Source organism: Cygnus olor, chromosome 5 (genome assembly GCF_009769625.2).
Source record: "Cygnus olor isolate bCygOlo1 chromosome 5, bCygOlo1.pri.v2, whole genome shotgun sequence".
Lineage (NCBI taxonomy): Eukaryota > Metazoa > Chordata > Aves > Anseriformes > Anatidae > Cygnus > Cygnus olor.
In genome coordinates this window covers 49595981-49884338 of record NC_049173.1, presented here as the reverse complement: position 1 = coordinate 49884338, position 288358 = coordinate 49595981, and the positions used below count along the sequence as shown (strand labels likewise).

At 42.7% G+C, this 288358-nt stretch overlaps 4 protein-coding genes and 3 long non-coding RNA genes across 60 annotated transcripts; 4 read left to right on the top strand and 3 right to left on the bottom strand.

The window, feature by feature from the left end:
• Positions 1-889: 889 nt before the first annotated feature.
• On the bottom strand, positions 890-6839 carry LOC121070747. The gene is made up of 3 exons (XR_005820183.1): positions 6485-6839; positions 1516-1655; positions 890-1261 (listed from the first exon to the last, which is right to left on the bottom strand). It is a non-coding gene; the product is annotated as an uncharacterized LOC121070747 (long non-coding RNA).
• A 23287-nt stretch (positions 6840-30126) lies between these two features.
• FJX1 (four-jointed box kinase 1) lies at positions 30127-32607 on the bottom strand (the record flags this gene model as incomplete). Its single annotated transcript, XM_040559292.1, is given in 3 exon segments — positions 30127-32467; positions 32469-32550; positions 32553-32607. Coding segments are annotated over 3 exon segments (1122 nt in total), but the record flags the coding sequence as incomplete, so codon positions are not given.
• A 2532-nt stretch (positions 32608-35139) lies between these two features.
• LOC121071496 lies at positions 35140-39245 on the top strand. The gene is made up of 3 exons (XR_005820632.1): positions 35140-35510; positions 35635-35714; positions 38119-39245. It is a non-coding gene; the product is annotated as an uncharacterized LOC121071496 (long non-coding RNA).
• Positions 39246-63720: 24475 nt separating this feature from the next.
• On the top strand, positions 63721-119713 carry PAMR1 (peptidase domain containing associated with muscle regeneration 1). Of its 3 annotated transcripts, none has more exons than XM_040557694.1 (12): positions 63721-65062; positions 76192-76368; positions 77103-77231; positions 82104-82218; positions 86879-87096; positions 91486-91593; positions 108998-109168; positions 111835-112047; positions 113658-113724; positions 115859-116091; positions 117123-117418; positions 118665-119713. In XM_040557694.1, the coding sequence occupies exons 1-12, from the start codon at positions 64990-64992 to the stop codon at positions 119199-119201; spliced, it is 2337 nt and encodes a 778-aa protein (XP_040413628.1). In that variant the 5' UTR covers positions 63721-64989; the 3' UTR covers positions 119202-119713. The 3 variants fall into 3 exon arrangements, with proteins under 3 accessions (XP_040413628.1, XP_040413630.1, XP_040413629.1); XM_040557695.1 differs by lacking the exon at positions 63721-65062 and adding an exon at positions 65724-65904; XM_040557696.1 differs by lacking the exon at positions 108998-109168 and having other exon boundaries at positions 63726-65062.
• A 2460-nt stretch (positions 119714-122173) lies between these two features.
• On the top strand, positions 122174-207824 carry SLC1A2 (solute carrier family 1 member 2). 3 transcript variants are annotated; one of them, XM_040557698.1, is made up of 12 exons: positions 123015-123200; positions 178717-178856; positions 180771-180923; positions 181526-181776; positions 185282-185447; positions 188457-188583; positions 190682-190915; positions 194752-194946; positions 196526-196660; positions 202169-202400; positions 204966-205036; positions 205968-207824. In XM_040557698.1, the coding sequence occupies exons 1-11, from the start codon at positions 123184-123186 to the stop codon at positions 204999-205001; spliced, it is 1686 nt and encodes a 561-aa protein (XP_040413632.1). In that variant the 5' UTR covers positions 123015-123183; the 3' UTR covers positions 205002-205036; positions 205968-207824. The 3 variants fall into 3 exon arrangements, with proteins under 3 accessions (XP_040413633.1, XP_040413632.1, XP_040413631.1); XM_040557699.1 differs by lacking the exons at positions 123015-123200; positions 204966-205036 and adding an exon at positions 122174-122325; XM_040557697.1 differs by lacking the exon at positions 204966-205036.
• LOC121070472 lies at positions 135190-137460 on the top strand. Its single transcript, XR_005820097.1, has 3 exons — positions 135190-136147; positions 136259-136376; positions 136507-137460. It is a non-coding gene; the product is annotated as an uncharacterized LOC121070472 (long non-coding RNA).
• A 14119-nt stretch (positions 207825-221943) lies between the features above and the next one.
• On the bottom strand, positions 221944-287823 carry CD44 (CD44 molecule (Indian blood group)). Of its 50 annotated transcripts, none has more exons than XM_040557642.1 (24): positions 287473-287812; positions 264193-264358; positions 261034-261170; positions 259362-259433; positions 258858-259097; positions 257562-257657; positions 251737-251862; positions 250952-251074; positions 249631-249756; positions 248555-248677; positions 247234-247359; positions 246158-246280; positions 244466-244588; positions 242477-242581; positions 239808-239987; positions 237845-238006; positions 236450-236638; positions 235371-235556; positions 234699-234887; positions 232706-232972; positions 231628-231813; positions 227778-227900; positions 226457-226535; positions 221944-224375 (listed from the first exon to the last, which is right to left on the bottom strand). In XM_040557642.1, the coding sequence occupies exons 1-24, from the start codon at positions 287537-287539 to the stop codon at positions 224159-224161; spliced, it is 3531 nt and encodes a 1176-aa protein (XP_040413576.1). In that variant the 5' UTR covers positions 287540-287812; the 3' UTR covers positions 221944-224158. The 50 variants fall into 50 exon arrangements, with proteins under 50 accessions (XP_040413576.1, XP_040413584.1, XP_040413581.1 ...); XM_040557650.1 differs by having other exon boundaries at positions 232712-232972; XM_040557647.1 differs by having other exon boundaries at positions 232706-232969.
• Positions 287824-288358: the final 535 nt, after the last annotated feature.

The window sequence follows — 288358 nt, the reverse complement described above, 5'->3', positions numbered from 1 at the left end:
TTACCTTATAGGTTAACTGAAGCCTTGTGGACAGCAGTTTGAAAGCCATTAAGACACATTTGCTTAGAGATAATTTTCTTCTTATTATTTTTGCATTTACGTGAACTAGGATAAGGTAGATTGCTCTCTCTTCTCATTGCTAGCTTTTCGCCATCCATCAGGGCCAGGAGAGAAATCTGGCTGGATATGTTCACACATCCCACGAGTTTTTTTACCTTTGTCTATATGATGTCAGCAACCAGTGGTAGGCTGACATTGCAAAGGACCTGAGATACAGAGTAAAACACAAAGGCTGTGGTCAAGCTAGGAACTAGTTAGGCCCTTAAAAAGCAAATCCCTTCTCTGAGACTATTCACCAGACTGCTGGCTATAAGAAAGAGAATTGTAAAATCTGGCTTTCTTTTCATTATTATGCAGTCTCTTACTTAATTTCCTTTCTCCAAGGAGAAATGGGTAAGGGAAACACTGTAACTTTTGTTTACAATTCATTCTAATTCTGACCTCAGAGGGGAGCACAAGTGAGATCTAGGCATGCAATCCATTTCTTTGTCTCGCCTGTACTAAAAGACTCTCAAGTCTGGGTTGCAGGCATCATTGCAAGAGTCACACACAGAGACTTATCTGAATGAAGAGGAGAAAATACAAGAGATTTGCTGCTTCTACCCCCACCCCCACAGATTCTCTCTTTTTTTTTCTTTCCTCTAAAACAATAAATAATAATAATAATAAAAAAAAGTCTGCATCCTCAATTGCACAGTCAGGAAAGGAGACCCCAGACACAAATACATTTAGTACCTTACCAAAGGCTACATGTAGCATAAGAGAATCCAAACATTAATTGCTAACACATCAGGGGGCAGCTAGTGAGACGCTGGTATAGCTACTCCGAGGTGCCGAGGCATGTAATGATTTGCTCCTTTGGTTTTGGAAAGAGCAGGCAGGCTCCTGCATAAGCCTACCAGTTAGCTTTGTCAGAAAACTGCACTAGGTCCACCTGACTTGATGCAAGATGCTTTAAACTCTCACAGCTGCACAATCTGATTATGAAATGTGACGATGAAATACACTAATTATCAAATTCCTATATCAGAATGGTGGCTTTTTTATCCACTTTTATGCAAGTGATCAGCAACAAATTGCTTAAACTGTCTTTTGAACTTACTGTATAACACAGCTGTTACGGTTCTCTGTAGCCATGAGGGTAATTGGGAGACCTTGGGTAGCGCGCAGTTGCTCTAATTTGCTCCTCTCTTTATAGCCACTGGAAAGAAGAGCAGAAAGAAGGATCAGCTTTTCTTTATTGTTTCAGTCAGACAGAAAACTCCCCTCTGAATTTTCTTTCAGTTGTTTCTTTGTGGCATGGAAAATTACAAGGGCCTTAGTGCACAGTACCTGCTAACACATGGCCCACGCCTACATACTGGAGAGCTTGTGGCCTGCATGGTAAAACCATTCATGACCCAAACACCTTTAGAGTTTCTAGCCAGATGTAGTACGGTAAAGGTAGTTAAGTACCCGTTCTGGTACGCTGGGCTGTGTACCACTCTGGAGTGCAGAAGGCACTGCAGGATGTGTGACGTCTTCTGCCAGCACCACCTCTGAGAAACGAGCAGGACAAGGCAGCTTCGTTCGCGGTGCTACTCACGAATCGCAGCCTGCGCATAAGAGGCAATCCAGATCAATTCACATGGCCAAAATATGGAGATAAAACCACCCACTTACTAAGTTATTAATTACTTATATTATGGAAGTACCTAAGGTCTCAAGTTCCAGATGCAGCACATTTCATGCAAGTCCTCTAAAGGCCAGTTCAAAAGTATCCAGAGCTTCATACACAAAACCAGGACACCTTGCTTACCACTTGGAGACAGTCACTTGCTGTTACAGATTCTACCGTACAACCTTCTCTTTAAATGCAAAGCCCCCTGGTGCTAGCCGTAATGATTTGGATTAGCACTGTGATTCTCCTACTGCCAGGGAAATAAAAATCTCATAGTACCACTATCAGAGATTTCTGTGCAACTCAGTGAATAACAGTAAAAGCAGCTGCAAAATAGCAAGTGAACAAAGACTACAGAGATATAATGGTGACTCAACAGTCTTTCAATTCAGCTATTAAAGTGTCTGCAATTCCCTTTATGTTTCAGGTGAATCAAAAGTGATTGAGCAGAATTAATTTCTCCCTGGAGCATTAAAAAATGTTTCAGTCAGACTTGGCTGGGCTCTTTCAAATCTGAGTTTCTGAGTTCATCCCTGCTGTAACACCGATGAACTGAATGTCCAATGAACTCAATTTCAGCAGAGCTGAGTTTTGGAGGACGGAGTTAAAAGAATTATGTGAATTAACAGTGTGTATACTGAGATGACAGGCGTCTAGTTGAAAAATATAAACCTTCAGGAAATACCAGTACTGAACGGTAAATTCTCTTGGATTCTTACCAAGCATCTGTGCAATGCCAAGCACATGAGGTACTCATTTTGGTTATGGAGCTCTGACTGACTGCATGAAAAAAAATTGAAATTCCGTACTGAGACCACAGATATTCATGCATGCGAACAGCCACTTTATGGGTTTAGCACTAATTTAAACATCTATTTAGGAGCCCCATGTGAAGAACAGACTTGAAAGCTCTGGCGTGGAACGCCGAAGCCCTGCCTGATATGTGCGTATCCAGCAATTGTACTGTTTTATGATCCTAAGCAGGGCAATTTTCCTCACCTTTCAACACATACCAAAACTAAAACCAGCACGGGTTTCATGAAGCTTTCACTGAGTGAAGGAAAAGGGAAAACAAATTGAGGAGTAAAATGATTAATGTGGAAAAGTCAAAGCTGTCAGGGGAAAAAACACAGAAGCCACATCACAGGGTTTTCAGAAGTTAACAAGAAAAATACAATCTGTACATTTTCCAAAAGTTTGGATAAGTTTCTCTTCTCCTTGTCACAATCATAGTTTCTCCTAAACATCTTTGTGTTTTGGATTCAGACCAGGACTATAGAACCAGAGGTGTCATATGAGACTTATTCCAGGGGCCTGAAGTCTAGCTGTAAGTGAATTTCGGATGGCAGTTTATCCGACCCAAACCTTGGATACACAATGCTTAGCACTGAAATGGGCAGGCACTAAAAAAGACAATAAAAGAATAACATTTCCCTTCTGGGAAACATTAAAAAAAAAACACACAAACACAAATACATTCTAGGATACAAGTGCAAACCTTAACATAACTAAGGATAACATTGGGACATGAAAGGTTTCTGTTTGTATAGAGTGCTAGCTCTAAGGGCAAATTTATTAATGGAAGCTGATTAATAGATAGGCCTATTTGCAGAATAACAAGAAACCCAGTTGGTTCAGCTCCCTGAAAAATTATTTTGAGTGAAAATTTAATATATCTCTGCCAGCATTCCTGTGTGGAACAGATTTGAAGAGAAAATTCAACTATTCTTCACCCATCACTCTCTAGCACATCCCAGCATCATTTACTGCAGTGAGTCCAAAAAGGTAGTACTTTAAAATACAGCCTCAGAGCTCTCAGAAATCAGGAGCAGCTCCTATCTCCATACAATCAGGATGATCAGCCTTACTATCTCCCTCTCGTTTGTTTAGCTCTGTTTTCTAAGGGTCTCATTTTCTTTTTGTTAGGTTTTTTTTTAATTTCTCCATATGTGTATCTGTGCCAGAAATCGAGTTTCTAGACATGCAATTACTCAAAATGACTTATAGCCTCCATGTGAAGAGCTGTAATATTAAGGGAATTAAATATCAAGGCTGCCTTGTGCAAATAAGAGTATGGACTGCTCAGACCTATACTTTATTGTTCTTATCTGCAATGGGCCTAAGCAGAATTCTGCATATGAAGTCTTCAAACTATAATTGATCAAATCTATATGCAAATTGTGGCTTGTAGTAGGATACTCTATCAGGCAAGAAGGAAAATCCCTCATTGATCTACCTACCAACTATCCAGGATCCAGGCAATGAGGAGAAAGCTTACAGATACGCAGGCCTTGGGGGATCTAGATGATTTAAGAATGGTGGCTGTAATAATAACAACTAGATTGTTTCTTTTTCAAGGGACACACATGCAATATTGCATCTACAATAGCTCTTGCTTTCAGAAAGCATTATTACAGAGAAGTGATTGGACTATCGGGAGAACTCTGAGTAGCTGGGAGTCCCTATTTGTCAACTGAGTTATAAAAAATGATAAAGCACTCTTTCAGTTTTTATGAAGCAACAGCATCCCTCAAGAATTTTATGTATGATACACCAGAAACCCTGTATTAAGTGTCTGAAGACATTTGGCTTTTTGCCCCTCATAACCACTAGAAATATGTGGCCATCTAAAGGTAACCACATAACTTATCCTGCCTTATTACTCACATCATGGCTTACCACCCTGGATACTTAGTGGTATTTATGAACACATTCAATGATACAAGCAATAGAAGACTCCACATCTTTGACATCCAAATAAATGCTTTGCTGACTCCTTCTGTAATCCACTTTACGTGTTCTTGTTTTTTACCTCAGTTTTGAGCACATCAGATCATTGAAGGTGGGCGTTTGATTGCCTTTAGATGTCTGCCATCTCAGTGATCAAAGTTGCCAGGTGGACATTGAGGACCTGCAGGAAGCAGTGGCTGCTGCTTGTATCACTGAAGTGCTAGCTGAAATCAAGGTGGAGAACTCTCTGTTCCTCCTGACAGACCAGCTGCCACGCTCTAATTTCTGCAGAATACAGCTCCTTGCCTCTCCACATTACCCATGGATTTTGGGAGAGAGCAATCCATTTCTTAGTTTTATTTTTTATTTTTTTTTAATGAAGTCTACACTGTTCCTCCTCAAAGGACAGCCGGGATGCAGACAAAGCACACCTGAAACTGATAACTGATCTTCTGCTATACTCCTGGACATAGCCTCTAAGCAGAGTGCATACCAGACTGTGTCTTGAAGGAGTCCGTTTCACCCTGAAACTCATTCTCCCCTTTCCTTGAGTGAATGCTGATTATCCTCAGAAACACAGCCCATATGGCTCATGGGATACAGTACGGATTTGCTACCAGACCCAGAGGAACACCAACACGTGTTATCTGGACAGAACCTGTAAAAATTTTAAACTCTATTTTATTTCTGATTCTCTGTTCCCTGTCAAACACCACCACAAATGGAATTGAATGAACACTGTTGTCCTGGTTTCAGTTAGGACAGAGTTAATTTTCCTCCTAGTAGCTGGCAGGGTGCTATGTTTTGGATTAGGATGAGAAGAGCGCTGATAACATGCTGATGTTTTAATTGTTGTAGAGCAGTGCTTACACCAAGCCAAGGACTTTTCAGCCTCTCTCTGTCCTGCTAGCGAGCAGGCTAGGGATGCAGCAGGAGCTGGGAGGGGACAGACCCAGGACAGCTGACCCAAACTGGCCAAAGGGGTATTCCATACCATCTGACGTCATGCTGAACAATATATAGGGGTGGCTAGCCGGGGTGGATGTGTGGCCGGCTGCTCGGGGATAGGCTGGGCATCGGTCAACGGGTGGTGAGCAATTGCATTGTGCATCACTTATTTCGTACACGTTATTACTATTAATACTATTATTATTATTATTGTTGTTGTTATTCTTTTCCCTGTCTTAATAAACTGTCTTTATCTCAACTCACAGGCTTCACTTTCCCGTTTCTCTCCCCCATCCCGGAGAGGGAGGGAGGAGGGTGAGCGAACGGCTGTGTGGTGTTTGGCTGCCAGCCGGGCTAAACCACAACAACTGTATCAGTGAAGAAGAGATTCCAGAAAACAAAATCCTCTCTAAGAATTAATGTACAACTTGATAATGGAGGTGGGATAAGCTAAACCTACACAGGCTTAACAAAACTGACAAGTTCAATTACCAAGTAGTGTCCACTTCCAAATTTATCTCAATTGCAAACAACTAGGCTAAATGCAATAAAAAGAAATTTCATTAATGTAATTTGATTTTAACCAGGAAGGTTTCAAACAGTAATATAAAAGTTAGATTCTTAGTAAAAGAAGTTATGAACAGCTACAGTAGCTGTACTTTCCCAAAACTGTATTGTTCTTTCATTGGTTCAAGGCTTCCTACCTTGCCCACAAAAAATATGTATTTGTTGAAAAATCCATTTTATTCATCTTGTCCTAGAAAAAGTCACGCAAATGAGCAGAGGCAGGTTGTGCATCTTAATCAGCACACCCCAGCAAAGTTTCTATGGTCTGTAGGCATCGGAGAAGGCTCATCAGCACGAGGTTTGTGGTCAGACAGAGCATCTCAGATTAGACAAGCAGTAGAGCTGGGAGATGCAGAGAGGCTCTCAGGCACACAAACCCAAATCAGGCGTTGCCTATGTGTTTGAAAGCATCTCTAATTGTTCCAGCTCTATTTACTCAAAGGACACCTCTTCTGCCCTAGACTGACAGAGGGACGTGGCCCTGGCAGTCGCCCACGAGGCCTAAAGCCTCTCCCACACCTGCACCAGCCCCGGAAAGGACCGTCCATCTTGTCAGCCCCCACCTGCCTATATAGGCCGCAGCGGGTAATAACTGGCTTCAAGTAAATAAACCAACACTTCTTAAAAGGCGAGTGGAGATGGCAGAACGAGCCTCAGCACAGGGAACAACACAACACATTCATTACGCTGACAGCCCACTTTAACACCTCATACAGAAGAATCTGCTAATCCTGATGAATATTCACTTTCTGAGCAGGAGCCTGAAATGCAGTGCATAAATTCACACCTCCCAAATAGGACATCTTTCAGAATCCATCAAAATACAACAGTCTCTAACTACTTTTCCACTTTGGCATGTCCTTTGTGTTACAATTAATTAGAAGTTACCTGTATATAATTATACGTACATAGCAAAGAAATCCACACTGTTCTCAATTTGAGGTCTCAGTACTACGGCCATATACATATCACTGGCACATCAGTAAAAGGTATTTTGTATTCTCACCTTAACATATATTATTTATGCAACAAAACACTTCCTTGAGATAACAGAACTAATAGCATTTGATGGCAAAACGCAAGTTCTAAGGGAGATAAAAACAAATAACTACCAGTTGGTAATGGGCAGCCAGAACAAGCCCCTAAAGGTCAGGGACAACTGAGCCCCAGAAATAAAGAGGAATCCTGTGGGCCTTCACTGTTACCACCTGGGCCAAGGGAAGTCAGAAAAGAGACATCCTCATGATCCAGAATATCTTCCTGTTGACAAGTTACAGGTGTCTTAAGAGAGCCAAAGCAAGCATTTTTGTTTTGTGCATGGCTGAGGTTTTGATGTAAATCACTTGCCTTGCAAAACCCCCAGGATGGCTTAGAGTAAGTCCCTTATTTGTAAAACTGTTTCTAACCAAGAAGTTCATGTAATGACTCCTACAAACAGATTATCCAATTGCTCAACACAAAACATGAAGAGCACTCTGAAACCTTTTTTTCATTTAACACAGTGCCTGAAGAGAAGTTTCTGTTCAGAGCCCATATACCATGACCACCTTTCCTCTCATAGGCATTGCAACATGTCCTAGAAACGCGCCGCCTCAGATGCTGCTTTGTGAGAAAAGCAACAGCTTCCAGAGACACCAGGACTTACCCTGGAAAAGGTGAACACAGACTTCTCCCTCAAAAGATCAGATGTCACATCAGATGTCCTTTACAAGCTGAAATTCAGAGATGCTGTATCCAGACATAAGTGGTGGGACTAGGTTTGCCAGTACCAATTCTTTTTCACTGGTCAAAAGTAGGCAATTTTCAGGGAAAAATAGCATGACCACTCTAATTCTACATGCATGCAGGAGTACCAAAACAGATGTATATATTCCACACAAAAACAACACTAGGAAAGCACGCACCACCATTCTCTCTGGATGGAGTTTGAGTTATCTTCATGGGTCACCCCAAAAAAAGCATAGCGTAGCAATCTTATAGTGCTACATGCATTTTGCAAACTTATTTGAACTCAGGAAAAAAATCACAAACAAAAGGATTGTGACCTTGCATCAGAGGGGTCTTCAGTACTCCTCAGGGCAGAGACCATCTTTATTTGTCTTGTACATACAAAGAACAGAATCAGACTTGGCAAAGTAGAACCTTTGATCTAAATTTCCTCCTTTACCTACATGTACTTGAGCCAAGCAGGATATATAAGGTAAAATCTCTTCTGTTCAGGGTCTTCTTAGAAGGACAAAGGAGTAATAGTATCAGGACTCAGTGTTCTGGACAAAAGGACATCACCTCCCAGCAGGGTCCCCTTCTCACTTAAAGAACTGAGGCACACATAAAAGGAGTGTCTTCGTGTGAGCTTCTATGAAACTACCAAAGCTGAACTTTTTGAAAATGTAAAAAGAGGACTATGATGTTTAAATAATAGAATTGCTTCAATTAAGACTAATCAGAAGGAGACATCCAGTAGATTTGGGGGAAAGGGAAATCACTGTAATGATCAACATAACTGCTCTAACCATACCTTTAGATTTTTTTTCCCTGCACCCTCTACTCACTCTTTATGGAAAAGCCTCTGCAACAAACAAGAAAGGACACAGCACCTCTCATCCCTCCATAACCCCTTTCATCCTCAGAGCAAGTCCATCATAGTCAAAACTATTTTTCTTTCAAGTGTTTGAGCATGAAGCCTCAATAGTGATCTTTTTAATACATGTTTCATATGTAAGTTCAAATCAAAATGAACTACAAAAAGAACTAGGGGAAAAAAAAAGTACCATAATGTGACCTTGCATTGTTATCCATGTTGACTAGCAGCAATGCTTAGCCTGCCAACCTGCTCTTAGACCTCCTTTCCTGGGCAAATATAAAAACTTGCACAAACAACAGTTATTGGGCTATGTGTTGACCAACTGGAGAAGGATCGAGGCAGCCTGTTAGACATACTCTCTGGCAATAGGTTCTGCAGGACATCTGCTTGCAGAGAAGTGCTGCCCTGTTCCCCCAGTTCTCCTGAATCCTTCGAAATGCCATGAATACTTGTCACCTCATGGGGAGCCAGGTTAGGGAGCTGATCCAGTAGAAAACCCGGGTTATTTTTCCTGGATTTCTAGTTAGAAATATGCCACTGGAGCAAGGGAGAGTCAGGCTGCCACCTCTGGGAGCGGAGTGTGATCCTGGCTGATAGAAATGACGGTTTCTTCTCTAGAGGGAAGGACAGAGCACGATTTCTTGAGCACAGGCCCTCCTTTCCTCCTAAGTGCTTGAATCCTCCTAACCTGCCTCTTTCTCCTGTCTCTAAATAGTACATGCAGTACATTTGCAGCTGCTTGCTCTGCTCACCAGCAGGCTGGTCAGGACTAAGCGAAAGCACAGGTTTAGCCTTTCAGCAAACAGGAGGCCTTGGAGTTCAGTAACAAAACTTTCAAATCATTTCTGCATACACATGATATGGCAAATACAAATAACACTTGGTGACTCTTACAGCTGGGGCAATGCTTACACATGAGCCCAAAGGCCACCCCACCAACAAATCCCCAAAACATATTCCAAGCAGCTGGGGCACGGCAGCTTGCAGAGAAGGTGGCTGCCAGGTCACATTCACTTGTTTGTTTTAATGTAAATGTAAACCTAAAAATAATATCATGGTGAGATAGATATCCCAGGCAGAAAATTCCAGCTAAAATATTTACAATTTGGTAACACTATCATCAGTTGAGAACTGCTTAGGACAGAGAGCTGAGGTGGTCTTAATAGATGTACTACCAAAATGTCTTACTGCAATTAGAACAGAGACCGAAGAAATACACCCTTTACAGCTTGTGCTAGATACCATCCACAGGCAGCAGTCTTTGAACTAGTGCAGGTTAACCCCGATTGACGTGCAAGGCTGGTACCAGCAGGTAGCTTTCTACACTATAGTTTTCCTTTTAATTAACAGGGTTAGATAACAGTAAAAGCCTGCAGGGAAAGTTCCCTCGAAAACTGCTCACAGGGCGTTCTCCAGCAAAAACTTGCAAGGGTCAAGGGCAGGAAGCAGCACACGCAGACAGCCGAACTGGCACATTCGCCACAGAAGCGCTCATCCTATTAACCAGCCTTCCTGCCGGGTACAAAGGAAGCCACTCAGCACCTCATCTTAAGGAGTAAGGATTGAAGTGAAGGTGCAATTCGAGGCAGAGATCTAATAATAAGAATCAAGTTGGGAGCATCATCTCAGATGCTCATCTGAGCGGTCACGGTTTTGAAAAGAAGGGGGACGGCGGTAAGCAAAAGAGAAGAGCAAGAGATCATCCTCTCCCAGCCAGGGTCTGCCCTGTCCCAGCCCACGCAGCAGCAGCAGTCACTGGAGCGTTAGTACAGCCAGGTTTTGAAGCCTGTAACCCTGGAACAGGAATTTTTGCATTTGTTCTTAGTAGATTTATCCGGCTGCTTTCCAAAGCTGTGGTGATGCATTTTGTTGTTGTTGTTTTGAGAAGTTTAATTAGGTGACTGGAACCGAATGCCAAAAATACCCTTCCCAAAATAAAACCTGATTACTGTAAGTAAGGGCCATGCCTTGAGATAATTTGCAATCCTCACATTATTTTCAGTCTAGCTTCTCTCTTCATTCATTTAGGAGGGATGAAAAAAATGTGAAGACCAGTCAGATGGTGGTATTTCTCAGTAGTACTTACTGGTATCTGCTCATCAGCTAATTGTTTTTGAAGCTTCAGATGCTCACATAGCACGTACATAGAAATTTGCTTCACACAGGAAGGTTGGCAGAATAACTATGTATTTCTGATCTGGGCTTGAATATAATTTCTGTTTTGCAGGAAATACTGTAAGCAGTAAGACTGCTGTAAAGCAGTTTCCTGAGAAGTCAGGAAAATGGCAGCAACATGCCAGCACCATGCCTTACACGTTAGCGCTACCTACATCCAGTGCTACAGCTGGACTACTGCGACTTTCTACAACTTTGACTGCCACATTACTCACCAACTGTTGCATAGTTAAATTCAGCAGTGTTTGGGGAAACTAGAGGATACTCATACCTACAACACTCATGGAGAAAAAGCAGACAGTCTTCCCCATTATGCTGGCTACATGGGACTTTCCAGACTGAGAGATTAACCCATTCTTTGTTAGAAAAAGTCTGGCACTGATACCTCCCTGGAAAGGATCCATCTTTGCAATGTCATCCAGAAAAGCCTTCAAGCTAGTGAAGCACCTTTTTGCTACTCATTGAAGCTCTATCCAAGCTTTATTGCTTTATAAACAGCAGAAAAATAATGCAACTTCCTTTCCTTGTTTGTGTTCCTCAGAAAAAAATAGCAGCCTGTCAAGTAATAACTGACTGTAAAAAAAAAAATATTGGAAAGAGCCAGATCTATCCTGCCAGAACTCTGCTGGAGTTCTCTGCTCCACCACTGGGAAGGCAGAGAGATGCCAGCAGCAGGTGAGGAAATGCTGCTGAGCCCTACTCCACCAGATCCGTGCCTGGCCTCACTCACTGAGGGAATCCCCAGACAGGAAAGTGATCCCACAGACAGGGTGCTACGTGTGCTCCCTGTGTAGCAAGGGTCCCCTTCCTGCCTTCCGGCTGCTGGCAGGAGATGCCTTCATGCAGTACTTAGGTGGCAGCAGTCTGTGTGACAGCAGAGGAGAGTCAAGGCACAATTCCTCTGCTGATACTTGATACAGGGCTACCACTGCAATTAAGAGTAATACATTTATCTTGATTAACACGGGGAAAAACAGCGTGACTCTGACTGAATGCAATGCTGCTCAGTGCCACACAGCCCCACTGTCTTTCTGGCTCCTTGCACAGTTTCTTCTCTCCAGCAAAGAGAGGCAAGAGGCTGTGCTTTCCCTGCCTCTCATCACCTAGAGGTACTTCTTCCTTTCCCCACCAAATGGCATGGCCACCTCCACGTACCTGGTAAAATTCTCCAAAAGGTCTAATCCCCTGAGTCAATGAGGGAATTAATGCAGGGAGAGGGGTCTTGGCCCTACTGAAAATATACCAGCAAGTGATCATGACACCAAATTCTGTTTTGCTCTCAAATTGTCCCTGTCTTTTGCAGTACAACTTGTTGGATGCTCAAAAGGGAATGGAGAGGGATACCTGACTTAGCAATCAAGCTTCTTTTTTTTTTTTCAGTTTTGCCTTTTTTAAATGGTGCTTTAACATTTTTTTTATTGGATTCTAAAAATATATTAAAATCTGGCTGTGCAAAGGGAGGTTTAGACCCAACGTGAAGCTGCATCCCCACAAGACTGCAATCACTCCACTTCCTAGAAAGGAAAATTCTCACTTAAAAGCAGCAGATCATGTAATACAGGGAGAGAGGGACACAGCAGCTGCGTAAGCAACTGCAAGGCCGGAGAGGACAAACACAGAGGCCTTCGCCCCAACTGTGGTGCTGTAAAATGACAAACGCTGAGCAGCCTAGGGGAATGGAGGCACAGTCTGAGTGACTTCCCCAGGTCAGATCAAGTTTACGGATGACAAGACGCTGAGTTCAGATCTCCAGGCTCGAGTACTTTGTTCTGTTGCTTTGCACCTCGTGCAGTCATTGACAGAGGGCAGAATAATCCCCCGAGCTCCTTTAGGCGCTGACATTGTAGGACAAACAAACTTCTCAGTTGCTGTTCCAGGCACTCATGAGAGTAAAAAGCAGCCAAATAATAACACATTCTCCACTCTCAGCAATTTCAGGAACAGTCCTTCACAAATATCCAAGATCATCTGTTTAAAATGCAGTTTAGTACCCTCACAAACAAGGTTTCTAACACCAAGGTAGCATCTCATTAGCACAATGTGTACTTTACCTTTTGATGGCCACTTGCTTGGAGTACCAGGTAGGTTGGCTGCTATAAATGAGGGTTAATGTATAACAGTCCTTTCTGTCCTTTCTCAACACAGCTAAAGAATACTTCATTTTCTATAGATACTCAGCCAACATTTTGTATCTTGCTAGAGCATACCCATTTATTTAATACGCTGGAGCTGGTCCTAGTTTCTGTTCTGTGAAGTAATAAACCCCTATAAGGAAATGCTACAGAAACACATGCTCTAAGAGCAACTCTGCAAGCAGGCTTGCAGTGTGATGCTGCCCAGCCACCTTATAATTAGCACTTGAAACATTTAAATGCACACATCAGACCCATGCAGTTTAACAGTGTGGAGGTCTGTGTGGGATTAGCCACTCCTTCCTGCTCTGCTCTACAGATGCCACCAAAGTACAGGTCCTTGGGCCAGTGGTGAGAAACTCTCCAGCATCATTCCCACAGCCCCTGTTATACTTGTGTGCTCTTGTCCCTTCCCCACAAGTACCTCCTCATCCCCTGCTCACTTGGACCTGCTTTCAGTGCATACATCTTTCTGTGACACTTAACCTTTGTTCCCCAAGTTCCTGTGCAGTTCATCCTTACTTCTGCTGAAAAACAAGTTGCTCTCTGCCAGCCTGCTCCCTGAGAGCTACAACCCCACATGAATTTCTACTTATCTTTAGGGCTAACAGAAGGGATTGGTTAGAAAAACAAAACAGTCCGTCCCCACCTCACAGCTCTCAAAGAGGCAGTGCTCTGGTGACTTCCCTTTCCTTTGATGATTGAGATAAGGTACTTTTACAAGCATGAGAAGGGATTTATTTTCTGAATGAGCAGATTATGAGCACAGATTACTGTTTCAGATCAGAGAAAGGGTGAAAAGTCTAGAGACAGTAGCAGATGAGATTAAAGCATAACAAGGCAGAGTCAGAGTTCAGGAAGCTGAAAACTCAGCTTCCACCAGTGCAGAAGAACAGGCTAGTGAGTGTTTTGGGTATCATATTGACCATCCTACCTAGGAATAGGCCCAGAATACTGGGTCCTCCACCATTCTGCCTGCTAGTGCAGGTGCATGGTAATAAAGAGAGAGTTGTATATTATAATCCATTCAGTGTTTGCTAGAGTACATTATATCCTGCTAATGAGGTCTAGCTACAAGTGAAGACAAAAACTACACCACATATCCCCATCATTTATTCACTTCTTGCTTACTCTCCCCACTAAATGGAATTCACGATAATTCCAGAAAGGAAAATAGAGATAAATAAAATTTAATAACTATGTATTGGATTTCCTCATTGCAAATATTAGTCACTAAAAAGGGAATAGGGTGCCAAATGCATCCCTCTGCAGATGCTGCTGTTAGTAGTTCAGTCACAGCAGAGTCACATAGCTCTAAAACAAATGTTTAAGCACTATCTCTGACTGTGTGAGTCATAGCTCCCCATGGCTGTATCAAGTGGTAAAAAAAAACCTTCCAGACCTCTTTGCTAGGTCTCTAGCTTCACTCATTTTTTGGACCACTATCCTCTATGTCTCATTCAGGCAGTGAAGAAAATCTTACAGCGGTCTGTGTGATTACACTGAAAACTGGCAAACATCTTCTTTCTGCTTTGGTGTTTCATGAATTACACTATCATCCAGTCTTTCTACAACCTAAAATATTTTCTAACTAATGCTGCTAACACAGCTGATTATTCTAGATCACTGTGGCCAGTTCCTCCAATCGTTCCTCCATTTTACTTAATTAACCTGACATTCATGTCACAGCATCTCATCTGAAGAGCCTCTGCAAGTGTGGACACTGAGCAAACCACTTGTTAATAAGGAGTAAGTACTTGCAGTAGTTATTCAACAAAAATGTAAGTTGCAGTGGTAACAGTATTCAAGAGCTAGCAGTAGCAGGTTTAAGTTACAGCCAGGAATATTTAAGACAGACATCAGGAAAAGCTTTCTGCTGCTCAGGATAGCAACAGACTTGCATGGGCTTCACAACGAAGTTGCGGAATTTCCATCACTGATGGTTTTCTGTAACAGGTCGGAAAAACATCTGCTGGGAATGGCAGATGCAAATGAACCTGCCCTGAGAGAAGGGCAGACTTCCATGCTCCCCTTTCCACCTGCATTTTTGGTAGGTCTCTGCCTCCTGCTCCAGAAGCAGCACCAGGGTGGCTGCAACCCCTTCGGAGCCCCGCCAAGGAGGCACAGGGGCACGCTGGAGCAGAGGCTGCCGGGGAGCTGCCTCTGGTCAGCGGGCCTTTACCTCCCATGTGGGCCGTCCCTTCCCCAGGCTCTAACCACGTCCTAAACAAGTACACATCCTCTCCAACACGTACACCCCAAGGCAGCCCCAGCACTCCCCGAGAGCAACAGCTATTTTCTTCCCTCAGATTCCTTATCAGCTGCTAAAAGCTGGAGAGGAACAACTGCACTCCAGACAATTGTGGAGGAAGCGGGTGGCTGGAAGTGACACAAGGAGCTGGGGGCTTTCGTGCAGGCAGGCACTATTTTTAAACACTGATGTGGAATATGTTTGTTCTGCTCGGAGGAAATCCATCCCCCCATGCTGTGCCATGCCCACTCACTTTAAACTGAAAGACTTCAAACATCATCCATATCCTCTTTCTAGTTGCTGCTGTAGGACTGAATTTGTAACTTCTTCATGGGAAGCACGTTAGATCCCAGAGACTGTAAAACATTTTTTCTTCCCTTAAGAATTTCCCTCCCAGTTGCTTTCTACTAGCAGTAGCGCAAGAAGTATCTTCAGCACAGACTCACTGCTAATATTTTAATCGCCACATGAAAAGCACAGCTCACCATGGCGTTTACTCCCCGCTCAGCTAACACAAGTGACAGAGCACTCGTGTTGATCTCAGTAGCAGGGCTTTTTCAAACAGGGGAAGGCAACAGGAGAGGAAAAAAAAGTAGTTCACTGTGGTCCTATACCTGCTGTTACAGGAACCATCTCTTTATCTGAGGACAAAACCACCGACCTGATGCACCAGGCCCATCACCTCAGCTCCTACCCAGTCCTGACAGACACACGGCCAGTGTCACCGGTGAGGGAAGGTGCTTTGAAAAGCTGCCACAGCGTCCTGACCTCTCCTCACGGGAGCCATCCGGCCACAGGCAGAGCCGGCCTGACCTACTTCAGCCTGTGCAGCCACAGCATGCCACTGGCATGGAAGCAGACCAAGATGATTTAAAAAAATAAATAAATTTAAATCCAGTTCTCTCTCCTCATACAAACACAGCCTTGTCGATACTATTAGTGCCATTTTTCCTGTGGGAAATGCATTACTGATCAATAGAGGATGTGCTACTTTGTGAGAAGATGAGTAATTGAATGAATTATGAACAGAAGGTCCTTCTCTTCAGCTGACATTATCCCTAACCTGTTCCTTTCTCTCTGCATAAATTCTGCTTGGCATCTTAGGAGTAAGACAGGGAAAGATCTCAGAGCCAGAGTAAGATTCATGATTAGATCATTATCTGCAAGTCAGGTCTCTGCAATTCATAAAAATTCAGGGTTAAGTCTCCTCTCCTAATTCAAGTCCGATCCTTCGGCCCAAACCAAGCACAGGGATGAACTAGGAGAGCAGAAAAAAAGACTGTCAAATATAACAATATGACACTCAGCTGCTTTATCACTATTATCACAGTAAACTTTTATATGCAGGCACCGAGGGTCTTAAATTAAATGTCAAATATCATCTGGCACCAGGAGCACGAGGTACAGTCGCCTGCAGGGAAACGGAGCCTGACAGCTTTGCTCTGCTTGTCAAAACAGCATTTGCTTCATTCAGATCTTTGGGCAAATGAATCACCATTTGCCAAACAAAAAGTTACTAGAATCTGTTAACTAAAGCCTACAAAAAAGAGGTGGTGGTGATGGCAGGGAGCAAAGGCTTTTTTTTTTTTTTTATTCTATTCAGATGTTTAGAAGATTGTTTTCTCCACTCATAACAGAGGCACAGAAGAAGATATAGAGAAGGTCCTTTTTTTTTTTTTTCTTTTTCTCTTTTTTCCTTAAATTGAGGTTGATACAAGGTCATTAAGTGTTCTCCCCTTTCAGCTGGCCTATGTCCTCCTCACCAGTTAAAGAAAAGAAATAACCCAAGCTTATTTCCCTCTCGGGCAAGCCAGGAACTGTTGCTGCCTTTTTGAATCGACTCCAGAAAGCTTGCCAGCTGAAGTTTATGAAGTCTAGTTAATTGCTGCAGCATATTGATTTCATGTTTGTATGGGGAAATGTATAGCTACAGACACCCTGGCTGGTTACCCTCCCGGTGGCTGGCAAAGCCACCCTGCTCCTGCAAAGGAAAAGGTGGGATGCTCTCCTACTGCTACTGCTGCTGCGTCCAGAGCCACAAAACAGCTTTGCAAAGCCTGCAGCTCCTCTGCAAAGGCAGATTGCAAGGAACTGCTGATAATCATGCAGATTTCAGAAAACGCACGGAAGAGAGAAATCTAGTTTCCAGAAAAGCAGAATAATTTAGACAGTAACAAGTTTTCTTAAGCACCTGATTTTGTCAGCGGGGAGCATTCTGTGCCCCTGCAGACCCAGGGTACAGCCCTCATGGTGTATGGGAAGCTACGCTGCAAGCTTGTGTAGCAGCGGCTGCAAGCAGGAGGAAGACATAAGGTTAAAGCAGCAGATCCCAGCTGGCACAGCTGGGCACATTTGCATGCCTAGGCACATGCTGGAAAATATATGGTAATTACAGCTGCCTTTACTGATACTTTAAATTCATTTTAAGTGGGGTTTTGGGGTGTAAACTGGAAACCAGACTTAGGTACGCCAGGAAACAAGTATGGAGTAAGGCATGCCCGACTTGGAAAAAGCAGTGGGAACAACTGCCACGGGCAGACGGTAACCGCCCTGTTGTGCTTTGATGTGCACAGCCCAGGAAGAACAGCATGCAAAATGCCAGCAGAGAGAGTCTCTGGAACTGCTGGCAGAAGCAGCAGGCTCCAGAGCAGACAGCACGGTGACTTACTCTTCCAGCACAGGTCACCCGCTGCTGCTTGTGCCTTGGTCCGCCTGCCAGAGAACTGCATGGGGCATCCAGTGCATCACGTGTGCAGCTACAAGGATTTGGTCAAACGATCACACAGCTACCACCACGCAGCAGTTTGCTGTTTCTCTGCCACCAGCACTGAGCCTCTTTCTTCCACTGCTCACTCTCTTTACAGATGAGGGAAGAACGTGGTCTGGCCAAATTAATTCTTGAAATTTCTTACTGAAAAGCCTTTCCCCGTGCCCTTGGAACAGCAAGCCCAGTACCAGCTAAAGTCAAGCATAAAAATATTGGCTACAGGAGGAAATGGAAGAGAAGATTGAAAAAATTCTTGTGAAGTAGAAAGTAAAGCAAGTTTCCACCAGGAAGGTTCTGTTTAAGCCACCTTTCTTCTCTCTCTCGCCTCCAACCTCCATTCCCTTCTCGAAACGGAAAGCTCTCAAAAGGTTCTTTCCAGAATGAAGATTTATAAAGTTTTAACAGCCAAAAGTGAGAGTGGAAATTCTAAATGTGCACAACTGCAAAGCGTGGTACCTACTCTGACCCACGGTCACCAGGCTGAATTGCTGGCCCCCGTAACTTTTTCATTAGAGAAATAAAAGGCAACTTTGGGCATTGGGGGGTGGGAGGGTGGGTGTTTGTTGGAATCCATCCAAGTTTTAGCAACGAAAGGAAAGGCTGTGAGATTTATATTAGACAAAATCATAAATCTTCATCCACCCTTCGCAGAGTGCTAATGTTAATGCTAAAAATAACTACAGTGCCTGCGGGATTTCAGCGTTTGGATTAATCAAGTCTTGTGGTGCTAGAGGGGGAAAAAGCACTACAGGAACAAAGCGCTGAAGGATTTCAGGACCCGAGCGTACAGGCAAGGACGCCGCATCCCAAGAACAAGCTGCCATTTGTTTCTGGCTCAGGCAGATGTTCCATAAGGATTACAGCAGGGGAAGGAAGAAAAAAAAAAGCAGGCAGGCACAAAAGCACATTGAGACACGGGTCAGGCTAGAGCAGAGCTGTCAGCCTTCCCTACCCACAGCATTAAAGCTTAATTAGCCCAAGATCTCTTGTTAAAGTCCACAAAGCAGGACAGCATATCATCACAGTCACAACTTTGTTCCCCATCCTTTCAGGTGTCTAGCATCGGCTTACCCCTGCTACATGATTTCTACACAATGCAAATTTTACAAGCACTAAAGTACAGCACTCAGCAGCTGAGAAGTGCGGAAACCATCATCGTGGTTAATAAACAATCAGGGAAAGATCTATTGGGTTATCTTAGCTGGAAGCTCTGGTCCTGGTTTATACTATTATTCTATCCTGGTTTTTGCATCAAAATAAGGCACCTAACGTCTGGTGTCCTCCTAAAATGAAGAGTATTACTGACTGATATTTGGGAATTTTCTGTAATGTTTGATCCCATCACCTTACAATCATGAAAAGCTTCTCGTACAAAACACTGTAATCTCAATTCTATCAATATGCTTCATTTCACAAATCTGCTGTGGAGTACAAGCCACCTCCCTTTATTACGGTTGCTTATAAATAGTAATAGCACTCAATCCCAAGACCTCAGTGGAAGCTCAACAGCCACATCATTTGATATTGCCATTATTGGTTTCTGGTTAACAAATTAGAATTTACTCTAGCTGTAACCATGCGTAGCTTTTGCTCCAATATCAGAAACAGGATGTGGTACTCTGGATGTTGCACCTTCTCTCCTATTTGCAAAAAGACCTTCCAGGCATCTTTGTCATATTGACTCCTCCTGATCACGTTACTCCTCCGAGACATTTCTAAGACAGTTTCTGACATTACATGAAAAGCTGAAAACAACTTCTTTGACTTCTCTATGTTGCTCCAGTATAACCTTAGCTACAGCCTGGCAAAGTCTGGGCCTTCCACGTGATGTTTGTTCAAAACAATTTTATAATTGAAGCTGACCCTTGAGGTAAACACTATGGTAAAAGTTCATTACGCGCTTGTCTGTTGTTCAGAGAAAAAAAACAAACCCACAATTACCAGTAGCATGTTCATAGTCAGAAAATTGAGGGGGAAAATGTGACTTACCACCAGGCATATTAGAAGCCTGCTTTCTCTTTATTTCTGATTGGCAGGCTTAATTAGAGCTTAATGCAATGTTCGAATAGGCATTAACAATATACTATGGTTAGATCAAGGAGAATGAAAGGCAAGAGCAAGCAAGCAAATGTTCAAACAAACAATCACTTCAGTAACTTACTTTGGGGTCTGTGAACTTGAACTTTAGCCTTTCCACCATCTCCAGTGTGACCAGGTTCAGTGTAACATGCTCTGTTCTGTACGGAAGGAGAGCAGAGGTCACTAGACAGAACTTATTTCAACTGTACAAAGCACAACAAAGATTCTCAGTAAACAATGGGAGGCAGCAATTTTTCAGCTTATTCTATCAGCCAAGTTGCAGCAAAACTATGAATACATTAGCCTGCCCTTGTGGGACTGCTTTTGTTCAGTCAAAACAACCAAGAAAGAATGAAAAAAGCAAGCAAGCATGAATTAAGAAAGAAAGAAAGAAAGGAAGAAAAGAAGAAAGAAAGGAAGAAAGGCTGCCAAGTGAACTGGGAGACCTGCTAGAATGAAAATTAAATGCAACTGCACAAGCAATTCATTTTTCTCAAGGCTTCCTTGCATAATTGTTACTGAAGCAGGGCTCTGAGAGATGCTCATGGATGCTCCACTGACACCACCACAGTCGGTGGCTCAGAAGCTTGTAGGAGGCACTTGGTCCTTTCATGTACAGGTGTTAAATTTGCTCTCTGGAACACAGATTGAGTGCCTGATAAATTAATACTCTGCATTTATATTTTGATTTATTTATAAATGTGAGCAGAGAGAGGTTTAAGAAGTACTAATTAAGGAAGCAATCAAAGATGCATGCTTCAGGAGAGAAAAAGTGAAGTGTGAGGTACTTAAGGAATACCTGAAATATTTGCTTCCTTTGCTTCATCTACTCCCTGAAAAAAAAAAAAAAAAGAAAAAAAAAAGTTACTCTTATTTGAGAGGCAGCAGCTTGCTGACAAATAAAAGAGTTGGGGCCGAGTCTAAGGGAGGCTTTTTCCAGGAGCATTTTCTGATTTTATCTACAGCATTTAACAGAAGAGAATCTGAAAAATGTGCTGAGACCTTGCTAGAGGGAGGCTTAGATAACTAACCTCCTATTCAAATGCCTGCATCCAAAAAGTAAATCCTCAACCCCTCACCTAATCCTAAAAGCATTTAAGCACCTGCCAACAAAATACCTTAGACATCCTTTTCTCCCCCGCCTTGGCACGGAGTGTACAGAGACCACCTAGTCTCAGTGACCATGTAGTCCGGCAGTGGCTTTGCAGGCTGTTTCCCATCCAATCCACCCCGTTCCTCACCCTTGGCCACAGGCAGGCCATGTTTAAGCCAGAACGAAGCAGTGCTCCCCTCATCTTGCACAGGCAGCACCTCCTGCAACACCAGGCCCAGCGAGGCTGTCCGCTTGGTGCACCCGAAGCCAGATCCCTTCAAGAGAAGGGAGAGCTCCAACTCTTGGTGTGCTGGGCCTCCTGGGGCCTCTCTCCTACTGAAGCACCTCCACTCTGCATAAATAGTTACCAATCACAACAGGGGAAACCCAGGCCCCTCATCAGAGGAATATTTGGCTTTAGAGTTGCCCGATGGCTCAGAGGCTGGGAGAAGCAATGCTTACACTAGGCAACTTTCTCAAACCTTGCCCCTCACAGACACCACTCACGACAAACCCCTTCCTACTCACATGCTGAGGAGCAGGAACAACACGGGAGGTCCTCTGCGCACATCCCAGCCGCCAGCCTACCTCCCAGCGAGATGACTGGGTTTGATCATCGAGCTGTGGTCATTTTTGCTTTGTTCTGACACCACGTTCTTTGCTTGTTGGCAAGTGAAGGCTAGCTGTGGGCCATGGGGGTGCTCAGGACTAGTATAGAAGCCTTTTAAAGTGAGCATTTGGCAAAGACCAGGCTACACTCGGTGCATCACTGGAGACAAGGGGAGGTGGGGAAGGAGATCAGCTCCCAACGGCACTGAGGGCTTCCAGCAACAGCACCAACGCGTGGTTTTTTGGATGCATCTCGATCAACCCTAACAGCACATCTTGTGATGCAGGTGATCGCTCCTTCACCATACCAAATACTTCACATACACCAAATACTGCGACCTACAGACTGTCTCACTTCACAGCACTCGTCCCTCTGTAGAAAACCCCTCTAGCTCTATTCACCAGCCAGTCTCAAAACAATGCCAAATCCCATTTCATATATATTTGGTTTCTGGTCCATGGTCCCAACATTATCTTTCCTCCTGCCTCAGAGAGCTACATAAGCACAGGAACACCGATGAACTTCCTCCGCTTCTTCCCTCCTTTCTTGCTCTAACTTTGGTAGTGCTTGTGGAGTGCCAATCACCAGACTTCCCAGGTACTGCATCCTGCACTCTGGACAGCACAATTATCTCTCGAGCAATCAGCTTGTGACATAACAAGCATAAACAGCAGCAAGAGAGAAAATTAAAAAGCAACAATGTTTTCACAGAGGTGCCCCAAGTCACCAAACAAGGAAACCCTAAACTCTAACATATGGTATGCTGGCAGGATTGTTTCCAAATACATTTTTTTTTCCTAAGCAGCATCAGTGGCAAGTGTCCTGAGGGACTAGTTATACTCAAGACAGACGGCAGGATGACTCGAACGAGCCAAGAAGCATCCCAGCAGTCCATTAACACACCCCTGAAGTGAATGATGGAGGCAGAAAACAAGACCATTTCTTCCTCCCAGGAGAGGCTGCAGACACTGAAGGCAAAATCAGAGAGATTTATGCGCGGGCTCCACTTGACTTCGTTCTCGGCCCTGCCCCGGCTCCTCCGTGACCGCTCCTGCGGCATGGCCGGGCCGAGGCGGGCCCGGGAGGCTGCTGGCGGGGCAGAGCCATGGCAGGACCCCGCCTCCGCCGGGAGCCTCCCGCCGCTTAAAGCGGCGATATCGCGGCCGGCAGAGCCGGCAGGGAGGGCCGTGCCCTCCCCACGCGTGACATTTCCCCTTCGCGACAGCGGGGGCCGCCCATGGCTGCGGCCCGGAGCTCCGCTGCCGGCGGGGGCGAGCTCCGGCCGCAGCCCCGCTGCCCTTCGCTGCCCACGGCCTGCCCGTGGTGCCCGTGCCCGGCCGGCCTTGGTGGGCACAGCGGCGGTCACCGTGCCACCCGGACACCAGTGCTAGCCCCTGCCCCTATCCCCTTGTGCCCCTGGGGAGTGGGCATCGCCCTGCTCTCAGCGGCGTGAGGGACCATCGGGACCATTGCATCTCCTCGGCTCCGTCCGCGGGGGCCTCCAAATTGAGGCTTGTCACAGAAGAAGCCGACGGCCCAGGAGAGGCATCTGATGAAGAGCGAGCGCGTTTTTATGTGCTCTAAACCCTCCCACCCAATTTTTCCCCTGCCGCCAGGCAGTCTACCCCTTTCTACACGCATTAGTGAGCATCACAAGCCTATTGGAAAAAGTGCTGGGAATGAAAAATGAAATGTACTCTATTTAGTCTTCAATTAAGGAAAAAGAGTTTACTCCATCTCTCTAGGGCAGCGGAGCAGAGTGTTAGGTTCATTGAACATTAATGATCTTTCCCTATTATGCTAAATTATTGTTTCCTAAGCCGCTGATCAAATACAATAGCTTTATTAAAGCCCATTCCAGTGAGAAAAAAAAGAAAAAAAAAAGGCGTCTTCCTGCTGCGGTGGCTCTCAGGAGTGACAAAGGACAGAGGGCCCAGAAGAGCACCGCTGCACGAAGCAGGGGGAGCGGCGGCCACGGCTTCTGCAGCCACCACCACGCTGCCCCCTCGGCAAGGGACATGTGGAGGCGCTCGGATGAGGAGCGGAGTGCGGGAGGTCCCCCCACCAAAAGAAAAACTTAATCAAAAAGGTGTTTAGCTCATGGTCCGGGCGGGACTGAAGTTTGTGCTCTGGGCTGCAAGGAGCAAGGGCAGGCTGTAGCCATGTGCTCCTGGGGGAAAAGAGAACGTGTAGTAAAAGGAGAAGATTTGGGTGTGAGCTTAGGGAGACAAGGCTATGCTCTTTAGATAAAATTAAATGAAATGATTTTAGAGCAGGCCTGTAGAGGCCACAGCCCAGTGTAATTACAACGACAAATTGACACTGTTATACAAGTATGCTGCTGAGGCAAGGAAGGGATATGGAGCTGTGCCGAGTACAATGGGTACAAAAAATAGGGTTGAAACTAAGTTAGGGAAGGCTGTAAACCCCCTTATTGTCCATCCCTTTTGTGTCCCTCCCCACCCCCCCCAAGTTTAATTACCAGGCTGTGCCCCTGGCTCCTGTGGGCCGAGGGCCGAGTGGGGCAGGTTGCAGGCTGGGACGCTTGCTTCGGGCAAGCTGAGGAGGGAAGGGAGAGAAACAGGTGCTGCTGAGTGCACCCAGCCCAAGGCCTGCAGCACCTGGGGGGAGCGGGGGGTACGAGGCTCACTTTGTTTCAACAAGAGGCTTTCTTGCTACGGGAACTTCAGTTTGCAAGTTGTTTCTCCCCACCCCAGCCCATCCACGCTGCGGTGCTGGCTGGTGTTGAATACCCTGGTTGAAATCTACCTGGGTAAGGGGAGGATCGCTCGGCACGCAGCCTTGCATCCATGGCAACATGCACTATACATATCATTTTATCCTGAACAAAGGGAAATTAAATACTCGATGTGAGAAGACTTCAGGTTTCAAGTAAGGAGGGGGAGGCGGGAGCAGGCTTTGCCTCCAGGTGGAAGCCTTCCGTATGGCATCCTTAATGCAAACTGGGTGTACAGCATCCTTAATGCAGTGCACTTAAGGAAAGTGTTGATAGAGCAAAACTGGAGGCTCTGTGAGGAGCATAGGAATGCCAGGCTTGTTTCAGCTGCCACAATTAGCAGCTTAGTACAAACTAACAGAGCCACCAACAACCCTCAGCAAATATGCAAACAAGTCATTCTCAAAAAGTAATAATAGAAAAAAAAATCATCCTTCCTCCTCAAAAAAAAAAAAAAGTCAAAAGACAAAAAAACACTGAGAAAGGTCACAACTTTGTGCTTTGCACTAATAACGTTTGAAATCCAATTCTGATCTGACTTCTATGGGCAGAAATCTAGAAAATCAGTTTTCAAGATGCAGTGGTTCAAATCAGCAGAAAATCCTTGCTGTGCCCCTGGATACTGGAAGGGTTACTAACACCGGGTGATATCTGTGACAGCTTTGGGTTTCATATCTGGTGATCTACAGAAGCCTCACCTGTTTCTAAGGCTTATAGTTTGTTACTTTGATGTCTTAATAAAGGTGTATTTACTTTCTTTTTTTTCCAAACCCAATTATTCTGAAGTTGGGTTGAACATTAATTAAATTAGGTAGTTAACAGCATAAAGTGGCCTGATTTTCTTCTGCTGTATCCCATGGGTTTTATCTGCCCAAGCACAGAACAAGTAAAATGCATAAAACCCTACATTTCTTGTCTGGTGTAATCTTACATGAGAATGACAAAGTGTCACACGAAGTGCAGACTGTCACTGTGCACGGCTCTGCTGCACCTGCGGGTACATCTGAGGCTCACAGCTGTAACCCTAGGACTGTGCGAGCTTCTCTTCACTCTGATGCCCTCCTGCTGTCCTTGGGGCATGAGGGGAAGCACGGATAGCTCAGGGATGGAGCTGTGCAGCCCCTGAGAAGGCAGTGTTGGAGACCCTGCCCTGTGCACAGAGGAATCAAGTGCTGGGGGACCGCTTGTCTGCTAATTTAGGTGCAGTGGCCCTGCTAATGGCATGCAACGTGCCCTTGGCTTCTCCATTCCTGCTTTCTTGTCTGTAATACGAGGGCAATAACAGACTTGCTGAAAGAGCACTGTGATGCCTGACTTGTCCTTGTGAAGTGGTCTGAACCCACAGGAGAGGCTCTGCACAAGTCCAGGGCTTTGGCAGCACATCCTCAGCACTACCCCAGCACTGCTTGTGCTGCTGCCTCTAGATGGCACGTGTCGTTGCCATTAAGCATTATTTGTTATCTACCCATGCTATATCCCAGCTCCAGGTACGGAGATGCTGAAGCTGCTTTCCTTACATCTGCCCTTTCCCAACAATTTCAGGAAGATAAACGTGCATCTGAAGCGTTAGAAGTCAGAATTCTGTCATTTCTAATGCACAAAAGACTCCATCTGGCACACCTATATTTTTCAGCCTTTACGCAAACTGAGAACTGAAATGTTAACAAGCTTTGTGAGTAATTCCTATCAGGCAGGGCAATTTTTAAAGCTGTTCGGTGAGTACACTTTGCTTTCTGGAAAGTAATTCTCTTGATGATCATGAGGATGAGCACACTGATCACGGCCACGATGGAAAGAATCGGACAGAGATCATCACACTGATGGCAGATTGAAAAATGACAAGAAAGCAAGTGTTTGTTTGCATTTATCACATCACATTGCATGTCCCTTATCAGCCTGGCTGAGGTTCCTGGGGGTCTGCCTTGTGTTGGGACCGTGGCACCTCCAAGGTGCCAGCATGGGAGCTGGTGCTCTGCTTTCCCTGCGGCATAAAGGAAAGAGAAAGAGCAGGTAGCTGGGGCTGTTAGGACGCACGGGGAAAAATATCCTAAATACCCTTTTGTAAAATACAGAGAGAGAGCATGTTAATGATTTGTGTTTTCACAGGAATGGCTTCCTTTCAAGAAGCACTGACTGGAGGGCCGACCGCACAGCTCTCGCCGTGTCCCGCTCACATGGGAGAGGTCTGGGAAATGAAACTGCTCTGAGCTGCAGCATCGACAGAACGTGCCTTGACTCAGATGAATAAAACACAAGCAAAATAACCATCTAGACAGCTCACTGACAACTAAATTACATTTCTAATTTAGTTTTAATCATCAGAAGCATATTAGAAACATAAAGAAGGATTATTTTTTTTTTCGTATGGAAAAACGTGAGGCAACCCAGGAGCACCCGCTTAACCTAACTGTACTGGCTCCAGCCGCCCACCTTCGGCAAGTTGGAGGGCTCAGGGGCTCTGCAGCCGATCTCTTCACAAAGCGCAAGCAGAGGGCCTGGTTTTGATCTCTGGTGGCTATAAAATGGGGGATATCTCTGCTGAGCAGTCACCTCGCTGCGTAGCTGGTGTGAAAGGAAGTAATACCATTAATATCCTCCAGATCTTTGCATCCAGGTTCATCCATAATGTATGGCACCTGGGTTTGGCGCTGCACTGTTAAAAACTGAAAAAAAATAACTCTTTGCCAGATGAGAAATCCTGTGTATTTTTAACAAAACAAAGGAAATGGTTACGTTTCCTTAGCTTGAACATATGAAGGGGCACAGAAGACTTTGGGGATTAGGAAGGTGACCCAGCTAAACTAAGCAAATTGTCTGGCTGCTGTCACTTAAACAAATAAATAGGTGAGCAGGTCCCTAGCTCATCTCCAAGAAATCAGGAACAAGAAAAAAGAATTCACACCGGCAGCTTTAACCCATAGTTTAATTAATGCACTTTCCCCCCCCAGCAGGACACAAAAAGGAAACTAGCAGACAGGCGCATTAAAAAATGATGATTCCTCCATCTGAAATTTACAGATATGCAGAAATAAGACCCCTTTGTCCTGGGCTGCAATGGGGCCCTGGCACAAGCCCTGCTGCTGGTTAGTGCATCCTGTGCTGCAGGGGGGCTTCCACCTGCTTCAGGTGGGTGCCCGGGGATGCAGCCATGCAGTGCGGGGCTTTTGACAGCAGGGGGGCTCAGGGAGGGGTGGCAGGGCATGTGTGGGGGGCACTTTAGCAGCTGTTTTGCTTTCTGTGAGATATCTTTGGGAACAAGCTTTTTAGCTGGATTGCGGCTACAAGAGGAATCACCACAGTCCCACAGACGATAATGCTTCGGGGCACAGCAGGAACAACAAGTGAACTCCCGCAGAGTCACTGTGCCCTGGTGCCCAGCCTGCTCCTCAGCCCCTTGCCCAACCCAACCCAGTACAGCACGGCCGCGAAATCCCAGCATCACACAGCCACAGGTGCGCATCATGAGTGCCCTGAGGTTGATGGCATCCGCTCCTCCACACAGCTTGGGAAACCCTGGGCTGGTACGTGCTCAGATGTGAAATTTTATATTAGCGTTTTTTATGACACTGAAAGTGAGCTTTTTAATGAACTGCTCACAGCTCCAGACTAGGGAAGAAAGAGCATTTCCAATGGTCCAACATTATTTACCCAAAATTATGAAATGCTTTGTGTCAAACGCTGAGGGCAGTAAAGCCTATTGAGCACACATACACACGGGGTGAAATCCATTAGCGAGGCACACGAGTTACATTAAACCATTGCCCAAGGGTGTGTGTGATATTTGTTAAATGCCAATTGAATCAGGGCAAAACGACTTTGCAGCCAGGAGTCCCACCACGTTGGGGAAGTAACTGCTGGCTCAGGTCAGCAGCGCCTGTTCTCTTCGGTGGTGAGAGCCACGCCAGCGCCCGAGGGAGAAGGTTTCTGGGTTGTGGCCAAGCCTGAGCAGAGTGGCTCTGAGGAGCATCTCGTGGTTTATGTTGTGGTAGCAAAGTAGGAATAACGTGCAATATGGGGTTAAGCCCTGACATATCTCATACCCAAGCTAGTCCTGGACCACCTAGTATGCCGGTGAGAAAATTCTCAGAATTATTACCATTAAAAAAAAATGCACTGAACTTCAAAGGGCAATCAAGCCACAACCACAGTGCTAGCGATGGTAAGAGCACGCTGTATGCCCAGTAAGTCAAAGCGTAACCAGCTCCCTTTTCACTTCTTCCAGTTATTCCCAGAAACCCGTGAGGGGCTGGCATGGCCCCATCTGGGCAGCAAAGCGTGGCAGCAACAAGCGAATGTCTGTGTGAGCGGGGGGAGCCTCACCTGGAGAAAAGCACCCCTGAAGCACATCAAGCTTCAGAACTCCTTCAGACTCCCGCAAACAAAAGCGTGAGGAACGTGCCCTGTGAGTGCCAGCCTTGTGGGCAAGCTCACGAGCAACAGCCACCCCCAGCCCGCACCCCTCCCTGGTGTCCAGCAGCAAACCTCTGGATGCGGCAGGAACCCAGCAGCACGGTTCCTCCAGCGAGCTGCAGCGGGGCTGCCAGCAGTGCGTGGCCAGCTCCTGCCCACGGCACCACTTGGATGCTTACAACTTCCAGGGGCTGCAGGTCTTCCACTCTCTAAGAGGTCCTCCGCGCCTGCCCCGCTGCTGGTTGCAAAGGGAGCCACAGAAGGAGCGTGGCGTTAGAGCAGCACCAGGTGATTTCAGCGCGGGAGAAGCCCGACAGTGACCCCAGCCCTTTGTTTCTGCTCAAAGACAGCCCGGGCTCAGGCAGCGCATCGAGCTGGAGGCACGCGAAGAATGCGCCAGGCAAGAACTGACAAAAGCTTCTGCTTGCCTCGAAGAAGTCACACGGCAGAAAGGTAAGTTTTCCTTAACGTGACAGTGATTGAAAGCTTCTCCAGCACAGCAGCAGACAATCTGCAGCAAACAAAATGCAGGAGCTGCTGTGGTGGTGCAGCATCACGATTCCCCAGTCCTCTCTTCCCCTGGGCATGGCTCTCCAGCACGGTAACCCTCCACCCTCACTGACCCGTAACTACACACCGCTTTTCAGCACATACCCCACGTACAGCTCAAGGTGGTTACCCGGTCGACAAATAGAGCCTCGCGTTTCCTTCTGAAGGGTGTAATTATCTAGGGTCTGGCTCTAAAGGCGCTGCAAAGGAGATTATTTCCCATTAGCCATCAAAAGCGGAGTCGTGCCGATACTTGTAGAAATACTCAAACAGAAACAGAACCAGGGAAGTTTGCAGCACAGCAGTTTTGCATCTTCACCGTGACTTACGATTTACCGCCAACAGTCTATTACTTAGACATATTTTCATTAGGTGAATGTAACGAGCTGCTGCTTTTGAGTTACAAAGTAGGCTGACAAACAGCACTAAAGAGGAATTAAGAAATTACACAGCTAAATTGTGTATTATCATGTAAATGGCAAGGGAATGTCACATGGGGTTCTGTGCATTGTTCAGAAAGATAAATGCACTGAACTATAAATACGAATTCAATAGAGAGCCCTGTCAGTTAAGCACTTGAATGAAGCGAGTCTTGGAGGCTGCTGTAGCATTTTAAGATAAATACACATATGCGCAGGTTGCAACATCTAATACAGCTAACTAGCGGGTAAGTTAAAGCTGTTTATAAAACCCTTGTCCTGTTTGAACAAACCAACCAACCAACCCACACCACACACACACACACAAGGAAAACACGGTAACAGCCAAAGAAACTCATCTCGGTGTGAAGTTTAATCTAAATAATGATATTAACAGCCCGAGGACCCCCACCACACGGATGAAGGCGCTGCTCTCACTGAGGTCCAGGGAGGCTGGTGCTCACCACGGGAAGGCAGCAGCCACCGCCTTGCATTCCCCCTGCGCGCTGCTGCCTCGGCACCAGAGGTTACGCTGCCGCTCCGTTACAGCAGGAGGCGTACTGGCATCTGGGGCGCAAAGAGGATTAGCTTGTCCTTTGTCCCTATTCCGGCTGTGGTTTGAGCCGCACAATTGCCTCTTCTGTGGATACCGGCACATGATAAAAAAAAGCAAGAAGAGATGCAGATGCTTTGTTTTGTCCACCCGCTGGTGCTGCTTTGCTGTACCTCGAAAAAAACTTTTGTAGAAAAAAAAAACACACACACCTCTTTTAGCAAGACTGAACAGCTCTCCTATTCTTCAGTTTGGCCTCAGCCCCAGTTGCAAAGATAGACAAAATGGAAACAGAGGGCAGAGAATCAGTGCAAACACCTCCCAAAAGCATCTAGCACCTCTGGGGAAGCTTTGGGTACCTGCTATTGGTCCGGTGACACTTGAAGCAAGCCACATTACGACACTGGGACACAGCCTGGGCGCCCAAAGGGGCTGCCAGCCCCTAAGCCCACACCACCTAAATCAGTTTACTGAAACCGACTGGTGTTAGGAAAAGCAGATCGTTTCAGGCTTGGGAAGAACAACCAGCAACCAGACCCCACAAACAAAAACCACCAGGCAAGTCTGTTTAGCTGAAGCTCGGTGCAGGAAACAGCTGGGAGGCAGCGGGGCCGTGTCACTCACCGGGGCCGGTGGAGGTGTGCGCTTCTTTTTCCAGGCTAGGGCACACAGTCGGGACAAAAGAGGCAAAACATCTGGCACGCTTTACTGAAACATCAGTTTCTTTAGTATGTTACAGAAAAGCTTATGAACATTTATAATGTACATAAAAGGCAGACTTTGTAAAATAAAAAGGTCCTTTTTATAAAAAATTAAAAAGTCAAAGTAAAGTGCATGGGACAGTTTCGTTCTCCGCTTTAACTATCACATCAAAGTCTTGGCACACAGCGATGCGTCTGGAGCCTGGGAGATCCTCTTCCGTCCCCCACGCGCCGGTTACGTTACGGGTCAAATCAAAGGATGGCGACGATCACGAACACACACCGGGGATCCCAGCAGTCGAACCAGGAGCGCCCACGACACAGACTAACAGCTACCGGGACGGGGGCTTTCTACACGCTTCCTTCTCAGCGGCGACATCCAGCAACCGCCCGAGGCGGGTCCCTGGGTGCGTGGGACCACCACCAGCACCCGGCTTCGGGCACCCCGGGGCGGGGGTCAGAGCGCGGCGGCCTGCGCGCGGCAGTGGGCGATGTGGCGGTGCACGAAGTCGACGCGGGCCTGCAGCAGCTCGGCCTGGCGCTCCGAGAGGAAGCCGAGGTGGGCCCAGAGGGGCTCCCGGGCCCGGTAGCGGCGGCGCAGCTCGGCGGCGGCGCTGCGGCGGCGGTGCAGCTCGGCCACCCGCCTGGCCGTGCCCTCGCGGAAGACGCAGACGGAGCGCAGCAGCGGCTCGTGGTAGGGGTCCCAGACGGCGAGCAGGCGGTAGCCGTGCACCAGCCCGGCCTCGTTGTCCATGAAGACCAGCCCGCCGTCGGGGCCGCGCAGCAGGTTGCTGGTGGCGCGCCGCATGACGCGCGGGTCCCACTGCAGGCTGAAGAGGTTGCTGGCCAGCCGGTCGAAGTTGGCCGTCAGGTAGTCGAAGAGGATCAGGTCGCTCCACTGCACCAGCTCCACCAGCTGCGCCGCGGGCAGCCCGCCCAGCTCCGCCGCCGACAGCGCCCGCGGCCGCCGCCCGCCGCCCGCCTCGGCGCCCCAGGGCGCGGGGGCCACCACGGCCGTCAGGTTGTCCACCCAGCGCGTCAGGCTCACCACGGCGCCCTCGGCCCACAGCGAGCCGCGCAGCTCCTCCCGCACCGGCTCCCACTGCCGCCCGCGGGGCTCCACCAGCGCCAGCGCCATGGGCGGCAGGCGCTGCTGCATGCCCAGCACGCCGGCCAGGTGGTAGGACAGCGCCTCGCCCTGGATCTGCTCCGGGCTCACCCCGTAGCGCACGCAGGCCCGGCTCCCGTCCGACAGCCGCGCCAGCCGGTTCGAGCTGCGCCCGCAGCCGCCGCGCTCCAGCGACGACACCCGGGCGGCGCGGGCGGCCGCCGGCCACGACGCCCGCCTCCTCGGCCGCGAAGCCGGCGGCACCCGCGCCTCCAGCTCCCGGCTCCAGAAGATGCCCCGCCGCACCGGCGCCGCCCGCCGGCCGCCTCCTCCTCTGCTGCTGCTGCTCCCGGCCCACGGCCAGCAGCGCCCGGAAAGTTTTCTGCCCGCCGCGCCGGGGCTCGCCCCGCTCCGGCCCGGCGCCGGCGGGGGCAGCGCGCAGAGCCCCAGCAGCGCGCCCAGCGCCAGCAGCCCCAGCGCGGCGCGGCGCCGCCCCGCTCCATGCCGCCCGCCGCCGCCTCACGCTGCGGGACGCGGCGCGGACCCAGCCCCGGCCCCGGCGCGGCGCTGCCCCATGGCGGCGGGGAGCGGAGCCGCTGCGAGCCCGGCCCGGCCCGGCGGCAGCCCCGCGCCCTGTGCGCCCAGCCCCGGCAGCGGGGGGCCCCGCGCCGCCCCGGCACCGCCCCTAAAAGCGGCGACGCGGCGGTGGGGCCGGGCCGAGCCCCCCGCCCGCCCCCGTGAGGCGCCAGCGCCCCCCGCAGGGCCCGGGGCCGAGCTGCAGCCGCCGCCGGCCGGGGAAGCCGCGGGGCCCTGCGCCCCGCCGCCCGCCCGTGTCAGCCGCGGGCCCGGCGGGCGATCAACAGGCTGAGCCCCGCCCGGCTCCGGCCGCACCGCCTCCCCAAACCCCCGGGGCAGGGCCGGGCCCCGAGCCGCCCCGCTGCCAGGTGTGTGGGCACCGCAAGCTCCTCAGGCCTGCGCCAAGGAAGGGGGAGGTGGCCGCTGCCCAGACCCGGCGTCCTAGCATGTGGAAAGACAACAGTTTCTGGCTTCCCTCTGTTGCTTCTTAAATTAACATCATTTTAGCTGCTTTGTGAAGTCAGGCTCTGAGTAACTAGCGCCTCTGGTTTGGGGGATACCTGATCCTGCATTTAACTCACCTCAATGCCAAGTCCGTGAGTGCAGGGAGTGCTGTACCAGGCTCTGAAGGGCCATGAGCTCCTCCCCTGGAGATGGCAGCATGGTGAGCATCTCCCAGCAGCACAACGCACCAAGTCCTTTCTCTGCCTCCAATTCTGGCGCCAGATCCTGGCTGAGGTGGTATTAGGGCATCTTGCTCTAGTGCAGCACCAGGACCCTAGATTGCAGCCTCCTACAGCCCTTTGCGCAGCTCCTTCCCACTGGGAGAGCTTCTCCAGATCAGCCTGCCCTCTTTTTCTTCCCTACCCATCACCTTCCCCAACACCCCTCCCTGCTATCCCTGGGCAGCTCCTTCTCACTCCTATTTAGTAGCTCTGGCTCCTGGCAGTCGGCTGGTGCCAATGAGCTCCCGAAGCAGTACCTCCATTTGTATTTATCTTTAAAGGCACCAGCCCAGGCTGCCCTCAGGAGAGGTGCAGGTGACTATGCTGCGCATTGTGTCTGCACCTGTGGGGCTGGGCTCAGTCCTGGTGATGTGAAAGGGGCTGCAGCTGGGGAAGTGATGCTCCTGCTTCCTCAGTGCTGCACGTTTCCATCCCCCTGTGCTTCCACCCTTTGTGTTTTGTGTCACTGGATCGCTGCCCACCTGGAACAGCCCTCGGTCATGCCGCTGGCATGTCTCGCTACTGCCCTTGGCAAGGGAGCTGCCCCGGGCAGGGGGAAGAGCTGTGCCTGCAAAAGCTTCGAGTATGGATGCAGGGCTACCAGCAAAGCAGCGCTGCTGGCAGTGCAGCTTGGTTCTCCTGGGGAAGGGTGGGACTCTTGGAATAAACTCTGCTGGCAAACGCTTGGTATGCAGAGATGTTATGTGCTTAGTGTCACTATACGTTACGTCCTTCCTAGGAGCACTCTGCACAAACACAACAGCGGTGCAGTCCGCGTGTGTGCCTGGCCGTGGCTCAGTCAAGGTGGATTTGTGCGTCTCAGCCTAAAAGCATCCCTCGTGGTGAGGCATCCCAGCACCTGAAGGGCAGGGTTCACTTTTTACTTTGGGAGGCAGGGCTGGAGAAGGCATTTCATAGCAGGGAGATGAGCATTAGAGACCTTGCCCTTCAGGTGTGGGGGCAGTTTCTGGAAGTATTTTACAAACATGTCTCAGCCCGGAGCAGGGAGACTTGGGAAGCTTCTCTATTGCTTGGGCTCCGCTTCTGGTTTCTCAGAAAAGCTCCCTGACAGATGGGGCTCCTGAGGTCTTTTTTTGCAATCTGAAGCACCATGTAGAACATGAAGCCGAGCAATTTCCGTATACAGCACAGATCCTATCTCCCCGGGACCCTGAGTCTCCCTGTTCTTAATATCTGTGACTCTGCCTTTAACATCAAGGCAATAAATGAGTAAGTGCTCGAGTTCTTGAGCCTGGCTCTTGTAAGTGTTCATAAAACTTGTCGGGTGCCTGCCGATGCTCAGCCAGGCACGGGATTTGTTCTCAGCTCTGCTAAAGGTGAGCTGCCAAGGTGGGAAGTGATGGGTGCTGCGCTCGGCCCCATGTTCTCAGGGTGCCCAGTGTGCCCAGGAGCAGGCTCTCCTGACAGAATTGGACCAAAACACTCTACCAGCAGCACCCCTTGCACCAGCCCAACCCCGACAGAGGCAGGTGGCTCAGCTGGGAGGATTTTCCACATGAGCATCCAACACCAGGCTATGACCTCACCGCTGGTGGTGTGGGGAATGCCCTCGGCTGGTTCGAGCTGGCCGAGCTGTGCCGCAGGGAGCGGCTGACCCCAGCCTGCAGCCCCTTCTGGGGATGGGCGCCTGTATCCGTTGCACAAAGCGCATTTTTTCCAGGCCGGGAAGTAAAGAGGCTCAAGGAATGCTTTCAAGTGAAATTGCTGAGGCAATTCAGGGAGATGAAAGGTAATCGCCACCTGAGAGGATAAATAATGCATCGGGTGCATGCCCCTGCTTTCTGATGGGGCATCCTGAAGGGTCAGATCCCGTTGCCTGCAATTTTCATGCCATACGCACTGATAGCAAATCTCCTCTCCTTCTGGCTGCCAAAACACGTGAGTGGAGAACACTGCTCAATGCTGTTGGCACAGCTAGTTCAGGCACCTGCCCTGACGTAGCGTAACAGAAGAGAGAGGGGAAACCCCAAACCAGTGTCTTTCTGGAAGAGAAGAGCCAGCCACCCTGACCACAGTCCCCAGACCTCCTGAGCCATCCTGCAGACCCGTGAAGAAGTATGCATCGTCAGATGGATATTGCCTTTAAGGAGAGACTTTCTGTCATCTTCTGGCAAGCTGGCTGAGGGATTAAGTACCCTCACTGTTAACAGTGTCCTCCTCCCCTTAATGCCCCCTGCAGGCACTGGATAGCCCTGGGACGGGCCCAGCTGAAGACTGGGGTGGAGCAGACTTGCCTGGAGAAATGAGGCCAGCCTAAAGGTAGAGTTGCTATTGCTAGAGGAAGTTAAAAAATGCTCATAAAATGTAGCGTCTGAAGCAAAACTACACCCAAGACACATCTTAAAGTTTTCAGCAAGTCCTAAAAAGGCACAGCTTTCGCAGGGCCGGTGAAAGCGCTCTAATTAGCCATAGGGTAACAACCCCAGCTGCGCCAGCGTAAAGCCAGCGGTGTGGCTCCCTCCAAGCGGTGCAGGGAACAGGGCCGGCTTAAATAGCGAGCCATTTTCCAGGCCCCTAATAACCTCTCTCACTGCGCTGCCTGCAGGGGCAGCAGGAGCCCCTCCAAGGACAGAGGAGCCCCCCTGGCTGCCAGGAGCACAGGGGAAGGCACAGAAGAAAGTGATGTATGGATTCCCTGGACCTTTGCTTTAATTCCCCTGGCCTTTCCCCTCTGTGCAGGAACCCTCTGCCCCCATGCGAGGCTGGGAGGTGGGCAGCAGGGAGCAGCATCCCGGTCCCTGTCCTGTCTCCCAAGTTATGGGCCCACCTCCAGTGCCGGTGCGCTCCTCCACATCAGGCCACGCTGGGGCTTTCTCCTCCCTGTGGGGGCCCTTCCTGCTCCGCATTCTCCAGCGTTTTTGGTCCAGTTTCGAGTGACTCAGGTGATGGGATTTCCACCTTGCAGACGTCTCCGCTGGCAGCCTTGCCTGCGGCTGCGATTCCTATTGTAATAGTTTTTCTACGCATTCCAGCTGTTAAGTTATTGACCGACGCTCTCAGTCTTCGCTGCAGAAAATAAACAGAGTCTGCCGTGATGTACGGAGGGACAGCCAACCTGGAGGTGGGCCAGCGGAGCCTGGATGCGGTCTGGCTGCAACACCAGGCTGCCTGGGCTCAGAAGCCCAGGTTTGGGTTGTTAGCACTGGGATACTGCCATGCTGCACGGCCACCCTAAATTGAGACTCACTGCGCTTATCAGCTTGGGTCTCACAGCCACAGAGATCCCTGCATGGTCGGTCCTACAGTGGAGACATCTCTGTATGGAGCCCTCCTGCTGGGGGCGAGAGGCAGGAAAAAGAAGCCCCCTGCACCTGAGTCACAAAGCTGTCCCCGTTTTGAAGGCCCCAGCTCATGATTCTTCTGTGACCGGGGCTGGTGACATTGAGAAGTTTCCCCGCTGTGCACTCTACATCTTAATGTGACCCATTTAAATTTCTAAGCCTTATTAAACACGGCATTAACATTCAATAAATGTCTCATTGATTACGTATTTACTTATCTGGTATTTAACTAGCATTCTCCTAAGGACTGAATAAAGAGTCAGAAGGAAGAGAGAGCTACTGCATGGGATTTAAATGGCAGTGGGCAAGTACCCTTCAGAGGTTAAGGACTGCAGGCAGGAGCCGGCTCTACCCAAAATCTAAGCGCCATTTTTTATTCAATAGGCTTTATTAAAAATACCATAACACTTTTTTACATCAAAATGCATTTCAGCTCCTCCAGAAGCCTCAGGCCGGCGCAGGCTGAGGCGCGAGCAGTGGACGAAGCACCTACCATGTGCGGCACAACGCGTGGCTTTTGTCAGGAGCAATGAAACAGAAAAGCACAGGAGTGAGTCTCTTACTCAGCCTTTCTTGCACGCCACAGTTTGCCAGACAGGTAGTGTCGGGGCTGGTTTCTGTAGCTGGCCCTGCTGCGTCTCCCTGCCACACCAGGTGAGCCATGCAGCGTGCCCGTGCTGCGGTTTCTGCCCTTGCAGGATGGGGTGCTGTAACCATAAGTTATCTGGCGACATCTAAAGCAGCCTCCAGGTTCTTCTGGACAGCTGGGAGCAGCTGGGGGGCACTTGAGGAAATCAGCACAGCAGAACTGTGTTATTTCTGTTGTCGCTATTCACTGACATCGCAATTAACTCCTGATTCGTGTAGCCTTCTCGTTGACATCAAACTAAAGAGAGGAAAAAAGCAGACGGGTTTGGGGAATACATGAGTTTCCCCAGTTCCTCCATCCTCCACCCAGCCTTGGTTCATTCAGCCCTCATCCCTGCTCTGCTCCCTCCTGTTGCATTTGAGCTCCCCCAACCTGTGGGTGGAGAGGAAGGGCAGCACAGACATTACAAAGAGCTCTTCTTCCTCTGGGAAACCGACCAACGCTTTTGTTTTGATTTATCGCAGTTTCCTTGCAAATGACTTTCTGCCTAGCTGTCAAACTTTCTGTAAACACTTTAGAGAGAGTCATGAAACAAATCCCCCAAAGAAGAGAAAAACAAACATGGTCATGAGTTACTGAAGTCAGCTCTCTCTTCCTCCTGCTCTTTGTCATCACAGGAGCTGACTTTCCACTGAGTCACAAAAACCAAAAAAACAGAGCAAGGAGATAACAGGAGAGAGCACCAACGAGCAAAGGCATCATGGAGAAAATAACACCTGTTTACTTTCTTAAGCTTTGCAGTGGATGTGAGCAGACCCTTCCCCCGGACTCAGGCTGTTCCAGGGCTGAGCAGAGAGCATCCAGCAGATCAAGCCCCCGGTAGCACCGTTCTCTCTCCAGGGGCTGCAGCACTCCAGGTCCTCATGAGCTCCCACGAGGTCTTTGGGAGCTTCCCGTCTCCCGCTGCCAAAGCCAAGAAAGACGCGATAGGTGGGAGGGTGATGTTCAGGCTGTGCGGAGACAGGCTCAGGTGGGCTCATCTTGTGAATTCTAATCAGGAAGCAAAATAATATTTAATGTGCAACACCCATCCTAATTGCTTTATTATGTTCAAATGTCAAGGTTGAATCTAGGAGTTTCTACTCCTGGTCAAGTGCTCTGGAGTGGATGGAAGTGGTTAAAATGTCATCAATGTACAGCTAGGAATCACTAGTAAAATCCAAGCTATTCCAAGATTTATTGTTTTTAGTAGAGCTCGGTGGTCACAATGCCAGCATAGAAGCAAAGAGCTCAGCTCTCTCACGACTGGCCCATATCAGCCTTCTTCCCCCCTCTGGATGAAATCAGGTCAAGGGTGCAAAGACAGATGAAGCGTTTCATGCACGTGGCATTGAGCTAAAAGGAGCCCCAGAAACAAGGGAGGTGAGGTTCCTTCGCATCCAGGCAGAACAGGGGCTGGGGGGGTCATGCAAGCGGGCCCCTGCGGCATGTGGGGAAGTCCAAACCTCGCAATCAAAGCCAGACCTCGTGGTGGGAGCTCTGCAGGTCAGGATGTCAGCTCTGACACGGGACAGCGACTGCCTCCCGTGCACGCGCGCGCCGCGTCCAGAACCCACAGGGAGCCAGGAGCCAGCTGGGACGTTTCCTGGAGCTCAGAGCCCTTGACACCCCCTCTTCTTGGACGGGGCCGACCGTGCTGACAGGGGTGTAATTGGCAAAAGCATGACATCACCCGGGGTCTGCAACTTTAAAATAAAACAACAGCAGATGAAATCAATCTTTGCTCCAGGAGAGCTGGCTGCTTGCAGCACTTCCCTTCAGGCAGCCGTGGCAGGAGGAGAGTTTTGCTATTAAATGTCCAAGAAGTTTCTATCGGTGAAAACCGGAACACTGAATTTGGCTTGGCCATTAGCATGGCAGGTGAGGGGGCAATTAGCTGGGCAGTTAGGTGGGCAGGTGAGGGGGCAGGAACAGAAACCCTCTGCACCCTGGGGTTGACAGAAGGGAGCTCAGGGAAGAGAAGGGGCACCCCGCGTTGCCCCCACCCCACATCACCTGAGGGGTAAGAGCAGAGCCCTGCACCAACAGGAAATGTGAGCCAGGGATCTCCCACGTGCATCTTCCACACACGGTTGTATGTCTCTAATCTTTGTGAAACTCTAGGCATCACGCATCCTTATTTAGGACACTCTTTAGGATGCTTTAAAATCCACCCTAGGATTTTACATGCAGCTTAAGTTTTTCCCAAGTTGTGATTTGATTTTCACAACTACAATTCTGCTGCGCGGAGTCAGACGGCACTGCTTGAACATGCATCTTGATTTTCCAAATGCTTTTATATTCCCATGGTATTTACTACGGGCTCTAATTTGACTTGCCTGGAAATGGGCAGGTTCACTAGCTGCCGGGGAGCCCGGAGCAGGATGAGATCCAGATCGCCTTGCTTAGCACTCACTCTTTTCTAGTTACTTGACGCGCTCCTTGTTGGCCAGCTGAGCAGACTTCATTACAGACCCTGGCAAAGCTGGAGAGATGCAATGCTGTGGGCCATTCAGGTAATAAAAATCCCAGCTGGGAATCTGTCAGGAAGGTCAGGGACTGTGTTGTCCTTTTGTATGGCTGCCCTACACATGCACCTGTAACCTTTCCTCTGCTGCAGACCTGCTTTGGGCTGTGTCAGGACTTATCAGCCTCTGTTGAAGAGTTTCCATGGGGAAGCCAGGGCACTTGGCTGGGCTTTTTCAGAGCTGTGGCTCTTTGCTGCTGCTGCAGCGCGTTTCTGCACGGTCACACAGTGCCCTGGCAGCGGGGCCCGGGGATGCCGGCTCGCTGGGACCGGTACGGCTCATCAACCTTTTCTGCCTCCCTGGCCGTGATTTGTTCAGCTCCCTCAATCTTGCTGCCATCAGCCCTCTTTTCTCCTGGGCTTTCAAGAAAGTTCAGATATGAGACCTTCACCCTGAGGATTTTATCAGTTTCCCCTTTGCCAGAAACATTTTTTCCTTTCATGTGCAAAGTGAAAAGAAAAAGAAAAAAAAAAAATTCTAGTGCTAGTAGTAATAAAAATAAATCACGGTCGTAGGGCCGACAAGCTCTTTATTGAAATTCCTTTCTTTCAAGGGTTTTGCCTGTACAGCAGCATAGCCCACGAGTATAAGACAGGAAGTATTCATCCAAAACCACAAGAAAACAGAGTGGGTAGGAACCAGGAAAACCGTTCGAATTTGGCACCACGCTTCCCATTTGAGTCTCATGAAAAGACCTTGGATTTGTTTCTCCTTGAGGTCCATGAGGCTCAAAAACAGAATTGGAATGAAAAAAAGTGTTCAGAATTTCACATGAAATAGGATGTTATAAAAAAGCACTGTAGAAAGTGTTCTGTTTTACGTCACAGTATTGCTTCGAACTTGATTTTCCCCACTTTTTAAATTATTTGCATTTCTTATGTAATTTCCTGATCCATTACTAGTATGCACTGCTGCATCTGATGTACTACAATGACATAATACAGTAGCTGAAATGCTTTATTATTTTAATGTAATTTAATAGAACGCATAATGTTAATAATTAGCAGTAGCTGTTACTCAGAGCCAGTTAAAGCTTCATGCTGTATTCCCCAGAGCATTTTATCTTATTCTCCCAATCTGTGCTGCAATGTGACAGATTGACACTTTGCGCAGCATAAATAATATGTGTGCCAGGGTGAGTCAATAGCAATGATTTGCACGAAGCAGTGTTAACAATGCTGTAAGAAATAGCTTAATATTAGTGGTACTTTGTGCTTAGCTCATATTTTTCCATCCCTGTATCAGCAGACACTTTACTATGGCAATTAAATATCCATTCATTACTTCTGTGTTCCGGATAGGCAAGCAGAAGCTCCGGCCAGCGTGGTGATTTCAGGGCCGTGTTAATGTCTGAGTGCAAAGAGCAGACTTGACTCAGTTTTATGCGGCTGCAAAGGTGGGATGTCGCAAGGGAGGGGGCTCTGGTGCCATGCTTTGTCCCGTGCCCACCACATGCCCCAAGTCCGTATGGACAGGCTGCATCTAACCAGGGAGCGGCACCTCTGAAAGGGCTGGATGAGCTCCTGCTACCTTGGACTTTGGATCTGGCCCAAACAATTTCTTTTGTCTTGGAGTCATTGCATTCTCAAGCGGGGGACATCTTCTGTCAGCTGCGGCTCAGCCCAGGACCTCACAGTGGGTCAGCACTGCCGGTGGGGCTGGTGGCCTCGGCCCTCTCAGGCAGGTGAAACCCGGAGGTGAGCGTCCTTCACGCTGAAAAAAAACAGGGTTTGCTACTGTGCTGGAAGATTGTGAAGGCCCATTCCTCTTCCTGGCTTGGGGAGGACAGGTTGACTTGGAGGAATGAGATGAGATGTGCAGAGGTCTGTTTGCTCCCTCCTCTCCTCTCCCACTCCCTCAGAGCTGTGCTGCTATTCCTAGACACAGGGACCTAGATCTGAGCCACAGGCATTTACATGGCTTGATACTTTTATAGCAACAAGAATTAGTTTCCTCTTAGCCAAGAAGTGGCTGGAATCCCAGGTCTGGAGCTGTGCTGATGGGGTAATGTCTGGAAAAAAAAAAAAAAAAAAAAAGGAAATCTCCAACATGGAAACACTAAATGCTATGGCAACGAGAGGAGCAACAAACAGGACTTAAAGACACAGGCTCAGCATTAACTTAAGCGTTGGGAATTAGAGGGAAATATCAGTAGCTTATAACTCTCTGTCTTATCTGGGATGAGGAGACGGGATCATATGCCCTTAAACACCAGGGTATAGGCACTTGAGATAGACAGACAGGCAGCATCCTGCTCCAGGCTGCTGGCTTTCATCAGACTCCCTTCTGGCCATCCAGCTGACACTACATGTGGAAACTGAGCTCTTCTCGCATTATCCCTTCCGACTGCGCCTTCTTCTTTCCAGTCATGTGCTGTAAATACAAAGCGGAGAGCATATCTGCGTAATTTGTTAATCCACTGACAGGAGTTGGCCGAGCTGCTGCTGCCAAGCTGTCCGCTCTTGAGTAACGGAGAAATTCCTCCCGTCCCTGAAGAGCAGAGATTTTTCTCCGGTGACATCTGACTGGCTCTGTGCTATTTGACAGCTCCCTGTTGAAAATGATGTATGTGTTCAGGATACGCTGGGTTTTGTCCCAGTTTACGCTGGCCCTGGCGCCAACGCTTCACAGGTCTCCCTTCAACCCCTGAGTCCCTGGCAAACAGATAATTTCCATATGTAAACCTTCTGACTTCCATCCAGAGCAGCCCAAAGGAGGCTTTTCTTGTGGCTTTTAATTCCTCTGTGGATCTCAACCTCTAGCCACCATGGCACAGTAGTTTCCAGCAAACATCTGGAGAGGAGAGATAGGTAACGTGGTCTGAAAGCACTCAGCTGAAGACAGGGGCTGCTGAAGGCAGGAATCTGGCTTCAGCTCAGCAGGTCTGAATTTAATGTGTGTGTACCTCTGTCATAAACTTCCTTTGAGATCTTTCACGAGTCATCCCCCTTCCCCATGCCTCTGAGCTCTGAAGTGTCCGCGCTAGAGAGACCGTAACCCATTTGGGCACGGCCTCTCTCTTACATTATCTGTCGTGACGAGGCTTCAACCTGAGCTGAGACCTGGCAAAGGTACTTCCACGAAGCCCCGGGGTCAGCCTGTTGAGTAATGTACTGACAGGATGTTCCCTCGCGAAGCTCGGCGCCTGGGCTTCCGGGCCCTGGAACTGCTGCTTCCTAATGATCTATGGATAACAGTTTGGAAGTCATCGTGAAACAGACAGATTTCCTTGTAAAAATAGAGCAATTCTCAACTTGTGTAGAACTGGTTTTTTAATTTAAGAAAATGACGTCGTAAGACCCTGCTCCTCAGCACCCGATGGGAATGACATCTGAATCTCGGGCAAGTGACTCCATTTCTTTTTCTCATTCAGCTGCTCTGAGCATCCCTCCCCCTGACTGGCCAATTTTCCCCTCCTGAAAATTTGCCTTTCCCCTCTGTCCTTGCCCTTACTCTGAGGCCCTTGCTGTGAGCCTGTCCCAGGCAGAGAAGTCATAAGGAGGAGGTGTACTGCCCGCGAGCTGTCTCTGCCTGCGTATGGCACACGATGCCTGTGGCACACCTCAAAGCACTGACCACGGCCCACGAAAGCAAAGGAAGTCGTGTCAAACCTGTCCCTCTTGCTGATATCGCTTCTGTGTCCAGGCCTCTCAGGGTCTGGAGAAAGCACGTGCCAGGATGGCAAGAAGGGACAAGGATAAGTGGCAGCAGGGAGGGAGAAGATGAAATTTCATGGCTGTGAATTCCTCCCTCCGAAGACCAGGCTGAGGATGCAACTCTTACCTTCAGCATCGTCGTGGGTGGGCTGATCGTGGGGGACAGGACCAGAACAGTGGTTATTTCTCTCCCTTTGATTTACCTTGACTTATCTTGGACTAGTTTCTTCATTCTTTGTTGCATTAGTTCCCTTTTCTATAATGACAGGATAAGAATGCCATCCTTTGTAAAGTCCTTTGGCAGGCGAGGAGGAAAAACATCAGATAGAAGCTACAGATTATTAGCTTTATCAGCATCGCAGCCATTGTCCTCTTGGACAAAGTCTCTCATTTGTACAAAGAACATCCTTGATGAATAACTGTCTGGTGTCACACAGAAATATACCGGCTTTCACTGTGCAGAAAGAAAGAGAGTTGTGTTCCTTCATTCAAGGACTTGCTAAGCTTCTTGATGTGTGTCCTGGCAAGGCGTCGGGAAGAAGTGGGCACAATGGTCAATGAGAAGAATGACAACCTTTTTCTTTTGCTTCTGTCTCAGTGGATTTGTGTTCCCCGAGTTTCAGCAATTTCCAAGTAAATGAAAAAAAAAAACAAAAAACAAAAAAGCAGTTTATGGTTTTCACAACTTCATCCAAGTTTCCTCAGAACTGTGGCCAGGTACATTCCAGCCGAAGGGATCCTTTTTGACCAAGCTGCCTGGTTGCAAGCGTGTAACATTCATTCCGCGCGATTTTGTGTGTCAGCTGAGAGCATTTCTCACAGCCCTGCTCAGGACGAGGGCTCTCGGCTGATGCCAGCCCGTCAGGACAACACGGTGCCAGTGCTTCACTTGCCTGTCTGTGTCACACACACACACACACAGCTCAACAGCCTGCATCAGGCGGTGTCAGGGCGCTGCTCCAGGTGGAAATCTCTGACGCTATCTCCTGATACAACCCCAAGACAACATTTGGCACGGAGGAGGAACACAACATGTTGAAATAGCAGTCAGTGGGATCAGAGTCTTTATCCTTCAGAGGAACGTCTTTTGAAAACTGAAAGACTTTTGTTTTTCACTGTATGTCAGTTGTGTGCCTCCTAGATCTGGAAAGCAGCCTACAGGCCCGGAGCAGGGAAATCCGCAAGCTCTTGCGCTGCAGTGAAGGGGCTGCCATCGGTGCGGGGGCTCAAAGCCAGAGGCCATCAGCTCTCAGGACAGCCTGGGCCATGGCACCGTGAAGAGCTGAGTTGAGCTTACTCGAGGAAAAAACAGCTCTTTTCCTGGCTTCTGGAAATGATCTCAGGAGAGGAACAAATGGGTCCATGTCTTTTTATTTTTTCCTTTCCTAGCTACAAAGCAGTCCTGCATGAATTTTCATTTTACAGATATTCTGAGCGAATTTTTCAGCGGATATTTTGGACACAAAATTTCAGATCTTGTCTCTACTGTTTTTCCTGATAGACTGCATGCACAGCTTGAGATCTATAAGGATTATGATATCTATGATAAAGGTACAGCACGATTAACTGAGAGAAGAAGTAAATTTTATCTAGGCTGTTTAAAATGCCGGGTTTTGTTAGTACATTTTTAATGCAACCTCCCTATAAACAGCTGTAGACAAAAATACCAGTTTTCTAAAGATTCAGCTCAGCCTGCTCTGTGCAGCCAATATCAGAGATATCCATACAGTTTCACATGAAAAAGCAGCGAAGATGAGTCTTGACTTTTCTGATGCTTCAAAGGCTAAAACATAAGGAGAGAATGGAGCCTTTTTGAACAGAAGACTAAGTAACACTTTTCGGGCCTTTTATATCCATCTCAGAAAAGAACAAGAGTAGCACAGACTCCTCTTGCACTTCCTTTTGCCATTTCACCTTTCTGCCTCTCCTTGCAGCTCAGGAAATGTCACAGAAGAGCCGCGGCCAAAGCAGGAGTTTCTGGCTGGAGAGTCACCAAGTGGCAAGCGGCCCAGCTGCGTCTCCCCCTCAGCCCTGAGAAGCCGGCCGTGTGACCGACCGTGGGCTTGAAGCATCCCAGAATGTTTAAAGGAACAAAATAAAACCAAAACAGAGCGATTGCTCGGGCAGCGGGGCCTTCTGGGAGCACTGACAGTCCCGAGGAAAGGTGCATCGTCACAACAACCATTTCTGCGGTCTGCTTTGCCTATCTCGTACACAATGACACAAAGGGAAAGCTTTTGCCAGATGCTGCCTTACAGTGTTTTACCTAGGTGGGAAGTAGTCAGACCTCTGCTGTATATCCTGCAGACATTAGTAGTAATGTTGAGAATCAAACTGGGGAATTCAAGAAAAGGTGGGTGTCTCCTCCTTAAGGAAGCAGAATCCTGCAGATTTTATCCACAACTCTGTTAACAGAGAGGCACTGAACACCCAAAAACCTCGCCTGGGCTCCTTCAGCCAAGCCTTCAGCTATTTGCATTTGACTTATCTAGGTTCCCCACTTGCCACCCCAAGATTTGACCGTAGGAAGGTGGGCACTGACAGCGGTAATGGAAGCCAATGGGAGTTTGCTCTGATAGTATTATAAAAAAGAATGGGATTTAAAACAGAAACAAAAGCCCCCACAGCCTGGGCATCTCATTTTGGGCCACGAATACAAACACACTCCTTAGCTTAATCCCTCTGTCAGCCCATCTGTTTCAGCCCCTCAAGTAAAAAATGATGCAGGCTGATCAAGTCCTTGCTCAGAGCTATGAGAAAGCATTCATTAATTCTTAAATGGCACGAGGGCAAGAAACTTCTCCTAGTATGTTTAGAAGAAAGATCCTAGCAGCCAACAACCCTAAATTAGCTACTGTCATAAAGATTTTAATTACCCTCATGTCTGCTTTCAGGCAAAAATCCGGTGAGGAGCTGTACACATCCCACAGAGATGCTGGTATCAAGCATGCTTCTTAAGGTATAGATTGCTGTGAAGGATGGGGTTCAGTGTAAGGTCACGAGCACCGAGTTAGGCATGTATGGCAGGGGAGGACACAGAAGGAAGCTTAATGAGACCGTCCCTGCTCGGTGAGCATGGGGAAAGGCTGCCCTGAACTGCCAGGAGAAGGGCAGAGAGGAGGGGCAGCAAAAGAGGGAGAGCTTCCCTTCTGAATCTCAAGCATATTTTTTTCTTCCATTGCTTTAACTTTGCCTTTTATAAATGTTTTTGTGGCATTGTCTGTTTTGGAACTGATGAATAAATATTTTATTTCTAGCTGATCCTATACTGGCTTGAATTAAGAGCGATTTCAAGGTAACTGGATAATAACAAGGCACTTTTCCTCCAAGTCTGTGCCAATTTATTAAGTGGGGTGCTAGGGACATTCGGTGGGCTCCCTTTCTCCCAGTGCATTCTCCAGACTGTGCCCCAAGAGGATCCATCCGGGCCAGGTCCCAGAGAGAGGAAATAGCTCTTGTTATACCAAATGGTATGGCTGGGAAAAACTGACAGCCTTCTGGGCTCGCTCATGCTTGTGTGCTTGAAAGCTTGACTGTTTTTTCCAGCTATATCACTTGGCCTAATCAATAATTTTCCTCCTCCTGTGAACTGTGCTGTATTATTAGCCATGTGATTTTAATCATGACTTTTCCCTATATTACACAAGAATAAATTGTTTAAAGAGGCTGAGTTAGTTGGGACAGAAAAAGCAAAGGTTAAGGCAAAACAGCTGCTAATCCCTTCTATCAGGAATATAAAGTAATTACACTTCTGGAGCTTTGGCAAGCCTCACGTTTGATAGATCAATTTAAACTTGGTCTTGGCATGACAATTCTCCCCCTGGGGGTACTGCAGCCATGACTGATGAACTTATTTCAGTCCATCCATGTTCAAGAAGGCATTTAAGGACCCACTCAGATGTAAACATCGCGCCACATGAAGGCAAGCACCCCTTGGAGAGCTCTTTTGACTGCGGAGCTCCCCGTAAGGTGCCCTCTCCTCCTGCATGTCAGAGGGCACAGTCACTGGGTCACCCTCTTTTGCAAGCCACCACCGTGCCCAAAGTGTCCTTGTGGCTGTGTCACCCCGGCATCCTGGCAGCTGCCCTCCTGTGGGGCACAGGGGTAGCAGCATCTCTTACTGGTATTGCTGCCCAGAGGGTGCTTGGGACTGCAACCCCCATGGCAGGGAAGGTAAACAGGGTGTAAAGTCTTGCAGAATACAGTGACTTAAATAAAAGCAAAAGTACAAGTAAGTAGTGGACAAAGTAGAGAACATGCTTGTAAGAACGTCTGTATCTTAGTTTTCTCTGAGAGGATATTTGACTTGAACAACTGGTGAAAAGGATTTTGTTCTTCAGGCACAGTGTTCCTTTCACTCACTTTTCTTCCCCGCTACAGAACAGTTTGTTTTCACTTTGGCTATTCCCCTACACTAAGAAAATCCCTTCTGCTGTGAAAACATGTTTCTTTGATCCTCTCACCTGCTAGGATTTCCTGTCCTTTGTGAATTCCTCAGTTTTATAGACCATAACCTTTTGCTTTGATGTTAGAGATCTTCCACTTCCCCTCTCCTGCCCGCGAAGGAGCTGGAGGAGCTGACGAACACTTGTAGCCAACCCGTCCTCCCAAAGTGTTTCCCTCAGCCAGGCTATAAGTCAGGTTTAATGACCAATGCCTCATGTTTCTGGCCGGCGCTTGCTGAACCACCACCAGGCCCACTTTCCATGGTGGAGCAGTTCTGGGAACCAGGGCTTCTGCCTGAGACAGAGACAGCTGCTCCAACCTGGGGTTTCTGCCTCAAGTAAAGGTCCTCGCAGAATGTGTTATGGAGCTCGCTGTTACACTGTCCCAGTACCTATTTAGTTCTCTTTTCATAAATCAAAAGTTATTTTACACAGCAGGTAAGATGGGTAAATCGATGGCAGTTTGCAAGGGTAAAAGAATCTCTCCAGCAGTGCATGCCCAAGGCTGCACCCCGCACCAAGCAATTAATGGCAATTAATGCTCAGAACTGCCCTGTGGTGGTTTCCAAAGAGTCCAAAGACACTACAGAAAAGGTAAATGCCTTTCATGGGAAACCCACTATCTAGAGATTAATCTTTCACAGATAGATTCCTTATCCCGAGGAACTACAAAAAATAATAGAAACAACGATGCATTTCTGTGGAGGCTGAAATTAAATGTTTATTGCCAGTGATCTCCAGGGAGTTTGTATTTATTTTGTTGAACGTTTTACTAACACTGGGAAAATATTCTCTTTTCCTGAACATTTGCCCTTTGTCACGTTGCCAAAACTTTACAGAATGATGAATCATTCTTTAGTGACTGTGGTGCTACTATTTTTCATTTTTAACATGACCAATTCTTTTTGGTGCAAAAATTTCAGACATCTTCTAGTGATTGTGCAATGGGACCTTGTCCCCGAGTATTTGAGCATATGGGAAAAAAGTGCACGAAGAGAGAAATCATGAGCTCTATGGTAAAATTTGGCAATGGCTTGTGGCACCATTGCACACGAAAACAGGGCTTCTTTACAGTGGGGTCCACCTTGGAAATAATGGGGAATTGCACAGGTGGAGACAGAAGTTCAGCAGGAACATCTGAGGCTGCAGCAGATGGGGCCAGTGGTAGCCATGCGTGAGCTGTGAGGAGCTCTGAGCTTGGAATAGCAATGACCACTGCAGGGCAGAAATCACGTGAATTTCCATGAGCGCAAAGCAGTGGGTAGAGAGGAGCTGGTGGCCTAGACTTCCCTGCAGCCCTTTCTGAGGTGCCTTATGGAAGGAGAGAAAGAAATTCAAGCTATTATGTCTGAGAAACAAAGTGTATAGGTCAAAACTGTCTGAGAGAAAGGAAGAAAGAGAAGGAACAAATGTTTTTTTTTTTCTGATGGACGTAATGGATCTTTTCCACAGCATACCCCTGGCAGCAAAATCTTAGCAAGCGTAAAAGGGTTACTAGACACACCGGTAGGTAGCCAGAGGTCAGGATTGCAATTGGTAAACCATAAACACTTTAGGACTTGAATTAGTCTTTATCAGTGGAGAACAGGATGAGACTGTGGGCTAGAGCAGATTATCCAAATGATTTTATTGTCTGTATCTGTTGAAATTTATGGTCCTGGTCATTTCTGGGGGCAGGACACTATGCAATCTCATGTGGCCTGACTGCATTTATGTGACAATATTCCAACAGATTTGTGAACCCTAGACCTGAGAGAAAAAGAGAGATTGAGGAGCGTGGCTTTTTGGCAGAGCAGTTTGGAGTCCAACGCTGAAATAGCAGGGGATACTTCAGGTCAGTCCTGAAGTGCACTGCAAGAGCCATCCAGTAATAGGAGGTATCCATTATCACTCATGCACAAATATTTTGAAAGGAAAAATTCTGGACAGGCTCTGAAAAGCTGGCTGGCTCATCATTCTGATGAGATTTCCATAGAGAAGTCACAGTATTTGCAAGGTTGCCAATTTTTAAGCAGTCCTCTCAGCCAATTTCTTTATTTCCCTCCCCACGCTACCAAACATGATTAGATCATATTATGAACATATTGCCTGCCAAATTTCATCTCCAGTAAATCATACCGAGCACTGTGACCTTACACAAGAATTTTAAACTGATTAACCTGTTTACTCTGTGCCTATGTACAGAGGAAAAAAAAATAAAGTCTCACTAACTTGTTTTGGAGTGCTATTGATTAAGCTTTTTTCTCTTCTTTTTGCAATTGACATGCCATACTTTAAAGGAAGGGGCTGTAAAAAAAAGCTCTGGTTCCACCTTAGTTTTGATCACATGGAGGAAAGGGATGATATAATGGTAAAGACACTCCATTCATATCCAGGAATATGCAGAACTCTCTTATCTGTATCTTGTTGTTCCCTTTTATTTGTTTTCACTGTAACCCCCGTGGCTTGTTTTGGTTGAGAAAATCATAAAACATTTAACATAGCTCATCTGTGCTGGCCAGAAAGGCTGTACCCTGATAAAATGGCAGAGAAGCACTGCAAAATCCAGTGCACTGAAGGCCAGACCCTCATGTGGTACTTACCTGCCAGCCTTCTGGCACCTGTACTCTGCAGAAGAGGCCAATATTTTGAATGGCAAACCAAACCAGTGGAATACATCCCATGAAATAGGAGTTTCTGGACTTTGCATCTTACTTTCTTGTATGGCATGCAGTCCTCACGTAAATTCACCAGATTAGGTTGAGGTAAAAGCTGCACATGAAAACTACCTATCCATTTCAAAGTGCTGGTATTGATAGGGCCTTGAGATGCTGCTGTTGCAAGATATTGTCTAAAAGCCAGTGCTTGCTAGGTGACTCAGGAAAAACGCATAGTTCACAAATTTTAACAAACCAAAACATTTTAAAAAGATGTTTGTGAAACAAAACTCCAGAACATCAGCAAGAGAAGAATTTCCATCAGAAATCAAGTAGCTGGATATACTCAGTTGTGCTCCTGTCTTTGACAGCGGTTACGGCTGAAAGCATAGAAAACCAGTTTGGGATTGTTACAACATAAACAGCCCACACGGGAGATTAATTCTTAATGCTTGCTTTGTCAGTGTTTGGGAAATTCCTGGTTCATTAACACGTGTAACACAGACAGAATTATTATATTTAATTTACAGTCTAGCCTGTAGTCACATGGATCTAGGTGACTGAGTTATTTGAAGTGGTGCGCTCATATTAACAATACCTATACTGCCTGCAAAGGATGGCCCCACGACTGCTCTAGGGGATGAATGATCTATCCGCTACAGGGTGAGCGACCAGACATGACTTGAGGTACAACCAGAGCACCATTGCCAGCATCTACAGGACCATGTATTCCCAGGCCGGCCAAGGGTTAAATCGACACAGGCAGGCAGGAAAGGAAACAAACCAGGCTCACAGGCATTCGAGAGGCTTCTCTTTCAACACAGCATAGATGTGGCCATCCATTTTAGCCAAATTTGTATCAGCTGATGATTAAGGATCCTTATGGGCCTGTTCTGAAGGCCACTGAACTGAGTGGTAGACTTTCCATTCACTTCAGTGGCTTTGGATCAAGCTGTTTTGGTTTAAAAATAAATGAAGAGAAATCTAAAACAAATGTCAATGGCCAAGACATTCTTCACAGAGAAGACACTGACTGAATGCAAACAATGGAATTATCATTAGACAATAACATATAGGGGAAAAAAACATGCAATTGTAAATACCGTTTTAGGACAAACTAAAATTCTCTACTGGATCCAAGACTGGCTTTTCTGTGGTCCTTCCTGAAGCGTTTTAGGCTACTTGAAACAGACTTTTCCACGTAGACTTTTCTCTCTTTGCATGATATTGTGTGTTGTAGTGCAACAGGAATTTGGAAAGATCTCAGGGACCCATGAATAGATATCAGAAGCTTAAAGCTATGCTGTCAGTAGGCACGTACTCTGATCGTGGTTTCAGGACAGAGAGGTAGTAACAAGGATGTAGAAAAGTGGATTCTCTAGCAGGACAGACTGGAATGGAATAGACTATTACAGCTTATACTTGTAAGATCGAAGTGTTGCTGAAGAAAACAAGAATCACTATTATTTCTTTTCTATTCCTTTTTGTTGCTTCTCTTCTATGAAGAAATGTTTGAAGTAAAAAAATCAATACCCTCTCTGTCAGCATGCATACCACTAAATGCTAACAGTCCAGGGGAGAGACAATGGTATAGTAAAATCTTTCACTTTGCTTCAATTGAGGTTTTCAATCTTTAAAGGGAAGCGTCAGTGTTGATTTCTAATCCTGGAGGCCGCTACATAAATATTTACTGAAAACCCTGATATGCCTATTAACAATGAATGCTGAAGGCTGTCCTATTTAGAAACTCCTGTCACTCTTTCAACGTCTACAAAGCAGTGAATAGTCCAGTGCCAGTCTGTTGTTAATTCATTGTGGGAAATCTGGTCTGATGGAATCTCTTTCTTTTTATCCTCTGTATTAAGCAGGCAACATGTTGCAAAAGGAGAGCCTGTTTGCTGCTTGGGGTAGCAACTACTGTGATGACAGCAGTGCTCCAAGACTCCAGAGGTGTGGGAAGTTCAGGGAGCCCAAGACTCAGGCAGAGAGATTTCATGTGACTTCTGGCATTGTCACTTCCCTGAATTTCAGTTATGGTTACCCGCTAAGGCCTTTAGGGTTCAAAGACTTAAAATTATGTCATTTAGCCGTACTGAATTCAGTAGAACTACTGATTTAAACAAAGTTAAGCACATGCTTAAGTCTTTTCTAAGTCAGAGCTTAAAATACCACTGCAATCAGTATTGTGTAAGTATCTTCATGGATATTTTAAACAGAGGCCTTATGAGCTATACAAAGTCTTCCATTAACTTGAACGAACTTTTTAGCTCATGGGTTTTGTGCATAGAGTCTTTTTCCTTGATTAGCAGCTTATAAATTATCTAAACCTCATTGGCTTTCATTTACATAGCTATAAATAACAGAATTATACTAAGATGCATTTTTCTGTTGCATTAGATATGCCAAGGGGGATTTCCTGATATAAACATATCCTACTACCCACTGGGTAGGCATTCCTGAAAAGTGTGACAGTTAGTGATTTGACAGATTGCAAGACAGCTTTTCCTATAAGAATTAATTTAAGGGTAGTGAGTGGGATGTGTGCTTAGGAATTACACAGTCTAAATTTACCCAAGGACAGTATGTTGCAACATATGATCTTGCTCATTCATATCCTGATATCAAGGCCTAAAATATAATAAAAAAAAAAATTAGCAGGAAACACTTTCTATGATGTTTTTTTTTCTGTGTTTTTAACTGAAAAATCAATAGTAGTCTGGCATGCCAGAGTTCAAAGATGACAAGGATGACAGGGAGAATACATATGAGGAAGCAGGATCATCAGGACTGTCAACTGCCACTTCAGTGTCTGATAGAGAGAGAAGAGGTGGACGAGATGCTACATCTCAGCCTTTCAGCACCTGGTTTTGCAGTAGTTGAAGATGCTGATTAATTTTAAAATAAAATTCAAGAGATGGCTGCATAATGGCCTGAGATTTTGATCAGTATATCATTTTATATCGTGAGATCAAATTTTGCAATACCCTGGTGACCTTGTCCAATTACTCTAAGAATGGATTACTGCTCTGAAAGATCTCAGCTGCTTCACCTTTCAGTTTTAGCAATCTTACTCTCTATTTCTGAATGGGTACATTTTTATTGTCTTTGTCATCTTCTTCAGGTCCACCCTTTTCATCAAGGTCAGTCAAGTCAATCAAGGGAGAAGAACAGAAAAACTGCATAGCGATTAGCAGAAGACGGTATTAAATGGTTGATGGCAGAACTCCCAAAAGATGCATCAGGAGGAAACAGATAATGATATGTTACTGCACATTTGTTGATTATTTACTTGTACCACATATAAGACAACTATATAAAGGGTGAATGATTTCATTACTCTTTGTAATTAGAATTTTACAGTTGTTCCTAGCTTGATTTCTTCATAGAACATTCATAAGGACATTTTGGCAAATTCAACCTACAGGGACAGAAATTGAGCCTTAATTTCAGCTGTAATGGGGATCAATCAAAGGAGAAAAGGAGATCACAAAAAACCTGCACTTTAGACTAAGCTCTTAATTTGTAAGGTAGCACTGCTCAAGTCTTACATCACTTACTATCTAACTGCAATGCAGTTACATCTCATTCTGAATCACATTTCAAGAAGTGCTGCAATTCTACATTTCCAGTTTGGAAATGCAGACAATCAGCACCTCTGAAAAGCTGACCTTCCACCAATTGCTTCCAACATACATTTTTCTGAGCTTTATTTCATGTACACATTCTTCTGGGTGGACTTCATGCTGCAGTGCTAGGCTGGCCTTCCAGGTTGCGCATCATTAGATTTCTGACTCAAACACATGTTCTCTTCTTGGCTTCCATATTGGCTCACGTGTTAGCATGATTATCAAATGTCCAACTTCGAACAAAAAACCAAAAGCAGTTGCTAATGTTCTGTGTCGTTGTTTTGGTGATCAGTTTGAGCCTACAGTACAGATTAAAAGTCTTATTTGTTAACCTACAAAACCTTATTGATTAACCTATGAAGCAAAATATGTATCATAACAACAATTGAATCTACAGATTGTTCACCTCCATATAGGGAAATACGTAACTGCAACCCTTTCCTGTTACCTCCTTAGAGTGTAACACCAGTATCTGACTGATTGATAAATAGGTTTGACTAATGGCTAGTTTTAGATTCAAACCAAATCTTCCACCTGTCTCTTTTTTTTTTTTTTACACATTGCTATGATGAAGATCATCATAGACTATATACAAAAGAGAAACACAGAAGGATCACTGAAAAAAATCCACATCCAGACAGATTAAGACATGCAGTACCAACTGAAAGAACAACACAAAACAAAACAAAAACCATACTGCTTGTTAGGTGCCATTAAGGAGTCATATTTTTCTGGCCATATTTTGTTGATCACCTGCCCAGAAACATAATTGGAATCCTAAGCTTTAAACTACCTCAGTTTTCCTGACAAAATCTTTTTAACAAATACAAGCTTTACTATTGCCATTACAAGTCCCATTAGGTCAGGAGCTGTAATGTGTGCTGGCACTACAGTTCCTTGCTCTTTTGGCTTCTCCCATTCTCATCCAATTTGCTTTCTTTGACTGTGATGCTTCAGTCACCGAGGATTAACATCCCGCGTAGAGCTGGGAATAGGTTGTGGAGCTTGGATCAGAAAAAGCCCCACAAAGTGCCCTTGCCTGCAGGTGCCTTTGTAGGATGGCTGCCACAATTCTACTGTGGTTTATAAGTGCTTGATATTGCATTGCACACATTTGGCAGAACTCGAAGCTAAAAGGGCAAAGTATACTCTAAATACTCCCAGAAACTTATAAAATGTTCCTCGGATGTTATAGTAAGGTCTGTGATTTCTATTAAAAGCAGTGTTTTAAAGGCAAACGTTTCGTAATTTCTCCTCTGAAAGGGCTCCCTCATTCAACAACAATGATTTGAGGGAAGGAATAAAACATCAGTGCTAATCTTTCATTAACTGCTGTTGCTGCTACTCTTAAAGCTCCAAGTCTGAGTTTCATTTGAACTTTATTTCTCCTGTGAGATACAAGCCCTTTCCAGTCTTTCAGAGGGTCCATTTTCTTTTACAATGTCTCACAAATGGTTTCTTCAGATTTTGTTCAAGTATGATGGGCATTACCGGGCAGTCACTAAAGTTCAAGACCTAACTCCACCAACTCTGCTGGGAGCACATTTCAGCTTGGATGATTCAAACTCTTTCTCTTGCAGAAGACTCTACTAGTTTCAGTGGGAATCTTGCCTGTGAGAAGAGAAAGAAATGGGCTCAAAATATTTGTGTAAGAAGGATGCCTTGTGAAGGGAAATAAAAAGTTCACTAAACATTCTGACTGAAAAAAAAAAAAAAAAAAAGCCCTTCTGGCTCTGAAACAGTGATTTTATTTCAAACCAAAATTGATTTTATTCAGAACTGTACATCCATCCCTAATTATTCTTCACTGAGTCCTCTCAAGCAGAACAGTCTAGAGCTTTAAGTACCAAACAGGGGTGAACTCATTCTGGCACTGCTACAAGATATGAACCTCAGCTCCTCAATTTTTCTCCCCTATAAGATGGTGGCTTTCTTGCTCTTCTTATAGACTGAACCACACAGTGTTTTCATGTCTCATGTTTTTCATGGTGGATTATTAGAAGCTAGTGGTATTAATTACACATTAACTATTAATCCAGTGGCTAACTATTAATTATCAAAGCACTTGTTTTACTCTAGGTTGAAGTGGGTTGCTAGGTAGTTTATAATGACTAGATAATGACTAGAAGATACATTAACTCTATCCATTTTTGCAGATCTGTTTTACAATTCAGTGTCAGTGGAATGTAATTTTCAAACCTGTACTTACGTATGTTCAGCAATAGGGCAGATACAAACACTGCAGCCAAATGCTAGAGTGAGATTCCTCAGCAGCACAGACGCATGGCTAAGAGCTTTTAGCTTTCTTTCATGCAGAATTACATAAAGCCTGAAATATTTGGCTGGTGTGATCTGCCTGGTTTGGTCTCTGCATCTTAATAGGAATGCAGTAAGTGCATTCAGGAGCACTGTGTAAATTGCCCAGAGCTAAAGCTACATCTCACCAAACAACCAGTCTAAATAGGATAAATCTACTTGATCATGTAAAATCTATGGGATCATGTTTGAATTCACTCTTTTGACTGACAAGCCATTCTCTACAGATGCAGTGGATCCACCAATGCAACTTGATTTTGCAAAGGGCTAAATGAAGCACTTTAGAGTGGCACTGAGTGCAATCATATTCCCTGGAGAATGTAATTTACTTCCCTCAGAGACAAGAAAAATAAGAGATATCAAAGACCAGTCAGCTTTCCCCTTCCTTAGCCCAGTCCTCCATAAAATAGAAAGACCTCTTTTGCAGCTTAAAACTGAAGGTGGCCCTGCAGAACTGCTCCTTACACAGGACAGAAGCACAACCTCAGCTAGTCCTTTTCCACCATATTGAATGACTTGCCACAGCAACTGGCTCAAATAAACAAATACTTGTGGCCCTTGTGGCTATTTTTCCCCCAATGGTTCTGGCCTTTATGAAAAACCTATGTATTAGGTCCTCTATGCTTGTCCTTAACTCTTTGGTTCCCTGTGTTCAGCCTTGTTCAACGCTCTGGGATTTCCCCTGACTTCACACATCAAGGACAGATTTGGGTCTGGGTCCTCCTGGGGCTCCCCCTCAGTTTCAGCTAAACCTCAGGTATGTATAAGCCAACTTTCAGTCTTAAAAGGACTTACTAGGTTAAATAATTTCATTGTTTATTAGAAATAACAGGGTATGAAATGAACTACTTATGATTCTATAAACATTAAAATGCATGTTTCTTTGTGAAGAGGTAAGGGCTCTCTATTTTCATCTGTTTTGGGGGAATTCATTTTTTTTTTCTTAAACACAGAGGAGAGTGATTAGCTCCAGTTGTCTGTGTGGGAAGTAATGAAGAAAAAAAAAAAACGGGGAAATACAGGGGAAAGCTTTAGTCAGCTTGTCATAACATCGTTTTCAGCTTGCTGTGGACTGTCACTGCAATGATCCCCACGGCCACAGAGGGTTCTCCACTTGTCACCCTCACCTTCTTCACCTTTTACAAGAGCTGACTATGGAGGTGAACAGGAGCTACCATGACATATAGTCCTGTGTGGAAACTAAATGACTGTCCTGGTTGTTCCCAGCGAGGTGCTGGTAGCAGGGGCTGCAGGGTGGTTTCTGTGAGGAGCAGTCAAGGCTGTCTTGTGCCAGGCAGGGCCAGTTCCACTCAGTTCCAGACAGTTCCAGTCAGTTCCAGCTGGTTCCCCTCAGTTCCAGCTGGTTTAAGCTAGTTCCAGTCAGTTCCAGGCGGTTCCAGCCGGTGCCAGTCAGTTCCAGCTGGTTCCAGCCGGATCCAGTCAGTTCCAGCTGGTTCCAGTTCCAGCCAGTTCCAGTCAGTTCCAGCCGGTTCCAGTTGGCTCCAGTCAGTTCCAGATGGTTCCAACCGGATCCAGTCAGTTCCAGACAGTTCCAGTCAGTTCCAGCTGGTTCCAGTCAGTTCCAGCCGGTTCCCCTCAGTTCCAGCTGGTTCCAGCCGGTTCCAGTCGGTTCCAGCCAGTTCCAGTCTGCTCCAGCCAGTTCCACCCGGTTCCAGTCAGTTCCAGCCAATTCCAGTCAGTTCCAGCTGGTTCCCCTCAGTTCCAGCCAGTTCCACCCGGTTCCAGTCAGTTCCAGCCAGTTCCAGTCAGTTCCAGCCGGTTTCAGTCAGTTCCAGATGGTTCCAGCCAGATCCAGCCGGTTACAGCCAGATCCAGTCAGTTCCAGCTGGTTCCAGCTGGTTCCCCTCAGTTCCAGCCAGTTCCAGATGGTTCCAGTCAGTTCCAGATGGTTCCAGCCAGTTCCCCTCAGTTCCAGTCAGTTCCAGTCAGTTCCAGCCGGTTCCAGTCAGTTCCAGCCAGTTACAGCCAGATCCAGTCAGTTCCAGCTGGTTCCAGTTGGCTCCAGTCAGTTCCAGCTGGTTCCAACCGGATCCAGTCAGTTCCAGCTGGTTCCCCTCAGTTCCAGCCAGTTCCACCCGGTTCCAGTCAGTTCCAGCCAGTTCCAGTCAGTTCCAGCTGGTTCCCCTCAGTTCCAGCCATTTCCAGCCAGTTCCAGCTGGTTCCCCTCAGTTCCAGCCAGTTCCAGCCAGTTCCAGTCAGTTCCAGATGGTTCCAGTCAGTTCCAGATGGTTCCAGCCAGTTCCCCTCAGTTCCAGTCAGTTCCAGTCAGTTCCAGCCAGTTCCAGCTGGTTCCCCTCAGTTCCAGCTGGTTCCAGCCAGTTCCAGTCAGTTCCAGCCAGTTCCAGCCAGTTCCAGTCAGTTCCAGCCGGTTTCAGTCAGTTTCAGCCGGTTCCAGCCAGTTCCAGCCGGTTACAGCCAGATCCAGTCAGTTCCAGCTGGTTCCAGCCAGTTCCCCTCAGCTCTAGTCAGTTCCAGCCAGTTCCAGTCAGTTCCAGCTGGTTCCCCTCAGTTCCAGCCAGTTCCACCCGGTTCCAGTCAGTTCCAGCCAGTTCCAGTCAGTTCCAGATGGTTCCAGCCAGTTCCCCTCAGTTCCAGCCAGTTCCAGTCAGTTCCAGATGATTCCAGTCAGTTCCAGATGGTTCCAGCCAGTTCCCCTCAGTTCCAGTCAGTTCCAGTCAGTTCCAGCCAGTTCCAGCTGGTTCCTCTCAGTTCCAGCTGGTTCCAGCCAGTTCCAGTCATTTCCAGCCAGTTCCAGTCAGTTCCAGTCAGTTCCAGCCGGTTCCCCTCAGTTCCAGCCAGTTCCACCCGGTTCCAGTCAGTTCCAGCCAGTTCCAGTCAGTTCCAGATGGTTCCAGCCAGTTCCCCTCAGTTCCAGCCAGTTCCAGTCATTTCCAGCCAGTTCCAGCCAGTTCCAGTCATTTCCAACCAGTTCCAGCCAGTTCCAGTCAGTTCCAGCCGGTTTCAGTCAGTTCCAGCTGGTTCCAGTCAGTTCCAGCCGGTTACAGCCAGATCCAGTCAGTTCCAGCTGGTTCCAGCCGGTTCCCCTCAGTTCCAGTCAGTTCCAGCCAGTTCCAGTCAGTTCCAGCTGGTTCCCCTCAGTTCCAGCCAGTTCCAGCCAGTTCCAGTCAGTTCCAGATGGTTCCAGTCAGTTCCAGATGGTTCCAGCCAGTTCTCCTCAGTTCCAGTCAGTTCCAGTCAGTTCCAGATGGTTCCAGCCAGTTCCCCTCAGTTCCAGTCAGTTCCAGCCAATTCCAGTGAGTTCCAGCTGGTTCCCCTCAATTCCAGCCAGTTCCAGCCGGTTCCCCTCAGTTCCAGTCAGTTCCAGCCAGTTCCAGTCAGTTCCAGTCATTTCCAGTCAGTTCCAGCTGGTTCCCCTCAGTTCCAGCCAGTTCCAGCCAGTTCCAGTCAGTTCCAGATGGTTCCAGTCAGTTCCAGATGGTTCCAGCCAGTTCCCCTCAGTTCCAGTCAGTTCCAGTCAGTTCCAGCCGGTTCCCCTCAGTTCCAGTCAGTTCCAGCCAGTTCCAGTCATTTCCAGCCAGTTCCAGCCAGTTCCAGTCATTTCCAACCAGTTCCAGCCAGTTCCAGTCAGTTCCAGCCGGTTTCAGTCAGTTCCAGCTGGTTCCAGTCAGTTCCAGCCGGTTACAGCCAGATCCAGTCAGTTCCAGCTGGTTCCAGCCGGTTCCCCTCAGTTCCAGTCAGTTCCAGCCAGTTCCAGTCAGTTCCAGCTGGTTCCCCTCAGTTCCAGCCAGTTCCAGCCAGTTCCAGTCAGTTCCAGATGGTTCCAGTCAGTTCCAGATGGTTCCAGCCAGTTCTCCTCAGTTCCAGTCAGTTCCAGTCAGTTCCAGCCAGTTCCAGCCGGTTCCCCTCTGTTCCAGCCAGTTCCCCTCAGTTCCAGTCAGTTCCAGTCAGTTCCAGCCAGTTCCAGTCAGTTCCAGCCGGTTTCAGTCAGTTCCAGCCGGTTCCAGTCAGTTTCAGCCGGTTACAGCCAGATCCAGTCAGTTCCAGCTGGTTCCCCTCAGTTCCAGCCATTTCCAGCCAGTTCCAGCTGGTTCCCCTCAGTTCCAGCCAGTTCCAGCCAGTTCCAGTCAGTTCCAGATGGTTCCAGTCAGTTCCAGATGGTTCCAGCCAGTTCCCCTCAGTTCCAGTCAGTTCCAGTCAGTTCCAGCCAGTTCCAGCTGGTTCCCCTCAGTTCCAGCTGGTTCCAGCCAGTTCCAGTCATTTCCAGCCAGTTCCAGCCAGTTCCAGTCAGTTCCAGCCGGTTTCAGTCAGTTTCAGCCGGTTCCAGCCAGTTCCAGCCGGTTACAGCCAGATCCAGTCAGTTCCAGCTGGTTCCAGCCAGTTCCCCTCAGCTCTAGTCAGTTCCAGCCAGTTCCAGTCAGTTCCAGCTGGTTCCCCTCAGTTCCAGCCAGTTCCACCCGGTTCCAGTCAGTTCCAGCCAGTTCCAGTCAGTTCCAGATGGTTCCAGCCAGTTCCCCTCAGTTCCAGCCAGTTCCAGTCAGTTCCAGATGATTCCAGTCAGTTCCAGATGGTTCCAGCCAGTTCCCCTCAGTTCCAGTCAGTTCCAGTCAGTTCCAGCCAGTTCCAGCTGGTTCCTCTCAGTTCCAGCTGGTTCCAGCCAGTTCCAGTCATTTCCAGCCAGTTCCAGTCAGTTCCAGTCAGTTCCAGCCGGTTCCCCTCAGTTCCAGCCAGTTCCACCCGGTTCCAGTCAGTTCCAGCCAGTTCCAGTCAGTTCCAGATGGTTCCAGCCAGTTCCCCTCAGTTCCAGCCAGTTCCAGTCATTTCCAGCCAGTTCCAGCCAGTTCCAGTCATTTCCAACCAGTTCCAGCCAGTTCCAGTCAGTTCCAGCCGGTTTCAGTCAGTTCCAGCTGGTTCCAGTCAGTTCCAGCCGGTTACAGCCAGATCCAGTCAGTTCCAGCTGGTTCCAGCCGGTTCCCCTCAGTTCCAGTCAGTTCCAGCCAGTTCCAGTCAGTTCCAGCTGGTTCCCCTCAGTTCCAGCCAGTTCCAGCCAGTTCCAGTCAGTTCCAGATGGTTCCAGTCAGTTCCAGATGGTTCCAGCCAGTTCTCCTCAGTTCCAGTCAGTTCCAGTCAGTTCCAGATGGTTCCAGCCAGTTCCCCTCAGTTCCAGTCAGTTCCAGCCAATTCCAGTGAGTTCCAGCTGGTTCCCCTCAATTCCAGCCAGTTCCAGCCGGTTCCCCTCAGTTCCAGTCAGTTCCAGCCAGTTCCAGTCAGTTCCAGTCATTTCCAGTCAGTTCCAGCTGGTTCCCCTCAGTTCCAGCCAGTTCCAGCCAGTTCCAGTCAGTTCCAGATGGTTCCAGTCAGTTCCAGATGGTTCCAGCCAGTTCCCCTCAGTTCCAGTCAGTTCCAGTCAGTTCCAGCCGGTTCCCCTCAGTTCCAGTCAGTTCCAGCCAGTTCCAGTCATTTCCAGCCAGTTCCAGCCAGTTCCAGTCATTTCCAACCAGTTCCAGCCAGTTCCAGTCAGTTCCAGCCGGTTTCAGTCAGTTCCAGCTGGTTCCAGTCAGTTCCAGCCGGTTACAGCCAGATCCAGTCAGTTCCAGCTGGTTCCAGCCGGTTCCCCTCAGTTCCAGTCAGTTCCAGCCAGTTCCAGTCAGTTCCAGCTGGTTCCCCTCAGTTCCAGCCAGTTCCAGCCAGTTCCAGTCAGTTCCAGATGGTTCCAGTCAGTTCCAGATGGTTCCAGCCAGTTCTCCTCAGTTCCAGTCAGTTCCAGTCAGTTCCAGCCAGTTCCAGCCGGTTCCCCTCTGTTCCAGCCAGTTCCCCTCAGTTCCAGTCAGTTCCAGTCAGTTCCAGCCAGTTCCAGTCAGTTCCAGCCGGTTTCAGTCAGTTCCAGCCGGTTCCAGTCAGTTTCAGCCGGTTACAGCCAGATCCAGTCAGTTCCAGCTGGTTCCAGCCGGTTCCCCTCAGCTCCAGTCAGTTCCAGCGAGTTCCAGTCAGTTCCAGATGGTTCCCCTCAGTTCCAGCCAGTTCCACCCGGTTCCAGTCAGTTCCAGCCAGTTCCAGTCAGTTCCAGGCAGTTCCAGTCAGTTCCAGCTGGTTCCCCCCAGTTCCAGCCAGTTCCAGCCGGTTACAGCCAGTTCCAGTCAGTTCCGGACGATTCCAGCTGGTTCTAGGCAGTTCTAGTCTGTTCCAGGCAGTTCAATTCTGTTCCAGCCGATTCCAGCTGGTTCTAGCCAGTTCCAGTCTGTTCCAGCCAATTTGAACACCCCCAGGGAAAGTGATACCACCACCTCCCTGGGCAACCTGTCCCAATGCCTGACTGCTCTTTCTGAGAAGAAATGTCTCCTCATTTCCAACCTAAACCTCCCCTGGCAGAATTTGAGGCTTTTCCCTCTAGTCCTATCACTGGTTATCTGCGAGAAGAGGCCGACGCCCAGCTCCCCACACCTTCCTTTCAGGCAGTTGCAGAGAGCAATAGTCTGCCCTGAGCCTCCTCTTCTCCAGACTAAACAACCCCAGTTCCCTCAGCTGCTCCTCACAGGACTTGTGTTCCAGGCCCTTCACCAGCTTCGTAGCCCTTCTCTGGAGACGCTCCAGGGCTTTGGTGTCCTTCGTGTACTGAGGGGACCAAAGCTGAACACAGTACTCGAGGCGCGGCCTCACCAGAGCAGAGTACAGGGGTACGATCACCTCCCTGGTCCTGCTGGCTACACTATTCCTGATACAAACCAGGATGCTGTTGGCCTTGTTGGCCACCTGGGCACACTCCATGGGAGAGGGGAGATTCCCCATCAGGCTGTGGAGCAGGTAGATATCCATACTGCAGCCTGTGGAGGTCCCCACGCCAAAGTAGGTGGCTGTGCCCTGAAGGAAATTTGAAGTTAGCATCAGTTCCACTGCCATGCAGTAAATCAAATGGCAGCTAAGTGCAAAATGAACTTTAAATACTATGTTCCGAGTAGTGCTGTGTGCCGTAATCGTCAAAATCTTGGCATCTGTCTCATGTCTTCTTACATCAGAAATCTCACTGGGTATGTTTGCATCCGTGTTAAGAGATTTAGAGAAAAAGATGGTCATGAACACATCGGTATTGTTTTATACGGAAGGTGCACAGATACTACAAAGACTGTTCACAGTTAAAAGTCTATAGGTTGTTAGACAAGGATAACCTAAGGAGATGTCTGGATAAAGGAATTCATCCCATGAAAGACCACCTGAAGGCGTAATGGATTTTCCACTGCAGTAAATTACTCAAGGTTTCCATTGGCTACTGCTTGCAAATTTTTGAGGTTGCTCAATATGCCTAAGAGCTTTACAAACAGCTGTAGGTATTTGTAAAAGCCTTTGAGATACTTGGGTTTCTACTCTGCAGAAAATGCCAATTTTTACCCTTCACATTTTGCAAATGATCTACATTTTGAAAGTTCACTACAGATATGAAATTGAGGAAATATGGTATAGAACCATGAAATATTTCCCTTGGATAGTATTGATACATTTTGCAAGAAGAATATTAGGAAAAATGAAGTATACGGCTATTAAATATGAGCTGAAGACAGGTAAAATCAGTAGCATGTACTAATAGAAAAGGCAAACCAAAACATGACGCAAAGATAAAATCAAAATGCAATGGTCTCCTTTGTTTGGATTGAACATTTCCTCAATATCAACATGTTCCGACAAAACATTTCAATTTTGCCAAAGTTGCATTTTCTGGCAGAAACGGAGTCCGTAAAAAGCTTCTGACTAGCTCAAGCGCGTGTATTCCAAGTGATTCCTTTTGTGTTTTGCGGTTTTCATCCACTGTGGAGGGAGCGAACACTTAGTGAGCCCCATTCATTCATCTGGCCTGCCATAAAAAAGCACGTCTATTTTAAGCGCGTTGTAAAATGGCACATGTCACTTAGCCAGGCTGTCCGGTCACAGGACGGTGGGCCAGGAATCCCTCTCCGCACCCACCCCGCACCCAGCCCGGCGGCAAGGGCAGCACCCTGGGGACACATCAGCCCTGCACACCCAGAGGGAGCACGTACCAAGTGCCTCCTTCTGGAGACTTCTGTAACTTCAACTCACCACAGCAACAGGGATGACTCATGAATAGAAATTTGTATTTCTGTTTCTCCCCCCTTTACTATATCTTTCTTTCCGAGATGAAAATCGCTATCTCAGAGCTGAGCAGTGCAAGACAACAAACCCATCACAAAAGGGATCGCCTGCCAGAGTCCAGAAAGGGTTAAGGCAGCAGTTGGAGAGGTTTGGGGTGACGTCGTGCTTCTGGACGCCTGAGAAGTCTCTTGAAGGTAGTTCCCCTCTGGTGAGGATGGGAGCGAGCCGAGGTCTGAAATCCGAGATCCCTCGCAGCCTGGAGCTGGTGAGGTCCCAGTAAAAGCTGTTTGCCTGCTTTCCCTTGCTGAGCAGTCACACCGCTGCACCGGCCTGGCCAGTATGGAGCGAGCCCTCTGGACACACGTAGGACTCACCCTCCTCCAGCTCCTGCTCATCTCCTGCTTGCCGAGAGGTACCGTAAGTCAGCGTCTGCGTTCCCGGCATGGCCAGATCAGTTCCATTCCTTCAGTGTGGTCAGAGGGGTTTGAACTCACGGGCTGTCATGGGCAGTGGAGAGATCTGCAGGGATGGTAATAATAGAAAGAAGGGGCTCTGCTTTATTTATTCCTTTCTCGCCGGCACAGAGCATGTGTGGGGGGAGGTCTGCCCAGGGATGATTTCCAGGCAAAGTTAATAGCCTTAAAGAGAAACAACTGGCTGGATTTGTTTGCCAATGGCCATCAAGAAAAGGGTATGCAATCACTTCACTTACTACTGCTTTATTTTCTCAACACTCAATGCTAAGGAAATGATGATAAAAAGAGGCATTTAAGTCTCCGAATTGTAAAGCGTAATTTGTTTAGTTTGGCAAGACAGAAACTTTCCTCTCCAGCCCCAACACCAAGAATGAAGGCAAGGGAGGAAAAAAGTGAAGGAAAAAAAGAAAACAAAAGCCACACATTGTTTCCGATCTGGGCTTTAGTTCTGCCAATATTATTCTTTCGAAGGGGAAGCCTCGTTAAAGCAGAATGATCTTTTTTATAGCCAAGCCTTGCTCCAGATTATGCTGAACCAGCATGTTCAGTTTCTTCTTGATAAGGTTAAGCGAAAGGCATTTACTGGTGAGTGCAGATTTGCTGTCGTTGTGGCCACGAACGTGGGCTGCTTACACCTGGAAGCAGCTGAAGCTGCAGATGGCTGTCAGCATCCCGCGGGCTGCCTCCTCAGGAGCCGCAGCCCTGAGCACTGGGAGGTGCAGTGCCCCCGAATCGCCCGACCTTCGAGCTGCTGGGTTGTGGCAACATTAACTGCCAGGTAAGCACCTCGGGGGGACGCATCAGACCAGGGGATGTGCCAGGTATGCAGGCAACCCGATCGTGATGGCTATAAATAATCAGTGTCAAAGACGGGGCTACAGAGCCCGCCTCTCTGGGGGCTGAGGCAGAGGGTCTGCCTCTGTGGTGTCCTTCCCCCCTGGTCCTGGGGGCCCAGGGTGCAGGCAACAGGGAGACTGACCTCCTGTCAAAGACTTCCCCGAGGGGCACCAGCACAAAGCATGGTCTCACTGTCCCACGTGCACCCACTTTTTGTCCCCGCGGCAGCCTGTCCCTCTGCTATGTGCCAGAGCATTCCCAGGCATGGGCAGTGGCTGGCCAGCGGCAGGGTGCTGTGGAGGGGCTTATTGCCCACCCGTTCTCCCCAGCACCAGCTCCTCATGCACCGGGGGCAGTGACTGAAGGGCCTGGGGGTCCCACATTGAGGACAGCCACCCCTCTGCCCTGTCCGTCCTCGCTGTGTGTCTGTGCCCTGTCTCCAGAGGAGTCACTGGCGTCGGTGCTCGCCCTGCACACAGCGGTGGGAGGGGTGCTTGGAGCCAGGGGAAGGATTCAAAAGTGCGGTGGCCTGAGCATGTCAGGGCAGGTTGGAAAATAGCATTTTGCCTCCTCCCCACAGATGTATCCAATTTTTATCCCTATTTATCACACCCAGTTGCACAGGGCCTGCCTCTGGAGTTGGGGGCAGGAGTCAGGGGAGGTCTGGGAGTTGATTTTTGGAATAAACTTGAAGTGCAAGTGACTCATATTTCCTTAAAAATATATGTGTGTTTATGTGTGCTCCTGCCTATCTCAACCCTCCCCAATCTCTCCTCCCCTCCCCCTTTGTCCTCTGTCTAGAGAAGTGGAGCCCAGATGCACTCAGATGCATCCAGATGCATTCAATCTTAGCAAATGGGTTACTTCAGTTCACACGTTTAGGTTCCTAGCATGGACAAAGGGGGAGAGATTCTCTTTTTGTTTTGGAGGAAAGCTGGGGTTACTCATGCTCAACCCCGAGGCTACCTCAAGGGGCTCCCAGGAGTCCCGTTAAGCCCTCGAGTGCCCCGTGGTTTGGCTTGTTGCCCTCCCCACCGCAGGGGCATAGGGCCGGCAGCTCAGAGGCACCCTGCGGTCCTTGGCTAGGGCTGAACTACAGCCCCAGGGCAGCTGCTTACAGCTTGAGGTGGAGGCTCAGGGATTTTGCTGCTGTCTGTGTAGGCTGTTTCTATCCAGGCAACGTTAACTGCCAACCTGGTCCAGATCTGACACCGCTACAGCAAGCAAACACTCAAGACAGGGCCGGCATCACTTCTCCATGTTTAACACAGGCATGTCCCTATGTTATGTGCTCATAGATTTAAATATTACAGCTGTTTCTTTTCTACAGATTCCCAAATATTCTCCCATATCACAGCAGTCTGGCTTTGTTCCCCAGCCTCGTTAATGAAGGCTGGGCTTTCCAACCTCATGCATGCTGCCACTATCTCAAAAGTGCCGCGTTCATACCCACTCCTGTTCCTTGTCTTGCAGCACAGGAAAAACAAAATCTCTTCCCAATCACACTAGTGTAATTTTCCTGGCCAGAATAAGCTTCTCTATCCCAGAAACAAATCAAGGCCTGCTGGGTAATGTAGCAAACTCAGTTTCAGCCTTATCCTGGCTGTTTTACAGCCCTGTCACAGCCCTTCTTGGATGAACATGCGATGCCACGGTGCCAATAATGAGATCAAAAATACCGTCTCATAATTACAGAGGAGAAAGTGAAGGACGGGGAGGTTTAGGGCAGACTTCTGCAGGTTGCTTTAGATGCTAAAAACATCCCAGCTCATGGCATAGATGATGGCCTGTAATTTAAATCCAGCCATGACAAAAAGATACAGAAAGAGGAAGCTGTGGTGTTTTGAGGGCAGGGGGAAGACGCGTGCTGAGGAGTGCGAGGTTTAAACTGGAACAGCATCTGAGATGCGGTGGAGGCGTGTACGCCTGCTGCAGCGCTCCGGGCCTGTGGGCCAACTGGCCTGTCCCCAGAGGGAAGGCAGGGATTATAAGGGCTTTGTACAAGAAAAAGGGGAAAGGAGCAGAGCTGCTACTTGGAGTGTATGGAGTAGAGCTCTATTTTGTGTGTTACAGCTCACTATCTGCAAGAAAGGGCTGCTGAAATGTAGGAAGAAGCGAAGCGGGACGTTTCTAATAAGAACGAGCACCCTGCCTGAGGCCTACCTGCCGGGCTTCTCCTCAGCAGGAGTAGGGCAGGCGAGGAGGGGCTGCAGGGCGGGCAGGTTTTCTGGAAGGAAAATGGGTAGAACATGAACAACTGGTGGGCATCGCAACTGAGGTGATGTTGGCTGAGGGGTACTGGGACCATCAGGGTTTTGTAGTGTAGATGACTGAATGGACACTCCTATTTTCACTTAATGCTCTTTATTCATTAACCCACTGCTATAGCTTTTAGATGGGCAACTCCTATATACCACAAAGAGGAAGCACAGTTTTTACTTGGATTTCCTTTCAGTTACACTGCACTGAGATACTTGATTTTTATTATAGACAAAGCAAAACAAGGCAGTGTGGAGTGAGGTACAAGCTTTGGAAGTCATATGGGAACTCCTGTTAAGGACCTGATGGAGACCTCAAAAATGACTTTTTATTGAAGTAACAATTCTTCTCTCGTTGGAGCAGAGGTGTTGTGAGTTTATGATTTGTTTATCACAGCCCAGTCAAGAGTGGAAGCTTGCAAGTGTAAAAAAGGCACTACTGTAGGAGCATGCTGAAGCAAACCTATGTCCTATTAGGATCAACAGAAATATTTATTTCTGAATTTTATAGCTACATGTTTAGTAAGTGGACCAAGTCAGCTTAGTATAGTAGACCTCACCATGTGTTCACATGCTAGCTTTTATTTATTTATTTATTTTTATTTTTATTTTTATTCATTTATTATTTTAGTGAGAAAATCTTTCATTTTTTCCCCTCACATTCATGGCTGTGTAAAAGCACACACTAATAGTTAGGAAAGGATGCAAACTGGCTCACTGGGAGAAGCAGTCCGATTTTTCAACAATGGTCTGCAATCCATAAATGAAGCACACTGAGTAAAACTAAAACAAGGAAGTATTTTAGCTCCTCTTTTAATTAGCCCAGCTGCTAAAAAGAATAATAGGCACATAATTTCCAAAGGGAAGCAAGCTTCTTTGGAGATAGCATTATTCCCTTTCGTCTTCTTAACCTATTAGGAAAACAGGCATCATTTGCACAACGGATTATCTGAGGGATAAAAAGGTTAGGAATAAAGACCTGCACTTTCCATCGTAATTAAGGGTTTGGGGTTAAACTGTTCTCCAAGTGCACCAGTTAAAACTTCTTAAGGGAACAACTCTCTTCCCTCCTGAGGTCTGTTCCTCTTGGCCTTACTAAGTGGATCCAACATGTTTCTCATTTCCAGTTGAGAAATTCTAGATCTTCTGTATGCTCAGAGCTCTTCGTGTTGTTAATATCCATACACATAACACCTATGGGATAGGGACCAGCTTGCACTGTGGTGCAATGTGAGTAGACTTGAATAAGGAGCAGGATAAAACAATCATGAAAATGAGACAGACATGAAGAGAAAGAAAATGTGTTAGCTTTTACTAGATTTCACCTCTGTCAGATTTATTCTTTCTTTAAATGAGAAACCTTCTTTTCAGAATTATTACATGGCTGAACATTTCCTAATAAGAGCCTTAAGAAATTGCTCCTTCAAACTCAGATGCTCGCTTCTTCTGCAGAGGCAGTAATTGTTATTGAGCATCATGCTGAAAAAAAAAAAAGGCAATCAAATAAAAGGGGACATACTCTCATTTGTGGAACATGAGCTGTTTGAATAAACACTTTGAAACAGACATCTTCTATGGACTCTAATTTTAGAGATGTATATGTTTGTATCTGCTCTTATTTACAATGCACTTTTAATTTGTATGGCACTTTTCAAAGCAATTTGAAATTTTTTTTTTGAGTGTAAGTATTGTTACACCAATGTGCTGATGGATGAACTGTGGCATGGGAGGAAAACTCATCTTTTCTATGTAACACAATCGATATGTAGGACAGGAAGTTCCATCAGTTCAGATCAAGGTATGGATGTCCTTTTAAAACACTTTCTTCCATGTTCTGATAAATACATATATACAACAAGGTCTTGAGGCTCTCTCTATCTTGTAGGACTGTGGTGAATATTTAGGCTTTTTTCCTTTTTATTTTTTTTTCAGGGAGAAATGGAGACTGCAAACTGGCTTTCTGTTGGATCAGTACTCTGATCCCTCTATGTAGCAGCTAATGCCAGCACAAAGATAGGGAGTGGGAATGGGAAGTCAGGGACATAACGGAGGAAGATGTCCCATTGCAGCAGCAGCATGGATTTATATCAGCTTAAAATGACTACAGCCTAAACAAGCCATTCTTCCAAAGAAGTAGAAGACATATAAGTTAATTGCTGTAATTAGGCTTGCTTTAATTCACCTTAGATCCTAGCCATATAATTTTCCTAGCTCCAAGCCCTTTGGAACAGAAATCCCCTTTCTATTTAGTAAGGTATCTATGACAGGAAAATTCACCATGACAAGAAAAGTGTGCTAAAATTGAAGTTTTAGAGCGATGAACTGTCTGACCCACCCTTGAGGCAGCAATGTGCCTGTGAATCTGCGAATCACCAAAGTTTTAAGCCTGACCTAGTAAGATAAACCAAATTTGAAGCTGGTTTACTTGACTATCCCAAGCTGCAAACTGCAGTTGGTTAGAAGTTCACTAATATGTGGATCACAACTTAATTGTTTCCACGCCCTCAAACCCATTAATGTAGACTCCCTAAAGATGAAAGCGAGTAACTCACCCCACTGTCCACCACCATCTTACATTTCATCTGCATCCCCATCCCACAAGAATCACTTTTCTTCTTTCCTTATTTTCTTATTATGACTGAAGAACCTTTTACTATTATTCTAATTTCCTTCGCAAGGTCAAATTCAGCTTGGCTTTTGGCAGTCCTCCCTTTATCCCTGAGCTCTAAGACATAGCTTTCTTTGATGATCAGACTTTTTCCATCCCTCATAGGTCTCCGCTTTTCCCTCAAATGAGAGATTTGGCTGGGCTCATTGCATATCCCATAGGACTCATCACTATCCTTTCCAGCAGGCCTTGAACTGAATAGAACTAGTGCTTTAAGATGGCCTTATCCTTACAGCTATTTTTTCTTACTTGGGTATCCTTTTTGAACTCACTGGCATAAGAATAAGTAACATATCTCCAGTCTTCAGGGTGAGTGCTAATGGAGCCTTCGCTTATCTTCCAAGGAGACTTCTGCCCTTTCCGAATGGCATGGTAAAAACTGCCCTTTTGGAAGGTTGCATTTCTATTCAATTTCAAACAATATTTCTGTCAAACCTCCATCACCATCTTTCCCAAGTACTAATAAAATATTTTATCGTGGGGGTTTCATCACCTCACTTTCTGAGGTCCTGCAGTTTGGAAAAGGATAGTATTTGAGGTTTGGCCAGGACAGAGATGGCTGAGTCACACGTGTGCCCTGACCATGAGGACAGGAATAACAGACCCATCTGTGTGAGGGAGATGACAACTTCACTGTCAACTGTTAAAGCTCCTCTTCTGCACACCAGGCTGCCTAGCCTAGGCACATCTTGGCTGAGGACATTAGCACCTCTTGAAAAGGTGAAGCAGAAATAAGAAGCAAATAAGAGAACTCTGGGCCAGAGCAAGTGAGGGAAGTGGATGCACCAGGCAAGTTAAATCACAGCTGAATTTTTTGCAACTTTGTGAATGGAGTGCGTGACAGTAGAAACTTGGTAGTCCAGCGGATTAAAACTGTATTTCCCCTTAAAGCTACTAGAGCACCAGGAGTAACCTTCTTCCACTCCTTCCCTGGCTCCTGTGGGTATACGGTACAGAGGCAGGCAGATAAGCACCACTTGTACAAAGGCAAACACAGAGCTGAATCAAAATCAAGAGCAAAGGCTGAACACTTTGCCTTTGCAGTCTTGAGAATCTGTGGAGAAAGCAAGGCCCTGTCTGCATAGGGATGTCAGTAAGCATTAGAGCATCCAGCAGATCAGCTGTGCACTTCATTCTGCGCTGGCTCCTCTGTGGCTGCTCTTCATCTACTTTCAGCAGCTCAGCTCCCAGTGCAGGCTCAGCCACGACAAGAGCAGGAGTCGGCTCCCTCGAGACACTCCTGCGGCACCTTCTCCTCACTGTGGCTCGTCATCTGCACGCAGGTTTTCATGGAGGAAGCTCAGGGCCTGCCTGTTAGTGGGGACGGCTCCCCAGGGAGAGGAGTCTTTGGCTCCTCCAAATACCCAGCTTAATATTTGAGAGCAGGGGAGGTGGCGGTGTGACTGTGATGAATTGCCTTTGCTGGAACAGCCCTCGGGCTGATGCTGACAACAGGAAGGCCATTTAGAGCCCACAGAAACGTGGGTGCTGCTGGGGAACATCCCCTCCCACTGCTGTCTTGCAGAATCAGTCACTGAAAGCTGCGGGATATGAAACGTGCCCCTGTGCTGCGGGGGCGAGGCAGTCTCACTAGGTGCAGATGTCAGCAAAAAGAATGAACGTGTACCCATCCAAACCTGGAAACATATGAGAACTACCAGCTAGGTTGCATGTTACTGCTGTGCTTGTCTTTGCACTTTTCCCCCAGGCTGGACTCGAAGAAACAGGAGAAACGTGGCACCGTGTCCTGCCAGGCTGCCGGGCCCAGCGGGCATTCCCCCAGCACCTTCCCCCAGCTGTTCGCCTGCCTTCCCCACACGACTACTTCTTGCTCAGTTTCCGTGGTCTTGAGCTGCTTCCACACGTGCTGTCTATTCCTGGATTTAATGGGCTTTTCTTCCATCATTAAAATCCCGTAAATTAATGCGCTGTTTATTTGCCTGTTCTGAGACTTGTTTGTTGATTTTAGCTAAATATTTTGCAGGGCTTGTCAAGCAGCTTCTTCCTGCTTCTTCCAAAATCAGGTCAAACCACTTTCTGGACTATGTTTGACACTGGGAGACACAGCCACTGCCTCCACACCAGCCTGCCTGCTCTGGAGGATTATCAGTTAGGCCCACAATGTACCCTGTGATTATCGCAGCCGCAGCTGGCCAAGGCCTGTTTTCCAGCATTTCACTCAGGAAATCTCCCCCTGATCCTCCCTGCCTCAGTCTCTTCTCTTTTGGGGTAATAATGGCCAAGTGTGGCTGCAGGGAGCTACCAGTGGGGACATGGTTACTGTTCCCCACGTGCAGAGGGGGATAGTTCTTCCTCCCTGGGGCCAGGCTGAGCTCAGCAACCCAAACAAATGTTTGTTGCATGCGGACTGCTCTGTGCATCTCCCTCTTGCATTTCTGAGGGAAAGTGTTCCTTTGCCTTCTGCTCAGCAGTCAGGAGATATATGTGCAACACAAAAGAGATGCTACCGTTGTTAAAAGGGTACATTGAGTCTTTGCACAAATTTCCTTAAAAAATAGCTTCTACAAAGCTTCAGAATAATAGACTTCATGATTTATTTGAAGAAAATCCTAGACATGATCACTTAAAATAAAAAAATAAAATTCTCAGACCCACAAATTTCCCTGTCAAGGAAAATATGCTGCCCAAACTGCAGGACCTGCGAACCTGGAAGGGAATTCAATGGACAGTAAATCAAAAGACAGTCTATTTCCATTGTCTCACTTGAAACAAGGGCAAGAAGTAAGCAAACAGCATTTCTAGGTGACAGTGAATTTATTTTTACAGTTCTTTAAGGGCCAAGATCTGCTTCTCCCATCTTAACACTAAGCATTACCTTAAGCTCAATTTATGCTACCAATAGGCCCACTGAATCCAACAAGAGTGACATAGGCTTTTTGGCCCTGTTGCATACACAAGCTCTACATAGAAAATTAAATATGTTTATGAACACACACACACACTCTACACATACAAATATGTGTGTAATATTGTTATAAAATCATAGAATAATTTAGGCTGAAAGGGGGCTCTGGCAGTCGTCTGGTCCAGCCCCTCTCTCAGGGAAGTGCTAACTCGGAAGCCACTTTGTGCTGCCTGCAGCCTTACCTAGCCAGGCTTGGCATTTCTGCACGGACGGAGACACGCCTTGGTCAGCCTTCACAGTTCTCTCTGCCTGTGAACATTTGGATCGTTTTACAGATAGCTACAACCCAAATGGATAGAGCCATTTCATTAATGAGCATTGGCAATCTTGAGAGAATTTAGATTTCTAGCTTGAGCTGGAAGACCGAAGAATTTGAAGGAGGCTTTGCAAAAGCTCCTGAGTGTTGGGTAGTTATTTATTGCTCAGACTTTGGGGATTCTTCCTTCAACAGGGAGCAAGACACACGCCCCTATACACCACAGAAACAGCTATTTCCAGTCATGTATGATGAGATGGATCAAGCTGAGTGTCAGTACTAATAAGATAATTAGACACGTGCAATCAATTTGCTCTGGAATCTGAATCAGATACAGATCATAGATAAATGGCTTCATTAGAAGAGAATAATAGCTATAGGTTAAGAAGTCCCAACTTGGTCAAGTTGATTGACTGCTGTTCTGGGAATTAGGAGGCACGGGTTTAATTCCTGGCTCTGCTATTGTTTTTCTCTGGGACCTTGAGCAAAGTCACTTCACCTCTCTTGTGCTTCAGTTTCCCATCTGGAAAAAGCACTTTGTAAAGCATGTCAAGATCTACAGGCACAAGGCTATATAACTGCTAAACACTAAGGTCATTTTGATGCAAGAATTTATTATTGGAATAAAAAATTACAGAATTTTATTGAAAGACAGATGTGGCTCTTTTCTTCTTTTTGGAATGGTTGTGGTTGGGAGGGAGTAGAAGGGTTTTAGCGCAAACAGCAGCCTGGTTTCCAAACTCCGAACTGCAGTAGACTGGGAAAGGTTCAGCTGCGAGGAGCACAAAGGGCTAAATTTCATTTCCCAGCCAAAGGGAAAAAAATGAAGAAACAGTTGGTGGTCCCTTTTTGATGGAGCAAATAAATATCATTAGGGAAAAAGATAAGCTTCCAGGAACCGGCCTTCACGAGCCCGTGGAGAATCAAGTGAGACGGAGCAGCAAGGTTCAGTGGCAGGGAGCTCTGTCTGGCAGATGCGGTAATTCGGTTATGAGGCACAACGACAGCAAAAGCAGCGGTGTGAGAAGGGAGCCAGGTACGGGCACAGGCGGGAGCGCTGCGCCTTAGAGATGTACAGCTGGTTGCGATGGCAATGCAGCTCTGTCACTCAGAGTTTAAAACGAAAGAAAAAAGGATGTTACCTAACCACAATAAGAAAAGAAAAAAGGGGAGGGGAGAGGGAAGTAGAAAGAGAGAGTCTCATTATGTTTCCTTCATGTCTCATCTTTCCAGGCTGCTCTCACACTTCTTACCATCAAGCTCCATGAAAGCAGCCGTCAGGTCTGTCAGCTGGCTGAGACATGCTGACAGCAGTGTGCACTCATTAGACTTCAATTTGTAGACTTTAGACAGCACGCTGGCGATGGAAGGTGGGGTCTGCATTTACTGCAGCAGTCTGGAGTCACAACCTGAGGTATCACAGTGCCCTTTCCTAAAAGGGCACTTCTAGCATAGCTTAAATACCAATGTATAAGGTTATGCTAGATAATAAAAAGACATTAATAATGTTATCATATTAGAAATGCCAGACAAAACAAACCTTTAAAAATAATGAAAAATCTTGTTTCCTTTGGCAACAAAACTGAGTATAACACTATGTATTTCTGAGTGAAAATAGGGAGTGAAATTGGCTAAAATCCAGCCGTGAAATTGGCCTTTCCTGTTGGACACCCTCATCTTTGACAGCAGCAAATTCACAAGCTGAACAAAACATGCTAGCGTAGTTTAAATAATGTACACTGTATACGAGGCTGTAAGTCAGACTGAGATCTGAAGAAGAGTTTATCACATGACCTCATCCCCTGTATTTTTTTTTAGAATTATTTTTCTCAGTGCTGACGTGGAAGGCCTTGCAGAGAAAAGAATTAAGTGAACATATTCTTACCTCTGCCGTGTCTGCCTCCTCTGGCTGTCCCTGCAAAACTGCCCGTGTGTCCCTTAGACACCCAAGCTGGTATTTGGGATGTGGGTTACCACGTAGTTTGCAATTTTCTACACTGAAGACCCAGGGCAACCTCATGCCATGCATGATCTGACAAATCGCTGAATAATAGATTCTGTCAATCCTTTGCAGAGAGTGGATTATTTCTGTTGTCCCCCCCTTCCCTCCCTGCTCGCAGAGTACACGGTGATCAATGAGAACTGCCCTGGGGCGGAGTGGAACATCATGTGCCGGGAGTGCTGTGAGTATGACCAAATTGAATGCGTCTGTCCAGGACGGAAAGAAAAAGTGGGCTACACCATTCCCTGCTGCAGGAATGAGGAGAACGAGTGTGACTCCTGCTTAATCCACCCAGGTACGCATACCGCCACGCTGCGCTCACACCAGACCTGTGGCCAGCATGTAAGGGCAACTGTTGAGCAGGAGAGCAGCGAGGGCATGCACATCCCTGAGAGCCTGGGATGGCACTGGGCCTCCTCAGGAACCCCCCTGTCGCTCTGGTGGCAGCAGCAGTGCACATGGCAATGTAGCATTGCCGCCCAAAAAAACCTCTTCTACCAGAAAAGCTGTCCTCAGGGCTTCTCAGGCAGGTTTGGCAGCTGCCAAAGGGTGATGATGCAGCTGGCTGCCCACCAGGAGTGTTTCATAGGTGCTCAGGGATGATTTGCATCTCCAAGGCGAGAAGGGAGAGATGATGGGGAAGTCTGACTAGCAAGGAGGAGAGGGGCAGGGTGACAGGTGAGAGCAGGAGGAGACAGGACCAGGTCAGAAAACGTCAGAATCACTTGGGCTGAGCCCAACCTGCACCAGCATAACATGCTTAGACTCCTGAGAGAGGCATTTACAGCTGAAGCAATGAGATTTAGAGGTTTGGCCAGTGAAACAGAGCGTCTGGCTCCAGATCTCAGAGTCTGAGCTGCCTAGGGCCTGGAGTTGGAGGCTGGGTATGGTTCACAGCTGGGAAGCTGTCAGCGCCACAGCAGTCAATAACGTTGTTGGCATTTATTGTGAAAAACAGAGAGTGGCTGCTCCTCTTTCCTCAGGACAATCCACCTTGGCTTTCTTCTAACACGGTGGCTCTCCTTTCAGGCTGCACCATTTTTGAGAACTGCAAGTCCTGCCGTAACGGCTCCTGGGGAGGGACACTCGACGACTTTTACATCAAGGGGATCTACTGCGCGGAGTGCAGAGCTGGCTGGTACGGAGGGGACTGCATGAGTAAGTGTCCTACATGGGCAGAGAGGCACGTCAGAGACAGGGAGTGATGGGATGGAGCCAGAGCCATGCTGTGCCTTTCCAGCTGTTCCTGTACCATGACCCTCGCAAAGGGCACAGGCAGGAGAGGACAAACACAACCAGGCACTGAGCAGATGTATAGTGGGGAAAAGTTCTCTCCCAAGGCTCATCTGCTAGAGATTGGCGCAGGCCCCAAGTCATGGGAGTTTACAACCCTACTAAACCCTTTTGTTTTGTTTTGTTTTGTTTTATTTTAAAACTTTAACTACTGTGACTATGGAAATCTTGTGTTCTCTGCATTTCTCGGACATATTTCAGCATAACTAATTCTCCAGAGGACTTCAGCAAAGCATAAACATTTACGAGGGCAGCAGCTATGTTACAGAACTTCTCCTCTGTCCTCTTTCAACCCCCAGGCTACAGAACCAGCCCCAAGGAAGTCCCAGTGCTCCCTCCCTCCTTCTCACAGCTCTAACACACTCAGAGGAAGCGCTGGATAACACACGCTCTTTCAGGCCCTGCTAGTGCTATCTGAAGGTTTTGATTCAAAAGCCCTGCCTTCTTGGATTTTGCTAAGTTGTTGGTCCCAGTGCTATCTTTTAATAATGAATTCCATAAGCTAATTGGAGACCATTTAAGGCATGTATTTCCTTTACCAATTTCCCACGGGTAAACTACAGCCTTTCACCAACCCTCCCTCAGCTTTTATTGACTGCCTCTTTGTTCGTGTTTCACTGAAAGGGATGAAAGCAGTGTCTGCTTTCCTACTCTGTTCTGTCCATTATTCTACACACCTTAGGCTTATCTCCTCTTAGTCACAGATGTTAGAGCAACAAGTTAATCTGTCTTCCTATCAAACACAGCCCATGACAATTAAGGAGGTGAAAGCAAACAAAATAAAGTAACTGCTTTAAAAGCAGAATGTAGGGAACCCATTGTTTCTGCAGCAGGGTTAACTCAGCCTTGGTTCTTCAGAAGTTGATAAATTGAGTCCCCTGCAATTTACAGTCTGATTTCTGATAGCACGTTTAAGGCCCTTTTGCTCTGGGTCGATTCTAAAGCTCCCTTGGCACTTAAAAGCAGAGCCAAGAAACGATCATTAGCTCATCTAATCCTTCCCCCTCTGCCTGAGTAGATCGGTTGCCTGCTCAGCCTGCTTGTGTTTTAAAGCAAACACAACCTCACGCTGCAGCCCGTTAGGAGGCTTTAGCAATACTGAAATTTCACAGAGCTTTGTCTGTTAGTGGTTTTCCTACTACTTGGTCTTTTGAGGGCTGTAGTGTGGTGCCGGGAAGGTGGTCTTGTCTGGATAGTTCTGGGTGCTTCAGAGAGGTGGGGTGGGGAGGTCTGGCTATTGCCCCCCGGCCGCCCGGCAGCGCGGTGCTCTGCCTCCCTCTCGCGGGCCGCGGGCGGCGCTGCCGCGCACAGCGGCGACCCCCGGGCTCCTTCTCCCGGCTCCGGCCGCTCCGGGCTCGGCCGAAGCGGGAGGGCTCCGCCTGGCGCCGGCTCTGCCCTCCCCGGGCCCGGCCCGGCCGGCGGGGCACGGTGAAACCCGATCCCCGCTCCGCTCGCCCGCCCGCCCGCGGCGCCATTTCCCCTCAGGCGGCCGCGCTGCGGTAGCGAGGTGCGGCCGCGGGGTGGCGCCCGGGAGCCCCGGAGGAGCCCGGCCCGGCCCCTCCTTGCCGGAGGATGGAGTTAGCTGGGGGGAGAGGGCATCGCCTAATGGGGTGGGTGGCTGGTCTGGTCTGTCGTCCCATACAAGGCACATCAGAATCTATAAACAACCCCTCCTGCTGGACCCTTTTCCCTGCACCCAGTCCTCAAGCCTTTCTCAAGCTCTGATGTTCACATCGCTTGAAAAGGTACTCCGTCAGAGCAGAGGAGAAAGTGCTGATACCCACCAGCTCCCTCCCTGTCCGAATGTGGTCCCGGTGATGGCAGTACCTGTACATTTGCAGACTGAAAATTACAGTGTCTCATGTAGTAACCAGTCTGCAACGATCAACAGGTACCAACAGGGTGAGACAAATGACAGCTGCCTTCTCTGTCTCTGAACACCGGTAGCATTTCTGCTGTCATTCTCCTCTGCTCATCTACTGGAGCTTTGAAGGAGCTCCGCATTGGTGCTGTAGCACTCGAACAGCAGGTAGCAAGTTCTCAGTGGAGGTCTCCTCAGGACCTCTACCTTCACAGAGCCGCGGGTCTCTGTGGGCAGGAACTCGGAGGTCTCTTGAATTGTTTTGTTTTCTGTCGGTAACAAGCCTTAGAGGAAATCTCACTGTGGCCCTGAAAGCTGCCTTTTTTCAGGAACAGGAACGGAACAAGGAAGTTGACAGCCTGCCAAAGTGGATTTTTTTTTTTTTTTTTTTTGTAAATGAGGCAGAATTTGCCAGCATTTGTGTTTAGGATGTAAATTATTCTTGAGAGCTTTCCAGGTCTCCTGCAGATTTCAGGAAGGAAAAGGATTCCTTTTGATCAACAGATAACTGAACTGTTGGTCTGGGGAGGCAGCCTAACCTCTGCTAGAAGTGCTGGAGATAGAGGAGCACAGATCTGATCGCAAAGGTGCTTTGTGCAGAGGAAGGTGGTAGCAAACCTGAGAATGTTCTTTTGGATGCAGTCACTGAATGGCTCCTCTTTAGCCTCTGGACCACCTGCTTCGCTGGCCAAACCAACTTCCTTGTCATCTGTGTTCAGAGGGTTCAGGCTGTACCACTGCAAACAGAAAAGTTCATTTAGTATGCCTTGCACACAAGTATCTCTTTGCACCAGTTCTTTGGCTTTCCTTTGTTAAAGGCACAGGAAACTCAAAAGCCCTTCGGGACGAAAGGGAAATTTTCTTTGAGGTGATCCAAGCCCCCTGTCAAACCATCTGAAGATTTCTAGCAGCTTTGTCTCAGGTTGTTTTTGAGGCAGGAGCCAGCGGCAGCACAAGGTCCCGTTCCATGCTGTGGGAAGGAGCATTATCATGTGCACCACAGCAGATCCTGCCGTACTTGCTGAATCGTAATGTGGCTGCTGGGCACAGTCATTAATCCTTGCTTTTTACACAAGGAACTAAGCAAGCCACAGAGAAGGATGAAACACTTGTGAGGAACTCCTCTGAGCAGGATTTCTCTTTCCTTGGGTCCTGCTTAATTAAGGGTAACTGAGGGTAAATGAACAAAGGGTATTTCATTCAAGCAACTCTTTCTTAAGAAGAAAGAGGAGTAATTGACCCTTGGTTTTCACGTCTCCCCATAGACAAGATGCAGCAGGACAGATTTCCAGACACTAAGATCAATGGGAACTGCGGTGCTTTCTACTTCACCAAATCAGGTCACTGTCTCCCTCTTTTCCCAAAGGAAAGAAGGGCCCTGGGGCAAGTGTTAAAACCCACCATTCCCATAGGGAACATTCATCCTGCATTACTTGTTAAAAATGTAGGATTCATCTTCAGAATTTATTGCAGGGAACAGGTCTTTATGTTGGACTAAGGAGATAAAAGGAAGTGAGAGACATGCCGTGGAGGCCTGCTGGGTCATTTTTGACCCTTTGGCTTCTCCTAGTTACCTGTGGTGTGGAGCCTATCAGGACCCCCTGGTTCAGATGTGCTATTAGACTTGATTGCAATTTCTGCCTTACAGTTACAGCCTTATCCCCCAGCAAAACAACAGAAGGCTTACTAGAGAATGTAGCCATGTGCAAGACTCCATTCGAAAAGATGTAGTCAGGAAAGTAGAAACTGAGAAATGAGCTCTGCTTGATGTGTAATGATTTAACTGTTCATTTTGCTAGCATTTTCATTTACAGATCACAGAAGGCTCTACAAAAAATGCTAAACAACTTTCCTTCTTCCACAGAGGAAGATACTTCTAGCCATATTTTATAGCTGGGGGAAAGGCAGAGGTTACAGAAGGTGAGAGAACTCTCTGGACTACAAATGTTCAGCATCCACAATGAGGAGTTAGGGCAACTATCTCTGGACAGCTGCCTAGGGACAGCTGCAGGATGGCCATGAAAAGATCCTGCTTCCTCTGAGTGTGACCTTGTCTGCCTATTCAGGTCCCTCTCCTCTGATGTTTTTTTCAGACTGGGCAGAAGTGACTGGAGTACTTCTTATTCTCTTGATGCTGGGCACTGAGGTAGATTTTATGGTGTGATGTAAAGCTGAGAGTGACACAGATAGAGTAGGACAGGAGGAGAGAAAGGTTAGGAATGAACCTGAGAAAAGGGTTGAGGGCTGTATATGATACGTATGCTACAGTGAGGTGGAGGGGTCATGGCGGTTTTATGTCTCCATTGGCACACATAAGGATGATGTGGTGAATCCTGAGGGCAAATGGACACCTCCTGTAGGAATACATCGGCTGTTTTTCCTCCAAGAGACTCCTTGGGAAGGACTTGAAACAGTGATTTTGGGTGCAACAACTCCTCCTCTCAATTTTTTACTCACTTGAACTAATTTAGGTGTTTATAGTACCTTTGACACTATCCCACAAGCTTCTTCAGCTTCAGTTTGAGATAAGAGCTATCAGAACTTCTGTGAGCTGGAGCTTTGGCCAGGTGGGTGGATGGGCTAATACTGAGTGGGACAAAAGCAGTAAGAAATAGTGTTATGGGGCTGCTTTGCAAAGCAGGGAAAAGCAAGAAAGTAAAACTTTTCTTGGGGTAGTCTTAACACAGACAAGACTTCTGATAGAATCATAACTTTTTGTAGCCTCTGCGTGGCCATTCCATTGTTTTCTGTGCTGCCTTTTATGTATCTTCCTAAGCCACACTGTATTCTCATTCCAATGTTGTTACTACTTGTATTTTCTTCAAATGCAGTTTGAAGGTTCCTCAGACAGATTTTTTTCTTCTTTTGCTCCCCAGGGTGCGGGCAGGTTCTTCGGGCTTCTAGAGGTCAGATTTTGCTGGAGAGTTACCCACTGAATGCACGATGTGAATGGACTATTCATGTTCAAGCTGGATTTAACATTGAATTAAGGTAGGCCATAATGACTTTCAGCCAGAACTGGTTTCAGGTAGACATTGGGGCACATGAATAACCAAAGAGTCAGCAGGTGTCAGCAGCTGAGAGCTCTGGGACAGTGAAGACACTACCTCCACTTTGCATCTGGCACCTTCAGCTTTCCCCTAGCTTAGCTTGTGATGGGCAGCCACTGTGCAAATCATTGATGCTCTGCCTTCAGTCCCCCTTTAGGACAGCTGGATGCTAAGGAGAGTTTCTCAGATATTGGGCACAATGCATCTCTCCAGATCTCTTCAACACCTTGATGCCACAGCACCCAATACTTTCTCAAGCATGTACCAGACTGACCTAAGACATTCTTTGAAGAAAAGCTATGGGAGCATTTTGATGTGATGTCTCACGCCAGGAGAGAGTTGCCTTTGGGACATGCTTTGCAGTTAGTCTACATTTTCCCTCTCCTAATTTTCTTTCACTCATTTTACCAGCCCAGTCCTCTACCAGCCTCAGTTATTCATCTTACCATTCATATGTCTGGAGATATGACTGACTCTCCTGCAAGTCATTGCTGCTCTGACCTGTGTATGCTTTGCCCTGTTACCTTCCCCTGGTGACTCAAACTCACAGTTCTTGATCAGGTATCTTGCCTAGAGTAGGAGAGCCCCTAGTTGGGGTAATTAATACTGTTTTTGTATGTGTGTGGCAGGGAACTCACACACACACAGCAGGAAGCTTGGCAGGGGATCGCATTCAAAACCCACGAGCTAATATAATAAAAACAGTAGCTGAAGCCTCCACATCAATATTTCACCAGCTTTCGAGCCCAGGCAAAGGAACTATGCTAGACACACACACATATTTCTTCCTATATATTTAACAAGACTTAAGATTTAATAAGAGGAACAGAAATGAACTGAATAGAAATGAAGAGCTCATGGCATTCCCACACTAACCCCCTTTTTTTTAGACTTGCAAATGCAAGCCTATTGTGTAGTTATGAGCAGCTGTAATTATTGCCTGGTTAGTGTTGGAGCCTCTTGACTGGAGAATTATGTGGCACATGGGAGACACAGGGAAGCAATGCTGTGAGGAAGAGTTTGGCATTCTTGTGACACAGCTTTGTTTCGGTCTCAGTGGGTATGAGCTGTACCTACCCTGTTTTTAAAAGACATTGTTGGCTAGGTGTATGGCTTGTACAGCACAGGCTTGGAGAGCTGATAATCCAGTATTTTTTACACTTATGAACAAGACTTTGTCAATTTTAAGGCTAAAAAAGGTCTTCAGCAGCTACAGGTGTCACCCTGTCTTCACTTTTATGGGAATAGCTGTGAGAGGGGAAATGGATCCCATGCATGCACATCACTAGTGAATGCACCCATCATTAGTGTAAAGAGATGATAGCCAATGACACAAGGTGCACGGTACTAGAAAGGAAGGAAAGGCTATTTTAACAAAGGACACTTACTCCTGCAACCCTGCACGGCATAGGAGGGAACCCCTAGGCCAAACAGAGCAGAAGGACCTATATCTGTCTCATATAATGAAGCCCTGGCGTGTGTTCTGAATAAGCTGAGGTTTTCAAGGTGGGCTACCTCAAAGTGGCCATTGGGGTACTTCAGCAGATAGTACTGTGGAAAATTGGTACATTTAGCAAGAAGCTTCTCCTTTAGGCCGTACCTACACAGAAGGGCAGGTACAATCAAACAGACCTGCAGAATTTTCCTCCTGGTCTGCCATCCCTGCCGAACCTTTGCCTTCACTGCATTTCTGTAAAAACACACTGATTCCCTCTGAGTGCTAACTCTGCTGAGAGCTGTAGCACACAGCCAGTGTTGTGCTGAATCAGCATCACTGCTAACAAAAGAACTCCTTTCTTCCTTCTCTCTGTGCATTCCCCACAAATTCTGTTTGCTGCCACTCTGATGGCTTGCGAGGGCGAGGGACAGGGACAGTGTGATACAAAGGGGGAACAAAGTGGTTTGACTCCACTTACACAGGGCAGGAAGAGCGAAACTCTCAGGAGCACCAATAAATCTTCTCTTGCCTCAAGCTGTGCCACACTGTCCTTTGGGGGCTGGCTAAGCAGAGCTGTTTTGATAAATGATGCCCAGATTGCAGTGGTAGTTTGTTTTCCTCCTTTTTTTTTTTTTTTTCCACCCTTGTTTTTCCTTAGGTTGTGATGTATAGGCTCCCTCAGCGCGAGCCACGTCCAGGATGTCACACCACAGTAGAAGTAGCTCACAACTTTCAATCATTTTCTTTAATGCCCCAGCAGAGATGTAGTTTTAAATTTTTTCCTTTGGCTGGAAGCTTTCCTCAAAGGGGTTGGTGAATGTATTCCCACCGCAGACAGTAATGAAATCAAGACAGTACTTTTCATTCCCTTTTGTCTCTGGTGATCAGTAGCACTAAATTTAAATACTTAGTTTCATAATACATAAGAGAATTAGGATATAGTCACTGTTTCACAGGTGAGGGAAGTGAGGTTCATTACATAGACTGTAACTGATTTAAACAGCAATAGATGTTGTGGTCTCTAAATTAGAGTCCTGTCAACTAGTCCATAGCCAAGAGGTTTTGAATGGCAGGTTTTTTGACCTGCTAATTATGAGTCTTAGTCATGGGATCCAATGTCATCAGTACAGTGTATCTGCTTCTGTGCTAAGTTAAATAAAATGCAAATCAGAACCCCCTATGCCTTTCATATATTCCACTCCGTTTTCATCATTTTTAAATCAGAAAAAATGATTAAAAACAGTCTTCTGTATATGAATCTTGCATTCTGTGCCTTCACTCTGTGTAATGTCTCCTGATACTTGTTGTTCAGGAATGCATTGCTAGACAGTTTGCCTCTGCATCTGTAAATAGTCCTACGCAGAGAGTTAATGGTATTATCCCAGTTCTTTCCCTCATTACATGGCGGGCATCCCAGAAACATTTCTGGTATTCTTACACACATACTTAATTTTAGTCAGAAATATATCAGTTCAGAGAACCAGTAAATATCTTTAGGAGTGAGTCAGGATAAACTGTAGCCTGATAAGTGTGACAAGGATGAATAGGTTAATTTGCATTGCTTTATAACTTCCATAAGGGTAGCTCCCTGGTATTTGACCTACAGGTGAAAGAATATTTTGAAGATGTAGTGTGTAACCTGATGCCTGCGAGGATGTCTTTGGCAAACCTGACAGAATTAGAATTCAGTCTTCCCACCTCATGTATTTTGTGCAAACCTAAGTGGAATTAATCTCTTATGTATATTAAAAGCAGATATCATTTTTTTTTCTCTTTTTCTAAATTCCACCAGATAATTTAAAAAATGAGGGGCTCTGCTCCATTGTTGTAGCTTCCTAAAACTGCTCATTTGCTTCTCTTTATGTAGAGCATTCCTGATGCTCTAAAACCAACCACATGACCTGAACAAAGGTGACTGAGTGAAGAGGCCTCTTAGGTCAGTTCATGAGTTGGCAAAGAAAGGTCATTTTACAGAACATGGGGGCTTCCTTATGGCCTGAGTCCCCAGAAGAGAAGAGCAGGAAATAGACTCTTGTACTCTTTCGCCTCTTCAGACTGTGAGATGTGGCAGTGCCTCCAAAATTTGGCTCATCTCCTTGGTGTGAAAATACAGTCTTTCCAAATCACTAGGCCCACATTGGAATACGCAACGTGGGAGACATAGCCTGATCCTAAATACACATAATCTACAGAGTTAGGAATTCTCAGGACAACTGAATGCTTTGGGAGTTTCTTTTATAAAATGTTCAGCTAAACAGTAGCATGGCCTTCTCCCAGCCCAGATCTTCTAGTTCTTATCCACTGTACCAGGGCTGGGCCGAGCACCCCTAGCCATTGCTTATTCTCCAGAGGCCCTTGGTGTTTCTCACTCTGCTTCTCATTCATATTCTGGTGGCATGCTTTGGCTCGGTGCCCCACTGAACTCAAATAGCAGCAGCATATCACATTGCTATTAATGAACAAGAGCCTTGCGCAGTGGCTGGATCAAAGCTAGGAAAGACAGACATTGTAGGAAAAAGCTTTAAATATTTCCCTTCTGCACTAACTGCTGTCCCTTATTTCTGCCCTTAAAAGAAGGGCAAGTGCCAGACATTGGGGATTTACTACCATTTTGCTTTCTAATGCACAACGTGCTGTACTGTTTCGGATTCCCTTTCTCTGTCTGTTTCTCCTTCTGTCACGTCTCTGAGCTTTCATTGTACCCCAAATTGCTGGCTTTTGAACATAACAATGTAAATAGCTTTTGATCCTTGGTCTTTGATACTGTTACTTTCAGTACTTAGGACTTTATTTAGGGCAAACAGAACAATCTTTAACAAAGAGCCATGAAAGAAATATACCCCCTACTGCATCTGACCATAGATGAAAGCTTTAACATTGTGATGTGGTTAGGGTCCTGATGCAAGTGATCAGACTGTATGACTTCAGTTTTGGCTTCACTGTCGTGCCACTTAATATTCTCATGGAGCAACTCTGTAGGGTTGAGCTGGCTTCCAAGGATCACATTGCAAAAACTGAGATGAAGCAAGGGGGTCTTCATGTGATTGGGAGTTGTTGATTCATGGAGGTGGGGGGTGCTAACATAACTAAGCTTCGAAATAAAACAGAATCAGGGTGCACAGGTCAGAGTATGAGGTCTGAATGCGTGTCCTTATTCCCCAAGGTTTTCCATGCTGAGCCTGGAGTTTGATTACATGTGCCAGTATGATTATGTGGAGGTCCGTGATGGGGACAATTTGGACAGCCGAATAATTAAGAAATTCTGTGGAAATGAGAGGCCACCTCCCATCCGAAGCACTGGGTCTTCTCTCCATGTCCTTTTCCAGTCTGATGGATCCAAGAACTTTGATGGATTTCATGCTGTCTTTGAAGAAATTACAGGTAAAATAGTCCCAAAAGTGGAACATTCCGCTCATTCTCATTAATTCAATTTCGCTAATCTCTCTCCCTGTTTTGCTTCATTAAAAACTTTCATGCTGTGTTGCCAACAGCAACTTAAACAAAGTCAGTGCAGGGAAGGTTCAAAAGCCATCAGATAACATGTGAACATGAGGTTCTTCTAACAAAGACTAAATTCCCTCTACCTGTGTGAAGGGCAAGCACATTGGCGAGCACAGAAAGGCTGCTGTGTTGTGAGACTTTTCTGTGTGAATATCAGAACTAAGAGCACAGAAGGAAATAGAGGAAGGGGCATGTATATCTTTGCAATTGTGGAATTGCTCAATGCTGTGTGCAGGAGCAGAGCCATTGACTCAGCAGAAACCTGATGCAAAGCCTCATAATTAGTTAAGTGACAATGCCCTGACATGTCTCTTGTATTGTCTCATGTGTCATACCATTAGAGTTTAAAAAAAAAAGTTAAAAAAAAAAGTGTGTACAAAGGACAGATTCTTTTCTGAAGAAGAAAATAGAGGCATTTCCCATTCTGTGATGAACTCAGTGTTATGAATGACAGAAGTAGGGCTCCAGAATTCCAGTGTTTTTGTTAGTACTCAGTGCTTCAGTCCCCCACATTGCTTTCTATTTTATTTTTTTTCTTTCTGGCTGCAAAATAACATAGAAAGTGTAGCTGGCTCCTGGTTTTGCAGTATGTATGCTCTTCCTGGACCTTCCTTGTTTAGCTATGTAGGGAATTTTGGCCAAATCTGTCTACAGTGCTCCTGGCACAGAAGGCTAATCAGAGCATGCTGCTTTGCCACAGATAATCCCTGCAGGGTCTGTGACTCAGTATAATTTACCTTCCACATACCCCAATGACCCACATTTCATGAGGTTGTCCAGGGTACATCTCGCTCAGGAAGTTTAGTTGGTTTGTATAACTCCTATATAAATATACAAACCTACTGTGGGGCAGCTGTTGCCAATGATCAGGGTTGTGACTAGCAATCTGAAATGTGCGTACCGCTGCATGCGGTGTCTGTGCCATTTCTTAGCCTGCCCTGTTCTTCAGCTTTTACCTTTGGTACCCGTTAGTAACGTAGCGGTAGCAGTTAGCTATTGGTAGCTTGCCTGGGCTTGCAGCAGGAGAGGTGATATCGAACAAATGAATGTGGTGTGGGCTATGTTGCATAAGGGCTGCCTACACTCAGGAAACTAACATTTTCCATATGGCGCAAGCTGAATTGATTCTGTTTTCTCTGCCCAGCAGGGAACACTTGGTATTCGAATACTGTTGAACACTTTATTTCCGCCCCATTTTTAGTGGTAATTATTCTGAGGCTGGGTGGTTGCAACTGTGGTAATCCACACAGAGCATGTTGCAAAGGGCTTCTTAGAGTTTGTGAGGAGGTCTCATTGTAGGCTTTATTATGAGGCTGTTCTGGCCTAATGTGTAGCTGCAGTGAAAGGCTTTTAAAACACTCCCAGTGCCTCTTTATGTGAAGCATTAACCTGGCCAGCAGGACGGTTTAGGGGAAGAATACGGCGTGCATGGGGCAGTGTAGAATTGAAAGCAAGGGCAGCACAAGATCGAAAGCTCTGGCAACACATTGCCAACTGAAGCATTGCCCCTGAAATTTCCCTCTGTGCACAGCCTTGTGAAAAGCCAAGGTCTCGGGAAAAGTCTGCTCGAGGCTTGCTAGAGCAATTCCCTGTGGCGCAGGTGAGAGCTGAAGCAGCACTTGTGCTTATAGGGTGTGGAGATGATCAGATGTTGCCAACACTGTAGTGGTGTAATGGGGAGGACTGGAAAAGTGGCTTGTGCCACTGTTTTCCCTTCCGCTGAGCTTTGTGCTGGCTTATCAGTCACAGCCTGCTGAAGCAGTGCCACTGACTGCATAGGGGTCACTGGTTCGACAGCCAGAAAGATTTAGATTAACATAAAATAAGCTGTGAAGCCTATATTCCCTTTTGGAAAAGTTGCTGCAGGTGTAGTTATTAAAGGAAGAAACCATACAACCTGCTGCTGTGCTGCCTGGTCTGGAAACAGGTGTTAGGTCCCTGAGCTCTGTCACCCATCCCATGCCAAGTGTCAAATGAAAACCAGTAATTGGCATGAGTGACATGAAACCACTCGGCAGACTTCAGATGAGAAGGATGGAGGGCCGGATGGGGAGGCATCAGGATCTCCTAGGGATTATACTTATGTTGGATCTGTTTAGATGAAAGCCTGTTGTTGAATTTCAGTACCACTTTACTTTCTGTACCCCCAAGCTAGTGATCTTTGAGAGAACATAGGGGCTTTAACATTTTGTAGCACTGTCCCATGTTGTTTCACTGAAGCCGGGCAATCAAGACTCCTTTAAAAAGAAAAATATCTAGTGCTCTTGAGAATCAGACATTTTCCAGGATAGTATCTGGCACTTATCCTCGTTTACTTGTTTCTACAGAGTCATGAGACAAAGCTGGGGTGAGGACAAAGCTAAAAGTTCACTGGCTTCAAACCAGTGACTGCGAAATATCAGCCTATACAAGCTCTTCTGCTTCTCTTTCCCTTTCTTGGTGATTCTTTAGGTTAGTTGGATACAGTACAATTGCAACATATATATTCCTTTTAAGAAACAAATTATTGTCCTTAGTTTGACCTTAGTCCTCAAAGACACCTGGGAGATATTCATTTCCCAGCTACATACAAATTACTGTTACATCACCACATGAAACCTCTGGAGAAATTTATATGTGGCACCTTTATATTTCTTGTCTGGATATAAGTAATTCCAAGTTCATGCTTCAAGTGAAGTCTTTGCAAGGAAAACTGCTTATTCTGGTATCTGTCATTCTGAACTGCAGCAAAGAGAATGCTTTAAATGTGATAGTATGGGACCTCGACATGGACTCAGCTTTTGGAATGGATGAAGATGTGAACTTTGCTGCAGTCTGGTTTTGTTAAGAGGGACTTGAAGCGGGGCATAAGATCCATAACTCTTCAGGTGTTGGACATACTCAAATCTGAAACAGAATCTAAATCTTGTAATTTGGGGTCTACTTTCTGTCTGCTAAAACCAACATTCAGTTTTGAAAATAATCTAGACTGAAATTATGTCTTTGTTTTTCTGAGAGTAAATTAATGTTCTACTCCATCGTCTTCCCTTAGAGGCCAAAAAATGTGTATGTGTTATTGCACAGTGGAATTTGATTATATTAACTGGCGCAATTATACTTTCTCCATTATGCTAATTGTTGTGGTTTAGCCCGGCTGGCAGTCAAACACCACACAGCCGTTCGCTCACCCTCCCCCCTCCCTCTCCGGGATGGGGGAGAGAAACGGGAAAGTGAAGTCTGTGAGTTGAGATAAAGACAGTTTATTAAGACAGGGAAAAGAATAACAACAACAATAATAATAATAATAGTATTAATAGTAATAATGTGTACGAAATAAGTGATGCACAATGCAATTGCTCACCACCCGTTGACCGATGCCCAGCCTATCCCCGAGCAGCCGGCCCCCCCCTCCACCCCGGCTAGCCACCCCTATATATTGTTCAGCATGACGTCAGATGGTATGGAAGACCCCTTTGGCCAGTTTGGGTCAGCTGTCCTGGGTCTGTCCCCTCCCAGCTCCTGCTGCATCCCTAGCCTGCTCGCTAGCAGGACAGAGAGAGGCTGAAAAGTCCTTGGCTTGGTGTAAGCACTGCTCTACAACAATTAAAACATCAGCATGTTATCAGCGCTCTTCTCATCCTAATCCAAAACATAGCACCCTGCCAGCTACTAGGAGGAAAATTAACTCTGTCCTAACTGAAACCAGGACACTAATATACACTGTTTGATGTGCATCACTGTTCGATTTGTGATATGCAAGAGCTTCCCTAGCAGGCTCAGGATCATCATGACCGCTCAGCTTCCTGAACCAAACACCAAATAAATGCTCCTCGGGGGCAAAACAACTTGCAAAGTCTCAGATGACATATGTCCAATACAAAACCAAACCAAAACAAAACTATAGATCCCATAACTCATCCTTCAACTCTGAGGTGAATGGCAGGAGAAATGTAGCTTGATATTAAACTTCTTTAAGGCTATAAAAGGCTAAGCTCTAAACACTGTTGGAGCTTGCTGTAAATTATTTTTCTTCCATAAACCTTTCTCACCACTGGACAGCAGTTAGAGGAAAATGGTAAGAATAAATGATGAATGCTTCGAAAAAACTTACCATCCCTAGAAGTAAGTATAAAAGAGCAGAAGGCTTTTTGACAAGTGTTAGGCCATTTACTGTCTTCCCACCTTTTTACCAGAATATATAATTTACCCCAAGACCAACCATCATGAGGAAAAATATGTAAGAACTCCAACCTATCAGAGACCGTGAATGTTCTTTTTTCTCTTTTATAGCTTGTTCTTCATCTCCATGTCTTCATGATGGAACTTGCATTCTAGACAAAAGCGGTACCTACAAATGCGCCTGTCTGGCTGGCTATACGGGGAGTCGCTGTGAAAACTGTGAGTACAGGCACTGTGTGTGTGACCAGCCTCCAGGGTTGTTACTGATGCAGGTGCTTGAATGTTAGGAGTGTCACTGATACGTAGGTTAGGTTAATCACAGTACCAGAGAACGTACTGAGCTACTTCTGGCATTTAAAGACACATTGTGTGCAGTTTATGATTTCCACTGAAAACCTCTGAAGCTTTATATCTATGTGGAAGAGGGTAGGACAGAATTGGAGCTGAGAAACAGGATACGAGAGAGTAATCTTGTAATGGACTGGCCTTTTCAGGAGAGAGGTATATTTGTCTGCTATTTCCCATTGTGTGTGTAGCTGTTCTCTTCTAACAGTGCATACCTCAGCTGAGCCCTGCATTTGATGCTTTAGCCAGAGCCAGTCCTAGGAAGTTTGTCTTCCCTCACAGTGGTCTGAAAGTTAGAGCACTGGCACCATGAATGACAGAGATCCTTGGGGTCAGAATGAACAGAAAATGGCTGATTCCATCCACGTCTGTCTTGGTAGTCCTCCCTGTACGTATAGATATACACCTGCTTTTGTTCTGTCAAGTGAATTGTAAATTAACTGGATTCAAATCTGATCAAATCAATTGTCTGTTCTAGCAATTTCATTTTTTCCATGCTTGAGCAAATGTCTTCATCTGACGGGGCTTGAAAGAGCGAGAAGGAGTAAAAATTGTGCAATATATGCTATGATGAAGGCTATATCATCTCTACTGACTGAAAGAAGCAGTGTGCAATATTTAAAGTCACTGAGCTAGAGCTCCAGCTGACCCTGGAGGATTTCAGTGATACTCGTGAAATCCAGAAGGGACAATATTTGGCCCAAGACAGAAAGCATGGCTTACTATGGCATTGCTGTGGCACTGATCTGGCCATAAGGCACACAATGCCTTGCCTGCTTTCAGAGTTTTCAATTCTATTTCGGAATAGCCAGTATACACTAAACCTCACCACTTCAAAATCTTTCCCCCACTTGTGCCATCCTCAGAAATGAATTTCTGTCCTGGAATTGCTTTTACTTCAGGGGAGTTAAATCATAGTGACATGGTATCTCCTTACATTATTAAATGGATCATTTTGAGACAAAAGACCTTTGGATTTCTATGGATCCAGAACTAGCTCATAAGACTTGACTTTTTCTCTCAGCAGACCAAAGGAGAGGTAGTTTTGCATATTCTGTAAACCCCAAAAGTTTTGGTTCAGAAAAGGGTGCCACATTCTGACAGATTGCACAGATTCCTCATGTTTTTGATATGGAAAGAGCTGCTGAAAATTGAGGGTTCAGGGCTAATGTATCTAGCTCTTTTGCTAAAATACCCTTTTCTGCCAGTAGCAGGTCATTTAGGGACTGCAAACTCGAAGCTTTTCTCAACTGCTCAGTGAGATTATGTTGCTGTCTGTAGGAGAGAAATTAAAAAAAAAAAAAAAAGGTTCCTGTCTGGTTCAGAACCAACCTAAATTTCAAATTAATTAAATTTCCAGAAAACCTCAACCCTACTTTTGGCAGGCTTTACAGTACAGTCAAGGCAAGAAATGAAGTTCGCATTCTTCTACTAGTTTTCTTTTGTAATTCCAGTGTAGAAACTTCATCCATGCAACACAAGCAGCAAACAACAGAGGAGGTAAAGGATAAACAATAGGACGAGACTTCTATTTTAGTGTAAACAATAAGCTGTATATAGTAACAAAGCGAAGGGAGGAGATACTTAAAAATATATACAGTAAGGTCTAACTTGACAGGAATCCTTTTGTTTGATTTGTGAAAGAACAGGGCAGGTGGATAAAATGCTGTTACTTTATGATGTTTGTGGTCGTATGCTGACCTTTTGCTTAGGCTAAGAAATATTTCTTTCAACATCTATTTTACTGTCTTCCATAACAGATAAAGGTTGACTTTTTTTTTCCTTATATGTAAACAGCAAACCTCACAGTGCAAGGAAATCATGGCAAATCTCTGTTCAGTCTGGCTTCAAAGAAGTGTTTTTAAAGATATTTCCTGCAGTTTTGCCAAAGCATATCCTAAGTATTTTCCAGTGTATAGGGGAAAAAGAGACAGAAAATAAAAGTTTGATTTGTTTTCTAAGAGCAAATGGAAGAACTGGAAAAAATATCTGTGGCTATAATTCTTTAAAAATTAGTCATGTAGTTTCCTGAATAACATTGCAGTTTAAATATTAAAGGGAGATCACATCATGCTCAGAATCATTGTCTGTGTTAGGTCTTGCAGCAGCAGGGCTGTCTTTCCTGTGACTTATGAGGTGGAGCCAAGGTTATAACTTTATTTCTGCAGAAAATGGTCGTAAAATGGTCACTATTGGAATATCGAATATGACTTTGGACACGGTGATCATGATTCTTTCAGTCTGGTTTTCTTGGAGCATGCCAGGTGCAATCCCGTTAAAGACAATGGATTTATGTTGATGAAAAATAAGTATAAGAGAGAAGAAAATTAGAGCCCCTTAATGTTAAATGGATGTAGAAGATTTGAGGTGGTGCAACAGAAGGTAGCTGGAGAGATATGAGAGATTTAGTCAGAGAAATCCAAGGGCTTGCTTTGGAGGAAAGGAGGCTGTGGGATTATCTCACTGAGGAATAAATAAAACAAATTCAGCAATAGACATTCCATGACAGAAAGCTTTTAGAAGTCCCTCATCATCCCAGCACAGCTATGTCTTTTTGTCTGTTGCCAAGTCTAGTTTTAAAGGTGTGGGATGCATTGTGGAAATTATGGAAATCACTTTAATGAGATAAACCTCAAGGAACCTATTTTTTCCTCTGTTAAAGTAAATTCTATCTCTTTAACAGGATGATCAACATTGGTCAAGCTACTTTCCTGGGGTAATATCCAGCCCTAATTGCTGTTAGTTGCAATTTGCAATATTAATAAAACGATTAAAGGCACAGATTGCAGATTACTAGTACTCTCTTCTCTCTTTCTCTATGGCAGCCAGGCAATTGCCTTTTTGTTTACAATCTGAGGGGCTAATACAATCATCTAAAGGCATGAAAGTTGAAATGCAGGCACATTCCTTTCTTACAGCTGTTAATATTTCAATCAGCCATACTTATGACTGATTCACTGGTCAAGAAATTCTTAATTTAAATATGTCTGATTTGACTCTGGAGATTATTATTATTTTTTTTTTTTCTATAAGAAATTGTAAAATAGATGCTAACCAATAGAGTGAGATCTTCTTTCTTCTCTCCTAAAACACAGTAAAGAAAAGGCCTAACGACCAGCAACAAATACCTTCTTACACATAAGCATGCTTTGTTATGATGATACAGTAAGTAGAGAATCTTAATTCCTATTTTAAATACTTGGACTTCTTCCTGATCTTAAGCTGATTTTGCAGTATACCAGCACACCCTTCCCAGTGACCTCTGAGCCATGCTGATATCATTGAGATCAAACTCAGGCTTTTCTGTATGACCTCTGTCTATTTTAATGCAAATAATCCCGCAATCAGAGGTGTAAGAAATGACAAAAAAGGATCATCTTGTTATCTTAGCCTGAAATATCCTGAAATGGAGCAGCAGCTTCCTCAAAAGATATGTTAGGGAAAAAATAACAGCTGATTAGTGTCCTGATCCTGGTGCTCTACATGCTAAAAAGCATCCACACAAATATCACACTGTCAATGACACTGTACTGTGTGATGACTACTTGTTCATCTCAAATTTAGCAAGGTCTTTTCTAAAGTCTCAGTGTTGAGTTTGCCTTCTGAAGATGCAGCTGTAGCAAGATGGTACGCTGGTACCCCATGGCAAATGCTCTCACCCTCTGATTGTTCTCCTCCTAGGACAGGGCGTTCTGACTCAAGAGTCCTCCCAGGGCCTGCTGGCCCCAAAGCAAGAGACCTTGACCTCATCCTGCCCTGAAATTTCCTGTCACCTTTATTTTAAACAAAGCCAGGCAAACTAGAGTTCCTACGCAAATAAGGGATCTCGTGCTGAATGGGGAATTCAGGGCTCAGATCCGATTTCCATTTTCATTCTGTTTCTCGCTCCTCGTTGCCAAGAAGAAAAGCTTTGTTCTGCATCCTAATGAAGGGTCTAATCCAACTGACTAAGCTGTATAAACTAACTCCACGCTGTAGCCTTTGATGTTGCTAGGGTTGGCCTTACCGTGTTCCAGTCAGCCTCTGAATATAGCTTTCAGACCCTTCCCCACTGCTGAAATAATCCCCTTCCACCCTTCTCTCCGCCGTGCAACTATGACTTGGGCTGGTTCTTAGGGATGGCCTCACCCTTCACTGATGGACTGATATTTAAAATAGGAAGAAAGCATTAACACTCCCCCATCCTCTGCCTTCTTCTGCTGTGGGGAAAAATGAGCCCAGCTGTCAGTGTTTGGCATAGACTAGACAGAGTTTTAAACTCAGCAGAGTCTAGGATGAGGCACAGGGGAAAGGTTCTGGATGTTAAACCTATTTTTCTCACCTAACTATGGACATGTAATGTAGAGACTTCAAAGAATATGCTATTTTTTTTCCCTTCTGTCGGAAAGATTCGCAATAACAGGTCAAGGAGCACCATAGTCAATGGTGCATACTCTGCCATTTGCAGCCTGCATGTGTTAAGCCATGCATATACTGCATAATTATAGCGGACAACCTCAGGTGTAAGAAAATGCCCCTGAGCCCTTTCTTGCCACTCTGGCCAGTCCTATAATGAGGAGTAAAGGCTAGTGGCCTTTTATTCACCATTACTGTACAAGGGCTCAATTGCCTCGAGACCTACACACCAGCAAAAACCTTTAACTGGAATGTGGAAATCCTCGGGTTTTGCAGGCCTAGTAGGGGTAACAGGCTAAAGCTTAAACCACCACCACCCTTTAGCCTGTCATGGCAAAGCTATGATGTGAACACAGTCAAGATGCTCTCATAGATAGCTTGTTCTCAGAACCTTTCTGGGACTCCCTCTGAGAGGCAACGTAGCATCACTACTTGTGCCTTGAGCACTGTTACTCACTGAAACTGCCCTTTATGAGCAAGACTGTTCAGCAAAACAGTTTGTTCAGACAGGGTGAGATACTTCTGCAGAGAAGACATGGCCAGTGCAGTCATACAGGAAGCTTTAGTAGCCCACGTTTCTTTGCATAGCTGGGTAAGACAACAGTACTGCAGTGCTCAGGTTTTAAAAGTCACCTTTTGGTGGGATATTTTTATTCTCCCTACCTGGTCAGAATATTGTGATACTGGCTAGACATTTGGTAGGATGTTATCGTTGCTCCCCTGTAATACAATATGGTGCTATCCAGGAGAATTGTAGAATCACAGAATTTTCCAAGTTGGAAGGGACCCACAAGGATCATCAATCCAACTCCTGGCTCCACACAGGACCACCCCAAAATCAAACTGTATGTCTGAGAGTGTTGTCCAAATGTTTCTTGAACTCCAGCAGGCTTGGTGCTATTAACAGCTTCCCTGGGGAGCCTGTCCCAGTTCCCGACCACCCTCTGGGTGCAGAACCTTTTCCTAACATCCAGCCTGACCCTCCCCTGTCCCAGCTCCACGCCATTCCCTCAGGTCCTGTCGCTGTCCCCAGAGAGCAGAGCTTAGCGCCTGCCCCTCCGCTCCCCTCGTGAGGGAGCTGCAGGCCGCCGTGAGGCCTCCCCTCAGCCTGCTCTGCTCTGGGCTGAACAAACCTCAAAGACCTCAGCTGCTCCTCACACATTTTGCCCTCCAGACCCTTCACGATCTTCGTAGCCCTCCTTTGGACACTCTCTAATAGTTTTATGTCCTCCTTATACTGTGGTGCCCAAAACTTCACACAGTGCTCAAGGTGAGGCCGCAGCAGCACAGAGCAGATCTGGATGATCTGTCCCATGACCAGCAAGCCACACTGTGCCTGATGCAGCCCAGGATTTGGTTAGCCCACCTGGCTGCTGGGGCACACTGTTGACTCATATTCAACTCGCCGTCGACCAAAACCCCCAGATCCATTTTTGCAGGGCTGATCTCCAGCCTCTCATCCCTGAGTCTGTACGTATAGCCAGGGTTGCCCTGTCCCAGGTGCAGAACCTGGTACTTGCTCTTGTTAAACTTCATGTGTTTGGTGATTGCCCAGCTCTCTAACTTCAAGATGTCTCTGCAATCACGTGTTTAAGATGTGTGATCTGCATTGTTTAGTGCTTAGTGCATGTATTCAAAGGCCTTAGCTTGAGGTGGAGATAGAGATTTCTGCTCCCTCTTTACAGTTCAGTATATTTCCTGGACGTTTCTCCCTTGGGTAGAAGGATGCCAGAACTGTTCACATAGCAACTGCCAAAGCACAAAACATGACACCTGATGTTTTAAGGCAACCTAACATCAGTTTTGGGTTATCTTAATTCACTGAGCTGTAAACTAAAGGTCTTCAGCTTCTGTTACGCAAACAGCCAAGATGCCCCCATAAGGAGAGCAGGAACACCTAGTAGGAAATTACTACAAATGTCTGAAGCAATCAACAACTGCTTCTTGTGAATCAGACTGCAGAACACTTGTCCTTAACACTGCTCTTTCCTTCAGCTCTGTCAATACAACTATTGGATTGGGCAAGTCACAGTTTGTGCAAGGAAGTTGCTAATACTGTTTAGCAGTGCTTGGTTTCATAATATTTTTATAGAGTTTTGAAACCCCAGTGAGTAAGGGTAGCTGATAACAAGGCTTAAAGAGACAGGATAACTCCTTTAGTGACGACTTGTCTTGGTCCCTTTATTATTTTCTCAATGTTTATTAAGTAACCATTTTTTTAAACTTTTCAAAAAAGGCAACATGTCTGGTAAAAAAACATTCTGCCCAGAGCATAGCTCCAGGCATTGCTATTATCTAAATCAAAAGTTGTTTTCTCTGTGATGAAATCTATACAAGGATAGCCTGCTGTAGGAAAAGAGGTGCATTTCTAAACCACGTTAAATCAATTCATAGGAAATCTCCACTCCCCACACCCCAAAACAATCTTGAGCATTTTCCTCAGTCTGCTAACATGCCTTAGAGTAAAACCATGCACGGGATTCTCCTTGGTATGACTTGCCATATGGAAAGACGAATCAGTATTACAGGGGGACAGTTCAGCCCAAGCTACGTTTCAGGTATTCTTGCCATTCTGGACAGCACAAAGCTAATTTTCCCTGTCATTTCATCACTGAATCACTTAGGAGACAAAGTCATCCTCTCAGGTCTGCTCCAGTCTATGGTGTAAATCAGCTTTCCAGCATGGCCGGCCAAATAAAACTTTGCATCACTGACACACTTTGGGGTCACCCCTACCCATTGCAGAGGTTGCTGACTATGAGTTGCTGGTATACAGCTGTAAGTTGCTGATGGAGATGTTTTCTGCCTCCTAGCTAAGAGGCAGGGGATTATCTTTTGATATCTTTGGAGTGAGAAGAAATGAGAGAAAGGCCCAGAGCAGTTATAGATTTGGGGTCTCTGCCTCGGACTGCTCCTTGTCCTCTCTGAAGACTACTAATACATAGCTCATAGCTTTTCGGGTGCAAATGTGTAGACTGCACGTTCTTTCAGTGCTTTCGGGTAACCTTAAAACTACTTTGAAAGCTTGTTGGAGTAACCAGCATGCTTAAGTGCTGACAGTTTCAGTCCCCCCTCTGACCCCCTCCCCAGTTCATTCAAAGGCTTTGTTCCTCCTTGAGGATTTTACACTCAAACATCTCTGAGGCTAGGTACCTTAGGCACTTCCCTTTGTTGTGCTCTTGGGCATGATTTCACTGCCTTGCACACTCTTTGCAGCTGATAAAAAATACTACCAAAGCAGGATGGCCCCAGGCGGTAGGCATGATGACACAAACGATCAGGCAGTATCCCACTTGCTCTTTCTTATGGCTCCCATACTCCTCTTTGTATTCTTCAAGAGCTCAGCAACTGCTTTTCACAGCCAACCAAATTGCCCTGCTACTTCCTTAGTACTCTCCTGCTTTTTAATTCCCTTAATTTTCTTTTTCCCTACACCCTCATCTCAACACTTGGTAATTTTGATCTCTTTCTCTTAAACAGGCAATGCCAGATCATCTTTTCTGCCTGAAATCCAGCTTAGATCCCTTCCAAAGACTGAATAAACTATTCTGTCAGCCACACCGGAGTGAATCTATATCATTAAATGGTGTTTTCCTGTTACAGTTAATGGACATTCACAAACATTGTTTCAAAGCAACCTGCATTTCTTTAGAATGTCTTTCCCATCCGGCATTGCTGGGCTTGTCCCTGCTCAGCTGGAAGGCTGACATCTCCAAAATGAAACACCTCAAGATGATTTACTCTCTTTTGTAATTTGGTATAATAACGAGCATATCAGCTTCTCTGTGGCTCTACAATCTTCCCTGTGAGCAGACGGTGCTCTCCTCTGCAGTGTGATATTGTGATGTTTTCCAAGGGACACATTGGGGAACTTACTCTAAATATTAGTTCTTGCTGCTGATAGAGAAAGTGAATATTGAGGATCATTCATTAGGATTTCACTCAGTCCAGTATCCCATGCACAAACAGATCCAGTTGTATAATTAAGTAGGCCATCCGAATACCGGAAAGGTTGTATCCAGAGACACAGCTTTCTAAGGGCTAGGAACAATGCTGATAAAGATCAAGTGGCTAATTGTAAGCAACAACCTCCAAATTGCCTCCGGATGAATAAATCACAGTGGGTGATCCAAGCATATTTTCACATGGATACTGTCTCATTCACAGAAGCAGGGAGCTGGAAAACATCAGGAGTGAGTTCCAATTGGCTGGAAGGGAATGAAAAGATTTAAATTTCAGTAGGGATTATGTCATAGTTTTGTGTAATTATTCCTAGCTGGTGGAACTGCTGTGAAAGTGAAGAGGCCCAGAAAGTAGGACTGGAAGTCTACAATCTCTAGTACTTGGGATTGGCTCATGAGCTGCTCTTGTTATGATTTCCTTTGACATTTCCAGGATTAATGTGAGGACTGGCAAAAATCAACAATGAGAGGAGCTTTTGAGCTTCCAGGACTCTTTCAGGGGGCACAAATTAAGATCAACTATCTTTGTGGTAAATTGTGTGTCCCAGCATTTCTGCAGGAGATGTGGCTTGAGCTGGTTTTGGAACTGAGAGAATGTGTCACCACAAGAGCCATGACGGAGGGCTGATAGTTTCCTCTTTTTTGAAACACAAGTGAGCAAGGGCAAGTTAATGCAAAATCCTTGCTGGCTAACAAAGTGAATGGAAGCTACTGCAACAAAAGGGGACATTTTTGGGGAAGAATCCTTGTTCCTCTTCTAGCGGTGTCACAGAGAGGAGGGCATTCCCACCTCCACTAACACAGCTTGCTCTATTAGGTGCTAGACAGAGCAGGTTTCTCATATGTCAGCCACTGAGTGAGACCTGCTTGGAGTCATCCGCCAGCAATGGCACCTTGGCACCTTTCTGCCGTGGGGCTGTGGCAGCTCTACCCGTTCTCCTGCTGCAGGACCTCAGGTATCCAATGTGGCAGTCAGCAGGCTCATGATATGCCCACGATCCCAGCATGCAGACAGCTTTGAAGGCCAGATCAGGAGACTGGAGGTCCTAAAGCATGAGTCTGGAGTCAGGGCACCTCCCCTGTAGTGTGACTTGAAGCATCAAGGTCTCCCAGGCTCCCAGAGGTGGTACTGCCCTGCTCAGAGGAGAGTGCAGAGCCACACTGCCCCAGGACGTGCCTCAGGATGCTGGCGGGCAATTTCATCAAACCCACTGCCAGTGTCATAAACTTGCTTGGAAGTCCTGCTCACTGTTTATGAGGAAAAAAAAAAAATTCTCCTGAGCATTCTGAGCCACAGCCTCCAGAAATCCCTCACCTCATTCCCTCCGTGAGGACACAGGCATTCCAAAAACATTTTGACAGCCAATGCCCTTATGCTTTTGGCTAAAGTTAGTATCTGTGGGCTTATGTGTTAGGCATTCTCGTCTCCGGGCTGCTCTGCCAAGCTGCAGGGGGATGACGTCTGAGGAGAGCCATCTGAGTCCTCCTCCACATCAGCTCTTCTCTGCCAGCAAACCCTGTGAGAACCTGGGGCATCCTCACCTTTTGGGTGCCCGCTGGGGAGGGAAGGGATAAGTGTAGGAATAAATAGTGCCAGAGATTTACATGGACTCACAAAGCTCAAGGGCCAAGAATAGAAAATAAGCTCTGTTATGAGTGAAGATGACAAATTCTGTAAGTCTGAATTCTGAAAAGCTTTTTATTCAAGGGGCTTTGCAAAGGGTGTCCTGCTACCCCACAGTGACTTCTGGGCTGCTCACAGGTGGTTCCCCCTTAACTCCTGTGCTGTGCCTTCAGGGGCACGCAGCTATCTGCTCCTGTACCGCTCCATCACCTCAACACTGCTGCTGAGAATAACGCGTTGGATTACGTAATGGCGCAGCTGTTGAATGCTGGTTTCTGCAGAAAGCTGGGCCAGTTTGCAAGTAAACTTAATAGGAATATACAGAGATAACAGCTCTTTTCCTAGCTCTGCCACTCACTCACTATTTGCCTTCTGGTAAATCACTTAATATGTCTGTGCTACAGCTTCCCCAGCGGTAAAATGCAGACAGAAGCTTATTTTGCAAAGACTTTGGAAATACAGATATCATAAATTTTAGGAATTGCCATATAACGACACTCAGGTAGTCATGTAATTAGACTTGCCCTCATAACAAAAGTTAAACCAAGAAAAAGATTTTGATCAAATCAGAGACTTACAGGCCAAAAGTCAAACCTGATGGGAGTTACCACTGTTCACTTCAGCAGGGTTGGCCATAGGCAGCAACTGCAGCTATTGGTGAGCTGCATGAAGTGCACATGGGTACCACTGGCTGGGAGTTCTCTGTTAGAACGGTTTTGTAGTGGTAAATTCACTTTTCAAATAAATTTCTATTTTCTGCTGAATTTTTCTTTTAATTACTTATTAAGCAGAGAAAAAATAAATCACTTCCAATCCCACTCCCCTGGGTGTTAGGCTCTTTCCAGCAAGAGCATCTTGGAGCTGTGATTTCCAGGGCTTCCAGGTTCACTGGCTCCAGAGTACCTTGCCAGCCAGGCTGCTGTGGAGCCAGGAATCTGCAAAGCTCAGGGTCCAAAATCTTGCTGCTGAGGGTCCCTGTACAGCTTTTGTCTGGCTCAGGGGCTGCTGTGGCTTTCAGCAAGGGGCTGAGTCATGGTGCTGTTCCCAGGAGAAAAGAATGGCGTTTAGGCTTTCTGCTGACAAAATGCCCAAATTCCATTTGGAGACTGTTTTGGGATTTTGTTTCTGAGGATAGTCATTTAAATTTCTTCAGTTTAAGTCTCTGTCAGGCTTTCTTTGACAGTCACTAGAGTGGTTTTGGCTATGGTGGTGGCACTCTAGGTCCCAGAGCAGGTCTGTAGCTCTCTTTCACTGCACAAAACGTATGCTAGGAGCCATACCAGCAGAAGCTGCTCTGCACCCCTGCTCATCATCAAGCACAGTTTCTGTGGCCATTTTCAGTGTTTGGCCTCCACTAAGCCTGCCAGCACATCTTATGTGAAAGCAATATTACAAACGAATAGAAAAATTTTCCCCAAAGCCACTAGATGTCAAAATGTGCTATATACATTAGCACAGGTCAGTCTGAAAGCCAAACTCTGACTTGGGAATATGCAACAAAATCAATTTCTTTAGCAGTAGCAGCATTAAAACATCCTGTGAGCAAATTAGAACAAAAAAAACCCCACACAATTATTAACTCTTTCACCCAATATACTGAGGGGAGCAAAAATGGAAATGTAAACCTTGAATTAATAACAGCAATGAGAAATGAGATTTATTTCAGGTAGGCAATATATTATTGAATAGGATGTGCCGAATTTAGAGATAATGTATGATTTCTGTGAGGGGATATATATTATTTAATGAGGAAGTGGGTGAGAGGAAGGCAGCAGAATAAAGTGGTGTTCATTTAATGAAGGGACTCTGGGACAAGAGCAAATGCTAATTCCATCAGGCAGGATTTGAAGGACACTGAAGAAAGAAAAGTGTAGCCTAAGAGATGATCTAATTTATCTCACTGGTTATAAAATGAACATGGAAACTATTTCTAAATGGCAGATAATTCAGATCTGAGGAATGTCTCCTACTTATAATTGAGAAGAGAGTAAAATTTGCGCTGTTTTTATTAATAATGGAACATTTACTTAAAAATTCAGGAACTTACTGTTCCTCTAGCCTAGATTTTCTCTGATTGCAGAAAGTTATCTGCGAAAGTGGAACCATTTTTGTGCTTCATATGGGACAAAAATATTTCTTTTGTTTTGTTTTCCAAGGCAACAAGTTGAGGGGCAAGAAGGATAATCAATTTTATTAGGATTCTGTGAGTTTGTTATATAAACACTTGAGGCAGTTCTGGTTTTTGTTCTCCCTCTAACAACGGTTGTCACAGTTCAGCATTTCTGATGGAATTGTCTGTAGCCACCTTGTCTTACACCTCTCTACTTTACTTTCTTATAAACTGAGCTCTCTCAGGCCACTAGTTGCCTCACACACTAAAGTGACAAGGATTATCTATACGCCTATATAGATTAATTGTGGGACTTCCAAGGAACAACATGGTGGGGCAAAATGTGGAAAAATTAAAACAAACAAAAAAATCTCTTAGGTCATAATGGGCTTGCTAGTGATGGTCAGTTTTCTCCAAAGCCTGCTCTGTTTTTTTTTTTTTTTTTTAGCTGGATTTTCAGTTTTTAAATGCTGAGACGTATTTCAATTTACATCCTACTATGTCTTTCAAACATTTGTCGAGGAGACTTTTGTAGAGTTTTTCTTGAGTAAAAAATCTGTTCTTAATTTTATTCTGCCTGAACATACCTCTTTATCTTCCTTTAAACATTTTGCTATATCCTTTCTGGTTTTAGCTTTTACATTATTGCAGTTTTTAGTTTTGCACGACCAGAGCCATCATTCTTAGCTCCTAGTCTCTTCTCAAGCTTATTTTTCCCTAATTTTCCCCAAGATTATTTTTCCCTAATTCCCTAGTTTTTCTGATAGCTTTTTAGATCCCCAGAGCCTTTATAGGTGTGATGACACCATGGCATGAGAAATGGGATCAGGCTCAGACGTGGGGTCTCTGGGTTGCTTAGACTTTTTTTGGCAGACTTTGCATGAAATCTCTTTCATATTTGGTTGTCCATTACCATCTCATAACATAATTTTTCACTCACCTATCCCATTTTCTGGATTCCTGGTGTCTTTGGTCTTCTGTTTGTGGAAAGAAAGATGCAGAGACTGAACACTGCAACCTGAAATCCCTGACAGTCTTAGTTCCATTTCTTCAGGATTGTCTCAAACATTACAGTTTAGGGTGAGCATGACTGACCTCATGGTACAGTTCATAGATGTTCTTCAGATAATTCTGTTTGAAGCTCTCTACCTTGCCATTTGCATCTTTGTCTGCATTGCAAAGGGCACTGAGAGGAAAGGTAAGGTATTAATCTTTTGAGAAGCTAGGCAGTGGCTGCTGTTCAGAGGACATTGCACCAATACAAGAGAAATGCTCCTAAGGCCTTTAAGAAGGATAAGACCTATAGATGCTAGTTCCTTCTTTAACCACTTCTGAATGAATGAGAAGGTCCTCCCATGGATTATCAGGACAGATTTTCCTACTATTTTGCTATGGACAACTAATGCCAAACACAACACAAACCACAAACATTTAAGACACTCTAAAAGTAGTAAGCCAGAATCACAGGGCAGTAGAAATCACATATTTCATGTAGAATAGAGTAATCCAACCAGTGACCTAGAAATGGTTCAGACCTGTGGAGTTCTGCTGGCCAGCCCACCCCCTGCTTCCTGAGGAGATGCTGTCCAGACAGCTCACAGCCTCGTCTCTGGCATAGCGGTCATGCTGGACCAGGTACAGGTATAATTGGGGGTGGGTACGAGGTGGGATGGAGATGGCTGTGGTTGGGCGAGAGCTGGGGGAGAGATGGCAGACGTGAGGAGATCCAGCCCTCGTGGCTGTTGAAGTTGGACCAAGCAGACAAGAAGGACTGATATTGAAAAATACTTGGTAGATGGCAGGATCAGGCCCAACTTGCCTGGGCAAGAGAATCTGACACTATAACAAATACCTTACAGAGCTTAGAAACTGAAGAGAATTGGGTCAGCTCAGATGGTTGGATCTTTCGGCTACTGTGTATAACCAGAGGGTAGAGCTAGGTATGAATGACATTTACTAAATGTTCCTTTTTTCTTTCTTTTTGACTTTTGAGAAATGTCTGTTTGAGAGTTGAATATAGTCTTACACCAGGAGAGAATGTAAAGACTTCAGTACAATATCTCAAACAAAGGAGGCTGTCCTAAGATTCAGCAGAATATACTGCACATTCTGAAAGATGTAAAAACCCATCAAATTCATACCCTTGATGGGAAGCCATCTACAAAAAGGAAAGAGTGAATTGGATGAAGCACACGAGAGGCTAGGATTCCCTTCACAATAACTGTTCAAAACTTAATTGCCTGAAGTATTCACAAGTAAAAGGACAGGGTGCAAAAGAGCTACCTGAAATTGATTAGGTGAAAGGGATAAAAGGCAAGTCAGACTGTACAGGGAGAAAAGCTATAGAGCTCAAAATCAAAGCAGCAGAGGCAAGTACTAGAGTAACTGTATGTGACTTTCAGACTAGATAATATAAGCTGAAAACAGAGCTCAGCTGTGGTACTGAGATTCAGGGAACATCTCAGGATTCAAAACCATGTTTAATTTGAAGAGAGTAAGAATGAACTTACAAAATGATCCAAAGAAAAGATAAAAGGAGTGGCTGTGCCTCCAGTGGCACAGTTAAAGACTAGGACAGACCATGAGGGAGGATGATGAGAACAAGAGAAGAGACAACCAGCAGACAGAGGCACGGGCAACAACAGGGACATGCCTTTTAATAATACTTAGCTGTTTTGCAATCAGAGAAATTCCACGACTCTGTGACACAAGTGGATATGAGCTAATGCTTATAACATCCCTGTGAGGAAAAGGGTGCTTTCATTTGATTGATACAGCAAATTAAGCAACTTACCCATGGCCACAGCTTCATAGCTATGATTAGATCTCATGACCTTCTGCCTCCATATCCTCTATTCTAGGCCGTAGTTTCATTACTAAATCAATCTGTGCACAAAATCCTGAATTTACCTCATAAGTAAAACCAGAGTTGTTCCAGCTGGGTCACACTGGCATAGAGAATCTAAAGAAAGACTGGCAACCAAAGCAAATCGCAAGAGCTAGAAACTGAATATCTTAGTCACTCAGGAGACTGAACAAGAACAAACACTCATAGTTTGTGCGTAAAAAGTAAGTGTAGCTTGGATAAGTTTTTTCCAGGAGGGACCTAGAACATAAAAGCACCAAACAATTTTTTCTGCAGAGCTGAACTGGACCACAAGAAAACAGAAAACCTGTATTTATGATAAAAAAGAGGACTCTAAGTAGTGTACAGATGTTTCTAATCAACTCTTTCCATTTGACAAGCTGAGTGTGACTTTATATCAAAAGAGAGAAATACAAATATGATGCAATAAATTTATATTTAGATATGAAGGGAGTTAGTGGGAATACAAAGATCATAACTGGGATGACAAGCATTCACTTAGAAAATCTATGCTTCCATTATTTTCCGTTCATTTCTGTATGTGCCTGTGTATACACGTATATACGCGTGGGTATATTTCACATGAAAAACCTTATGGGCAAGGAATGAATTTTGTTGAATTTTCATCATTATTCTTTTGCAAAAGATGACGCTGATGCAGAATGCTTGCAGCCAAGAGGAAATGTTGACCTTCCCTAAGTGGATGTGTTTTGACTTGGAGTAGTGAGTCTGGGCTCATCTCTAAAGCCGACGTATTAGACAGTTTTTCTTTCCAGGACTTGGGCTTACTAGTGCACAAATGATTCTGCCAAATCATTGTTTGACATTTGTAGTAATCCATAAAATGAGGGGAATTTCTATTGAGCCTTGTTCTTGTGAGTGCTACTGCTTTAGGACTGTTACTTACTCAAGAATCTCTTCCTTATGTGAATAATTGGATTGTCCATGCTCCATATAAATAGATGGAGTCATGCGTGTTCTGAGGAAGGATTACAGGCCTGAGGCCTTACAAAGGTCTTTCCTCTGCAAGTGTAAGGATCAAAATTTGGCTGTAAGCAACATTCTTTGTGTGTCCAGATCCAGTAGCTACAAGGCAAAACAGAAAGGGAAATCAAATTCTAAAAACATAAAGCAAGGGTGATCTCTATAACATTCATCTATCTATCTTCAATGGAGTACCGCAACTGCTGGGTTGTGCAGACACCAAAATCTGTATTTCCTACACTGTTTTAATTTCTGCATTGATACAGAAAGTTGGTCTTGAAAAGTGACTTGCAGAAGGTGAATAGGACGTGGGCATTCTTTGTCTCTGATAGCAAAGGAAGCATCAAATGAAGTTATCATGTGGCAGGCTAAAAACCAAACCTATGAATGCAGCGTATTTTTGACACAACGCTTACTCTGTAGAACTCATTGCCACAATATATTGTGGATATAAAGTATGTAGCTGAGTTTAGAAAATACTTAGACAAACTAATATAAAAGAATTCACCAGGGTATATTTTACCAAAGATACCATCGTAGCTTGGTTAGTTCTTGAGCCTCAGATTGCTGAATGCTACCAGATTATGCCAGGAAAGCATTCTATATGCTTGCTCTGTTTTTACATTCTTTTTATCAAATCTACCTTTTGCTACCATTGAAGACAGAATTCTGTGCTGGATGGACCTTCAGTCTGATTTAGTATGGCTGGTTTGATATTCTCAGAGAAATCTTGCTTAGGATGTTTAATCTAATATTTACTACTTGCAGTAGTTAAATACACCATTGTCTGTCAGTATTTTCCCAATAGAACAAACCCTGTGGAAAGAGTAAATATCACAGTTTGGTAAATATCAAGGTTCCTTTTTAATGTCATTATGATAATGTTTGATCTATACAAATAACAATGCTTTAATATTTCAGTGACGTTATCTGAAAAAGTATATAAATGTTGAAAGAAGAATTTGAAAGAGTTTAAAATTTAAGGCTCTTAAGGATCTAAATTTTCTGTTGACCAAAAATGGTTCAAAGCCTGTTTAGGTGGAAGGTGCTTCAAGTACCAGTATTTTGAGCAGATGAAAGTCATAATGGTACAAATACTTACGCATATGATCATTTTGAGTTATCCCATTGAACTGAATGGATCTAGGCATGTTTTGAAAAGTGACGTATATGTGTGTGGAAATGAGGTCTAAACTTTCTAAAATCAGCAGTTGTCTTGCAATTTTGACTTCTGTGCCCATTTTAATTGGTTTTTCAGTGTTCTAAATAAAGAATCATCTTAACACAGTCCTGTTTTTGTAATAAAGTGGATTTTTTTGAAATATCTGAACTGTCAGTGGTGATGTGTAGGACTCCAGGTGCTCCCGCTCATGGTATTGTGGAAGGAGATGACTTTAAATACGGGGCCCAGGTTTACTTCAAGTGCAACGCAGGTTACAGCTTAAAAGGCAGCCGTGTTGCCTACTGTCAGCTTGATGGGATTTGGTCAACACATCATCCCGAATGTGGTAAGGTCACTTTAAGTTTTGGTTCTTATCAAATGTTTCAAACATTGTATTCACATGAAACCAGAATATCCAAATCTCACTTGAAATTTGGTAGATCCATGGCTTAACATGATGTTCTTATGTCTTCCTGCCTTAAATAGCAGTAGGGATTCTTATTTTATTCAGCTGGAGCCCAAGCCTGCAAGACTTACTTATATAAAGGTCTGACTGAAACATCGGATGACTGAAAAATAATCTCAAAGACTGTAGGCATACATCCTTCTTACACATAGACTGGCAATTTCTAGGACTAACTCCAAATGAGGGTCTTTGTGCATCAGTGGATAGCTACTTCCATTGCTGTGTACCTCTGATACTTTCTCTGCAGGAGCCTGGTGCACTCCGTGGAGGTGATTGAGGCTTACCACATGAAGACTAGACTCTTACATCAACAGCATTCCCATCCTAGAGAAAAACTGTTAAAACAGAAACTTCTATTCATTCTTGCTGTGCAAGTTTGCATGCCTATGGTAGATCTACCATTCACTTTGATTCAGCTGTGAAATTTCAAGCCCCTTCTTCCCATCCAAAGAGACTTCTAATTTTTCTTTAGTTGTTCCATATTGCACAGTTTTATTTCCATATTCCAGAATAATTTGTATCAATTTGAAAAGTGCTTTCACAACTGTGTTGTGACAAGCAGTGCAAATTTCAGGGGAAGTGTCGTGAAAGAGCTGTATATAAGTTCATCTGAAAAAGCAAGCAAAGGCATTCTTCTGTCTAGAGAGAACACCTCCAATTGCAATAAATGGGATAGTTTCCTGCTGCATGATGTCCCTGGGTAAAGATCTGTTGAAACATCTGTCTCTAGACTTGATTGTTACTGTAGTGTCAGCGCTGAAATTTGGGTCTCTCCTTCCCAGATGTTTTCTCTTTGTTTTTAATCTGTCAGAAAAATCATAACCCAGAACTTACAGAAGAAAAGAATCATGATTCAAGTTACTGATAGGCACAGGATGAAATAAGAGAAGGTCTTTGTTGACTTATTTGGTCAAGCTTTGGTACATTTGGAAACAAATGCACTCTGCTCATCAGGTGATGCCTCTAGGCTAGATATCAGCACAGAAAGCAACTTGCAAATGAAGCATTATACTGTGGGGGATTCCCTGCAGTCTTTAGTTAGTATCAGGTTAAAAGTCATCTGTGGTTCACAAGTGAGAGAGTCTGTGAGATACAGGGGAGAAAGACAGAGCCAAAAGAAAAGGAGGCAGGGCTTGGCTTCTCCCTTTCTCCTGGTTGAGAGGAAGTTCAACTCTCGTTCTTGTTTATTCAATATGACTCATGTGGAAAAGTATTCAAGTACATGTAAAACATTCAGCATATACCAAAATCCAGTGTTGTTAAATAAAGCACAATTGTTAAATACACACTTCACTTGAATTATGCGCTCAGTGTTAAGAGCACATGCCCTTATTGAACCTTGTACTGCCATGGTTAGCTATGTGCTTACATCTTTGTTGGGCTGGGCTCCGTCTGGTGACATGAGGATGTGGGAACAGGTCAGGCCCATACCTATGCACTTTTACTGTGCTCCTTTCACAGGGATTTTAAGCATTTTGGTCTGTGTTGGTGCTTTTGTGAAGTGAGGCTCAGCAGAGTCTGAAGCAATGCCGTGAAGGGGTCATTTCTGGTCAATTGAAAGATCACGGTCTTCTCAGGACGCTCTGCACAGAGCAGCACCAACACTGTCTAAATGAGATCTTCACCGGATGTCATGCAATGAGACAACAGAGGAGTTAAATAGAATTGCATATTACCATCAGCCTGACAAGAAAACTGAGATGAAATCCTAAAAAAAGAAAAAAAAAAGAAAAAAAGAAAAACAAAAAACCAACCTTTTCCAGCTGCTAATTATAAAGAGCAGAGGGGTCAAGATTACAGGGAATAGCATTCATTAGCATCAGATAGGGAATATTGACAAATATTGTCAAATATAAGCCAAAAATTTAAGCTTATTGAAAGAAAAAAAGAACAACAGCAAATAAAAAGAAGAGGAAAATATTGGGAAGGAGAAAGTAAAAGAGGTTTTATAGGCAGTATGCTTATGAATTTCCACATTAAACTTTTAGTGTCATAATATATATATAAGTTTTAGTTAAATTACTGTATTTCCCTGGATTATTGAGATCTCTCTGTCAGTGCTAAAAGACCAAACTGCAACCAAACATAAAAGCAAAATTAAGTAGTCTAGTTTATTATTCAAGTCCAGTAAAGTATTGGAAATATATAAAGGGAAAAGGATGCCAAGGGCCTGTTTTCTGCAAATAGTTTAAGTGCATCCTTTTATGCTCCTGAAGTAGCCCCGTTAATGTTAATGGGACATTAACATCATGTAAAGTCAAGGTTCTTTTTCAGGGTTGTCAGCCAAGTTTTAAGGACTTTTTAATGACTTGAGAGTCTTACACTTTCAACAAAGACAAAACATGTATTATAAATAGACATCTGTATTATCATTGCTTCTTTAATATATGATCTCTTCTAAGACTGGGATCCCAAATGGGTCATGGGGCATCCTTATGAAGTGCAGAATACATTGTAAAATCTGAATGAAATGTCAAGCAGTCTGATGGGTGAAAATAATGCTGTGAACTTGATAAAATGGTTACTGTTTTTCCCCCTATCATTAGTTCTAGATGAAAAAAACTGCTCAGATCCCGGTGGCCCACTCAATGGCTACAGAAGAGTAATGGAAGACGCTGAGCTCTTGAATGGACGCTATGCAAAAATTGGCACAGTCATTGCTTTCTTTTGTAACAACTCATATGTTCTTAGTGGGAATGAAAAGAGGACCTGCCAAGACAATGGAGAATGGTCAGGGAAGCAGCCAATCTGCATAAAAGGTAGTTTACTTTTTTTTTTTTTTAATTTTTTTTACAACAACTCATACAAGCTGCTATGTTTTTACTGGAGTTTGCATTTTATATTTTGCATTGGCCAAAGAAACATTTTTCCTAAGAATAAACTCTGACTGACACCTGATACTCAGATTGGTAGTTTGCCAGCTCTTACTGGCTGCTAAACTCAGCCAGAGAAGCTGCCAGTGATTCCAGCAGAGGCTTTCATCTTTAAAGATGGTGAGTAATGCTCCCCATAACCCTTATTACCCTCTTTCTAGGATGAAATCTGTGTAAGATTAAAAACAAGGAAGATCAGCAGGGAACTGAAATAGAAGGAAATAACTGTGTCATCAGAGTTGTTGTGACAGGACCCAGCTCTCCTCTCACACCGCTGTTCAGTTGGTGGGACCAGTCCTGAATGTAAAGGTTTATAAGGTCAAGCCTGTAGTTTGCAGCCTTGGACATTTGGTTCAGAAAACCACTTGAGGACATGCTTAAACTATCTGTGTTCATCAAAACATTGAAACACATCTTTAAATACTTTGCTAGAAAGGGAGTTATGCTGTTGACCTGGGGCTACTGTAAGCATGACTAGAGCCCTGAATGGATGAAGGAATTTGGGCTGGGGAACTGCCAAATTCATTTTCCCAAAGCAATTTTTTGAAACATATTCTAATGGATTTTTTTTTGTTAACTGAAGTAATGATAATGTAAGGAAATATATCTGTCCCCTGAGGAATTTGCTTTATTCTGTTATTTTAGATGGAAATACTCTCTCCCTGAAGCATATAATCATCTCCATTTGTGGAAGGCTTCTTTATTGAAGTTAACTTTGACAATGACATAAAGGTTAACATATACAGTAATCACAAAGAGCTAGATATTGTTAAATCCCACTGAACATGAGTGCTCAGGCATACAGATGAAATACATCCTGCAAGATTCCTTTTCTTCCACTGTGCGCAGCAGGAAGGAGATCCTTGCAGTTATTTGAAGTGATAAAGCTGAATATTTTATCCTGCTCTTAAAGTAAATAAACAGAATATGCAAAATTAGAAATCCTCAATTGTCCTTCTGTTATTTTGTGCATATTCAGGTAACTCTGTGGTGTTCATTTCATTCAGAGCCCCCAGCTCCTCCCAAAGGGTGCCCAAGCAGACAGGCTCTCAGAAGTCTGTAATATCCTGCAGCCTTTCTCAGTGTGCTGACTCACTGGCGCTAGATATGTGTGGCTACATAGGTGGAAATTAAATGTTTTTTGTATAGTTCTATTATTGCTAAAGTTATTCATAACTGCCAGCTGTGGTCGTGTAAATCTGACATTCAGACACACTAACAGACAAATCTTCTTCCAGAGCTAAAAGTGTCCAGTGCAGATGATGCTAAGTTGCTTCCATGGTTGTAAATGGATAGATACGGAGATCTGTGGGGAAGTATTTTCCTAAAGCTTTACCTTTTAGGGCCTACCTTTATTACAATGCACATAATTTACTGCCTCTTTTCTTAATCCAGCCCCCTATTGCTAGTGAGAGGAAAGGGTGGAAATGGGTATGAATCATAACATTTTAGCTGTGAATGTGGAAAAGTACTGTGCAACGTTATATTTTTTCTAGCCTGCAGAGAGCCAAAGATCTCTGACCTGGTGAGACAGAAAGTGCTTCCAATGCAGGTTCAGTCAAGGTGAGAATGCAATACCTCAAGTACAGTTTTAAGAAAAATGTGGTTGCTTTTCCTCTCCTTTCCATCCCATGACCATGCCCTGAATGAGCAGCCTTTCCTAGGAAATGCTTCATGTGTACTCCACTGATAACCGAGCAATGAGAGCTGCTGGGAGGGGAGGTCTGGTTAAGCACAGGTTTGCAAGCTGCAGTAGGCTGCCAGGAAGAAATGCATGGTTAGAGGTGTGCAAACTACTGGACAGTGCCAGAATTTGGCTTGCAAGCTTGTAACAGAGTACAAGAACAGTCTGAGGAACAGTTCCCTGGAGCTGGGGATGTATCTTAAAATATGAAAATGTGTTAACTTCGTGAAGAAATGAGTGGGGAGAGCACAAGAAGTGAAAGGGCAATGTAGTCTGCTTCCATTAGGTTTCACTACCCATTAGGTTTCAAATTATAGCACAGCTGATATAAAGTTGGGTTTGGGATGGGCACAGGGACAAGGTGAAGGAGAATAGGAGGGGAAGAAGTGAATGAACAATTAGACCTTGTGTGAACTTGCCCTTTTGCTGATCTCTTGAAATGAACACAGTCTGAATCTGGTTACGCTGAAATGTTCAATTTAATTTTTGTCCAAGTAGTCATTTCTCATTTCAGTGTTTTCTTTCAGTAGAGAATTCATTTATTTTTAGATGCAGTGCAAGAATGTCCTCATCTTTGGTCTTAAGAACAGCCATTTGAGGTCAGAATAAAGGTCCAGCTCTAGCCGTGTCCTGTCTCTGGCAATGGCCAGTAGCTGATGCCGAGAGAAGCCTTTAGGAACAGGGCAAGATGTACTTCCCCCAAATATTCTCCCACTCTCCAGCTGTCTGCAGTGTATGTGTGTTGAGGTGGCCCTGAGAAGCCATCAGGAGGCTTTCATAGCCATCAAGATTTATTGCTCAGTTACGTTTCTTGCTTCACTTTTGAACGGAGGTCTTTTTATGCTAAACGTTTCAGATATTAACACCAGCTGTATGAGAGTGCATACATGCCCCCACCTGCATAGCATCATGATTGCATCTCATGTCTGTGCACTGTTTTTGTCCCTTGAAGCGTGATCCCATGAAGTAGCACAGATAAAGAAAGAGGACAAATGTGGATTTTGTAGTATTGCGAGGTCACACATGAATAGGGAATGGGACCCAGGCAGTCTGAGCATGACCAGAGCAATTCTCATCCTTCTTCCAAAAACCAAGAAACTTCCTATTACTCTTGTTCTTAGTAAGTTTATTTTCCATGAGTTCTGTCATGTATCTCCTCACAAATTCTATATGGTGAAGGTAGTCTCTGTCTCTCTCTGACCGAAAACGGAATTACCATGTGAAAAAGCATTCTTATGGTTTTTCTGGATACAGGCAGTTCCAAAAATAGCAATGGAAATTATTTTCCTGCTGATTTTTTCAGATGTAAATAGTTTTTTTGTGTAGATATGTGCTTTTAACCATTAGAACAAGGAATATATTCTAAGTGATGAAGATTTAAGTATGACTGTAGTCAAGCTTATGGTCCATATCCAGGCTGGTGCATACATTTATTTTTTTAATTATGTGCCATGTTTCAGCTAATCAGTACAATTTCCAAATGGAAGCTTAGTGATTATTGCAATTATGAAATCTCTGTGGTGAGGTAATTATCTGTTAATTGCTAAATCAAGCAACTTTATCAACATGATTTAATCTGAATCGATTCCTAATACTGCCTATTAAAATGTTCACTAGAGTAAAGAAGTGCCTAACTCCTCTCTAGTGAGAATTAATTATGGCAGTACCAACTTCTAGTGTAATTTCTCGATTTAAAAACACAGTATCTCAGTCCTTTGTGAGGACAATCCAGAAACTGTAAAATAAATAAATAAAAAAGAGATACAAATAGATAATTTAAAAATATGTGAATATATATATATATATATATGTATATACATAAATAAAATATCTGGGATGTAAATGGCAGTATTGCTAAACTATGTTGGAAGGATATTTGCCTTGCGTTTTCACAAGCAAACTACCTGCTTATATTTTTAAATGTTACTTAAGACAGCTGGTGATAAAGCTATGGAAATGATCTCTTTTATTGTGTTATTATCATGACCTTGTGTTCTTTGTGCATTGAACCAGGGAAACACCTTTGCATCAGCTTTACTCATCTGCATTCAGCAAGCAAAAGCTTGAAATCTACCCAACCAAGAAGCCAGCACTGCCATTCGGAGACCTGCCCCCAGGGTACCAGCATCTGCACACTCAGCTTCAGTACGAATGCATTTCTCCTTTCTACCGCCGCCTGGGTAGCAGCAGGAGGACTTGTCTGAAGACAGGAAAATGGAGTGGGAGGGCCCCCGTTTGTATTCCAAGTGAGTCTCAAAGGGAAAAAAAGCACACATCTCTTGGCGGATGGGGGAACAGGCTCTGTATTCGTCTTAGATAATTAGGGAGTCCCAACAGTGTAGGCTGCCTATGCTTCCAGCTGGGAGATAGGAGGAATAAAGGTCGGAGGATATATGGCTCTGTTTACCATCAGTAGGTGATGTAGGTGATGGTAAAGGGATCAAGCTTTCGGCATGGTAATTTGCCGTCAGTTTTTCTACTCTTTCACTGAGCAAAGGGAATGAGGTTCTGTCATGATTTGAAAATGTGTTCCTACTATCACCTCATGTTTTCCTGTATTTTTATTGCAAAAATGATTTTTCTTTCATCTCTGTGCTTTGGCATACAGCTTACAATAACATCAAGGTTTCGGCAATGGAATGGAGAGCCTGCATTTTAAAGAGGCTCTTCCGGTAACATACCCTGCTAAGGAAGGGTTTACATTGCAAAGTGTGAGTGAACTTTTCCTAATTCGAGACATTTTACCCCAGGGTAGTATATTCCTAGGAGAGGGCATGGCTTTTTCTTTTGCTTTGGGTGGATATTAATTTATGTGCGTTTGGTTCAAAGTTTCGTGGCAAGACAAGTCTGTTCACATAGGCATGAACTCAGCTATGCTAAGGCCAGTTCTAGGAGCGGACCCCACAATTGCTCTGTGACTGCCTAGAGTGGTTTTAGTACGCTGCTGGCTGTATGGTGTTTTATTGCAAGCAAGAATCAGATGTGTTCTCTCCATTTCTTTATGCACTTTTCTCATTATAGCGCAGCTTGATAAAGTTGTGATGAAAATTCACCTGCTCCAGTGCTAATTCCACATTCCTCCTTCAGCCAGGAATTCAGAGAATAACAAAAAAAGTTTTTTTTTTTTTTTTTAAGCTATGGAAAATAATCTTCTGTTTGCATTTTGCAGTCTGGAGATAGAGGCTTATTAGAAAGCTGTCCCTCATTCTAACCATTGTAGTTTGGTTTCTTTGATTGGGAAGAGGTGTCACCTCATTCTTTGTCCATGTTTCCCCAGTCTGCGGAAAGGCAGAAAACATCACTCTTCAGAAGACAGTGACCTCTACCAGGTGGCCCTGGCAAGCAGCAATCTATCGGACGGCCAATGGGGTGAAGGAGAACAGTCTCCGAAAAGGCGCCTGGATCCTCATCTGCAGCGGGGCCCTGGTGAATGAGCGCACTGTGGTGGTGGCAGCTCACTGTGTCACTGACCTGGGCAAGACCATCGTGCTCAAGTCAGCAGAGCTCAAGGTGGTTCTGGGGAAATTCTACAGAGATGATGACAGGGATGAAAAGACCATCCAGAACCTGCGGGTGAGTAAGTCTGCTGGGAGCTGAAAATGATGAGCACTGACAGATGCTGATCACATCCGTCTCGTATGGGGAGAAAAAGATTATCCTTTGGGCAATGTATTGTTTTACACACTGTTCCTTGAAATACATCTCTAGAGATTCAACTAACAGAACTGCCATGGCACAAGGAGGGCACATGCTGTAGTGTGTTAATTCCCTTGACACTGTCCAACCAGCGTGTTTCCCCCCTAACACCGATCATTGAGAAAATAGCTCAGGTTCCATGGGCCATGACGTCTTGAGTGATATTGCCAGAAAAAAAGGAGAAGAGATGCCAGCTACTGTCAAAAGTGATTAGCATAATTTATGAAGGAAACACTTGTGCTCTAGATCCTGGTTTGACACCGTGAACGGATTTCACATCTCAGCCCCAAGGCTGTCCAGCTCTAAACTCAAAAGAAGTTTGTATCTGACTCCAGCTCCAAAAACAGCAACTCAGGCTCAGAATAGTTTGTTTTTTTCAAGTAAAACTAGGAACGTAGAAATCAAAACGAGGAGAAATACAGCAATTTTGGCTGTGACTCTTTTTCTGGGGTGGGGGGATATGTGAATTAATTAATGGATTTTATCCAATAATTCATAGTTAATTTGATTCCTCTCTCCCCTTTATTTTTGGTTTCTTTCTCTAATTCCAACTTTCTCAGACCTTCCTAGATATATTATTTTTTGATGATATTTCCCTGTAGGAATCCTCTTTCTTTTTGTAGTGTTTCATCAAGCTAGCTGGCAGTAAATGCTTAGCCCCAGTATTATGTTCTGTATTTCTAACATTGTTTTTTTGGGGGAAGATGGTTGAATTTCAGTAAGAATATAATATTTAAATTCAAAAGCCCCTCAAATTCAAATCATACAGACTGAAGATGACACCGTAGGTGAATTCTTTTCAGTAAACAGTGGAAAAACTTGAACTGCACATTAACTCCATATTTTTTTGGAAATGTCCTTGACTGTATTTCATTAGAAGGAGTTTTGTACAATAAAAACTAGCCTGAAAACCACCCCCCCAAAAAAGAGTTCTTAACAGAAGACGCTTGATCTCTTTGCTTATTTCTCATCTGAGCGAGCTCTAAGGTGAAAGAACACTTTGGGAGCAGAGGGGAGAGGTAAGGAATGCTAAATAAACTAAAATATATTGGTATGGAAATAGTATTGCTCATTTTCCATTGCTGTTAACGCTACAATTGTTCCTGTTCTGTTTCCTCCCCAGATTTCTGCCATCATAGTGCATCCCAATTATGACCCCATATTACTTGACTCTGACATAGCTATCATAAAACTTTTGGACAAAGCCAGAATCAGCAGTCGTGTTCAGCCCATTTGCTTGGCATCTTCTCATGACTTGACTTCACCTACAGAGGATTTAAAAATAATGGTTACTGGCTGGAAGGTACTGGCTGACATTAAAGAACCTGGATACAAGAACGATACGATCCGCATGGGAGCTGTTCGGATGGTGGACTCACTGTTGTGTGAGCAACAGTATGAGGATAATGGGATACAGGTCAGCATCACTGACAGCATGTTCTGCGCCAAACAGGACCACACAGCCTTTTCGAATATCTGCCCTGCTGAAACTGGTGGGATTGCAGCCATAACTTTACCAGGAAAAGCAACTCCTGAGCTAAGGTGGCACCTGATGGGATTAGTGAGCTGGGGTTATGATAAAACTTGCAGCCTAGAACTCTACAGTGGCTACACCAAAGCTTTTCCCTTCAAAGACTGGATTGAGAAGAACCTGAAATAAAAAGCTGTGTCTGGAAATGGCATTTTATAATTATCATAATATCTCTCACAGTCTCTGCTGCTTTAGGCTTCTCAACCCAATGATGAGCCACGTCTGGGATAAGGTTAAGGCAGACACCCTGGTAATTTGTCCTAGGATCAGATGTTCCATCAGGCTACTCTTAATTCATGGCAGAATGTCCTTGTGCATGGGAAGTTTTGTCATATTTTGCCTGTCTCCCCTGGTGGGAGGACGATGCCCTGCTCCTGAGTCTGACATACAGAAACAGGACAGCAAATTCTGACTGAAATTAATCTGTAGTGTGGAGTCCCTTAGAGAAATCAACAGTGAGCCTCTTCCAAAGGTCAGCGTGACTGACAGGAATAAGAGGCTGGAAAGAGTAGCCTGAATTCATTACAATGGATGAGCTTGTTACGGTATGTGCTGTCTCTATTGCCATAGTACAATGTAATCTTTTTCCCTCCCAAGTACTTTACACATTTAAATAAACTATGGTTTGTTTTTTTAACCTACATACCCATGTCTGACATTATTTAGATTCCTTGTTGCTTTATCTGTGTCACACTCTAGGGAATCCCTACTGCCCTTGTCTGTTTGCGTGTGACTCTCACTTGGGACTCTTCAGGCACACCGAAAGGCAAAATTAGTACTAATTTCAATTACTGCATAAATAACAAGAATCTTTTTTTTTTTTTTTTTTTCTTAATACATCCAGTGCTGCTATTGTTGTACATGAGCCATTGCAATGAAATGTACCTGGAGGGTTATCTCACATCTTTTATTCTGAACAGGTGAAAACCTGAAACACAGTTTTCAAAGCATTTTTCCTTGTGGATTATTTCAAAGACCTCTGAAAACCTTGGGACAAGTTCTGCTTTCTGTCAGTTCACACACTTTTGGGGTAAAATAACTCCCCTGTAGCCCACCAGGGTAAAGAATAATGTCCAGCTCTCATGCTTATTATTGGCTTTTCTTAACTGGACTTTTTGACATCCAAGCGTAAGATTCTCCCGTTGGACATGTTGTCCAGTGGAGAGACCTTGGTCTCCTCATGGTCCTTAATTACTGCTCTCCCTAAATCATTTTCCTCTGTTCAGCTGTGGATGAAGACTGAAGATGACCCCTAGAAAAAGTTTGGGAGTGTGGACGGAGGAATGTCTCCTATCACAGATACATCATCTATGACACCCTGGAATTTGTAGGACTTCCAGATTATTACAGAGCCCAAACCAGGTCAGAGCAACAGTTGGATGTGAAGATGTGATGAAGGGATTTGTTACTCTCACCAGGAAGGACTTGCATCCTGAAGTCATGTTCTGCCTCGCCTATTGCATGGCTATGGCTGTTATAAGCTATCAAGTCTGTTTTCAACTCTCATTTCTCTGATGCCGTGAAATCTCATTTAGTGTTTCTTAGTGCTCAGAAGTTTTTCCACCTACTTTTGAATCTGAAAATTACTGCTAAAAGGGCAACTAGTATTGGGGACCATTCTGTGTAATTTCTTTTTGCTTTCCTGGTCAAAAGTACTTAATGCTTTTGAAATTCTCTTATTTTTGCTGGTGATAGGATCCATTTATTTGTTACTTGAATCAGAAAGTTTAAGGGCTACAACCAAAGTGAATTACTTTTCTTTATGTTGCTTGTCTATCTCCTTCTGCCAGGAGATTATGCTTGGCTGACAAACTGCATGACAACAAAAATTCTGAATTAAATGTGAAAAATGAGATGTGTTCCTCTGCTGGGAGGAGCATGTTTCAGTGAATGTATGGTACTCGTCCTCCTACAGAAAGGTTTAGAAGATATTAGGTGACAGTTTTGGAGGAGAGTAAACTTGCAGGTCGACACGTGTTTCTTCCTAACACCATCAACAATGAATGAAATGAAGGAATGACAAAGAAATATAATTATTTATTAGAGCATGGCTTGCCCAGTGCGAGCTCTTCTGTGATTAAGTTCAATGAAAGTCTCTACACCCTAACGGTAAGAGAAATTCTCTTCTAAAACAGAAATCATAAAGGGCCATGAGCTGGTTCTTTTCTCCACTGTGGTACTGTAGTTGCCCTGCTCTATATCGTGTTGTTCTCCACTGCTGCAACTGAGAAGGTAGGCCATAGGGGTTTTTCCCTGTAGGGTTTGTCCAAAAGAGAGCCAGGTGGTTCACACCGAACTGCAAAGTCTGAGTTAATTCCAACCTTACTCCTCACTCCTCTCCTTTTACCGCAGCTCACCCATACTGAGTATTTACTGATCCTCCAGCTCCTCCTCAGTGATGAATCCCATCCTCATGTAGTTTCAGTCCCTGCAGATCTGGCAATGTAAAGCTGAAATCTGCTGGGCTTGGGCAGCAACAATATAGCTGTTCCCTGGCTGTGTATCACACAAAAGTGTATTCTTGGAGAGAAACTTGAGTTGAAGGAACTGATGGGATGAAAATCACTGTGTGTTAAGGCTCATCGTGGGAGGAGGTTGCTACAGCTGTGCATGCACCGCAGAATTCAGCCCCCTTCCTTTCACAGGATTGAGATGCTATTTAGAGAGAAGCAAGGACACGGTCAGGCTTCACTGGACACCAGGATTAAGATTTTAGCTTGGTCCTTTATAGAAGGAGGAATTAGCTGCAGCATCGGGGTCTGCTTCTGGACTGCCATTGAGCTGAATCCTAGATCCAGTTCTGGCTAATTTCCAAATGCAGCCACCATGCTTTATTCCTGCTTTATGTGACATATACATTCACACATGGGGTGGGCGTTCACAGCAGTACACCCAGGCACCTGTACTGTACCCGGGGGTTATGAACATCCTCCTGGCTCAGCCTGCCCACCCAGGGCCTGCCCGCCCTCACAGCCCGAGCAGAGCAGGGGTTAACATCTAACTCTGACAGCGAGGGAAAACGAGGGGTGAACGATCGCAAAACCCAGCCCACCAGCTGGAATCGCTGCTCCTTGGGAGCGCCAGGACCTGTCTTCAAGACGCGGACCAACCCGGAGCATCTCCCCTCTCGGCCCAGGTGGAGGACCCTGACCGCCCCCTGGGGAAGGACGGGCACCCAGCAGCCCGGGGGGCCGCAGCCCGGCCGCCCTCCCCTCACCGGACCGGGGCTCCCCGCGGGGCCCCTCACCCTCAGGTACGGCGGGGGGCTGCGGGCCGGGGCCCGGCGGGGCCCGGCGGGGCCGGGGCCGTGCAGGTGGGGCCGCGCCGCCGCCGCCTGCCCGTCAGGGGGCAGCACCGCGCCGCCGCCGGGCCGAGGCCGGGCCCCGGGGCTCTGGGCGCTGGGCTCGGACGGGCGGCTGGGCCGCGGGGAGCGGGGAGCGGGCCGGGGCGTGCGGGGCGCGGGGCCGCGGGGCGGGGGGCGGCTCCTTCCCGTCCCCCCCGCGGTGCGGAGCGGAGCGGTGCGGGGCAGGTAGCGGGCGGCGGCAGCGGCCGGTCCTCCCCCTGCGGGGGGCTCGCTGCCCCCTCCCCCTTGCCTTCCTCTCCTGCTTTAAAGGAGAGGTTGGGGGGATTTGCGGGAGGCACGGCGGCGGTGATGTCAGCCCGAGCCTAAAATAGAGAGGGATAGACTGCAAATCCACGGCGCGGAGGCTAAAGCCTTCCAATCCAGCCTCAGCCAGCACCATGCCGCTCTGAAGTCACCCCGGCTCTCCCACACTCACACACACCCGCTCACACCCACCGCGGCCGGAGGACCCCGCCCGGCCCCCGCCAGGTGCCCGCAGCCCCTCGCCCCGCCGGCCTCTGCTGGGCGGCCCCGGGGCGCGGAGCCGGGGCGCGGAGCCCCCTCGGCGGGCGGCGGCGGGGCGGGGGATCCCCGCCTGGCGGATCCCCGCCTGGCAGCTCCCGCCCGGCGGATCCCCGAGGATTACAAGGAGCCGCTCGCCCCGTCCCGGACGCTGCCGAGGGCCGCCCGGAGGGAGCGCAGCGCCCCGCGCCCCGCTGCCCGGAGCCGTCCCGCGGGGGCCCTGAGGAGCCGGGGGCTGCCGGGACCATGGCGTCGGCGGACGGGTGAGGGGGACCCCGGGTCTGCTGGGGGGGGATAGGGGGGCGAGGGGGGTCCCGAGCCGTGCCCGGTACCGGCTTCGTGCGGTCTGCTTCGTGCCTCGGCCTGCCCCGCCCGGCCCCTCGGCGGGCAGCGGGGGAGCGAGGAGCGGGAGAACCGAGAGAGAGAGGGGAAAAGAGAAAAGGGTTTCGGATATGAGCCACCGGAAAGGTTTTGTTTTCCCTCCCGTCGGTTCTTTATTTAACCCCTGGAGGGCACGTCAGGCTCGAAGCACCTGCCGGGAAGCTGCCTGCGGGGAGAGTGATATGGTTAAATCAGAGAGGGGAGCCGCCTCCTAAAAATAATACTAACAATAACAATAACCTATACTTCAAAAAGAAATGGGGAGCTGCCCCCCCCCCCCCCGCCCGCCTCTTAAAAAGGCAACAAGCAAATCCAACTTCTCGAGGAGTTTTGCAATTTTGCAGGTTTGTGCCAAACGCAGCGCTAGCGAGGGAAGTGCCGGGAAGGGCGAAGGGTTACACAAGAGGCTTTGAGGCAAGCCAGCCCAGTCCGAGTCCCGCCACGGCCACGTCCCCCTGAAGGAGACCTGTCCCCTGCCCCGTCCCCCCTGACAGAGACCTGTCGCCTGCCCCTGGAGGGATGGTGAGGATCAGCTGCCTGCTGCTCCCGTGGGGCCGGGGGCTTGCTGCTTTGCAGACTGGCTGGCAGCGTGCAAGAAAAGAAAAGGTTTCTTTGATCTCTGCTTGCCCTCTTCTAATAGTAGCTGGCATTAGGCTGCGTGTGGTGTGAGCCTCCCCTTTATCCCTGGCTGTTGTCAGGTTGTATCAGCGTGATCTGCTCTGGATGGGACTCTCTGAGGACAGAGTGCAAAAGGAAGCTCTGTTGATACTGCTGCTGTGTCTCTCGGGCTGGGAGACTTGCTGAGCTGCTTTAAATAACCTAGCACATGGCCGGGGGGGTGTGCACACAGGTGTCCCATCACCGAGATGGCAAAAGGAACCCGCTCTCCACAGAGCGGCCCGAGGACAGTTGGCTTGGGCTGAGGGGAAGGCTAGGAAGTGTTAGCTTCGGTTGCTTTAGGAACGGGACAGTCCCCCAGGGCTGACAGAGGGCAGGTCCATGGGGCTCTTCTACCTCACAGAGTCACTAACTCGCCGTTTGTCTTGCCTTCGCTAGGAATTTCTACTCCAAATTTGTACATTCCTCTACTGGTAGCTGCTCAGCAGTTTAATCTGCCCTGTAGTGTTCCCTTTAACAATGAAATCACCCAGGTAGATACTGTCAACAAATGCTTGGAGCCACAGGGAAGAGGCTTGGAGATGGAGGAAACCACCTGTGTCCGTATGGTTGCAGCTCCATGTCCTCTGCCGCTTCTGTTTCCTCGGACTACCCTGACTTTTGCTCTTCTTGGAGTGCTCTGCTTACTTAGAGTCATTAAGGTTGGAAAAGACCTCCAAGATCATCTGGTCCAACCATAAAAAAATAAATAAATTAATAGAGCACTGCTCAGGCACAGAGGGCTTCCTTTCCTTCCATACTGAGGTGATCCAGGTACAGAAGGGCTGGATCAGGGACCACAACAGTTAGCCAGGATGATGTCCATTACTTGCTACTGTAACAGAGCATTTTGCTTTTCACCGTGAGGCTCATAACTCTCAGTTAGTGCTGACTTGAGACTACTGCTACAAGTGTTTAGAAATATTGCTTGCACATAAAGCATCCCCCTTCCTGAACAGGGAGGTGTAGAGGTGTCCGCTTGTTTCACACTGCTGGGGCAAGGGGGGATTTGCTGTGCAAGGCTTTAATAGGAAGAGATGTGATGAGAGGTGGCTGCAGCACAGGGATTTGTCAACTTCAGGAGGTTTAAATGTGTGCAGAAAGAGAGGCGCTTTTCAGAGAAGCTACCTGAATAGGTGGGCTAAAAAGGATGAATGCCACAAGTAGAAGGGCTTCGATAGAGGTTTGGTTTTGCTTTCCTTATTGGATGGAGCTAAATTGTCAAGGTGAGAAGAGAGGCAGAAAGTTTAGGCTTTGTTTTCAAACTTTTTAGGAAACTCACATAGATAAAGACAAGCTGAAACTGCTTATTTGGTGTGTTTCAACTGATGCTCAGTGATAGCTGAGGTAGGTGTGGAAAACAAGCTGAGTGGAAAGCGTTTCAGTTGTCAGTCCCTTTTCGCCACTGAGAACCTCTTCCAAAACTGAACTGCTGTCTTTCCCTCCCCTCAGGTAAGAAGCTGAGGAGAGAGATCAGCTTTACATGCTGGCGTAAAGGTCAGCAAACTCGAGCACTGTAAGGATCAACAGGGAAAACGAATTCTGGACCAGGCAGACTTTGTTCAAGAAAGGCTTTCCGTTGGCACCAGCACAGTGGAAGAAAGACAGGTAGCAGAAAGTGCCCGTTGCTGCCAGCAGAGCAGTGTCTTAGGCACATGCAGGTACATGGAGAAGCACCTGCTGGTGGTGGGGACGGACTGCCTGCACTCCAGTTTAATGTCTGGTGGCTCTTGTGATGTTCAAATAGACATGTTAGTTGAGGTTTGTAGTATACAAAGTCATTATTTTGTCCTGATATGTGAAAATGACCAGTCATGGTCATTTTCACAGTGTGCAATTTCTCCTCTAACAGGCAAGTTTACATAAAAACTCCAAACTGGGGATGTCAGGAGTATGATAAGGTATTTGGCAAAAAATAAGGTCCCCATGTATACACAGAGGAAGACAAATCTCTATTATGTTGTTAAAAAATAGTCTTAGAGCCAGGATTTGCTAGGAAAGCTTCCCTTGTCTGCATCTTTCCAGTCTTTTTTTTTTTTTTTCCTTTTTTTTTCTTCCAATGTTTAAGTTGGGTAAAGTTATCCATGTATGGAAATTTGCTGCCCAAAACTTTCTGTTCCAAGAAAGGAAAATGTGGAAAACAGAAAACTTCAATCAGTTTAAAATTAAAAAAAAGGAAATGTGCCCCAAAATGGCAGAATCAGACCCAGGTGGCCTCTGTGTCCGCCGTGCTACAGTTTCAGCTACTGGGGCTTCCGCAGGCCGAAGAATACACTGGCTGGTATCTTGACTGTTAAGTCTTCTTTTCACAAAATCCCCTGACACCGATTTCATTACCAAGGTGGATTTTTGGTGCATAGCTGGTGCTGGAAACTGAGAATAGTGAGTTTGGGGAGGAGGAGCTGGAAGCAGTTATTGATGTACTGCTCAGGGTTGCTTGTTTTCGTGCTCTCCATCTAAACCTCCTCTGCTGGCTGTGACTGCAGAGAGGATGCTCGCAGATGTGGCCTTTTGGTCTGTGCCAGGATTGCCTTTCGTGAGTCCTTAGCATGTTTCAGAGATCCAGCAACACCAGTTCACGCTCAACCTTTGCTATCTGGCATAGTGCTCAGTACGCACTAAGTTGAAGCTATGGAGACTGACTTTCTGCTTTAAGATGGTAGAGCATTTAAGCCTTTCCTTTGCTTTTACAGGGTCTGAGGGGACCTAAAGGTTAAATGAGATTGCCTCTGACCCAGTTGGTTCCCATGCTTGTCTCCAGACCTTTGAGCAAAGTCCTGAACGCCTTGCCTCAGCTGGGTTCGTTGTGGCTCTCATTGCTGTCTGCAGTGTTACTGTTTCAAAAGGGAAATAATGCAATGATTTGCTACAGTTTTTTAAATTACACTTGTGTATCTAGAGAGAGGTTTTAAATCTTAAATCAGCATGTGACTTTGTAACTCAGATATTAAACCTGGAGTGTTCAAATTACTTGTTTTTTACCTCCTGGAGTGATGCTCTTTTAATACTCTAAAAACCCAGCGACGTGTTTGTATTTTGTGTGCATTCAAAGCGTGGGAGTTCCAGGTGTGAAGTTTGGGTTTGGATCAGCTCCTTTAAGAATGCAGCCACTAGGAGACACTGTCACTGCGTCTAGAGCAGAAGTTAAGGAGAGGCAGAGCAGGTGTCTGAGCACTGGAGCTCAGCCCTCTGCGTGCAGGTAGCGCACCCCCAGCTCCCAGCCAGCCTGGGCCAGCTGGGATGCCACCGCTGCGTTTTGGAGAGGGTAATGATACAGATGTGTGCTCTTCCACTGCAGTTGGTCTAAGTGCCTGGAACAGTCCCGGGGCAGGTTGGCATAAATAGCAGAGATGTTACCTGTACGGGTATGCGGGGCACAGGTACCCGGCAAGCGTGCGTCTGCGTGTGTGTATGCTCCCTGCTACTAAACAAATCCAGTGAAGTGGAACAACATGCTGAAACATCAGGATGTTTGGAAATACAGAAGTCTCTGGGTAATTGCTTAGCATCGTGATTTGATTAGTGCAATAGTTGTAAGTGCTTCACAATTTTATGTACACTTAATACAAGTGGTGTTTACGTTATATGGATTGGCATGGGGGCAGAGCTCCCATTCTGTCTGGAGGTGCAAATGTGCTGCATGTCAGCTACAGAGATCCCTGTCTTTGTTTGCCTTTATCGTTACCTCAGTTAACAGACAAAACAGCAGCCCAGCTGTGGGCTTTTCTTCCTCTCCCAGCCCGACTACTCCTACATTCTTCTACAGATGCTCTTTCTTCATCCCAGGTTTCACTGCCTCTGAAGCTACAGTTCCGCAGGCAGAAATAGAGTCTGTCTGCGCTACCTGATCACAAAGCAACATGAATTTGGTCCACATCAGGGAGGGGCACGTGATCTGAGTTCTCTGAAATTAGCCATAGTATATTGCATGAAACTTACAAAGGTTTTTCACTAGCTGTGGAAAGATGATTGTTAGTCAATTCAAGGTAAAGTTAACATGGGAGGCATAAATAGTAAGTACCTTGCCCAGCATCAAGCCCTGTGGATGCCAGTTAACCTGTCAACATTTTTTGAACAAATTTGATCCTTAAGAATGAATTTATTACGCTGGATTAGTGTTTTAGTCATGCGGCTGTAGTGGGTTTGGATCTTGGAGTAGAAGCCCTAAAGCCATTCGCTGCATCGTCAAGACAAAGCTCAAAAGGGAGATTGCCAACATATATTATACACCTAGCCTGGAGACAATGAAACACACCTTAGTGAGTCAGAAAAACTAGCTTTGCATTTCATGATAGGCTTTAGGCACCTACATAGAGTGGGTTTTCAGGATCTGCCACAATGTGTACACAAGCACACCCACAGATTTCTTGTCATCTGAATTTTTACTCTGTAATTTACCCACAAAACTCCTCTAAATGGAAACTTGGTGAAATGTGCTGGCACAAATGTTTAGATACTTCAGAGGACGAAATCCTCCAAGTGCTCTCACTGTTATTTTTATGCAGATTTTGAACAGTATCAACTCAGGATGGAGATGTTTTACCCTATACTCGCTCGGACATTTTGTGGGACAGATGGAGTGGATGTAGCCTATTAATTAGACATATCAGCTGTGGCTCTGACCTCATTTCACTGTTGCCGATTGCAAATCTCTCATCGATTTCGATGAAATAGAATGAGGCTCTGTAGAAGATAATGCACGTTCCTTAAAATTAATCTGATGACATGATAGTTCTCATGACCCCAGCCTTCAGTTTGGCCTTGAGCTATACTTTCAAAAAGAAGTCATCATCTAGACATTAACTCAGTTTTTGTAGGAACCCAGACACTTATGTAAAGGCACAAATATTAAAATGCTTTTTAAGAAGTCTATAGTGCTTATTCATTCTAAACTTTTTGAAAAAAAAAAGCAGATTAGGGAATTGGATTAGATATACAAAGGCTGTATAGATATCTGTTCCTTAAAAAAATGGATAAAGTTTTCAACAGTCTTGGCTTACTGTAGTGTTCCAAGAAATGAATAAATACGTACACACCTCCTCCCAATGAACATACGCTAAGATGTTTATGTACAACACCCTAAGAATTCACCTGATGAAGCAGTTCTGTATTTCTATACTAACAAGTTACTGCGTTTAATTTTCTTATTGATCTTGGCATTTCCCCTTGATCTACAGTCTGTCCTAACCAAGAATACTGATAATTAAATTTGTGAACAATATTTAAAGGGTCAGATTTTTTCAGTTAAAAACTACTGTCATAAAATCTCTGTTCTTCTCCACTTGCATAGATATCCATTCCTTCCAGTACTGACCTTGACCAGCAGTCACTGAATGCCTACATTCAGTAGGTAGGGAAAGCTCACCTGGAAAGTCTGATATTTTGTGTAGTGCCATTACTGGAAATAGCCATCTCAGTATTCCTGACAATCGGAAATTTTAAGATCACATTGGAGACCTCAGATTTTTCAGTGCCTGCTTTCCCAATTTGACATTGATAGATCTAGTTTTGATCTATGAATCATCTATTCCTTGGCTTAAGTTGTGAAATACTGTATTTTATAGCTTATATCTCATGACATAGATAATAAAGGACATTTTTAGAAGACTTAAAATAGCTTGTACTGCTTTTGTTTCTTCTTCTGGCATGCACAGGCATTCAAGTTTCAACAACTTCCTTAGCTGTACCAAGCAGGAGGAAGTGAGAATATAAAGCCGATCAGCAAAACAAGTGCTTTTGTAAGAGGTGAGGGAGGCATGGACAAAGTAAGTGCATAGGCAGTAGGAGCAAACGCTGTTCCTTCAAAAGTGCAAATACAGCTTTTAAACCACCGTGCCCTATGCATTGATAATCTTTCCATGGGGCCTTAAATGTGTTCAGGTGTGAACCTGCCAGGATTTACCACATTGCTCAGGTCAGGTTACTGTGGTGTGTATGCATGAGGGCCAAGCCTGTGGGTCTCCAAACGACGGTTGTTTTTAGCCGATGCAACAATTTGAAGAAAGCTCTGGGTAAAGCCTTTTGGGTAGGGTAGGGTGGCGTCACTTAGGGTGCAGCCGGTCAAGTTGTGCAGGAGCCCTTCCCAGTCTGCAGGCTGCCCCCCTGTCAGAAGGTGGGCAGGAGCCCTGGGCTGTCAGTCGAGGGCATCTTGCAAAGAGCATCGACCTTCTGTGTGAGACCCCCACGCTTCGTGGAAGGTGCAGGTCCGGGCCCATGGGGCATGTGCTGGGTCCTTCCCGGCACACGCGGCGGTGCAAACGCTGAGGCTCTGTATGGGAGGAGCGCAGAGAGAAGGCGCAGTGCTAGCAAGTGCACCTTCATCTTTGTTGCCTTCTCATTTAATGCCTTCTCATTTTCCGTGAGATTTAATTCCCTTCCCCAGCCTGATGTGTTGCAATACCTGCTATTTAGAACAATTAAGTATATGAGTTCTTGAAAACACTAGATGGGTCTGTCAAATCCATCATCTCTGCTATTGTCCATCTGCTAATGAAAACTCCGCTTTTGCCAAGTCAGTACAATATCTGACACTTTTAGCCTCCAGCCCTTTAAGTTAAAATGCTGTTTCCACAGGCATGAGAGCAATAAAAATGAGTGTGCTTTTATATATTTAATCCTACTTCTATATTAATTTCAAAGCCTCTCAGTGTACTTAAAGCTTTAAGACAATTAGCTGCAGTATATGTCTCAGTGCTTGGGAAAGATAACAGACTAGGTTCAAAGATCATATTTTAAAATTTTTATATAGAACATATTTGATCTTGTATTAAGCAATTCCAAATTGGGGACCCTTAAAAGGAAGGTCAAAAAAAGAACCAAAGCATAAAAGCATTAAGAAACACTCCTGCTAATTACAGGCTAATTACAGGCGTCCTTAGGAGAACAGCGTGAAATTCGCAAAAATGCAGTAGTTCAGGTTCACTGAAATACCCGAGAAATCAAATTCATTGTAGTGTTTTAAAGAAGAGAAAGTGGAGAGGGAATTTAAAAATTAAAAGTGTTTAATTTTTACTTTTCAAATATAAATGCTCAGTTTCAGCTTTTGAAACGTTTGAGCTTTCAAAATTTCTATTTCACACCTATTTTTCAATTGGAAAAACATGGAATAAAAAAAGGAAGACTAAAATGAAGATGGGAGACTCCAGTACAAAGGAAAACACAACACTGTGTATTAAGGAAGCATTTGGGGTTGACCAAAACAATATTTGCCCTCTTTGTGTGTGTTTTTTTTTTTTTAAACTTTCACTGACAAACTCAAAACATATGCTGTTAAGTGTGACTGCAACTGATCTTTTCCTTGATATATATATTTTTTAAAACATAACCACTATGTCAAAAATCAGTAATTTTTCCAGGCTGCTTTCTGCTCTGTACCCTTTCTTACTATTTTTTCAACATGAGTAAAACAGTGGTTTATTACTTTAGGCATTTGAATTTATATATGTATAGAGTTGTGTGTTTATTTTATGCTTCATCACTCCATTTCAGACAGTCTCCTTTCTGCAACGTTTTTATTTAACAGACTTTGCTGCTGTTTCTGTCATATTGATGTGCTTTGATTCTACCTCTTGCACACATTTTCACAGCAACTTTTGACTTTCTCTTTTACCATTAGAATTTGGACTAATTCCTATACTTTCAACCATTTCTGTTGTCATTCTTGTATTTCTAGTCCTTCATGGCTTCTGTTTTGTCTTTTTAATAATATTTCTCTGTCCTGGTCAGTAGCCACTGAAGGTTCACCTAAGTTCTCTGTGAAGACAGCCAGTTGAGGAGAAGTTTTGGCAGGTCTCTGTACTTCAGTACTATTCTGTTTAGTTTGGAGTAAAAGGTTTCTTTTTCTCTGGCAGCATACAAAGGCATATCTGATTCTGGCTTCAGCTGGTTCACTGGTTTTGCTTCCAAAATTGCCAGGACGTTTTGAACGTTTAATGTGTCAGTCGCAAAAACTGTTAGTGTACTTTGCGGTGCTGATTTTCACAGCTGCGGGTTTGTGGTGTTGGTTGTTGATGCTGGTAGCCGTAATGCAGGTAACCAGCATAGGGGCTGCCTGCTGTGACCTGCTTGTCTCTGCTGGGTGGGCAGGATGCAACTTCTGTTACCGAAGTCAGGGTCCTGGAGCTCCATCCAGGAATCGATCTTTTTTTTCTTACATCTGTACATCTACCCCAGGGAAGACCAGTAAGCAGGTCTAAGGGGAGCGATAAGTACATCACCAGCTAGTTCACATTTCTGTGTGAATCAGGTTAGTCTCTCTTAGCCCTGCTGAAAAAGCTGTGCTTCAAACCTGTGAGTGACTGCACCTCTGATTTACCTGTGGCCTCCTCAAGACGTACCATGTGGCTTCCAGGCCCGTGGACTTTGTTTCCCCCGAGGCAGGAACCCCTGGTGTTTGCCTTTCCAACCGCTCATTGCACGTTTCTCCTGTAATTTACTTTGGATCTTGGAGATTTGCTCTCTCACGGGGACTGCAACAGAGATCACAGGTAAACAAGTCACGCGCACGGCTTAGCTTCTGACGCACTACCCACCGTTGGAAGGGGGTGTCTGGCTCATGCTACACGTGAACTTGTTCATTCCTACTCCCGTGGGAGGGTCTTTGGGCAAATGGGTCTCATCCAGCACCCTCCTAGAGATGTTGACTGTTGCCTTAGGTAAATCTTTCCAACCTGGAGGAGCAACACTATCAGGGAACGGTTTTGATACTGAAGGTGGTGTAACTGCATTAGCCCAGCACTGTATCCAGGCTAATGACTGCCTCTTAGCCAGGCTAATTAGCTTGAGTGCAGCAGAGAGTTAGTATGGATGTCCTGGGCTAGCACGGAGGAAGACATGGTTACCTTTCCTGCCCCAGGTCAGGTCCATACAGAGCCTGAAAGCCTGTTTCTCAACAGGCTTCTTAGTCCAAGGAAGAAAGGTTGACATTCTGTCCTCAAGAGTATGAAAATTACGGCCAGCTCTTGTGATTATTCACTACCAGCCATCTAGGACTGTGGCTTCCTTAATCGATAAAAATGCCAGCACATATGTAACATTTATCTGGGAATATAGGAGTGTATTGGAGGGTCTCCAGAGCTCCTTTCCAAACATACCTATTCTGCATTTCTGTATACTGCAAATAAACAGCATACAGCTGTCTCCATGCAGTGCCTTCATATCTCAGTTCTTGGATGTGGCCATGATGCCATATACTGCTGGCACACCATCCCATACTCTGTACACTACTTCCATGTCCCTGAGCTTTCATGAGATTGCCTACGTGAATAAATAGTTGAGCCCAACAGGAACAGTTGGAGTGGAGTGTGTGGAGTGCCGCTGGTGTGCTACTGGAGTGCATTTCCTGGTGTAACTGCACCCAAACCCAATTCAGTGCATCTGCCCCAGCACAGTTCTGCGATGCGAGCCACAGTGCAGTAGGTGGGCACCATCAGGAAATTCACTCCAGAAGCTCATCCTGGTTCAGACTAAACTGCTAGTGTAGGTTTGCCCTCAGCTGGTTACTGAGACTCCTCAGGTAAGTGCTCCGTGCTGGGCAAGTTCCTGGTGGCCTCCTGTGACCTGCTGGGTGCACACATAGAATCATAGAATATAATCACTGAATCATTAAGGTTGGAAAAGATCTTCAAGATCATCCAACCATCACCCTACTAGCAATCTTGTCCACTAAACCATGTCCCTAAGCACCAGGTCCAACCTTTCCTTGAACACCCCCAGGGACAGTGATGCCACCACTTCCCTGGGCAACCCGTTCCAATGCCTGACTGCTCTTTCTGAGAAGAAATATCTCCTAATTTCCAACCTGAACCTCCCCTGGCGCAACTTGAGGCCATTTCTTCTAGACCTATAGCTAGTTACCTGCGAGAAGAAGCCGACTCCCAGCTCCCCACCTCTTCCTTTCAGGTAGTTGTAGAGAGCAATAAGGTCTCTCCTGAGCCTCTTCTTCTCCAGACTAAACAACCCCAGTTCCCTCAGCTGCTCCTTACAGGACTTGTGTTCCAGGCTTCGTAGCCCTTCTCAGGGTGTGCTCCATGGCCTCGGTGTCCTTGTACTGAGAGGCCAACGTGTGCGCAGGCAGTGCTGCCACTGCTGCAGCCATGACACCAAGACACTGCTGTGGCCTGTGGAGATGCTGGGGTACGTGAGCTGCCCCTGAGCATCACGTGGAGCACAGGCTGGGGCCGAGCATGGCCCATGGTCTGCCACAGGTGTGGTGTCCTCTGCCAGGTCATGGCAAGAGTGCTGAGGGCTCCAGGTCCCTTCCAGTGGCAGAAGCACAGCCTTCTGAGTTTACTACAGTCGTAGTATACTCCCCTTGGGGCAGAAAGCGGTCTTTTTAATTAAGCATCTGGCCCCTTATCCGTGTAAGAACTGCTCTTCCTATAGCAACTGAGAAAAGGTTTGTCTCTACAAGTGCACGTGGATAAAACACATGGCACTCGCACCCAGGCGTGCATATGGGACCTAATTAACACCTGGCTGCTATTTATATCACAGCTATCTAGGACAGGAAGCGAAAAACAAGTCCGAATTCCCCGCCCGCCATTTTAGGGATGTAAGGCGGGCGGGTGGCACTGCCCCACGGCGGAAGGCGGCCGGAGGCATTCCCCCTCCGGGCTCCTGACCGACACCAGGACGCCTCCGCCGGCACCCTCCCGTGCCGCGGGGCTCGCCGCGGCCCTCGGGGGCTGAGCTTGCAGCCCGGGCTCTGAGGGGCCGGCCCCAGCGGCCGGGCCGGGTGTCCCGGAGGCCGCATCGCCGCGGCCCGACAGGGGGCGGCCGAGGGCAGCGCTGGCGGCCGGCGGGGCCGGGCGAGGCTCTGCGGCGGGCGCTGTGCCCCGGACTCGGTGCTGGAGCTCCCCGGGGACCCGCCCGCTGCCATCCCGTCAGGGGCCCGTGTCGCATCCCTTCGGGAGCTGCCGGCCTCCGACAGCTTGCTGGCTCCTGCCAGGGCCCCCTCGTGCTCTGCAACCGTTTTCTATATAAAAAGAGCCACCATCCTGTCTCTGATTTTTAACCACGTTTAACCAGTTAACCACGCTTTGACATCTCAGTGAGAGTAGGAGTAAGGTGGAGTCTGAAACCAACTCGGTTTGTAGGTGTTAGCCTATTCATCAGCCTACAGAGAAACGCTTCTAATTAGAACAACAGTGGGGTTAGTTAATCTGGATGTGCTGTCTAAATCAGGAGAAAAGAATGCATTTTCCTGTCATAAGGGAATGGTTAGGATGTAGTCATAGAAAGGCTTGAATGCCAAGATCTTTATTCCTATGCATTTTGAGCTTCAGGCTGCCCCCAAAACGTCTTGTGGAGCCAGCATATGTAGCCCATAACAATAAAAACATGAAGAACAATAATATTACATCAGTGAGATTTTCCCCTGTGTCTGGAGCACTTGATCCAGATTTCATATGCTTTGATGTGTACAACTGATTTTCCAAAGCACACAGCTCTATATCATGCTATTCATCCTGTGCATGAAACCGGTTCATTCATAGACTCCTAGACAAATTGGTGTAATGACAGTATGTGACCGAATATAGAAAGTCATCGTTTGAAAGCTGGTCAGGAGCCGATGACAGGGACCAGTCAGAATGGGACGTGGATTGGACAGGCACAGCAAACGGGAGGTACAAGAGCAACAAAGTCAGGAGGTCAGACTCAGCCTCGAGGCTGAGAACCGAAAAGGAGGGGGACAAATTAATTCCCATCTTGTACCTGCGTGTTCATGCTTTGCAATTACCCTGGGGTCAGCAGTGACGATGTATCATCCTCCAAGTGAAGTATTTCCATAATTTTAGACACCATAAGGAAATCACAGTAGCTGTCATATACTGTTTCTTCATTATTTCGAAGGGGCAGAGAAAGGAGAGGGAAGGAGGATTTTAACTTCCACCCAGTTTCCCTGCTATTTATACTCAAGAAAAACGATAGTTTTGGCAACCTCCCTTCTCACCCGTGGCATATCGAGAGTGGCCACAAGGAGGTGTTGTTTTTCCAAGCCGTGCATTAGTAATCCTGTGATACCAGAATGCCTAAGAGGCGCCTTTTGGGGCTAAAATATGTACTGAAAGATAAATGTCTCCTAATTTATCTTCTTGTCTAAACAGAGGAATCAGAGACAGCTTGGAAGTAATGTGTTCTGGTCTTTATAGATGGAGAACCGAGGTGTAAGGTATGCTTGCTTTCACACAGGATCTGTGACTGTAGACAGAACTGAGTTGTCCTGTCTCAGTAGCCAGTCAGGTAACATAAAACTCTCTGTTTTCTACACTTTTCATCCCAGGTGATGTTGCTTGTCCCTTTGCTGACTGACCAGAGCAGAGGGAGGCCAGATGAGGGGATGAATTTACTTTGTGTGGACCTGCAGTGGCTTCCTTGTTCTTGCAAAAAGAAAATATCAGGTTGTTTTCAGATTTATTGAATTGCTTGAGAAAGCTTAGGTTCCACTTTTGCTTTCTCTCGTTTTTATTTTTATTTTTTCCATGAAGCTTAAAATATCTGAAAACCTGACAACAACTTATTTATTTTTAGAGTCAGACCACGTTTCTCAGAACTTCTGTTTCTGGCACTGTTGTGGAACTGATGCATTTATTAACGGTTGCTGATTTGTAAAATTAGGCTTTTAGGCACCAGCAAATGCATACCTGAAGGAGATATAGGACATTGCCCAGTGACAGGAAATAGACTAGTGCCAGCTGTGCACCGAAGGCCGGAATGGAAAGATCCTTCTTGGCAGATGACCAGCATATCACCATTCACAAGCCTGCCACTCACTGTTTGTTTTATGGACTACTACAAAAGAATACTCAGGAAATGGAAAGTCACAACCTGTCTGAAGCCCGTGGTCTCTTTAACACTTTTGGGTGTAATGTGTCATGTTTCTCATGGTTCTTTCTCATGCGTTTTCTCTCTTGACATAACTTCAGATTCTGCCTAGCAAGACAGAATAGCAGGAGAAAGAAAAAAAATTAGTCTATCGGTTGAATAAGCAATTAGGTAAGCAAGATAACATCCTGGTAGTCCATTTTTTTTTCATGACAAAACACAAAAGAAGAATGGAATAGTGCGTTTTCTTGACATCATCCATAAACAATTGTTGAGCTGAGAGTGTTCCTAGTTTAAAGAATACGTTCACACATCTGATGAGTCAGGGAAGACATTTTTACGTATGGACACACACTATAAAAAATACATGCTAACGTGCAGTCACTCGTATGTCCAAGTGGTCAAGTTGCCATCTGTCTCTCGGACATAACTGACAAATGTGGCATAATTTTAAATTGCCCCATTTGATTTACTGCAAAAAAAAACTAAAGCAGAGATGGCACAGGTATCATTTGGTTAGTCTGTGGATAATTAGAAAAATTACCATAAATGCCCACTGTAAAAGCAATTACGGTAAGTTAAGTTGGCTGTTTTGTTGGGTAATACTGATTCTGATTTCACATAAAAAATCCACATCAAAAAAATCAACCCACAGCTCAGCCGAGGACCATGACCAATGACCTCCCCAGCAGGGAGAGAGGCCCCTTGGTCTCATTGTTCCACACTGGTCACAGCAGTTACTGCTTTGCATTTCTATCTAGATTCCATATCAGTGACACCACTGAAATATGTTCCAATGGCTTTCAGATCAATGCACGAGTCTATGTGCTATATGAAGATCTTAGAGCAATGTGTAAGTTTTGTTTAAAACGCATCCTTCCACGTCAATGGAATCATACATTAGGTGTTTTCATGTGGGAAAATGAAAAATTAGAAGTTAACGCTTCATGGTCTACTTAGTATTTGCCCCTAGTGACATTCACCTAAGTAACACTTCTGTTAAGTGCTTTTTTAATTTTTTATTTTTTTTATTCACTGATCCACATCCCAAGTGGAAATTTTCTCCACCTTCTTCAGTGCCAGTGTGGATGAAGCTCATGCTGGAGACCCTGTATGCTCTGCTCTTTGACAGTCCCTGGCAGGCTCAGGAAGCAGTCTCTCTTGTGAAGGTTCATCTTCTCAGCATCTGTGAGTGCAGAGAGCCACATTCTTGTGAGTGTCAGTGTTCATATGCAGTGTCCCACAGGTTTGTCTGTACAGAAATCTCACATGCATTAATCTCACATGCATTCTAGTGTACCTTAAAGCTGACAATTTTTCACTATCAGTTTTTTGAACAGACCAAAGTAGGATTTAACAATTCTGCCTACTCACTCTATTCTGTTTGGACTGTTGATAAACAGTGGAAATAATCTCAGATTTTCTCACCACATTTTTTCTTCAGTCCAGTGGCAATGGTTATTCAGGTGAACTAAAGTCAGACTTGATAGCTGTTGGGACTCATTCATGATCCGATTTTTTTTTGTTGTAAAGGAAGCAGGGGAAAGATGGGCACTGTAGAATTTTCACAGTGCTGTACAAATACTTGTTTTAATAGGTGAAAGGTAGGTATTTTGCCCATTTGTCACTTTTTTAATGCTTACTCATTGCAAGAATGAATACAAGTTAATTACAAAAGAATGTGAGGAAGGTGGTACAGCTTTAATTGCAGCTTTCCTGGCCAACTATGCATAGCTTGCTTGGGTTTGTCAGTACAAACTGTCCTGTCTATTTGCCCATATTCTGACAATTGTTTCTCCTCAGTTAAAATAAAGGAAATTTTTATCTCAGGCTTAGTCTTTTTTCAGTGCAATTGTTACCTCTGTGGCTGACAGTACTGTCAGTGGAGTGTGCTGGTCTTTGCCCGAGTGCGGACTTCCATAGAATACGTGATATGCCTCATGCATTCATTCTGGTGCTTCGCTGGATTTTCTGTTGATCTGAAAGTCTTTCTTTGGGAGTCCTTTGCAGCTACTCACAAACATGCTCACACTTGGTCTGGAAATGTATGGGCCTGCCTTCTGTGAAGCAAGCTATCTGGCTAATTGGCAGTGTGCTAGCTACTCTGCTCATTCCTCCTGCAGGTAGACTTGCCCCAAAGCAAACGTGGGGTACCTGCCTCTACTTTGAAAGCGTAGAATAGGCAGCATGGCGTATATTTGTACCTTTGCCTGTACCACAGTAGGTTCCCAGAGTTGGAAAGGTTTTGCTGTCCTAAAAGTCACATCCTCTTTCCATCCACCACATGTTTTGCAAGCTTCCTTTTCTGTGGCCACACTGTGAGCCCGACCACCCGGCCGAGTCAGGAGATGGGGTTGAAGAATTGACTTTGCCTCTGCTCCTTTCTGACTACCAGTCACTAGCACACCAGGCACTCTGCAAGTTTGAGCCTGGCAGCTAATAAAACCGCTGGATTTTATGCACAAAACAAATTTGACTCATGGTTACTTATCTTAGAAATGTAATTTGGCTGTGTCAGAGCAACAGGCTTTTGCTTGTTGCAGGCTTTGCCTCGTTCCCTCTGTGGTGTAACCTCGCGCTGTGGGTGTGAGTGGAGCAGGACGGGGGCCTGGAGCTGCTTCCCACCGGCTGTGGGACACTCGTGGACACAAGTGGCATGCGATGGCATGGACACAACAGCAGGCAGAGCTCACAAACACTGGTGTGAAGGGCAGACAAATACCCGGTTCTCCCATCTCAAGGCCTTTTGTTGGCAGTGAGTGCTGCCACGCCGTAATAAGTCGCTGCAAGGACGCAACAGGGCTGCATGGGAGGGTGTAATTAGCACTAAATAAAGATGGCTTGGGAAAACCTAAGCAAGCCAAGTAGACACTTCCCTAATGAGCCTGTCAGGGAAGTGCTCACAGATGGTAAGTTTTATGAAATGCCGTAAATAGGCTAATGAAACTCTGTTTAAGAATACACTGACAATGCCATTTCCAAGCAGCAGTCGTGGAGTCACATTTTTTCCTGCCATAGAAAAATACATATCTGGAATTCAATTCTGCCAGCAGATGGACAGCAAAGATGTGCTGTGTTAAAAAAATAGAATTCACAACACTCAGATCTGCTTTGTAATACACATCATGACATACTTTTAACATTACAGCTGTGATTTTCTTCTGGGGCTCCCCAAAGCGGAAGAGAAAGGGAGTGGCAGTTCATATCATCAAACCCAGCTAATAACATTTTTTAAAGAAGTAGAAAAAGATCCATCTCTGCTCCTCCCTGAGCATTTGCTTAATGCTGCTGTAGCTGGCTTTGGAGTAATGTACTGGAAAAACTCAGATGGGGGACATGCAGGTGGATGCTTGAGCTACAGAAAGAGCTGGGCTTGGTTGGAAATGGATTTAGGAGAACTGTAATGTCGTCACTGCCTTTTTATATGGCTTGGCTCAAGATGTAGATGTTGCTGGCGTGCTCTGGGCTGGAGGGATGCAAGGCAGCTCTGGTCGAGGGGAGCTGTGTGCCTGCAGTAGCAGTGAGCTAGCGCACCTTGTCTGTTGGCTGTGTTTGGGATCATGCTAACCCTGCTGGTCAGCCCGAGCAGAGGGAGTTTGTTTCTGCATGCTGTGTGCCATTTGGGCATGGGAAGTCAACGCTGTGGTGCATCAACCAGGCTGCAGGCTGACCCCAAAGTCACTTACCCTGGTTAAGCAGGAAGAGCACAGTTATTGTAGGGCTGGGATCTGAGCTCCACCAGGTCTCCAGGCAAGAACCTGAACTGAATGACCAGCCCTCCAACAGCACCCTTCCTCTAGGGAAATAAAATCCTTTGTAGAGAATTAGATACAGTTCTTAATACAATTCTTACAGTGCTGTTAATATGGACACTCCTATTCCAGCATGACATCAAAGAATATGAATGAACTTTGTCACCTGTTAGCCTCTTCTCACTGCCACCTTGCTCACAGCTTATCCCAAATATGTGCATACCGAGCATCTCTTTCCCTCTTTGTTTGCCTTTCGGAGCTTAGTCATACGCAGTTTCTCTGAAATTATTTTTCTTTTCCTTTGTTTTTAATCTAAACCATAATTACGTGATGGTTTTACTTCACATTAGCATGCTCTTTGCCTGCTCTAGGTCAGAGTGAACTCCGTGCTGATGAAGGGAGCTGAACGAGCAGCCAAGAAGAAAAGATTTCAGTTGGTATTTGTCCGTGGGTAGGAAGGCCTCAGCGCTGCCTCAGTACGGCCTTGCAGAGGCCTCCCAACACTCACCCACACATCTGTGTGTGTTTGAAAAATCTCATCCTGTCTCTTGCAGGGAGTGAATCCAGTCCCAGCAGGCAATTTATCCTCTGGCTTCTCCCCGCTGAGTCTACCACAAGTAATGTGTTCGTGGTTTGTGGGCCTGCTCCCTAGGAACCGAAATCACTTGCTCCACATCCATCACAGGGCTGCCGTTAGCGGTTGCGCCTCTGGTCACAGCCGAGACGGGCTGGACGGGGTCCAGAGGTGAGCCCAGCTCCCCTCCCCTGGGCATCCTGCAACACCAACACCCTCCACTTCGTAAAACTCGCTCTGCCTCTCCCAAAATAAAACTCCTTGTGGTATTACACAGTGCTGTTGCTACATCCATCATGCAGGAGTGGCCCTGCTAAGCAAGCAAGGCTGCATACATGTGTGCAGCTCACGCAGCGGTGAATTATGTGTTGCTAATAATAATCACAGCTTCATGCTGGTAAAAAACAGCCCAAGCTCCAAGACCCTCCTTCTGAAGTCATGGGCAGTAGCACAAAACAATCCATGTATCCGACACCACTCCTCCGGACTTACTTGGACCTGAAGGAACTGTGCAGAAATGTGATGTGGACTTTCGTGGCCAGAGGGCACAGACCAGGGCCGATGCAATGCCGTGGAGGGCAGCTGTGTGTGTGCATGGACACACACAACCGGTGGGCAAACAGATCCCGTTATAGTGTGGCCAACTATTCCCCAGTGCAGTGAGAAATAACATGGAAATGAAGAATATTTATTGTGACTTCTCCTCAGCCAGGAGACCTTGCAGACAGTGAGCTATATTTTCTGCTTGTGCTCGCTGGTCATCACTCTGCAGACTTCAGTGCGGGTCTGTCAATTTGCATCAGCAGAGGTTTGACCTTCCACTTGCCTGAAATTTATAGGGACAATACATCGTTCAGTCAGTCACAGACTGCGTTTTATGGGGCAGCCATCACCTTTCATGTAGACACATCTACCCTTTGTCAAGACACGCACCGTTCGTGTTCAAAGAAGCCCAAGTATGTTTTTATGAATAGAGATCTTAGTCATTGCTATGGCAACCTAATGCTGTCATTCAGGAGTAAATTATTAATGCTTTTCAGCAGCAGAAAATTGAAAATCCTATTCCTTATGGCTGTGCACCGTGGTATCGTGTTTTATTATGAAAATACTGCAGGACTTCTGTAGCACTGGGAGTTCACAGTGCAATATGTAAGCCAGAAGATTTTTTTTTCTTTTCTTTATATATTTTTCCTGGAGCTTTGTCATCTACTCTCAAGCTTTAAGCAGCTCTAGCAGTTCATTTAACCATTAGCTGACAGGCAGAATAGGTTGTGTTTAAAGGGGAATCTTTTCCTCTGAGCTTCAAAATTGGAATCCCAAACTCAGTTGTTATAAATTTTATATAGAAAAGGCCTCCTGACATTTAATATTTTACTATTTTAAATTAGAATCTGGGTGGTAGCTATAAAAATCAAAACTGAGGAAGAGAATGTGTATGTTGCTTGCTATTTTTTTCGTACTGCTTTTCTATACAGAAATAACATGGTTGTAAAAATATTGCAGAAGATTTTAAGGTTTTTTACACATTCAGTAATCAACAAACTTTTTTCCAACTAATGCATACTTAAGGAAAGAGTGGAGTGTTTAATTTTCTAAGAAAATTATAGCTAAATTGATGAGCTGTGAAGTTCTGGTTCTGCTCTTTTTATTAAGAATTTTAGTAAAGGATTTCCTTGCTCAGATCCTCCCCCAAAACATATTTCAAACATTTTCTTTTGCAAAATTTCCTGGAAGTTCTTCCTAGGGTGTAGTATGAAAAGCGTCATGAGGATAAGAGGGCAGTTCGCATGGAAATGAAACATGCTGGTGGCATGACTTGAGGGCAGACCCTTGTCCAACATTAATATCAAGAGCAATGTGTACTTCTGTGTGTTAATATTGCCGAAGATGGCAGATATTCTGGTAAGGGTGAGACAACTCCTTCAAGCTTACAAAACTGGTTAACAGCTTGTTTACTTTTTGAAAGGGTTCTGAGTAACTGCTCTTGTAGGATCTTACAATACTGCTTTAAAACTACCTAAAATATGATCCTCCTTATCACATTTCTCATGAATGTACAATTAGTTTTCTTAACAAATACGCTACAGAGGAAATCTGGTAGACGTAGTTATTCTCAAAAATACTGGAGAAATGTGATCCTACACTCGTTTGCTGAAATAACTAGATAACCGAGTGGGTATCAGTCACGTCATAAATTCTCCCACCTCGAAGTAATGTGTCTCCCAGCTGGGCTGTCCCAGCTAGGCAAGTGTTCGTGTTAGCTCTGGAAAGGGAGGTATGTGAGTCTTTCACTGGGCTGCTGTTTCTGGCCGGAGACAGTCTTTTCTTTCAAAAATCGGTAACTGGAGTACGGTGCTGTGTGTAGCTCCACCTTCATTCATTGGGAATAGGGACTTGGGAATTTGGAGCTTGCTGTGGTGCTGTGCTGCTCCATCAGAGTCAGTGGGGGGCTCCTCCTTTCAACCCCAACTCTCCCTACTGGCGTGGCTGGTGTACTCAGGTGTTACTGCATGCTGATAATTGTAGTTATCTTTATTAATGCTGATTTTTCCACTGCTCTTCTCCTCCTCTCTTCACACTCCAGCTAGGCTTTGATATGCAGTATTGAGGCCAAAGGCAGGTTTTGTGTGCAGGGTTTAAAATACAAAGCTGATGGTCTAGGGCAGATACTATAACCTCATTAGCCAAGCAGGCACGAGCTGCATCTGCCTGGCTGTCCATCACAGGCCCTTAATGAGTCCTTGGGAAAAAAACATAAAACCAGGAAATCAGAGCTGTAAGATGCCTTGCTTTGCTGAGACACCTGGCAGGTGCATTGATCGTTTCTGGGAAAAGCAATAAAATGAAGAGTAGGCAGCTTTTTTTTTTTATTTAAAATTAGTTTTTATTTTTTTTACCGGCTGTTCCAGCTCAGATCATGCTTCACTGCAGCTTTGTAGAAGTAAATGTGTGATCCCATTTCAGAAGGGATGGTGGACTTCAATCAGGCAGAGAAGCTGGGAGCAGGTCGGGCCAAACTGACCTCAAATGAGTGGCAGCACAGCAGGCTTCTTGGGGAAACTTGAAGTTCAAAGCACAGATTCTTGCTTTTTATCAGGTTTTTGTTAGAAGAAAGTTTTCTGTACTAGGCCACTGTAATCAGATGGAAAAGCAGGGCCAGCCTTTACTTTTATTGCCATGGGAAGGAGAAGCAGTGATTTTGGGTGAAATTGTACAGAAGTTGCATGTGTTTGTGTGAGGACATTCTTCTTCTGGGCTCTGAGCTGAGGTGCACTGCTGCTGGTTAACTGTTGGTATCATCAAGAAAAGAAGGAAATTAATTTGCTTGGTCCTCGTGAGATATAATTAGGAATATTCAGATGAAAATAAACAAGGGAAAAATGAGCTTGAATTTACTGAAAAAAAAATCCAAATGTATACATGTATTTATGCATTAATGGCAAGATTCATTAGGCTACTGCATAGATTCTCAGGGGAAGTAACGGAAGATAAATTCCTTAAAACTTTAATGAGCAGACTGGACAAATCACTCCAGTTTATCACCAGGCACACAGCCTGCTTTATCTGGGGAGTGACCAGATGACCTACTAGATACCTGGTTTAGAGCTTTCTTGGAGAGGAGAGACGTCCAAAGGCACTAATGGAAGTAAAAAACACTCAGTCCTCCTTTTTCTACAGGGGGATCCTGTTGTGCTCTGGTTTTGAGAACTTCCACCAGGTTCTTTCTAGACGTGCTTGTCTCCCGTCTTCATCACTGTGCGATCTGCACCACAGTCCAAAAGCCGCCTTTTAGCAGGAAAGGAAATATCCCTTCCCTGTGCAGAGTGCAGTCAGTGGTAGGGAATGGTCTATGTACTACAGCCAAGGAGTGATCCTGAAACGGAATCCACTGAAAACATCCAGACAGCAGGGATGAAGAGGCTGGGCCTGCGGGGAGTGCACGGGGCTATAATGTTAGCAGGGGGATTATGCTTGGCAGATAGTTTAGCTATTCAGTAACCTTGGGTAGAATCATGAATCAGGAATATTCAAGGCAACTCCCTCTTCCTTGTGACTGAAAACGGAAGCATTACAAATCAGATGGGAACAAAAAAAAAAAAAAGGAAAAATAAAAAATAAAAAGCAGTAAACCTTGAGGAAAATCCTCGTGGCTTGGGAATAATACGTATTTTTTTGCTTGCTCTGTTGATTACCATTCATCCCCCAAGGGTGGGATGTAATAGACCTCCTGGAGGCTGGCTAATGCAACTGTGTGCTGTTGAATGGGAAAGGCCCAGGTCTCTGATGTGCTCAGTGTACTGATTTGGACACAGTCATCACTTCTTGACTGAGATAAAAATAGAGAATTACCACAAACCCCAGGAGTTCTGATTGTAGCAGAAGCAATGCTGCTTTTTGCTGTTTTCCACCCTTGCCTGACATCTGCATCTTTTCCTCCGTCCTGCAGGCAGCCTGGTCATCTCTGTGGTCAGTGGTGCTGGGCCCTGCCCCCTCTCGGCTGATTTCTCCTGCAGAGGTCTCAGGGCTGTTGGCCAGGGGATATAAGGTCTCAGATTCATGCCCGAAAAAGGGCAAAATGTTACAGCTGGAGCCTCATTTATAAGATTTATTCAAATATTTCTAGAGACATTTGCTTGCATTTACAAGGCATTCCACTGCCCAGGAATTCAATAAACATCTCAAATGAATGGTACATCTAGGTGTCATTTCACCAAAAAACGGGTTTCTTGTGGTTTCTTGCGCTTGTACGCCTTCCTTCCCTCCCCAAAATGGAAAGGAAAGGAGCATTATCAAAGCTAGGGGCAGAAGAGTTCAAGGCTGATGTTGCAATGCTTGCTCATAAGCAGTCCCTGCAAGGTTACTTGGAAAAATAAGAGTTGTGTTCGTACTGTCTGCAGAGCAGAGCACGTCAGGGAGCCAAAGCCAAGATTTTCTTTCTTGCTGAAGAAAATCAGACTGGTCTGGGCCTGAGACTTGGTGACATTGGGAGGTGCCTGTCGGAGCTCCCACATTTTCCAAGTGTCTATTGCTCCAGCACAGATTAGGGAAATGTATTTGCTGCCCAGCCGGGGGTAACCCAATGTCTTGGCTGGCACTTCAGCACACAGCGAGTCTGCTATTTGTCCTCACAACTCTTCTGAGTGTGAAATGGCTTTCCCCATAGCCATGTAGCCACTGTGGTGGTGTTTGGAGGAGGGATTTCGGCCTTTGGGACCTCCCTAACACTGGAGAAATCCCACCTTTTCATTGCACGACGGCCAGGAGGCCCTTACCTTTATGCCAGCTCCTCCACAGCACCTGCAATAACCGTATTACCGCATACAAGGGATGGGACACTCATTTTTGGGAGCTGGAAAGCCAAAAACAGAGAAGAAGCCTCTAAAAATGCACCATTCCATAAACTGACATATATTTCTCTCTCAGCACTATTTTTTTTCCCCAACAGCCTAGTTGGAGAGAAAGAGATAAAAGTAAGAAAATCTGAGTAAGCAAACGTGATGTATGTTTTTCCTGTCTCTGAGATGCAGTGAATAATTGCAGGCAGAGCAGATAAATCCACGTGTTGCAGAGCCACTAAAAATACTGTGGGAAGAAACAAGGGACAACTAAATGCTTGTGGCTCCCCCAGATTTCCAGGCTGCACTAGAGTCCTCGGGAAGCATTGCATGCTGTCTGGCTTTTTATGTGCCTCCTTTACCCTCTCCTAAGGTAGGATGTAAAAGACGATTAATTGAAAATGCAGTCGGTGTCTTCTTGCAGCTCACCACCAATCTAAGCTAAGATTTATCAAGAGATCAGCCTAGTCCATGGTGCAGCAAAGGTTAGTCAGGCTTTAAAATAAAACTCTTTGGAAAAAAGTTCACTAAAAATAAACCACCATGCTTTTATCCGTGAATAAGTACAAGGACTACAAATAGACACCAGGGCTTAAGACAACATGGAGTCACGGTGCGAAAAAGCATAAATACCAGCCTTGTTCTGGGATGTGTAAAATACGAATTTCTATACCTCTGCCCTAAATGGGGTGTGATGGTGCTTGGGGTTGCTGCAGGAAACAGGAATTCTAGGTTATTTTTAATGATTAAAGAGCATCATGTTATTAATCAAATGTGCACTTAGACATGTCAGTGGGAACCTTCCCACTAATGAACACCACTGACATAAAGATTCCTTGATATCTGGAAAGTGATAGGGAGCTTTACATCCCAGTCAGCCCTGATATCACTGCTGGAGATGTAGCTTGTCAGATGTGGTTCAAGGAGAGCAGCGTGACGCCCCAGCCCCGCACAAACTGTAAAGCACATGCACTGTCTGAGACAGGCTGATAATTAGGAAGAGATTAAAGGCAATCAAGCAGCCAAAGCTCTTTGCTGTTTGTTTGTGTTAATGCTCATTCCATGTTAGTGAACACCAAAACACTGCTGTAAGACAGCCCTTAGAGTCTCAAAGGAAGTAATGCTGCAAGGAGCCTGGGAGGTTTTCCATCCTTCATCTGAGATGGGTCAGTGGTTTCGGTCTCACTTCTGACAGGTTTTTGGTTAAACAACAGGCTCAGTGAAGGGCATCCCCCAGCCTCTGCTGCATGCTCGAGTGTCACCGTCTGCATCATTAGAAAAGTTTTTTTAGAGCCTTAGCCTTAGCCTCCTTGCTAAACCTTAAGATTTTTTCCTTCTATCCATTTCAGCCACAGATAAAAAAACAAAACAAAACAAAAAAACCCCAAACAGTTCCTGTCTTACAGAGCAGCCTATTTCATAAGGGAAGACCTTTCTGATTACTGCTTTTTCTTATATCTTAATTTAAATAGCTAACGTTTTATGAGAAGGATTACATTTAGTATATTAAAGCTTACAACAGATCCAGTCCTGTGCCTGGTTCCCACTGTGCAACCACAGAATAAGGTTCTTCTTTTGTTCTGACCAAAATAAAGCTATCAGCCACTTGCTTTTATAATGTGGTATTTTAATGATGGTTTGTTGTATTCAGCAAAACCTGTTTCCATTTTGTGAGCACGGAAGATTCAGTGCGTCTCTTACATATATAGCTTGCAAAAAGAACCCTTGTTTTGTGAAAGCTCCACCTTTTTATACCTGTTCAGGGAGCCTATTTTAACTCCTAGATCATAAAATGGAAGTGTTTTTTTTTTTTTTTTTTTTAACTGAAAAATGTCAGGAAGACGTCTTTGGGGACTAACCTCATTTTTCTGTATTGAGGCGTTTATGTGTCCGGCACCTGGGGCCAAACATGGTGGTTGTCTGTCCTCAGCATATACTCTCAGAATGACAGGCTGGGCTTTCCCTTCGTATGTAGAAAAAGGAAAAGTAAAGAACTTTGCAAGGCGAAAGCAATCACAGTGGTCAGTGGGTCACGAAACATTCTGCGTGTGCACATACACGTGCGTATGTGAGGGACTGGTATCATTAGGCCAGTGATGTCTATCTTATTTTTCAGTATTTGTTTCCTTTCTAGAAAATTGTATTTTATTTGCTTTTCCATATATAATACTGGGTGCATTTTGGATAGTGTCTTGAAGTGAAACCTGGTGATCCTCATTGTGAATAAGAGTGACAGTGTGTAGTTTGATACGAGCTTGTTGCAAATTTAGGTGGCATTTTTAATAATATGTTTTTCTAATAATGTGTTTCATTTTCATTATTCTGCTTAGCCACAAGTGGGGTTTAACTTACTAGGCTACCTTAGCTTCCTCTTTGTTTTCTCTCTGTAAAGGCACCATTTGGGAAGTGTAATTATAAGAAAATAGGATTTTAGTACATTGGATTAATGCACCCTGCTTTTTGATGAAATTTGTCCAAGAACCTGACAATAAAAACACCATGGTTTATTAAGTCAGGGGTAAAGTGTGAGAGGAAAATGTTTAGAAGATTTTCCACTGGCAGCTAAGTCAACTAATTGAGCAGACAGCAAAATGCTGCATTGTTGGTCAGTTCAGTTTTATGCTGTTTTAGCTCTCTTAAGCTGAGTGGTATAACAAAATAAAAATCCAGGAATAAAGCTTGTGGTGACTCTGGACTAAGAGTGCTCCGGGACTTTGCCTTGATTTTCATTTGAGATGCCTTGCTACAATGCCCAGAGCAAGTCCAATAAACTGATGGTCTGTGTCCTCACTGCAGTTCCTGTTGACCCCATAAAGAACTGCACAATGTCAGCTTAAGAATCAGATGCAGCAAGGTCAGACTTCTCCAAGACTAGTGTGGTAAACCTGAGGGTCAGGTCATTTATGTACTTTTTATAAGGACCGTGTTTTAAAATGTCAGTGTATAGGTGATGGTTAGGTGCCTGTTCTGTGGAAAATGCCTTTGTATTATTACCACTGTAACAGTTCCTACGTTTTCTGGTTTTTATTGTGGTAACAACAGTTCCTATGTTTTCTGGGTTTTATTGTGGTAACTGGAATCTAGCATCTTGAAACAGCAAATGTAGGATGGCTCATTACTAAGTGCAGTTAAGAAGAAATACATTAAGGTTTGCACTAGCATTTCTTTATTACGTCTAAGACTTTGCTTTGGGAGAAAGCACTTAGAGTAAGTTATGTGTACAAAGGCAACTCTGCAAAGTAATGGCACCTGCACACGCACACAGTAGTTTACCCAGCTGACCTTCCCATGGTGATGATCTTTAGGATAAGCAACAAATGCGAGTCCTAGTATTTACTTTGTAAAATAAATGCTACGTAGAAGTCAAATCCGGGGGTGTAGGTTGAGGCAGAAGGCCATAAAACAGGGAAAAATTGTCCTTATGAAACATCAGAAATTCTCAACAGTATGTAATGATGCCGTAGTATTTTCCATACAAGTCTTTACAGTCTGTTCTCCCTCTCAAGGCAAAAGGTGGGGGGCATGAAAGGATTTAGATAGAAGTTTGCAGAGACCACGTCTGTGCTTGAAATGAGGAAGATGCACTACAGACTGATCTGCTCCATAGGAGACTGCTGGGAGGTAGGGGAGCTTGAAAAAACATGCTGGGGTTTATTATACAGCTAGAATCATGAAGGGTTGCTCTGCAATGACCTCAAATATGGCAGTGGACAGTGTTTGCTTTCACTGGAAAACAGTGTGCAGGTAGCTCTGGTCTGTGTGAGGGCTACCGAAACAGGTGCCTGGTCTACTGCCACCAGCCCAAGATCACGAGTAGGCCGCCGAGCCCTGAGGCTTCCTTCTAGGTTTCTGTTCTGAAGCAGCTGTGTATGATTTCCATGCTCAGGAGCCTGTCTGTGGGTACAAAGTGACAGAAGCCTTCGGGCTTAGCCATGAGTTTGTTTCAGTGCTGGATAGGCCCAATTGAGTTATTGCATCAGGGCCTCCCTCATTCTCCCTGGAGCACGCTCTGCCTGTCTCCTGTTCTCGTTTCCCCCGTGCCCTTCAGGTGAGAAAGCTTCATCAAAGCTGTAGTAAAAGGGCAATAAAAACTCCGTGTTTCCATAGTGGCCTGCAAACACACTTCTGCACCCTAACAGCACAGCTGTGGGCAGCGTTACATTTGCTTTACTGGAGGGTAAGCTGAGGTGCAGGGAGGTCCAGCAGGTCACCAACGTAACGGTGAAACAACAACAGAGTCAAGGACAAGCATAAAGGAGCTATAACTCTGAATATGCAGTGGGCTAATTCATCATTAACTAGCTTATCTCCACTTCAGTCAATAAAACTGAGGTGGCTTATTTCACAGTAAATATTCCCTTAGAAGTGCCGAGCTGTCCTAATAATTGTTATTCTAATTCATATCCTGATTCGAATTCGCAGCAGAAGAAAAACAGATTGAAAAAAGAACTGGAGTGTATATCTTTGTCTTTCAGCAGCTGTCTTGTCTCCTATGGATTCCTGCTATGAATTGCCCTCAGTTAGGCCTTTGAAAGGGTTGCCAAACTGTGATAAAGTTCCCACACATGTTTCTTGGTCTGTCTACCAAGTTTGCCACACAGCTTATTTCTGCTTGGTTGACACTTTTTCATCTGCTGTTGTAGTTTTCTCTCTTTTCTTTTTTTCTTGGCTAAATTAAAAAAAAGGTAGGTCTATAGGCAAAACTTCCAATAACCTTAAAGGAAAAAGGATCTGATCATGAATGCAATTCATCTGTGTTTTCCAATAACAATTTTAGTTCTGCCTTTAATATATGTCAGTGTAGGACATAAAACATAGCTTTTTCTTGGACTGATTATTTTTATGTCTCTTTCCGACTGACAAGTATATATGTTTTTAATAACATGATTTTTCAGATTCACATTAACTTTTATTTTTTTTTAATGAAAAAGAAATAAACAAATGCAGACATCATTTTTTATTTGTCAAACTTAGACTGGGAAATCTAGACAGAAAGAACATATGAGCAAAAAACTGTGATGAAAAACATTTCCAGAGGCAAATGTTGACCAACTATTTTGAATGTTGGTTGCTGCACACTGCCTGTGTGGATCCAAGATCCTTTCAGTGTGTGCAGCCTGGCAGGGAGTCATGTGGGCACCTCCTCTTGTTCCATTCGCGAGAGTGTTCCCTGAAACAAGAGGACTGATTGTCCTTGTGGGTTTACTTCAGTGCACACCAATATTGTGTGCATTAAAAATAAGTCTGCTCTTTCATTTGGAGCTAAGTGATACACTCCCAAAAAGTCAGAGGGTGTTTTGCTTAAAGAAGTAATTAGATATTTGTTTGACAGTATTGTAAGGAACCTTTTTTTTTTCTTTTTTTTTTTTTTTTTCCCAAGGTATTGCACATCTACGCTCAGTATCCCCAAAAGGCACTTTTGTAGCCAATTATTTCCGTGCTCCAGTAACACAAGTTTGGAGAAGGGAGTGCTCTTTGATGGCACTGCAGACCGTAATTGCAGAAGAAAAGGTTTGAAGCTCCAGTGTGCAGAATATCAATACAGAATGATTTTTTTAATTACTTGAAAGTTTCATAACTGAGCAAGAAAAAAACAAACTAGGGGGTATAGTGGGACTCTTTGGAGGAGGTGTCACATGGAGGGAAGGAATGGATTAGCAGCAGCTGGCTTTTAAATATCTTTGAGGTTGTGGGGAACAGCTTCATACTAGGCAAAAACATAATGAAGCCCATAACGTGCGGAGGAGATGAAGAAATTGGATTTTTTTCCCACTTATTCTTGGTTGTGTGTAAGGGAGTGCTAAGGCACAGATGTGCTTTGACTTCAATGGTTGCACAGTATTTAAGATGAGTCCGAGAAGTGAGGTGGAGGCTTCTCTGTATTGTGTGCCCTCAGCTTTGTGTTTTTAACTACATATGCCGGGATACTACAGTTGCCTTCCTCTGCATCTTACTGAGAGAGGATCCAACTGCCGAGTGTGACAAACAAGTGTGACAACACGACATGTTTGGTGGGGCACTGCCAAGCCTCTGAGCAGTTTTGCTACCATCTCTGTCATACTTCTATGTCCAGAGGGAGGGTGCATGCACTCCAGATGTGCTTGCACGTTATTTTTTTCCCCAGCAATATAAAAAATGAAATCTATTGCCAGCTGCATTGTTCTGCTTGAACAACCGAGGAGTGAATGTGCATAAAACCAGCAAGGCGTGAATGAGATTTATATCTACAGAATCAGGAATGGGAGTGCTCCGTCTTCCTACTCAGGTAAATCCCTTTCCTGGCAGGCAGCTCAAGATTTCACAGAGCAAGGAGCCCACATCTTCCTATCAGGTGGCTCTGAGGTCTGAGGACTTCCTCCGAAAATCACTAAAAGAAATAGGAATCCTCCATTAACTTTGGCATGGTTTAGCTCAAGTTCAAAAGCAGAGTCTTGGAAGAAGAGAGGAGATCAGGGCTCTGTCTCGACTTGTTTTACCTTCAGCAAATGACTCCTGCTGCAGCCCTGCGGCTCTAGGTGGCTTTGCTGCTCTGGTGAGCTGTGCTGATGGGGGGGAACAGCGCTGCTTTGCTCACACGTGTAGGGTGCATGGTGTGCTCCCTCCTGCACCTCGTCATCTCTGATAGTTGGCACGGAATAATAGCAACCGTTGTTCAAGTCCCTTTCTGCTTCCTCTGGAGAGGCAACTGCTTGCGAGGAGCTCACTCTGTGTAACTTGGATTTTATTTTATTTTTTAAAATATAATATCATATAACATAATTATTATGCAGCTGACTCAGAAGATGAACCAACCACTGACTGGGTCATGCAGCAGCACGATGTGCCTTATATGGCAGGACCATAATACTAGCCCAGGATGGCATAATTTGAATCTGTTGTAGTAGTATTTTAAATGATATCAACTGGGTCAGGCCGAGTAACCAGACAAGCTCTTTCTCTAAAGCCTTTGGCATTATCATCTCAGACAAGCCCCTGAGATCATGACCCCAACTCTTGCGTACTTGACCTTGCACTAAGAAGCTGCACGTATCACATGGCCCGAACGCTTCAGCCCTCGAGCCTTCCACTGCTGAGCTCCATCTGTGATGGTTCGGTGTCCTTTGATGGAAGGTCCGCCAAGGTATTGCCTTGCTCCTTTGATACCTGAGCTGAAACTGCATTACAAGAATGGGCAGGAGTGTATAAAGCAGATCGGGGAGCAAAAGCATCCTGGTACAAACTGTTCACCTCGTCCTCGCTTCGTCTTCTGAACATGCCCATGGAAGACTGCAGTATGACAATCTTAGAGCTCACCAGGTCTGGATTAGGGCAGGCTCAGACTTGCAATAGTTTGCATCGGCTCAGAGGTTTCAGAGACCCTAGCAAATTCTTTGGAAACAGCAGTTAATTTTTCCCCGTGTTTGTTTTTCCCTTTGCTTGTTTTGAAGTGTGAATCAAGGTTGTGCCTATTTCTCCATCAGTAACCAATCAAAAGGGAAATCTGCAAAAAACAGAGCAACAAAGCAGAGGGAATGACCACAGTGAGGGCATGTTATTTGCTGTCTGCCAGCCCTTATCCTGAGTGCCAGTCACAGACACACCTCCCGAGACTGTATTAGAACATGATCTAAACCAAAGCCATTCAATCATAAATGACATTTTGTTCACTCCAGCTCTTCTAATTGCACAATAGCACAAGCTTTGTGCCCCTCAAAGACCAGAAGCTTGAATGTTCCCGTGGTAAAGTTTACTCTGTGGGAGTTTATTTCCTTGTAAACTAAAGTCAAGTAGGAGAAAGTGTCCTTCTTCAGGAGGTCCAGACCTTTAAAAGTTAGTAGATTGCATTAACATTTCCATCTTTCTGTTTTCCTTGTGTACGACATTTACATCAGAATATTATGTTGTGAAACTGGAGTTAGGATTTCACGTTCATGTGCATTTAAAAGAGAACAAAGGTGGCATTCATTCAAGTTGTTCATGCTGTTTGCTTTCTTACTTTCTTACTTCTTCAGTAAACTTTCATTTTGAGTCTTTATCCCACATTTCATACTACTATCTGGTTGCAGGTTTCTTGGCATGTATACGGCAAGTGCAGCTGTTCAAAAAACCAACTTCCCTTCCCCCCATTTTTATGAGTGGTTGCAGTAGGATAAAATGGTTCATTCAGACTGTAGGGAGATTAAGGCTGAAAATCACCATCAGGAAGCAGGAAGAATGAAATACATGTGTGTGCACAGCGAGACTCACTGGACAGCCCTTCTTCTAAAGGTTCTTCCTTCAGACCTGTATTAATACTGCAGCCCTTGCTAGATGGACACACCACTTTTCCTGCTTTAAATACCACTCTGTACACTGAAAGTACTAACGTGAGTAGTCTGACAGGGTGTCAGTCATGGTTTCAGGATCAAGCCGTAGTAAGAATGTAAGAAAATTTTAAAAGCCCCATTATGCCTGCTCCTAGGTGAATGGAAACACAAGAGGAAAACAGACTTTGCACCTCTCTAGTGTAATGCAGGTGCAGTTCTTCTGAAAGGCCTTTCTCACCACTGCAGTGCCCTGAACATCTCTTCTTTTTGATGTATCAGGATGTCACCGTAAATTCTTTTCTAGCAAAGGGTCTTAGGAGTAAGCTGTCCTGCCCCAATGGCACCTCGTGCAGGGGCATCACGGTGATGTGAAAAGGCTGCTTATTCATTAGGTGAAATGGCAGCAGGCAAGAAACGTCAGGTTATGAATTCTCTTCCCATGGCATATCCATAAGACACTTTATCTCACTGGGCTGGAGTCATTGTATGACTGTGCAACATGTGCTAATGCCCCAGGCAATGGATAAGTGAGAGATGCAGGGGCAGATGATGTTCTGGCCAAATTCCCCTTTCAGCTCTGTGCTATGATCTGTTTTCACAAAACTATTCATACTACATAGAGAAAAAAACATTTGAAATGTGAGCGTTTTTATTGTAAAGGCTCCTCTTGGGAAGTTTTTACCTCTTGTACATTAAAGGGAAACAATAGAAGCATTTCATATTAAAAAAAAAAAAAAGAAAAAGGCACAACAAAACCACATCCTGTGGGTTGGGCTGCTGGATGGGTGGAGAGAGACAAATCAAATAGTGAATAGAAAGATTGATCTGTTTTCTACTTAGTCTAATTGTTTATATTATTTTTAATTGCTTATTTATTTCACTTTTGAGGCAAAAGTCTTACCTGGATTTCATTTTCCATCATATCTATGTATTTTAGTAAGAATGTCCAAAATCAATAGCTGCAAGTTTTTTCCTTTTTTTTTTTTTTCCTTTCTATGATAGGAAGATCCACATTTTGACCTTCATCGTAATTCACATGACCCCTAGTCAGGGATCCCAAGAGTAGAAATTATAAATCTACTGCTAATTAGACTTCTCACTGAGGCTATCTGCTGAGGAGTGGTGTTACAAAGGAGACGAGCATGCCTCTTGGCAAGTTGTGATAACATGTTTTTTTTGTTTTTGCATGTTTGCATTTGGTAGATTTCCTGGGATTTTTCTTGCTTACGTATTATATGCAGAGAACACATGAAAGGCACATGTATATTGCTCCATTTGTGTTGGACAACTGATGTGGTTATGACTCAAAAAGAAAAGCATAACGTTGCATCAGAAATGTTGTAAGTCACAACTGCACTAAAACATAGGTTTTCCAGAATTCTAGGATTAATTTATATTGTCACAGAGATATGGCCCAGGGATGAAGAATGTTTCAGAAAAGGGGGGTAATTTTGTGAATGTGGTTTTATAGCAGATGTTTGAACTGCCTGGAGAGTTTGTGTGAGGAAGGAATTTGCAGACAGAGATCCTGAGGCGTGCTTTCTTTTCCTCCTATGGAAATCGAATCACTGCAGAGTAACCTCAGATCAGAACTACCTTGGCTGAACTATCAAACTGTCACAACGTGGAATGCTGTTGTCTTGCCACAGGAGTTGTAATGTGGGTACCCAGATGGTTTCCCCTTCTAAACAGGCTGGGCTAAATGTCAGATTATGTCTCGTGATAGGAAGAGTGAATCATGTTAATGTCCCTTTCCCAGATAAAAATATATGGACCTGAGGTAGCTAGAGACCTTCATTTCAGCATATCTAAACTGGAATACTTTGCCTGGGGATTTGTTCTGAACTTTCTTTTCCTGGATTCTTCTCAAACCCTGAATTTTGACTACGCCCTGAATCAGAAATAAATAGGAGTAAATAGGCAAATTGGGAGACATGGTCAAGTCCCGTGTAATAAATTTTTTTCCCCTCTGGGAAAGACATTATTGCTAAGCTTTATACACTCTTAATTTTGGTCATTCATAGAGCCAGGTCTTACCTTCCCATACGTATCTATGCAATCAACAGAAAGAAATAATCTCTTCTGCTACAGAAGTGACAGCAAGGAGAAAAAAAAATATCAAGGTGATTCCACAGGGGACCGAAGCCTTAAGAATTCATATAAACTGTATGCCTCTGTCAGTGTGTGAGAGGTGGTGGCTCGGAAAAGAAACAAAACCTAAGGAGATTAAAAGGGCAGGCAAGTGAGAGACAAAAAGGAGATGTACTGACCTTGTGTAACTCAGGAAAGCTAATTAATAAAGAGGAAAAGCATCGGGATTCAGTCTGAATGTGAGCTTTCTTTTAGGTGATGCTCATTAGCAATCTGGGAGATTACTAGATGGAATATTAGTCTGAAGAGTTATTATTCCTGGTAGAAGTAAGTGGATCTAGACTGTGACATGTCAGTCCAGTGACTTTGTAGAAAGCCTGTAGAAAGCCTCTTCTTTTCTAAGCAAGAAACCTGCTGACTGGCAAGTGTGGAGGTTCACCTTTTATATTCCAAAGTAAGAGCAAAGGGAGTTGAAATGTGATCTTTGACAAGCACATGAATGAGGTAAGGGAGTTCCGCTATTAATTCAACAGTGTCCACCTCACATGGTTGTAATGACAATAGCTCTCCGTTCTGTTCAATACGGAACTGCAAACAAGGAGAGAGAAAATGACAGCAGATGTTATAAGGGATATTGTAATGGGCTGTAGAGAGTGAGGTTGTGCACAAGGCAGTTATTGTGATCACTTTGCTGTTGTAGAGTAATTTTCCATCTTCAGGGCAGTGATCCTAATATAGTACTGGCAGAGAGGGCTAACAGAAAGTGTTAGTGAGATAGTCAATATGTAGAAGAATGGATGATAATGGCCTAATTTCTATGGGTGATATATGTTCTAAAGGATAGGCTTTTAGTCTAAAAGATACTTGAAGCACTGTGTTAAGCACGATCTGCAGTGGCTCTTTGGTTACCTTGTGCTTAGATGAAGAACTTTGGTTTCCAATGCCTTTCCTCGTCAAATGATGTACACATCAGTGAAAACAGCTTGTAACAAGACTTGCTGCTTGTCTCTGGAAACTACCTAGAGAACATGTTCAGTCCACAGTGCACATAGGTGTGGAAGACATAGAAATGTGTTGGGTTAATGTTGAAGACAAGCATGTGCTGGACTTAAAATTTTCCTATGCAAATATCAGCCTCTCCTATCTCACAGTTAGTTTTTCTCATTTATACTGTTGATAAGCTCAGTTCACTGGTACAGTTGTTCACAATATTAGTGTACTATGGCCAATAATGCACTAACCAAAAGGGTCTCTCTGTAGTCATCTTTCTTCTTTTTTTTTTTTTTTTCTCCCCAGCTAGGATGGATGGTTCCTATTGCATACGGAATCCTCCATCTTTGTTACCATTCAAGAATCCTTTGGGTTTTCACTGAAGAGCATTCTGGCTCATCACAAGATTACATGTAGCCATATCACCCATAACAGGAAGGAAAGAAAGGATTTAGGAAGTGACCAAAGACAGTTTCAATGGTTCTTAATATTAAGGAGATTTTCTGAGGCTGGAGTACTTAAAATTACATTCGGAGCACAGTCTGATTCCACAAAATACTGGAATTTGGATAAACTCTTTTGGTTTGTAATGGACCCTGTATTGCATAAATGCACATCTGGGAAGAAGTCCAGGTAGCCTTCAGGATGTAAATTCTTTGTGGTCTGTCCAAGCCCACTTTGCTCAGAACAACAGCACCTGTTTCAAGCAGACCAGATCTTGCTGACTGCAGTGGCTGTTGGCAAAGCCATCCAATACTGAAATCTGGACTCCTGCATCATAACAAAAGTGATCTAGGACAGGGAAATAGAGAGAGAAAGAGAAACAACATTGCAAAATTTTGTTTGTCAGGAAGATAGGAGGTGCAAGACCTCAACAGTCAAGTGTAAGAATTACTGTTAAAACTTTTACACTTTGATAAGGTCTTTCTATAATAATGTTCTGGTTCTTCTGGCATTTAACAGGTCTTGATACAGCAGGTATCAGAAGCAGATTCTGGGCTCTACTTCTTGCCCAAACTTTTGCAAAGATTTTAATGGTAATCGTTGTAAAAGCAAACAAAAAATAAAACAAAACAAGAAACAACTTCCACCACAAAACAGAAAAAAACCTGCATGGCATACGAACTTTCCCATCTCTCTGTGCAAAAATCCCAGGCCTTTTCTTGGAAAAGAATACATGTGAACACTGAAACTCTGTCTAATCTTGTATCTTGTTTTGGAGACCTATATCCAGAAGTCTTTGGGGAATGTACCACGTTTGCCTGTCTGTGCGTGTGCTTTCTTGGGCCACAAAGAGTTGTGATGTGGATAGATAGAGATGGTACTGAGAGCTGTGACCTGCCTGTCTGTGGCTTTGCTTATCATTCCTCCTCAAGGCAGAACGTGTTGGCATCAAGGATAATCGCTGGCTGCTTCGGAGGAGGGTTTGTAGTCTTTGGGTAATGCTCTAATGCATCAGATCTAGTGCGATGGGATGTTCTTAGAGTACATAGGGGCTGCTTGACATACTCAGGGAATGCACGGTGGAAACAAAATGGCGTCATTAGGGTACAGTTGTGGAGAATTGTGAACCCAGGAATGGTTTGCACCCACCTCACTCTAATATAAATGGCAACAGAAATTGGCAAGGTTATGAATGATCCTACTGTGTCTGTCAGGATTTCTTTCCAGAATGTTGCTGGCTTATATATGGGGGACACTAGGATACAGCAAAATCTTGCCTGTATGTATCGTGTGCTAAATTAGGTGTGTTTTCACTTTTACTCCATCCTCTGCTGAAAGCAGAGAAAGTGGCACTATACTTGTATGCATGCACATCCTGCACTGAAGTTCCTTAAACTGCTTAAGTGCTTTTGTTGTGTGAAAGCCAGAACTGCCAACAGGATCTGAGAACAGAGAGGAGGGCAGGGGCAAAGAAGTCATAGAAAGATTATTTCCTCCAAGGCCCGAGAAAATCCCATGTAGGCCTCAGCTGTACTCATAGAGAAGAAGCCCAAGCATGGCTTCATGCAGACTTCAGTAATCCCAGCACAGTGAACTGTAAAATATTCCCTTTGCTCATAGTTCTGAGAAAAGAGTAGAAGGAAAATTTTGTAGCCTACAACCCCTCTAATTTTAGGAAGCCTATTTTTTGCTGTACCTGCATAAATCCCTGTTGGATGTCAGCCCACAGAAGGAGTGGTTCTGGGAAAGGTGTAAGAGACCCTCTGTGGGGTGGTTTTGGAGTACTCTGAGAACATTTTTCCATCCTTACTCCTGGTGAAGAGTAATTGGTCTATGTCTTTAAGTTGTAAACGTGTCCCTTATCAGTTTGTATCCTGTCAGGAATAACCAGAGGGAAGGATGAGGGAAGGATCCACTAATATAATGCATGGTTTCCAGTAATGATGGCACAGCGTTAGCTAGCAGAAGATGGGCTGAGCAGACTGCGTCCACTTTGAGAGCAATTTTAGCAACAGACAAGTCAGATACGTGTGTCTCAGCAGCCCTAAGGGCTATAAGGTCTTCAAAATATTTCACATGTGCCTAATGGGTGAGTGATGGATATCAACCATGTCGTTTCACCCTTTAAAACTGTGTAACATTCTGTTGAATTCTCCCAACCTTCCCCTTCTTCTAGGACAGATGCAGATAAACCCTGACTGAATGTAAAAACAAGCCTGGGCTTAGCATGTATCTGCACTAGAAAAATACCGTGTTAACAAAGCAGACCAACTTCCCTTTTAATGAGTTTAAAAGTAGATTGGCTGCTAGTGCAGGTGTGCATTTCATCATCCCAGACAATCTGTACCACACTTCCTGCAAGTGCGGTAACAAGCCAGATTGTTTTCAACCCAAGTGATGTGTAAGAGGAGGAAGAGCAGTTAGAATGATGTTTTTTCTTCTTTGTATAGACAATACAGGAAACCATGTAACAGGCTCTGGCATGAGCCGTTAGAGTTATTATCTTATGCAGAGACTTGCAGGAGGTGATGTAACTCGGGCTCCAAGTTCTGCTTGGTACAGATAAGGCCAAAATCAGCAAGGGCAGAAAAATTCCTACCTGCATTCTGCCTGGCTTTGGGATGCACGAGCTAACAGGGGATGCAGGAGCTCAGACTGTTCTGGGGTTTAGGTAGAAGGAAACTGGGGGATGTTTGCTGAACCTGCCTAGTCTGAAGCAGCTCCCTCAAGGATTGCCAAGAGATTCCTGTTGCTATCAAGGCTATCTTCTGGAACCTGGAAATGAGAAAAGTACTCAAACACAAAGAAGAATGACCAAGTGGGAAGGTCCTTCTTGGAGCAGGGCTAGAGCTTTGTTTTTCCAGAGAAGTTCAAAACCAGGTTTGGGCTGCACAGTGGTGTAGTGTCTCACTGGAATATGAGCCAGTGAGTCCAAATTTATTCACTAGTGAACTTTTGGTACAACATGGTGGCGAGCAAGATGCAAGTGTTTGCTTACAGAGATAGAGGGGTTAGTCATGGAGACTAATTCAGGAATATTTTTTATACTTCTCTGAGTAGATTTTGGCTTAGAACGTATTCACAAGTGGTTGCATGTATTTGAATGTGTGTAGCATGGCCAGACCAAAAACAGGAGGCCACGTTGCCTTAAGGAAACCTCCGAGCAGTCTCCTGGCAGAATGGAGCATGGTCTGTCCTCATCTGGTGCAGGGCTTATATGGGCCCCCAATATATCACTTCACACCCTGGAGAAACCCAAGTGGCCCTCAGTCTGCACCCAGAGGGAGATGTGGGAGAGCCTGGGGAAGCACCGGGGCTATGTCAGTGGTGAGGAGGAGGCCCAGGTACGGCGGTGATCGTGGTTAATGGGGTGGGTTGTTGGCAGCCATCCTGTGGCCTTTGACTTTTCCATCCTTAGCACTATGCTATTCTTGTATAGCAGATAGTCATGCTCCATGCTTCTGGAGATGAATATCTAAAAGAAGGAGCAGCTGAGAAACACTTTATTAGACAAAACTATATATTTAAAATACAAAGTCCTTATATTGCCATTGAAAGATGGTATTTCATACACAAATGTAAGGACCTGTTTTGTAACTTTACCCTATGGTCATATATTTTCCCACTTGTTTTGCCTGACATATGTGTGTTCACCCTTACTGTTCACATTTTCTGTTTATTTTTAAGCATGAGTGAAGAGCGATTGTATTTCCTTGTCTAACACCTATGCTTCCTGTTATAAATAATCACCTGCAAAGCACCTGTGAGTCATTATTTGTGCTACTAATAAATTTGCAAACAATGCCTTGTAAATGCCTTGTATTGAAACACATGGAAAATGTTAAGATGTATAAAAATCTATTGTGTTAGTCTTTGCCATAAAAGTGGTCAAATTACTAAAACCAACAGCCAGGGGCAAAAATGCAGAGGCCATTAATTTCATCCTCCCTAGCTGCAATCCTCCTGCACCACCTGGTTTGAGAAAGGCCAGGCCTGGTAGGCAGCTCATACTTGAACAACACCAGCAAGCACGCGGTGCTCTGCAGGTCTGGGTCAGCACACACACCATTGCCTGGCAGCAAAAGGGGGTGTTGAGGAAGTTGCAAGGAGCATATCTTCACAAGAAACCATGTTTCCTACCTCTAGAAGTGGACACATCACTGACCATTTGGAATCAGTCTTCTTGCCTCTGAAACACAACCTTTGTGCTGTTCAGTTTACGAGCAAGAGTCATTTCCTCCTGCTCAGCTGAAAATACCTTTTTTCTTTAGGTATTCTGATTTCCAGTTGCTGGAGAGTTTCAAACAGAATAAGGAAGAAGGAGGCAGAATTGGAATAAATCCAAGCTTGAAATAAAGGGAATTGTGTTGTAAAATGATTTGATTATCACCTGAGAATTAAAGCCCAGAACTCAAAAAAATAGAGGAAGTTCTGAGAATTCCCAAATTTATGTTTGTCTGATCCAAAACTCAAGCTCCCTGCCATCCTTAGGAACCTAATTTCAGTTTAGCCCAGATTTATTTCTGGCATGATATACTAGTGTGTAAAATACTCACTTTAGAAAAAATGCATATTTTTTTACCAAAGATATGGCCATTCATCTCCAGCAGATTTCTGCCGTGTAGCAAGAGGCAGAAGAGATTTTTCTCTTTGTAGATGATGCCATGATTACCAGGCAAAACCTTGCTGAAGAATGTCAGAAATAACACTTCATCCCATGCCAGGAGACCAGAAGACAGTGTGACCATTTGTAGCTCTATATTTAGTGCAGCTGACAAAGTGCGCTCAGGGCAATCAATCTGAGTGAACTGTACTTTTGCCCCTTAAAAGGTCAAGTGAATCTGTCAAGAAGTATGATAAATGCAATAATTACTGTAAGAGGATTGATGCATTGATTCTGGCATGAAATTTCCCACTTGTCAGTCTCATGCACTGCTAGAAAGTGACTTTCACCTAAGAGCTGGGAAAGCAGCTTGTGTGTACAGCATGGCGCAGCAGAGCTGTGCTGCTGGCAAGTGGCGGGGCAGCGAGGAGTGGGGCATGGGGAGAGGACTGGAGACAGAAGAAGGAGAGGAGAGGGAGAGAAATTGGTCAGAGGAAATGCTGAGGGTGTTTTTGGTAATTCTTCTGAGGCAAACTGTGATTTTGACGAAGCTGCTGCTTTCCACCAGCTGAAGGAGCTTGCTCATCATGCTTGGTGTTGGCCAGAGAGCTCTTGTAAATGTCCTCAGGGACACTTGTGTATTTTGAAACACACCGTGACCAGTGTCATGTGCACAGTACAATGACCGAAAGGCATGTGACTGCAGGAGAATTGCTTGGGTAATGACCTTCTGTCCTCTGGCAGGGAGATGCGGTGACATTTAGTGTGCTGACAGCATAAGGGAGCATTAAGAGCAGAAGGACCCAAGTTCAGTATTTTAAGAATGACAGCACCAGAAAAGATTGATTTGTTGAACTGTGTTATGATAAATACAGCGATGAAAAGCTATAGTTTTAAGTAATCAGAAAGTAGCAAGGTTAGTGTGTGAGATGAACTAGGCAGGAAGAGTGGGAAGAAGTGAGCAAAATACATGGTAAGTTCAAGTCAGGGACTTCATGATGCCCGAGGAAAGACACACAAATGCATGAGCACATTTTTTTCATTCCTATTGCTTTTAAAGAATTTCACTGGTACAGACTTTTGCTCTTTGATTGGTGTCATGTGTTAATTAATCAGGCGGAAAAGTACCAGAGATTAAACTGACTCATTGGTACTGCAGGATACATGGGAAGGGCGGGAGAGGTTTAAGGAGCATTTGACGAGAATGATTCCTCAGTTAGGTTTGTTAAGCAGAAAAGCGTCATATTCCCCACTTCAGTCTGTACGCTAAATGCTTAGCTGATGATAAGCACTTAAACTAGCACATGCTGTGCTGTTTATGGTGACACAGAGCTAAGTTATGTGCTATAAGGATTTTTAATACAGATTTCTTCATTTCTTTGAAGTGCTGTAGGGTGCCATAAAACTCAGCATCATAACTGGAATGTATGAAGTCATTGATCTGAAGATATTTACAAACTCAGCCTACCCTGAGCATTATCTTGCCCTAGAATTGGGCACAACCACAGCATAACCTAGTCCATTGTGTTTTCTATGTGTCCACCATGGCTATTTCCCTACTTCATAGCTTTTGACAGAATAATCTTTGTTGATGGGGAAAAAGCTGTAAATGTAAATGATGGAAGCGTCTGCTGGCTGTCACTGAGGACACTTGTGCTGTGCTGTCCTGGCAGCCCAAGCTTGGGTCGGAGTGCCCAGTTTCAGAAGCTGTGTGCCAAGCTGGAGCTCCACAAACAGCACTGCTGTAGCAATGAATTATTGGCTGTGAAAGTGTTCGGGCAACAAAATGAAAATGCAATAAATAAAAGCAATGTAAGCTAAAGCCCATGTAGTCCTAAAAGTCAGAACTGTCTAGGTGGTCTGCATATAATGGAAAAAATCATTAGGATCTTTTAAAGTACTGTTGAATTCAAAGTCCCTAAATGTCTAGAAGCCTAATATTTAGTCTTAAAAAAAAAAAAAAAGATAGCATGAGTACAGTAAAAAGTCTGTGTTTCCCACAACCATAATTTAGACAGTGGTTGCTTTCAGTTTGCAATTCTGTTGTAAACCTTTTGTCAGAAAAAATAGCCTAGTAAATTCTAGGGTTATATTTTCCTGTGGTTCACTGGTTAGGGCCCAGTTCAGTCTCCCAGGTAAACACATACTTCACTTTGAGGACTTGTGTAAGAGCTGCTGAGTTAACACATTGTTGTGTCCCAGGAGATCACTATTCGTTAAAGCAAAAGACCAGAAGATTGTGGTTGGTTGTGGCATGTGCTGTGAGTGAGCCTCCAGTTCTGCGCAATTCTTCTGAGATTGGCCCAGGAGCAGGCCAGTCATTACACTGAGGGATTTAATGCTTCACACGGTTTTACTAGCCCTTTTCAAACCCGCTTAAGGACATCCATTGTTTTGATGGTTAGTGGTGTGGGCAGTTTTCATTTCTTGGCAATAATTTCCTCTAAAAGTGAATGATTTTCCACAGCTCCAGCTTTAGGTAAATGTTCAAGTGGCTTTAGTAGAAACCTCAGTAAAACTGAATAAAAGCCTTAGGGTTTAGCTTTGGCTTTTTATTCCTTGGACGACAACGCTCTGCAATACGTCACCATTTCATTGGAGATGATGTTTACATAATATGCTTTGGAATTTGCTATGGAAAACATATAGCCGTAGTAAATGTGGTGGGGGTTAAGATCATTCTGTAATTTATGATTTGAGGCGTAGCTGAGCATAATTCAAGCTAAAACTCTGTTCAAGCTTTCCACGTGTGCAGCATGTTCTGCAGAGGTTCCCAGTCCCATCTCAGGCTTGGTCTCTTCTTAAGCAATCTGGTTTACAAGTCTCACAAGGAAAAAAGGGGAAAAATGCACGTGGTGTGTGCTTGGACTTCCCTTTTCTAACTTTGTACTGAAGGAGTCTTATAGCTTATGTGGAGATAACACTTGAAATCCACACCCGCAGACTGATGAATACCAGAACAATACTTTGGAAATGCTACGCTGCACGCTCGTCTTGCTTTCACATCCTGGGTATGCAGAGCTCATCATTGTCAGGGATCTGAATCTCTGGGCCATCTAATTTGACCTGCTTCAGCCTTCATATTAAAAGCCGCTAGGGTGAGGACTGCAGAATAATTGGTAATTTAACCTTTCTATATTTCTCCTAAGAACTTTGAAAAAAATCAAGTTTTGGTCATGGAAGCTGGCCAAGATCAGGAAATCCATCCTGGTTTTCACAGAAGCTATTCTGTCCCCATGAAGTGACAATATTTGTATCCTGCAGAAAGCTGCCTGCTGCAGCTCAGAGTAATGCATTGTGCTGTTGAGCCTCAGAACTTTTATACACAAAGATTCGCTTTCAGCACAACTGTAGTGGCTGTCCTGCTCCATCCCAAAGAGGGGCATCTCCCTAGGAAGGTGCTGCCAGGCTCAGCTGAAGTTCAGCCGAGGCTACCCACAGTGCTATACTACAGTCCAGTAGACAACAGCAAATAAACAGCAAAAATAAAATGCTTCAGAAAAAGTCTTGTTAGGATAGAGACTTAGGGAATGCCAAGAATAATCCTATTCTTGCCAGCCCTGAAATTCTGTCAATTCTTTTGCATCTGTAAAATGAGTGTACTAAGACCCCAGGGAGACAGAGGCAGTCCAATCTTGCATACTGCGCCTGAACTGGATCCTTTGGCAGAGAGCCACGTGCCCTGAGGGCGTCACATGTATAATATATAAGAGAGCACAGCCCAGTGATCCATGTTCAGGTCCATAATCCTAAATACACGCTTCTTTGTGAAAGCTATTTTGTATTCATGAGCTCCCATCTTAAATACAGTTGTTTTTCTGGGTGCAACCTGCAGTTTCCTGGCAGACGTGCTGATGAGGAGGGAACAATATAATCAGATCACCTGAACAACCAGTTCAGCTGTCCATTCCATTTCGTACAGCTTCTTCGATGTGAATAGGAAACTTTCCTCACCTTTCCCCAACCTGTAGTTGCAGTGCGTTTGCTGCTGTTTTCATGAGTTTCACAGGTACAGTATGAGAAGAAGGCTCCAAACCCTAATTTAATTATGAAGGCACATGAGACAACAAATAAGATGCTTTGCACTGGGTGAAAATTATTGCTGCATTTCAGGATTTACTCAGTTGAAAGCCTTCTTGGTTCCAGCAGATGGCATGCACTCATCAAAGCTTGCTGTGTGGGATCATAAATACTGCTCCAAGCAACAGCTGTCAAAAAGGATAATACAGCTCATGCTGAGCTTCAGGAGCTAAAATAATTTGTCACGAGAGATTCTATTATGCTACACTTCATTTCTATAATCTCTTTAACATACTACAGGAAGTTAGTGTGTCTTCAAAACTAAGTTTCTTTGCTTTTTCGGGGCTCAGCCCAACTAAGTTTTGTTGAGACCGTTCTCAGTAAAGAACATGAGCAGACTTTGGCCAAAGTAATTTTGCCAGAGCAATAGCTATGATTAAAGCAATCTGAATATCTGGCTATGATAAAAGTGTATTGGCATTAAAGAAAAGCAGGAACTCTGGAAAAATAATTACAAAATGAGTAACAGAAAAGAATGACTAGAAGTTTCTTGAACAGGATGTGTTTTAAGCTAGAATATGCCATATGGTGAGGGAAAAAGCTTGAAGTGTCTTTTGTTTAATTTTTTTCTGCTTGTGAAATAAATAAATACGTTGCACTGGTGAACAAATATAATCCTATTCTAACAGACCTCCATACTTGAATAGAGGTTTCTGGAACTCAGAGATTGCAGTAGCAAATTAGTTTATAGTTGTTTAAAATATCCTTTAAGAGAGATTTTGGAAAGAGCAGAGAACCACCATTATTTACAGTCAAAGCAGCATTAACATCTGTTAGGGTACGTAGGAGCAAACGGGGACTTTGAATTTCCGTACACTAATCCAAGCTCTGACATTTTCTGCATAGACATTCAACTGTTTTCGTGTAGTCTTCTTAGTAGTTGTTCTTTGTGCAAACAGTTTCTGACTCTCTCCACAATGCTTTCTGGAAGAGAGATTTCCCACACAGGAAGCACTGAGAAATGTTTTAGAACAGAATTAGTGCTGGACTCAATGTTATGTGCTGGCTCATTGACAAAAATCCCATGGAAGAGAATGCGTTTTTTAGTGAATTGGCTTCTTTTTATTAAGTTTATCTGAAGTCTAGTCAAACTTGAACCTATTTGTGTCCTTTGCAGGGTTTAGAGGAAAATGCTGAAAATGTGAAAGGTCAGCTATCTCAGACTTTAGCCACTGGAAGTCAGAGAGGAGCTTTTATTTATTTATTTATTTTTGCAACTTGATTTTTCTAGTTAAATGTGTACAGCAAACCTAGCACTTTTAACTTCTTCTAATTTCTTTTACAAACAAAAGTGTTTTTTTGATATTTTGAGAAGCAAGTGGTTGGTTGTGTGCCTTCTACAGCATACGGAAAAGAAAGATGAAGCTTTAGGATGAGAGGGAATTTCTGTTTGAAAGTTAATGCAACACAGCAGTATAAGACTTCTAATGTATATGATCAGTACTTGCTTGATGCCGTCAAAGCTATAGGGAGTTTTCAAAGTGAATACCAAGAGCAATAGTCGTTCCTGGAGAGGCATGGGAAGTTTTCCTTGTTTTTTTGTACTTTTTCTGCTCATTGACACATATCACACTTTTATTACTAAATGGGTAAGACAGAGATTTGATGAGGAAAGAAATAAGCAAAAAAAAGATTTGATATGTATATCCCTAGCAGAGTCTAAATGAATACTAAATAATTGAATTCAGATTTAGTCAAAATTTAATTGTAGAGCTGTGATGCTCCAGTTCAGCCATCGGGGTTTACATGCCCACTAGAAACTTGTTCTGTGCCAGTGTTGTGGTCCAAAATCACTGGCGCAGTTGCTTTTACTGACAAATCTCTGAGACCTTACCACAGGAGAAAGTCTTTCAAGAGCCATCACTTGAGAAATAAATTCTTAGGAGAACTTAGAACTTGCATTTTGTTTCCTCTCATCACGACAAAAGTAATTCTTACTATCTCAGTCAGAGTTCAGTCTGCTTTTCTGTGAACTACTCTGAATTATATATATAAAAAAACCAACATTTCTACTCACTTTTGACCCTAGCCAGTGTGCTAGGAGCACATTTCTGATCTTTGCCTAATCTAACTGGTTTGATAATCTTTGCTCAGTGCCCTTGAGAACTATGTTAATCCCCAGTCATTTCATAGCCTTTTTCTTTGTGCTACCTGGCACACCCCAGGTAGAAGCAAATGGAAGATCATGATTTTACTTGTCTCCGAGTTTCTGAGCATGTAAGTAGATAATTTTTGCACAAAACACATCATTATTATATCCTTTGCCATAATAATAATATGATTCATCTTTAATTCTATTACTCTCCATCTCAGCCTCAGTACATAATTCTGGGGTAATGAAGCATGCAAGGCAGTGTTCCCAGGTTGTTACACCACTGTAAAGCCCTATCAGAAATTTGGCAGTTGAAAAGATATTCCACATGTGCATCATTACATAAATAAATGATCATATTTATAGCAGCTATTATACTGTGTGTTTTAAAATACACTTTTTGTTGTAGATTCTGGATGATGGATAGACTATGATTGCTGTAGATGGAAGTGCACCTCTTTTGTTCAATAAAAGAAACAAACCATCAGCCACTCTTCCAGAAAGAATTAATAGTCCTTTTAAGGTTCTATCAAGGAAACTTAAAGTAAATTTGAATCTTTACTGTGTCATAGTAGGATTTGCTTTTTTAGGTTGGTTAGGCCTGAGATTCAGAACCAGGAAAGCAGAGAGAGTAAATGGATAGAGTTGGAGTTTCACATAAATAAATATGTCAGCGACAAATTTAAAGACTTGTTAAAAAAGAAGAGTTTGTAGCCAGATATTCAGCTGGCGTGAATCAGAAGACCTGGCAAATTGGAAGAGTTATTGAGGCTTTTTCTTTGTCTGCTAAAATGTGAACTATATTGCAAATTCTCTCTTCCTAAAACCAACAGCTAATCTTGCAAGGAGAAGAGTGTCTTTGCTCACTTACTCCAGTTTGTAGACTGGTGAACACGTACAGACACAATAAGCCCCTTTGGGCCTTTCAGGTAGTTCTGCAATGAGGGCATCTCCCAGCACTAAAGTTTTGCCCTGTTAAAGTGCTGGGGATCTTCCTTGCCCCAGGCCGTAGAAGCTCTCGGGATGCCATTCTCTATGAGGTCTGGATAGCTGCCTTCCCCTAGCTCTTGGGAACCAGAAATTAATCTCCTTCTGTCAGGCTTTGTCATGCCGCGCTATTACAAAATTAGTTAACTTTCTATAGTGCATGCACACAGACATTCTCTGTGAGGTGTTAAAGTCAGTTCCTCATGTGACTGGGTAAGAGGTGCCTGAAGAAGGCATGGCCACCTGCGGTCCCACCTACCAAGCATCCTGTGGCTTGCCATTGTGGCAGCCACCAGGCACGGGGCTTGGTGCTGCACATCCCCCTCCTTCCTGCAATCACCAGCAGAAATTTCCGTCTCTCTTCCTGTAAAACACCTAGGTGTTATCCTGGTTCCTTTCCTCCCTAGCTATGTGGCACTACCAAAGGTAACGCAAAAGTCAGGCTTTCGCTTGCTTTTGCATTTCTAGGTCTGCAGTTACATAACCATTGGTGAAAAGTACAATTACCTTTTTAAGAAAAACCAGCGTGATTAAATGTGATCTGTTGGTCTCGTGGTTTATGGTACAAGGTTCCAAGAGAAGTGAGCTTTAGGTCACAACTTCTCTACAGGGACTAATTTTGTATTCTGTATAATATGCCATAAAGCACTATGTAAAATCTAAGTTGCGAGTTAATGGGAAAAATATTGCACAGGAGGAGGCTTCATCCATGCACTGCAGTCTGTCTAAAGAGGTTATTCGAAGTCATCCACGCAGGCGTGCACAGAGCGTGTCACTGTGTTTGTGAGCAGAAATCAATTCCTTCCCACCTGGCAGAGCCAGGACCTTTACTTCTTGTTATTCAAAGGTGTTGCTGCAACCCAATTAATACGTAAGTCAATATATATTTGTCGATCAGGCATTAAAGAAAAGGGGGAAAAAATCTCAGCTCCACAGCATAAGTATATGTGGAAAGACCTGCATAAATATGTAAAATAATAAAAAGACAATATGCTTGTAAAAAAACCCTGTCACCTTATCTTTCATTTTCCTTTGCTCCTGCTTTCAAATGGTCTCTAAACTACCCTTTCCCTACTGTGCAACTACACTTCTTGAGCCAGATACAAAAGATGGACAAAATATTAAAGGCAAAATTTAGTCATCAGAAACCTCATGCCAACTCTATTAGAGTTAAAAATGCAAACAAATTGAGCCAAAGTTCAAAGTTTGGAAATTCAGGTAGATTGTGCAGAGCTGTTTTCATAAATGACCTCAAGGAACAATATTTTTAAAAAGTCAGAAGAAAGTGATGCATGTAACTGCTAACAAATTTGGAGAGGAGTGGATTCACTCAGGCCACTCTTCCCTGCAGGTTCAGTGAGGATGCTGCTGGTCAGATATTTAAATATGATCATGTTAAACTTGCAGAACGTATACAAAATGCTAACCTGGAGGAAACAACATGGTCGTAAAGTGATCCAGGGAGAAAAGTTCTCCCACTGTGAAAAGCAAGTCATGCTACAGGGTGTTGCTCATAACACCAGTTTGTAGGCCAAATCAGGTTCCATGGTCAATGACTAAATCTCCACTTAGAATTCATTACTGTCCTACAAATAACAAGGAAAAACCTACATAATGCAGTTAAAATTGAATATAGGGGCTTAGTGACAGCAAGAGGCTTAAAATAAACCCTTCATTAATGCGGACTAAAGCTCATGTTGCTTCTGTTTGTAGCAGTTGTGTGTTTGTTTTTGCATTTCTTTTGTGTTTGTGAAGAGGTTGAGACCTGATCAGGGTATTGTACTGATGTTAAAAATGCCATTTAGCAACTGGCTGTCACATAGCAGAAAGGATGCCAAAGCTAATGTATACTTTGCACAATAAAAGTATTTTAGCTCTTTCACCTGTGTGACCTGTGCAGCCTCATATTGTGGCTCTACGTGGTAAGCTTTTCCAGGTCCAGTGTGGTTTGACAAAATGTATCTAATCTAAAAATATAAAACCTCAAACTACAGCAGTAGAACAAGAAATAGTCCCAGACTTGCTCCCAGAAGAAACACAGCAGTTCTTGTCTTGATACAAGATATTTAAGCAACAGATAACTCTACTTCAACTCAAACTGGGTTTCCTGGTAAGATGGTGCTTGAGCTTCATTTCACAAGAGTTGTGGCAGATGATCTGGACTCCTGACATTCAAGTAATGAAATCACTCTTGCCTTGGTGATGTTATCCATCACTTTTCCTAGTCACTCGTCTTTCATCTAGCAACCACAGTAGACCCTTCCCTACAGTCGGCTGCCTGGGTGAGGCGGAGTGGATCGATGCTGTCACAGACATAGCACATGGCCCTGAGTCACTTGAGTGGCACCATCTCTCCCATGCTCCATGGTCAGGGGAAGAGATACAACCCTGATCCAAGCATTGCTGCTAACAAATGCCCTTCAGGGCAGATTAAGCTCTCATTTACTCCTATGCAATTCCACTGACTGCCAGAATAAGCTCAGTGAGTGAGGACTCACCAAGATTACTATATACGGAACTTCGTGATATCATTTTTGCCATGAGTTTTCAGTGACCACGTTTGTACCACCTGTCTGAGCATTAGATAGTTGTACTTGTTATTTTGAGGTCAAGAAAACAATTTTTTCCCCCATCTTAAAAAGGCCAGTCCTACCAGGAACAAGTGCTGACATTTATACCTGTTGCTTACTCATCGCTCCAGAATAGAGCCGTGCTTGGTTTGACAGCAAACATCTAGCTCAAGAGCTGTTTTCAGAACCTGAACTGAAACTTAGCCATTCTGTCCAAAATAGTTTTTTTGAAGAATAGCTCCAGCTGCCCAGATTGAAGTAATTACTACAAAAGATAAACTAGTGTTTTATTCATGGCATTCCAGGAAGAGAGTGCTATTTCCCCTAAATGCTTATTGAAGATTTTACTGAAATCCTAAGTAACTCTGGTGAATAACCCTTAATATACCTCCAAGAGCTATTCGGCTAGGTCCTAAATATATGAATGCCCTCATTCTGTTGTCCTGCTCTAAAAGAGACATTTGTTATGCTAACGAGAGCCTCTCCTCTCAAGAGCTCACCATCCCATCCCAACCAAAAGCCAAATAACCAAATTAGCCAAGGCAGTATTTTATACTGAGTAATCCGGCTTGATTCATTGACACAGCTAAAATACCTTATACAGATTAAACACGGTCACTGCTAATTTACCCTGTCCTCAGCATCTGTTCTCACTAGCCTCATTATGATCTTTGCCTATGTTTTTCATTTAGATCACAGATTATTCTTTCCCTCCAGTCTCTGCTCTAGGTTGATGCCAAGCTAAGTGTTCTGTGATAGGGAGCTCTTTCCCCATGACTGACTGGAAATAAAAGGATATTGTCACTCAAGTGCTATGTGAATTGTTAACCCTTAACTGTTGTGAGAAAATGAGTTATATTTTGTAACCAAGGAAAACAAACAATTTTTTCCACTCCCTTATGTCTAGAGTATTCAATGGGAATATGAGAAAGAAAAAAGGAGTGGAAATGAAATATAACAGCAGACTTTCCCAGAGGGAGGGAAAATAAAACCTAAGGAAAATGTTTGGAGGAAACAGGACTGAAAACCCCAGGGGCCCTTGTGTTTTAATAAATTGTTTTCCTACATTTTTACACCGTTATGTGTAATAACCAGAAGAGAAACAAACTACAGTTTAAAAATTACAGATAATTTCTCTCTTACAGCCCGGTATATCTAACAGGCAAAAGTAACTCTAGACATTTAGGTAATCTAAAATCAAACATCTGTGGACAGATTTTGTTCTTGTACATTGGGCATACTGTGGGGATGAAGGATACTGGAATGAGCAAGTGGCTAACCTCCTGGTTATTTGGGCAAGAACTTGATTCCTTGCTTAAAAGGCAGGGAAATTGAATTTTGTTACTTGTTTCTATTAATGCATGCATATATTGCCTTCGCAGAGTAGAGGGTATATGGAGTAGTTGAAAAAACAGATTGTATTCACTTGGAGATTCTTCTATACTCTCCTAAGGTGAATAAAAATGAATTCTCCTGGGCTCAGAGGAGTTCCTCTCCTTTTCTAGGGGTAAGTACTGCCTCAAAAGGGAGAAAGGCTGGTGGACTGGGCTAGGCAGATGATCATACTTATCATTCAAAAGCCACTATGTGCATCTAGCTCTTGGTATGTACTGTTTCACATGGCTATGCATTTTCCAGTATTTGGTTTATTTTTCTTTTATTCAGAGGTCTCAATTCTTACAGTTCTCTGTGGGCCTATTCCTGAGCTTAGCTGTTTGGCTGCTTGTCACTATGACACATGAAAATAATGAGCAGAGTTAATTTATATTATAGTGTTCTGGCTTCAGTGATGTTAGACTAAAAGAGGTTTTGGTCTGATGGGTTTCAGACGAGCATTCAGAATGCTCCGCTGGTTTGAATAACCATGGAAGCTCAGCGCAGTGGAACAACAATTTATTTAACCAAGGTAATCATTTGCATGTTTGAGAGATCACAGCTGCTGAAATGCATCCAGTGCTGTTTTATGACACCTACGTACAGAGGTACCATTAACATAAAGATTATATTAGCAATGTCCAGTGACACAGGAGGGGCTTACGTTGTCGGTACACTTCTGGCTTTGCGCTGGGGCCCCGGCACTGCCCACGAGCTGGGGCGCCTTGAAGCTCTGTTCTGGCGTGCATTGATTTGTTCCTTCAGCAGGAAAATCTGAAGCACGGGGAAGCCTAATACATGTTTAAGCCCCTTCCCTGCATGCTTTTGCACAGCACTGTGGCCTTCATGGTATGGAGAAAGCGGAGCACATGAGCATGCACTGATGTCAGAGACAGACAGCAGAGGATTAGGCCAGATCCAGGGGGGTTGCTGGAGTAACATATTCACTGAATTTACAGTAATCTGCGGCACAAGTTTTCTCTTGTTTGTTTGTTGCTAGAAGGTGTGTAAAGGATGTGCTCCTCACCAAGCACGTGTCCGTGAGAAAGCTTCAGTTTGATGCTGCTAACGCCTCAGAGGTCAGGGAATAAGAGCGTTTCCGCCTGGACATCCGAGGAGGCGACCATGTGGTGTGAAGGAGGAAAGTAGTACCCAAAAGTAATGTGAGAGAAACAGACAGATCTGTGTAGGGTGCGTACGGCACTCGCAGGCAGAACTGCTGCATGGCTCTGGCCATTCACAGCAATGTCAGTGCGCCTTTGGGAAAATGGGAGTTCCTCTGCTGGTGGGACTTGGTGTGCCACTGGGCCTGCCCTGGGCACTGAGAGCAGGGCTGAACAGGGCAGGGGTCCCAACGACAGAGATGTGTTAGGAAGGAGAGAGCGATGCTGCTTCTGTGTTCTGGGGTGCAGCTGCTCTGATGCTGGAGCATCGTGAGATCAGACCGCAGTAGTTTAGGCCATTCACAGTCCTCCACTCCTCTCCTCAGTGTGAGGAAAACAAAACAACCACTTGGTGCTTTCTGTAGCTAACATTGGCTTCTGATAGGCAGTGGAGGGTATTTGGCCAGTCTTGCTCAGAGTGAACTGTACCTTTCTGTTTAAGTAGTCCACCGAAATCAACCTCAGGCTGGCAGACGGGGCCCATGAAGGCCCAGATTCTGCCCTAACTTAGATCTGCACATCTTTCATTGCCTTCTCCAGGAACGTCTTGCAGTTATGTCAGTATGTGACAGCCGACTTCAGATGCTAAAGGTTCTGCATTGTTTTGGAGCTAAATAGCATTTACAAGGTGCAAATAGAGGCACAACCCCCCAGTACTCTGCAACATCCTCAAAAGCCTGGAAGATACCTCGTCTCTGGTCTGCTGATAAAAATCTTGTTGCTAAGAGCAGTGCTAACAGTGCAGATGCTTAGATAATTATCCTTTGTGGTCCCGTTTTATACGTGATTATGTTCATCTGTCAACACTTTTTGTAACAGATCTGCACAGTTAACACATTTTAATATTAGATCTTTTTCTTTAAAAACAAAACAAAAATACAAAAACAACATACCAGTCACAATTTCAGTCCATGCTGGAGGTTTGCTTACAATCTTGAAGAGCTGGCGAGTGCAAAACCAATTTTTCACATTTTAGAGAGAAACACAACGTGGTATTAAGTTCCTGGAAATTTAGAAATGTCCTTAAAGAGCTTTGTGTCCTCATTTCCTTCTCTTCTCAGTGGGTATTTCGATATATGAGGTTTGTTGTAATGTAAAACCTCTGTGTTGTTTGAGAACTTCAAGCAGAGCTGGGTTCATCTCACTTGGGGGATGATGCTGAAGTGGTCACTGCGGCTGTGGGAGGAGGTCCAACCCCCTCACTTTGTGAACCTGTGCTTTTTGGTTGCTGGCCAGAATGCAAGGAGGCAAACAGCAAACAGCCAGCAAACAGCAAGATGTCACTTAGACGTGAGTGTAAATAGAAATAAGGCTTGAATACAAGAGCAGAATCAGAGGCCTGCTTCTTCATGGAAGGACTTCTTTGAGCAGTGCTGGCAAGGGAATGATATGCCTCTGCTGTCTGTGAGTTTGGGAAAAGGCATTTAGAATAGCCCACAGCTGAGGAAGAAGATACTTGTGAGGGTGGCTTTTCTTTGGACACTATGAAGCTATGGGCAGGGGGTTGGATGGGAAAGGGACAGCAGGGGAATTCAGGGAAACCAGACTAAACCTAGCTCAAAGCAAAATCCTGGAAAGATATGTAACATCATCAGGTGTGTCTGCCTACTGATCCATTCTAGTACTGCCCAGTTGTCTCTAACATTTTCTTTTGAATTACTTTCAACTGCCCATATTTCAAAGTTTCAGATGAATATATATGATCAACCTGTTGTGAATACAGGTCCAAACAAGTGACACACTTATATTCAGCGTACAAGTGAGACTAGACCTGATACCCAGTTGCAAAGTTTGATTCCAAATTCATTGGTTTTGTGGCATGTTTCTGCTTGTGATTTCATGGCTCTGTTACCCATGTGTCTGAATGCTACAGACACTATCTAATTTCTCTTACAGCACCTCAAATAACTGCTATGAACATTTATCCCATGATTAATTCTTATTTACCTCTGATATTTGCATTCATAACTATTCAAGATGTAGGCATGCCTCTCATTTAATCTGTAAGAATATGCACTGGTATTCTTTTTTGTTATTCCACAGTCAGAAGTACATTTTATCACTGTAAAATATTTAAAAGGTACAAAATCAAAATTGCAACACCTAGAAATCCCCCCACACCTTAAATAAAGAGAAAAAAAAAGTATATCCTAACCTAATATATTTTCTGCTGGTGCTGCTTTTTAACAACCAGGTGTATTAGGAAAAAATGCCATTTCACTTTGAGTGGCAACATCATGGAGCTGTTTGTGTCAAAATGACAGAATTCTTATTACAGGTCTAATTGTAACTCCCTGTTGAGAAACTTTATGAAGAAAATGAACTGTACTATATAATACAAAAATGTTTTGCTTCCCTGGAGATGCTTTAGCTTGTTTTCTTTTGTGGCAGTTACAGTGGTATGCTCCAGACAGACTCACAGTGGGACAATATCTTAATAACATCTTTAAAAGTACTAGAGCATCAAAATTTTGTCTGCCTTCTCAGGCCTATTTTAGGTCTGTAAACCTCAATTTACTACTGCAAGGACAGATTTGGTTTCCTTTTTTTCTAAAATGTTGTTCTAATCTGGCGTAAGACCAGATCTCATAATCTTTTTTTTTTCTTATTTTTTCTTGATGATAAAAATGCTAAAAATGTTCTTAACTCATTTCTCCTGTTTAAGTAGACAGCCCAAAATTTGAAGAAACTCTGTTTTATTTATGGTAGTATTTTTAGTGTATTTTTTCCAAGTATATTTAAAGATTTTGTATGTAAAAAGAGAGTCTGTTACTAATGATTTCTTGCGCATTAAAAAGTTAAAGTTAGTTGCATGGCTTTCAAACTCCTGCATTCATTTGTGTATCACTTACTCATATATAAAACAATTGGTAAAAACAACAACAACAACAAAATATTTTCCTCTAAACACTGCCAATTCAATGAAACCAAAGTTTTTCACAGAGAATGAGTAGTTTTCAGATGATTTTTTCAGTGGCAGTTGATCAAATCTCATTAGAACCAGGTTGAAAAAGATTCTTTTGACCTCAACATTCTGATTATATTACATTAAATGTTAAATGTCGAAGTGAAAAGTTTTGCAAAGATTAAGCAAAATAGTCTGGAATGGGATATTTTGTAAATAAATTCTCTGTTTTAAAACTCTTTTTCTGGAATGGAATTAAAATCTGCATTTTCTTGTTAATAGAAACTTTGGTCTTCAGACATCTCTCCTATTTCAGTAGACAGCCATGGTCTTTGGGGAAACCAAATTGTCCAGATCAAGACAAATATTTTAATTCATGAAACACTTGGCATGATGTGTCCTGTGAATTCATGCTGGTTATATCTCCACTGTTTAAGAGAGAACCACAAAAAAATACCCTGATGGCTAAACCTTTAGAAGGACCATTTCAGACATTATCATTTCAGAGGCCTCTCCTTAGAGCAGTGAAGATAAAGTGTTTATGAAATGTGGGAAGCGATGGAATATGCATCAGATTCCCCAGTTATATATGATGGAAGTAATCCAGGCTTTCCTCTCACTTTTGGCATCTTGTGCTATAACTTTACTTGATTTTCATTTTTTATTCTAGTGCCAACAATATGCCTAAGCAAGTAGAAGTGCGGATGCATGAAAGTCATTTGAGTCCAGTGGAGCACAGATCCAGGAACATATGTGTGCAGTTTTGCCAGTCGCTCCGCAGGAATCTGCTCCTGACTCTTACTGTATTCGGTAAGCTACATCTGTTTGTCTGGATGCTCTGTGTATCTGTACTTGTTCCTGTAGGACCACAGCCCCTTTCTCTGCGCTTGTCAGCTGTTCTAGCTGAGATAGGATGCCCTTAGGCACTGTCACTCTAGTTCAGGTGTGCAGGGTGTTACTAACACAGCATGAAGCAAGTCCACCCCACTGAGCTACGCAGCATCTCCTTTTTAATGGAATGTCACCTAAGTCCCAAGGCGAGCCAGATCAATGTAGTTCAGTAAAACTAATAGCACTGCACTTTTTTTCCCTCTCAGTCACTTGAAAAAAAAAAGACAAAAACTTTTCAGAATTTCTTTCTCCTCATCTTTTTATCCCTCAGTTCTTGCTCTGCTGCTTTTAAGGTTTGTCCCCCTCTCTGTAGCTGTAAGCCAGCGCTCAGTGATCTCATGCTGAATATTGCCCCTGGCTTCAGCAACTCCCAAATATGGAGCAGTTTGACATTTTATTGTGGTTCACTGGCTCCTTGCCTGGCTTGTTTTCACTGAAAGCCTAACAGCCTAACGCAGCAAATTCGTAGACATGCTCTATTTTGTTATTGTTTGAAAGCCCAACTGCAGCTGGTCCTGAGCCGCAAATTTCACATCCATAGATTTAATCCTTCAAAACCCGTACTGCTGAAGTATTTGTACAGGGTATTTGCTTTGAATCATCTCTAGAAGGTTCCTGATGCAATTCCACAAAAAGTTTTAAATATATGTATGTTTTCTTTTGTATCAAACTGATACTTCAAAGAGTCATAGTTGCTGCAAATCACAACTCGGGCTTTTCTGTCAAGTGTTATTATACTCGAGACTTTTTAATGGGCTTGGGATCAAGAAGACAAAGCATCCTGGATGTAAACATAAAATATCCATTCACAAAGACTGTATTATGGAAGTAAATGTGGCCTTTTGTCATATAGACAGTGCTTTAGCAGCCTCAGTCCATAGAGAGAGAGGTTTAGGTGTTATCACACTACACTTCTACACGTGATGAAGGGATTGTTTGTGGTAATGACTATTTGAGAGCGTTAGTACAATTAGAACAGAAGAATGCAGTCCATCAAAGGGAGGGAGTAGTAAATTGGTACCAAGAATCAGGTTTTTCTTCAATCAAGTTTCCTTCATGTGCTATATTTCAGGTCAGGCACTTAAAAGGATGAAAAACAGCTCTGTGGGAGTTTCAGGTTTGAGTAGAAAAGTGATGTCTGGTTGCTTGAAAGGATCCATCAGAGCTTGGGGTGGGAAGGGAGCTGGAATCTGCTAGGTCTTTTTTTTTTTTTTTTCCTCGCTTAATTTCCTATTTTGCTTAATAGTATGCTGATAGTGGTAAAACCAGAGATGACCATGTTGCTAATAAATGAGTGGCCAAGCTTGAATCTATTTTCCTTACAAAACTATTCTATATTTCCTGTAGGGTTTTTCTTAGTCTGTAAAATAGCTACTTATGCTGTCCTTGTTTTCAGGCAGTACCATTCTGATGTTGAGAGCTAGATGTCATACTCAGAAGATCTGGGCTCTAACCCTGGCTCTTCTACCAAGCCTGAATGGCCTTGTATAAATCACTTCACCTCTTGGTGTCTCAAGTCTGACTATCCCTCAGCATATTACAAGGCCTACTCAGAATTAGTAAACCTCGATAATGTTGTGGGGAAAACATGATGCAGAAGCAAAATAACATATGAGGTGTAAGTTCAGGACTATTTCTCTTTAATCGTGAGATACATGGTAAGCATGTTACAGCCAGCATTAATTAGAAGGCTAAGCCTTCCAAAATCTGTCTCTGTACCAAAAATCAGCTGCCTTCTTTAAATGTTTTTCTTCTTGGCTTTTCTGCTGGGTAATGAATGCACATTCAGGTATATTTTTCTTGTCTACTTGCTGCGCTCTATTCTCCTTCTAGGTGTCATCCTGGGTGCACTATGTGGGGGTCTTCTTCGTCTAGCAACACCAATTGACCCTGACATCATCATGTTAATAGCCTTCCCAGGAGATATACTTATGAGGATGCTAAAAATGTTGATCCTCCCTTTAATTATCTCCAGTTTAATCACAGGTAAGATCTAATACTTTAAGATGCTTGCTGCAGAAATCACCTGGTTTGCTTTTTGTGATGTAAGAAGAATAATAGTGTGATCCTGGGACTTTGTAGTTACAACATGTATTTTGGAGTTAATTTCTGATTAACTTTAATAGGTAGATGCTCTGGTGAATTTGTTTTCAAACACATCCACACATACTCCCTTCTTGAACATGAGAATTTTCTTAATATCTAATTCCTGGATTGGACCTTGTAAATAATATGGTAGGATAGTCAAATGCCTAGCATACTTAAAGCTGTGCTGTCAGCCAGAACATGACCAGTTTGCAGGTATGGAGGGCAAAAGATGGTATGATATCTTCTATATTTTTCAATGTCTCCTGTGCAGTCAGATGAAATCTCAAATGCTTCTCTTCAAAGGAGTAACAGCAAACATTGTTCACATAAGATTTGGACGGAGAAGCTTCAGTAGTCTATGTAGTGGTGAGAATTTTACATAGACAAGAAGTAGGCTATTAAACTATTAAACTATGTAAATTAGACAGTAGTTTCTGTGATGATTATTGAAGTGGATATTGAAACTATTTCTTTGTTTCTTAAAAATAAAACACCTGCAGGACTGTCTGGTTTAGATGCTAAAGCGAGTGGCCGATTGGGAACAAGAGCCATGGTCTACTACATGTCCACCACTATTATTGCTGCCGTGCTGGGTGTGATTCTGGTTTTAGCTATCCATCCAGGGAATCCAAAACTCAGGAAACAGCTAGGTCAAGGGAAAAAGAATGATGAAGTATCTAGTCTGGATGCCTTCTTGGATCTGATACGAAACCTGTTCCCTGAAAATCTAGTCCAAGCGTGTTTTCAGCAGGTAAATCCTTCTACTCCTTGGCAATATATTTTTAAAAACATCTTTTATTTACCGTGGTAGTCTGTAGAGTTAATGTCACTGGGTGAATGACATAAATGATGATGCAAAGAAAAATACAGGTCTTAGGTCTTGAGCAGGTAAATGAATGAATATTATTTATTGCTGCTTTGTTTTATGTTGTAGTTATTTTGTTCATAGATATTTTTCTTTTAGAAAAAATATTTTAGTTTGTTATTAAGTAATCTTAAAACTTTTCCTCACTTTGTATACAGTATGTAAGGTCATGAATGCTAGGTTGTGGCTGAATGGATGATGACTTAAAGTATCTTTCACCCTGGTTGAATTTGGTCTTGGTCTTAAAAAGCTGATGGTTTTATACGGGCCTGTGTATAATGTATGGATGATCTTCATTCAGGTTGGCTGCCAGTGGAAATGTAGTGTGAAACCCAATCTCTCATAATTTCTATTGCTGTATTAGAGCCCAGATTATATGGGGATAATACACTCAAGCGGCTGACCCACCTACAGGTGGCTCCATCAGGCCAGGTTTGAGGGATGCTGGGAAAGATGGATGTTAGACAATGTGTTGCGTGCTGTGTAGGTAAATAATTTTGTCTGAAAGCTTTCTGCTAATGCTTTATCAAAATGGCTTCACTTGAGGGGAAAAGAAATGAAGATGGTATGCTGCTGATCTTCTGCTTAAACAAATTTCTTCTATGTGAGCTTCTTTTCCTACAACTAAACTGTTTGGCAGTAATGAGGATTTTTTTTTTTTTTGGATGAAACGGGGTTCGTTGCCAAACCTGTTCTTAAATGTTCCTAAGTGAAATGGCATGACAGCTGGAGCTGTGGTTATGGCTGAAGAGTGAAGAGAAAAGGGGGAAGGGAGAAGAGGCCATGGGGGTGGAAGAACAGAGGGCAACCTAAGATGCCAAAAGGATTTGGATTGCTTCACTTCTTCACAGACTTCCACATAAAAACACATAGTCCTTTGGGTTTAATGAGAGAACATTCTCATATTTCCAAATCATCATGGGAATGTCAGTTGTGGTCAAACTGTGGTTGGCCAAACACCACATGTAATATGAAATGTGTTTTTGCAAAACTGAGTGAGGGGAGAACAGGGTGCTTATGGTTTTTGTGTTTTTTCTCTTTTTACCTTCCTTTCCCCAGTTTAAACTGTGGAAGAGAGAATTAAATTTCTGGTCAGTTGAGAGTTGCTGAATATCTAGACATGGGACAAAATTCAGGAGAAAAAATAATTAAGCTACGCATGTCAAATAGTTTTCTAGGAATGTTAATACTGCTTTTTCAGTGTGTGTAATATCAATCTTGAGTTCAATTCACTTGTTATGGATTACCAATTCCGTTGATTGTTTTTTAAACTTGCCTATGCAGACCTATTTCAAAGCCCGTAAAAGTCAGTGGACACAGGCCTGGTAATTTTGGTGACACCTGAAATCATCATAGGTCCCTTACTGAGCTTTTTTGGCTTTCCAAAGTTTCATCTTATCAGATTCCAAATTAATTGCCATTGAATGCCTCTGCACAGAGCCACCTTTCATTTGCAAAATCAGTCATGCTCCTTTCCAAATGGAACTTGTGCCTTCTATTAGCTCTTAACCTGCTCAGTAAGAGAGTTACATTTTACTTATCCCTCCCTTTATTTAGTAGGAAAATTAACTTCTTGTAATGGCGTCAGCATATATTTTCTCTTTCTTACTTTTATTCAGACTCTCTCCATGAGCATTCAGTGGTTCCAGGTTCCCTTAGGAGGAAGCAATTTTTGCAGAGTTCCTGCAGAGTGATTTTGAAGCATGCACAACAGTGGTACTATGCAGCAGTGACCCATGTGGGAGTTCTACAAGTAATGAAGGGATTAAATAACAATTTTTATATAGCTCATTTGGAAACTGAACTCTGAGCCATCATGGGATCTCAGTACTGTTGATTTTTCCATGGTCCACAAGAAATTCTTAATTTATAATAAAACTTGCTATTCAGCAGAGACTTAAGTTCTTGTGTGGCCATGAAGAGAAATGGACTCCTATGTTTAAATATACATTCAAATGATTTTCAGGCCTCAGACGACTGTCGTAATCTAAACTTAATGTTAGGCTCAGCATTTTTAGTGCTAGGACCTTATGCAATGAAAAGCTGAAGACTTAAGTGACGCAGTGGAATTTGTGAGTGCTTTAATGTTTAAGGTTAATTTCTGTGACTCTGCTCTCATATTCTGGCTACCTTACATAACAAGTTAACTATTAACCATTTCTCAGATAAAATTCAAATCTGTAAATAAATGAAAACATGCAGGCATGTTGGATGGTTTCAGGACAAATGAAGAGTTTCTTGTACAGTAGCTGTGTAGGCTTTCTGTTTACAACCCCCTCTGTAGGTGCAGACCAGAAGGTTTTCAAAGGAGATATGTAAGGTATGTTACAATGGTATGTGGATCAAATCTGGATCATCATCTATAGTACTACAGTTTGTCATCTCAACAAGAAGGAGGTGCAAATGTTCTTTGAAAGGCTAACACACTGGATCTGATGCCTTGCTTAAGCATCATTTCTAGGAAACAAGGAAAGTAGGGAGCAGATGGGAAACAATGGCAAAACAGTCGTAGCTTCCCAAGCATTCTGCCTGCCTCAAAGCCATGAAGAGGCAGGAAAGGCTTAAGGTGGGAATGTGGGAAGAAATGCAGTCCCTTTTAACAGATCAAATCCACAGAACTCCCTCTTTATATTCCTCCTTCTGCCCCTTCCTGCCCCAGCCATAACTCAAGCCTGTTTCTCCTCTACCATTCCTTCCTATCTTTCCCTTAACCCTGCCTTTTGTATGCCAGGAGAGGTCCAGAGCCATTCAGATTCTGTTGTCTTCTTTTTAAGGTCGTCAGATTTGATTTAATAGGTGCCTGGCAACTTAGATGCTCTGTTATCTCTCACTCAAAATGTTTTAATTGGAAAGCTCTGGGATTCCATGTGTTTCATTCTGAGCTCACGGTCACTGAGCGAAGTGTTGAAATGTCCGTGAGTTTTGATTCATAGTTAACCATCAAACTGTGATAACTTGAGCTGGACAGCCCATCCTGAATAACAAGCCTTATTATAGAGTTGCTGCTGTGACTGATCTTAGAGGTGCCTGCCTTTTGGTGCTAAATAAATTATATCTATGTGTAACATGCAATCTGTGAAGCACCATTTGTGAACCATCTGGACAAAGGGGCTAACTATCTGTTAAATGCTATGCAGTAGCAATACGGAGCAAGTATTTAACATAGTTTTCACACCAGAGTCATGCTGAAGCCTCCCAGGACTTTGTGACATGTGGAACTATTGAAAAACAAACTTATTTTTGGAAGAAGGGGTAGAGGTTGTGGAATGCATGTCTAATCCTTTAAAATATAGTTTCCTGGAATTTCAAGAGAAAAATTTAAATTATTTATTGATCTCCCATGTTACATTTGTCTGTTTCCATTATCATCCTCCCTTTTTATTGCCTTCAGATCCAAACTGTTACCAAGAAAGTGTTGGTGCCACCACCCATTGAAGAACCACCGAATGTTACTGATGCTGCTTTTGCTATAATGAATGAGACAGTGCGCGAAGCACCAGAAGCCCAGCTGGTCATTAAGAAGGGACTTGAATTTAAGGATGGCATGAATGTCCTGGGTAGGGAAACTTTTTGCCTGTCAAATATGTACATCATATGTATGACACTGTTTTTGGCTGTGACTGGGTAGTCAGTGTTGTCTGATCTGCTTCTCAGTGCAAGTTTAGTCTCCACAAATAATCGTCATAAAATGTTATCACCTACCGGCTGCCCTTTGGTCTTTGAGGTGAAAATCAAATGGTCTTAGTAGAACTATGGCTATATCACAGAAACAATCAAGCAAATTATTCTGAATTGGCAGCTTTACAGGTATTGTTTGGAGTACAGTGGGGAAGCATGTAGGAGGTACGCAAAATATCCTTTCATCCTAGAACTAGCCTACCTAGACTAATACTAATGCATATTGGCAAACAGTATGGGGAGAGCTTCAAGAGCCGATGCTCTACCCACCCCCTGATGCATTTGAGCTCAGTTGTTTCCAGTAGGTTTACTGGGCAAGTTGAACTAGATTTTGGCTTGAGGCACAGCCTGAAGTGAGAGGTGGGGGTGTGCACCACACCACCCAAGAAAAATCCCAGAGAGGCTGACACATCTCTGAGTCACAACTCCCTCTCTCTTTCATCTTGGCTGCTGACCTTTACCAGCTGCACATTATGAACAACTGCCATTGTGCCATCTTGTCCTGTACAAGCATGTGGGGTGGTATGAAGGTTTTGCCTATCTCCTACTCCTTCCTGAAGCACCTGTTCAAACTGGGGGCGGGGGTGTGGGTGAATGAAGAGTTGACACACAACTCCTATTTTCTCCTCTGTGCCTAGACTCAGTTTTATCAGCTCGGAAAGGAGTGCTCCACCTTCACCTTCTTTGTGGATGTGGGTGAAGATGGTCACAAATTAGCCCTCAATTTGTACCACTCATCAGCACGCCTACACTTGGAGATTCATGTGCTCTGGGGCAGCGTGTTCACAGGGTTCACAGGGCACACACAGGGTTTCACAGCCCACACCCGTGTTTACAGGCACTGTCCTCAGAATGGGACAGTATTGGCAGCACCTAATCCACTGCTTTATCTCAACGCTAGGCCCTCACTTTTTAGTGGCAAATGGCCCTTTACAGACCCCTAAAGCTGATGAGACTGTTCCTGCTGAGACAGTGGCTGCTGTGCCGCAGACCTGCTCCAGGTGTTGGTGAGCAGGCTGGCAGTGGCTGCTTCACTCAGAACACAGGGGAGATAGCATCAGTAAGCTTACCTGAGATGATTTGTTTCTCTGGGAAACGGCCTGCTCTGCAAGAGCCGAGCCACTGCACTGTGCCTGCCTCAAAGATGCCTCGTTTCACTCTGCATCTGTGAGCAGAGGCACTGCTTTAAGGTGCTGATCGCGCATTCTGCACCCTGTGTGAGGCAGCAGCTCATTGCTCATGCTGTTATCATCACCTGCTTTTTTTTTTTTTTTTCCTTCTCTCTTAGAGCTCTTATTTTGTGCTAAAATGAAGCAGTATTTCTGATGTGAGAGATGCATTACATTTAGTGTGGGATTTGTGTTGTGCTGGTCCCATCATGGATAAAAAAAGAGCTAGAAAGCTGAATAAAATTCCTACAGGAAGGAAATGCCACAGTATTAAAACTATAGTTTAGGTGGGATATATGCTGCAGTGTTTGATTAAGACTCTCAATGTTGCAGAGCTTGCTTGCTTTTTTTTGCTTTTTTTTTTTCTTTTCTTTTTTTTTTTCTCTCGCCCCCTTTTTTTCTCCTCTTTTTAATGAAGAAATGAAAATGTTGGGGAAATGCCATCCAGCTTACATAAACGGTGCAAACTATGCAAACTCCTGCAAGTATGAACCAACTTGACTTTTCTGACTAATGTAGCACCTAGTTTGGAAGTAACAGAACAAAACCACCTACAAACATTTTCTGATGCACAGTCTGAATTCCAGGAAGTTACTTGGTCTTTGACTAAAAAACTTTTCATCATTTCTCCATGCTCCGCAGCACACACACATACATTTCACTTCCCTCTTTAAGTGACTCAACAGAAATATCTTGGTGCTAGAGAATGACCTTATATTCAGTGGAATGGATATTAAAAAAAAAAAAAAAAGTTGTTAAACCCAGTGTGAAGATATGGGACAGGCTGTCTTTTCACAGAATACTGTTAGCTAAAATTCCCTTCTTTAGAATGCTTTTGTATCCTGATGGGTTTTTCCTTAGGAATTTCCCAGATGAGTTCACACATTTGATAATACTAACTCATAGTATGTTTGAAAGTTTACCCTCAAAGCCAATAATTCCTCTCTGGACACTGAAAATTGCTGGAAAGTAAAGGTTAGCTTTGGAGACACAGCTCAAAAGGAATACATGACAGGCACACTGATAGTCTAACAGTCCATACTATCATACCTTAGTCATTTAAATTTTGGGGTCCAATCCTACTCATACTGAATCTATGATTAGATATCCACTGATGCTGGTTTCAGTGAGGGCAATCTGTTTAATATGAATTCTGTGTGGTTTAGCCTAAAGTGCAAGTACCCACCTTCTCCTCCCACCCTTACCTTCTTCGTTTAAGGTGGGTACTCCTGGCCTGTGAAAAGTGTGTTCTGGGACTTCAAATTACAAAACTGACTAGTCTGTAAGTTGACTCTGCCATGTTTTTGTTTGTTTTTTTTTTTTAAGCTTGCCAAAAATGCTTTTGGTCTCTAGTGACTGTTTTAGCAACAAAGAACAGTCGTGGTGCGGTGCTGTGTTGCCTCTCCCATTTGCCAGGGGCTACGAGGTTTCTAGCAATTGCATGGCACTGAAAGATTGGGGTATAGGTATTTTTTTGCTGATCAGATCAACTCAGAAAAAAAGAAAAAAACATAGTTTAACATAGTTCCAATTTCAACCGGAATGTAGTAAAATATTAAAGGATGTTCTTCTGAATATGATCATGAAAGTTGAGGGTGAGATCATGTTAAAAGACCGAAGAGATGTGCAATGTAGTACGAAGACATTGACTAGGTACAAGAACTTGCTAAAAATGTGTTTTTACTTCCTTTTCTTTGTGTTGCAATTTTTTCCCAATAGGTTTGATAGGATTCTTTATTGCTTTTGGCATTGCTATGGGGAAAATGGGAGAACAGGCCAAGATGATGGTGGATTTCTTCAACATTCTGAATGAGATTGTAATGAAGTTAGTAACTATGATCATGTGGTAAGTTCAAAGTCCTATCTTCTAGAACACAACAACAACAAAAAAAAAGATTTAAAAAATCTTACAAGACCCTAATATAGCATTGTAGTGAACACAGTTTGTTAGTAAACAATGGAATGAATACTTCAGTTTTTAAAGCCTTAACCACTATGCTAGAACCAGAACAGCTTTATTTCTATTTGTTGAGGACTATTTAGGAATGATTTTGAAATATTTCTGAAGATGACAGGTTCTGTTCTTTGTTTACTAAAATCTAAGACATGCAGGTACCAGCAAAGACCTTCAAATGCCACATTTCTTATTGAAGTTCACTATATAGAAGGACACCTAAGCATAGAACACCGCCCCACATTAAGAACATCCAAATCTTCCTGGGAGGTTAGCGTAATCCCAGGATATTAGCTAGAAGGTATAATTACAAAGAAGCCTGAAGACATACTTTATTGCTGTCTTCTGTAATAAAAATACTTTACCAGCAAATAAAATTCCAGTAGCTTTCAGTGATGTATAGCTCCGCCCCCCCTAGTTTCTGCAGAACTTGAGTCTTAGAGGCTCACAGCAGTGGGGTCACTGGAAGGTACCCATCCTGTTTTTGAAGTATACCCATCTGTAATAACGGGGCCTGGCTTGCCTTCAAGGGAGTGACTTACCCAATTAAGACTGAGCCCTTGTTTACGTTTCTGGAAGGGGATTCTCCCTCTCTCTCTCTCTCTCTCTCCCCCTCTGGTTCTTCCGAGGGCTTCCCCAGAGCTATGTGTACACAGTGCCAAACCTGGTCAGATCACACAAAGCCAGTTTTTCGGAACATAAAAGCACATTGCTACGTGTGGCATCATACTACTGGCTTTGGCATCTACAAGGTCTTTTAAGAGCAGAAATAGCCACTCCAATACAATGCATGTATCCTGACACATTGCTTCCTGTGATTCCCAGGTGTCCCTGGAAATTATTCCATGAGTCACAAGGCTGCAGTCTACCTTTTCTATGAGGCTTTAGATAGGCAAAGTTTATAGAAAAGGGAGAAGGGTGCCCAAAGCATGAACCTTTAGCATCATCAGTGTTTCAAACGATAAGTTATGCAAGACTGATTCAGGTAGGAACAGTGATGTGGAAATGCGTCAAACAAAAGAACTTGAAGCAACGATTCCTGTTATGCTTCCGCTTTTCTATAGGGGATCTTGCCACATAAAAAGACAGTTGCTTTTAATCACAAAGCTCTTCTTCTTTCAGTAGTTATTGTAATTTGCTGCTTTCGACTGTGCAGGAGAGAGACAGTGACTATACTCTCATAACACTACAAGAGCGAGAATTTACTCTTAACTCCTCTTAGCACCAGTTGCCAAGACTTAATGTGTTACTGAAGTTATAAAGTTTCCCTAGTGGTCAGTGTTGCAATGGCAGGAAGCCATTCAATTTCAAGAAATTCACTGCACTTTTTTTTTTTTTTTTTACTGATTTGCTTTTTATTTTTTTCTCAACGAAGGAGGCAGGTGCTGGGAGTTCCACTAGTTCACCTCAGTCTAGAATTGTTAAAGAACTGCTGTGGCTAGAAGCAGCTTTTGTGTGTGTGTGTTTATAAAGACAACTGCACTTTTCATGCAGAATTACATTGTTTGGTTTATGACTTCTCTGCACTGAGGGCTGGAACTCCTGTGGTAACTCCAGCAGTTAACAACACTCTCAGGAGCATGGTGTTTAGCTGAAACAAATTAAACAACTTCCTGAAACCAGATGAACAATGAATTTTCAAAGTCACAAACTGAAAACAACTACTACACTACTCTTCATAATAGCACAAGCCTGTATAACATTATCATGTTTTTATAGGATGTTATTCCAGGATCAAAGACCATTCAGGAAAATGCATATTCCATTCAGTGAGATAGAATAAAATAAAGTAGATGTGGAATTCACTGCAAATAGACAGTGTTTTTAAAAGAGGTGTGAAAGCTATCCATTGAATTTCCATCACTTCCTGACCTGGTTCTGAGGGTTGAGCCTGGGAAGCCCTAGTCTGTCTCCAGTCCATATTAAGCATTAATTTTATGACTGCATGCTGCAAAGACCAGTTCTGTTTATGCTTGTTCTCTTTCTCCAGGTATTCCCCTTTGGGCATTGCTTGCCTCATCTGTGGAAAAATCATTGCAATCAAGGATTTAGAAGTAGTTGCTAGACAACTTGGCATGTACATGGTAACAGTGATCGTGGGTCTTGTCATCCATGGAGGGATCTTCCTGCCTCTGCTTTACTTTGTGATAACGAGGAAAAGCCCCTTTTCATTCCTTGCTGGGATTTTCCAGGCATGGATCACAGCACTAGGCACAGCTTCCAGGTACACTCAAGAAATAACAGCTTTATTAAATTTTTTTAGCAGGTTATTAGATGCTGTTTAGAAGTGATACATCTGCTGTTTTGACCTTCACTGCAAAAACATTTTATGCCATTGAATAAAAACTACTTTTTTTTCTCTTTTACAAAATAAATGGATGAAGGTGTCCTGTGGCTACCAGTTGCTTCCTGTTTTGAAGTATCATGGTAGTAGGCAGCAGAGGCTGTAGTGAGGCTGTACGATTTGTGTGTATCTGCTGATCTCAGTGAAGATTTCAGTGCATTCAAGACCTTTCTTCTGTGGAGGACACAAAATCTCTATGCATATTAGGCTTAAACAGAAGCTGGTTCCCAAACAGTGGCAAGGTGTTACTATAAAACCTTCATTTTATTCTTTCATCCAATTTAGCAGAACAAGGCGACTTTAGTAAAGAGCTGAGCATATTAGACTCATTGGTAACACACAGACCAGCCTCAGAAAAGGGGGTAGGCAACTGAATAACTCCCAGTAATAAATTGATGCTTTTCACTGGGGCAACCTGCAGATTGTCTGTTGAATTTTTTTTTTTTTTCAGTGAAATAGTGAATATTTTATAATAAATGTTTTTCCTCAATAAATGCTTTGTTTCTGAAGAAAATAAAAACTTCTGTTGCAATTGGAAAGGTAAAAACAACAAAGCCAAATTCAAAACTGACCATCAAAAATCCTGAGCCATCTTGATTTCAGGAACACTTCAAGAGACCAGTAACTCATCTGCCTCTCTTTGGGTTAGAACTGCTCTGCTGGCTGAGAGACTCTGGGGGGACATCACTGATGTGCATGTAATATCTGATGGGATGGTGTAGAGAAGATGGAGGAGGACTCTTCTCAGTGGTGCCCAGTGATAAGACAAGAAGCAGTGGGCACAAATCGAAACACAAGGAATTCCATCTGAACAGAAGAATCTGTTTTACTGAGGTGGTGGTGGAGCACAGGTTACCCAGCGAATTTGTGGAACATCCCTGGAGATATTCAAAACTCAGTTGGGCACAGTCTGTGCACCTTGCTCTAGTTGTCCCTGCATTGATGAGAGTGGTTGCAATAGGTGAGCTCCAGAGGTGCCTTCCAACTTCAATAATTCTCCAGTTCTGTCATAAACACTGTGGCATTATAGGAGATGCAGTCTGGACAGGATTTTGACTAAACCACAATTTCCCTAAGGCTTTTCTGCACTTAAATATTCAAGTTTCCACCTAGATTTTTCATTAACATTTTACAGTGTGCATACACAACATTTGCAGGTTTGTTTTTTCAGTATGAACTTTTTTTTCTTTCTTTCTTCTTTCTTTCTTTCTTTCTTTCTTTCTTTCTTTCTTTCTTTCTTTCTTTCTTTCTTTCTTTCTTTCTTTCTTTCTTTCTTTCTTTCTTTCTTTCTTTCTTTCTTTTTTTTTCCCCCTGCTGGAGGATCACAATGGAAGAAAAATGTAGGGGATTCTAAGTGGTTCCAGCTTATGGATTTATCTGGGTGCTATGCTTACCACCTGACTGCTATTGAGATCTGAATTACTGACTGACCAGAAGTGGACCAGTTCGTAGCTCCACAGGGAGGTGGCCACATGACAAGAACCACCATAATACAGTCTAACCTGGCACCTTGGGGAGCCACAAATGATTCCTGTTCAGGGACCTATTAAGGCCCTCTGTTTGGCTAGGCTGAGGAACCATGGAAGGCATCTATTTACTGTGCTCTTTTAATAAAGAAACCTTGTCTCCATGGTCTGCTAACCTGTCCTCACTCATGGTGGCAGAACTGAAGGGGGAAGATATTTGCATATCTTTGGAGATACACAAGATATATGCATATATTTGAAGATATTTGCAGTCCCTGCCTGCTGAGCCAGCCAGGGTTCATTACAACACTGTTAACCTATGGCTGATACACACCTTGTGCTGATGATCTGATTTGTGAAATCAAAGGTAAGGTGGGATTTGTATTTCTGAAGAAAAAGAAACTTCTCTGACTGGATTTCAATGTGTGTCAGTCAACTACTTCTTCTATTCCTCTTTTAATAAGATATGGGAACACCTTTAATGTAGAAGGCAAAGTGATCATGGAACTGACTTGAAAACTGACAAGCAAACATTAGTTAATGACTCACCAGATATTTTCCACTATCTGCTATAAATATAGCTGCTAGAGTTAACCTATGGGGGAATACTACATTGCTTTTAGAAACTATGAATTCTCTCTGATTTGGCTAAAAAAACACAGAATATTCAACACATGATTAACTTCAATTAAAACCATAGTAAAATAAATCCTAAATGCAAATATATTTCTAAAGATGTTAGAACAAATGATTGGTACTGTGTATCTGGTTTATTGGCAACTGCTAAAAAAGTCAGCTCTCTGAACAAAGAATGGTCTGGTCATTTGAGTACAAGATGGGGATCTACAAGCTTATGTCTTCTAAGTCCTGTTTCCATAGATGTGGAACAAGGAGTCATTTAAAAAGTGACTTAGGTCTGTTTGCCAGTACAGAAGGGTTTGAGTTTCCAATAGATCTCATGTGATGTATATCAACCTCATGGGATTGTTCCAGATAACTGAAGACATTTATTATGGCGCTACATATTTATAGTTAGGTACCTAATCATCCCTCAATCTGCCTTTTCCTTGGTTAATTATCTGTAAAATGGAAAGATGACAGTTTTTGTACCCAATAGCACCTCTCTGGTAATGGATGAATGAAAGAGTTGGAAAGACTCTGAAGTTACAAGGCACTAGAAACAATATGCTGTAAGTATTTATCTGAGAAAATTTGGTGAGTCTAGTTCTTTACTCCTTTATAAGAAAAATAGTATTTTTTAGGGACAATGACACCAGCATTAGTGGTATGTAATGGTGAAGGCCTTTGAGAAATTCTGCCAACTCAGATGAGGTTGAAGACTCAAATAAGCCACAACAGATGTGCTCCAGCTGCTTCTGTATGAAACACCAATTAAAAGGAATTTCCCCAGGTCAAGTTTGTTTTCAGAACAGCTTTTCAGGCAGCAACCAACTTCATTTAGTGGTGGACTTGACCTCAGAGATAACACGGAAAAGAAAGGAACCAAAACATGCTCCTGTGTGGCTTTCATACTTGTTGCAGGAAGTCCTTTGCCTGAGGCAGGCAGACCTGCTAGGGAAGGGAAGTAGAAGATATTTGCATCTACAGGGAGTAGTAATCATACAAAGAGTATGTTCTGCTTTCAAGAGTATTTTTAGATGGAGTTTTACTTTAAGGAAGTTAATGTAATAGCCTGAACCATTCCCACAAAGGCAAGGCACTGTGGATCTGTTCAAAGAGCCATTCCTCTCTTCCAGCCATCTTTTCTTTCTTTTCTTATCCGCCAATGTTTCATATCCTTTCCTGTCCTCCAACATCTGGGAACTGCATGGGCTGTGTATGCTTTTGCCTGGCTTTTTTCTTCCTTGATGCAGCACTGATTTATCCCTTCAGAGCAAATTTACAATCAAAGAAATATTTGTCCCTTTGCATGTAGTTCTGTCCATCAGAAAACATCTGGAACTGGTCTTTTTGAACAAAATGCAAGAAATAACTCATTGAGGAGTCTGAAAGCTTCATCTACAATCTCTCAAGCTCTCATCCCTCCTTGAGTCATGTTTGTGTCTTGGCCTCAGTCCCACCTCCAGCTAAATGTAGATGTAATTGAAAAATTGGCCAAGATAGCTTGAATCACAGCTGAAAGTAGAAGTAGAAAGTGTAAACACAGAGAGCAGAATTTGACTTTGCTCCCTCATGTATATATTATATTATAACGTTGTCTTTCGTACTTATTTGCGTTCTTTCCTTCAGTGCTGGAACATTACCTGTCACGTTCCGGTGTCTTGAAGAAAATCTAGGCATTGATAAACGTGTAACAAGGTTTGTTCTTCCTGTTGGAGCAACAATTAACATGGATGGAACTGCCCTTTATGAGGCTGTGGCTGCCATCTTCATAGCACAGATGAATGGAATTGAGCTGGATGGAGGCCAGATAGTTACTGTGAGGTCAGTTCAAAACACTCGTAGGCTTTGTTTCTAAAGACTATAAAATGTGAAGCTTTGGGTTGGATGTCTTCTCAGTGGCTGTGGAATCTGCTATGAAACCCATGGATTTGTAATAATGATATGCAAAGGAATGTAATATACATAGGTCCTGGCTCTCTAGTGATGTGAATTTTCCATCATTTGCAGCCTCAATGCATGCTGGTGGTGATTTATGCTGTTCTGCAGTTGACAATACATGATGAAATACAGCATTATTTGTCCAATGCAGTGCCTTCTTTTAGTACAGAGGGATGCCCCAAGTGATATATGGGGCATTAACTTTCTAGAATATACCTGTTTATAAACATTGGGAGAGAAAAATATACCTAAAAATTTTTCTATATCTTCTTTTGTGTGTGTGTATTTTTTTTGTGACTTTTGTGAACAGCAAAAAACAATGGGCTGACTGTAAAGCATCCTGAGGGTGAGATTACCTGCTGCATCGTCTAGATACAATCTGGCTTTTTCTCTCTAACCCAGAGAATGTTGGCTCTAATCTTTTCATTTCAAATCATCATATTAAGGACAAAGCTGAATTTTTAGAAGGACAAAGAAAGTACCCACTCAAAATGGGTAAGAGTGATTGAAGACTGTTTACCGTAATGGAGTTTTAAGACCCATTAGGTATAGTGACTAATAAAAAACAAAGGCAAAGTCATGACTGCTGCAGCTAAAGTTAATGTACAATGGAAAACTCGATGAAGACATCAGGCCTAACATTTTGAATAGTTAAAATTCAAACCACAAGTGAAGGCTGCCAAGTTTGCCTTCTTCCTGCAGTTTTCACCCACCCACCCAACTTTTCTTTTATTAAACCCTTTTAGCACTAAAGAAACTCCTGCATAGGGAAGTATAATTCTATGTTTCTTACCCAGCTATATTAGCAGCACATTTTCCATTTCTTTACCTCTTGCCTCAGCCCCTAAAGTAGAAAAACCAAGGTTTCTAAAAGGTGCAGTGCTGCTTCTAATGAAGGCAAATGCTAGACCCTAGTGACTCATATCTCCTGATGAAAATGAGAACAGTAATTTTAGAGGTGCTACTCTTTAAACCAAACTAAGATCAGGGCAATTAAAGTCAGGAATTGGATGCTGGCCAGGAGATTTGCTAAGCCTGAAGCAGAGTTACTCCTCTTCCCCTCAGTACCTCTGACTCACTAGCGCTGTCTGACCCCGCCATTTTAAGGCTGGGGTCACCAACTTGTGACTTGCATATACTAAGCAGCAGGAACCTCTGGGCTATCTGTAGGAAAAACATTCGTTCTCCTCTTCATGCAACAGCACATTTTTGCTGCAATGATATGACAAGAACTATCTCTCTAGGTACCAACACAAATGAATGGGAAGTTATTAGGTTTTGTCTGCCAAACCCAGCACGTGATACTGGAGATATTCAAACAACCAAATTTGCCATGGTTTATTGTACTCTGTTTTCAGGGAAGAACTCATTAAAAGTAAGACCTTCCTATTGATCACATGAGTATGCAATGAAATTATATGTTTCCCCTCCTGCTACTCCCATTTGATTTTTGTTTTTGCAGTTTGACCGCCACCCTTGCAAGTGTTGGAGCTGCCAGTATTCCCAGTGCGGGACTCGTCACTATGCTTCTGATCCTTACTGCAGTGGGTCTCCCTACCCAGGACATCAGTTTGCTTGTTGCTGTTGACTGGCTTTTGTAAGTTATGGTGACTCCACTGCTCAATGCAGAAAAAATGGTGAAGTAATGCTTGTCTGTAATGTTTTTCACCTATTGATCTTAAAGAACTCTAAGAATTTCCCCTACAGATAAAGCAAAGGAGAAAATAGGCATCTCAGGTGATACAAATTATTACAGAGCTACTGAAGTCTGTTTCTATGAACCAGCGATCTTCTTGTATGACCTTTGGGCCCACGTTCATGTATTTTAGTCTTCTTAATGATGACACCCTATCACAGACATAGGTCAACTGCAGTTTTCTGATCTCTGTTTTCATCTTTCTGTTTCTTATAGTTCTGTGCTAAAATAAAGGATAAATGCTGAGTAGGGGGGTTCCAAAACCATGTTGTCAACATGTTATAGGGGGATTTGGGCATTTGCATTATAAAAAGTTTTTGCTTATAGTGGAGTAGTTAAATTTGTTTTTGTACATAAGAAAGTAAAATGCTTTGAAGATAGAAACTGTTATAGAGCAGGATATAAAGAAAAAAATCAGAAAGCAAACTGGAAGAATGAAGATCATTCCCTAGACTGGTTTTACTGACAGATCCTTCAAACTGGAAAGCCCAATTTTCATTTTCAAGGACTTGAGATCCATGTCCATCCATCAAACCAAATGGTTTCAGTGCCATTGCTAGTCTTCTGACAAGAAACAGCTAACCCACGGATAGTTGTCCAAAGCTTTTGTTGTTCAACATATGAATACACAAGCTGTAAATACAAAGTATATGCAATGCCATGTCTTTTCTTGTGTTGTCATTTGACAGTGTAGACATCTTTCTGTCACGTATGCAAAGCCGACAGTGACTCAGTAGCCTACTAAGTTGTTCTTGGCTTTAGGAGGTTTTTTATTGTCCTGTACTGCTACAGCACAGAATATTCTGCTTAACAGCCATCTCTCCCTTAATATACTTTTATATAGTAAAGAAGTATTTTTCTATTGTGCCAGCTGTGGTGCCAGGAAGGGGAGATGTAAGTATTCTGTACTATTTGTGCATTTCCTCCTACACTTGCAGCCTCAGCTGCTCACTTGTGATAGCTTTCAATCAGATACACTAGTAAAACTCTGCAAGAAGGAATAGAAATGTTGAAAATGTTAAGATGAAATAGATTCTTTTTTTTTTCTTTTCTTTTTCCTGTCATTATCTTTTAACTTATTGAGAAGAATTCAAGATCTTGGTCAATCCCCTGACATGACTTCTAAGCTGTATCTATTATTAACTGTCTTTTCACTGAGTTGTGACAAATAGCGCACAGCTTCTTTTTCTGCTTCAGGTAAAAATGAAAGAGGAACTTACAGCTTGGGAAGGCAGAGGGAAAAGATGACTTACATATTTTATGTATAACTGAATATCATGATATCATGACTCAGAATGGCAAAATGAGGCAGGTTCAGCAGTCAGAGTACAGCTGGCAAAGGGAAAAAATGTGATATTCTGTGGGTTTGTTAAATTTATGAGGTCATGGTTGAAAATAGGAAAATGGTGTAGGAATCTGCAGCTGGTAAGAGGAGCACAAAAGGGAAGTGGATGCTCATTTTAAGTGTATATTTTTACTGGCTCTCAAAGTGAGGCAAATAGGTAGGTTTCTGCAGCTGGTAGGAGGATGTGCAAAAGGAGCCTGTGGTTTGTTATTTTTGTTGTTGTTGTTGTTTTGTTTTGTTTTGTTTTGTTTTTAGGGAAATGTCATTTAAAAATATTCCTGTGGACTGAGAAGCTCTGCCCACACTAGCAAACCTCTGATCTGTAAGTTACCAGCAGCTGTGATCCAGTAGTAGCTGTTGCATTTCAGGCTCAGCTTGGGAATTGTTACCCCTGGCTAATGCAGCCCTGCTTAGAGAAATAAAAACCTCTGTACAGTACAGCTGTAGCAGCAGTGAATGTAAGTGTAGGAAGGCTAGATTCAGAGAAAGTACTCCTGAAAAAAATATTCTATGGTATCTTTCCAAAATAAATGGCAGACAAAGAACCTTTCAGCTGAAAAGGTTGGTTTTGGATCCTTATGGCCTGACAATCAGCAGTGCAATTCCAGAGTGATTCAGAAGTGAAAGATAGAGGGAAAAGGGAAAAGCGATAAAAAAGGAGATGCAAAACTCTTTGTCATGCCACTACTGCTGTAAAGTTAAGACAAAGTTTGTTGGTGAAAGTGTAATGCTAATTAGCATATCTCAAGGGGTAACAGCTTTGTTTTCCATCTTCTAGTGGTTGTGTTGTGGCAGCCATGATGGTCTAAAGAGATATGCAAAAGAAGTTGCTCACATTGGTGATGTTAAAAAGGGGCACACAAACCAACTTTCAAACAAGCTTTTAGGCATACAAACCAGATCTAAGAATATCTAAAATAAAAAGTCATAAAAATTAGTTTTCTTTACTTACAAACATTTTGTTCTTCCATTTCTTTAGATCACGAAACAAAATTACAGCAGTATTTATAACAGAATGTAGAAGAGAAAGTTAAGAAAACCTCTGAGGCCTTATTCTAGCCACTTTTCTGGAAAAAGTAGAAATATTTTGGAATAGTTCTGTTTATAGCATTTGAATTCCAGTTAGTGAAAGTTTCAAAAATGTCCAAAATGGCCAATTTTGTAAGATTTTAAATATTGCTGATGAAAGAAACTATCAGAACATCAATTGATTTTACAATACCGCCATCATCTGAAACTGCAATCTTACCAAAACCAGCTTTGTAAGAGTTGGTCATGGTACAACACAAAGCTGACTTTTGATTGGCCTTAAACTTGGCAGTTTCTCCTTCAAATTGGAGCCAAAAGGTTTCTGTATCGATTCCTTCTCAAGCCTCTCCAATATCTAGAGATTAAGTTGCTAAACCTTTCCCCCTCCCACGCATACATACAGAGTGAGTTTTTTCACCAGGCAAGTTTCCCAAGATTTCACAACTCTCATAGTTTTCTCGGTTTAAAACTAAGTACAACACAGCAGTGACATTTAATAGGATAGTAATTATATGGCAACAGCTGGAATGAAACAAGCTTCTTTTGCTCCAGCTAGAAGCTGGATACCTTCCAAATGGGAGACTGACAAGCTTAGCAAATACCATTGCCCAACCTCAAATACAGTGGTATTTTGCAGTGAGGAAAGAGGAGTTAGAGAAAATGGGCTTGGGCGGCCATTCCAGTATTTAAAGCATCTACCTTTGTTCAGTAGTTCGGAAAAAGATTGCTTGAATTCTCACTTTGTTCCTTAGTGTAGATCTAAATTCAGAACATTTGTACCTAGTCAACATCTAATGTTACAAACAGGCCTCAGATGAATTGAATTAAACTGTAGAAAACCAGAGCTCTTTCCTACAACAGCTTAGAGGTGAGGCAAGTTAAACACCTCACCTTTGTCTTAGCAGGTGTGCTAAGATTTTAATCTCCTTTCCAAAATCTAGTAAGGTTAATACACCGGGTTTTCAAGCTTTCAGGGAGCAGAAGTACCTTTTTTGCATAGAAGATTACTATATAGATACTATGACATTAATGACAAGAGGGCCTGTTAAATTTCCTCTCCTTCCTCTTGCCTACATTGGCAAGCTTCCAGTTCTTATATATGCCAGTTGGTGGAAATCGGGCATTAATCCTTATCAGGATTACTTCCCAGTAATTCCAAAGCACATTCTTACCAGATGTTGAGTTGGCTTTTGAGAGAGAACTTTAACTTTCCTTCCCATTGTTCCTCTTGGGATCTGTTATGGACAGCAAAGAAGTAGCTGTACTGGGCAATTGACTAGACTGCAGCTTTCCTATATTAATTTTGTTTACATTGTTCCAGCATAGCTGGAATTATTTGGTGGGCTGTTTTTAATGGAAGAGTAAATACAGTCTTGCTTCTTCTCAAGGTGTTCTTAGCCCCAAAAGATGTCAATGGCACCTTGGTGCTGATTCCTGACACTGATACTTTGTTTGGTTGTAAGAAAGTTTCTTGTTTACTTCAGCTCACTCAGTATAGGATGTTCTGCAACAGTGTGCAGCTTGTGTTGCTGAATCTATTGGCTAGTAATTCATGAATATGGGCTGAAACATCTCTTCAAGTGACCCATTCAAAATTTGAATCATGCCTCAATTATATTTATGTATTCTCTCCTCCTCATTTTTTGGCAACTTTTATACTATCCCGCCCCTTGTCTGGCATCAATGAATCCTTTCAAAATTTAACGGTACTCATACAAATAAAAATTAAGCAGGTGTTCCTGTGGAGCTGTTTGGCAGGGTACAGTATATTTGATGGCCTTAATTAAAAGTAACCCTCAGAAAGTTGTATTTTCCTATCCTGCCACTCTGTCTGGGTTTAAAACAGTCTTCACAGGCATGGGATGAGATCTGTAAAGCACTTCATTCATGTCAAGCAAAACTAGAAGGATGTTTTTCTCCTATGTACTTTTTTTTTTTTTCCTTTTGGTTAAAAAATAAAAATGGTCTGCTTCAGCTAAGATATAACACCAAACCCATTAGCTCTTCACATCTAGTTGGCAGGTGTAAACAATTTCAAATTGTGCAATGCAGCCTGTCTGAGGTAGGAAAGATAGCAGGAGCTCACAGTCCTGCAGTTCTCTGCAAGACCATTGACCTTTTTTGGGAGGTTTTGGGCAGAACTTTGCAATGAGGGAAAATCCACAACCATGACTTCACTGCCAGCGGATAGATTCACACTGTAAATGTGAGGCAGGAGAAAGGCAGCGCATCTGTCCGACGGCAGTCTGTCGGGAAGTGCCAAGAGATGTATTTCTCTGTATTGGAGCACGTGGGCCTCCTCTGGCACCTGTGTACAGTGAGGGGCACTTGATGCTGGAGTGCTGTCACGGGCTCATCATTTTGTAGGCTGTGACCTACATATGGCTGGCTCATCCGCTGAGTGCTGGCGTATGGTCGTGTAGGCGGGCATGCTGCCATGCTGACAGATGACCATCTGTAAAGATGGTGCCAGGAGAGGAGCTGCGATGACCTGAGCCTTATGGAGATATTTCAAGCATTTCTTCCCAGTAGTGTGCTTGTGTGCTTGCTGAGAATAAGGGGAGAAGCCATTTGTTAATCTGTCCCAGCAATCAGAACACTTCATCAGATCCAAAACCCTTTTCTCTGGCTGCGTTAAGTAAGTTAAGTGCCCTGATAAGTTCAGATTAAACAAAGGGCCTGGCAAAAGGGTGCTGTGAGCCTGGCACCCTGACACTGAAACCTCCAGCTCCAGAAGCAGGCACTGGGGAGATTTCAGTGAAGCACAGCTCTGCAGTTTGGCTGTGTCCCCTGTGCAAACTCCTTGCCAAAATCCATGAGTGTAAGCAGCTGGGACATGGGAGTTTGCACATCCTTCCTGTCTGTACAAGTCCCACGGGAAAACAAGCTTTTCCAATTTCACTTGAAAGCCACCATCTTTCTATTCTAAAGATGACTTAAATTTTCTGAAATAAATGCAGTAACTGTAACTTTAACAGGGCTCTCAGGCCCCACTTTTTCTTCTCGTGCCATTCAGCCTTTTGCTTCTTTTGTAGGGACCGGATGAGAACGTCAGTCAATGTAGTGGGGGATTCTTTTGGTGCTGGCATCGTCTACCACCTTTCCAAGGCAGAACTTGACAGCATTGATTCTCATCATAAAGGGCATGAAGACATTGAAATGACCAAGACTCAGTCAATCTATGACGACTTGAAAAATCATAGGGAAAACAACTCAAACCAATGTGTTTTTGCAGCTCACAACTCAGTCATAGTAGATGAATGCAAGGTACCTTTCACATTTATGGATATTGAGACATGTATATAGCACTGCATGCTTTATTTTATTTTATTTTATTTTATTTTATTTTATTTTATTTTATTTTTTAACCTGCATGTATTTTTCAAATTGTTCTGCAAATAACAAAGTGACAACAAGCTTCATGAACCCCAGACGTTTTTAATGAGTTTGAGCAGTTCAAAAGATGTTTTTTGGCTCTCTTCTTAAAAGTTGTCATTTGAGGAGAAAAATCATGTACCTTGTTTACATATGAAAAGGCAAGATGCAGCGTATTATGGAATATGCCAAGACACCGAGAACATGGCATCACCTTCTATGGACATTTACCTAATTTTCTTTGGCAACAAAGAACTTACTTGCCAACTCAAATGAAGGGTATCTGCAATCCAAATATAGGTGTAGTCATTTGCTGACTGCCTTCCATGATATGCTGTTCAGATGGACGTGTTGAATGCACTTTAGCATCAGAATGCTCCTGCACTCATACAGCGTGCTTATGCTTTGCTTCCATCATTGTTCCTGGGTCATTAAGACACGAATATCGTATTTTCTCTCTAATCCTTGCTGTAACTAACATGGATTACTAATAGTAATGATAATGTCTTGACTGGAGTAAAGTGAGCTTGAGAAACCCCACCAGTTGAAGGAGAAAATGGTTGGGATGGCTAGTGGCTAGAGGTTTACAAAGAACCCACCACTAGGACAGGTCAGTTTAAAGTCAAGAGAGTTTTTAATTGAAAAGGAGGAGAAAGAGGCCAAAACAAGCTGTATCTTTTTCATTTCATAGTATTTATATATATATTTATATATATATATAATTTACATATAGTGGTCTGTAAAGCAGCAAGCCTACCTTAGCCAAGCAGATTCTCTTGCATCTTTCAGTTGACACAATTGAGCCACTTGCTAACTGTGAATGCCTACAGTAAGTCCTTTAGCAAATCACCGTATATATTGGAAATATAAGTCCTATTCTACCACTTTCACCTATCTCCACCCTGTCTGGAAATGTTCTTTAGAATATCTTCTTTTCCAGTGCTTACTTCTAGATAATGTCAGACCAAACCTGAATTTCTAGGGGACAAAGTAATACTGAATTCAGGAAAAAAACAGTCAAACAAACAAAAATAACACAAAAAATCATCCAACTTATTCCTTTTTTTTTTTTTCCCAAATCTTACACATTTTTGATAAAGTGATTTTTTATAATGAAATCAAACATTTTGTTCTGATATGCCTCTTCCCTTCTTCTTCAAACCTATTATTTTCTGTGAGAAAAATGAAAGAAAAATTATTTTAAAATTGAATGAGAATACCTGTTTACCCCAAATTAAAAAGTCATTAATTTGCATGTCTCGGAAAAGGAAAGGAAACTGAAGAGATAAAATCTTGAAGGAAGGAAGAAATTCCCTGATAACAAATACCTCATTTGATAAAAGATTTTATTCTCATTAAAAATAAGCAATACCACCAATAACTCACTTTTTGATTATTTTGAATATTTCTGTTGGAAAAATTTTTCAGTGAAATAGAATATTCTAATTTCAGTGAGTTTAAGACAAATTCAGCTACCACAGATCATTCTGAAACACCTGATTGGTTTGTGGAGCTGCATACTGAAAACGTTATCTCCTTCCAGTCTCTCAGAGATCCAAGCCAAGCTAGGAAGTAGTAGCTCTTTGATACAGTATTTACTGTACTTTCTTTTCTCCTTCAGTTTCTCTTATCATTCCCATCAGTTGAGTCATTTGTTTACCTCAGAGACATGGACGTATCGTGCAGTAAGTCATCCTAAGCACACCCTTTAGTAGAAATCTGGGACCAACGATGCATGAGCATGAAGGGTTTTGCCCTTTTCTGTTGCTTTATTTTTTCCCTGCTTGGGATCTCATTTTTGCACTTTTAAACTCGTGAAAAGAGCCAGGGTTTACTGGATTGAGCACAAGACCGACTTTGAGCAGGTCACTTGTCTGTTTGCAGGCTGCCAAAAGGATGTGATATTACAGTCCACTTTATAAGCTATGAATACATGCTGACATTTGCAAAGCACTTGGATCATGTTGAAGTGGTCTACAGCTAAGTGTTAAGAGTAGCAAAAGCAACTCAGTATAGGATTTGGGGAGCCAGTTGTTAAATGTGAAGAGACATCTCTTCATCCTGTCAATCCTGTCATCCTGCACTGGTGGGGTAAAAAGTTCACTGCAACTCTGATCAGTTTTGAAAAGCTAATCTGCTAGCATGTCATTTCTATTTACTTTCTGTAGTATACTCCATGTATCATGCTAGTAGTTTATAATTTTGCATGGTCAATGTATATTTTTAATAACTAGTGTACCTTTATATTGGGGTAGAGTGGTTGTTACTGCATGATATTTTTGTATTTTTTTATTATCACATTTCACATGACTCTATGTGATTTTCATTTCTGAATAAGCTGCTCATTCCTGTATTTGCATGTTTTCCCCTTTCAACTATCTAAGAAAATTCTTGACTTTATTTGAAAATCAGTGCATTTTGTCATATTTCCATGTCCCAATGCTTCCATGCATCCAGTTTATCCAGCATGGGGAATTTCAGCTGTGTCTTTAAGTTTTCATTTGAAGCCGAGGATGTTAACCTACAAGGTAAGTTAGGAAAGATTGAGCCATCCACTTGGCGTTAAATGAAGGGTTCTCTCACAGTTATGCAGATCTAGATTATTTTTGTAAAGTTAAACTGATATTTTACCTTTTTTTCCCTTTTTTTAAGTCACTTGGCTGGCGCTATCTTTGTTGAAGTGTGGGTTTATTTATACCAATTTCGGGGATGCAACATACTGGCCGGTGTTTACCACGGGCTGGTAGATCACTGTACGTCTTCTACCATACTTATAAACTAAAAAATGTAGCATGGATCTTTACAGGCAAGAGTGACATTTTGCTGTAATTTGTATGAGACAAACATAGCATTGCTATGAATTTTTTGCCCTACTATAGGCATAATCTTTCACTACACTATAAGAAATAGTTATACAATGAAAATTGCTTTCACAACATATCTTTTCCTCTATTTCTTTAAAGGTGGTGTAATTATAGGTGAGTTTGTATAGATATATATCTTTGATTATTCCTGCCTTGCACATTTTTTATTTCCTTGCATCAGCTATCTTGCTTTGTGAGGGAATTTTACTGAAAAAAAAACCAACAAATTTCTACATAGAAAAAACAAACAAAGAAACAAAAACAACCAAACAAAGCCTGTTTATGAAATAACCCAGAAAAATCAATAGGAGATAGGAGTGTAATCTGAAACATTTATTAAAAACAAAACTACAATAAAGGCTAAGAAAATATTGAACTTTTTCTACTCCTAATGTTTTCTAGTCAATATAATAAAGGAACAGGAGTCTCACTATTTGTGAGTGTTGTGAATTCTGAATAAATATATTTTACATATATAAGGCATGGTGTATTATGTAATTCCTGTAAATATCATGATCTTCCATATAAAAATCATGACTTTTCTTGTCAAAGTTCCTTGGCCTTTAAGTTGGTTGTTGATGATAATTACTTGCAGGTAACACTGGCAACCAATGGCAAATCTGCAGACTTCAGTGTGGTTGAAGAAGAGCCTTGGAAACATGAAAACTAAGGGAAGAGATTCCCAGCTCCATCTTTAATAAGCCCTGAAGCTCTCTTCTGGTAAAAGATACCATGATTAAGGAAGATTTCTCTCTCTCTTTTTTTTTTTTTTTTTAATTTAACATCTACAGTTTCTGCTTACTTAATTTCTTAACTGAAACTTAGCAAAGATCTCATAAAGTCATTGTAGCGTCTTTGCCAAACAATGATCCGTAACCATCTGTCTCCCTTGTGTTACTGTTTGGATGATGCAGCTGGAGAATACTCCATGCAGTGCAATGTGCTCTCACCCGCCTCCCTGTTCATTCAAGACACAGAGAATGTAAATGCTGCGAAATGGGAAGATCGCAATGCCAGTACAGTTCGCTACAGGGACTCAGGGTCACAAATTGTTTCAGATAAATATAACTTCATGCAGACCTCCAAGTGTTTCAGTGACTCTTGTGGCACACCTGATCTAGTTGGCACTGCATGGCTAAAATAGCTTTTGAAAATGCCCACAAAGATTTCTATTTGTTACAAGAATAAGAAGAACCTGGCACAGGAAGCACCGAATTTTTGTGCCTACTTGTACTTCAGACTGAACTTAGATCCAGGGGCAAGGTTAATGTATGGAAGTCAATAAATCATCCCAGACCTTTTGTTAGATTAGTACAACTAATACTTGACATTAAGACAAGACCTTAGATTTGCATGTACATATGATATGTTTTTGTCAGCTGTCCCAGGGCAGGTGCAGCTCCATTTTATTATGGGTCTGTGCTGCTCTGTGACCACAGTGTATCAGATAATACAAGGCAGTATTATTGCAGGGTGTAATAGTTCTTAAACCAATGTCTGATGTACAAAATATAGAATACCATGGGCTCAGTTATGTCATTCTTAGTCCAAGCAGGTAGCATCTTACTCTTCACCCTGCTCCACTGAAGTCTGAGGGATTACTCGTGTGGAAGGGGAGGCTCAAGTAAGGTACTACTAAGCGTGAGCAAGGATGTCATGATTGGGTACCTGATAATGATCTATAAAAAAAAATCTGAATATATTACACTAAATAATTGGGAGTTTTGAATGTAATCATCAGTAGCATTTGACTTGAAGTGTATGTCTTCCAAGTTCATGTCATAGGTCAGAGAATGGCTAAATCCTGAAATAATTACTAAGCCAAATTCCTTATTAAGGTCAGTGGAATTTGGCCAGGGCCAGAACTGAATGAAGAATACGCAAGAATTACAGGATTTAGACCAATGTGTTGAATTACTTCTCTCTTTCTCTGTTTTGTAGAGTAATGATTCATATACATTTCTAATGTCAGAGAAATGTTTCTTAGAGCACCTGGCATCTGAATTAACAAGATGGTGTTTTGTCAACATAATATAGCTGACTCATCCTGTCAGGAGAAATTACAGCCACAATAATCACCTTGTGAAGTGTTTTCTAAAGGTGCTTGTTAATATTCTGCAATGTTCAGACACTGGTGAACGCCTCTGTACTACTAGCAATGTTCTATAGCGCAGCTGAGCCAAGCAGCCCTGGGAGGCTGCACCCACAGAGCGAGCCCTGTGCAGTGTCTGGGGGAGCTCGCAGAGGTTCTCAGAGTGACTCTGAGTACGAGCATACCGTGAGCTTAGACATGGCCGAGAACAGAGCTGAAACATTTAGGGACACACGCCATTGAGTGTCTGTGCATGGACTTTTTGTGGGTGTAAGCAGGAATAATGTGTTGAACTGTGGAGTGGTATATGGCTCTGTAGAAGCTATTAAAATATAAATATAATCTGCTTTTGCTCATCTGCATTCATATAAAGACCTCTGAAAACGCACATGGACATAAACCAGCAAAGGCTGCTTGCATGATGAGTGATGTGCAAGACCAAGTTCATTGTCAAAGCACCCCTCATTCACGTGTTTGTTGATGTGGACTATTCTTCTTGCCCTTGTATTTCTGTCCTCACTTACATCCATTGCTATGATCCTAAGCAAAATGGCCTATATAATTTAGCAAGTATTGAACCACTGTGAATGCTGTAGACTTCTAATGTATATTAGAGGTGGAGACCTTTTCCAGAGGTCTTGTGAATCATCTTAAGGATCCTTTTTTGATGAATGGAACCATAGGATATCCAGAGAAGCGATAGGCAGATGGTCTTCTCTTTTCTTCGGTCATTGGTATCATAATACCCAGAATTAACCTGGAGCTGCTGCTTCTCCCAGTACACACATGAATGCTCCCAAATGTTTTTTTCTTAAAGTGCATTTGTGATAGCAAGAAAAGAAAGCATTATGCCACCTGTCCTTATTGAACTGAAAGTCTGGGTATTGAGAGTGTCTGGGGATCAGGGCCCTAGTCTGCATTTGAAGACAATTTCTCTTCTGGGTTATGTGCCAGAAATGTGGCTGGGGCAGTGTGCAGGTACTCTGAAACGTTCCCTGTTCTGAGTCCGTGAGCTTGCATCAAGTGAAATTTGCTGTGACTGGAGTGGTGGTTATATCCAAGATCAGCACGCCGTGTTTGCCCAGTAGTGCCTGTCCTGCTGTCCTGCTCGCCACAGCAGTCTTTTAGCAGCAGCCACAGTGACCGCTTGCCTTGAGAGTGGCTTCAGAAAACCAGTCTGCAGACTTTTAGCTGTCTTTTGAAAGCGTTCAGCAGTTGGAAATGAAAAGGAATGCCAGCAACATGTGACTGGGCAGCTCCACAAAATTGCATATTGAGAAACACTTACTATGTGCTTATGCTTATCCGCCTGGGACGTGCTGTCCTTTGAAGAGTGATTCTTCAGATGGAGGCTAGGGGAGGAAGGAATGAGATGCTAGAAAAACTCCACCCACACAAGGGAAAATAAATTTGGGCCTTTTGATAGGACTGGAATAGCAGAATGTGATTTTAAAATGGTAATCCTGTAGATACAGTAACTCAGGGAAGTTTCAAAAGATAATTATGGAGGCATTTCTCGACTTAAATGTGGATGTGGGAGAAGGAGAAATGTTGTTTTTGGTAAACTCCTCTGCTTTTAGCCTGGCTGAATATTTAATATAGTGTTACTCCAGCACATCACTGTATTTAACCATCAAAAAGCTTTCCATTTCGCTGGGAAAATGTAACTCACTCTTGGCTTGCATTTCTCGATTTGCTCATTCCACATGAGGCCGGGTTGCTACTTAACTAAATAAACAGAAACTAACCCAGGGCCCGGCCACTTCAGCTAATACAAGTTCACATTTCAGCAAGCAGGGCTGGTCACTGACTAGTCTCTTTTTAGTTTCACTAGGAATGTTGATGCATTCATTTGCATGTGGCAAATATTTTGTGTTTGTTTCCAGGACTGAGGTGGCAAAGTTAAAGGAAAAGCACAGTAGAAAGTGATTTGCTTTCTGTGCAGTTCCTGGAGGAATTAACATTTCTCTCTTATGCTCACCTCGTGTGCTGCTCTGTCCGCCCCCCCGTTGTCTGTGCAGCTGTGATACCCTTTGCCCTTTACATTATTGGCAGCACTCTGGCACATGGGAAAGTCTAAACCAGGCAAAGACTCAGTTAATTGCATGACTAATTAAGTACATATGTATTTACTTTGTGCATTCACTGCTGAAGCTAGGTCGGCATTCTCTTGATACCTGTTCATTGAAACTAAAGCACACTGCACGCTGAAGCTAAAGAAGAGGTGGAGCACTTTCCTACTGAGTTTTCTTCTTCACTGCTTCCCTTAGAGAACAAAGGCTGCACCAGCACTGTAAGAAGCATGCATGGTTCTTACACAGGAAGATGCTTCAGATAGGTAGGGGACAAGCCATGTGAACCATACTGATATGCGCTCCCTCCATTTGAATCAGTGAGAAACTCATTACATCTTTGAAAAGCTATGTTTGCTGTAGTGAAACCTGTGCCAGCAATGCTCTGGCTACAGAAGGTCCCACTGAAATCCAGGGGAGTCACGGGCTTCCAGGAAAGGTCAGATCTCTTCCTGTCTCCGCTAAGTAATAAGGTGTTTCACAATCCTGTCTGAGTCAGTAGTCTTTGTCTGCTGCTTAAAATGAAGGCGATTCTCACACCCTCAAGGTTTTTGCCAAGATGCTTCTTTTTTTTTTTTTTTTTTGCCTAATTATTTCTGTGCTCTACAAATCCAGCAATGAATTTAAAACTCAGCACAAAAATAGGGATCGCTGTCATTAAGTTTTTGTGTTTTTTTTTTGTTTTCTGTTCCGTCCCTGACATACAGCTAACCTCCATTTCTTTCTCAAAGCACGTGGAATTCCAAACATTGTGCCACTCCAAAATGTGTGAGTAAGATGTGAGTAATATGGATTTCTGATTTATTTTCCAGCACTACCAGGGTCATTGCAATTCTGGTAGTCGACACTCAGAAGAGCAGACTGCTCATCTGAGAAGCTGCAGCAACAGTGCTTGAACAAATTTGTTCTGGCAACTGCCTGGTTTTTCTTTGCTTCCTCGCCTTCTCTTGTGTTGTTGCAGACTTGTTGTAGCAACACAGCAGCAATCGCACAAATCCCTAAAAACACAAGCAGCATTAAACCTCACCTCTGACATCCGCTTCTTTAAATAAATTTAAGAAAGCTCTGAGCTTTAGTACCAGACTCAGAGAAATGCTTTTGTGGAGACTTAACGGTATAACTATTTCTCTTTTCATTAGTTCCATTCATCTATTTTTATTGCTGCATTTGAGTTCATTTACAGAAGGGTAAATAAGGGCACTTTATAAAAAATGTACTGTAATATTAGTCTGTTATGAGCCAGAAGACTATCCTTGATTTTATTACTGTGACTTCTAAGGACACGATAATAATAAGATATTTTTCATACTAGTCATTATAGTAGGTGTATGGCCCATTGGGCCAGTTCACCTTGGCTATCGCTCTGCTTGCATCCCTGCATAACATTGTGTGGAAGCTCCTGCTCCTGCTCCTACCAGAAAGCCCTCCCTGAACAGTCATTTTCTTTTCTCCAACAATACTGATGACTTTGAAGGAAAAATATTTTCCCAGTTTTCCTTATCTGAATAACTGTAAATAGAGGATAGCTTCAAGTGTTTTTTTTTATTGTTTGTTTTGTTTTGATTTGTTCTTGGGGGGAGGGAAGGAATTACAATGCTGAAGTGTCAGAGAAAGCAGCTGGCTGTAAACAAAGTGTTCAGCTTCACCATGTTGGTTTTTAAAGAGTTATGTTCTTGTTCACAATTTAACCCCCCCCCCCAAAAAAAAATAAAAATTAAATCTTTACGGATTATTAAATCCATATTCCTTCCAAAGCCATTGATCTTTCTTCCTGGCAGACACAGAGGCTGTGGCTCTCCCTAACCCTGATGCAGGCTCTGCAGTTCCGCATGCCTACAGCAGGACTCCCATTACGGTACACTGCACAAGGGGTGCCTCCCTCATTTTTTCCTCCCTCATTTTTTCCCCCTGGTCAAGTTTGATATTAAATTGAAATCTGCTGCTGTGAATGAGCCAAACAGCTGCTGATGCCTTGGTGCTGATCGTTCCTTTACTTCCTGCATGAGCAGGCTCTAAGGAACCATCCTATGGCTGTGCCCACCATCCCAGAGACTTCTTCCACGCTTGGGGGAAGCCTTGTGGCTTCCCACTACCAAGCTGATACAAATCCTCATGGATAAGGTGGTTGTGCTTTTGCAGCTAGGTTTTTTTTGAAAAAAAAAACTAGAGCATATGACTGAGCCACCGAGTGGGTCTCTACTAGTCCAGGATGGAAATAACCAAGCTAAGGCAAGATTTGGGAAAGCACGAAGACAAGTGAGATTTCTCACCCAACCTTTGATCCCCTTTTATGTCCGTGTTCTGCTGCAGAGCCAATGCTGATTGATGCTGGAGTGTCGAATCCTTCTAGTTTGATTTTTCAAAATTCAGGAGCCCCGCAATTGTTTTTAATGATGCTCTGTGGCATACACCATTACACTAAGGGAAACTGTCATAGGCAGCATCATACAACCTGGGTTGTCTAGTACCTTTATATTGTTTTGTAAATAAATAGAAGAGTTTGCAGGGATTTTTGTATCATTCTTTTCTATTTCTTTTCTACAGTTTTTCAAAGACTGTATGCAAACTGTGTTTACAAATTGATTTTGCTGTCAGTATTGTAGATTATCGCATGTCCATTTTGGTGTTTTGTATGGGCTTGTGAGTTCTTGTGTGTTACAGGTTGTCCTTCCTTCTTAAAAACAATTGCATACGCTTCTATTCAGCATATCCTGTGCCCTTCTTAAATATATCCCATTTCCCATGGTCCTGTGTGAGCTGTAGCTTGTAGAATGCATGAGAAAATGCTGCACATATATTAATATTGTTAAATATGATATGCTCAATCCTGACGTAGTTATTAATATAGGTTTTAGGTGTTTGTACTTGTTCTCTGGAAACTACAGTTTAGACTGAACTAAATTGCCTAGTATCTGTAATTTACAGACACTCATATTTTCATATAATATTTTCTATATGACCGTATAAGATAGGGGGATAGGCCTTTAAAGGTGATCTGTACCTTAGAACAAAAAGTTTTCTCATAACATTTAGGATCAATGAAATGTTTCTGTGTTATGTTTAGTGATGAATTATAAACAAAGCACAAAATGCAAGAAGCAAATAGGAATTTCAAGATGTCCTTAAATGCTGCAGTTCATTATAGAACAATGTTATAATAACCTGAACAATCTTCTAGATTGACTGTCTTGGGCAATTGCCCCTCATTTTTGTCATTTTTCCTGGTGTTACCTTTGCCAAATCTTGCAGTTCTTTCTTAGGACCTGATCATGTGTAATTGACTCACTCAGACTGCTGACGAAAGAAAATTGGAGAACTGGGTAGGCAAAAAATAGATTTTCAGGTACCTAGTCTGTCTTGCTACAATGTAATGTAGTAATTACTTAAATTAGTAGTAATTAATTAAAATTAATAGTAATTAATTAAAATTAATGTAATTGTTCAGCCTGCAGAAAGACTTCATGACTTGGCCACCAATCTTTGCCTTCTTGAAAGGGGACCAACAGAACCACCATGGGACCAATGCAATTGGGTAGCATCTGTACAAATACCTCCTGCATTCTTATGTATTTTAGAGAGATCAAACACTATATTTTTTGACCAGGACAAGTGAAAGTTGCTTCTCTTTTATGGTCGTCTGTTCCCATTAGGCAAATACCTGTTGGCATTAAGGCCATGGCTACAATAATTTTATTTAATGAACGAAGTACTGTTTTGAGAGAAATAAAAATAAATTAATATAAATATTAATAACACTTATATCACAGAAAGTTTCCCTTATGGTCAACAAGTTTCTTGATCATGATTAAAAACAAAGAAAACATTGAACAGCAAATATTGCTATCCCAGTGTGACTGATACTGGGTATCTCTTCATCTATTCAGAAATCTGCGGGGTGTGTTATTCTGCTGAGGTTTTGGAGACTAAATTTCTGGTAGATATACATGTAGGAAGTGTGTTGATGTACCCTCGTATTTTAATCTCTTTCTTGTATTTTAAATCAATTGTACCAGGTATTATCTTAATAGGAACTGCAGGTAGAATAGTGTTAAGTGAGTCACTAATAGATGTAAAACCTTATTGATACCAGTTTTGACATTTTGTTGAAGCATGATGTCCAGTGCCTCTCTGCACTTAGTGTAGATAATGTAGCTATCAACGTGTAATTTCAGTGAAATGGTGTACACAGTATGTGTAGCGGTGCTTTAATTTAATTTGACTCGTCAGTGTGTATTGAGCCATAGCATCAAATTAGGCCATCTTTTAAAATTCCGTTTTACTTTCGGTTTTTGTTCTTTTGTCTGGGTTTGTTTTCCTTCTGGCCATTCAACTGAGTCCATTACATAGTTTAGTAACTGTTTTATCTTTCGATTATGGGGTATCCTGTTCTGATAACATTCAGAATAATGTATGCAGTCAAGTTACTGTAAATACGTTGATTTTAGTTTTCAGCTCTCTAACCAGCATGGTACGTGCTAGTACCTGCATAGGTGTGCTTCCCTGGCAGCGAGAGAAAGTGATGCCAGCATAGATGTGTTCCTCATGAGTACATTTGTTATGACATTAAAAATTAATGCACACACAGAATGATTAGTTTATGTTTTGTTTTATTCTTGTTTGCTTGACGTGTTGGGACTGTACCACCAGAAGTTCAGTAAGTCACTGCTTAAATTAGCACAATGAGCAAGGGGGAAATCAATCTAGCTGCCTTATGCTGGATGCCCTGTCTGCTACTTGCACAGTGTGCTGCATGCTGCAGGCAGCAAGGGTTTGCCTGTCCTCTCTGGAGCACCAGCCCCTGCTGTGTCCCCTTGGTAGGAACAGACTATGAGGAAAATGCACAGACTCATGGGCAAGGATCCACTGCTTCTGACTGTGTTAGAAGAGGATATTGATAGCTACTGGAAATTAAGTGCAAAGCTAAGTGCTTCTCAAGCTACTGTAGTTGATGTCCAGGAGGCCTGTTATATACAAGAAGTATGTCTTATCATAAAACAAATAATAAAACAGACATATGAACTATGTATTCAGTGGCAAAATTATTCTGAAATCAGGGCTATAATCTGTAAGAAAATTACTTTTTGGGGATAAAAACTGAAGGTGGTTCTGAAAGATTTTGAGACAGCAAGAAAAAAAAAACTGGTTCATGCCCAGGGTACCTGAGCCTGGTTCTCATAAATATGTTCATCCCCCGTAAGTGAAAAAAGATCAAAATTAGGCCCCAAAGCATGGGAAGTATCCTTCTTGGTGAGTCCTCCTACGATGTTTCAGTGTGAATCACACGCTGTGGGACTGTGCACTGCCTGCTCCTGCTCCTGATACTCCTTCCCCCTCTTAAAAGGGGCCAGTCATAAGATGGAATATTTTCAGATGCTTCAGCTGAAAATAATAAAAAGCAAGAGGGGTCAGGTTGGTCTTTTCCTTACACTCAAAAAGCTCCCCAAATTTTGAAATGACATACTGTACAGTATCTATAGCACACTTTATAAACTAAAGAATGCAGATAAAATTTTTCACAACTTGAGGCTCTGTTCTTGTATATTGTAGCTGGAATGCCTTGTAGACTAATTCTATTTTTGTAGTTCAGATCCTTACACTTATCTGTAGTCATTTGCTTTTAATGCTTTCTTATGGTGTAAACTGATTTCTGTAACTTTTATGTATAAAACAAACTGGACATTCTTTCTATACTGGAAATAGTCATGAATATAATATTTCACTAAGTGTTGTACCTCTTCTGTACATATCATCAATAAATGTTGATTCATAATTTTCCTGCCTTATACCTGTGAGTTTTACTGTCAGCCTGGACATAATTTGGGTGAGAGGTTAGATAAAGAAGACAGATGTGAGAGGCTGAGATCTGCAGGCAGGGTGGATGTTGGACCTGGATTTGCCAAAGCACCAGAAATCTGCCCCCTCATGTGTATGCTCTAAATGTTCCAGGGTGCCAGCTGCATCTGAGCTTCCTTGCTGCAAAGTCCAGGATGTGCTAACCACAGTGAAGTCTAAAGCAGTCTTGGCAGTGAAGACTAGAGGAGTAGGAAGAAATGTTAGAAGAGTAGGAGGATGCAATGAGTTGGTTGCAGTTGCTTTAGAAACATGCTTCGCTTCCCTGCCTGATAAAAAGTAAATCTCTTCATCTTAGCCTTAAACAAAAAATAAATAATAGACCCTTTTGCTGAACCCCTGGTAAACTTTGTAAAGAAATAAACTGTGTTTAGTACATGAATTGAGAGATGCTCATGGAAAGGGCCATGGCCTGAAGGACTGGCCGTTGCTATGTATGGAGAGAAAGCCCCGGCATTTATGATCCCAGCAGGACACACTATGGATCTCACCTAACCACAACTAGGTGATTGATAGATGTAATCTAAACCAGTCTGTGAGGCACAGCAGCCTGCACCTCCATGGGCTGCCATCCCAGCCGAGGGCAGCCCTCACCTGAGGAGCTTCCAAGGGAAGGCCCGGTGTAGCAGGAGCAGGCTGAAGGCCCCCTGCAGCACTGTGGTTTGTTACGGTGTCTGAGCCGCTGACGCAGGCTGCCAGAGGCAGGATATTACTGTGTTCAGACCTGGCCTTGTTCATAAATTAGCTCTGCTGCCATAAACCCCCGGTCTCTTCAGAGCTCCGGATTCCCCATCACTGGCATACTCACGAAGCATTGACCATACTGAGAGCCATTCCTCTATCCCTTCTCAGGCATGAAAGAAAAAGAGAGAAGACTTCAGGGCTGCCAAACCTCCACCAGCCTCCTCCGTTGCATCGGTGCATGTAAACAGGACAAGGACATGAAAGAAACAGGTGGCCCCAACAGGCTGCGACGTAGGAGGGGAGCAGCGTAAAAAACAACCAGCCGGCAGGCTGGAAGGCACCCCCGCAGCAAGCACACGCATGGCCAGCAAGGACTGGCACCCCGACTGGGCTTGGGGCAGAGCTCCAGAGGTGCAAGGGTGGCTGCATAGGGCCTGTGCTGGCACCAGGCCCCTGACCCAGAAAGCAGGCAGCCACGGCTCCCCTCTGCTGCAGGGGGAGCAGGAAGGAAATGACTGTGCACGGCATGCCGGGCCTTGCGGTCATGGCGGCGTTAGCGTGGCAGGCAGGTTCTGCAGTGATAAGCAAAATGCGTCACCAGAGACGGATAAACAACAAAGCTGGTGGCTGCCCACTGAAACCCATGGGGAGGGGCGGCAAAGGAACCGGGCCTCTCACAGTATTAGGCCTAGGGCCTGTCCTTCACAGTGCTGCAGTGCTAGTCATTCACGGTCGAACTGAAAAGAAGGTAGCACTTCCCATAGTCGTTTGGTAAAACTGATCCTCATGGTACCCACGGGCCTTCCTGGCTCATGTTCCCACGGCCTGAATCACTTGAGAGATTCTGCTGTGGAGACACCCCAGAAATAGAAGATTGGCTCCACACTCTGTGAAAGGTCAGGAACAGAGATGAGCCTAGGAAATACATCTAAAAATTCATTGCAGGGTTTCACCCAAGTTGCCAGGACTACCTAAATTGCTAGCATTAAACAGATATAGTTATCTTGCCTTTTACCAAGAATTTTTGAAGGCAGTACTCTGTATGAGTGGGGATTATTATGGAGAAGATTTTTCTGGGAGTTATTGAAAAATGCCTAAAAGATAATGCAGTCATTGGTCACAGCCAACATGGGTTCATGAGGGGAAAGTCCTGACTAAACAGTTGTGCCCCCCTGCTCTGCACTGGTGTGTCCTCACCTCAAGCACTGTGTGTAGTTTTGGGCACCACAACGTAAGGAGGACATAAAACTATTAAAGAGTGCCCAAAGGAAGTGAAAGGTCTAGACGGGAAGATGTATGAGGTCACATTGTTCAGCCCTGAGCAGAGCAGGCAGAGGGGAGGCCTCACGGTGGCCTGAGGGGAGTCCTCACGGTGGCCTGAGGGGAGCGGAGGGGCAGGCGCTGAGCTCTGCTCTCTGGGGACAGTGACAGGACCTGAGTGAACGGTGTGGAGCTGGGACAGGGGAGGGCCAGGCTGGGTGTTAGGAAAAAGTTCTGCACCCAGAGTGTGGTCGGGCACTGGGACAGGCTCCCCAGGGATATGGTCACTTCACTGAGCCTGCCAGAGTTCAAGAAGTGATTGGACAACACTCTCATACATATGATTTTTCTCAGATATGATCAGAGGTCTGATTTTTGGGTGTTCTTGTGTGGAGTCAGGAGTTGGAACCAATGATCCTTGTGGGACCCTTACAACAGGATATTCTATGATTTTGTGATTCTGTGAGGTTGCTCTAAAAAGGCTCAGTGCATAAGACCCACAACTTTGCAGAAAGCCAGCACAAAGCTGACCCTCTCAGCTGTACCTGGGCTCAATTTCTGCCACATAAATGGCATGTAACCCACATGTAGGCTTTGAGTCTGCCCTCTGTGTGGGGGAACTTAACCCATCATGAACACAGGAAAACTCTGTTGAGTCTCTAGCTGAACAAACAAGTATATTTACCCAGAGTTCATTTCAAACTTTCTCTTGACGAGTGAAAGAAACATTAACTAGAAAATGAACCACAAAAGAAATGCAGGGAAGTTCCGAATAACTGTAAACATAACGTGCCCCCACTGGTGAATCTGATGTCCCGCTGCTGCAAAACGAAACATGCCTAATGGTGGTGATGACTGCTAAACTGTCCTTGCCCAGGAGCTGAGGAGCTGTGCTGCAGCCAGCTGAGACTGAGTAGTGGGCACTGGGCACAGCTTCGCTGAGTTCATCTTAGAGAAACTCGTCCTCCAGGCTCAGGCTGAAATCTGCTGGAAGCTGTCTCTCTAAGCTGGCTAAGGAGGGGGTGCTGATAGCAATCACCAGCAGCAGCCCAAAAACAGATGCCTGTTGTTAAAAAGAACAGGCTGATAAAAAGTGGTGAATACAAACTCAGACTTAGTTTCCAATCGTGAGTCAAAACATACCCAGTTTATTACTGCTTGTTCTGGGTAAAATGAAAGCATGGAGTCTTGATTCACGAGAGGAAAATGTGGATGCTGAAAATGATCTAAGATTTTTTTTTGATTAAGCCAGGAAAAAGAATAGACTTTTGAAAATGTGGTGCCAGAAGGCAGATGTACACTCATGACTGCAAGTAAATTTAGATTTAAGGCTAAAACTCTGCTGCGACCAAACCGTTTATGCACTGCAACACGGGACTAGCACATGGGCATTCAAGTTGACAACCCCCTAGCACGATGGCCTGAGGCAGGGCTTTCAGATGCCAGGTGCAAAACTCACAATCTCTGGAAAAAAGGTGGAAAGTGTCTTCCTGTGTCCTCCTCTGTCCTGCGTTGCTCTGGGGGTTTGAAAGACTTTGGGACTAACTCAGCAGACCCTGAGTCTCTTATTTGTACAGCCACCACTGCCTCTGAACTGCATGCTGACTTCCTGCTGCCCGCCTACACACTCCTAACTTCAGCTGTGTATTTGGCATCACTTGCAATGCATCTGCTCGCCTCAGAGCCAGCACCAGAAAGAAGCTGCTGTTGAGCTTGAGTCTGTTAGGTGGGTGCTACAGAGACTTTTTTACTGAAAGTGTGAAAAGTCTTTTAGGGCTTTTTCATAGATGTACTTAAATTTATGTCAGATCCTATTTGACTTGACAAACTTTATTTTCCTGTAAATTTCTACATTTTTTAAGAATGGGAAATCAATTACTTATAAACATTTCACAGTACAAATGGAAAGACGTATTATGTATTAGGCATCTTCTTCCACAAAAAAAGGTACCTATTTCAGATATGAAACTATCTAAAACTATGTCTATTTCTGAAAACAAAAAATACTTATTTTCCCATTTGACAGTCTTTGTCCATAACTTCATCATTTTAGTGTCTTTTTTTTTTTTTTTTTTTTTCTGAAAGAAAACACAAAACTAATGCCATTCACATCAGCATTCCATGCATGGCAGAGGATGTATGAAAATGGTTTTTATCCATCCATTTATTCATCCAAACCCTTTTGCCTATAGAGTAAGAAGCTTTAATAAGTTTGCAAACCCTTGAAGCTATAGCTCAGGCAAAACGTTTCTGTTGTTTGCTGGAGCCATGCAGACAAAATTGAAAGAAAGCTGTGTTTAAAGCATGTGTAAAGCTTTTACTGCCTCTGCTTTACCTGCACTTTAACAACAATCAGCTCCCTTGAAGTCAGGGGTTCTTCTCTGAGGATGGATTCTCTTCTTTAATTTCAATTCTCAAACAAAAACAAAACCCAAAACAAAACAAAAAACACCAAAAACCTCCAAAAAACAACCCCCCAAAAAACGTTGCTGCATCACAGCTGACCTGTGTGAAGAGCCGTTTAAGTCTGGTGCTTTAAAAACAGGAAGATGAGCATAGAATAGAATAGAAATTTCTAGAATAGAAATATTCTAGAAATCTTGTCATTGCCTACCCATCCTTGAATGGGTGAGACAAGGAGGACAGAAAGTGAAGCTTCTGTGCTACACAAAAGACACTGTTAGTCATCTTTGTGAAGTTTGCACTTTGCCTCTCATTTCCCATAGCCACAGCTGGGTGCTCTCAGCGTGGCATTGGTGAATGCCACAGCAACACAGCAGAGTAATAGTGAGAAAGGAGCTACCAGGGAAAAATGGTTAAAATCAGTTTGCAAATCATGTGGTGAGTGCAGAGGGTGACCTGGAGGTGGGGGGTTCACAGGAAAAGGCCGATTCTTTTTCCCTTCTCTGAGCTATGAACCATTCAAGTGACAAAGTCCTGGGGATGTTGAGGGGACTTTCCCAGTCAGTGGCACAGAAATTTCACTCTTCCTCACTTCGTCTCCCAGTGACTGCACTCTCCGTCTGCCCCGAATTCCCTGGAGTTCCCACCCTCAAAGTACCATTTCATGTTTCTTGCCCCCCAGAAAGAAATGAGAGCTTTGTCACCCATGCCCACAGAGCTGGAGCTGCTCCCCAGGGACCAGCCCACTTCAGCACTTTCCCTTCCACCTGTTTGTCCTCTCCCCTTCCACAAAGAACTTGTCAGTGCATGTGGTTACCCAAAGGGTTCACGTTCTTTAACTAATCAAAATCTTGCAACCAGAGAAGTCTGAGCCTTCAGTTGTTTAATAAGGCCAAGAGATAATTGCTGGCTAACAGCCTAATGTAGCATAAAATAAACCCAGTAACTGCTGGCACACGAAGTATGCTGAGGCAGAACACAGTTCTCAGAGGATTTTATTGCTTCCCTTCATCTACAGAAAGAGTGACTAGGAAGCCCTTACCAGGACGATATACAAATCTCTGCTTCTCCCCAGCACTGTGGCTATGTGTCGGTGTTTACGAGACACCTGGTAATTTTCTCCTAATAATATTCCAGCCAATGTACACTACTTAGCGCAGAGGTAGTTGATGTTGGTGTTCTTGGCAAAGAACACACAAAAGACATCCCTATGAAGAAGAGACTGTTGTGCAGAAATACAATTTGGGGACTGATGTTGTGGGAAAGGGTTAAAATATCCACACAGATAGACATGAAGGCTGCACATCCTTTCACTGCTTTAATCAAACATTCCTTGTAAAAGCTTCAAGAAAATACAGGTGAAGCAATCACCCCGGACTGTTCGACGGAAATATTACATTCTCATAAAACATACAACCTCTCTTTTAAATATACGTACTGCTTTAAACATTACTTCTGTCTTACTGGGTTGATCTTAACTTGGACTGAGATATCCCAGAGATATTCAGCTCCGAGGGGAGCTGAACTTGTCGCTAACCCCCAGAGCAGCTGGGGAGCCCGTGGGTGCTGCAAGGTCCTGCAGCCTTCAGCTGAGTTTGGCTTGCAACTTGCAGGCAGAACTGACCTCTGGCTCACCACTGCTATATATTACTACCCTGCCGTATGCATCCTCTCTCCCACTAGTAACTTTAACCTTAATTATTACGCTCAATGTGGAGTCAAGTTTATTTTTGGAAGCTTATTTACATATATTTTTTTTTTAGCAATGTTATTTCTAATTACAATTTAGAGGTGTTATTTTCTTTCTTTTTGATTAATCTGTTAAATAAATACGCAAATATATCTAGTGCTCTGTATAAAAAACACATACACACAACAACCAACCCCTGAAATAATAAAAAACAAGATTAATAAAAATATGTACTGTATTACATATATGAAATGGCCATCTAGTTTTGAAACTACAATGAAACTTACTTAATTGCACTTCAGTTGCATGACATAATCTAAAAAGAATCAGTGTATATAAAATAATGGCACTGCCTTTTTAAAGAGAAATTGAGCATCTCCCTATTTAAAAATATAAAAAGAAGCCAACCAGTGTTGTCCATGCATTTATAGTTACTGAACATTAGATAAATTTCTCCATTGAACATCTCAGTAGGGAGATGAATAATATCTCTCCCACCTTTTTTTTTTTTTTTTTAAAAAAAAAAAAGAAAACTTTATCCTTCAAGACAGTGAAAAATCTCCTTTTGATTGTGGCTTATATTCAATTGGGATTTAAAGAGAGTCAAAGTTCTTATTCTGGATCTCCACACTTAGTGAAAAGAGTATATAATTACACATTATTGATTTATAATGAGAAAAAGAAAAGCTTAAAAACATTACGGGAATTAAAAATCAATGTAGAGTCAACAAACTTCCCACAACACAGCTCAGAATTAAAATATGTGCTTATGGCAGGGCTGAGAAATTTGACAATGGACCACATATACTGATAGTGTTAGTCACCTTGACCTTATTGGCTTCAGCTTGTTTGAACACCTTTGGAGCTGTGTGACTGCTCATAGATGAGACATCTTTACATACATGGAGTCAGAAAATGTCCTACGTGTACTCTGAAATCACATCTTGTCCTGGGGCCTTTTGCCCAAGTGTACATTTTCCCTGAGGAGATCTGCCTGCAGATACTAGGGCACTAAGCAACTCAATGAAACGCTTGGGAAACTGCTGAAGGGATGTAACTGAGAACCATAAACACTATTTTGATTGTGCTTCGTATTCCAGTAAAGATCAGTGCTAGATAATGTTAATATTTAGCCAACTGAATACTCATCCTCCAATTGCTTCAGATGGAGAACATAAAATAATATGCATTAGCAGAACGGTGTTTTCCAATGAAGGTGCTATGGTCAGTGAACAGGAACATCTGAACGGACTTCTCTTGGTATTCCCCATCCCACAGCTGACACACCTCACTGTATGCTATTACCTCTGGTTGATTTTGCTTGCATTTTTTTGGGGCAGCCCGATTAGAAGTTACAATTCGCCCTCCATTCCAATATGCTTTCTTAAAAATGGCACAGACCACTGGTAGTAAATAATTTTCTTTCTGGCAGTTCATATCAATATAATGCACAGCATCATAGCTTAATACAAATACTTTACATAATAGACATACAATGACAAAACAAAAGCATATGACAATGCAGCTGCAGCTATTTTACTATATTACATTGCTGGGAGAATTTCCTTTAAATCTCTTTGATCTTTTCTGTAGAATTTCAACTTCTGGTACCAGTAAACAAGCAGTATTTGTTTTGGTATTTTTAAAAAGAAGAAATAAAATGTGGAGAAAATAGAATTCAGAAGTGAGTGAGATCATAGAAAGGTAACTTTTAAAATATCAGCAAACTGGTGTAATGCAACAGTTACAGAGGAAACAAGCTTTACTAGGCTCAGCGTCTCCTAAGTACGATTGAGCAGGGGAAAGTAAAGACCTATTCTTCAGGAATAAAAATACTGTCATCATTGCTGATGATTTCAAATTCCTTGATTTGTGCATGCACAATAGAGCTGGGGTCATTCTGTTTTATTAATTATACTAACTAACAGACTCATTAAAAACATACACAAACTGGGACCAATGAAGGAGGGAGGGGGAAGAGCAATGAACACTTCAAAAACTCAAGGATAACTCTTCAAAAACTCAAGGATAACTGTACAGATTGTTAAGATAATAAAGTAATGATATTTATTATGTATCATCTCATGTTTTCATCTTTTTATTCCCCCTCCCAAAAAGACTTGCTGTATGCCCACAGACATTTTAAAACAATGATAAATAAGATTTGTCCTTCTGGGTTTTCCTTGTTACAGAATAAGTCATAAATCATTATAAAACATCACTTTTTGATTTTACTGGCAGACTTTCAATGCACCTACTGCTCTTCCTGGCTGTAAGGCATTTCTGATAGATTCTGCTGTTTTAGACATTGTATAGGAGGCCTTTTTGGTTTAAGCTTCTTTTTTTTTTTTGCTCGACATTTGTTGCTTGCTTACTCTTGTACCATGACAAGTTTAGTACCTTAAATACCTGTAAGATGGAGCAACTGGATGCTTCTGTAGCTCCGCACAGCGAAGACACTGTATCTGGGGATCAATGATATACCCAGGACACAGTAAGTGTCCTCTGTGTAGGAATTGGGAACTGACGAATTTATGCAACTCTTGGGGCTTATTTCAGATAGCAAATGTCTATTTTGTAACTCAGACATCATTTTAAAATGATTAAAAATGAAGACAACTTAAGTTTAATCGTGTTCAAAAGACATCAGTAGCACAGTGCATCTGTGAATTCTGGCCCAAGTTCCGTGTGATCTTGATTTCCCCAGCTCTGATCTACTTGGTGAGTTGGTACCATTACACTCCACTCTTCATATCCAGCTCCTGATGATTTTGTGTTTCGTCAATGGTGAGGAATTCGTCAGATGCTCCTGTTCGGTCATTTGACTGTTCTTTGTGAACCAAGTGCACCATTTCTTGTGATTTGCTGGCATCCCCATTTAATTCACTCGTCTTTCTGTCCTCCACTGCACCTTTGCCGTTATTGATCACGAGCTTTTTCTTCTGCCCACATCTAGAAAGAAATGAAAAGGAAATAAGTACCATAAATGGAGATTAATGGAAATAAGAAAAGAAAATTCGAGTCAATATTTAGAAAAAGGTGCTTAGAGATGAAACTTGTGTCTGTCAGTGCAGACCTATGCAATCAATGCAAGGTGTAAGGTGTCGCCACGCTGAATATTTTATTTTTGAAAGAATCCACAATTATATACATAAACTTTTGCAGGATCCTACTGATTCAGTTACTATCCAGTGTCATTATAGACAGGACTAACATGCATTACTGAAAGCTAGAAAAGATTTTCTAAGGTGTGGATATATCCACATTTATGACATTTGTATATATCCCAGTATACAGACAGGGTCATTGTACATCCGGACTTTGGACCAAGTGGGCTGGGTATTCTTCAGGGCAGTAGAAATTAATAGTTACACAGATATCAGATTTGCCCTAGTCCGTTAAAACTCTGGGTACACTGCGCTGAATATCCCACTTGTTGTCCTTGAATGGCCTAGTGTAAACTGAATGCCCAGAGGTGTGTTAAGAGGGACACTAATTTTCTGAAGTTTTACTTTAAAGCATTTTCTTCTTCGTTGAAACAGATTTTGTCCGAATGACTAATTTGGCAGTTTAATTATACCATTATTTTTTTGAAGTATTACTTTTTTCATGCTTACTGACTGATAGGTAAGGATTATTTTATCCAAAGCAGCTCAGTTTGCTGTGTGAATGCTATGCACACACTTGGGAATGATTCCTGCTCTGCAGCTATGAAATGCTGAAAGAGAGGCCACAGCCTCTCAAAAGAGCAGCTCAGATTTTCTTTCCTGACATGATGGTCAGGCTGTGCCGCACCCAATGTTGGACTCTGGATGGAGATCCTAACACTTTTTACAACAGGAACCAGACAGCGGCATTCTTCTTTGCAACAAGAGGAATAATAAAAAAATAAACAATCAAACAAGGAAACTGCCTCACACTGAACCTTGGGCCATTTTTTTTTTTTGGTGAAGATAACACAAATTTTATTAAAACAAGACCAATTCAACAACATCAACAACAACCCTATAGTGAAGCAATTTGCTATTTACTGAGAAGGACCAATTGCTTGGTGGAAATGCTTGAGATCCCTGCCATACTGACTTTGTAACTACGAAGGCCAAGTCTATTGATTTCTGAATCAAGAAGCTAACTACCTTGAAACCAAAGCCTACAGCCCACAGGCTTTTACAGGCAGCCAGAATGAGAGTGAAACTGGAGAAGCTGCTGTCAACATTCCTTTTAACTGACAGCATTATAAAAATAAATCTGCAGTTCTCATTTTTAGGTAAATGAATGCTTGGAATATTCTCACTTTATTGCTCGGATAACCCTGAATGCTCAGTCCACCTTTTCACCTACCCAGTTCCCTTGCAGCACAGCTGCAGAGCTACTTTCAGATGAGCTGATGCTCGTGTACAGTGTGGTGACTGCACAGCACCTCCCTCCCTGGGTCTGCAGCAGATTATCACTTAGCAGAATAGATGAATCTCTTAATTATTTTGAAACACCTGTTTCAAGAATACCAGATTATGTCCGTGCTTCAAAGACTGATCTTCATAGGGTTTGATGCGTATTGGTAGGATCCAATCCATGAACCCTGCACACCCACAGACGCATGTGCACTTTTTCTCCTTGGGTCTCAATCCCAGCTGCATGGCAGCTTTAAGTAAAAGATATGTTTTCCACTTGCAGTATCTAGGATGTAATTTTTAGCTTTGACATTGTTTCAGTTCTCGTCAGATACAGTCTATAATTAGTCATACTGGCCCTATTTGTCTGTTTCTATGGTGCCTCTGGGCTAAGAGGGAAGAAACAATGGCAGCCTCTGCTTTTGTACGCAAAGCAGAGTGATGTATAAATCAATAAGCCGTGCCGTTCGGGGCTTGTAACTCCAGAGTCACTTAACAGAAAGAAAGGTATAGATTTTTCCATCTCACCATATGCCTTATATCCTTCCTATTTCACCATGACCTCTAAAAGATATGTGGCAGTGCTTTATTCCAGCACCCACATCATGCTGTGGTGTGCTTCAAAGTGCAGGGCTACCTTACCTCCTCCGACTGCTGACGGCGATGCACACTGCAAGGATCAATGCCAGTGCCAAGAGAGCAGCAACGATGATCAGCCATTCTGGGGGGAGTCAAGAGAGGGGGAGAGAATGTGTTAATCCATCCCATGTAATTTTGCAGTTTCACAGATGTTTGTGCATTCTTTAGGCTGCAAGACTTTTTGAATGAATGTTTGTTCACTTTGCAAATTGCTTCTGTGCAAATCAGGTACATTTTCATCAGTCACACTGCCTATGTGATCAAAGAAAGTGCTCAGCTATACCCAGGCCAACACCGATGAAATACCTGGCCACTTCTAGCATCTAGAATCAGTGTATTTTAGATGGCATAGGTGAAGAGTTGTGTCATTGATTTATTCCAAGTGCAGAAGAAAAGGCTTAGTGTTGACACATCTGCAATCCCATGTACAAAAGTAGGTTGGCTTTAAGGTAGAGTGAAATGTCTACATTAATTTTTATTTTATTTTTTTTAATTTAAAATCTTACTTTAAGGGAGATCTTAAAAAAGCCAAATCCTAAACAAAAAAAAATAGAAGGAACTACAAAACCAGGATAAAGAGGTAAAACTGGAAAGGACCCAAAGAGATCACCTCAGTTATATTTCACTCCAGTGAAACAGAATGAATAAGAACATCTCTGAGAAATGTTCCATTTGCTCTCAGCATTTTTAATAAAGGAGATTTCACAACCTTCTCCATAGCCCGTTCTTCATGCTGTTCATATTATGTTACCTTACCAAATTTTATCTTTGTGCTCTTCTCTGTTTTTTCTATATAATTAATTCAATGCCTCAAATTGAATGCAGCACTTCAGCTCGGGACTTGCCAGGCCTACTTAGAGTGGAATAATTACTCTCTCTGCCTTAAAAATGATGTTCTGTTAATACATCCCAGAAAAAAAAGTCATTCTTTTGCAATTGTATCATTGTGTTGGCTTCTTTCTATTCTATTTTAACCTGCAAGCCCTTTTCTGTAACACTTATCAGACATTGTTTTCCCGGAATATTCTCAAAGTTATGATACTTTGCATATATCTTTACTGAATTTTCCCTGATTGCAAATCAATTTATAAAAATTATTTATCTCTTAATCCTGTTCTCCAAAATGCATGATTTCTTTCATCTACACAGTGCTAGAATATTTTATGAGTTGCAATATGCTCCATTTCTCAGACTCTCAGTGACAATGTGATTCAGAACAAAACCTGAACAACTATACTTGATGTACATTTTCATCTCTTATTTCAGTCCATATTACTATCATTATGTACTTAAATTGTTAAAAGATATGAATTCAGAAGCCTACCTGGTACCTGGGCTGACCTTGGTTGTGACGTTATTGTTGTTGTTGCGTTCTCTCCAGGGTTGGAAGTGGGTTCAACATTTCCCTTGCGTGATCCATGATCACCACCTATAATGGATGTAGATCCTAAAGAACAAAACTATATGTTACTCTAAATATCTTTAGTGAATATATAACAGGGAAGTAAAAAATGATGACTTTCACAATACAAAAAAAATATTTCTAGAAAGTTCACACCGAGGTCATTAAAATTTATATGGAAACCTATTTGGAAACCTTGGAACCTATTTTTCCTATTTGGAAACCTTGGAACGGGCTGCCCAGGGAGGTGGTGGAGTCACCATCCCTTGAGGTCTTTAAAAGACGTTTAGATGTAGAGCTTAGCGATATGGTTTAGTGGAGTGCTTAGTGTTAGGTCGGAGGTTGGACTCGATGATCTTGAGGTCTCTTCCAACCTAGAAATCTGTGTCTGTGTCTGTGTCTGTGTCTATTACGAAGACTATAATCATCATACTCTGAACTATGGCTAGTTTTCATACTCTGAATAACAAAGCTCAGGGTTTTTCTCTTTCCCCACTCTCATATGTTTCATTTGTGATTATGCAATAATTTCATGAACCAAAACAGAATTGTAATTGCTTTGAAATTTTCTGGAGAGAAGATAAAGACTTCTGAATGTTGGAAACTTTTTGAAGAGGCTTTTGTTGTATAAGCCAAAGGTCTTGTCTGTTCCGTGGAGAAAAGAGAATGACAGAAGAGTAGAGGGAGAAAAAGAATTTGACTTTCTTATTTAAATTGAAAATGGTCAATATGGAGAAATTTTAAGGCTTTTTTTTTTAAATTTTATTCCTATACAGGATAATATGGAATTTCTAAAACTTTCCTACTTTCATAAAATAGAAGTATAGTACTCTGGATGGTTTTAAATTTGATAGCTATGTATAAAGTGGGACCTTAAAAATTCTAAATATTCTCTCTAATAGCAAAAATACTCTACGTAAACTTAGATATGGATCCCTTGGCTCTTTTTAATGTTTTTTAATTTGGTTCTAAGACTGAATTAGATCTTAAGTTCAAATGCATACTTCCAGTCTCACATATTTCCTGTGATGGTCACACTGCTTGAAGTTTTATGTGATGACAGTAATATTTGTGGCCCACTCTATTGCCATATGGGTATCCCATGTCTAAAATTATCTGTATGTTATAGATACGGTAGTTTCACATGGGACTACAACTTCATTATCGGTACAAAAACAATATTACAGATCTCCACCTCTCTGAATTCTTCCAGACACTGATAGAGCAAATTAGACACTCACTCTAATCAGCTGTAAAGTTCTTATTCTGTCACACACATTGCAGCTCTCTTCTAGCCAGCCTGTCTGATCTCATTTCCTAATGGCAGCTGGCAAATACAAAACTAAGAAGCACATTTTCCTCCTGTTAAGCATAGCCAACAAGTAGTTGAACATTCCAGATGTTTTCATTACTTTTGTTAACAAGGAACTTATTGACCAATGAGTTGGTTTGTGCTATCTCACCCCAAAGGACAGAGCACTAACTCAGCACCTATGGGACCTAGTCTAGCCTCCAAGAAAGCTGAGCAAGAGGAATGTACTGACTTGTCTGCCTGACATGTCAGCAGATTTTTTAAGGTGCTTCAAATCATCCTTGTGAAATGGTAGAGCTTTTTCACCAAAAAGGCCCTTAGAAAGACATTTATTAAAGATTCCTGTGTTAAGAGAACTGCTAAATTTGCTCTTCCCCTCCCCTGAGCACTGAGAAGAAACAGGATTTGGTCATGTCCCCTGGTGTTCTGGCTCCTGGGAAGTGCCTGCAGAAGGCAGGGAGGGCTCCTCGGTTGCACTCTACATTTCATTTTGATGACATACTAGTTTTTCTTCTTTTTGACACTTATTTTTTGGATTCCTTCAGTAGACTGATTTGTTATTCCACTACGGCACTTGGACAACAGGTCAGTCATTAGTGTGATGTCAGACAACAGCTTAAACATTTCTGTAGAGGAAAAGCAAGTGGAAGAAGGGAGTATACTACATGAAACCATTAATTTGTTTGGAGGGAGCCTTCAACTAGTGTCTGTCAATATATTACTGAGTCTTTTTCACTCCAATACAGCTTTATAGGGCAACGTTAAAAATGAAAGAACCCTTCAATAAATTAACTTAAAAAAATGACAACAGTAGTGTCCTAGTAATCCCCTTATACTATGTTTTTACAAAGCACAAAGGGTAGGTAAGTGAGAAAAATAAGGAAGTTTAAGAAGATGGCCTTATGAAACTTTGCCAGGGCACTGGCAATGCAAAGATTCTACACAGGCATTCACCTAGAAAGAGGTCTTAAAACCAGTCCTTACAGGTTTTATATGCTCAAAACAGAAAGGTAGGAAACCTTTTTTCAAAGTTTGTAATGTCTGTACAGTAAATTAAGGAGGCTGCTTGGACTAATCAATTTAATAGGGCAGTGGGTGTTAAGAAATGAGTTTGTTGTAGTAGGAAAGAGTTACTAAAAATATTTATCTTTCCAATAAAATGCTAATACATGTTTTGCATTTATATTGCGGTGCCTATGTCAAAATACTTTAACCGTGGTTTTGGTAGGTTTGATTTTACTGTGCCTATATAAAAATCTGGAAAAAAAAAAAAAAAAGAAGACAAATTCTACCTGATAACGTATGAATTAACATTAATTAATTAAAATAGACTCCACCAAACTGAGTGGAGTTATCCCAGGGTAAAAGTGTCGAGAGAAATCAGACATACCTAGAAACATTTAGCTGTCACTCCAAATTCCATTTTTAACTCAAGTCTTTCAAAATTAATGTTTTCACTGGAAGCAAATTCTAACTCCTAACTATTATGAACAATAAAATTATCTTTAAAGTGCTTGCTGTATGACATTATACAAGTATATAATCATGTTTGTGTGTAAAGAATGACCACAGAGCATTGGCCAAACCTGACAAGGTTCCACTAACTTCCAGGAAAGCGCATGGAAGTAGTATTTGGATTAGTGTGTAAGATAACTAGATTCTGAAAAAAAAAAAAAAAAAAAAAAAAAAAAAAAAAAAAAAAAAAAACTATTACCATGATGTGTTTAGGAAAAAGGAAAAGTCCCTTCATTTCCTGTACTATTAAGAAGTTACCAAAAAAAAAAAAAAGATATTTGTAGTGTAATAAGTAAACATGGTTACTGTTAACTCCACTAACTTTATCAGAAGAATAACACTTAAAAAAAGAAACTGTTCCTGAAGGAAATGTCAGTTAAAACCCACTACATGTAGCTATAATTACTCATTGGCAAGATACCAACAGCAGAGGTACCTAGCGGGTGGAAAAAAAAAAAAAAAAAGGACTGCAGAGGGAATTACTTTTTCTTGCTATATATTCAACTGACACAGAAGGAATGAGGACAGGGGAAAAGCGAAAGATAATTAAGTGTTACAGAGATGTCACTTGTGCCCATCAAATAGGAAGAAAAAATGCTATCATGTGTATATGGGCATGAGGAGAAAGCTTATGCTTTTTCATTTTATGAGATATGTTGTCACATAAAGATAGTAAAATGTAAGAAAAAGTTATTTGCAAAACAGTACTTTCAGTCATTTGGCAAAAGTCCTCTGCTTTGCAGAGTAAAAGATTTCCTTTCATGGCATATTAAAAGTGGATCATAAACACATCTAGAAATGCCAATAATAATAAACAAAAAAGCAAATTATAATATGGGCGTAACTGAAAACCCTGGTTAGTGCAAATACTTTCAGAGGATCATCATTGTCCCAAACAACAAGTGACATGGAAAAATGAAAACCATTTTAATTTGTACTTCTTACTAGGAGGAAGAGGGGTCTGTAATTGATTGTGACGATCATCAATGTCTGAAAAAACTCCAGGTACCAAATTGACATAAGAGCCGTCTGTGGTATTTGCTTGTTCACTTTCACTTCCAGGCTGCGTGCTGGGTGCCAACGGCTCTTTGGTAGCTTCCTCTCGGCTGACAATATCCGCGGACTCTGTGACTGCCATGATGACAGCACGATCAGCTTTAAACGTTAATGCTCACCAAACCACCGCCCACGTTATTTCCCTCTTTCTGTATCACAGCAAGTCAGAAAGGACGTCCTTCTGCCTGGTTTAAAGCACGGCAGGAGAAGGATGAAGAGAAGGCCTCCCCTTCCTCTTCCACGCTGCCACTGGCTTTTGAGACCCTTAAGCAACACTTGCTTGTTGTGTTGGAGGGAGACGTTGGCTGTACCCACGTATCCCAGTGACAGATGGAGAGGGAAGACCTTCAGAAGAAGAAACCACAGCAGCAAAAACCTGACCCTGTAACTCAGGAGTGAGCAGCCATACCACAGCCCGATCCGTGGTGGTCGTGCCTGTGAATCCCCCAGCGAGGAGTAAGGAATGGAAGACAGAATTTATGGGATATAATTCTTGCGTGATTGCTCTGCTCTCACCATCAGGACAGTCCTCCTTGGTGACGGTGTCACTGCTGAGTCACAGGAGCAGATCACCCAATTAATTCCACCAGAGCACCTCCACCACACCAATCACAGCACCAAAGCATACCAAGCCTGACCCCACCAAGGCGCAATATGGGAGGATGGGGCTGGGAACTTGGGATCACCAAGGCACATGACTTGCAGAAGAAGAGACAGGAGGCCACCCAGCAACATGCTTCAGCAAAGACCAGAAACCACCAAATGGACCAGGAAGAAGTCCCCTGCGACCATTCCAGAAGGTCGTTCTAACAACAGCACAGATCCCACCACAGATTTTGGGTTGCAAGTCCGCAATAGGGTTGTAGATCCCCAAGATGAGAAAGATAGTGAAAGGCGTCAGATTCAGAAGAAATAATGCCTCATTTCACACAGCACGTGAGAAATGAGTATGATCCATTATTCTTACTGGTACCCATCAGGAGAGAGTCATCTCCAGCTTCGTTCGTACTAGCAGGAGTCAGCCCGTGGAGGACCTCACCCCCAGGGGCATCTGTGGGATGTGTGATGCCTTCAGTGCCCCATCCTGCTTCATTGCCTGAAGACAGAGGTGGCTGCGTTGAGTCTTCATGTCGAGCACCATCAGGAGTGGCAAGAGCTGTTACGATGACTCGAGGTGCCCACACTTCCTGGGTTACATCTTCTGGTTCCAGAACATCAATGCTGGCTGTTACTGCTGTGATGTGATGATGGCTAAGTTAACCTCAAAGATATTTACAAAATCCCACCTTATCAATTTTTCTCTCTTCATTTCATTTAACTAGGTCTACCTTTTCCTTGGGGAAGGGTTGGGGCAAGCAAACAAGATCTGTATCTGTCATTATTATTATTATTATTTTCTGTTCCTTTAACTATGATTTATTGATTATTCTAATAGTTGCTTACTCATTTCCCCTAATATCAGTGAGCTTTGAAGTGTGTAAAAACTATTTAAAGAATAGATAGCAGCTACTTAGACCTGACTATTTAAGATTAAGATCATCATCATCAATCTAATAAAATATCCTTTTTAGTGTATTTTTCATCCCTGATTTTCCATGAGATTATCATAAGAATGCATGCTGGTCTCCCAACAGAATAATTCAAAATGAATTCTAATGGAAAATTGAGGAAATTAATTAATTAATATCCTTCCCACAATCACTCATACGGTGCTCTTTTCTAAAGAGACTGCTGCTGATGCAAAAGAGTAAGGATGTCCAAAAAACATGCAAAAAATAGCATAGCCTAACTAATGCACTTGCAGAAATTGCAAATGCTCCAAAATATGAACAGAATAATAAAGACTAATATTCATGCAAAATTACACTACTGAAATTTAACATTGTGAAGCAAAATGATACACCAAAACATGCATTTCCAAACAATGGGAGCCTAAAATGTTATCTTGGAAAATACCTAGTAACAACTATTTAGAAGGAAGAAAAATCATATTATTTACAGAATAGAATGAGTATTAGAATTCCTATCATTACATAGGAATAAGATTAGAATGACCTGTTAGAAAGCACTTAAATAGATTGTCAAATCCTGTTTTTGTTGCTGTTGTTGTTGTTGTTTTTGTTTGTTTGTTTTTGTTTTATTTGTAATTGATCTGTCAAACCACATAAAACTTAACAAGCTGATGACAATAAACTGTGAAGCTTTACATGATCCTTTCCATTCTTGGAAAACAAAAGGAGGAAGAAGAGAAAAGAACTGTTTTTTATCAACACAAGTTTTGGTTTTCATAGCTCTTTGGAAAATCCCAGGAGTTGTGATTTAAAGTAATCCTGAAGAAAATGAAAGTTGAAAAGGGAAAGCATAAATGTTAATTTTTCCCTTAGAGTTTTATTTTTCTTACTAAAATATGAGAGATGTAACATTTCAAATGTACTACAACATCATAAAAGTCCAGTATTAAACAATAAAATTTTAGGATAAAAATCCAATATTGTGATGGTGGATAACTCAATATGATAACATACAGAAAATAGGAATTGAACCTTGTAGATCTTCATGAAATGTAGTAAGTTATTTTTAAATTTACAGTACTAATGGCACCTGTGGTGATCCTAAGACCAGGGATGAATAGACATGAAAAACTGTTTTTAAACATATGATTCATTTACCTCTAAAAAAATAAAAATTATTTTCTCTGTATCACCTTCCACTAAAACTTAAATTGAAAAAATCTGGAGGGCATAAGAAAGAGTAGACCCAGGGAAAAGCAGTCTTAATGGGTAGCATTTCTTGTTGGGATGTTCACATGCAACAGAATTATAAATCAGTTTGCACTGCAAGTCTGCAACAAGAATGTAGATCCCCAAGATGAGAAAGATAGTGAAAGGCGTCAGATTCAGAAGAAATAATGCCTCATTTCACACAGCACGTGAGAAATGAGTATGATCCATTATTCTTACTGGTACCCATCAGGAGAGAGTCATCTCCAGCTTCGTTCGTACTAGCAGGAGTCAGCCCGTGGAGGACCTCACCCCCAGGGGCATCTGTGGGATGTGTGATGCCTTCAGTGCCCCATCCTGCTTCATTGCCTGAAGACAGAGGTGGCTGCGTTGAGTCTTCATGTCGAGCACCATCAGGAGTGGCAAGAGCTGTTACGATGATGGTTGAATCAGCTGTGAATTCAACATGCATCCTGCTGTGCCCCTCCCATACCCACCACATTCAAGTCTCCTGTTCACCTTAAACCACTGCTAACCTTTTCACACCACAAAGGGGTGAGAGAAGAGGGACCTTCTACGCCCCTGTACATCCTCATCACTGTCTCAACATTTTGAGCAGATCTTTTTTGCTTGTTATTCACGTGCACTTCATGACTTAATCCAATAGAGTCCCAAGGACAGTGGATGCAGTGAAAGGGCATGGAAAGAGGTCAGGACAATTCCTACCCTGTATCTCAGGTTGATCACAGAGCTTCAGCACCACTGTCCAGTGGTGATACAGTGTATTTTACCTTGCAGATATCAGTATTGTCAGTAAAGATCCCATTCTACAACCATTGATGCCCCTTTGCTGCTTAAGACTATGTGAGTAGTGACAAGTTACAAAAAATGCTTTTAATTTGTACTTCTTACTAGGAGGAAGAGGGGTCTGTAATTGATTGTGACGATCATCAATGTCTGAAAAAACTCCAGGTACCAAATTGACATAAGAGCCGTCTGTGGTATTTGCTTGTTCACTTTCACTTCCAGGCTGCGTGCTGGGTGCCAACGGCTCTTTGGTAGCTTCCTCTCGGCTGACAATATCCGCGGACTCTGTGACTGCCATGATGACAGCACGATCAGCTTTAAACGTTAATGCTCACCAAACCACCGCCCACGTTATTTCCCTCTTTCTGTATCACAGCAAGTCAGAAAGGACGTCCTTCTGCCTGGTTTAAAGCACGGCAGGAGAAGGATGAAGAGAAGGCCTCCCCTTCCTCTTCCACGCTGCCACTGGCTTTTGAGACCCTTAAGCAACACTTGCTTGTTGTGTTGGAGGGAGACGTTGGCTGTACCCACGTATCCCAGTGACAGATGGAGAGGGAAGACCTTCAGAAGAAGAAACCACAGCAGCAAAAACCTGACCCTGTAACTCAGGAGTGAGCAGCCATACCACAGCCCGATCCGTGGTGGTCGTGCCTGTGAATCCCCCAGCGAGGAGTAAGGAATGGAAGACAGAATTTATGGGATATAATTCTTGCGTGATTGCTCTGCTCTCACCATCAGGACAGTCCTCCTTGGTGACGGTGTCACTGCTGAGTCACAGGAGCAGATCACCCAATTAATTCCACCAGAGCACCTCCACCACACCAATCACAGCACCAAAGCATACCAAGCCTGACCCCACCAAGGCGCAATATGGGAGGATGGGGCTGGGAACTTGGGATCACCAAGGCACATGACTTGCAGAAGAAGAGACAGGAGGCCACCCAGCAACATGCTTCAGCAAAGACCAGAAACCACCAAATGGACCAGGAAGAAGTCCCCTGCGACCATTCCAGAAGGTCGTTCTAACAACAGCACAGATCTCACCACAGATTTTTGGGTTGCAAGTCCGCAATAGGGTTGTAGATCCCCAAGATGAGAAAGATAGTGAAAGGCGTCAGATTCAGAAGAAATAATGCCTCATTTCACACAGCACGTGAGAAATGAGTATGATCCATTATTCTTACTGGTACCCATCAGGAGAGAGTCATCTCCAGCTTCGTTCGTACTAGCAGGAGTCAGCCCGTGGAGGACCTCACCCCCAGGGGCATCTGTGGGATGTGTGATGCCTTCAGTGCCCCATCCTGCTTCATTGCCTGAAGACAGAGGTGGCTGCGTTGAGTCTTCATGTCGAGCACCATCAGGAGTGGCAAGAGCTGTTACGATGATGGTTGAATCAGCTGTGAATTCAACATGCATCCTGCTGTGCCCCTCCCATACCCACCACATTCAAGTCTCCTGTTCACCTTAAACCACTGCTAACCTTTTCACACCACAAAGGGGTGAGAGAAGAGGGACCTTCTACGCCCCTGTACATCCTCATCACTGTCTCAACATTTTGAGCAGATCTTTTTGCTTGTTATTCACGTGCACTTCATGACTTAATCCAATAGAGTCCCAAGGTCAGTGGATGCAGTGAAAGGGCATGGAAAGAGGTCAGGACAATTCCTGCCCTGTATCTCAGGTTGATCACAGAGCTTCAGCACCACTGTCCAGTGGTGATACAGTGTATTTTACCTTGCAGATATCAGTATTGTCAGTAAAGATCCCATTCTACAACCATTGATGCCCCTTTGCTGCTTAAGACTATGTGAGTAGTGACAAGTTACAAAAAATGTTTTTAATTTGTTGTTCTGTTGATGGCAGTAGTAAGAGTAATTTGCTTCTCAAAATGAAATTCATATTCTGGAATTAGTGAAGGATTATAATCATCAGAATTACTTTGGTCACAAAATTAAAAATAGATTCTGAGGATTGTCTGATTGAGAAAGGGTTAAAGTTACATTTCCTCTTATTTTAGTACAAACAAATCATGTTTCTCATATCATAATTTTAGAATATACTTCAATGGCATAAATGGTATGTGCTATACCAAGCTGCATCATAAATTCAATGTTAGAGTTGTGTCATGTCACATTTCTAAATTCCTTTCTCTCATAATTCTGTGAACCGGAGTGATAGATGTTTTGCAAAAATCTATGAAAAGAGCACTTGTCTACCAGATCATTATTCACAGATTAAAAGCATTAACCTGTTTAGATACAAGTAACATAATTATGAATTCAGCATTATGGTAATAACTGTTTGGCAACACAAATTAATATAACATATGTACTGAACTGGATGCAACTCCACAGTCATGCTTAACTGAAGAACAGAAAGCAATAGATGTGTTACTGGTAAGTATAAGATAAATGTTTTCTAGAGAGCTAAAATCTCACCACCATCCAGGCAATTTATGTCACTATCCTAAAGAGATCAGTAAACTACTCCTCTCTACAGGTCATACAATATTGTTTCAAAACATGCCACCAGAGAGATAGAAGTGATGAAATATGCATAGCTGATATTATTACTAGTACCTGTATTGGAAGACTCTTTTTCGTGATTACTTTCTCTGGAAGGAATAACTCTATCCATTACAGGGGCTTGTGTGGAATAATCCTCTCCCTTGTCCCAACCTGGATACACCAATGGGTCTTGCGCTGAGTCATTCTGTCTGGCCCCATGACTGGAGGCCATAGCTGTTATGATGATGGTGAAGCAATTATGAACTCAGTATATAAAGATCCATTTCTCATATTATTCTCCTCTTCGGTTCTTGTCTCTATGACAGGCCTTGCTCACATGTCTACTACATTTAATGGCAAAGAGAAGTAAAGCAGTTTTGCTTCTCATTCTGGTTTATGTTTAGAAAAGCTGCCTACCATCACCAATAGGATTGAATCCTTCCTCAAACTGAGTATATGCTTTTCGGAATCAAGATATCTCATTGATTTCCAAAAGTATTTCCTTGAGTCTTGCTTTTCATGACTTTGGATTGGTTGAATATCAAACTAAAATCCACTGATGCATAAGTAAGAACAAAGAAGGCAGAAATAACTGGAAGAAACTGACCCACCAGTAAGATTTTAATCACAGAATTTGAATGTATTGACTATATCCAACTTTTCCCCCTCAACATGTCACTATTTTATTAGTTGCAGCCTCTCCAGGAAAAAATAAACGATCAAGCAAGTCTGATAGCAGGGAAGGCTGGCAGATGCAGATTTGTGAATGATGCACATAGTATGTGAGTGAACACTTGACTGGAGGATATCTGATATTGCAATTATTTAGAAAAATAAGATATTGTCCGTATTAAGCAATCTGTATCTTTTATTAGAGTCACAACTAAAGAGTACCCAAATCTTAACATATCCCCCATTAAAAACACCTCCAACCTAATAAAAACAAACAAATAAATAAAACAAGAAAATTACCATAGGATGTAAAAAATTAAATTGCTACTAGGCCAAATTATATTGCTATAATAGTGTAGTTTAATATTTATATATATATCAGTAATATATTGCATTGCATCACCAGATTTTTAAAGCGTGTTAATGAAGCACCTGGAGTTGATATCTGAGAAGAACGTAGGCTTAGGGATCACTAAAGCAGTGAGCTACCTTAAACTTTTGCTTAGATTTAGCTGAAGGAATATATCCACATGATACAGCATCCCAAACAATGTCTATGATATACTTGTCTTCATTGGTCTGTGTTTGATAATTGGTAAGAACAGATGATGACTGTTGGCAGTGCTTAGTACAGCACATCAGTCATTCACTGTTGGCAGTGCTTCGTATAGTACATCAGTCATTAGCTAGACAAACACTCACAGGAACATCAGCTAATATTTATCTATTTTCAGTTACTGGCTTTACAGTAGAATTGCATCTTTTACATTTCAATTTATTAGGCTGATGGAAGAGAGAAGCCTCTCTTATTCTAGAGTATGCTTTTTTTCTTCACTTCAGTATCATCTAGTCATATTTCAAAAGTGGAGTGAGTAGGAATTTTGGATACTATTTTTTTAGTTAAAATTGCTATATTAACAAAAACTGTAAAAAACCAGGTCCAATTATGGCTTGCAAGAAGGGTGTGAACACAGCTCCCAAATATGCAAAAAATGCAACAGACATTATTATCTTTCTATTTAAACATTTACTGTTTCCTACAGATATAAGCCTGGTAGATAGCCTGGTAAAGAGTTGTGACTGCATGTGATAGAACACAAAATGTAGGAGACAATTGCAGTATTAATCCACTATAGGTCTTGACACACAGTCCAAATGAGAGAGAAAACAAACCTCCAGGACCAAGTCTGAAGAATAGATTTCATATATATATATATAATGCAACCTGTAGATTTCTGTTGCTCAGGTTTGTCCACAGAACATCTGTTATGGCTTCAGATTGCAAAATTGTTAGTAAAAAACTTCTAAAAGTAAACATTAAGTAAACCCTGATAACTTACTAAAATCTGACCTGTAGTATTACCTGTATAAGAAGTTTTCTTTTCAATATCATTTTCACCTGGAAGAGTAAATTCTTGATGTTCAGTACTCCCAGTCGTATTTGCAGGGTTTTGTGCTTGACTGATCCATCCAGAATGGGCACTGTGTAACAGTGGATGTTGGGTTGGTCCTTGACGTTTTTCATTTTCACTTGTAACTAGTGCTGATAAGATGATGATTGAATCAATAATGATCAAAATACCCAACACCAGTCATATTATCCTCATCTTCATGGTCTATGCAGTAAGGCTGGATTTTGTTTTGCTTTTTTCTTTTAATTGTTGCATTTGGTGTAAAAGACGAAAGGAAGCAAAGCTGCTTTGGAAACTGAAGCTCATTTTGCACACAGAAGCTTCACCGGGAACAGAGGAAGATTTAGTATCCCAATGACCAATGGCAGAGAAAAGCTATAGGAAAAGCAGTGGAAGAACACATAGGGAACACCAGCTTGCATCTCTACTTTGTATTTATTAATACTAACATAACTGTTGAGTCTGCAGATTCTGGGTTTATAAAAGTGAAAGAGATGATGAACTTTCTCTTTTGAGTTAATATCTCAATTACACAATTGCAAGGCAAGGAATTCCTTTCTCCATGGGAATTGTCATTCCTTCTGCGACTGAAAGAATATTCAGTGGGATGGAGGAAATAAATAGGTTTGTGTATTTGAGGTTGAAAAGCATACTAGCTTTGAACTCAGTAATAATTAAAGCTAAAATAAATTAATTGCTTGCTGTTGAATTTGCTGTTTACACAGCAGAAAATGCAGTCAGAAGTCATCTGAAGTACCACCACCATAAGAGATGTTCTAATAAACAGCAAAAGTCTTAGAAAAGATATACCAAAAACAAACAAACAAACAAACAAACAAAAAAACTTGTAACACTAAGATGAACATTAGAACCCGTTTTTTAAAAAAAAAATGCATTAGGTAGCAAACATTTCCATGAGTGATACATGAAAGGTAAAATAAAGACCCTTAACCAGAGGATGCAAAGAATTAGCTGGACCTGTTACATATGCATTTAGTCACCTGCTAAAGAAACCTATGCTAAGCATTTTCCTAAAAGAGCAGAAATGAAGGAATATATATCTTCACATTTCAAATGATGAAATGTTCACAAAGAGGTCATTCTTGCAAATGTAATTCATTATTTTTGTAATTAAAACAAATATATAGAGAGATTATCCTGTAATATTTGGTCCTGAATTTGCATCTAGTAGGACTGTATGTTAAAATTAAGTGTATGAATACAACTAATTTAACAATGCTTCAGAATTAAAATAAAGTCTTCACATAAATTCTTTTTAGGTAATTATAGCTTCTGCCCTATGTCACCTGGATAACGTTACACTGCTCCCAAAAATTGCAGGATCAGAAAGAATTGTACCTAGCCATTGGAGGTAGATCGTATAAATCCAAAGAACTACTGTTGTATGTAGAAAGTGCTTGTTTTTACAGAGGGATAAGAAAGCTTTCCACAAGTCCACCTGAAATATATTTATTTTCAGTGCAATCTAATTTTATGCAATTACAAGACTGGCCCCTAATCCAGCTGTAGAAAGCTGTGCCTTCAGCTATTCAGTTTTGCCCTTCACTTTAACAGGGTATAGCCAAAAATGAAGTTCATATTCAACTATGTTTTAAAAAAAATTACTGGAGACTATTTATGTACACAACAAAAATAGCTGGAGAATACACTCCATAGGCCTTTGTCCACAGAGTTTTTTAGGCTTGAAGAATGTGAGAACATTTTCAACAGCACAGTTGGCTGCTGGCTCTAACTCTGGTAGGAAAATGTTCACATTTGTCTGGAGGTAGCGTTTTATCCTTCATAGCACAGTTAGGAATGTAATGTTTACTCTTCCACTCAGAATGAATCCTTAGCAGTAACGGATCCTAGGCTGAGCCCTGTATGTCTTGAAGACCACAGTTTAACTTCAGCTGGATAATTTTTTAACTTAACATTGCCAAATGTATACTACTAACATTATCTTATTATCTCACACTAATTAATTTACTTAAATTGATCTGAGCTTTATATCTGCAGATTTTCCACCTACATAATTTTAAAATATTGCCCTAAATGTTTCAGTAAGTGTTTTACATGTGTACTATGGTTTTACATGTGTACTAAACAATGGAAAGAGTAGGAGGTTACTGTTGAATTTTGTCATATTTGTACCTGACAAGAGCTTGTTGTTCAGGAGACCTGATTTAACCGAGAAGTTATGATTAATCTAACCTTTATGTTTTTGAATCACCAGCTCCCTTTCTCGTTTTCGTCTTCAGATTTTACGATAGGAATTTTGTAGTGAAAAAAGGGGATTTTTTTTCCTCACCAAGCTGGGTCACCGAAATGTTACACATTGCAATCTGCTTGGTTTTATTGTACTACTGGCAGTGCAAGTTTAAAAACCCTGGAGACATGGGGAAAAGTGGCAAGTAATGAAGATCGGTTGTCAAAGATAGATTTGTAATGGTAGATGAATATTATAGATGCCACCTTTGAGGGCTCTAGCACAAATAATGTACTGGTATAACTGAGGCTAATAGTATAGGAATTACAATCAGCTGCACCATAAATGAGTTATATTTCATTGAATTATGTCATAAATCTGACTATTATCTGAAATGCTAAATTGCTTTACCCCTGCCCGCAGAGCTAGGATATTGCTCCTCTTCATCTGTATAAGAGGGGTTCCAATGATCTTGTGTGGAGATTTCCAGAAGCACTCCATGTTGCAAGTCCATAGCTGTTAGGACAATGGAGGATTCAATGCTGATCATGCTGTACATCTATCATTATTACCTTACTGTTATTGTGTGCCATAAAGATAATGGATTATGGAAATTCATGCATAACTGGATCATAGTCTCACTAGTCTTCTTATCAAATCCCTTTAGATCAAACCACTAGGTTTTATTCCTTGTATCAGACAGATGCAAAGTTTCCCAAGAATAAGGGGGAAAAGCAATAGAAGAATAATGTACAGCAGAAGTAATGCAAGACTACTACAGAAGTTAGACATTTAAATTCTAGTTTGAAGACTAATGCTGTACCTAAAGAATATAGTAGATGCCTGAGTACATGTAAAACATGCTTGCTAAGTACTCAACAAGTATTGAGATTCATGTTGGAATATCCACAGAGCTCAACAGAAGTAATCAGCAAAAATCTGAAAGCACCATGACTGCCACCAGAATGCCAATATTAGTCAGCAAAGTTATAATATGATTGAACTGATAAAATAAAACTGCTATGAGAAGCTATAACCAGAGATTGTATACATTTTCACCTGGGGAACATGCAGACACCACTAGGCCATAGAGTTTGTTTGAATATTATATTCTATGTGGAATAAGTTAGAGAGTAAACTGCAGAGAGTAAAAGCTAAAGAAATTAATACCAGAAAAACCTAAAATGTAGGCAAAAGAATAAAAATCCCTAAGCAAGTTGAATTGCTCATTTTGTATGTTCCTCTAAAAACAAAGACTACTGCTGAAAATCAAACAGAAAAATCCTCCACTGCATTCAGAAAAAAAAAGTAAGATGCTTATAAGCACAGATTTTTTGACACTACTGAGTGCACAAGTGCATAGAATAAAAGACATTAAGATGTGCTTAAATTATATTAAATTACATTCAATTACAAAAAAAAAAGGAGCAAGTTATTATATTTGAACAAATGAAAGACATATAGTATGGTTATCAATAACAAAATCTATACTGAACAAAAGAAAAAAAAAAAAGAAACGGAAATGCCTGAGGGTGGGGGACATTCCCTGGTCATGAGGCTAAGTAGCACATACTGGGTGCTTCATTGAACACAGCGTTCGGCTTCAAGCCTCATATGTGGAGATATTCTGGTTTTAAAAGAAAATTATTTTAGGTATGGATGACTTTTTAGTTAAGAAAGAGTTATCAGATCATCACTGTGGTACTATTCATACCAGAAAAAAAAAAAAAAAAGGTTATGTGTTAAAATCTTTCGGTCGTGGTATTAGATCATGCCTAAATATTTTAGGTCAAAAAAACAAATGGGATGATATTAGAAAAGTATGTGGGAAGAGTGCAGAAGATGGCAAACATGAGCGCGTAGGGTAGCACTTCCTAATGAAATGAGAACCTAGGCTTTGACGTCCCCACATTGTGACCAAATATCTTACAAAAAAACAGGAAATCTACTAAGAAAACATATCAAAGAATAGTGATCAAGCTCTGGATTACATTTCACTAATGACGTAGATGTAGATTACAAATAATACAAAACAGAACTATTTTTAAATTGTTTCCCTGCACCTGCACCCACCCACCTCCAAAACAAAACAAAACCAAAAAAACTTGGGAAAAAATGATAAACATGTCTTTCAAGAAGATAATGAATGAATGAATGTGTTCAAATAGGGATGAAATTGTGATATCAATTTTAAGTAATGATAGAACAGATATCTATTCAACTAATATGGGTCTTATAAGATTTTTCCAATGGAAAAGGAAACATTCATGAGTAATAGTTGACAGAAGACTGTCCACTCTTTATGCAAAATACATGTAGCAAAGAAGGAGGACATACAACATGTGTAACATAAAAGAAAAAGGAAAAAAAATGCATCCAAAGAGAAGGGAAGTTCCTTACTAGTACTTGGAGCATACTCTTTCTTGGCCACACTTATGTCCCATCGTGAAAACACCGTAGGGTAAGTCGTCTCCTCCGAAGAGTCTTCATCATCTGAACCATTGCCGCTTGAGGTCACATCTGCTGTGGTGATGTTAAATCTGCCATGAAGCCCTAACCCGTAAGGCCTTCTGCTGGCAGCAGTTATGCTTTGCTGTCTCCCCTACATGCAGCCCACAGCCACCGAGGAGGCTGAACAGCACCATACTTGCCCGGTCTGTATCCCCTACTGGTTCTTCCTCCCAGAGGAGACCCATCACCCTGCCATGGCCCTGCTGAAGTCACCCAGCCATGGCTGTTAGCTATATTGCAGTGCCCTATGGAAGGTCATTGCAGAAAATGACTCCTGCCTCATTCTTGTGTCTTCTCTCTGGGATTTGACCACCACCACTCGTTTGAAAATGGATTCCACCAAGTTTGGGTGGTAGTTTTCTCCAGGTGAACACGATGAGGCCCCGGAGCTGTTAGGACATGGTTCATTGAACCAAGAACTTGTTATTTCTTGAGAGGCACATTTCCTCCATCAAAGTCAAGTCCACCAGCACCAGCACCCTGAGCATGCTCATGCCACTGAGATGGATGGGAGTGCAAATGGAATGTATGAACCTGTGGTATCATTACATTCCTCAGACGCTTAGCCAGACGAAGGCACTAGTGGCAGTCCCAAGAAAGAACATGGTCCCTTGAGAGGAGTCATTGCAAAGCCCCGTGGATCTGTTCTTGCTCTTCTACAAGGTTAATGAGCTCCTCACAGGCTGTGCCAGCAAGAGAGAACAGATAGGCCGAGATAACTTCCAGGACACGGAACATCCACCAAGACTTGACACAAAACAGGCACAAAAGGTGAAAGAAGCATCCACGTCAGGTGAAAAGGATACCCAGAAAAAGCACACCCATTAGTTTTGCTTTTGCTTCCTCTGACAACCCTGTGAAGCCAATACTGCCAGAGACCTGGGCTCAGAAGAATGGCCATTCTGCTTGAAAGACACATGCACTCCCCTTAGCCTGCTGGAGTCAGCAAAATCCACACCAGAAACACTTCTGAGGAAGGCATCAGCACATTGCAGAGACACGGCTTTACCTGTGTTATGTTACCCCTGCACAACTTTTTCTCAGAACATAGCATTTCAAATAGTATTGACCCATAGTTTGTGACAGACATTTAAGGATGGAAATAGATTTTCCTCTAGAGAAATTACAGGACTTACACCCTTTTCCTCTGCTGCGCTAGGCAGGCGAATAGATATAGTGCATGCAAACATAACTACTTGAACATCATGTGTACAGGCTGGAAATTCCCTCCAAAAAGGAATTTTTCCTCGGGACACAAAGACCCACATGGGAAGCCCAGAAATCCAATGTATGTGAAAACAAGATACAAATTCTAGCAGCACTGAAAGAAGTTCCTTCTAAGGACTGGAACCTCACAAGTTCTACATCAGCTTTTCCTGTGGCACAGGAAAGATCTCTGAAACAAGAGACAATCAGAACAGCAACTACCCCTTTACATGGTACCCATTTGGTGAAGGAAGAGGATCCTTGGGTAGAAAAGGGAAAAAGAAAAAAATAATAACAAAAAACAAACACCCAAAGCCAAAAAGCAAAAACCCCAAACCCAAAACAAGACATCCAAAGAGAAGGGAAGTTCCTTACTAGTACTTGGAGCATACTCTTTCTTGGCCACACTTATGTCCCATCGTGGAAACACCGTAGGGTAAGTCGTCTCCTCCGAAGAGTCTTCATCATCTGAACCATTACCGCTTGAGGTCACATCTGCTGTGGTGATGTTAAATCTGCCATGAAGCCCTAACCCGTAAGGCCTTCTGCTGGCAGCAGTTATGCTTTGCTGTCTCCCCTACATGCAGCCCACAGCCACCGAGGAGGCTGAACAGCACCATGCTTGCCACGGTCTGTATCCCCTACTGGTTCTTCCTCCCAGAGGAAACCCATCACCCTGCCATGGCCCTGCTGAAGCCACCCTAAAGTAGCTGTTAGCTACATAGCAGTGCCCTGTGGAGGGTCACAGCACTAACTGATCCCTGTCATGTCTTAGCAAAGGTAAGGACAAACAATTAAGATAATTTCAGTAAATTTCAATCAAGAGAGATCTGGGATCATATGAATGATTTTTTTTTTTAGAATTAAATTAATGTTTCATATTCTCTTTTTACACAGCTTTCAGTGCTTTAGAAAAACAGGAAGTCAATAGAAATAAAACTATTTCCCATCTACTTTATTTTGTTCTTATAACCAGAGACATCTTTTATTGTCTCTTCCTTTTTTCACAAGCATTCCCCACTGTGATAAACACTATGCAAATAATACTGTAAGTAGTTTATGAAATAGTAAGTCATTCATTTTCTGTTCAGTACAGCATACTTCTTTCCATTCTATATCAAAGGAAATTTTTTTTTTCAACTCTGCCATTGGTTGAAACTACCTAACTGATCTTCAAAATTCAACTGTTTTCCTTTTCAGAGGTATACTACCTACTCAGTATATTTGCTAGCCTCAGGTGAAATGGTGTCCTCTGCCACTACCAAAAGTTCAGGCTCTGAGAAAGAGACCAAAACGTAGGTTTTCACTCCTCAAACACGTAATACAGAAAAGCAGAAACATGTACTGTCCATTGAAAACCCCCACCATTTAATGCTTCTCAAGCTTTCTGCCTTGGAACTATCATTATTCAGCCCTTAAACAAAGCACCCTATTAGCACGATGCTCTTTACCCCTTGTTGTCTGCGTGGGTTCTTGTGTCTTCTCTCTGGGATTTGACCACCACCACTCGTTTGAAAATGGATTCCACCAAGTTTGGGTGGTAGTTTTCTCCAGGTGAACACGATGAGGCCCCGGAGCTGTTAGGACATGGTTCATTGAACCAAGAACTTGTTATTTCTTGAGAGGCACATTTCCTCCATCAAAGTCAAGTCCACCGGCACCAGCACCCTGAGCATGCTCATGCCACTGAGATGGATGGGAGTGCAAATGGAATGTATGAACCTGTGGTATCATTACATTCCTCAGACGCTTAGCCAGACGAAGGCACTAGTGGCAGTCCCAAGAAAGAACATGGTCCCTTGAGAGGAGTCATTGCAAAGCCCCGTGGATCTGTTCTTGCTCTTCTACAAGGTTAATGAGCTCCTCACAGGCTGTGCCAGCAAGAGAGAACAGATAGGCCGAGATAACTTCCAGGACACGGAACATCCACCAAGACTTGACACAAAAACAGGCACAAAAGGTGAAAGAAGCATCCACGTCAGGTGAAAAGGATACCCAGAAAAAAGCACACCCATTAGTTTTGCTTTTGCTTCCTCTGACAACCCTGTGAAGCCAATACTGCCAGAGACCTGGGCTCAGAAGAATGGCCATTCTGCTTGAAAGACACATGCACTCCCCTTAGCCTGCTGGAGTCAGCAAAATCCACACCAGAAACACTTCTGAGGAAGGCATCAGCACATTGCAGAGACACGGCTTTACCTGTGTTATGTTACCCCTGCACAACTTTTTCTCAGAACATAGCATTTCAAATAGTATTGACCCATAGTTTGTGACAGACATTTAAGGATGGAAATAGATTTTCCTCTAGAGAAATTACAGGACTTACACCCTTTTCCTCTGCTGCGCTAGGCAGGCCGAATAGATATAGTGCATGCAAACATAACTACTTGAACATCATGTGTACAGGCTGGAAATTCCCTCCAAAAAGGAATTTTTCCTCGGGACACAAAGACCCACATGGGAAGCCCAGAAATCCAATGTATGTGAAAACAAGATACAAATTCTAGCAGCACTGAAAGAAGTTCCTTCTAAGGACTGGAACCTCACAAGTTCTACATCAGCTTTTCCTGTGGCACAGGAAAGATCTCTGAAACAAGAGACAATCAGAACAGCAACTACCCCTTTACATGGTACCCATTTGGTGAAGGAAGAGGATCCTTGGGTAGAAAAGGGAAAAAGAAAAAAATAATAACAAAAAACAAACACCCAAAGCCAAAAAGCAAAAACCCCAAACCCAAAACAAGACATCCAAAGAGAAGGGAAGTTCCTTACTAGTACTTGGAGCATACTCTTTCTTGGCCACACTTATGTCCCATCGTGGAAACACCGTAGGGTAAGTCGTCTCCTCCGAAGAGTCTTCATCATCTGAACCATTACCGCTTGAGGTCACATCTGCTGTGGTGATGTTAAATCTGCCATGAAGCCCTAACCCGTAAGGCCTTCTGCTGGCAGCAGTTATGCTTTGCTGTCTCCCCTACATGCAGCCCACAGCCACCGAGGAGGCTGAACAGCACCATGCTTGCCACGGTCTGTATCCCCTACTGGTTCTTCCTCCCAGAGGAAACCCATCACCCTGCCATGGCCCTGCTGAAGCCACCCTAAAGTAGCTGTTAGCTACATAGCAGTGCCCTGTGGAGGGTCACAGCACTAACTGATCCCTGTCATGTCTTAGCAAAGGTAAGGACAAACAATTAAGATAATTTCAGTAAATTTCAATCAAGAGAGATCTGGGATCATATGAATGATTTTTTTTTTTAGAATTAAATTAATGTTTCATATTCTCTTTTTACACAGCTTTCAGTGCTTTAGAAAAACAGGAAGTCAATAGAAATAAAACTATTTCCCATCTACTTTATTTTGTTCTTATAACCAGAGACATCTTTTATTGTCTCTTCCTTTTTTCACAAGCATTCCCCACTGTGATAAACACTATGCAAATAATACTGTAAGTAGTTTATGAAATAGTAAGTCATTCATTTTCTGTTCAGTACAGCATACTTCTTTCCATTCTATATCAAAGGAAATTTTTTTTTTCAACTCTGCCATTGGTTGAAACTACCTAACTGATCTTCAAAATTCAACTGTTTTCCTTTTCAGAGGTATACTACCTACTCAGTATATTTGCTAGCCTCAGGTGAAATGGTGTCCTCTGCCACTACCAAAAGTTCAGGCTCTGAGAAAGAGACCAAAACGTAGGTTTTCACTCCTCAAACACGTAATACAGAAAAGCAGAAACATGTACTGTCCATTGAAAACCCCCACCATTTAATGCTTCTCAAGCTTTCTGCCTTGGAACTATCATTATTCAGCCCTTAAACAAAGCACCCTATTAGCACGATGCTCTTTACCCCTTGTTGTCTGCGTGGGTTCTTGTGTCTTCTCTCTGGGATTTGACCACCACCACTCGTTTGAAAATGGATTCCACCAAGTTTGGGTGGTAGTTTTCTCCAGGTGAACACGATGAGGCCCCGGAGCTGTTAGGACATGGTTCATTGAACCAAGAACTTGTTATTTCTTGAGAGGCACATTTCCTCCATCAAAGTCAAGTCCACCGGCACCAGCACCCTGAGCATGCTCATGCCACTGAGATGGATGGGAGTGCAAATGGAATGTATGAACCTGTGGTATCATTACATTCCTCAGACGCTTAGCCAGACGAAGGCACTAGTGGCAGTCCCAAGAAAGAACATGGTCCCTTGAGAGGAGTCATTGCAAAGCCCCGTGGATCTGTTCTTGCTCTTCTACAAGGTTAATGAGCTCCTCACAGGCTGTGCCAGCAAGAGAGAACAGATAGGCCGAGATAACTTCCAGGACACGGAACATCCACCAAGACTTGACACAAAAACAGGCACAAAAGGTGAAAGAAGCATCCACGTCAGGTGAAAAGGATACCCAGAAAAAAGCACACCCATTAGTTTTGCTTTTGCTTCCTCTGACAACCCTGTGAAGCCAATACTGCCAGAGACCTGGGCTCAGAAGAATGGCCATTCTGCTTGAAAGACACATGCACTCCCCTTAGCCTGCTGGAGTCAGCAAAATCCACACCAGAAACACTTCTGAGGAAGGCATCAGCACATTGCAGAGACACGGCTTTACCTGTGTTATGTTACCCCTGCACAACTTTTTCTCAGAACATAGCATTTCAAATAGTATTGACCCATAGTTTGTGACAGACATTTAAGGATGGAAATAGATTTTCCTCTAGAGAAATTACAGGACTTACACCCTTTTCCTCTGCTGCGCTAGGCAGGCCGAATAGATATAGTGCATGCAAACATAACTACTTGAACATCATGTGTACAGGCTGGAAATTCCCTCCAAAAAGGAATTTTTCCTCGGGACACAAAGACCCACATGGGAAGCCCAGAAATCCAATGTATGTGAAAACAAGATACAAATTCTAGCAGCACTGAAAGAAGTTCCTTCTAAGGACTGGAACCTCACAAGTTCTACATCAGCTTTTCCTGTGGCACAGGAAAGATCTCTGAAACAAGAGACAATCAGAACAGCAACTACCCCTTTACATGGTACCCATTTGGTGAAGGAAGAGGATCCTTGGGTAGAAAAGGGAAAAAGAAAAAAATAATAACAAAAAACAAACACCCAAAGCCAAAAAGCAAAAACCCCAAACCCAAAACAAGACATCCAAAGAGAAGGGAAGTTCCTTACTAGTACTTGGAGCATACTCTTTCTTGGCCACACTTATGTCCCATCGTGGAAACACCGTAGGGTAAGTCGTCTCCTCCGAAGAGTCTTCATCATCTGAACCATTGCCGCTTGAGGTCACATCTGCTGTGGTGATGTTAAATCTGCCATGAAGCCCTAACCCGTAAGGCCTTCTGCTGGCAGCAGTTATGCTTTGCTGTCTCCCCTACATGCAGCCCACAGCCACCGAGGAGGCTGAACAGCACCATGCTTGCCACGGTCTGTATCCCCTACTGGTTCTTCCTCCCAGAGGAGATCCGTCACCCTGCCATGGCCCTGCTGAAGCCACCCTAAAGTAGCTGTTAGCTACATTGCAGTGCCTTGTGGAGGCAATGAACTAACTGACCTCTGACTCATTTTAGCAGAGTAAGCATAGGGTACTGACTAGAAAACAATCTCTTCCTTTCTCCCATAAGTCTTCCTCATTGAAACAGTCTACTTCTAAAGTATTTTCAAAAAGAAAAAGTGAAAGACTTGAATACATCCTTTACAAAATGTTTGGCACATTCACCCCTCACAGATATGCAGTTCATGAATGATGTGAACAAGTGCTTTGTTGCTACCATACCTACAGTCAACCAGGGAGAGCCCTGTACTTTGCTTTTCTGTCTTCAACACATCGTAATGAAAAGCAGAAAGGTACTGCCAATTGAAACCCCCCTCCGTTTAATGTTTCTCAAGCTTTCTGCCTTGGAACTATCATTATTCAGCCCTTAAACAAAGCACCCTATTAGCACGATGCTCTTTACCCCTTGTTGTCTGCGTGGGTTCTTGTGTCTTCTCTCTGGGATTTGACCACCACCACTCGTTTGAAAATGGATTCCACCAAGTTTGGGTGGTAGTTTTCTCCAGGTGAACACGATGAGGCCCCGGAGCTGTTAGGACATGGTTCATTGAACCAAGAACTTGTTATTTCTTGAGAGGCACATTTCCTCCATCAAAGTTAAGTCCACCAGCACCAGCACCCTGAGCATGCTCATGCCACTGAGATGGATGGGAGTGCAAATGGAATGTATGAACCTGTGGTATCATTACATTCCTCTAATAGCAAAAATATTTATTTTTTTTTTAGCGTAAGAGAAGTTTGAATTATTCTACTAAAGTATAAGATTATGTAACTAGCTCTGATAGTCCAGCAAAATCAGTGAATTCTGCATAGGTTTAATAGCTGCAAGAGATCAAAATATGCACTGTGTGTGAAATATGTCCTAATATTGTGACAAAAAGCATACAGAGCTAGTAAGAGCATGCACACCAAGAATGAAACCCCCCAAGCAAGCCAGCTGATAACTTAACCTTTCTCCCTCCTAATAACATTTTTAAGCAATCAACTGAAAAACAGAGCTTACAGTAAGAGCTGTGCTTCAAGTTGTAAACATATTGAATGAAAGAAAACAAAATCTTCTTCAAAATACTACCCTGATTTTTTTTTTTATTCTGACCCATACTTCCTAACCAATATTTTTGTTAGCATTTAAACTATCTTCTATATCTTGAAGAAGAAGTTATACTGTGTACTCTTTTTGAGAAAGAAAAATGAATTCATAGTAATACCATGAAGACTGAACTCTAAGATACTATTTTCGATCAATTTTTGCACAATATAAGAAATCACTGGAAATTGCAATACCTAGAAGTCAAAGTTCTAATAATCTAGTAGGATAAATTGATGGTCTTCAGTTTACTGTAGCTATATTTTTGCTTATTTGTTAACTACAAAGTGTACTGTTTTAAACTCAGAACTGCTCTTTTACAAAGAGTAGCTGTTATGACAGTAAAACCTAACCAATTTTCCCTTTCTGAAAAGCTGTCCCTGGCTGAATAATTATTTTCTCTTCTTACATTCAGTAATTACTCCTTACACATAGTACTACTCTGACTCTGGTATCAGAAATAAAGGATTACAGTGCTCAGTGTCAAAAAGAATAACAGATACGTGGGTGATGCATAAAAACAAGCAAACAAAAATCAACCAACCATACAACCAAAGAAAAAAACCTTAAAAATACAATTGTGGTGCATATTTTTGGCAGATATGTTCTGGCTGAGTATGGCTATTTTGATTAGAAGAGCCTTAACGAATTCCATAATTTCAGTTGTAAACATATATTTCTATTTAATTTATACATAATTACACACAATTACATGAAAAATTCCACTAATGTTTCTACGAAGACATAACTTCTCAGTAAGAAAAATGTATAAAACGATCACCTTCCATAGAAAGCTTCTCTTAATCCATTAAGAATTAAACAATACTATACAAAAAGTTACAAATAGCGAAATACTCATAGCAGTGTAAATGTTATGAATCTAATTTGTTTTCCAGATCTGTTCGTTCTCACAAACTGGCATGAGGAAATAATCTGACAGAGGCACTTTGAATACTAAAGATTACAGGATAAATCTGAGTGCAATATAAATGATGAAAGATCAAAGACAGGTTTTTCAAAATGCCAGTCTTGTTAAAATTCTGCTATGGTGGCTTTTGTTTTCCCACAAAAAAAGAAACATACCAGTGAGCATTTAATATAAAATATACAAGTCCTGCACCACCAGAACATGTTTAGTGGAAATCTGTCTCTTCCATTTGCCCTTATGGGCTGCATCAGGATATGAATCATGCAATGAGCTGTTGGACCCCTCTACAGAGGGGTGAAGTTTTCTATTGAAAAAGATTGAAAAAAGAGTAATGTGAAGACAGCTTTAATTAAAAAGTGGAGGAAGTAGTGCAGGCAGAGTATCTGGATGATCTGTAAGAAGACCAAGAGGTCTGAAGACACGCCCAGCAGAAATGAAAAAAGTCAGCCAACAAGATTGGGTTGTGCCTTATTAATTTCAAGACTTAAGATTTCTATTCTACACCAAGCCATCAAACCTCCTTTACCAAGGAAGGCATTCACACAGAAATGAGAGGCAATTTTTAGATACAAAATTCAAACTCTGAATACAGGTGCAGATGGAGTTTCGTTTGGGAGCAGAAGGAGAGCATGGTTTGCTTGTTTTTAAGAATCAGAGACTTGGACATTCAAAATCTGATCTCTGAGCAACAGAACACCAAAAAGTAAATAAATAGTGGTCTCAGATTTGGGGCTTTAGGATGGAACACAAAAATGATCAAAATGATAGTGCCAAAAAATTGTTAATAAGAAAACAACTGAAGAGCAGAGCTGCAGGACTCTAGTACCTCTTAAGCTTCAGATTATACTGAGGAATTGACACGACTTTATAGAGAAAAGAGTGTCTGATATCATTCTTTAAGATGACTTCCATTTCTTACTGGTGAACATGATAGACTGAGAAGCTTCTGTCTTTAGCACATCTCAAGAGATGAATCCACTGTATGTTGTTTATTTCAGGAAGAAAAGCTGCTATTAAAATGTGTGTCATGGGAGACTGTGTACTGAAATTATATCACAGATATCAAATGACTAAAATATTTATTAGCCATCAGCCGACTCCTAGGTGTTATTATTTCTAGCTTTTATTATTGGTGTTATTATTTCTAACTCTAGGTGTTATTATTTCTAGAAACATCTGAATTCACATTCTTGAACTGGAGGGACTAGTTGTTTCTGTTGTTGTTCTGGCATCCATTCTTATGGATGAACCAAAGTTGAGTGTGTTTTTAGTGAACATTCAATAGAAGCATCACTATTATTTATCTCTATATCTGTTAAACTTTGCCTTGAATTGTCATCTGACTTCTTGTAATCACAGCAAAATTCTCACCTCTACCTGCTCTCCACAGCAAGCATTAAGAACGTAGTTACTTGAATATGGAAATGCTTGAATATGGATACATGGCTTCCTTCCATATATAAAATACCAATGCAGATGCTTTCCTATCAAATCAGCCAAGTATGGACATAAGATTTTTTTCCCAATAATGACATTTTTTAGAGAATGCTCCAAACCAAATAAAAGAAAAATCCACTACAGCATGGGAGCATCTACTATACATGGATGAACAAAAGCAGCTGCAGTTATTGTTTGAGTAACTAGCGCTGATAACTCAGGGAAGTATCTCATCAATCAGCTACAGAATTTTATGATATCTGATCCATGGCACATCTGGAGATGAATCATAACTTGTTAGCAACAAAGAAAAGCTTGTTTCAGCTTAGAGATAAAGAATGTCAATGGCAAAGTGCTTGCAGTGTATTAATCTGGACTGTGCACTTGATGGAAAACATCGCCAATAATGCTCAAAGTCAGAACAATAATGAAAGGGTAGTGTGAAAAACAAGGAGATGTAACAATTTCTTACTTCAGATCCATAGCAATGACTTATTTTGATCAAGGTAGGCATCTTTTCACCAGACTTTAAGTTTACAAACAAGGTGTAGTATAGATAGCCACTGGTTTTGTGTCTAACATTCATACACTATAGAATTAGACAGGTAAGTTTTTACCTATCTATCTGAAGATATGTGCCTAATGGGATGAAGTTTTTTTACTTGCTTCTTAATTTTATACTTTCTTGCCAGTGGGGTTTTTCTCCAGGAAATTAAGTTCTGGCCAGGATATTCCAATGAGCCTGCACTGTTGCATAATGCAAATACTAGACACTGGGGCATGACTTTAATTTCTCTTTTTGTTTTTTCTTCTTGTAACTTTCTCCTATGATACAGAATATTTTATGACTTCTCACGGAGATGCGTAGCATATGTTTAACTTGTGAAAAAAGTGCTAAATTACTCATTAGCTTATAGTACAGTAACATTAAAAAAAATGAGTCTATTTGGTTTTAAAGTGATGTTGCTAAGCAATAGCTGAAGCTATCAGAAAATCTCAGGTGCAGTACTTTCATAACCTTTTTTTTTTTTTCTTCCCTAGAAAATCAATCTGCCAGCCCCAAACCAATATGCAATCATGCCAGTGCTATCACTTCTGTAATACAGATATATCAGCATTGATAGTTTTATTACATATCTCTGTACTTGATTTGATCTTTTTAAACGTTAAACACCTCTAGTTTTCCTTCTGTAGGATACCTATGTCCATGACAGAGAACTGTTAGCAGCAGGTAGGGACATAGATGTTTAGAATCAATATATTTGATAAATCAAGTCGTAAAAGCAAAACCAAATACTTTCCTAGAATGCTGCCTAGAAACAATGCACAGTCTTTTGCAGTGGGTGAATAAACATCTGTACAGGCAAGCACTAAGTCACACAAGCATACAAAAGCAAATAAATGTGAAATCACCATTCGTGTCAACCAGACAAACTCCCCACTGTTGCCAGATGGGATTTTTTTCCCCATTTCAGGCAATACTCTGAAGCAAAAACTCATACTAGAAACAAAACTTAGAAAATTGTCTACTTGTTTTCAAGGTTTGGGGAAAAATCATGCTGATATATATATATATATATTTCCATTTATATTTAGAGGTGTTATTAAACTTCTCATCTTCTGTGACAAGATGCTTTGTTGAATTATTTTGTATTTTAGTAAAGCTTTTGCTAACGGTATACAATACACAATAATTCTTATACTGTGCTGTGATTTTTAAATACAGTAACTAGGACACTGACCCTCCAAGTTGCATAGACCATTTGACTATCTGTCAGCACCCAAAAAACAACCAAGCAAACTCATCACTATCATGTGCTTCTCTGGTGGGAAAAAAAAAATTGTTGGCAGGAAGAAACTTTCGTTTTTATTGTTTTTGACTACAACCACCCATCATGCCTCTATAGATCTCCTCTGTGAAATTCAAATGTTCTTCTTTTATGTCCTTTTTTTTTTTCCCCTTTTTTGGTTGGTTGCAAAGATCTATATCACTTCAAAAGAAATTGAGCAAATACATGTACAGTTCCACTTCAAGAAAAAGTAAGATTACTTCAAGAGGTTTTTATTTGCTGTAGTTGCTGTGCACTACCTATTCATAAAAGCATCACATCTGTTTTTCCCACTCAGCCCAGAAATTGGCTAATGTTCTTCTGAGCCTTCAAAGCCTGCAGAGACATCACAGGCTCAAAATTTTTTTTGTGCATCTTGCCACCACCAAGAACAAAATTAATTTTAGCATTACACAAGTGGGTTGGCAACTGAACTACCACTTATAGCATTGTTTAGGTGAGTGAGTCCATGGTTTTGACATGGATTATCCACTTTCACAAGCATAAGAATATTAGAATCACAGATGTACTTTTATCACAAATTGATGACAATGTCCTTTTCTAACTCTGAGGTAGGAACAATGTGACTTTGAGTGATAATTCATTACACCGATTTGTGGTACCTCATAAATATATGTAATAAAAAGGCAGTGGGAAACACAGAATAAGCCAAACAGCAGTCTTTCAGAGTTCATGTATAAACACTGAAGAAAAGAAAAAGCAAATGTTTTGGCTCCCTTTATCTCTTTAAATAAGTGAAAAAAAACTTCACCAGAAAGTGAAATTTATTTCTAAATTAATCAGTCGTGAAAGTAGTGTCTTTCAATGTCTTTCCAAAATTGGAGAAAACGTATATTTCACCACTTACCAGAAAGCCCTGCTGAAAGAAGAAGGCAGTTTTAATACAACCTATAACTGATGTAGTTATTATAATGCATAAATCTTACTAGTACTTCCACGATGCCATTCATCATCTTCTTTGGCGAAATCATTAAATCCCGTCACCAAAGAGATATCAGTTGATGTAGGAGAAATTTCATCATCTGTATAACGATGGATGAAAGATTACTATTTCATTATCTGAGCTGCAACTCAGTACTCACAACTACATCAATTATTCTATATTGTAAACTTCATTCCTCCTTTTATTAGCACAAGGGAGAAGGAAGATATAGAGGAGGTTCTTCACACAATTCAACCCCAAATATCTTTATTTACAAACACAGCAAGAGTATCACCAAAATAGATAATTTCAAGAGAAGCATATATTTTAGTGGTAATGCAAAATCTGGCAGTGATTATTCAAAATCTTCATGTTATTCAATTCTAATTGTACCTGTGTATCATCTGAGGGTACAAGGAACCCAGAGCAAGATGTGAAGTTAATTGTACTTCCCTTTCTACTGAGAAATATTCAGAGCTTTAGTCCAAAAAATTAAGCTCTGAATATTAGCAGAGTTGGTAAGAATTGTCATGGTAAGCAATTGAACTACATAGCATACACCTGAGAGAATGACTCTGATCCTAATTGCTCAGGAATAGAATGTTAGGAATTACCTTTCATGATGTGAATTATATCGACAAAAAAGCATAAGGTGCCATTAATATACTGCTTCTTCTTTTTTTATTTTGTATTTTTTGCCTTTTTTTTTTCTGCTATATTTCACTGTTAAATTATTGGTGACTTGAAAGAAAGCCTGTGGTCAGAAGTCACACAGTAAAACATCATTGCCCTTAGAGGATGAAATCTGTTTGTATCCCTTAGGTTCAGTGGAGCTAGTCTTTTAGGCCTCTGATAATTTCAGCTACGCAGGCAATATAAAAGATGAAATAAAATACAAATCACCTTCACAAGAAAGCAAAATACAGGCAAGGTACCCAAATTCACTGATTTGTCACTGTGCTGAATGCCCTAGCAATGAGTATGGCATTTGTATTTGGTAAGGTTTCAGGAAATTAAAATTTGATTTTATCACCTAAAATAAGAAGGTATTAATAACATTTAAATTTGACTTTTTTTATCACTCTGTGCATTCTGTAATATACTGCAGTAGAAGTTCAGAAAGCTTTTTTTTTTTTTTTTTTTTTTTTTTTTGTCCAGAGACACACCTTTCTCCTTTCTCTTCCCAGAGATGCAAACTAGAGACGGTGCTTCCTATTCCTACATGATATCATTTACCTAGCTAGGTAATTCTTCACTTTGTTGATTTAAAGAGGGTATAGTTGCAACCCATCATCCTTACCAGAATTTTTGACAGGAAAATCCTTTTCACCTCCTCCAGAAGAATGATCTGACAGATGTGAGACTGGAGTAACACTTCCATAATACGAGGGACTGGATCTCTTGATGGAGGTATCTACTGGAGTTGTGTCATGTGATGATCCACTACCTACATTTTCGTCATCCACACCTGAGGTTGAGGAGTCTCCACTATGACGTGTGCCATCTGCATTATAACGTGAGCCATCTTCATTGTCAATGACTGTAGGAAAGAGAACGTTAGGCAGCTGTTAATACCCAGGAGCTACATAGCTGTATTTCAGTTATGATAGCTTAATTCCTAGAACCAAAAAAATACAGAAAAACAGTTGTGGATTAATATTAGTTTATTAATTAAAATTAATATTAATTTAAAATTAAGTAATATTAATGATTTTTTTAAAATAGCAATTGTTTTTAAGAAAACAAAACAAACAAACATCCTGAAAATGAAACAAATTGCAAGTCTTTCTAATCAATACAGTACCTATTTCACTCTGATTATTGAGAAAAGAAGTGTCTATTCTTTCAATTGGCTCACATGCTTTGTCCCTTGTTTCTGAAAAAGAAGGAAAAAGAGAAAATATTAATTTAAGAAAACTGAGAAAAAGTATAGTGTATACCAATATAAATTAGATTCAAAGACTTATCAAAATGAATTAGCTAGAAAACTTCCCCAATACTCTTGAAAATCACCTTGTCCTTTTCTAAGCATTATGTTTTTAGCTAGAGTTGAAGATGATGACATTTGGTTTGATTCCTTATCTGGCAGTCCAGAAAACTTCCCAGAAAATTTCCACAACTGTACATAATCACAGAAAGACATCTTGAAATCTGGACATATAAAAATAATTTCCAAATCGAAGTTCATTCACTGATCTACCTATGTTCCTTCTGCTCTTTCCCAGCTGGGGCACTTCAGATTGTTCTCTCGGCTAAACGTGAGATTCCCTTTTTCCATACCCGTTCTAGAAAACAGTTGCAATCAATGTCCATGAAAATAGCTTTATTCTGCCATTTCAATACACACAGCCCTAGGGTCATGGCAGCTCTAACCCTCTATAGCTAGAAGGACTGCATCCCTTCCATGGGGGCTCTGCACAGGCAGAGTGTGCCCTGGTCTGGTGAGCTCTGCTCACCCTGGTGGGCTTCTGTGCCAGGCTTGGGGCCACTGTGTGACCTCCTGCTTGTAGTGCCAGAAGGGGATAATACTTGAAAGTGTTTATAAAGGTCCAGTAGGGATGGGCACTACTGAAGCAGGTGAAGAGCCACCCTGGATGGTAGAGGCTGGTGATTCACCTAACACTATGCCAATGCAAAGGTGGCTTTTAATGATATGACCACCATGAACAAAATCCAAGAATGTCGCTGCCATTCAGATCATCACTGAGTTTTGCTTTGAGCTCTGTATGATCTGCCTGTTTACATTGGGAATATCTATTGAAATTCAAGACACTTGAAGTTAACCCAGATCTTATCTTGAAATACTGTTTTCAGCATCTGCCACAAGATTATCTACATTTTCCTAATAATATAATAAAATATTTCCAACTATTACAAAGTTCATAACCTTCAGTCTGCTTCTTGGCTGCATCACCACCTAACTGCCTAATGTCTGAACATCGGTTTGCCAGAGGCATCACATACACTGAAAATGAGAACCATGATCCTCACCAGCTCCTAGCTTTCCAGAATTTGTAGAAATTGTAAGGACTAAGGGGACATGGGAGGAACAAAGGAGGAACCAGACAGAAAGTATTATAAAAGGCGTTGGTCAGCATGCTTGTCTGACCAAGCCCCATGCCTTGTCACTGCAGCCTTCCGTACCCTCTTATTAAATCCTTTAATAGATTTTGGGATCTTTTAGATTCACTGTTGGGAGTTTTGCTGCACTAAATAGTTGTAATGAGCTGTTGTGAAGCTATTAAGTTAGTCCCCAAGGCAGCAAATTGTTTAGTTGGAGAAACACTAATGACCAAATGGGTCAAATTCATTGCTGGTATTATAGATGCACTTCTGGAGGCTGACAAAATGTATTTATTCTCAGCTGAAGATCAGATGATATTTAATATAAAAGATCTCATTCAAGTACCGTAGGAATTACATATATTATTGTTATTTGATATATATCTAAAATACATCATAAAACATATACATACCTGTTGCATTGTAACAATACGCATCATAACGGCCTGTTGTATTTGCTGAAAGTTTATAAATTCCAGTATGATTTGCTGCACAAAGATGATAGGGATTGATTCGTGGGATAGCAATATGCCCCACTATAAAACCATACCTGGGAAGTACAGAGGAAAATGCACCTCATTATATGCTATAGCAGACAACATAAATGCTCAAGATATTTCTAATATGAAGAAGATACCAATAAGACATAATTTTCATCTTTTTAAAAAAGTACATGCATTTATGCATAATTTTTGTATACAGACGATGTTTCTTTCATACATGTAGCTACATCAGTCTCCAGCCTATGTAATGCAACACGTAGAGCTAAACCGATTTTAATTAAGGATCTCATTAGCTAGGATGATTGGTTCCAGAGCAAGGCAGTGAAAGTGAGGGACTGGAAAGTTAAGTGAACTTTTTATTCTGTGGGAGGTTGTATCACCTGACACTAAAGACTGGCTGTTTTTTTTTTTTTTTTTTTCTTCAGGGAGTCACATTTTGTTTACTTTGAGCATAACATACTGCTCGGTGCCATTTCACACATAAATATTTGGGGCTCAATTTTATAGAATCTGATTAAATTTAGAGAATGACACACACTTCTTTCTATAAAGCAGATACCTTAGGAAAATATTCAGATACAACAGTCATTCATTCACATGTTCTCACTGTTTCTTTCAGTGGAACAACGTGGCTACTGTGTACAGAGCTCACACATTTCAGTGAAGACTGTAGCTAACAGAGCTTCACAAAGCACAATGCATTAGTACTATTTTGCAATCCTGCAACACCTGTTTAATTCCAATATATTTAGCTGGGAGGGGTGATAGAGTGGTAACAAAACCGGGTTTTGGTTTGCTTTTTGTTTTACTTCTTAAGACATACAATTATCAGGAGAAATAAATTTCGTAGCTTAGCAGTCCTTTTGAAGTTGTGAGCTCCATTCCAGTTGCATGCCTAATGTGCAGATGCTTGCAGTTCTAAAACTCTGTAGTAGGTGGAATTATAAACTACTTCACTTACACTTCCAACTGAGCCTACAATGTTGACACTGTATAACCTATTAATCACCTTCTTCTCTTACGGTCTGTTGATTCACCTTACTCACTCGCCATTCCACATGTATTTTGGCTATTATGTGCAGTTTATTTTTTCTCTCCAACTCAAGCTTGATAAGAGCCTAGTCATAATGACAAGGACTTCTAACACAGGATCAGCAAATGAAAGTAAGAGGGTGGGAGGGCAGGCTAGAAGGGAGAGATGGAAGAACCTACATGCCTTACATGTCCAAATCTGTCCTCTGCTAAGCTGTGAAGTAGAGAGAAATTCAATCATTAATGAAAAACTACAGCTCCCTGCTGCATTTTTTTCCCTTCTACTCCTTCCTTCAATTAAGTTCACATTTTAACTTCAGGAAAGGCTTTCTGCATTGCAGAATATTTACAATGCCAGCACTAGAGATCTCTAACAATAGGCTTTATTTGGGATTTGATGTTTTGTCTCTACACGTGGTGTAGTGATGGACATTTCAAAGTACTGAGGATGTGTGTGTGCCAATGTTAAAGAATGAACTTGCCTACTACATTATCCAGGACTTTTCCCTCACAGTGAACAACTGTCTCTAGTCTGTATTTGGCAGTATTTTAAACTACATTCCCACTTCTTGTGGAAGACTCTTTAAACACATACACCCTCAAGATTTTTCCATCCATTGTTCCCTGGTGCTAGAGTCCACCTCTTTTTCCATAGTGCAGGGCATAACCCTAGTGAAAACAAATGTGCCATATACCATCATTAATGGCAATGCATGACATTTATTCTCATATTTTCAAAGCACTGCAAGTATATCTCTTTGTGACGGTCAAACAAATTAATTGGTATGGATACTACTAATTTGAAGGAGCTTTATTTAAATCTCATGAGTTTGTAAATCAAAAGGAAGGAACATTCATGCATTAGGAGTTAACAAAGTAAAGCACTACTGACTAAACTGAAGCGAAATAGTTCACATGAAATAATAGCAACCAGTATTGACACTACAGCTACTTCTCAGGGAACGACGAATTCAAGAATGTAAGTTAAAACCCACTCCAAATTTACAACTCCTAAATTCAGTCTTTCTTCTACATTTGTTTAGAATGATTTGCATGGTAATGTATTACATATTTTGTACAGCAAAATCACTTGGTCTTCTAGTCTGACCTATTTACAGACCTCAGGACTGTCCTGACTTGGTTACTGATTGAACAAGATGGCATCCTTAGGAAAAATATTGAATCTTGATGGCGTTTAGGTTAGACAAAGAATCTATTACAACCCTTGCAAGTTGTTTCAGCCAAAAATTACTATCTTTGACTAGAACTAGTGTTGTTGTACTAGTGTTCACTTCATTTTTTGAGTCCAAAATTATCTGTGATCAACTTCCAGTCTCTAGGTGTATATTTTGCTAAACTGAGGAGTCCATATTATCCACATTTATTTCCCTATAAATCATTAATTACAGAGGGTATTTAAGTCACTTGACATTGGTTGGGGGGGGGGGGGGGGGTTGGCGGGAAGGGGGTGTTAATTTTTGTCTCTCTACCAAAACTTCTCTATTCACAAATTACAAGAATGCACTAACACCATCACCAGTTTTTCACTACAAGTCAGCAGTTCACTCCCCACACTACTGATTTGATGCTTTTTAGTGTTGCTTGACAAGACAGAGCTCCCTATACTGTATATACCATCTGCAGTCTTTTACCCTACATCAGGTCATTAAAAATCATAAATACATTGCATGTACTTATCTTACTAGTCAGTGGTACAGTATGATCTGAACACCATCCTTATTAGTTTATTATAATCTCAATCTTTAGTTATCTTTAGATTTTATCTGTAGAAAGTTATGATTTCCTCAAGATGGCAAAAAGAATATGCAGTCAAGGACTTACTTATTACAGGACCCAGGGCAAACATACACATACAGAATGATGTTTTGCTTGTTACATAATATAACTTACTTCAGGACTGATATGGCCATGTAATTAACAACTAGAATGAAATCAACTGTAATTATTACACTGGATGGATAAATGAATGGACGGACAAACAGACACGATATATTATTTTTCCTAAAGTTTCTTTACCTGCAAGTTTCAAATCCAAGTTCGTGAGCTTTTTCCAACTGTTCTAGTGTTGACAAGGTACTATTGAGAGCTCTGCAAAGGTCAGCTGCTTCAGTTCGTGTGAGACTGTAGCGACCATTTTTTTCCACATGAAAAACTCCTCTATATCTGCAACTTACATTGAATTCTGTTATTGAAAGAAAAGAAAAAAAAATTACTAATTGTTGAAGTTGCTGCTTCACTGAAGACCTGAAAATGATTTATTTTCAAGTATAGTGCTTTCAATGTGAACTGGTAACAAGCAGCAGCTAGCAATACATTCAGAAAGAGAGCTAGCACATTAAATCACCTTCTCCATATTTCCCTCTTTGGGCTCAGACACATGACCAAAACAAAACAAAACAAAACAAAAAAGGCAAGAAAAAAAAGAGTACATGTTTTTTGAGGTAGCTCAAACTTTTACCTCATAATCAACTATAACGGTGCAGAAGATACAAATATGTCATGAAGGTCTTTGAAGCCACATTACTGTAAAATTTACTAATATTCAAATGAATTTTATAATATTTTGTTCGATACAGAATTATTTAAAGATGAAATGGTGGTATAGTCAGAGCCTTTATGATCATAAATTTCCTTAATCTTCTCATTGTGATACTTTCACAACGAATCCTTTCAAATCAATATGTCAATCCACAGTTTCAGAACTAGTTAAAGCTATGAGTCCTTATTATTAGCTAGACAAAAGAGAAAAGCTTGCACTGGTTTGGTACTATTGGATCTGCCTGATATGAAACCTAGGTGACCTGCACACATATTCTAAACTAGAACAACATCATGCTATTAAATACTCCCTGAAAGACAAATTTTAAACTCTTTTTATTCAGCCAGCATATAGAGAACCTTTGATTACTCATCATCTGGATGAACTTTTTGCTGCCTGATCTTCAGTTTTGACAGTATTTCTCTCCATTTTGAAAGGCTTTCTTTTGATGCACTCAGAACTCACTCTTGCATGCAAACATATTACTATCAACCCGTCAGAATTTCAATATGTACTACAGCATCTTTAATAATAAAGGATGTCTTAAATGGATTTTAATTAAATAATGCTTTACAAGTTTACATGTGGAAGCAAGTGTATATGATGTACATTAAGAGGATAAATGTGACGAACAAAATAAATAAAAATAAAATAAAATAAAATAAAATAAAATAAAATAAAATAAAATAAAATAAAAAGTAGGTGCCATAGTTATATTGTACAATTTGTTTCCTGGCCTTTACCCTGGGAACCCTGAGCAAGCTGCTGTACATGCAAAGCATGCGGGAGGGGAGCATCTCATTCAATTCACTACAGACACTGAATGAAAGGCATAAGGTCTAGAGGCTATGAGGTGATCACAATCCGTTCATCTCTATGTTGGAAAGATGCTGCCTACACAGTGCAACATGTAAAGTGGGAATGACTGTATAATCTGAGCAAAGTCTGGCTGAGTAAAATGAGAGACGATATAAACATCTGTTTATTGTCTTTTTTTTTTATTATTTTAAACAGGAACAGCTAAGAAAGAGTTAATAATAATAATATGGGCATAGAAAACGGGGAAAGAACAGGATGCTTCAAAGCAATGTGAATTAACTTTACTTCTGCCCCACCTTTCCCTCAAGAGAAAAGTGTGGTAGCAACTCCAGACTAGAACAACTGCAAAGCATGCTTGATAGGAGCAGCCTATTATTTGTAGTGAAGAGAGGAGCATGACTCATTTTTATCTTAATCTTAATGGGAACTCCACGTGCAAGAAAGGGAAAAATAGACCAGTCTTCAAATATTTAAAGGAGGTGTCTGTCTCTTCTGTTTGAAATAAAAGATGCCATATAATAACTACTTTCCTAAAACACCCAAAATGCAATTCATGTAAATTTGCATCGACACATTCTATGTGAATAACAAGCAACTTTCTTAACATCATTTTTGTTTGATGGTCTGTTTTCTTCTATAGCAAAGATGTGAAAGCAAATGATAATAATCAAGGTGTGCACTCTACCTTCAATTACCTTTGTTCACTGGCAAACAGAGGTTATTCTATCTACAGTGTATCTACTCAGTGCTCCTGTATATTCACCACAGTTGTAAACTGCAAGGAATGTTTCTTTCCGTGGGTAACAGGAAACAATCAAGGAGATGAAACAGCAGATTAGATCCAGACTGTACAGCATATTAGAAGACAACCAATATTCACAAGATAAGTAGGAGTCCAATAGTATTGCTGACTACTCATCCAAAGGAAATCAAAAGTTGTGCATCAAATCTTAAAGGCCTTTATTGTAACAATGGAATTAATCCTTATCATTAGTTGGACTGTATGTCCACAGAAAGGATATCAACAATACCAGTCAGTCCTACTTTATTCCCACACAACTATTTAAGCTGACAAAAGAATTTTATGTGAACAAAATTGATATACATTGCATAGCTGCTTAACATCTTGTTGATTACAGTTCTTAATAGTTTTTTTTTTTCTTTTTTAATCATGTTATCCAAAAATACCAAGAGGACACAATTTTTAATTTTATAAAATTTATGCAAGACTAACATGTTTTCTCAAAATGTCTTTATTTTGACACAGCTGTTTTCTTCCAGGGAGAAATAGAACCATAAAAATGTAGAATGGTTTGGGTTGGAAGGAACCTTAAAAATCATCTAGTTCCAACCCCCCTGCCATGGGCAGGGACACCTTCCACTAGACCAGATTGCTCAAAGCCCCATCCAACCTGGTCTTGAACACCTCCAGGGACGGGACACCCACAGCTTCTCTGGACAACCTGTGCCAGTGCCTCACCACACTCTCAGTAATTAATTTCTTCATTGTATCTATGCTAAATCTATCCTCTTAAAGTCAATATTCCTTATCCTATCACTACACACCCCGATAAAGAGACCCTCTCCAGCTTTCTTGTAGGCCCACTTTAGGTACTGGAAGACCACTATAAGGGCTCCTTGGAGACTTCTCTCTATATAAAAGTAGTTTTATTAAAATTTCACTGATGACAGCCATGTCATAGAATGCTTTGAAGGCAACAACGAGGGGCTGGTACAGAAGGAAGAGGAGGCTAACAAATATGTATTTTTTTCTCCAGAGAACTTCATGTCTTGCATCAAGTCTGAGTTTCACAGTCAGAAGAGAAGCTAGTGGATTAACATAGAGTGATAGCCTCGGCAAGTTCCCACACATAAATTAAGAAGGAGTGACAACGTTTCTGCAAGTACTGGACTCAGACACACACAGCACTGCACCTGAGGATAGCTGATGGACTAAAGACCTTCTGCAGACACACCTTCACTGAGCAGCACAACATGCTCTAAAGCCATCAATATGTATACCTATAAGTCACAAATAGACATTCACATTGTAGATCAACAGACAGAATGTCAACAAACATTCCCATTATAGATCCCAACAGACGTCTTCTTACAACAACACAACTAAGAACTAAATATGTGCAGGAGGATGTGGCCCATAACTACTGTGCAATGGAGCTGCTCTCACAGCTGCCACAAGTGACTTCTACTTTGTCTCTGAATGTTCCTGATTCAAAGCCTGACATTATTTTGGAAGCTGTCCACTCAGCAGCTGTATTCAGCATAAATGATCCAGGCAAGGAAAGGTCTTCTCTTTACATTTCCCTTCATGTTGCTCTTGCCCCTGTAGAACAAGGCGGGCCTATGTTTCTTAATAAATAAGCATACTCTGTGAAGCTCAAGACAATATTATATTCAGGGGTCACATCACAAAGACCTATTAGATTAATTAAAAGTAACAAGTTCAGTGATTTTGGAACAAGATTTTTTTGGAACATCAACCTTTCTTCCAATAACTTTGGGCTCATTTCTGAAGAACTTTCACTATGAAAGCAGATTACCACATATGCTTGCTTTGGGTTGCATCTGAGTCTTGCAACTCATCCCAGTTTCACTGAAATATGAAGTTCACTTTTGTTTAAAGGGAATTTGATTCAGCTGTCATCAAACCTCAGCCTATTTAGGACTTTAAAACATTAGAATATATGTATTGTTACCACCCAGAGATCCAGTCTGTGGGAATCCCATTTTTAAGGCAGCTGATTCCTTAAACTCCGACTGCTAAGAATAAATAGGATTATTTACAGAAATAAATTAATTGAACTACTTGGAGGCTACGGCTATGCACACGTATGTTTTCCATGGAAATGCTGAGACTAGCCCAACAGTGTACATCGTGTACACTGGGACACTTCTGGGAAGCACCAGATGCATTGCACGTGCACTGACCATCTGCACTGCACAAACACATAGAAGGACCAAGCTCCCAGGAAGCCATACGCATGCAGCGCGTGAGATCACGTGGCTGGTCAGGAAACACCGGGGAGACATGTGGCAATCCGATTTGCAAAACTGGTTTCGAGGCCATCCAATTAGCTGGCACTTTGCCCTAAAGTAGTGTGGAGACATAGCGCTTTGATTGTTTTTATTTTGACTATATCTTCCAAACCTGCTATTAAAAGTGTTTGTAACACTTTTGCAGTATAGGCACTTCTGTTTGTGAAGCAGTCAGTGTGAGAAAAGGACTACAGCAGTACCTAAAACTCACATGATGTTTCACAGTCTCAACAAATTGCATAAATCCAGCATTTCCTCTATAAAGGCAGTAATTACCACATTTTAGAAACGGCAAAATACAGATGCAGAGAACACTGACCAGAACTATACAGTCAGTCAGGGAACCCAAAAACCATACTCCAGAGTTCTTACATGATGGTCCTGTATTTTAATTTCCAGTCAACTTGGACCCTTAGAAAATATTTCTAGTTATATTGATACAAAATTTATTAAAAATAAAACACAGAGCCTAAATTAAGTTAACACCTTAACCTCTTTCTTCCCTGCTGAATCTTATGGTCTAATTTTGAGTTTGGGAAGAAACACGATTACCAAATCCAAATCAAAACATGTCCCACTTTTCCCTATAGATCGAAAAGGTTCAAATCCATTACTTTTATGCTAGTGCTACCTATTTGGCCTTAATGCAGCTATGCAAAAAAAATGTTGTTTCTTTTCTTTTCTTTTTTTTTTTTTCTTTCTATTTTTCCTGTTTCAACATCTAATGCAAAACACATCGTGTGTGTCAGGCTGCTACCAATCCCTTCACCCTGTCTGAAGTTTCATAGGAGCTGATTCAGAGTGGACTCACAGCAGAATCACAACCAGTACCCAGAGCTTCCCTTCTGCCCCCTCTTATAGCTGGCAGGCTTTGAGAGCAGGCAGGCCATGATCTGTCCCTGACATCTTCATGATTTGCTGCAGCTGAAAGACAATATTGTTTAATAATAGCTCTTAGAAAAGGAAAAAAGACTAAACATGCCTGAATTGTCATGATCATTAATCTTATCCAGACCATGAGACTTGGCTGACTCAACCCCAAACCATGGAATGCCCCTAAGCCTGCACTGAATTTTATAAGCATGGAAAACCTTATCATACAGGTAATTTCTCCCTGATTTCCTGGGATTTCTGATGCTCTGCCTTTCTCTCCAGCTCTTCTTTCTTTTTTTTTTTTCTTTTTTTTTTTTTTTGGTCATTCATAGGTAATCAGAAAGCAACTGCAAGTTCTTCTTCAGTAAACTCTTCAATTGTATTGACATTCCTGTATCTAAACCAGGCTCAAATAATGCTTTTTAGCTACAATCACTAGACCCAGTTTCACAGTTTGCTAGCTAGGGCCCACTGTTGTGACAGAACTGGCTAAGACTGAAGAGCATTGTCCCTTCATGAAATCGTGAGTTACACACGTTTATTAATACCAAAGACTTGTTAGAAGTTGTCACAGTAAGAAGCCAGGTGCAGTTTCCAATTCCACCCTGGTTCTGTAACCTTTACTCACAATGAGTAATGCTGACTCATGTAAACTCTTCCCATTGGAGTCACTTTTCCATAAAGATTTTTGATCTGCTGTGTGGATGGTTCTTGCACTGCTCTCTGCTTTAGATTGCTTTCAGGAGAATACCTAGTGGTTTCATTCTCAAGGTGGATGCTGTCTTATGTTAAAAAAAAAAAAAAGGGTTTTAACAACTGCAGAGATAATGTAAAGTAAATGTAAATGAGAAGTAAATGAAGTGAAGGATTTGCAAAAATCCTATTCCCCTTTACAAAAAAAAAACTGTAGAAGAATACTTAGACACCAGGTTGTTAACAGATTTCTTGGTAAAACCACAGTGTGTATTTTATTTGTGCATGGCAACCAGGAAATGTTAATGCAGTGTTCTCATGGGGATTTTCGTTTTTAGTTTGTGGTTCAAGATGATTGATAGGTCACCAGGATGTGATAAATTGGGGCTGAAAACAGGACAGAACAAGGGTTTTGAAGGTGCAGATAGCTTCTTTCTCTATTTGCTTATATAGCTTTTACTCTTAGTTTGTTGTAAGAGCTTTGTTCTAAATTTATTAAACAGATTTCAAGGTCCAGAAAGATATAGATGGGTAAATGCTTCCTTATGATCATGGATTGTTTAATCTTGTACTGACGCTTACTTCTAAAAAGGAACAAAAAACTAGCTTAGCACAGACAATTACATTTTTAATATTAGCACCTGTTTTAATGCTGGTAATGAATTAGAGGAAAGTGGCATTTCAGAAACAGATTTAAATACTTTTAAAAAGGGCTCCTGGTAATTTCTGTTCCTCTCCAAATAAATCTACAAATTGGACGATATGAGTCCTAACATTTGTGGAGGTTTGAACGATTCAGATCTCAGTTTTCAGTTCAGATCTATCTCCAGTTGAAGTTTGCTTTTTTTAAACGTTTCTCAGGAAAACTACTTCATGACTAAATCAGAATACAGTATACAAAAACTAATGTTGCATTAATTCCTGAAACATTTCAGAAGCCAAGACGTTTTGTGTGCAGAAATACTAAGATAGCACAACTACTGCCATTTTGGCCACTGGGAGAACTTGAGTGTACAAAAATAGTGTTCAGGATTACCTAATACACTAAGATACAAACTGGCCCGGATGGAACGGTTATTTGCTGAGTATTCCACCATCTCCTTAGAGTCTGTTAGTAAAACCATTCGCTAAAGCAATTCACAGCCCAGTCAACTGTAATAGCATACAGAGGCTTCCACCTTTTTGTCAGAAATTGGACTAAAGCGCAGGTCAGTACTGCTGAAAACCACTGGATAGCTGTTTGCTAGGTTATGTAAAATGATTCACTAGTCCCAGCCCCAGTCACTAATAGACACGTGTCGACATCATTAAAACACACCTATACCTGAATCCCTCAGGGCTTGATGGGGAAAGGAAAGCTGTACTGGGAAAATATGACTCTGAACTGGCATGACTACACACTGATCAAAATTTAGAAGTCAAATTCTGCAGGATCCACGTGAGTTAAGCAAACGTGTCTGTGAGGTTGCAGCGCTTTACCATCTCAACAAAAAAGTGCTAATGGTCAAGCAACATGCATGTCATGTAGCATGGCTGGGTGATGTTTTTCATTTCTCTCAGCTGTGATATGCTTGGTCTGCTAGCCACCACTCTCTACAGAAAGCACAGAAACAAACTAGGAAATAAGCCACCTAATAAGCAAAGCTTCTCCAAATAATGGCTGGCATAAGGTGAAAGTAATTTACAGATTCTTGGGAGTTGTCAGATGAAATACTTTCCTTGGGGTATTGCCAAGTTGTGAAACCTAAAATGATTTATAGGAAATTCCTTTTTTAGATTCAGTGTGAATAAACCATACCTTGTGTTTTCTAAGTATCCTTTGTGGACATTTAACAACAACAACAACAAAAGATTTGTTTTTCAGTTTGAAACTGTCTCTCATTTTGAACTTATTAATTGGTTTGCACAAACTAAAACAAAATTAAAGCAATTTCAGAAAAAAATAATTTAAATGTTTACCGGTTTCAATACAAGTAGATGATTTAAGGAACCCCATCCAAAAATTCCCTGTAGAATTTTTTTAAAAATTTCTTATTTTTGTTTCAGTTTGGCATATGAAAAAGGTTCTGAACCTTGAAAAGATCATTGGAGAGAAAAAAATCACTGCTGTATCTCTAACAGATTGCTGATATTCAGAAAAAAAAATTCTCTGCACAGCTGGCTTTTTAAAGGCAGCAAAGTCCAGGAAAACACTTTAAAAGGAATTTACCTGCATGCTGCAAGGGCTGCCTTCTGAAAATAGAGACAACATGCTCTTAATAGCTGGGTGTGGTGACAAGAAAGTGAAGATGTCTCTCCATAGATGCAGAGGTATAAAATCAGACCTTTCTTTGAAGTTGTGCCAAAACTGTTTCTACTATGCAGTTATATTTGGGCACCTAGTAATTTTGGCTGAAAGGGCAAATAAGATGGTAGCTTCCTCACATCCGTGTATATTGTTAACTACATAAAAAAAAAACAAAACAAAAAACAAAGCATAACCATGCTAACCCTGTGAGCCAAATGGGCTGAAATGAAATGAAAAAAATAAGGAGAGATGTGGCAGGGAAATTGACAGTAGCTGAAGAGGGATGAATGGCAGTAGGAGGATCTCCCTTCTTTACCAGATCATAATAAGTGTTCTATATATTTCCGTGTTACTTCACTAAGTACACACTGGAAAAGAGATGTGGAACAGAGCTCAATCTCGTGGCTTCCCTCTAAGTTGTTCTCCTTTATAAATGTACCTACCATGCACCAAAATCATTGTTTCTGTATTTGTTTACTGATAGGCAGAGATCATCTGTATATTAATCTGATACTTTTCCTGGCTACTAATTTACCTTTATAAAAATGGAGGGGGAGTGGCACTATTAGTAAATCAAGTATTCATAGAGTCACTCAAAATGCAAGTAAGTACAAGAAATATGTTTCATTCTTCTGCATCTGCTGCAGGAAGGAAAAGTCTGCTAATGCATCTTCCAAACATGCTTCATCTGCTTGGCAACTGTTGCTCTGGTAAACATCCTGAGTGAGCCTATCCAGTGTCATCACTTACGATAAACTTCCTTGCTGCTGACATTAATATTATTCTTTTTGTAATAGTTTTACCCAACAGTGGGTTGAAAGCATTCAGACTCCACTGGAACATAGTACAGCTGTGCAGTACCTCAATGGAAAAATTGCAGGCAGTGAAATCATAGTCCTGGAATTAGACAGTTATCAGATATGCCCCCCTAGAGATGATGAAAACATAATCATCGTTGTCGATACCAGGAACGCTTCAGGCTGTACAATGAGTAGTCTAACCCCAAAGGCTGAGTAACAAGGACTGTGAAGCAAATCAGTTGGGACTGGTTCCATGCAATCCAGGTGAAGAAATGTGCATGAAACTAAAGCTGGTGAATAATAGTTGGAGTCTGATCTTTATTGTTTGACTGAAAGCAAATTGTTTAATCATTTGGGATAAAAGCAGGTGGGATGCAGTGCTGCTCAGAAGACAGATCCCCAACCTGGAGCTCAAAGTGCTTTATGTCTATTCCCTGCACCTGCTGATATAAGACAGATAAGCCAATTCATCTCTCTTTACCTCAGTTTGAAACTAACCTCCTTAATAAAGCAATTTAAGATTGACCGATAAAGAACGCTGTAAGAGCAAAGAACTAACACCCTGTTGTTTTATTGCGTGCTTACAAGTTTTGCAGTCAGCTTCCATCTAAGCTTTGAGAAGTCACGGGATGCCTGATTTAACATTTGTGGTTATTTAGATACGAAACTCGTACAAAATCAGACATCAGATCAGCAAGTCCAATAAATGACAGATTTTGCCATTTGGCAGCATGCTACTCAATAATAATACCAGGTGTGATTTGAAACTATTATTCATGTGACCTTGAAAAACTTTGATTTCCTGGTAAACAATTTCTAAACTTTCAAAAAAAAAAAAAAAGCTTAAGTAAACAAAATTTCTATTAAATATTCTCAACATTTTATGTTCAATTTTACAGTAAGTTCATTACAGAAAAACAAGCAATGATCAAAACTGAAAAGAGGAAAAAAAAAGACTTTGAGTAAGAAGTAAAACATCTATTGACTTTAACAAGGCCACTTCACAAGAAAACAACAGTGAAAGGAACCTCAAGAATCTTTTTAAAAGCTTGAAAGCCAGCCAGTTAACACAAAGATAATGTTAGTCATCTTTGCACACTAGAAAGAATAGGGATGCTTAGAATATGCCTCACAAAGTAAGATGTCAGAGGACAAATGACCCATGCAGGAGAGAGAACTGCCCAAACAGGAGTACTTATCGGTACTTATTCAATATTCAGCTTCCTCGCAATGCAGATAAATTCACACACAGTTTCTTTCACTTCCCCACTCAAATTTCTGGGAAAATTATGAAAAAAAAAAAAAGAAAGAAAGAAAAGAACCTTTTTACACAAGTTTCTTGTATGAATTTGCAAGGAAGTACCTTTCAGAATAATGCAAAGTAGCAATTTAAACAGTTTAGATCTTAATTGCATATTGGTTAAAATATTGTACAGCAGTCCACTGAACTTGACCAAGATCTCACTGGAGACTGAAACTGGAGAACCAAAATTTCCAATGTAATGGATGTTTTAATGACTCATACTAGATTCAGATTTCTCCAATTAAAAAAAAAAAAAAAAAAAGTCATTTTTGTATGTAGCTTTGCAGTTAGAAACCCATCCTTCTGAATACTTGCCATTTTCAAAAAAAAAATAAACCAAATAAGATATGGTATCATCTGCATTTCCAAGGTCTGGAGAATATGTAAGAGTCATAAGCACTGATACTTGCGTTCATTGGAACAGTCATTATCCTAACAAATTACTGGATGAGTTTGTGACCAGCTATTTATAACCCAATTAACTGCTGAATGATAATTAAATCATGAACAAAAACTGAAAAAAAGCTACTTATCTGAATCAATGGTTGGCTAAAAGAAGCTGTCTCCCTTTGTGATGTTAGATTGAAACCCTGCTTTCTTCCCCAGCAGGATTTTGGGTAAGTTCTGTCAACAGGGTTGTTATCTGTTCGTTGTTATGCACAAGATCTTACGAATGGTATGATTTGAAGAGATCAGAAATGCTGGGTATGAAAGAGGAAGGAAGCAAACTTGGAAGAAAGAGTTCTCTGAGGAATAGATCATGGAAGAAGTCTGAAGATTTAGCAGAGGTTAATTCAAAGGCTATCTTGAAAGATGAAAGATGAATATCCAGCTGTGTGTACAAGCTACTGCAGTTTCAGAGATGTAGAGTTGTTTGATCCCAGTGTGTTCCTGTCCATGAAAACACAAGAAGCACCAAGCCATGCGTATATTTTCAATAGAGGGATGGCAACCATGTTACTTTTAGGAGCACTGGAAAGCATACTACACATTATTGAAAAAAATCAAATTCATAAAATGCACATTTCATTTGCACTTCCTGAAGACTGTGAAATTTAACTCTGGAAGTATTAGGACAGACCAAGTGAAAAATCCCAAGATTTTCATTGTCAGAACGACTTGGTTTGGGATCTGCATTAAGTATGATTCAAACAAAAAGTCAGCTTTGGAAATGATCACTTTATATAAGTACATGCAATGATTAAAACCATCAGCTTAATCAAATCTTTTCTGGAGTCTGTGCAAGTCAATGGGAAAGTTAAATGTACTTAAATCAGTGCAACCTCCTCACACGGAAAAGAACAGTGTCACACCCATTGCTCCCTCCACTTTTCCCAACACCAGGAGGGCAGTGATCACACAGCCTGTAGCCAGAACGCCTAGGCTAGCAGGAAGCCTCTGCCGGAATTTTTGGTGGCAAAATGTTTCCATTTTCTGCACTCCATGTAGCTCTACCCATCTGTATGCTAGTTTCAACGATCTTGAGACATACTGAAAATACCAAAGATCAAGAAATTTTCTTGAGATGCATGCAGGTTGTTTGTATCCCATGTTCAGTTAAACTTCTTACAGTCCTTTGCACAGTCCTAGTTTGGAATCTTTTTATAAATGGTTAAGGAAAAAGTTATGTTTAATTTCTAATGTTTCCAATTAACATTAGTATGTACATAATGTTGTGGCTATTGCAAATATGGAGAGAATAACTATATACCTTGGGTCTCATATATCTTTCATACTTCTTTATTTTCCCCAGATATTTTAACTTAAAAATTCATGGGAAGCAGTAAAGATTTGCATGCATAAGGCAAGAATTGGAAAGAAGTATTGGCAGTGTGGCCTCAGTCTTATGTGAATTCAAATATTACATTAAATCCTAAACACATTTAGGTATGTGAGGGCAATGCACTATTGTTTGCATGCAATAATCCTCAAGTAGTGAAGCACTGTTGTCTTCCAGAAGTGCTGGAATGATTGTGAAGCCAGTGACTTTGCCGTGATGTTCATGGCTTCTAATAATCTTCTATTTTAATGAAATATAGCTGGATTTTAAGAAAAGATCCAGAATGAAATCAGTCTTTGAACTGCAAATGATAAAGTGACAGACCTCAATTTATGTGCTGTAAGTTTCTTGACAGTGGAAAGTGTTCTGAAGTCAGATTCACTCTGAGCAAGAGCCAATTCAAATAGCAAATCGGGCATAAGCCATCTTTATAAATAGAAAACCCTAGATAGGTAGCATGAGAATATTTTTTTTTTCCAATGAAACTGCTTACATTCTTGAAGCAAAAGAAATCACATATATCAGACAAAGCAAACAGCTGTTCTTGTGTGACCCATTATTACCAGGTCATTGAGACCAGGAAGCTTAGATTGAGATAAAAAGGAAAGGAAGCCAGTAAGAACTCTGAAAAGAGAAGTGAGGAGATGTCATCACGTACTAGCGAAAAATAAAAGAGGGAAGTTCTTTACACAAAGCGGAGATCTCTCTTAGGAATAATAGAAGTAGCTGATGCAGAGTGGAAACACTTTTCCAGATGATATGCTACCAGTTATTGTGCATAGATCCCATTTGTCTTTCTTGAATAGTGCAAAAGTCTCTTAGGCACACCTTACTATACCATTTCCTGACATACTGCTAATTCAGCTGAGTCTTAAAACTATTTTTTTTTTTCTGAAAGGATGGGAGATATTGGGTGCTTAGCAATCAGTTTAAGCTACTAATCCAGTAAACTGAAAAGCAAAAGACAGTCTTACATTAGGGCATGAACATGTTGCTATAGCTATAACTGTAGCCATATTTGTATTATGACAGGGTTTTCTTGGTGGAAAAAAAAAAAAGGTGTTAATATGTTGTCTTGCAGTACCCACACCTGAATTTCCTGTGAGCCAACAGCAATATGATTGTGATGTGTGCTGATAAAGTGATATGACCTGAACACTGAGTATCAGTAATAAAGTCAGTAAAGTGTCTGACTGATACTGTTAATAAACTCATTGCAGGTCTGCAAACAATGGGTTATAAAGTTGGGTGCTTCATAAATTAGAAAAACACTTAGCTCTTGCTCATAACATAACACAGACAGGAGCATTTTCTCACATGGATTGTTCAACTGCAGTAAGGATTGCATAGCCAGGCTCAGATTACTAAACGGTCAGTAACTGAGGAGTTTCCTGTTTTTAAGATGCCAGCTTTCCAGAAAATGTTCCAGTCCCCTGTACTCTTGTAAACTTCTGCATCAGTAGAAGAACTTTTGCACAAGGACTTTTTTTTTTTTTTTTTGGTATGAATAATAAAAATGCTTACTTCAGCTGAAATAGCCTTGTATATGAAATCATAGCTGCTTTCTGAAATTCAAGCAAAAGAACACTACTCTTGTTGATGAAGCACAACTTTGGGACTTGGGAGAAAACGTTTTAATTCCAGCTACATTGCTGGGTAACTTACTTGCTTTCTCTCAGTTTGCCTACTTGTAATGTGGGGGTAAAATCACTGACTTCCAAAAGCCTACAAAAAAAAAAAAAAAAAAAAAAAAAAGAGCTAGCTTTTATTTTCCACTCCCCACATATTTGTCAATTCACTTGTTTCTTACTAGCTGAGGTTATCTTTATTCTGTTGAATAACAATATACTCAAACTTGAAACTTCAAGTTCTCTGGTAATTTAAACACATTAAGCCTGATTCCAACTGTACTGATTGTATTGATAAAATGCATCACATGAGAGAGCTACCCCCTCTAGACCAAATGTTGTAACATGTATGTGAACTGCATGTAATGCAAGAAAAAGAATGACCACACAGAACTAAATTTCATCAGAGACTCCACCTGTTTCTAACGTAATACACTGAGAAAGCATAAGCATTCAGGTTCTCTTTCAAGAATAAGTCAGGTTCCTCTTTTACAGAGCCAGAAACAATCCAGCAAATGACAAACAGAAGGAGTACTTCTTAGGCATCTTGATGTCCAGTTCAAATGTCTAAGGTGTTGTAGCATATGTTAAGAGAGCACTGCATTGCGTTACTAATGCCCTCCTGGAGCTTTGAAGATGTAGTTTTGTAACATTAAGTAGATGTTATCAGTAAACACTTTTACAGGTTATATATACACTCTTATAGGCATATAACCCTTGCTGGGCCCAAGACTTTCAATGCTGTAGCTGTGCTATATGTCTATATAGGATTGTGACAACAAAGAAGCAACTGAAGAAAATAACATTGCCTCTCTTTTATTTTGAAGGGTAACCTAGTCAAATAGAGGGGTTTTTGGACTTTTCCTTTTTTGCTCAGCAAAGAAAAGTTGCTAAGGAATTTTACCAGTTTAACAACGTTTTACCTGTCTTGCATTGGTCTGTGAGTAACATATTGTGTACTCTTTTCTAATTTACCATAGTGTTGGGCCCCATTGGCACGTATAGGAACAGGTGTCCCTAGGAAATGTCAAAGATCTAAAGAAAAAAAGGATCTCAAAGTCCAGAAACACAAACTACTTGTTATATGAACTGCTGAGACAAAAATATAATCTCGGCAAAGGGTTAACAGGAAACAAATTTGGATGCCGTCACTGATCTCAATAATCTCCAAGTCTCAGGATATGCCACCTTCTGGAGAACTGGATGATCATGCTTTTCTCTTGTTCACATGGACCCACACAGACAGAAAACGCTGTCTAACACTTATGCCTGTATTTTCTCCAAAAAAAAAAAGAATAACTGTGCTGACCTTACCCTTCCATGATGGCATAAGATTGTTTCACTGTCTTAAAAGCCAGTTAATGCTGGCTCTATTCAGGATGAACACCAACTGTATCATTACTAGATAATGTGTGAGACTTGGCAGGCCAAGGAGAAGGAGAAAATAAAGCAGAACTGCCATGATCATTTCCTATCCAGCAAGCAGCCAGGAAATACAGCCATAGAAAAAATAATTAAAAAAAATGAATGAATGGGACTGATCTAATGGAAATATCAGGAGACACAAAAGTCATCATACACAGTCTGAGAAAAGCTCTGCAACATTTTACACCACAACAGTGAGCAAATGGATTCAGGGCTTTCTGAAGCAAGCCACGAAAGCAGGAAAGAAACTTCTCCCCAGTCAGCCACCATGGGAAGGTGTCTCACATGCTCACATTGTCTGCCTGTTACTGCTTTACATACAAGAACTGTGAATTTGATGGCTGCCAGTCTATACCTTAGCTGTGCCATTCAGTTATGAACTGAAACCACTAAGTATCTATTCTCTATAGGCTATAAAATGAATTGGTTATGTTCTGGAAAAGAGGAGTTTAAGAGTTTAGAGCTCAATATTTCATTTTTATTTTCTGTGCTAGAAGAGTTTTGTGCTTTTTCTCTTCCCAAGAAGGCAAAGTGACTCTTGCTATTGCAAAATAAGTGATAATTTGTTATTACCACTCTTCTGAAGTCAGTGGATGCCCCTGCCCTATTAGCCTCATGCTGAACTCAATGACAGCAAGTCAGACTTGCCAGCAGAGAAGGCCGAAATAAAAAGAAATTGTAAAAACATGACCAAGAGAATTTTCTGCTTGCTCGAGTCTTCTCTGAGGCCTGCCTCTTGGAAGAACTTGGTCTCCATGTTTCATTTTGCCTGACAATGACTAAGCTGATGAATAGAAGTTTTACTGGATTAAATGGATTTAACCTTCTATCACAGACACAGGTTGACAGGAGCCAAAATTTATTGGATTGCTTCAGCCAAATGTCACAAAGAGATGGAGATGGATTAATGGGGAAAATGGAAAGTAGGTGGGAGAAACAGAAAAAGTTCAAAAGAAGATGTGAACATATACAAGATACACCTGGCTACCAACTGGAGACAGCTGGTTGCCACACAGTGACAGTTAAACGTCTCTGGCCCTGCAGCCTTCTGGTTAAGCGGCCTTCTGGCATCATGGGCAGGTCGCCCAGCCTTAAGTTAAAGATACTGGGTCTGTTCTTAGCTCCTCCTCTTGCTGGGTTGTTTCGTATCTCTTTGCACTCACCTTTCCCAGAGTATCAAGCCCTTATGTATAAATACCCCATAATCTCAAGAAGATAAATGATAGTTATTACTAGGAAGTTTTGCTTCAACCAGGAAAGAAACATGACTAGATTTAAGACATCATTCTTCAATTAATTATTAAATCAATTTTAAAGTTCTTGAACCAAAATAGGTGTTCAGTTTGACAGTAGGATGAAAGATTTAGATCAGTTCTCATTTGCCAAACTGCTTCAAACATCCCTTATCAGAAATAGACCAATCCTGAATACAACCTTTTTTTTTTTTTTAAGAAAACTATATCTTGTGTCTGCTGTGTTCTAACAGAAACCAAATGCTATTGCAGTGAAAATAGCTGCCAGTCTTCCGTGTATGTATGAACAGCATACACACGAGTAAACAGGATAGAACTGTCAGAGCAACAAATAAAAAAGTTGATTAAAATCTGATTTTAGTGGGTCTGCTACTGGAGAATGACGACTTGAATGAAGACTTGACTTGAACAGAATACGTTATTTAATTTCTGTGTTTTAAGTATTCCTATATGTCAAATTTGCGCATAAGCAATATTCAGGAACAGAGAACAACAACAAAAACATTTATAAATCTAGGGACTCATTAGCAAAAAAGGGCTTTTTCTCTACACTTACACGCCTGAGAAAACAATGGAAAAGGGAAAGGATATTAATGGAGGACGCCTAATCAAGCAGGAGGAGGAAGAACAGGGAAGCAAGTATAAGCAAACCGTGAAATGAGCTCCAGCCTCACCCTCAGTTTCTTCATTATTAATGAATCATGTTTCTTTATAATTGGCAAAAACTACTTTTCCTTGAAGCTTCCCAGTTAACTGTTTAGTGTTCCCTGCACAGAAGCTTCCCCCAGAGCTCTCGGTTGGAGCCAGGAGACCTGGCTGCCACTCGCACAGCCGCACTGCATCGCCGCCTCGCCTCCACACTCCCCAGCAGGGGAAGATGGCAAGATGGCAGAGGGTAGGTAAATGACTAATTGCTGCCACCACCACAAGTCCCAAGGCACTCCTAAACTACTAGGTTTGCATGCTGTAGAAGGAGCAGTTGCCAGTTCGCTTGGCCCATTTGGGGTGGGCGGGCGGGCTCTGCCTGCCCTTTGAAAACTCTTGAGTCGCACTGCAGTTATAGGTGTGATACCAGTCCCGAGCTGATGTGCCTCCCCGGCAGCAAGAGGCGTTCTCTGAGTGCCTGCCAGCCTGGGGTTGGTGCTCAACTTTCAGAGCCTGAGCTGGCTGCCAGCCTGCTTGCTGCCCGACAGAGCTTGCTTGCATCTGCCCGTGGGGTCCTGGCTGGCCAGGGACCACGTGCTGAGCGCCAGTTAACCTCTCGCTTCTGCATGGGAAGGCTGCAAGAAGCCATTCATCACATCTACCCACACACACCACACCCTGCTGCTTTACAGACACCTATACATTAACAAAAATAACAATAAAAAAGCCCCCTAGGGAAATATACTTCTGAGAACTTGTTTCACTGTGGGCCTTGCTAACTCGCTGCCATGGTGAGACATCTGTAATCAACAAAAGCTATCTCACAGCAGATTTTTAAGTATTATATGTTCTTATTTACAAAAGCAGGTACTTACTAAAACAGACATTAGCTGTATATAGCTGTATAGCTGATGATCACTGGCTAATGCCCTCTGCCCTGCCAGCTGCCTGCCTGTACCCTGGCACCCTCTTTTACAACCATCTCACGTTGCTGCTGGAACAGGATCATTAGCAGAGACAGAGACGGAAGTTTTACCACAGCTGCTGCATGTCTGAGGTTTCTTTTTTTTTTTTTTTGGCGGGGTGGGCAGGGGATGGGCAAAGACACAACACAGTCAGCTAGAGCTTCCAGCTACTGAATCTAGTTCTGTCATCAATAGAAGGAAAGAAAGAAAAAAAAGCAAATCAATATATTTCTCAAACTGCAAATGTAAGTAAAATTCAGGTCTTCTTTGTTATTTTTACTTTGAATCGGTGTGGTTGTTTGAGCTTCCCTGCTAGTAATTGCTAAAACTAGATTATTCTTCAATTTTTTTTTCCTATTTTGCTATATGAGGGTTGAAGGTTATCGTACTGAATTAAGATTGCTGTGTTATAAAACACAGCCAGTGTTGTCATGTAGAGGAACTGGAAAGTCCCAGATCCAGTGCACACAAAAGGGAGTTCAATTACATGCCTAATCGTATGCACAGACTCCAAAAATGACAGCAGATTTCTTTAGGCAGCAAACAGTTGCAGAGGCTTGAACTTTAAATCGCAACTAGCTGAACTTTCAGTCTGACTGACAGGACTCTCGGAGGAAAACCCCTCTCTCCTCCGCCGGTTGCTGTTTCACATGGCTGCCTGCAGACTCATCCATGCGCCAAGCTTCTCCACCATGCCTTGGGTGGGGTGGGCCCTGGCAGCTACGGCGAGGAAAGAAAATCACCGCCAGCTGCTACTGATATTACTGCTGATGCTGCCGTAGAGAGGCCTGTGATTTCACGGGGAGGAAGTTGATAAACATTCAGGGCTGAAACAATCTTCTCTGCGACCAGTATTAACAGCAGCCATAATGGTCACTGATAATTACAGTGTCTGATGGCCGTAAGCCTGGCTTTGAAATGATTATTACCTCCCTGGGAGTGATAGACAACAGCATTGTAACTGCTGATGAACTTCTGGCACAATCTGGAAGATGGCGAGCAGCTGCTCCAAACTGGCTTCTCCCTGCCAGTTGTTGATAGCCCACAGAGAATGGTCCAAACCACCAGATATACCATAAAAAGCCTTATGGGTAAAGGCAAAATATAAGTAGGCTGTAGGTGTGGTTTCACTCACTATCAACCATGACATATTTAGCATAGAGGTATTGGTGACAATCCTAACCTCTGTCTTGCTTCTCTCACTTTGCTTGCCTTTAACTGGAATAATGAGATTCTGTAGTCTAAGAATTCTGTTTAGTGCCAAAAAGTGAAATGTGATTAAAACATGCTCTTGGTTATCAGCTGATGCTAAAATATCATGTGTTTTGAACACCATGAATTATTCCAGTACAGCGTTGTATTCTTTTCAAAGTAGGCAAGACAACTGCAGTTGGTCATGTTTGTTTCACAATTATCCTCTCTGTGAGGTAACCATGTACATTTAGACTTGGTCCTAGGAAAAGCAATTTTAGGGAACAGTTCAGCAGAAAACACTCCCTAGCTCTCTTGCATAGGATTCCCTTTTAAAGAAAAATCAATGTTTTTGTAAATAATGCAATCTGTGTTATATGAAATTGAGAATTGCCTTCCTCTGTCCTAACAGCATTTTCAAACACCTGTCTGTTAATGTCAGAACAGAAATCAGGGCAAGAAGACCAGAAAGCAAGTGGGGAAACCTTGTTACAGCATCTCTGGAATTTCCCAAAACGTCTAAGTTCTTGGGCACAGTTTTCCTCTCTTCATATAAGGAGCACTACATCATTTTTTCCCCTGCTTCTCTACAATGTATTCTGCTACCAGTCATCTACATTCAGAACTAAAATTAACCTTTTATCAAAGAAAAAACACAGTTACCAGATGTCTTAGACTCCATCTTCTGACCCAGTAGCATGATCACCAATACCCAAAATGTCCTTTAAAGGACATCTAATCTGCCTTTATCTAATTGCTCCTTAAAATCAGTGTCTCTTAGCAACCTATTTTCAAACTTAGCTACTGCTGCTAGCCACTCCCTATGAATACCATCTCTTCTTTGGCAAGAACATTGCCATCTTGTATTGTTTGCCCGTTGCTGTTTAATTAACATATATCCCACAGTTTTCACCTCTTCTTTTTCCTCTGCCATGTCAGAAGTGCAGCTTTTATTCTTCTAACTTTTCACATATCTACAGACTCCACTCATGTTTGCTTTGAGATAGTCATTTTTCTTTACTATATTTTCCTGCTCTCTTCCACATGTTCTTTCATTTGAAAAGTTTTTGCAGTTGTCCATTAATGAAAGCATTTTCTTAACCCCTTCATGAGGTTCTTGAAAGCCCATCTTTTCTACAGTGTAAACTATTTTTGCAGTCATGAGCTCATGCTCATTTTCTCTGATGTTTACACTTGTCTATCAGCATCTCAGGGCATCTCATCCTACTGGCACATTCTTGCTGCAGTAGAACCTCATGCTGTTTAGGTGCTAGATAAATAACCACAGTATTAGTACTCTCTTCAAATTCTGGCCTGTAAAAGTCACAGGAACAGTTCTGGAAAAAAAGACACACCAGGTATGGGAGAACATTTCATTTGATATTGGCTAGAGCTACCAGTGGTTTTAAAAGCATTTAGTTTAAGAAGTTCTTCCTCACTTCTATGATGCTATCTTCCCTCATTAAGCCTTTCTCTGACTTCATGTTTTCAAGGTAAAGGTTCTGCATTGTGGTGAATACCGGTGACTAAAGATGCAACAAACGTTTCTCCAAAGACTGCAAGACAATCCTCTGCTATGGTTTGTTGCCTGTGTCTGTGTGTGTAAGCTGTTCAAGGACAAATATATAACCTTTCCATTAACAAGTGATGGAAGTCCAAGTGAACTTTAATAAACTGTAGTTTCTTTGCAGCTTTGGGAGAACAGCCGAGACACACACTGTAAGGACTAAGTGAAAAAAAGAAAACAAACAAACAAAACAAACAAACAAAAAAAAACTAGCACAAAGAGCTTCTTCAAACTACTTTACTTACAAATTTACGTGACCTATGTAAGCTAAGAGGCAGGCAGGTCCCTTTGTTTGTGACTGACTGATAGCTGTAGTAGCCCTTCCTCAGAGCCTTGCCTTGTCCTGAGACTCTGGCCACCTCTCCAGTGCTGATACATAAGCCTCTCCCTCCCACTGGCGGACTCATTCTTCCTCTTTTCATTCCGTCTTTACTCCTACTTCTATTCTAGTTTCTTTCAGTTTGGGGGTCAAAATTCCATGAGTCACTTTGTGTTAATCAAGGAAAACTTTGAGAGAAATATTTTTAGAAGTACATAATGTCCACAGGGAAAAATCTCTCAAGAATCATCATTAACCAAGATGTCAGCCTCCATATCCTCCTGGGGTTTGAAATGTGGCTCAGACTCCGCAGACAACAAAAGTCACATCAATACCATGAGTACACCTCGCTCAGTTATCAGTGACAGTATGGTCACAGCAACACAGAACTCAGGATAAATCAGTTTTTCAACAGCTCTCTATATCTCATCTTTCCTTTAGCAATCACATTAACAGCAACTCCGGGATGTTTTCATTTTTGCCATAATCAGTACTAACAGAATCAGAATCCAGGAACAGATCTGAATTTGGTCTTCCAACAAAGTACAATCCAACATCAGCGGCCAGTATTCTGTGATGCACACAGCAAAGTCACTGGTTTCAAAAAAGAAAATAAAATCACCATCAACTGCCATTTTGAAGTCGTAACTGACTACAAAGTCATGCTGGAATGTACCGCATACCAACTAAAATATATTGTAGCTATAATCTAATACCTTGCTAAGCCATTAAAGAAACTTCCCCGTGGGGCATATGTGAAGTCTGACATACTTCTTGTAACTATGCTGAAGTAGTAGGGTTTTCTTCTATGTCTCACTGCAAAAATACATTACTTCCAGAGTCACTACAAACCCTGCCTCTTTAGGACACTCCTGGCAGCTCATAAAAGGAGAAATCAGTTGAGCAGGCAGTAACCAAATCATTATAATCCTTCTACAGCATAAAGACCTGGAGTAAGTCAAAGTTTTAAACACGTCGGATATCTTTCATGTACTTTCTCTAAGGACTTTATCTATATACCTGATTTTAACAAGAATATTTTGGTACAATAGGTAGACAATTTTAGGAAGAAAGCAATGAGGGCTCTCCAGCTATCCCAGATGCGCCGGGAACTGTTCACTCTGACACACCCATCCACAGCCCAGCCGCGCTGCAACCATTACAGAAGTATCCACTGCTGCTCAGGCAAATGGGATATATATGTACCGTACACACACACAGAGCCCTTGGGTGACAATGGCAATGAAAAATGTACTTTGTTAGACTCCTGGAACTGATGAGTGGAAAAATAATGTAGAAGGATAATTGTTACCCCTAACCACAAAATGCCTCAAGGCTGTTGCTGTCACAATGAGAGTCTGTTAAAAGCATGGCCATTTCCCTCAGACACGGGTGAGCCTGCACCATGTCAAATTTCCAGAGCACTTTGTCATTTTGGACATACAATTATTATTTTTTCTCTACATGAATGTTTCATTTTTAAATGCAAATATTTGAAGCAGACAACCAAGCTAGAGAAAGCTAACTGATAAACAACAAAATTTTGCAGGCACTTCTATCCCCCTTTGTTCCAAAATCTCACCAGTCAACCCCGAAAAAACCTTAAGTCAGAAATAGGCATGCCTGGCATAAAAGCTCTCCAAATATCAGTCACACAGATCACTGCAGTTTTGTTTCTGTTCAGCAAGGCTGTGTCCAAATGCAGTCTGCATTAGCTGTTAGTTCAGCCCCTCTGAACTCAAGAATACAGTTGTATACTGGGGAGGGGGTTCCCCCTCACCCCAGTCTAAAACAGAGCTAGGAGAATGAACCAAGTATGTAACAGCAGTCACGTTGTCGAACCGAGCTATACCAGAGCTATTCTAAATTCCCTTGTGTACCTCTGTTCTTAGTTTAAACTTTAACACTCTACAACTTACTTTTTATGGATCTGGAATTGCCCTTTACAAGCAATACACAGCTTTCTGCGATTGTACAGAGCGGCACAGCTGCAGTTACAGTTCTAAAGCATCTCTGATAACTCCCATAGATAATAACACTTTATACAAAGTTAGATGCAAGGAAGCTTTTAGCTATATAGCAGAAGAGTTGTTGCTGTCTGAAGTATAAACTTATTAACAATTGTAAGCGTTTTCATTCATACAAAACTTACGTGTCTCTGTTAGACAAAGCTTCAGCAAACATAATCCAAAAGTTACCCATACGTAGAAGCTGGCCATTGTTTTCTCAGAATTGTTTTGCAAAAAAACAGAGATCCTTGCAAGCTGCGGAGAGAAGAAAAGCCCCGGCGCTTGTTAAGCCTGCAGTCAATGAGTCTGAAGTTTGCTGCACTTTTTATTCTGATTCAAAGGAACGGAGTAATGACATAACAGGGAGGGGGAGCTCCATCAAAAGTCACACCCATATTGCAACAAACTTACTGGGCAGCGAAAGGGGGGGCAGCGGGGGCGCCTAGTACTGACTAAGCAGCTGCATGAGTTTTAAAGAGGCACTGAACCTCCTATTCTTACACCAGTACAGTCAAAAGTTATATTTATTGTGCTTACAGGAAAATGTGTATAATCTCTCATGAGGTAGCTCAGGAAGGCACTGTTTGCTACAAGCTCCCCCTCCTGCATTTTAAAACAGCATTAATGCAAACCAGGCAAACATACTAAAGCACTAGAGCTTCAAAACCCCAGCAAAGCACCTACAACTGCCTGGATGTTTCCCCAAAACATTTTGCTTGTTTTGTCCCATCTCATCATTTTCTCACTTTGCAGTAAAATTTACAGCAAGCAAAAATACCTGCTCCACAACGAACCTTTCCAAGATGTTCCTGCTCATACCCGGAGGATATCCTCATGCAGCAGGTAAATCGAGGTGGATCGTTCCACCCTTGGCTCCTCTGTGCAGGCTGCTCCAAAGATGTGGTAACTAATGCCAGTGGTGGTACTGAGGACTAAGGTCAATGTTTTATTGACGACACAAGGTAAAGGAGTTATTCCTCCTATTCCCAATTCACAAAGCAGGGGAACAGGATGAGAACACGTGACAAC

What these genes read in the sequence shown, in the direction of transcription:
- SLC1A2 (XM_040557697.1), top strand. An exon ending in CCTGACTCTTACTGTATTCG is followed by an intron (nt 178,857 to 180,770) that starts GTAAGCTACATC and finishes TTCTCCTTCTAG; the next exon opens with GTGTCATCCTGGGTGCACTA. An exon ending in TATCTCCAGTTTAATCACAG is followed by an intron (nt 180,924 to 181,525) that starts GTAAGATCTAAT and finishes AAACACCTGCAG; the next exon opens with GACTGTCTGGTTTAGATGCT.
- CD44 (XM_040557642.1), bottom strand. Translation starts at nt 287,539, where the DNA reads ATGGCCAGCTTCTACGTATGGGTAACTTTTGGATTATGTTTGCTGAAG. An exon ending in ACCCACGCAGACAACAAGGG is followed by an intron (nt 248,678 to 249,630) that starts GTAAAGAGCATC and finishes ACATCACCACAG; the next exon opens with CAGATGTGACCTCAAGCGGT. An exon ending in ACAGACCCCTCTTCCTCCTA is followed by an intron (nt 227,901 to 231,627) that starts GTAAGAAGTACA and finishes TTTGTTCTTTAG; the next exon opens with GATCTACATCCATTATAGGT.
- PAMR1 (XM_040557694.1), top strand. Translation starts at nt 64,990, where the DNA reads ATGGAGCGAGCCCTCTGGACACACGTAGGACTCACCCTCCTCCAGCTC. An exon ending in CTCCTGCTTAATCCACCCAG is followed by an intron (nt 76,369 to 77,102) that starts GTACGCATACCG and finishes CTCTCCTTTCAG; the next exon opens with GCTGCACCATTTTTGAGAAC. An exon ending in GCAGCCAATCTGCATAAAAG is followed by an intron (nt 112,048 to 113,657) that starts GTAGTTTACTTT and finishes TATTTTTTCTAG; the next exon opens with CCTGCAGAGAGCCAAAGATC.